Source organism: Diadema antillarum, unplaced genomic scaffold (genome assembly GCF_040938485.1).
Source record: "Diadema antillarum isolate AM-2024a unplaced genomic scaffold, OU_Dant_1.0 scf00000017, whole genome shotgun sequence".
Classification (NCBI taxonomy): domain Eukaryota; kingdom Metazoa; phylum Echinodermata; class Echinoidea; order Diadematoida; family Diadematidae; genus Diadema; species Diadema antillarum.
Window position 1 is genome coordinate 3,207,868 of NW_027270906.1, and position 243,793 is coordinate 3,451,660.

The following is a 243,793-nucleotide window of genomic DNA, read 5'->3' on the forward strand; positions in this document are numbered from 1 at the left end:
ACAAAAATATGGTGTTATTCACCTAAGGTAACCGCCTCAGTGTTACCATCGTTATTCCAGAGGACACTGGCATTATTATTACCCTGACATAACCAGGCACCCATTTTTACCCCTGGGTCGGCAGAGACATCATAGTTGAAAAAACAAAAACAAAACAAACAAACAAAAAACCGCCATCTCATATGGACGTGTAAACTGGATGATACTCAATGGATTGAAGAATTCCATGATTTTCATTGGGTAAGTTTTTTCCTGGAGTACATTGGAACATGCAAGGTCTGTTCACATACCACGGGTGATCGTTTGAAAAGACACGCATACAATCGAAACAAATTTCACCTTGTTGCAATGAATAAACATTGTACTTTAAGGCCCTTTACAGATATATCTAAAGTACACAGATTGTGAATAATGACATGTTAAATATGTCATTGCATCAAATTATTCAGCATTTTGCTTAAGACGCTCGTGATGTCGAGAGCTCTCCGCAAGTACGATAAATATCTGAGAATCACTGGCATTGCATTTGATCATTTCCACTATATTTTTGACAAATATTGATGGTTTCTACACAAATCCTTAAAGAACATTTGTGCTCAACCTTGCTTCGCAGAAACTTTTCCATCGGCTCCTACTTAAGGAACAAAATCTTCTTCACAGGTGCAACAGCTCCATCAAAAGAAATGAAAAAATGCAGACTGTGCTCATATCTCACCCCATTCAGGACGAACCAGGGTACGTATCGATGCGGGGGATTCAAGGCATTAGTCTTCAGGGCCATTTGATGCTCCATGTCGTTCCCTGCTTTGCTCTGTGTACACGTCTCGATTTTCGAGTAGTCGAGGGATTGCATGGAGGCGCACTTTATGCGGTCAGAAAGGATGAATAATAAAAAAATGAATCAGAATTGCAAATAGAACGTGAGCTACAGCACAATTAGCCCTTATCCATGTAAATACTGTATATACGTCATATATTTCGCGAGTCTAAATGTTCGCGAATCAGGAATTCCCGACGATTTCGCGAGTGCTTAAATTCGTGATTGTGGAGTCATGTACTGAACGGAGAATATGTATGTCACATCCACATCCGGATCAATTTCGCGAATAGCACCTGACTCGCGAAATTCGCGAAAATAAAAACCTCGTGAAATATTCGGCATATACAGTACATCGGGAACTACTGCCCTCCTTTGAAGTCATGCTCAGGCAAAACAACAAAAACAAAAACAACAGCAACAAAACAACAACAACAAGAAGAAACGCGCCAGTGATGAAGGACTAACGCTCTCAAAGCAAAAAAAGACGTCTCCTGCTGCAGTTTGCTCTAGTTTATCTGAGTTGGGGCAGAAGAGTCAAATGCAGCGTTAGAATTACACTTTCAACTGCATGAAGTAGATAATCGCGCTCGAACACTCTTCAGCAGATTACTTTATTACCTTATTTAAAAGATCAAATAAGCCAGATTATATGATAAGAATCAACATGCACAAAGGTATGTGTGCGTTATGGAATATAATTCAGTTTTTAACAGGAACCAATTTCCAATTTATTTCGATGGAGCATTATGATGAGAACGAATTCTTTCAAAAACTGTTTAAGAAATTCTAGTACTTTATTGACATTCTTATGTTACAATACATTTTGTGATTCAATCACATGTAACCCTAAACAACTTTTTCCTCGGCTCCATATTTCATCTTTGAGATAAAGTCAACGAAGAGGAATGCTCGACACCCCACTGTAACGCTTTAGAACCCAAACTATGCTTGCATGGATTACAAAGAGTTGCCAAACCTACTATAACACCTCCCTCTTACACATGTAAAAAAGAGTCTCGCGATTTGGCAAACAGGGCGCCGGGCATCGATCAAGTTGCGCACGCCTGAAATGTCCCCGGAGTCTCACAGCTCTACCCTCTCACCTCGCAAGGTTATTCCCACGTTTATTGTGCAAATTCACAACATATAAACTACATCAACATCCAACAAAGAGAATGGTTGAGGTTCCATATTCATTTCTCATTTATACAGGGTGGCCCAAAAAGAACGGAACGCCTAAGATTGTTAATTTTAGCAATATTGTTCCTAACATGTCATTATTTTGTATACTATTGGAAAGGCCATTCTTTTTCCAAAAGAATGACACAAAGTTCTTTATTTTTGGTTAATGCATCATGGTTTTAGGACCCTTTTTTGTCAACCCTTGCAATTTTCAAAATGTTATCATTTTGCACTCTCAGGGACACTGAAATCAGCGAGAATTCGGCTTGCCATAGAAGCCGTAACGTTCACAATGTGTGGAATGTGGCTGTCATTGTCCGTTACCATTGTGAATGAGACAACCTGACTTTAATAACACTGTCCGCCCCACATTCCGCACATTGCGAACGCTACTGGTTCTACGGCAAGCCGAATTCTCACAGGTTTCTTTATTTCTGAGAGTGCAAAATGATCGCATTTTGAAAATTGCAAGGGTTGACAAAAATGGGCCTAAAATCGTAACACATTAACTGAAATTAAAGGGCGTGGTCTCATTTTATGGGAAAAAGAATGGCCTTTCTAATAGTATGCAACATGATGACATATTTGCAACAATATTGCTGAAATCAAAGATCTTAGGCGTTCCGTTCTTTTTGAGCCACCCTGTATATTCTTCTGTTTCTTCAATTACAGTTCGTTATCTCAAAATTTCCTTGATTCGGAAACGAAATAAAATTTGTAATTTTGAAGGTAACCACCTTCTTTTCACTTTCAGATTCATATACCATCGGACAAACGAACATCGTGACCCCTAATGCCATGTCCGAGTTTAACAAAATCCTCTCTCACTCTGTTTATTCAATTCTATCATCATTAATATCAATTTGAATTCTGCATGGCTTTTTTACCACCCTGACTGCTGAAAACATGGGCGAACTTGGACCATGTGTGACTTACATATTCGGCGTTGGTCAGCGTCGGGCCGTAGTATTCCAAGCAGCTGATAAAACGGAACGCCTGTGGCATTGCGTAAAAGTTCAGTGCGCACGTTTCAATCAGATTTCCCAGACATTCGGTGGCCCCGTGCTGACAGGTAAAGTACCATTGGCCGTCATATTGTTGCTCCTGACATAGAGAGAGAAAGAGAGGGTGAGAGAGAGAAACCTTCTACGATTAACATCGGAAAAAGAGACAGACTACATAGAACGGTGAGTGGAATACGGTACTTGTGTTCGGTCTTTGCACAACCTGTATTAGTTTTATGGGGTCAGTGTGCCAGCGGGTACACAATGGAGAATTCTTTTCCTCGTGTAACTTCCACTTTTCTAAGCCATCTTTTATTTTGTTCATACTTATTTATTTTGCTCCCTGTTTTGATTTACTCCGTACTTCAGTTTCTTCGGGCCCTGCATGTATTTGTAATTGCGGGAATTGATCGCTTCTCGCACAATCTGCTATCTACGTTGGTTATCCTTTTAAGCAAAGGAAGAATGAAGAGTTCCTCACAATCTAACAAATTTCAAATAGTAAGATATTCTTTCAAAACGTTTCGCGCCAAAAAGTCAGATAGTGATAAGGAGTTGGAATACGTTACCAGCTTGATATTAAATCATTGCTTTTTTTCTTTTGATTAACCAAATTTGAATGAAGATAAAAAAGACGACAATTATCTTACAACTAACCTGAGCATTGCCGTAAGGAACCAGAGTGAGGTTCAGAATGCCTGAATCACCGATCTTCTGCCAAGTCGGGAACAGCTGGTTCTGAATGTATTGACGGCAGTCAGGACACCTGGATTCATAGTAGAGCTCCAGTTGAACAGGGGGTGCGTCTGTTAACCCTTTCTTAGTCTGCCAAAGGGAGCACTGCTTTTCCACCTATATACGAGAAATGGCGTGAAATGAAACCGTCAATAACCAAGCGTGCCAAATAACACCACACACAACCACTGCCTTTACGTTTCTTACAGTCATCATGGCAATAACTCCATCAACCATTCAAAAGTGCTGAAAAGGGTGTGGAACGGTGGCCCGCCCCTCTATAGAATATACATATCTGTGGTAACATGAATCACCTCTGTCAACAACTGAAAAGGAAACAATCACCTAGCTGTGTATACTACTCATTGCAACTTCCTCCAAACAAACAAAGCAAAGAAAAGGTTAAATGACAAAAATGCAGTTTACAGAGTTCAAACCAACCTTTAAACACGTTTGACACAGATTGATGTTAATACACATAGATATTGTATACATGCATGGTGCCATACAGGGGTGGATCCAGGAATTCCATAAAGGGGAGGCGCCTTTACAAAATCAAAGGGGGCGCACGCGCCCCCTTTTTTTTTTCGTATTTCTTTTGTTTTAAAAAAATAAAGAGGGGGCGCGCGCCCGGTGCGCCCCCTCTGGATCTAGTTTGCAGGGACAAACCTTTGTTGGTCGTAAAGGAGTCTGCGCCAAGACTACTACATGCACCACTTCGGCACTGTCCCATACGCCCTGTGTTGTATCTTCTCCCAAGAGGCTGCAGTGCGGTGGTGCGTGTATTAGTCTTGGTGCATGCAGACTCCTATACGACCAACAAGGGTTTGTGCCTGCAAACTACTCTGGATCCGCCACTGCAGTACATACAGGAAGACATAGTCTCTGACCCGAGTCTTATACATTTCTATACATGCATCTCCATTGGGTCTACATGATTATGAAACCCTTGTAAAAACTTAATAAAGACAATCATAGGCTTACAGAAGACGAGTAAAACTATCATATAACCACAACATCATTTAAAATCGATTATTGAAATTCGTGTACAAAGTACATGTACATGTGGAACTTCCTACCACCATCCATCACCTTCTTGGATATCTTCAAGAAGAAGGTGCACTTACAAAGCTCCGATGAGCGCCTGCCTGATTTTCTTAGCTGCAAATAGAAAATTGTAGAGGATTTTTACCTGCACACTTACTGTACACCCAGCACTTGACAAGCATGAGGATAGGCCTACGATAATTGCCCAAAGGCGGACTATACTAGACACGAAGAAGAAGAAGAAGAAGAAGAAGACGAAGAAGAAGAAGAAGAAGAAGAGAAGTGGGCCTGATACACACCAACAGAGTAAACAGGCCTGTTCAAAGCAGAGCAATCGTTTGCATTCTTAATTTGATCTCACCCTCACCAGTCACGGTATTCATGTACTTCTTCTTCAAGATGAGTACACGCCACCATCGACATTATTATCAGGTACCTATGCTTGTCAAGTGCCTAGGCTAAATAAATCTAGTGCACCTGAAGATCTCACAACAAGTTTTACAATTCTTTCCCGGTCAGGGAGATGAGACGAAACCTCGTTGGTACGGCGTACTACACGAGGGTGCACAAGTAACAGTACACGGAGTATTTAGTAATATCGTCAGAGCAGCGGCCCGGAGTCCATAAAACCTAGACCGGCAGGCGGTAGATCTGCCTCTTGTACGGTCGGTAGGCCTAATAATGGTCGGCCCCTCACCTACAACAGGGGCTGACCGTATTACCGATCGTACAGTTAACAAGAGGCCACCGAACAAGAGGCAGATTTATCAGTCTACATCATCAAGCAAACCGTACAAACCATACCGTACTTTGTAGCTTACCACGATCGGCGACGCGAATACAATCAGGGCGTTTTCATTTCCAAAGCACAAAATATGGTCTATGATGCTTACCCCACATGACTTGGCGATGTCTGGAGAACTGCACCACACGGACGGAGGGAACTTGCAGGCATTTATCACCGCCGTAGTGGCAAGGATTATCGCCAGAGTGTACAAACCCGTTCTCATCTTGCCTGAAATTCTGGTAACAGCTCACAGAGTCACGCAGGATCAAATAGCTCTACTGTTTCACAGTTGGAACACCTTGCTTGTAAGTTCTGCCGCCGGACTTGGTTGGTTGGTGGTGGTGTTTATTGGCGCTTTTCAATCAATCTGATTATCTGCGCCACGTCTTCTCCATGCTATAGTAGGAGTCCATGAAAGAGTCTATGAGCTCAGTTCGGTTGATCCACGTCACACTCACTCTGTTTTAGGTTTCGGCTCACCTGTCAAGTGGCAGTGTGTGAGATCAATTTCCCTCCACCGTTAATAGTGCAGTTTGTGCAGTGCATCTACATGTATATACATATACATATAAATATACTCTTTTGTGTGTGTATATTTTTTAACAAAACATACGAGCACACAAGGTGTGCGTATTGCTAGTAAATACTAACAATATCAATAACAATAATCAATCTTTATAAACGCTTTGTATTATTTAAATACACACACAAAGCCCTAAAATTATCTTCTATACTAACCTTCATTATATTTCTAATATTCAATACATTTATTTTCAACATTTTTTGCATCAATTTTCTTTCATTTTTATACCGTTTACATTCCAATACAGATAATGTTCTATTGTTTCTGATACTTGACATGAATCACATAATCCATTTTCGTGACAATTAATATCATAAAGATAATAATTCAACCTACATTTCCCCAGACGAATTTGGTGTACTAACACTTCTTCCTTTCTACTCATTCCTTGTAACTGTATTCCCTTAGATATCTGTGACTGTATTATATTCCGAAGAAATCTCTTCCTCTCTCTGATGTTTCCCATTCTGTTTGCCAAATATTTCTATAATACGACACCATATATTTGGTAAGTTCTTGTCTCGTATGAGCAATATCTACATTTATATTTTCTTTAAAAGATCCCCTTTTTGCTAAATTATCAGCTGTTTCATTACCTTTCACTCCTCTATGAGAGGGTATCCATTCAAAATGTACATCTATATCCTGTAATTGTAAACATTTCAATTTCTCTAAAATTTCTACAACTAAAATATTAGTAATAGAGAACAAATTTTCTAGCGCCTGTAACGCAGCTAGAGAATCAGTTAAAATAACAACTGAAATACTACGAAAATTCTCTAACCATTCTAATGCCATTATAATTGCAGTTAATTCTGCTCTCATAATACATATTGAAGGTAATCTAAAAACTTTACCTATATCATACTGATCAACATAAAAAGCAGCACCAGTATTGTTATTATCTTGCCTTGATCCATCTGTGTATATTTTCAAATACCCTTTCCATCTTATTAATAATCTTTCTTCTACATAATTTGCTACCTCTATCTCAGTATCACTTCTTTTCCTAATGTTATCAAAAATAAAATATGATATTCTCGGAGGTACATAATACCAGTACGGTTCTTTAAATATACAATCATAAATTTGTTCAACTTTTGTATTCAAAGTACATGCCCTCATAACAGGCGGGCCTTGACCGGTTTTCCAATGAAATCGATCGTAATACCAACATGGCTGTAATATTTCAACTGTAGAATGCCGTTTCCTTTCAAAAGACATTAAATAAAATCTATACTTATCAACAAATATACTTCTGCGAAATTTTAAGGGCATCTCTCCACACTCTACTTGTAAAGCTTCAAGAGATGTCTTACGCACTGCACCAGTAACTATTCTCAAAGCCTGATATTGAATACAATCAAGTTTACATTTTGTGCTACTACTTGCAGCATCATACAATTCACATCCATAATCTAAAATTGATCTCATCAATCCTTTATATACCGTCAGTAATATTTGTCCGTTACTGCCCCATGGTGTACCAGCAACACATCTCATCAAATTCAATCGCTTTACAGCCTTGTCTTTAATAACATCAATATGTTTTTTCCAGTTTAACTTCTGATCAAACCACATTCCTAAAAACTTATATTCCACATATTGTTTAATTTCATATCCTTCAATAAATAATTTAACATTATTTTTCTGTTTATTAGTAAATACCATCACAGCTGATTTATCGGCTGAAACATCTATCTTCCAGTCTCTACACCATGACATAATTTCGTCAATTGCTCTTTGTAATTTCTTCTGCAAATAATATAAATTTCTACTCATACCCCATAACGCTATATCATCAGCATATACTGATAATTTAACACAATTTTCTTTCAATTTTAAATCACTCAGCATAACATTAAACAAAACTGGACTCATAACACTTCCTTGGGGAGTCCCCCTTTTCAGCACATATTCTTCAGAATATACACCATCTAACTTTGCTACACATTGTCTATTTCCCAAAAATGCAGCACTCCACCTTAACATTCTATTCTTTAATTCCAATCGCTTCAATCTTTTGAAGTAAACCTTTTCTCCAGATCTTATCGAAAGCCTTAGTTAAATCTAAGAACACAACAACCACATATTCTTTATTCGCCATTCCTTTTTGTACATCAGATTCTAATCTCACCAACTGGTCCATAGTACTTCTATTTTTTCTAAAACCCGCTTGAAACGGATTTAATATATCCTTCCTCTCCAAATACCATACTAATCTGTTTTTCACCATTCTTTCCATGATCTTACACATCACTGAGATTAAAGTAATCGGGCGATATGACGTAGGATTCGTGGGGTCTTTACCCGGTTTCAACACAGGAATTTGTATACATTGATACCATTCAACTGGAAAAATTGCTTTAATCCATACATCATTATACAATTGTAATAAACATTTATACATAATTTCAGGTAGCGATTGTACCATGATAGCATTAATACCATCTTTTCCTGCCGCTGTATTTTTCATTTCTTTCAACGCATTCTTTAACTCTCTCATTGTGAATTCCTCATTGAAAGGACTATCAACTTGCTCATATGAATTTACTTTGATTACTTCATTCTCAATATGTTTCCTTTTTTCTTCTTCTTTTGAATTACATGTATCATTTGTTTCGATCAACTGAAACGCCTTAGCAATAAGATTTGCTTTTTGTGATATATCTATTACCGGTGCCATCTTATCCATCTCAAATAAATTACTGCTAACATAAGTATTCTCCTTACTTTTCTGTAATCCTTTCACTTTTTTCCAAACTTTACCCACATCCGTCGTTCGATTAAACGACTGGCAGTATTTGAGCCAGTATTTATACTTTTCTTCTCTTATAACTTTCTGAGCATACGCTTTCTTTTCTTTATACTTTACCAAATCTTCTGTCTTATAATGCCTTCCTACTCTATTTCTATACCGATTTCTCTCTCTGATCACCTGTTCACATTTCTCTGTCCACCATGGCGCTGGATCCTTTCCTTTTCTTCCACCTATATATACCTTTTTAATATTTTCTTCTGCTACCTCATTAATCAAACTTACAATCAAAGTATATTTTTTTTTGAATATTCATATCTTCTATCACTTGTAATATATCCAAATGCAAACATTTATCAGCAATTCTTTTCTTATATAAATTCCAATCAACATGTTTAAATGACCATACCTTTTCGTTAATTCCTGTTCCTTTTACATTAGAATATTTTCGAATCAATGAGCATTTTAAAACCAAATGATCACTACCAAAATTACTTTCCAATACTTTCCAATTTAATTCATGCGCAAACTTTTGCGAAGCAATGGTCAGATCTAAACATGACCAAAGACCCGTATGCGGGTCCAGTCTAGTTGCTGATCCATCATTTAATAAAACCAAATTATACTTTTCTAAAAATTTAACCACCACTTTTCCATTACTGTCCTCTTTTCTTCCACCCCACAATACGCTGTGGGCATTGAAATCACCGAACAATATGAAATCGGTAAAACAATTTTGAATCATATCTTCCAATTTACATATATCTAATTTTTTACATGGATTATAATAATTTATAATTGATACTGGTCTATTAAAAGAAAATACATCTATTCGTTGATACTCTTCAGAAGATGGGGTTTGTATCTCTTGAAAAATGATAGATTTATGAATATAAATCACCAAACCGCCTCTACCTCCTGAACCTCTGTTCTTAATAACAGAGTTGTAATCAGGTATATTGAAAACATTATAATCTGTAAACCAACTCTCTTGTATACATATAATATCTGGTAAATTTGTCCGTTCTTTACCTTCTATCAACTTTTTGTAAAATTCTGTTCCATGAGCATTCATGCTCTGGGCATTCCATTGAAGGATATCAAATACATGATATGTGCGACGGGAACTATCCTGTTCGCTTTGAGTATTTTGACTCATTGAAGACGTTCATGAATGAGTTCGGGTGACACATCTTGTATAATATCTAAGCATCTTTTGGCTGCTTCAACCACAAGTCTAATTCTGTTCGAATGAGTTGTTTCTTTATCCAGATTATTGATGATGAAAGTGACAAATGACAAAAAATCAACATTGACATTGAAAGATGACGTGGCTGGTTGTTCTGGTTCCCCTGTTTGCTCTTTTTTTTCCTCAGCAGGTTCTCTTTTTTCCGTTTGGGTTCCTTGATGTACCATAATTAGGTGATCCGAGTATCCTTCGGATCACCTTCTGTATCTGTACGGATTCTTTCTTCTTCTTTCTTTCTTTATTTCTCCGCAAAAGTTGTGCAGAGGTTAGCTCAGAAAGTCCGCTGCCTATCAATTTCAAAATTATACCATGTATGCATCATGTCCCAAAGACGACAAATCTAATGTATCATTGTGATCAGTGGACCGTGACGTCACTATGACGTCATTATATGAAAACACATTCTCAATCATATCTCATTAATGGAATGAAATTTTTCAATGAAATTTACGTCACATATATTTCAAATTATGCGCATTCTACTCATGTTCTCAAAATTCATATTTTCTCTTAAAACGTGCGCGTACGCGCGCGTTGAAATATTTGTATGCTCCAATCGAGCTCAAAATTTTTTTGCACACGTTTCAGACCATTTGGAGCATTTTTTGAAAAATTGAAAAAATCGGACGGACGCGTACGCGCGCGCGCATATACGCACGCACAGCTCATGTGCAATTGAAATTTCCAGTTTTTTCACTTTGATCGGATGTCTGAAATGTTAAGGAATATTTATACCAAGTTTCAAATCAATCCGACTCAATATGACGTCATACGGGCCCGTCAAAGTTGAAATTCCGCGCGCGCGTCAATGGCGATATACAGTGCAACTATGCCAAAAAACTGCCAATTTTAAATCCGATTTTACTCGTCAGGATGGACGGTGACCCCCCATTTTCTGTACATATTTTGAAAGCTGATGAGTTGTACATGTCATTTCATGGGGTGGCAATGCTGACAAAATGATTAAAAGATATCAAATTTCTTAATAAAGTAAAAAAAGTAAATTTTCAAAATGACGTCATCAAATTTCAAGTTCATTCGAGCATATCTCACTAGTCCTTAGTCAATTTTCACCCAGATTTCAGTATGATGTAGCTTATTTAATGTTCTTTCAAACATAGAATTACAATATTTTGATTGGATAACGGTATCACCTCGTAAAAATGGATTAAAAGTAATCTTGTCAAATTTGACCAGTTTACGTGTTATCTCTATGGGAGTGCAGTTTTTCTGGAAATGAAAATTGACATGACTATCTTTATCGAGCACTAGCTCACTTAAGCTTCGGTAAATTTCTCCCAGATTTTAATATGTTGTAGCTGAGACTTTACGCTACCGTAAGTGTGCCCTTCGTTTTTTCATACGATGTCAAAATCACGTCAAAAAATTGGGTTGAAATTCAGGCTTATCTTCGATGTATTGAGATATTTCTTTCTTTCTGCAACTTTCTTTGCAATAACTCAAGAAAAACGGCCTCTATCACTTCTATATTTTGCACATGTTTAGTTCATGTCACGTGAATTATTTCATAAAATAACAGCTACTTGATCGGACACCATCTTGGGTATGTAAATTAGGGTCAAAGGTCATAGGTGTTTCACCCTGTATCTTAGTGAATACATGTCTTATCTTTCCCATATTTTGCACACGCAAAGACCATGTTACAAGGATCATTTCACAAAATAATCACTTTTTACTCAGATGCCATCTTGTCTGTGCAAATTGAGGTCAAAGGTCATATGTACTTCTTTTTGTATCTTCGTTATGACGTGTTATCTCTATGGGAGGGAATTTTCTTTAATGTGAAAATTGACATGATTGTCTTTATCGAGCACTAGCTCACTTACCCTTCGGTGAATTTCTCCCAGATTTTAATATATTGTAGCTGAGACTTTGCGCTATCGTTTCATTTCCTTCGTTTTTTCATACGATGTCGGAATTACGATAAAAAATTGGTTGAAATTAAAGCTTATCTTCTATGTATTGAGATATTTCTTTCTTTCTGCAACTTTCTTTGCAATAACTCAAGAAAAACATGCCCTATCACCCCCATATTTTGCACATGTTTAGTTCATGTCTCGTACATTATTTCATAAAATAACAACTACTAGATCGGACAACATCTTGGGTATGTAAATTAGGGTCAAAGGTCATAAATGTTTCATCTTGTATCTTAGTGAATACCTGTCCTATCTTTCCCATATTTTCCACACGTATAGACGATGTCGCGAGAATCATTTCACAAAATAACCACTATTTCATCAGATGCAATCTTGGGAGTGCAAAGGTGGGTCAAAGGTCATATGTATTCATTGCTGTATCTTCGTTATTCAGTGTATACAGAATTTGGTACCAAAGATGGCAGATATGACTCCCTTTTCTAAATGAGAATGCAAACATCACACGGCCAATGTCTCTAAACACAGATGAAACTTGTATGGTCATGCCTATTGCGATCAGGACTCGAATCATTGATAAAAAAAAATCGGATCACCTTAATTTGTCAGTGATGACAAATTACAATCTCTAGTTATTCTCTGTTTCAGAGGCGGACTTTCAACTGTATTTGATTGTGTGCTTTGGGGGGTCCTATTTTTTTCATTCTCTTGGGGTAAATTCTGTCGCTTTTTTTCACTGGCCTGTTGTGTCGTCTCTACTTGTTGTGAGGGTTGGGTATTCGACACACTCTGTCGATTCATTTCAGTAGACTGCTGCGACTTATATTGTTTTGCAGCTTGTGCGTACGACACCTTGTTCTCAAGTTTGAGCGTCTGTATCTCTTTAGCTTCTTTGTAGTAGATGCAGCCCTGGTAAGCCGCTGAATGGTTTTCTTTACATCTAAAGCACTTTGGGTTGTCCTTTGTTTGACATTCCTCAAAGTGGTGGTTATCACCACATCTCACACATCTTATTTTCCCCTACACTGGCTTTTTTTACGTGTCCGAATTGTTGGCATTGGAAACATCGTGTGAGGGGAGCTACGTATTCATGCACTCTGTATGTTTGATACAAAAAGGTGATAGATGCGGGCATTTGTTGCGTGTCAAAAAACAGTAGCACAGAAGGTGTGGGGCCTAGTACTCCTTCGACCCTTTTTTTGAAACGCTTTACTTGCATGACTCCTTGGTCCTTCAACAATTCTTCAACAGTCCTTCAACAGCCGGACTGCCGGTTACAGGTGCGTTTGTATTGTGTGTACGGAGCATAAAGTCACATGACACAGGCAATCATGTGATAGTCGCTCGACAGTCCATTGCACAATCGCGTGTGAATGTAGCCTCAATCCAAGGCCGTATTACTCTACGCTGATGTCACGATATTCGCAAGCATGCCAAGCCAAAACCTATCTAGTGGATACGCTGTTACGGTCTTAATCGTTAAAGTGTAACTCGATGCCTAGGCTTCTAAAAATGTGTCTCGCGTAGAACCTCGCCTGTGGCTTTGGATACGTTTACGGGCCAGTTCTTTCTGTCGTCTGCTCACTCACCACTCACTTTTATATTTGCCTTGGTTTTAAAATAGAACGAGTAGCATTCTGCATGCTTAAATTTCAACTTGCCATGAATGAATATCATTATTTTCTTCCCTAAACTCTTGTCATTATGTATGAAGTGTGCTTATGTTTTAAGAGTCATTATAAAAAAGAGGTGAATGACAGATGGGGAGATGAGGGAGTAAATGGCACTGAAATGGGGATGGAATGACAGGTAAATGTTTAAAACATCACAACTCTATCATACTGGAAACCTTCATTTAAGAAGTGAAAATTGTCATCTTTTCATAATTTGGTTTTGTAACTAATTATATGTATACCTTTATGTATGTGAGTGTTAGTATATTGTTGATGCGTGATGTGCGAGTGTCTTGTATATGACTTAAAGCAGCAATATGATACTAGTACTTGTACAAACCTCTACAATAGTTTTTGATATACCAAATTTTCCTTCTCGCAGTGAGTTGTAAAATGTTTCTACTTTTAATAATCACAATAGGCATGATCATTTCTGCATGCAAGATATTTTATGGGGTGCATGTTTTCGAGAACAATCATGCACAATAAACCACACATTACATGGAGCTGACATAATACCTATCACCTTCAATAATTATACACGTCACGAACGCGAAGCTGCAGATGCTTTCAGGGTCCTATGTGAGTAATATTTTCTTTTCATTTCATTTATTGCTGTTTCTGTATTAGACAATTAATCAAATCACTTTCGAAAACGTACTTATTGAATCATCATCAATTATGGCTAACTTTGCACATAAAAGATAAAGAAATCATCATAAAAGAAAGCAGAGATAAAAGGAAAAGTGGAAGCAAGAGGAATGAAATTTGCATTTCTTGATAAAATTGTGAAGTTCATCATACAAGCAGTTGAAACCTCATCGATCAGGAAAAAAAATGATAAAATAAAAATCATGAGATCACTTTCCTACGTTGCATCAATGGCCACCATGTAGGATTTCAAAGTGAAAACCATAGAGGACCTTTCTCATCTTGAGATGTAAAACAACCAGGAATGTGTTATAGGCAAAAATTGTAAAAACTAAAGCCCATAAGGGGGTTATTGATTACATACACACCAGCAAAACCGTTACAGTGTTTATGTAACAATATATTAGATGTTGAATTACTGTGGGGATGCTACCTGCCTTGTAAAGTAAAAATTTCAGAGATTTTTCAACAAGATGTTACAAAATATGAACATTACGCCTCCTCCTCCCACCCCCTCTCCTTCGGCATCCCCTCACCCACCATATCAAATAAAAAAATACATTCATATATTCAATTTCTAATACATAAAACTATCGCATTGCATCAGCTCTGTTACTTATATGGTTCTGAAGAAGATTTGCATGTATTTTGTTCAAACAGTCCCTTATTTTGAGGCCTTTGGACTTGGTGCCCCTTCAAACAAAGTGGGATTCCATTACCCAAGGGATGCTACACATTTGGTGGAAATTGACATGTTATTGTCATAGAGTCAAGAAGATGCTGAAAATGTGAAAATTCTGCCTCCCCCTACCAGGACACGCCTGGATACCGCCATAATCTAACGTGAAACTCCCAACTTTGTGTCTTCATATCAGCATTTGCCTATAGCTCTATTATTTGTGGTTCTATATAATGAAGGAGGTATAAAAAAAATCCATAATTTCTAATAATAATGCATAATATTTTGGAAATAGACCAACGTACACATTCTTTGTTTCTCCTTTAAATCATGTACATTGTTATATAGTTATTCATACATTTCGCTGCAAATAATTTTGATTCATATAACATGAAAAAGTTGAAGGTAATAAATCTTAAAAACAAAGTAAGAAATACAATATGAAAAATCGTAATTTTCTCTTTATTGCTGATTTTTCTCTTGTTCGTGATCTAGTTTTTTTTTAAATGTATTGAACCTATAACTCATGTATGTCTGCATCCCTTTCCTATCTGAAGTAGGCATCTTGTTGTAGTATTGTCCGTGCTTGTGTGTCTGTGGTGTGCTGCTTATGTAGTAATTGTTTTCATTCCATAGTTCTTTGTGCAAAACAGCAATTTTGAATGTTGTTTTCTTTCTCCTCCTCTTTCCAGTTGCCCTTCAATCTATTTTCTTTTGAAATGTTTGTTACACTCTGAGGAGTACACATCAAGCTATTGCATTCTAGTAAACCCTACGTTCTGCAATACATGTAATTGATAAGTAAGTTCCCTTTCCTTTATGCAGTTTATATGACGATGAAGAACAAATGAATTGAATTGCATTGAACTGAAATGAACGCGCCTGATGATGACAAATGTATTGTTTGTTTGCGGGCACAATCCCTTGTTAGTCGTAAAAGAGTTTGCGCCAAGACTACTGCAAGCACCACTGGCCCTGAACCTCTCTCTCCCATGGGAGATGGGCACAACGAAATGTGTGCTCGACCGCATCCCTCTGACCATGGAGCTGGGCTCTGACACATTTTCAGAAGCCTAGGCATCGAGTTACACTTTAAGACCAGGTTACACTTTAAGACCGTAACATACGCTCCCTGATTTTGCAATCATTGGAGCGAGAGGGTCTTTGACAAAAGCTAGGCAGAACGCGAATGGGACATAAGTGTACACATGATTGTATGCTAATATTATCATGACATCTGTAGGCCTATGTCAATATTACAAACACGATTATTATGTCATCGTGTACAGATTAACTGTAATTAGCTGCTTTATATCATAGCATTCAGTATTGCAAACTCTTTGCTCGCGTGCAGACAGTTTATGTTGATTGTTCAGCTGAATTCATATAAGAGGGAGAAATTAAGAGGTTCAATTATCTGAACGTATTGTGAGCTTGTACTCATTCCGCTTCACCAGAGTGGGCCTACGGTATACGCATGCCCTCTCAACTTTGAACTGTTTCACTTCTATAACCACCATATCTCTCCTAAACACCCACGCATACAGGGAGAACAGTTTACTGAGGTTGTATAGTACATGCAGTAAGCCTATGAGTTACAAACCAGTTAGACTGAGCTGGCTATTGGCTATGATGATACCATAAAAACAATTGAAATAATATTGCTTGTTAGTCTTCTGATATTAGGTGAATGCAAAATCGATAATGTAATGACTTGAGCTAACGATCGAAATTAAATGTTTGTTGGAAGTGAAATGAATTAACTTGAACTTGAACTAAAGTAGAACCTAACGCTTAAATTAAAGGCCCTGTTTACCTTTGGGAACAGTGATAAAAAAAAAATCAAGATATGACATAATTAATGTACATGTATATTATTATGTGTAGGTCTGTTGTACCACAAAACATCCTATCATAGTTATATATTTGCAATAAATCCTGAAATATAAGGAGATATCTGTATTTTTCTCAATAAACCGTTACTGTAGATGGTTTAGTCTTGAAGCATTTTTATTATAACTATATTGTTCACATTTTGTATATTTAACAACCGATTTTACCGATTCAAATTTTAAAGTGGTTGTTTCTATTCCTAACTCACATTTTAGAACTATTTTAAAGCACTAATGCTGGGTTTTTGTTTCTTCTGCAACTAGTGGTATTGTGCCTTTAACTCGGAAACGCATGATACAAAATGTACCCCCATTACATCAAGACATGGACTTACACCTCATAAACCTTGAAATAATCAGAAACTAAATATTACACAGTACAGCTAAGCCTATATGAGAACCTTAACACTAACCACTAAATTCAGCAGAAAGTAATAAGAGCTTAATTAAGTAACAGGAGAGTAATAAACGTCCTTGCCTATATATATTTGGAAGCAATAAAGACAACACGCACAATACAGTATTCTCTCTAGACGGTTAGGGTATAGGCCTAAATGCAATCCCAATGACCCAATGGCCTAAAAAGTTTGTGAAATTCTACATTAAAATATATAAGTATTAGATTTCTTTCTAGGAAAGATAAAATCCCCAACCTATGGTTATCTTTAAACAATGTCCTATAAATAAAAGTAGCAAATTCAGAAAATTTCTGAATACAGTATAGAATTTGTGAAATACGGGGGGAGGGGCGCTGCCTTATGTTTGTCCTGCCCATACACACGAAGCCCTGCACGTGTGGTAATGATAGTCCATGGGCCTTCATACACTGAGTGTACGCTGCATTAAATCTTTATGTCTCGCTAAAAGGTCCACGTATAAAGGTCGTATGGAGCTGTTATACGCGTATTCTTTAGTGGACTTGGGATATGAGCATATAGCTTGGTCAACAAATAACTTATGACGTTAGTAAGGACCAAATTGTTGACACATTGTTAACTCCCCCAAAGTATTTTGTCCCAATTTAGCTGCTTTTTTATTTATTTATTTCTAATCTTTTGTCAGGGTAGTCCATTCACCAATAAATAGTGGTCTTCCATGGAGCCCTGAATAATATTGATGAACATTATGTACATTACATAGCAAAACGTATATACAGAAGATGACATAATACAGTGTAGATACATACCAGCATACTGTACATTGCAAAGTAACATAAAAAGTACATGCCACAGCAAGAGTTCACCAGAATGCCGAAATAACAATTAAAAACGCTATTATACAGGAATGATAAAGCCCAGAATGAATTTCGTGTGTTACTTACAAATAGCAACTTTGCTTAAACAATCTCTTAAATGAATATATGGAAGAAGCTGATCTAATTGAATGATCTAGCCTGATCCATTCAAGTACAGAGGATACGATTGGGCTGCACTTGTGACAATCAGAGCGAAATCTTGGCACACATAGATTTCCACTGTCTATTAGCCTTGTATGATGTTCATGTACATCACTAGGCTTAACTAAGTGCACCTGAAGGTACGAAGGTGCTAAGTTATGGACGCATTTATATATCATCATAACGCGGCTGAAATCAAAACGTTTGTCTAATGTCATCCATTTAAGACTTTTGAATAAATCAGCCGACGGTGTGTCATATGTTTTGTCCAAAATTATTCTTGCTGCCCTCTTTTGAATTTTTTCTAGCTTAGTTGTATGGTATTGAAATCTGTTTGACCAAACAACAGAACAGTAATCAAATTATGGTAACACTAGACTATTATAAAGTAATTTTAGGGATTGTTGGGGCAAAAAGGCCTTCGCTCTCTTTATCATGCAGACACTTTTTTGGGTACGTTTACATACATATTCGATTTGTTTAGACCATTTCAGTTCTTCATCTATCAAAACACCTAAACATTTAGTGAACTGAACTCTTTTAATCCGACTACCATCTAATGAAATACTGAAATTTTCAATTTTCCCGAGATTAGCACGGGAGCCGATAATCATGACAGAAGTTTTGTCAGTGTTAAGGACGAGCCGATTTTTCTTAATCCACCCCATTACTTTATCTAGTGCAACAGTTATCTTTTCTTCTAAAACTGTTGCGTCATTAGCACTGACAGTCAGGGTCGTATCGTCAGCGTACATATCTATAACACCTTCTGAAGTACACTCGGGTAGACTGTTGACATATATTGAAAATAAAAGGGGACCAAGAATTGACCCTTGAGGTACACCCAATTTAATAGTTGAAGGGTGGGACTTGGCTCCTTTGAATTGCGTCACTTGCTGTCTGTCACTTAAATAGGATTTAAACCAATCTACAGTCGTCTTACTACACCCTATACACTTTAATTTATGTAAAAGTAGGTCATGATCTACAGTGTCAAATGCCTTCCGAAGATCTATGAAGGCAACTCCAGAAATTTGATTATTATCTATATTCAAAGACCACTGATTCACAAGTTTTGCAAGAGCAGTTGATGTGGAATGAAATGGTCTAAAACCAGATTGATTAGGGTGTAGTAAATCATTCGAATTCATGAATTCGCTCAGTTGTTGATGTACGGCCCTTTCGATAATTTTACTCACTGTTGGTAAGATTGAGATGGGGCGGTAGTTATTCAACGAAGAAATATCTCCTGCTTTAAATATCGGTACTACCCGAGCCTTTTTCCATTCACGTGGAACAACTCCCATAGACAGGGATTTGTTGATAATATCGCAAAGAGATTCTGCAATAACATTCTTTGTCATCTTTAAAAGTTTGCAGCCGATGTGATCTTCTCCGGTTGCTTTATCTATGCCAAGAAGCTCGATATGTCTCAATACAAAATCTCTCGTTATCATACTTAAATTAAATTGAGGATGAGATGGAACAAAGCCTTTGTCCTCATCAAATATCATTTGCGAAGTATTCCTCTGCAGGTCTTTTGTAATTTTAGTAGCATTAGATATGAAAAAATTGTTGAATGCTTCAGCAATACTTGCGTTGTCCGATACTTCTGCATCATCAACCTTTATGGTATTGGGAGAAATGGGTGATGATTTAGGCGTAAGTTCCCTCAAGCTCTTCCACATTTTCTTACTGTTGTTACGATTTTGTAAAATTTGGTCAGTGTTATACTGTTTTTTTCTTATTCTCATGAGATGAGTAACTTTGTTTTTTAGATATTTATAGGTATTCCAAAGATCATCACTATTGTTAGATTTAGCAGCTTTGAGAACTTTATCACGTTCCGTCATGAGCTTAACAATCTCATCAGATATCCATGGACATGCATGTTTTCTTATCCGCTTTTTGCGCAAAGGTATGTGCTTGTTGATAACATCATTGAAAAGAGTCAACCACATATCCCACGCATCATCAACGTCGTCTATATCTTTTATGACCTGCCACGGAGCACTTCTCAAATCACTATAAAATTCCTCCTCATTAAGATTTTTGAATGAGCGAAATTCCGCACATTCAGATTTTTGATGGATCTTTGCACTGAAGTCCCGAATAGCATATACCAAATAATGATCGCTAATGCTAGTCTCAAATATTCCCCATTCACTGTAAAGTTCTTTGTCTGATACAAATATCAAATCAATTAAAGTAGAAGCAGTATTCGTAACTCTTGTGGCAGTATCAATTAACTGACTTAGTCTGTACATATTTGTATAAAACATAGCTTTTTCGGCATTCACATCATATTGGTGTGGCATATAATTACAATTGAAATCACCTAATATAATACAACTCATATGTTCCGAGAGAGCAGAGTCCAAAGTCCTGTCTAATTCGTCAAAGAAATCGACGTGAGAATTCGGAGGTCTGTAAAATTCCCCTACAAGGATGGAAGGCTTATTTGGATAATGCAATTCAAACCAAAGGCATTCTAAAGTAGATGAATTCAAATCGTCTCTTATTTTATAGTTGAATCTTTGGAAATATATACAGCCATACCGCCACCATGTCTTGTACGGTCTCTACGTAATAGGACATAATCATCGATATGCAATTTAGAATCATCAATCATGGAATCACAAAATGTCTCATTCAAACCAATGACATCAAGTGATGTATGTCTCAGAAGTAATCTAAGTTCATCAATTTTAGAAATTAAACTACGAATATTCAACTGGGCAAATTTTAGACCCCTCTTTCTGAGCGGAGGAATTGAACCATTCATCAAATTATTAATTTTACTTTTGATTAGTTCATGTGGTCGCTCCTGGAGAGCATTTTGTGCTTCGCCAGTGTTAACATTATCATTGCAATTCAAATTTTCGGTACAAACTTTCAAAGCACTGTTAGAAATTGGTTGTGATTTTGACTTCAATAAACGAGAACCCGCACAGTGTTCACCAAAGTTAGAGCGGGAGGTTAACAGCATGTTGCCGTCACGAGACGTAGATGCTCGTGCCACCCCTGTTGAGCTTTTGTCAGTGGAAGCCACGGGTGGGTGGGGGTCGATTTCAGCCGCCCTCGAGGTGGAATCATCCTGAAATTCGGTGTTGAGGATCCCACCACTTCAGCATACGATCTCTGTTGAGAAGATGCAGTGGGTTGCTCTCTGGGTCGCCTGATGAAATTTCGCATATTCGAAGCAAGAACAGCTTGCCCAGCCTTGTTGATGTGAACCCCATCTCGCCCAAGATGCCTATCACCGATGCTGCTGTTGTCAATGAAACCCCAGCTCCGTTCACGGGCAGCGGTATGCAGACGCTCATTCACCCCATCGACGAGGCGCCTCTGATGAGCTGATTCCCATCTACGATGCACGATACTAGATAAGGCAACTTCACATCCTTCATTTGAAATCCCGTCTGCTAAGGCTATGATGTCATCTGCGGTGGATGTACTTCCATTGCCATGCGATGGGTGCGAAACGTTGTTTGACCCGATATGTAGAATGACGTCTCCTTTCGCCTTTACACCCTCGGTAACCTTCTTAGCGGAGATATCTGCCACCTTCGCACCCGGGTGTGGATGGCAGAACCCTTTGCGTCTTCGGCTCAGAAGACGGCCGTCGATGTGCTTTATCATAGAGTCCCCTACGATGACAACATCTGGTAACTCAGTGACATGGCGTTGTCTATTGTCTTCCGGGCCGCACTCACTTACCTGGCCGCTATTTGGTATTGACGCCGAGGTAGCAGCCTCAGGAAGCACAGAGACATCCAAGCGTCTTTGGCGATGACTTTCTCGGTACTGCTTTAGTTGTTCGCTTGTCGACAATTCGTTAGAAGACTTACTAGCATTCGTGCTTCCAAGGATGACTTCAGGTCGCTTAGATAGATAGCGGAGATGGTGCCTTTCACGATACTCTTTGATTTGGTCGCTTGTTGACATCACAGGAGAAGGCCCAGGTAGATCGCCGTGCTCATCCGCGAGGACATCGAATGGATTCTGTGTCGGGATGGTGTAGGTAGTTTTGTCCGTTTTTTGTCCCTCATCATGGCCAGGGAGACGCACTTTGGAAACGGTTTCCACTATTCCGTGGAGATTTAATTTCTCCTCTACCAGCTCCTCATTATTAACTCTTGCGATAGCTTCTAGTTTGTTGAGTCTTATGGAGAGTTCGCTAACGGCTGATAGTACTTGGCTAAAAAGCTCGTACAGATCACCGTTGTCCGTATTTGTCTCCTTGTCAATTTAACTGTTTACTTCATTGTCTATTGAACTTTGCAGCCTTTTCACTAAAGTGTCTTTCACACCGTTTTTGTTAAGACCGCGTTTCTGGAGTTCCGCTTTAAGTTCCTTTCTTTCTTCCACCTCCCTGGTTTTGATTAACGTAACGGGCTTTTAATCATTTGCAATGTGAAACTGAACTGCAGCGTTTAAGTGGATACAAATAAAGAGAAATGTATACAAAAGTGGAACCTATTCCTGTTATATCAAAGTCACAATTACAATGTCAAAATTTGTGTATTAATTTGTCATTTTCTTCTTTTTTTTGGTGAAAGATCTCGTATTCATCTCGCCTTATTGTAACTGTTTGCGTGCTTTGATACAACAATCCGAGGTTTAACATTTCTATCACTGTGAAAAAAAACCCGAACACTGATATTCTATCATAACACATTATGGTTTATCATATTGTTGTAATTTTATCCGGCTGGAGACTTCTAAAATAGATGCTCAATTCCGTGATCATCACATCTTGATTCATTTCGATGTTAAAATGACGGGAGGGGAAAAAAAAAACAGGCAAGGTGAACTCATCCTCCACCCACTTTCCTACGACTCTCATATCCAGTGACTGGCAGTTTAACCAATCAAAAAGGAAGTAAAACCGTTATCATCATGTCCTGTATGCATGTTTCTTTGTCTACCACCAAAATAGAAAAAAAAAGAATGAAAAGATGCCTGCGTGCCATGTGACTTCATTACAGTAATAAGCCTACAATGTATTCCGGCCGTTGCGATTTGTGGAACTGGTTGTTCGTATTGATTCGAGGCCACTAGTACAGCTGTGGCTACAATACCGACAAGGATATACACAGGTTAGGGCCTATAAAAGCTTATGAACTAAATGAAGGTCTTTTAAAAAAAGAAATTGTTTACCTGTATGTTCAATTTCCCAGGGCATAATTCTTGTCAGTTCTTGTCTCTGTGATATAATTTCCTAAACTTGCCGAAAGTATAGATGGCTTACATTGCTAGATTCTGGATCAAGTTAACAGTGGGTGAAATTATTCACCGAGCTGCCAATGATTTTGCCCAAATAAACGATCGAGTATCATGAAAACAAAATGGTTTCGTCTATGGGAGGTATATACAACACTGTACTTTTAAGAGAATTCTGATATCATACCTCCTTTAATTAGTTCATACAGTTACTGATTTGTAAGCAATAAAACACCATGGATTTGTAATAAATGTGATATGGTCTTTCTTCACAACTGGCGATGCACATTATATTATAGGTGGAAAGATGGGGCAAGGGTAGACGGCACTGTAAATTTGGCAGTCATGTCACTAACAAGCAGAGAGCTTTTTAAATCAAGGAAAATGACATTCCAGAATTTAGCAGCAAGCAAGAGGCAGACAGACAAACACGCAAACAGATTCTGATAGCAGTGACAGCCCAGAACCGTCCAGAACAGCTCGTACATCAGATGTAATCAGACCTAAATTTAAGACGACAATATCCGTTTTGTTTGCTGCCACATTATAACAGACAAAGGACGGGAGGCGGTGGCAGTTCGAAGGGGTCCTTGTCAAGGGTGAATGAACAGAGAATTTGTTTGCGAGATCGAGCTTGAGGATAAACAAGTTTTGCAACATCTAAAGGCATGAGCAACTATACCCTAACTTATGTCAGGAATAAGTCGAGGGATAGATATTTTCATTAAAAATGATGGGGGTATTCTCTTTACAATTACTTTATATCGTATCCTTACAGCACGCATTGTGACCTTCCTAGCAAGCAAAGACTGCAAATGGATTGACTCCAAACTATAAAAAAAATCATAACTTTTGATTGACAACTTATTCCACACATGGTGTATCATCAGTCTTCACTGAAATGTTTTCTTTCTCTCTATCCAAGGAGGTTTTCTATACACATCGAGCGGTGGTGCACAAAGGTGAAAAGATGGGGACACAGTCAGAAATTATCTGTGAATGTGGTTCACATGGCAATACTAAGCAGGAATCTTTTCAAATCTGGGAAAAATTTAATCTCCAGAATTTGGAATTCCCCATCGTAACGAGAGAAAAAGTTCGAAGGGAAGGGGTAGTAGATAGATGCGCAAACAGAATCTGATAGCAGTAAAAACCCAGACCCATAATAGATGATTATACCTATTAAGTTTAGGACCACAATTCGTTTCAAAATGTGCTTGCGTAACCTCGTGGAGGAGGTGGTATTGAAGGGTAATTTATAGGGACCGTTGAATGAATGAACAAACAATAATTACGTTTGTGAGGTCGAGCTGATGGAACAAACAAGTCTTTCACCGTCTGAATTCATGACGCAACACTGATGCTTAACTTTTTATGCTTCGAGTCACAGCAATCAAAACTATAGTCCAGATTCTGGACGTTTTCTATCATTACGCATCCATGCGCCGCTCCATATGGAACGCCATTAAGGAAACAATACAAAATTCATTTCACTCCAGCCAATATTCATTTGACTTTTTAACAAATACGTTTCACTCTCAAACATTGATTTTACTTTTTATAAAAATACATTTCACTTTTCACAATAATACATTTCACTTTTGAATTAAAATTCATTTCACTTTTCACAAAAATACATTTCACTTTTGCATTAAACTTCATCTCACTTTTCACAAAAATACATTTCACTTTTGAATTAAAATTCATTTCACTTTTCACAAAAATGCATTTCACTTTTACATAAAGATTCATTTCACTTTTCATAAAAATACATTTCACTTTTAGATACAAATTCATTTCACTCAAAGCTCTTCACAAAAATACATTTCACTTTGGCGTACCATATCACTCAGACGAAACCATTTCACTGCGCTAAAACCATTTCACTCTGATAAAACCATTTCACTCTGATAAAACCATTTCACTCTGATAAAAAAAAATACGTTCCTCTTTTTTCCCGGGCAAAAGGTGGCGCCAGTCTGAGAGGAGTCACAGTGCCATGGCACTTTGTTAGCACTGAGCTGAGGTGAGTAGCCGGCCAGCTGGCCGGCTGGCTATGCATGCAGTACCTAGATTTACTGAGTAGCCAGTCAGTCGGCAAGCCCGAAAAAACCCGTCTAGAATATCCAAGTCCTCGCACGCAAGTTGACCTCGCAAGTCATAGAGAGCGCGATTGGAGAATAGTTTTGAAATGCTCATATCTTGGTCACTGAATTACGTTTTCACATGATTTTTCTTTTATTTGATAGGTAAAGGTTAAAACTTGGATGCTATCTTGTTGATTTTTCCAAGAACGACATGAAAGATTATCAACTTCGTGGCTAACTAATTGCAGATGTTCCGGAAATAATGGATACAGATATTCTTCTAAAATTCTCCTAAAAGTCTTCTTTTTCATCGTGGGGCACCAACAAACGTTATATCATGTAAAAGGAAATTTATTCAGCTTTAAGATGATACCTAAAAGTGTAATGTGATGATTTGTAGATGGGTCAGCAGCCAGCTGTTATCATAGGGATGTCATTCCTTTTTTTCTCGGCACGAAATCGCGAAGTACTGTACTGTCCCACATATAGAAATTGACGTGTGTCCTCGATGCCTTTGTACGTGTGTGTTACTGTATGAGCGACCCCAGCGTAAATACACGTGGTCAGTTTCGAGCGTCTAGCTGTGATATACTGTACTTGTGTCTGTCATTAGACATTACGTACTAATAGTCTACAGCCTCTTGCTGGGCATCTCTCTCTCTCTCTCTCTCTCCCTCTCTTTTTTTTGATTATATGTCTTGTTCTTGTTATTCATAATAAAATGTATGTTTGTTTTGTTTGCTTTGTCCACCCTTCTGATTTCGTCAACAGGAAGTGTCTGATTCTCAGTTTCATTCTGCCATCAATCATTCACATCACTCTCTCTCAATTCAAAGCATCCTAAGCATCCACTCAAATACATTATAACCACTTCTTATACCGTTCACTCCGCTAAAGTGAACAGTTACATTATATCGAAATTCCGCTTACATTATCCACTTTTTTTACATGCTTGATTATAACAACATTTTGATATAACAAAAGAAAGCTGTTGATCCCAAGCACTTCACTACATTACTTCACTCTATTACTATAGGCCTACCTAACTAGGCAGAGAAATTTACATACATTATTGCACGTGCCATTCTCATCAATTAATAGAATACCTTTTTTTTCATTAATAACAACAGAGAAAGGAGCACAATCCACAAGTTTTTTTTTATAAATGTGTATACATCTCCATATATATATATATATATATATATACTTATTTATTACATGTAAGTGTTGAAAGAACTACATTGCAGTTAAGTTTCAAGGTATCCACCAATCTTCATGACAATGTATCACACACATAACAAAAAAAAATAATAATACCTAAAGTAAGAGCTGCATAAGCAGTCTACAGTTTTATCTACTTTTTAGCAGTATAGTCAAATGCAGTTTTAGATCATTTTATTTTTTTATTTATAACTCTCATTTATTTATTCATCCATTTATTAATCATTTTCAATTTATTTTTTGGTGGTGGTATTGGACTCAGTCTCCAGCCAAGTGGCATGTAAGAGACCTACGAAAGGTACAACTGTCAGCGGTCTTGTGAGTACATGTAGGAACGCGAGTAGGATCAGTCTGTCTTGACTACAACTGTGATGTACAGTGAACATTTCAAAAAAAAAATTCTTCTGGTGAAGCTCAGTAATAAGACAAGAGCAAATGAATGTACCAGGTAGTTTGAACAATTGCAGAGCTACATTGTATTGAGCAGATCTGTACAAATAATTTGCCGGCAAATTTTGACACTGGCAATAAACTATACTGATACCGATGTTGCACAAACATGAAACAGTTGTGAATATTGCTTGAATGTTCTGTAAGTGAATAAAATCAAGCAAGAATACCGCAAATGTTTTGAGGCAATACTCTGTAAATTACATGCCATCTACACTTTTGGCAAGGTTTCACTCAAATGATACATGTACAGAGATAACTTCATTAATAGTTCAAACTGCATGAATGTTTGAGGGTGTACAAATGCCCTTGAGTACTCTGAAGGCAGGTACACATACGTGTATCTACTATAGTATTCACATCGCCAAGGTTTCACACACATGAATAGAGGGTGACAGTAAACTGGCAGCCGCAAGAGCAATTTGAGGATGTACATGTATACATATGAAGTGTACTTACTGGAAACAAAATGAAACATGTACAAAATATATAAACTTCATCGACAGTCCAAACAGCAGAGAATGTTTTGAAGGTGTACATATGCCCTTAAATACTTTGAAGGCAAGTACAATGTATCTATTGGTCACACTGCCAATGTTTCAAACACATGAACTGGCAGCTGCATCAACAATTCAGAAGTGTACATACTACATATGAAGCAGGGGCGGATCCAGGATTTCCGTAAAGAGGGGACGCGTTTACAAAATTAAAGGGGGCGCATGCACCCCTCCCCCCATTTTTTTCTTTTAATTTCTTTTGTTTAAACAAAAAATAAAGGGGGGTGTGCGCCAGTTGCGGTCCTAACTGGATCCGCCACTGTATGAAGTACACTTTATACTGAAAGCTAAACAGATAAAAAATTTAAAGTAACTTTAAAACATCAATATTACTGGAAATCGAAGCAGACAGATTAGATTTGGCCTTATAGCATCTTGCAAAACATCTATGTGAAGAAATCTTTCATTCCCAACTTTAGCATTGACTGTATATAATCTTATCTGAAATGTCAAAAGGCAAACTAATCATCCCAACATCTCTGTCAACTGAATACACATGTATTAGTACATGTACACAAGCAGTATCATACACATTTAAAATATCTGTGTGTCACTCTCTTCATGGTTATGACTGAGTGAATGATACAAATGTGTATTCGAACCCCTTACCAGTAACAACACTCGACAACCCTGGGGTAGACTACAGGCCAACATGAAACCCCCCAGGTGTTATAAAAATCTGCTCATCTTACCTTTCACAAGGTCCACAATTTTTCTTTATAGGTATCTAATAAGAGCATGCCCGTTCAATGCGAACATGTTCAAAATTTGTAATTTGTAATGTATCATCTATCTAACTGTTGTGTCAAAATCTTCATCTTCCTTATCCCTTCTTGACCGTTCAATTCCTTTTGGTGATATACATTGTGTATCTTCCTGATCGAACAGAATTCTTACATCTTTGAAACCACTTCTGAAATGGGTCACAACCAAAATATTAGCAATAAAACATGCATACATGTACTAACTAAACCTCTTATAGTGCTTCAGTGATGATGTACAAATTAAATTCATACCTTCAGCAACAAGACATGCCCCCTGTCGAGTAATGGCTGTACGTCCAGATACTTCATACTGTACAATGTACTTGCTTCCATAACATTTATCAAGAATATCATGAAGGATAATATTTAGTTTAATCAGGGCTCATAACTCTGCCATCTGTACAGACTCCAAAGTAATTTATATGCACATAATTTAACATATACTATCTTGCATAGTTCCACACATTGATGTATCTGTAATGGTCGAACTTCACATTTACTACAACAACCGTGCTTTTCAAAGAATATACTGTACATGTACATCCTCTTTACTAAAAATGTTACCGTAAAGATGAAAGAAGTTGATATACAGTAACATACTGTAATATGTTACAATTGTATATCAACTTCATTCTTCCTATTGTATCATATCACATATTTAGCACCTTTCTGAGGTAGGTTATCATGATCACATACTGCTCTAGGTATTTCAACGAAATGAAAAAGTTGACAGGTGTACTAATCAGTTGTTTCTATTCTTGTGAGGAAGTCACTCAGCGCTTGCAAAACAGCAGTGCTCTCCTTGATAAAAATCTGTCAGAGATTGAATGGTACGTGTGCATCCAAGAAAACAAAATACACTATAGAACTGACAGTGTAGATCTTCTCGTTTATGTCATGCAGATTTTCCTGGAGGCCACAGAGAAGAGAATCACCTTAAATATGCATGTTCCATCGGTGTGATGTCAGGTACTGGGGATACCTACATCTACAATGTGACACAAATAGAGAAAGGATTAGAAAATGCATAACAACTTTTCCAGATATTACTCCAAATTAATCATATGTGATATTATAAACCATTATTCACAATAACATGTCCGAAAACATTATGTTGGATTAAACCCCAATTCAAGCAGAGAGAAACTACAGACATGCACTGTACTATGGTAAACATATGAAGAGTCTGTTCGCAAAAACCGATAAGTCCATTTTTGAAGATTTTCAAGTACAGTCTCTGTCATAAAGTACAAAATAACACCTTTTAAATGAGATATTGGTCACTACATATAAAAGGGCATTTTTGAAGTTATGGTCAAAAGAAGCAAAAATTTTCTTAGTATTCTCTTTATTTTTCCTGACCTTTAATCGCAAATATCTCCATTTGGCAAATATGGACTTATCGGTTTTTGCGAACAAACTCTTCATATTATTCTGAGAATAATTGCATTCATTCAGACATCCTCGTAAACTTTATTGTTACAAATTGTAGATGCGGAAGACTAATAATACATCTCTATATCTACTGACAACTTGTATACCAACTTGAAAAATTCAAATAGCCTGGTACTCTATTTAATAGTGTTAACATTGCAGCCGGGTCAACTCTTAAACATGTCATGAAAATTATGTTTACATCAAATACTATAATCGCTCTTGTGCCTTCTTTCTCCATGCGAAAGAAAAAACTAATAATAATAATAATATTGAATCTATACTGTTCTTGTTTGTATTAAGTGATGAGTAAATCATATAATAATTAACTACTAAGAGATGAAGACTAAGACCCTGTTTATTCTTCTTCTTCTTCTTCTTCTATAATCTTCAAAGGGCTATAAAATGCAGCCTATCACGAAGGATATTATAGACAGCATACACATTGTACACTGTACAATTTTTGTGAATAAGTTGTAAATTCAAATTTACAAATTGCCATCGCCACATACAATTGTAGGCCTACCGCCACCGGCCTACACTGGCTCACTGTACACAACACACGATATCATGAAGTTCCAATTGAGCGAATGAACAACGCTAATTTCAATATATGGGACTGACCCTGCATCTCCGCAGAGATCGTTAACAACGGTGCATTTACGGTCCGAAAAAGTCCCCTTCCGCACTAGATGCGATCACGTGACCTTCCGGAGGACTAGAATACATTATTTGGCCTCTAAAAATGCAATCTTCAGGCCTAATTTTTAACAAGTTATGCTTCTAGGGCACCGTCGATCTTGGTATCTGCGTAAAGCACGAAGTATTGCCGACCTGATGAACAAAAAGTCACATCAATCCCCTTTTTAGATGAGTCAGCAGCCAGCTATAAACACGGGAATGTTTTGAAAGAGGAAAAATACTATGTCGACTTCGAGATACTATTTAAACGGCAAAAAATACTCATTTTGAACCGGAAAAAATAGCATGTCGATCACAAGAAGTCAGACATCAAACTTACCCCACAACATCGCTGTTGAAAAGCGTTGTAAAACACACATTATTCAGCAAGTCAGGCGTAGATTCAATTCTCGATGTAGTATGCATGTAACGGCACGAGCGTGCATGTGAGTGAGGCCGAGGCGAGGACCGTCGACTGCTAGCTCGCCTCGCGTCGCTTCCGCGCCAGCGTAGTAAATCTAGGTACATTGTACTGCATAGCCAGCCGGCCAGCTGGCCGGCCACTCACCTCAGCTCAGTGCTAACAAAGTGCCATGGCACTGTGACTCCTCTCAGACTGGCGCCACCTTTTGGCCGGGAAAAAAGAGGAACGTATTTTTTTTTTATCGGAGTGAAATGGTTTTATCAGAGTGAAATGGTTTCGTCTGAGTGATATGGTACGCCAAAGTGAAATGTATTTTTGTGAAGAGTGAAATGAATTTGTATTTAAAAGTGAAATGTATTTTTGTGAAAAGTGAAATGAATCTTTATGTAAAAGTGAAATGTATTTTTGTGAAAAGTGAAATGAATCTTTATGTAAAAGTGAAATGTATTTTTGTGAAAAGTGAAATGAATTTTAATTCAAAAGTGAAATGTATTTTTGTGAAAAGTGAGATGAAGTTTAATTCAAAAGTGAAATGCATTTTTGTGAAAAGTGAAATGAATTTTAATATAAAAGTGAAATGTTTTATTGTGAAAAGTGAAATGTATTTTTATAAAAAGTAAAATCAATGTTTGTGAGTGAAACGTATTTGTTAAAAGTGAAATGAATATTGGCTGGAGTGAAAAGAATTTTGTATTGTTTCCTTAATGGCGTTCCATAGCTCCACAGCTTATCGCGCTTTCCCCTGTAGCCGCTCGATGCCAACCGAAAAAACGTCCAGAATGGTTTGACAGTGCGTAGGGTCAAAAGTTCATATTAGGTATGCTTACGTAATGCCCTATCTCTCGCAAGCTCATTGCGTATGCATGAAAACTAAGGGATCGATCACAGAAAAGTTATGTGGGATCGATCGATCTGCAGCCAGCTGTGTGCCTTGCACCGTGAATACAGTGCGATCTGCAACAATTACTAATTATGTGCACAGAGATGCCTGCATTTTTGCACAACACACATTATCACAATCAAAGAGCCAACTCTTTGATCACAATGCAATGCGATACATGTACTCAGTTCTTCAGTGATCCGTACCATGCATTCTTCCACAGCTGATTCGTGCAACGTTTTTGACTGGCTGAAAGTTATGGTTGCAGTCATGTCCGACCTACTTTCACGTGGTGTTTTGGACTTTGTTGTGCCCAGATTCGATGATGACTTGAATATTATTCTTGAGATTGAAAATGGCGAGCTACAAATCGCCAGCTCGCCATGTATGATTTGTGATGCGCCACTTCTAACGTCCAAACACTACATAAAACTGCAAAGAACTCTGTGAAGGTCGTGAGATGTGGACCTCAAGAAAAGTTGGAAGATTTGTTTGGCGATGTTATTGTTGGTAAAGGGGATCAATATGTTGTTGTTTTTTGGGTTTTTTTTTTTGGAGGGGGTGGATTGTGCCGATCATATTCATTAAAATAAAATAATTTTGTCATCAATTATTCTTCCTTAATAATATTGTATGATGAAATATTCAGAAATTAAAGAAATTCTTTAATTGACATAGGCACTTGTGGCCCACTAAATAACAATGTAATTTTGTAATAAGCTCAGGGCTGTGAGATGTAGGTTCTATGAACCGCTGCTTAGCTATGGTATACAAGATATCAAGCATATTCTGATCAGGGGTGGTGGAGGTGAAGGGGATAGGGTACAACCACATTTCACAATTTGTAGTGCAAAGTTGTGAAGTACATGTAAGGAACCAGAAGGTGCCTTTTTTAGAGAGCAGTCTAAATTTAAAGAATTGCGCTAAGTTTGTACAACTTTTATAATTTTATCACCACTTCATGTAGGGCCTACTGGGCAGTTAGACCGACACTATTCACTTTGATAATTTCTGTAACAGAGACAATCAGACCAATATCCCTGTTGTAAGAATACCCCGTCACTCAGTTTTTTGTTTGTTAGTCTTCATGATAGTAAAGCTAAACTTAGTAAACCAAGATGAAGACGCTTAAGAGCATTTTTGCTAGAGATATTGGTTCATTTGTCTCTGGCATTACAAGTGAACAATTTTGGTTGAACTGCCCTTCTGCATATGCATATAAAGGTTACACACACACACATATATATATATATATATATCTTCCTTTTTTTGGCAAACCATACCTGTATTTGCTCAAAATAGTAGCTCCATGTATATATTGTTATGGATACATGTGCATTGTATTATCATTTCTGGGCACTTTATCGTTCCGCGGAGGAATATGTAAATAAAGAGTTGGACAAGATGACCGAGATCGACCAAACACCTTGTTTGAGAGTCTGGGTATTTTTGGTGGTTATGATGGTTCGTTAGGCCAAAGTTAACCTCCCGTAACAAATTGGGGGCACGTCCGGGAGTTCGGCAGGGTTTCTGCGGACTTAGGTGATTTGGTCGGGTTTGATATGATCCCAGGAGTGTTTTTTCTTTCTCGCTGGGCCGATGAATTTCGGTGAGTAGCGTGTGTAGCACTCTATGCTATGTCGTGGACATGGGCGATCGCGATACAGTTTACGTCGCCCAACTACGTATGTCATTTGCATCGTGATTGTTACAGTGTACTGTATGTGAAGGTGTTACGATTTGAGAAGCACGGTGCGTTTACGGCGTAGTGTGTGTGTGTGTACGGAGATGGACGCGGAGTGATATATTATACATTTTGATGTAAATCGGTCGTCTTTCTGTGTCTGTGTGAGGGAGACTCACGTTCGTATTTCTTTCGGGATCGAAAGGGTTAATTTGGCACGTGCGTAGTGTTGAGGATGGTTTAATCTGGGTATACGCTGCGTGTGTGTAGTGTCTGCGTGTGTGTAGTGTCTGCGTGGAAACGTTGGTCAAACGTTGGTCGTTGGTCCCGTACGTGGTGGTTCGTGTGTGGTTCAGCATACGGGTTATTCTACGGCGGTTCGTATGTGGTTAAGCATACGGGTTATTCCACGACGGTTTGTATAGCTGTATGTTGTTAGCATACAGGTGATTTCACGGTGGTTCGTGTGTGGTTTAGCACACGGGTTATTCCACGGTGGTTTGTATGTGGTTTAGCATACAGGTGATTTCATGGTTGTTCGTGTGTGGTATAGCACACGGGTTATTCCACGGTGGTTTGTGTGTGGTTTAGCACACGGGTTATGCCATTGTTGTTCGTGTGTGGTTTAGCACACGGGTTATTCCAAGTCGGTTCGTATGTGGTGTAGCATACGGGTTATTCCCAGTCGGGTCGTGTGTGGTATAGCATACGGGTTATTGTTTATAGTGCGACTGGTTTTCTTCAATTGAAAAGGGGTTTTTTTTTCAGCTGGCTGGCTGGTGAGAAGTCAGGTTTTCTTGTTGCACTATTAACTGTACATTATTGGTGCATAATGGAGAAAGATCAAGATTTTTCCATTGAGAAGTTTGTGGATTCACCCACAGTTGAGGAGTTGCTAACCTTGAAAAAGGTTGATTTGTTGCGTGTTGCAGAAAACTACAAGGTTCCTGCTGTGAAGAGCACAATGAAAAAGTCAGAGATTACACAGCACACAATTAAATTTCTTGTAGATGAAGAAGTATTTCCCCTCCAGGCATTGCGTAGCATATCAGGTAGTCCCCCTGGTGATGTGCAAGGGAGTGTAGAAGTACGTCTGAAAGAGCTTGAACTTGAGAAAGCGAGAATTCAGTTAGAGAGAGAGAGGGTTTCTCTTGAAAGGGCTCGTCAAGTCGGTGAGAGCGAGTATGGTGTAAGCGTCAGTGGTGGGCATTTTGATATCGCCAAAAATGTCAGAATGGTCCCTGAGTTCGGTGAAGGAGATGTGTATAGATATTTCCTGCATTTCGAACAGGTGGCGGATAGCATGGAGTGGCCGAAAGAAAAATGGCCTCATCTTTTGCAGACTAAGTTAAAGGGAAAGGCATGTGATGCTTATGCTTCACTGTCGCGCGAAGAAGCTCAGGATTATGCAACAGTAAAAAAAGGCAATTCTGAACGCGTACGCCTTGGTTCCTGAAGCGTACAGACAAAAATTCAGGAATAGTAGAAAACTGGAGTCACAGTCATTCAGAGAATTTGCAAAAGTGAAGGAAATTGCCTTCACTCGTTGGCTGCAATCAGTAGGCGTGGCTACTGTTGAAGATTTGCGGGAACTTGTGCTACTAGAGGAGTTTAAGAGTTCGCTACCTCAAGAGGTGCGTTCGCATATTGAGGAACGGAAAGTGAAAACTTTGTTGGTAGCTAGTACAGTGGCTGATGAGTATACTTTGTCCCATAGTCATGGAAACAGGTATGTAGGAAGCAAATATGCAGCTCCTAATCGTCTAAGTGTTGGCAAGACAAATTCTAGCAGTAAGACAGAGGTGAAAGCTGGTCTAGTGGTGGGAAATGAGACTGACAAGAAAGGTAGGAACACTGAGAAGCCTATTTTGTGTTTCCATTGTAGGCAACCAGGGCATGTGAAGTCTAATTGTCCCATTCTGAACAAGAAAAAACAGGAAAAAGACAAAGAAAAGAAGTCTCATCCCAATGGATTGGTGAGTCGTTCAGTGGAATCGGCAGGTGATTGGTGTGAACAAGTTCAGAGTGTGATTAAGTCAGCTGATCAAGACAAGATTAAGTCTCAGTATGAACCATTCACTTCTGTAGGCTATGTGTCATTTGTAGGGTGTGATGAAGCCAGAAAGGTTACCATCCTGCGAGATACTGGTGCATCCCAGTCATTGATTCTTGACAGTGTCCTTCCTTTTGGGCAAACGTCGTCCACAGGCATAAGTGTACTGTTACAAGGAGTAGAAGGAGGTTACGTTGAAGCCCCTCTTCACACAGTCGATTTGCAGTCAGGCCTAGTTTCAGGAAGGGTGAGCCTTGGTGTTAGGAAGTCACTTCCTATGGATGGTGTAGCATTGATATTAGGCAATGATCTTGCAGGAGACAAAGTGACTATTCCAGTGGTCAGTGCAGTCCCTTTGGATAAAGAAGGAAATGAGACAGCTGCATTGGTTCAGGAATTCCCTGAAGTTTTCCCAGCTTGTGTAGTCACACGTTCCCTGTCTAGAAAATCAGAGGAGTCTGAAACGAAGGCTAGTCCAGAGGATATCGGTCTAGAAGGGAGTTTCTTCTGTCGGTTGGATGACGTAAAAGTAAGCAAAACCGCAGCATCAAAATCACATCAGATAGTGGATGAGTCTCAGCCTGTAGATGAAACTGAGATTGGGTTGAACAAGAGCTCTTTGATTGACGCACAGAAGAATGATCCACAGTTGGTAGCGTTGTGTGATAGTGCTCTTGCTGAAGAAGAAGCACTGAGTGAGAGGACTTGCTACTATAAGAAAGGAGATGTGTTGATGAGGAAGTGGATGCCAGTTGACTCTTCTAGTGATGAAGAATGGCGAGAAGTTCACCAGATTGTCATCCCGACAGTATTTCGTAAACACATCTTGAGTGTGTCGCATGAGTCAGCTCTTGGTGGTCATCTTGGAGTCAATAAGACGGTTGACAAGATTTTGAAACATTTCTTTCGGCCTGGCTTGAGACGGGATGTTTCAGATTTCTGTAGGACTTGCCATGTTTGTCAAGTGGTGGGAAAACCCAATCAGAAGATTCCTCCTGCTCCCCTGAAGCCCATACCAGCATTTGATGAGCCGTTTAGCACAGTTATCATAGACTGTGTTGGTCCTTTGCCAAAGACAAAGGCTGGACATGAGTACTTGCTGACTATGATGTGCGCTTCTACGAGATTTCCAGAAGCTGTGCCACTTCGGCGTATCACTGCACAGAACGTTAGCAAAGCGTTAGTGAAGTTCTTTACAACGGTTGGCTAACCAAAGGTGGTGCAATCAGACCAGGGTTCCAACTTCACTTCAAAAATATTTCAGCAAGTGATGCGTGAGTTGGGCATCAAATGTGTAACCTCGAGTGCCTATCATCCACAGAGTCAAGGCGCTCTGGAGCGTTTTCATCAGACGCTGAAGAACATGATGAGAACATACTGCCTTGAGGTCGAGAAGGACTGGGATGAAGGCTTGCCGTTGTTGCTTTTCTCGGTGCGAGAGTCTGCAAGAGTCCTTAGGATTTAGTCCCTTTGAGTTAGTGTTTGGACACGAGGTTCGTGGTCCATTGAAGGTCTTGAGAGAGAAGCTGTTGGGTGAGGATGAGTCACCTGGTTTGTTGAATTACGTGACCACGTTCCGTGGTAGGCTGACTCGTGCAGGTGAATTTGCAGCTGGACATTTGAGAAACAGTCAAAAGAACATGAAACAGTTGTTTGATAAGAGGTCCAGGGAAAGGATGTTCAGTCCCGGTGAGAAGGTATTGATACTGCTGCCCATTCCTGGTAATCCTCTGTGTGCTCGCTTCTCTGGTCCCTATGTCGTGGAGGAGAGATTGAGTGATGTGAATTACATCATTCAGACGCCAGACAGGAAGAAAAAGAAACGGTTGTGTCACATCAACATGTTGAAGAAGTATGTTGAGAGAAGTGCAGGTGAAAGTGCGAAGCCAGTCATGTTTGTGGTAGGAGCAGTCCAAGATGTCCCCGTTCCCAAGACGAGGAAGGAGCTGATGAGATTCATCGGCATGGCCGGATATTACCGTCGCTTCTGCCATAACTTCTCGGATGTTGTGGCACCCTTGACTGATCTCCTGCGGAAGAACGTGAAGTTCCAGTGGTCAGCCGCATGCCAGTCTGCGTTTGACCAAGTGAAGGCAATCCTGTCGAGTGGTCCTGTGTTGGCAGCGCCGGACTTCACAAAAGGCTTCAGCCTAGCTGTCGATGCCAACGATGTCGGAGCAGGCGCCGTGCTGATGCAAGCTGATGACGATGGAGTGGACCGACCGGTCTGCTACTTCTCAAAGAAATTCAACGCGCACCAGCGGAGGTATTCTACCGTTGAGAAGGAGACCCTAGCGTTAATTCTTTCGCTCAGCCATTTTGATGTCTACGTGGGCAGCACAACTCAACCCGTTGTTGTGTGGACTGATCACAACCCACTGACATTCGTCAACAGAATGAGAAACAAAAACCAGAGACTGATGCGATGGAGTTTAATCCTACAGGAGTATAACCTTGGCATTAGGCACATTCGCGGAAAGGAAAACATTGTCGCGGACACACTCTCCCGTGCTTAATTGAGACATCTCGATATTTTGTCTTGTTGCCAGATGCAACAATTGTGCAAATGTATTTTATGTTTGTAACACTTTAAACAGGTGTAATTTGTTTTGCAAGTACACAGGACAGTGTGTGTACATCATGTATATGTATGTATCTTGCATACACTATAATTGTGATGCCAACAGCATGAATGGCACTTTGAATGTGTAAATAACAACACTGAAGTATTTTCAGACATGTTTGTGTTAATAAGGAAACACAGCAAGCTATAATTGTGCTTGAGTCACTCTCCAAAAGAAGACATTATGAAGGCTGTTTGAAGTTACGCTAGCCATCAACAGTTGTCAAGAATGTGAGTTGTTGGTAAACTGACTTCAAACAGGTAGTGTTGCTGTTTGTATAGAGAATGTGGTGTATCGAGTAATGTAGGTACCGTTCAGGTACACTGTATTTGAAGTTTCATACTTGTACATGTACAGGTATTGGTTAAATTTGTTGTGGCGTACACCCTTTTTATTGGATGTTGCCTTTTGGATTTAATTAGCATGTGTACTGTATTAGGTACAGAAATTATATAGTTATACATGTACATAGCTTTTGCTCATTGTTATAGTTCAATCATTGCCTTGGCGAAGGTGTCCAGTATTTCACAGTTGATCCAATATACCAACAGGCATGTATTTAAGCGAACTGTGTTATACAGGGATGCATACAGGTATACACACAGGTTATCATCGGGGATATTTCATTCAGGTTCATTTGATGCTTTGTTAGGTAGGTCATACTCTTGGTGTTTTGTATGTTGACAGGCAAGTTTTCAGAAACATAATTAGGGTATATGACATTTGTTGATATCTTGACATTTCAATAGATGCTGACACAACGTCTACAGGTATATGCAAGTCACATAGCATGGAATATGATGTTTTGGTTTTAGGTTGTAATATGATTACAACAGTTGGATTATATGCAGTTGCTTGTTGAAGAGATGACGTGTTTTATAATCGTTGTACACAGGTTAATCATTTGATAATGACAGTGTAAAAATTGACTTATGTTGCATGTGTGTTCTAACGAGGAAACCACATGATTTTGGTACAAGTGTATTGTTTGTGCTGTATGCATGACATGATTGCATAAAGGTTAAGGTGTTGAGAAAGTTAACATTGCAGTATTCAGTGTTGCACAACTACATGCAATTCCAGTATGCTGTAACTCACAAGCAGCAGTAACTCACGAGAGTGTGAGATTGGTACATGTTGAATGGTACTAAAGTCGTACATGTTTTATCACAGGTTGTGATGATGATATAGCCATAGCATACTTTGTTTATGTGTTCTTATAAGGATGCAACCATGGTAAACTCATGGAGTTATAAGAGTGAATAGGAAGAGGAATGTACAATGCTGTTCCAAAATATTGTGCCAACATACATAGAGTCCATTTGTGTTAAAAAGTTAAATGCACTCTTTTAGGGGGGAAGTGTTATGGATACATGTGCATTGTATTATCATTTCTGGGCACTTTATCGTTCCGCGGAGGAATATGTAAATAAAGAGTTGGACAAGAAGACCGAGATCGACCAAACACCTTGTTTGAGAGTCTGGGTATTTTTGGTGGTTATGATGGTTCGTTAGGCCAAAGTTAACCTCCCGTAACAATATATATACATTATCAAATAAGTAGGCCTATTCATATCAAAAGACAGTCTGACAAAGCAACTTGTTTTTTTCTAATTCACAAACATTTAAGGGGGATATCAGTGTGAAATTATGCTTGGGAAATGTGTGGGCCATGCACACAACACACACAAACACATACACGCATGTGCACACACACACACACACACACACACACGCAAACATACACAAACACATGCATACACACACACACTCACATGTTAGCAATTTGATTAAACCCCCTATTACAAATCACATCCAAATTAAAACATTGTATATGTACTTTGTACATACAGCTGTACAGTGTAGTAGACTTTATTTTTTTTCTACGTTTATGGCACCTGATTATTGGTAAATAAGTTTAGAATTTTTTTTTTTCAGTGTTGAGGTGTGGTCAGGAAATACATCAATTTATCACTATTGTACTTTGAAATGTACAATGTACAGTGTACATGTACATTACACATATGTGCAAATTTATGTACTGTTAAATACACTGTGTAGTCTTCATCATTTCATGTACAGTAAGAGCAGACAGCAAAGTGAAAACAAATGGACTACGAGTAGTGTAATTTGAGCATATGTATAACTTGTACATTTTTTTAATCACATTACTTCTTAAGCCTTCATTATAAAAATTTGGCCATGATGGTAAAACTGTTAATGTTGTACCAACTACCAAGGAAGTTTCAAAGCTAGCATCCCACTCCCAACTGTCAATAATGAGTTCAAAAAGTTGTCACTCTGGGAAGGAGTAGTATTCAAAATAATTCCTCAGGTGTGTAAGTGTCTTTAAAGTTGGATATTCTGTACCACCAAGTACTCATAAGGAACTGAAATTAAATGTTCTATAGTTTATAAAATATTAGGCATATTTCAGTTGTTTCTCCATGCTCTTGAAATTCCTTCATTATACACTTTCATTTGTACATGTACATGTACAAGTACTGTAATATACAATACATTTACTGTATATTCATGATAGTTCATGATCATTGTTCACAACAGTGCATTATTTCAAACAAAATACATTGTAAACTGTTTGACTCTGAATTTTGATGTCAGAGAAATAATTTGATATGTCACATTTCAGTCTGGTTACCATGTGTAGTAGACTATCATTACACATCAAAAATACAGGATTAACACAAACTGGTTACAAGTTATGACAAAGAAATCTTTGTTTTTTCATTTGTTGCGCTTTACAACAATTCTTGGTTTAAAAAAAATGCTTCGAAGTTCAAAAAAGAAAATAAATTCATTGCTACACAGTTCAAACTATAGGTAAAAATGTTCATGTGCATTAACAGAACTAGTTTTAGTTTTATCAAAATGGGCCAAAGAACATACTGTACTTCTCATGAATGATTTTGTATGTAAAGAAAGTATATGTAAACAAGTTCTTGGTAGTTGTACAACTCAAAAACACACTCTACACATTTGTACACTTGTATGTACATGTATGCATAGACGAACATGCGATGTACAATTACATGTGCAGGCAAACAGCATTTTCAGTTCAATTTTCAAACACCCAAAACACACAGCCCATCCCCACTTGGCATGGTCTGTATGTACATGTACATGTAATCCACTACATCACAAAAACACAACCTTGAACTAAAATATTTCAACTTTTCCATAATTTTATCACTTGTAATTATATGTACCCATCAACATGTCCAATGAAAATCAATGAAAATATTCACGCCTAAAAAACAAAGTACAGTATGAAAAGTAGGTGTGTACAAATGTACATTGTATTTGCTTCTATGAATAAGAGCAAGGTACAGTAATTGCAGTGATAAAAAGAAAATTATTGTACATGTAGCATGGAACTGCAAAAATTCAGGTACACCTGAAACCAATGTACCAACCACTCACCATTACAAACCTTACGGAGGAAAAACACCCACAGTGGATTCTTGTTTTAAAACAATCATATGAATTCTCTAAAAAACAATTTTCAAATCCCAAAGGTACAAGCTAAGCTACATGTACACGTGTATACGTGACATTTTTCATTAAAAAAAAAAAATCTCAGCTACAGGCATCCACACAAAACCGTACTGTGTACGTTGCTTACGTCAACACCCAGGCCAGATGCAATGGTAGCTATCAGAACTCTGATTTCACCATCTGTTGCTAACATGCTGTCAACAATTTCCTTTTGGATATCAGTTTCCATGTTCTGGTGGTACATATAAACTTATTAACATACCTGTGGCAACCTTCTGGAAGCAGTGCCATAAAGGTCGCGTACACATTACTGCACATTTTTCTTATCATCCTTTCACAACATGCACCATGGATCTTCAAGTCATCTGCCAGCCACTTGAACATTGTATCTAAATCTCTTGCAGCAGACTTGACAACATGTTTTATATTTTGCTTGTCCGGCAACTGATTTACCCACACATAATTGCGAAGACCAAAGTTTTCGATGATACCGCTACTCACATGTCTGGTTGCAGTGGCTGTCAGGGCAACAGCGGGACTGACGACTTGAGTTCCGATCGTAATTCACCAAATTTTCCATACACTGCTCGAAATGCTTTGGTGTCTCCAGATGCAGTCCCCCTATTTGAAAAATAAGAAAAAAAAAATAGTAAGATTAAAATAAAAAACATTTTCTACATTGCATTAATGTGATTTTAATAATGCCTGCAGTCTCTTCAATGCATATCGCATAGCCATAAGACTGCATAATTTTAATCTATAGATGAACAAGTATTGTAAGGGAACATAATGTGTAAACGATTGTAACAGATATGCCGAGAGAGGGCGGAAAGAAGAACGAAAGATGGCGACTGTAATCAGAGGACCTATGTTGACGATTCGGTACTGAAGATTGAATTAAAGTGTTCAAAAGGCAAACCCTGTCTGGTTCTAGTGTCATTCCCTGTTGTGCAAAGTTGTCCCCTTTCAGTATGAGTACATTTGCATACTGAAGCATGTTCCTACTTGAGTTTTTTCTCAATGTACATGCACATGAAGAATTAGTCTGTGGGCCACAGCGTGTGTCTCGATTGCTCCTCTGTCTGTGTAGAGGAGCAAAGCCGACGAGACACAGGCTGTGTCTCACAGATTAAAGCTAAGGCAGTAGGCATATGTGTAATTGCATTTGTATGCGAGAAAGTTACAGTAGTTACTGTACTGTACAAAACAATTAAACCAGTGCAGTTATGGTGTTAACAATTTATTACAATTACACAGGATTTGACTCAGCTCAGTACACCTAGGAACACTCACAAGAGTAGTACTGTAGTAGAAGCCTGACATGTGTTTACCCTACCCGGCCCAGAGGCCAGACATTTAACTACATTTAGTTTTACAATCATTTTTTTGTTGTTCAACTAGGGGCCTACAGTTACAGTTTGTAATTCAAGACAAGAGACACGTAATGAAAGTTGCCTTGACGAATCATTTGTAGAAACTGGATAGATCTAACGTTAAATGATTAGCTTACCACTAGGCCGCTTGAGTCTTCGACTTTGTCACGCAGGCCAAGCAAGATCCATAGCCCTGCTCCATCTGGTCCGAAATTAAAGACTTCAAAGGCATGACAAGAGCCACAGCTTTCGGAGAGTCTGGTCCATCATGTAGATCTAGTTTGCGAAGAATATCAATGCACAACGGTGCAGCTTGGAAGTTGGAACACCACACTATTGCCGAAACCAGTCGGCATGGAGATAAACAAAATCATGAGTCTATGACCACGCACGGAGAAACGAGTACGTGTAGTAGGGACTTCTAAGTTCTGGTTCTGCTGCTGCTCCCCGAAACCGTCAACGAATCCAAGCTTCTCAGTAGCACATTGCATTGAATGCTCTTCTCATTATCACTGTCAGAAAAGCGACGCGGAGACGCTGATGTTGACATCCATTGATCATGTAAACAAGGTTTGGAGGAAATACTTGCAATGCTGCACAGATTTTGGTCGGAAAACGCAAGACTCGGCATCAATACGAAATACGAAAGGCACATTTGTTGCACAAGCTGTATGCTGTACACGCGATCCGGGGGATCCCCGATCGAGAAGTAAAAGCCACCTCGAAATTGACATGTACGATAAGTCACGATGCTTTAAATGGGCGAATATCTTTTCTACACGTATTTATCAATTTTTTATTTGTAATTTTTAATTTTTTTTTCTGTCAAAAAATAGATTTAAAATGCTGGTTATTGTGATATTTATAATTTAATTTATAACAGTTATGGAAACGAGTAGAAGTTAGTCTTAATCTTACGCACGGTTTATGTACGTTATAATTTCATTCTCCTCTTATGATCTCTAAGATATATCATTTGAGCAATTTTTAATAAAAAGAAAAATAATTTTGAAATTCCATCAATATATGGAGAGATTAATACAAATATTGGCGTAAAATACGTATGTTATATTGCTACATGCAATATACCTGTTTGCAATAAGACTACAAGATTAGAGGTCGATCGACTTTTTTCGATCCCACAAATTGCCTGCTGGACGCGATCTCATCGACCAATCAGGATGCTTAAAATGAATGAGGGGATGGGGGTGGGGCCAATTTTTTCCGAAATATTTCGGGGAGACTTGGCAAACCAGTACATTTTTTTTTCTTTTCATCAATCGCATTTCATTCTTATTTTGTTTGTTATAGTTGTTTTGTACACTTTTCAGAGTTATTTGCAATTATTATTTATTGATATTATAATGTGCTATATGTTTTTCATTGGACTCCGATACCCAGAGTTTGGGTTGTGAGTAAATAAACTTTCAACTTTCAACTTTCAACTTTCAACTTTCAAGACTGGACTGTTTTGGAGGTCGAGATGCGTGCGTGAGCGGCAAATTAATACACAAGCATACGGTGGGGCATACGCGTGCTGTAGCGGTGTGTGCGCGCGGTAAATGATCACACAAAACAGTCCAGGCAGTGGACTATCAAAACTAGTGACCAAGAGATCTAAAAGTGACTCAAATGGAAAATATATTCCTGCTCAAGTAAACTTTAAAAATAAAATCAAAATCATTCAATTTTGTTTATTCAATCACCCACCCAAGAAAAAACAAACAAATCAAAAGCAACTATATCTGGCATCTTCTAATTCAATTCAATTCAATTCAATTCATCTTTATTCGTCCAATAAAAAGTATTATTATCCATACAGAGGATTTTTAGAGCCCAAATACAAGTGTTATTTTGTCAACGCACCTCATAACCTCCAACCCACTTAGAAGGTTTCATTGTTGTACTCGACCAATAATTTTGGCCGAGGCGACCAATATTTAAAATATTGGAGGGCAAGAGGGGATTCCCCAAAGTTTTTTATAAACTGCACCGTGATTGGTTGAGATATATACGAGATGACCTGAAATATGAAGTAAAAACGTCTGTGATTGGTCAATCATGAATTAACTAGAATATCGTTTCTTCTAAAATTCTGTGTTTATACAAACAAATTTCCTATATCAATTAGTTGAAATTGTTTTTCACACAATTTTTCAAAATATCACTTTCATAACAGGAAGTTAAATTTAGGTTTGATGAAAACAAGTTGCATTTTTTTTTTTTTTTTTTTTTTGTGCATGCAGGCGCAAGGCGACGATTGATCTGCAGCTCTGCATGCTCAGCGCTACTGCTAGATAGTCCGCGCGCGATATAATGTAGCCGGCCGCCGCCGCTGCGCTTGCATTTGCGTGCGCGATATGCATATTACAGTTACTGTACATTTACGTACGTGTGTACAAGTACGTTTATATGTACAGCACAGTAGGACTAGTTGTGGTGGTAGTAGTAGCCTAATTCGATCTTTCACGATCTACGGTAGATGTGACGTGAATTGTTTCTCAGATCTCGGATACAAATACATCTAATTCTGGTCTAAATTAGCTAGATATCGGTCTAACAGTAACATGACGGCTACCTTGGATAATAGATCACTGTTTTATCAGAGACTGAAGTGGATTAACTTGCACTGAAGAGTGTACATGTACCATACCCCATGTCAGGATCACTACACAGTAGGAACAGCACTCGGAGTCGGAGACAGAAAGGGTAGGCCTAAGTGAAAACTTCCTTTGCTAAAATCCTCTGTAGGATAATAATGATGATATTGAATGTCCTATTTTCGATTAATACAAGGAAATATTGGACTCGCTAAGCAAAATATTGGACTCGTCTTCGACTCGTCCAATATTTGTGCATAGCTCGTCCAATATTTCCTTGTATTAATCTCAAGGCCATCCAATATCATATAATTACAGGAAACTCATCGCGGGATTTTCACATATAAATGACAAAGCATAACAAATACAATATATACATAAAAAAGAACAACATGGAATAGCACTTGACAAATGAATAAATAACCGGGCATGTATGCAAAATCAAACTGAAAAGAACAATCGTATAAAAACGTTGCATAAAAACGGACTCCATTGGCATGATGCTAAAAACTTCAAAAACCTTCCCTCTTGTTACGTTCCAATATCACCCCCCCCCCCCCGTCAGCCCGTAATAGACTGGAACCAAAACCAACTCGCACTAAAATACAACACAGCAAACAAATCAAAACATACAGAAACAATATCAGTGATTATATCATCATATCATATAGATTTCTTTCTAAGTCCACCAATATTGCACAGAGTCATTTCCCAAATTCTGAAATATAATAATGTTAAAAAATATAATCATTGTAGTTGTACATCAACTTGCCGGGGAAAAAAAAATATAGAGAGAGGGAGGATCAGCGGTAGAGAGAAGAGAGAACGAAAAAGAATAAGACAGGAAAGGAAGCATATATAACAGTTCATAAATGACATATATCAAATATCATTAGCTATGGCATCATAAACCCAAAACTGTAAAATCCCAAAATGAAGTGATGATGATAATGACCAGTCTGTGTCAATGACTAAAATAAGAAAAGGAAAAAAAAGTTAAGGGTGATGATGATAATAATGGTAATAATAACATAACATCTTCAAAACTACTTTATTGTTTTACAATGCCCCCCTCCTCTCAACAACTTTCCAACCCATACATACAAAAATCACCATGCATTTACCCCTATCACATTACATCCATTTGAAAGCCCATGATTCTACCAAACAACTTACTCATCACAAAAACAATTTCGACACATCCCTGCTGACCCGTAACCTTCCTCAAATTACTCAATCACAATATTCCACGTAAAAACAATGGAAACGGTTAAACACAAAATCATCAAAAGGCGGGCGGCCTCAGATGGCCCAGGGAGCAACCCCACAGCTTCCTCTAATAATTCAACTACTAATGAGTTAACAGGTATATACTGTTAAGAATCTGTGTGAAAAACAATGAAAACAATTAAACACAAAAATTATCAGAACTTGGGCTGTAGGCCTCGGGTGGCCCAGTGAGCAACCTCACGGGCGGCCTCAGATAATTCAACTACTAATGGGTTAACGAGTACTATTGAAAAGTCTAATTGCAAATGGAATGAAAGAATTGAGATATCGGTTTGTCTTGCATTTTGCAGATTGCAGTCTCTTGCCAGATCTTAACCAACAGAAACATTGGTGAAGAGGGTGATGGGGGTCCTTCATGATATTGTTTGATAATGTTTCAGTTTTGGATCCAGCGGCCCGATGCATAAAAGTTACAATTATGCTTACTTTGCCATCCAATGGTAACTTCCATGGACTTCTTCATTTTGATTGGCTGTTAGGTGTTGTTACCATGTTAGTTACCATTGGATGGCAAAGTTACCATAATTGTAACTTTTATGCAACGCAGGAGTTTCAAACAGCGCACTCTCGTTGTAACGAACACGGTTAATGAGAAATTTTCGACACAACGAAGTAAAAAATCAGGTACCCAAATTATCATCGATATTTATCTTTGTATAGTTTACTGTTCGACAATAACGAAATTTCGATATATCGAAAGAAAATTGGTAGTCCCGCGAACTTCGTGATTAAGCGAGAGTTGTTTGTACTAAACACACTGGATGAAAAAAAAAACTGTCGCCGGCGCCATTTGGCAACACTATGCTGCAGAGGACGAGATTCGAGTGCGTGGCCACGTGATCCCCATATCTATAATGTGCCCAGCCGAGGTACAGTATTTGGTTGCATGACTTCCATGTTTTGAGACAAAGAAAGTATCGCATGAAGGTGACTCACTATTGAAGCATGATTGAGCAGAACAAGGCTGTCGGAGTCGTGTTTTATGTAGCCTCCTTTTCTCATTATAATTAGAGGCAGTTTTTCGAACATACAGGTGTATTTTATTAAGATACATGTACTTCTTCCCCGAGGTAAACTTAATGAAACAACAACCATTCAATGTATCTCTTCCAACTATATATATAATTCAATACAAAAGCATTTTCTTTAATTGAATTAATTCGCAAACTGTTTTTCTTGATTTTATTTATTCCTATATCTAATCATTTATTTTGCACTCGTCAGTCGGTATGTCGGGCAAGTCTATCTGGATATTATGAACAATCTCGATACAAAAGTCTGGATAAGGGTATAAGTATCAAGCTGGTCTCTGCCAAAGCTGTTGTAGTCCCCTTGAAACTGACATCACCGACCCGACACTCTAAAGCATCAATTTGTTTCAGAAATCTAAGTCATCATTCTTCAACTTGTGTGATCTCTTTGGCAATGCACATGGGGAATATATATGCTCTGCTTTACAGCATTGAGCACTTTTCAATCCTCAACAAACTACATATTCCCGACGGATATATACCAAACGGGTATATATATATATATATATATATATATATATATACATATATATATATATAATTATTATTGTTATTATTATTCTTATTATTATCATTATTATCATTATTATCATCATCACCATCACCATCATCATCATCATCATCATCATTATCATCATTATTATTATTATCATTAAATACATATCCTCAAACATCTTGAATGTATTGTAATTCACAAAACTCCAGTCATTACAGTCATTACGACTCAATACCGTGCGACTTTTTTACTATTTTTTTTTTACAATCTTGGTTGTGTTCGTGTGTGATTACATCATTCTCTCAGTGACAAATTTGTGATGCTAGGATTTGCAGTCTCTCACGTGGCTAAGGACCAATGGCCATAATAAGTTCCCTGTGAAGGACGAGGCAAGGAGGATAACGAGTCTTGCCCGAGTTGACTCGAAGTAGGGACTCCATAATCAAGAAATTAATGTCTAATTCACTGTGTAACAATGGCTCCTTAGCTTGCAAGGGTCAGTGATTAATATCATATTAACGTTTTACTCTTCATCTTGTGTGAATACATATAGATTGTTATCTCGATTCCATGTACCTGATTCACACACCCTTTTTACTGGGTATGTCTAACATTGTTTTGGTAACTTATCAAAGACTGATTGACAACTTGCACTACATCGACGTAAACACCTTGACGGAAAAATTTCATGAATTTGAATTATCAAAGACTGTTGAGAAAGAAGTCCTAATTATTGTTCTTGGCCAAGTTTGCTGCAGTCTTCACTTTCACATGGCATGCAAATTGCATTAAAAAAGAATTTATTTTATTTTCCCTTTATCGTTATCCCCATATCAAAAAGTGAATTAGAACAAAATGCTTGAAGATATTGTGCACTGTATTAAGTTTCTTCTTTTAGGAAAGCAAACTACAAGAATTTACAGTCATAGCTTCTTTGTTTGGCATATGACTGAATTTCACCCAGCATATATGGCCAGTGTTCATATTAGATTATTACACTGTAAATGAGTATATCATTGAGATAAAAGTGTAGGAAGATTTTCTGAAACTGAAATAAAAAGTCAAACACAGAACAAAATGCAAGTAACTCAAATTTTACATGTTTCATATACATGCCTTAAGTTTTATTTCAAATATTTGCAGAAAAGACAAATAAGACATCAGTACCAGCAGTTTCATTGTAACACTGTGCATCAACCATTCCTTTCAGAAAAGAAAAATTCACATCCATTACTCTCCATCGGTCAACAAAACCATTATTACATACATTTTTACAGTCACAGTATATCTCCTAACCCCGTTTCTTGTCAACATACAAACCAATCCTGAGGGAGGCAGATTACGATACACGTGTTACCTGAAAGGCGTCACCTACAATCTAAAAGAAATGTTAAAACAATATCATATATATAAAGTCTTCCAAAATGCTTCATTATTAACAGCAACAAAACAAAGTTACCTATAAAAGTAAGAGGACCTCTACTCGTAGGAAATGGCTCTTCAATAACTCAAAGATGGTGACCAGGTCTGGGCTTTCGATTCTGGTATGCTATGTGATTTCAGTTTGAAGGTAAAGGGTCCATACACCTCACTTGGTAATGTCCAGTTGTTAAGTTCACAGTGACGTATGAAAGATACTACACAGAGAAAAAAAAACTTTGTGTGGAAAGGACATGGTTACTGCAATCCACAAGGCAGATTTAACCGATATTCTTTTTCTCTGAGCCTCTCAAGGGAGCAAAAAATTGCACAATAAAGTATATCAACAGACCCAATGTTCCATAATATCAGCATTATATTATGATTTCAGTGCAGGTTGTAAGTCAACTGCGTAATTGACTTGATCTCTTGAACATCTGAAGGGGATGTTACTGAACACTGTAGAAAAAAGACAAGAACAGGACACATCTGGAGTGGGGCGTGGCCTAAGAAGAGTTGCATACTACGCTGCCTGGAGTCGAGACTATGACACAAGAGTTGATCAGCACAGCTGGAACCAATCATGTGACATTGTCACATGACAACGGCAGACGTGTCTGCAACCCATCATGTCCAATCACAGAAAACGATTTGTGAGATAACTTAACCATCCCATATGGCTGCTTGTGCACTTCTCCAACAAATGAGGACATTCTAAATAAGAAAGTGGTTTCCTGTTGCTTTTAGTTAAGAATCTCCACTGCACCACTTACCCAAAATACATTTCTGAATACAATATGACAGATACCCACATCACATTCACTATATCAAAGGGTAAACTTGTGACAATTTGAACGGAGTGAAATTTGGTCATATCTCATGGTAACATGCACATATTACTTGAAAATTTACTTGATAAGAGATGATGTAAATGAATTAAGAATGAAATTACTGATGTAAATCTGCAGACTTAGTGTACCGTTGGGTATTGTTCCAAATACAGGATATTATTGGACTTGTAGCAACGTCAATGATTCACACACTCAAGTAGGAAATAATATTAGTGTATCCATAATGTCTGTTGTAAACATGAGGTACCTCAAATTCTCAAGATACATGCAGACATATGGAATTCATGAATAGATTGAGGTGGAAGTCATTCTCATCAGCTAAAAGTTCAGAATGAGCCAAAATACAATAGAAGTGCATGGTGGCAATTCAAAATGTCCATCATGACAAAGACATGGTGTACTGAGACATGGCTTAATAAACTGAGCGTATGTTCAGGTTGAGAATCTGAGCTCTGTTTCATAAAACTCTGAAAATATTACAATTACACTCACTAATAACTCTGTAACCAATGGTAACCATCAGTGATTTCTTGGCTGTGATTGGCTATGGAATAATGTTGCTATGATAGTTACCATTGATTTTCAGAGTTACCATTAACTGTAAAGTTATAATCTTATGCCACGGAGCCCTGTTTGTGAGTGAAGTGTTGTGGTCCTCTTCATTGAACTTCTTGGTCAAGCCAGACAGAAAGGAAACTGTACCATGAATTAGTTGAGCATGAGGTAAAGAATACCACCTCTTATCGGACTCTCATCAGGGTGGGGTGTCATCAAATTGTGAATTTTAATGCAAAGCAGACTGTTTGTTAGGATGTCGCCTCTGAAAACGACATGGATTATGTACTGACACAACGGTGACATTTTGCAATCACACAAACTATTAGCCTCATGTTTGTTCTGCGTCATAGCCGTTTGTTTAGTGGAGCACCAGAATATCAACATGTACAACTACAACAAGAACAACAACTTCTTGGCACTTGGGATGTGTTGACTGAAACTAGAAGGCACAACATAAAAAGTCTTTCATGACAGGGAATATCATGTCGCCAACAGAATCATATTTGCACATTATTCCATGCTCAAAGCCACGCAGGAGATTATATGGAAGAGCCTTCTATACATTGGTGGCTTGTTACTAGCACACAGCATTTTGTACTTGCTAGCATTAAACTGAATACACAGAGACTCTACATGCTCCTTTCAAGCAAAATCCACTTTTTGCCATGTACTCTTTGACTGAGCAGATGCATATCAAATCAAGGCAAAACAACAAATATTAATGAAATTAAGAATGATGATGATTACTCTAGTACAGGGAGATGATAGAATAGAGGTCAGTACAGTACAAAAATCTTGACACAAAGACAACAGGGCTAGCTGCAGTCAAAACCTTTGTTCTACATACAGGAAACATTACTGTATTCTGTCAGGTTGATTTTGACAATGTGCAGTCAACACTGCATTATCAGGACCACCACAAACTGCCTTCGTGGCTATACTTTAGCTGCAACACCAAAATCAGCAGGCCAGGTAGAATCACAGAATCATGGTTATAGCAGAGTGTCTTTTTTTCCGAGCTTGGGTTTCTCAAACAGTTTCATAATTTCCGCTTTTCACGTATCGACGATGGTAGAGGCTAGGTTTCGTGGGCCTCGGCTGAATCGCGGTTCATTCCGGTCTGCGCACTCCCCTTCTGCTGCATACAGCTACGAGCCACCGATTCAAACAGCCTGTGAGCATCAAAGACACACATATGAACTTTGATTAGATAATTATGTCAGGTGAAATCTATGTACAATGAAATTAATTATCAAAACTAGCCATTAGTGAAACGGAGCAAAGCTGCAATGCCTGCCAATCCTCATCTAAGTACATGTCTGTAAAACCAGAAATTTTCTCATACATTTTAATTTTGTGAATTTTGTGAAGCCAAGATTCGCAATATTAAAATGCATGTGAAAGTTCCTGTCTACACTATTGTGCATTGGATGCCAGTAGCATATTTGCAAAAATTTCAAGCCACAAAGAAGGCCGTCGGCCAGTTCACTAGAATGTCACGCCGCAAATATTTCCTGCTTTATAGTAATACCTTACTACCTTAATCAATCAAAAAGCAATATTGCATCTCTTCAGTAGAGTGAAAGAGCCCTGGGTATTTGAACATTATGCTGCATTTTGCAAAATTTTAATCGCCCTAATTTTTCACTAACTTAGAATTAAGGGTATATGGATGTCAGAAGTCAAAGTATACACAGGACACAGCAGAAAATTGTACATCGACAGTCACTGAATTAATAAAATTTATTTATCAGAGTAAATTATGTAGTATCTTTGCCTCAATGGTGAGAGAAAACTGTTGGACTGGCTTACTTCTTGATCTCTGGAGCACAGTGCACAAACTCGTGGCTCCAGAACTTGAAGTTGTGGTTGCGGATGAGCTCAATGAAGGTGATCAGCAGTCCCCAAGGATGCGGCCGGTTCACAATGAGGCGCTCCAACAACACACTGTCAACACAATGTCAAACAAGAATGGACTACTTTGTCATTAGTGCCCAAAAGACTGGTCCAGAGCAGTTTATAATGATCTCATGGTAGTTACATTTCCTTTCGACAGAAAATACAACAAAACTACAATAACCCTGTATAATCCTGTATTGAAATCACCATAGATTATTCCACACATAGGCAAAATATGTGAATATATGAAAGAACAGCAATGTATCCTTGACTGAGATTCTCTCTTCCGTAAGCTAGCAGGTCGCGATACTTCTCAGGTCAAAATACTTCTTCTTAAACTTTGTCCTCTGACCTATGAGACTGACAGACCAACTGCTAATCAGAGAATCATCATTCAAATTGACTAATTCCCTGCGTAGTCTTATACGTTACTAAATGTATGATTGAACTATACACTGTGAAATTGACAATTTAATGTTTATCCCAAGATAAACGTATGCATCCTTAAATTAGGTAAGAAATTTGCATCATCAATTTGTCTTCTTAAAAATTTTCATAAGATTCCAATTTTTTATATTGAGAAGAGAAGATCATACATTAAAAACTGACATTTTGACCTCACAAGGCTACTCTAATCTGAAAATACTAATACAGTGATAATAACATGAAATAAATTTTACTGATCAACTTGCAGTAGTTCTTTAATTACATAAACGGAAAAAAAAAAATGATGAACATGATAATGCCTCAAGAGCCCTTTGGTACAGAAGCATAAGAATTTTCTGAAAGCACTCAAAAACATAAGGGATCAGCTTTTTAAAAGCGATATTGTCTTCTTAACAAGGCAGTGACAGGCTTAATGTACTGGTTCAGAAAAGAAAAGATTAAGGCAATTCTTAACACTTGGTAGATCTTCCAATACCACTGTAATGAAGGTCAGTGCATGTATTGGAATCAAGGAGGGGTGGCTGTATTTGATTTGTAGCAGCCACTCCTCTGTGAAATAAAATCATCCACTGACTGTCCACTACCACTGAGATCGTCCACTGATTGTCCACTACCACTGACCGTGTGATCTGTTCCTGGATAGCCTCTGTGTTGGCTTCAGCAAACAGGTAGAGCAAGGTGCAGCTGAAGTAGTGTGTGTGGCTGTTGGGGTATCGCAGCTGGTTAGCGATGGCGTTCAGGAACAGGTAGCGACCTGGGGTGGGGCAGAGAAGGGAAGAATGAGGGGTGAATGGTTCAGGATATTGTGTCTGTGTAGACATCTCTAGGCAGATGGAGAACACAGCTCGAAGGAGAGGTACAGTCTTCACTAGTCTGTAAGAAACTCATCCAAGTGATTTTACTTACAAGCCAGTAGCTAGTGGCATGGTACAAATATGAACAGCTGATGTATGACCAACTCACTCATTAAACGCAAGCACAACACCACGTGGTCCGAATAATTTTCACTTTTATTTCCTAAATCTAGACAACTATGTCTCACTTGACAAAACTCAAGAATGCCCACAGGTTGATCAGAGCAACAAAGTCACATTGTACTTCAAAAGCCTGCATGATGTTTTATGAACCACATGCATAAAACATATTGTAAAGCATGTTATATTTCCAAACAGTATGATAGGAGAAAATATTTAACTTAAGTTCAGCCAAGGTGTGGGATATTCTGACCACTGCTGCACTGAATATCTATGTCCTTGCATCATATAATTTGCCAAGTATCAAAAAATATATGTATGTCATCATGATATGTTCATAACATGGATTTAAATCAGTTATGCAACATTTATGTTTTCTCTTATGGATACGGCACATGACTCGGGGCAGAAGCAGGGAATCAGAAGCTCACCCTCTGTATCCAGGTCCACCACAAGGTTCTGGAAGATGTCCATGTGTGAGGAATGGGTGATGGTGCTCATAGAGGGCGTGCTTCCTTTGCTCTGGATGTAATTAATTGCCTGCATGCCCACGTAGAGGACCAGGGCATTCATCAGCGACACGTTGTAGCGCTGGCCTGGCTCCTGGGAGACCTGGAGGTGACTGCGCAGCTCCGACAGGAAGGTGACGGGGCTGCGGGTCTTGATGTACGAGTCAAGGTCCTGTGGAGGATCAGAACAGAGATAAACTCCCAGTTAGCATTGCTTACCATGCTTGATTTTAGTATTTAGCATTTTCTAACATGGCTTTACCAAAGGAATTCTGGTTTCTGTCAATATATCTATCAAACACAGGGTTTGCTTTGGTTCCTCTGCATAAGGGTTTCATATCTTACTTTGTTGTGAATTAACTAATATTGATGTATTAGATCATAACAAGTCTTTAAGAACTCACGTTTCACTTGTTGAAAACATAGTAGTTACAAAACAAGCACAGCGAAATCATAATCTCGCATGAACAGCTACGTAATAACCTCATACACCATTTCTCAAGAGATATTTTAGCTTCTTTCCACCTACACATCAATTGACCGAGGCATGTCCTGCAACTATAAGAACAACAACAAAATAATAATTGTTTGGATATAAACTCCAAATTCTATTGTCCAAGAATGGAAATTCATTTTGCCCAATTGATTGTGGGCCCGGCAGCCACTGAGCAGCGCCAGATCGACGTTGCTCTAACCTTTTCAACTGTTGAACGGCAAACAAGATAGCAGCAACTCCCATCTTTTAACGTCTTTTGGTATGACGCGGCCGGGGTTTGAACCCACGACCTCCCGATTGTGAGGGCAGCCGCTCTACTCACTGAGCCAACACATCGGTTTTGAGCCACTGAGCCAACACAAAAGCATTGTATGCAGACAAAGGGATGCAACACAGTGCGGCACTCAAGTATCTGAAGTAGTTTGGGTCTAAAGAAACAAAGACCGAACAAAAGACAAACAAATAGAGCTTTGTGACTGACCTTTTTGAAAGAAGCAGGCTGGATGACAGTGACATAGTTGGTGAGGATCCTGGGGTGATGAGCGATGTCTGCCAGCATGTCAACCTGAAACAAAATCATATGGTAACAGTTACTGTACTTCATGCTTCAGCTTAATATGTGACCCTGCACCCCCAAACCCACAAAAAAATTCACATCACACAATATGACGGTTGACCAATTCATCTTGCTAAGTAGACCCTTCACTTTAAAACCCCCCTCTCTGCAGTAGCATCATTTTCTTACTATTTTTCTACATCAACATATTACTTACTTTACTACTTGCTTATTTCCCACAATTTATTTTGGTTGGATAGGAACATGCAGTCTTGATGAATTATTTACCATTTTTATGTCAAGAAACTCATCTTTTTAAAGCCTGCACATGAGTATTAGAAAAAATATATATATATATCTGATGACATTTTGTCAGAATTTGTTATGCAGGGTCACGAAAAAGGTTCAATTTACAGATAGAACATTCTGTACTTATAGAAGCTGTCTAGAAAACAGTGAACATGATAATGCATTATCTTGTATCTGCACGTTAGCTGTCTGCTGAGATGATATGATTGTGACATACAGTTGTACATCTCCAAATTCACTATACTCTTATGTAAAATGAAGTGTGTTTGGCATTGGTTTTATAATCTTGTTTTTACCATTCTGCCCAACATTATGCTATATCATTTTTTTAAATCCAGTCAAGAATGCATGGCAAATGTCAACATTTAAACTGCAAATGCTGCCAGCTTACACTTTGATACAGCCACCATGAACTTAAAGAGAGTGGACAATGACGTGAGACTTACCTTGAGGTTTGGGGTGAAAGGGTCGGGGAGACGCATGTTGCGAGGGAACGCGCTGAGAATGAGGTTGCGCATTTGGATGCAGTTTGGTGGGATGACATCACAGAAGCCGTAGTGGTAGTCACAGAGGAACTCTGGATGGTCATGGAGGAGGACCAGTAGCACCCTTAGTGTACCCTGCAAACAATTAAAGGGTAACAAACAAGGAAATTAAAAGGTAAAACACAATTAAAGGGTAACAAACATCACCATAGCCTATTTTCCTATATGTTATGTATTATGTACGAGGGCTGCATGCAAGTCACACAATGCTTAAGCTGTAGCCCTTCTGTATTATTCATTGCATCGCTGATATGTTTTGTTGTGCATTGTAAAGGCAATGAAGAAATTGTATTGCTGTATATTGTAAAGGCAATGAAGAAACTTACTTTGTTAACAACTAATGTTTATGTATATGTATGGCACCAATAATATACATGTGTACGTATCTGCATATGCAATGATATAATGCAGGAACCAATAAATCAAATCAAATCAACCCTTAGCCTATTAATGTATCACAACAATTAACCTCCAAGGACTATTACCTTCGGCTAAAGGTACCAGTTAGTGATAAGGTTAGAGCAAAGATTAAGGTAAGGGCTACGGTTAGGTTTAGAATTTAGGTCAGGGTCAGGATTATGTTTAGGATTAGGATTAGGGTCAGAGGAAGGGTCTGGGGGTAATGGTCCTGGGGTAATTGTCCTAGAACCCCTATGACATCATTTGACCCAACAAAACAAACCAACACAGAATCACTGTACATTGATTTTCCCATAACAAAAACATGGATACGAAAATTTCTAGCTGGCAATGATTACTGGAGAAAATTGTCACTCACAATCGCTCATATCATTGCATGGGAACAAAAATCTTTCCATTGTTCCAACCTCCGGTAAAATACCACTGAACGACATTTGTCTCATCTTGCAAACCTCTCAATCTCTCTGAGTGAAAAATAGGGATGATTTGGCTCAAAAGCAGGAAAAAGAGATCACATAGGAGTGTGTAGTAAAATTATCAAGAAAAATAGGAAAGTCCTGTTGAAACAAGGGCTGGGAATGGTCAAAACTAAGATTCCTTTCTCTACATTTATTAGACTGGTTGGGAGGTCTGATCTTGTAAAAAAAAAAGTTGTCACTGTAAAAGCAATGTAACAGTTGATTAATTGCAGGAAGCTGGGAAGCCTCTAACAGCATGGTAAAAGGTGACAACATGGCATCTTCATTCTCTCATAACTGATAACACACATCCTTTCATCTATACCCAGTAGACAGGTTATCTTTGATCAATGACTCATGATCTAGCAAGAAAGATTTAATCTAGAATTTGTGTAACAAGCAAGCAATCAGATAACTAATGGCTGAAGCCCCTTCTGCATGACTAGACAATGAGGATAGAGTGCCTCGTCTAGGGGGTGCAACCACTGCCACCAGGGGACTAGAACCAGGGACCTCATGGTTGATAGTCTGTGGTCTTATCCACTGAGCCACGATAGCTGCTCATGGTTCATGTTTACTATTTCAAATAAGACTGTTCTTGAATTGACAACTTCACATGTATCTCAGTCTCAGATTTAAATTTGTTGCTCTGGTTGATTGAAACCATTTAACATCTCTACCTTGTATAGGAGTGCTAGGTGTTTGGGCAGTTCTGCATTCCGCATGAATGGCGTCAGGAACTTGAAGAGACCAGTCAGAAGACCTGCATACATGGGCCATCCCTGTGGTAAGACATACAATGAGCAGCATTAAAGACACCTTCTTATTTCACTGCACCTTAATCCAACAATATAGCAGCAACATAGCAACAATATAGCAGCAACATAGCAACAATATAGCAGCAACATAGCAACAATATAGCAGCAACATAGCAACAATATAGCAGCAACATAGTAACAATATAGCAGCAACATAGCAACAATAAAGCAGCAATATAACAAAATATAGCAACATTGCAGCAATATTGTACCAACAATTGCAAAAATATAATAACATTACAGCTATAATATATGCAATGATACGAAGCAGTCCAAGCTCAAAGCATGTTTCATCTATTGTACAGGGAGACAAGGTTGCCATATTTGTAGTGCGTGTGACTTGCCACAAAGTGGTTACAAGTCCTAGCTTTGCTGGGCAGTATCGAGTGTCATCGTGGCATCTCCTCTCATAGGAGGCAACACACTCTGCCCTCTAACACAATCAGTGCAGACTCATTTAATTTTTCTAGCCAAGGGCTAGGTACAACCTCGGGAGGTCACACACCCCACAATGCAGGAAATGCACATCAACTCCTTGAGGGTATACCCCCGTTGACCAGCAGAAATCTCTGCAAATGTTATCTACCACACACATATTGCCATAAAAATGACTGAAAACCTTGACTGACACAAGTTCCACACTAAGTACACAAATATAAGCACAGATGTGATGTTACTGAAATAACCTAACTCTCCCCTAATGGTGTTTTGCCCACTCACTATGAAAACAAAACTGTCATATAACTTGCAAAGAGCCCCCATGTCAATTCTGACAAAATACTATAATCCTCACAGAGAACATTGTCCCAATAGGATACCTAAATCTACATGCCTTTTCCTATTATTTGTCACTTTTGCTGTTTTTCTATATCTTTCAATTACAAACTCTTCATATTGTCCATCAAAAACATCATCTTTCCTTTTTCTGCCATCTCTGGTGTTTCTTTATACAGATAAGTCCGTCTATATAATTACATTTCTGGTTTGGTTAAACATTGTGAGGGTGTTAAGAGTGATGATCAAGATTAACAGACGGGGATCCTTTTTTACCTTCTGCTGAGGCAGCATGCTGAGCATCCTAGGAATGAAGATGCGGTGAGAAATGAGCTCCAGCCAGGCATAGACGAACCCTGGTGCTTTGGATGGCCTCAACACATGGAGGGCATTACTAAGGGACACAAAATATGATAATGACAGCATTACATCAAGCCCTGAGTGTTCTCTGGGGAAATCATTATAAAAATCTCTTTAAAAGCTGATTTCCTTTCACAATCACAACAAACTAATGACATCACAAGCATACCTCCCAACTTTTTAAACTGAAAAATAGGGATGGTTTGGCTCATAAGTAGGAAAGAAAGAGCAGTGCCCTTAGGAGTGTGTAGTAAAATTCTGAAGAAAAATATGAAACTCCTATTGAAACAAGAGCTGGGAATGGTCAAAATTCAGATTCTTTCCTCCAAATTCAAATGGTTGGGAGGTCTGCACATGGCATTATAGCAAGTACAACTCAGATATGATACAGGGAGACTGAAAGTTCAACAATCATATTATATATAATTTTTGTACTCCAACAATAATCTTAAAAATTTGCATCTACATTAGTGATTTCAGCTTGTCTTGAATTTCAATTTCATTCATTAATCAAGAATGTATGGTTGACATTCATGTTCTTTCGGCAGAATTTATATGTGTCTATAAGCAACTAATCATCATATAAATGCGTTTATCTTGAGCATTCATGCTCAAGGAGCTTTGGAAAGACTACAAAAGAATTTGCAATTCAAATGATATGTGACAGCAACAAAAAATCTTGACCTGTTGTCACTCACCAGAATGCTGACATGACCTGGAAGTTGATAGCCTCAAGGATCTGCTCGGGGGCATTGAGCTCCAGCAGCAGCATGCTGAAGATGCGGTGGTAGGGAAGCTGGTGGAACTCGGTCTGTCTCACCTCATGGTCCTGGAGTAGGACTCCTGCCACGATGCCTAGCACCTAGAGTCAGGGAGGGGAAGTATCCTCATTATCATACCAACCACAGAACTCCAGCATCATTATATAACACCACTACTAATTAGCCACATCATTTTTCATTATACCTTTTGTGATATTGGACCAGGGCCCATTCGCATGAAACCATGGGTAACTTTACAATTAATGGTTACTACATAGCATCACTAAAGAGTACCAAAGTGCAATGTCACAGCCATTCACAGCTATTCATAGCCATGGAAACTGGTTCTAAACAGGCTCACCTGTCCTGAGTGTTTTGACGCGTATCTGGTTCCAACCCAAGCAATAACAGAAACGATTGTGGCATCACTTGGGCACTCTATACCACAGGCAAACAAAGCCAAGAAACCACTGATGGTTAACATTGACAGCAGAGTTACTATCAATTTGTGACGTTACCATAGTGTTATGCAATGGGGTCAATACGGGCACCTCTCCATAAATTGCACCCAGATGTTTAACCCTTACGCAGCTAAAAAGTTTCTTCTTTTGAGTCAACCTTCACTTACTAAAGTAAAGTAGAGAATTTCACATGAATTTGTATGGGTCTAGACAACTTCATTGATCAATTGTGTATGGTGATAACTTGCAGTGTAGAATGATCCAGTGATGATGACTGAGGCATAGTAACACACATATTCTCACACAGAGCACCTCACTGCTACAGTGAGCAACACTAATGGTTTTAAGACACACCCACCTTGTTGAGTAGGTTGATCTTAGTGACTGGGTTCGTGGCATCGCCAGAGTGCTTCACAAGAAGGGCGATGAGTCTGACGAAGGCATCCAGGGTCTGGAAACACTTAGCCCTGGTTAGGGCCTGACTGTGCACCTGTTCCCCTAGAGCCCGGTAGCACACATCTACACAGAGCTCTATGGACAGCCGGAAGAATCGCGTTATGAGGTCATCTGTCTTTAGGATGCCTTGTTGGTGCATCTGGAATAGGATAAATGAAAATAAAATATACCTTCAGTTCCTCTGAACAAAATGAAAAGTTCTTGAAGTGTTCTTGTCTGGTCTCTCCTCTCTTTCTTCACTCAGGTATATACTAAAAAACCCACTCAGAATTCACTGAATGTTTGGGCACTAGTACTGTACACGCTAATATTTGAGGTGGTTTTTATTTTCGCCAATCTCGCAAATCATCTTTGAATTATACAAGTAACAGTGCACAAAAAACTTATTTAAAAAAAAAAGAAAAATTATGCCATGCCAGCACTGGCTCACATGCAACTTTAGTAACTGATGTAGGACTAGTGCACTACATAGGCCATGAGGTAGTGATATCTGGGTCATACCAACACACTAGTAGAGAAGTACTTTGAATGCAGAACACACTACCGGTTTATGTAAAAGGAATCTCTGAGTAAAAAACATTCAGTACTGGTATCGTTGCTTGTTACTCATTTTATACATAGGGATGGTACAGTATTGGTGGAGATGAGAATTGGGCTTTTAAGTTTTTGCGAGATACCAAGAAAACACTTATGAAATAGTACAGAGCATACCATTTCAAGAGGAATTCAAAGTTAATTTGATGAAAATCGGGTTTGGAATGACTGAAACATCCAAAAACAAAGTAAAACAAAGTGATAGTAATAAAATGTAGGTCCCACAGAAGAATAGCTCTGTTTTGGATATCTCAGTCATTTCAAATCCAATTTTCATCAAATAAACATTGAATCTCTCATGGAATCATGTGCTCTTTCATATTTCATAAGAGGTTTCTCATTATTTCACCAAAAAATTTTAGAAACCTGAAATTAGATCTCAACCAAAACTATACGATCCCTTGAATGAAAGATGCAACTACAATTACTAGTCTATTGCAACAACAAAATTAACAAGTGTCAATTTGCAAAAATATCTGTAGCACAAGTTTCAGCTGGTTCAGTATACAGACTAGATGCTCATGCTGTCAGTGAATGTATCTGTTTAAATTTTCTCACCTGATTGACAAATGCAGAGAAAGCCTTGGTGCTGTCCTTGCCTCCAGCTGGTGAGTAGTACATGTTGACCCACTCCCTCAGGAGATACTCGGTCTTCTCCCTCAGACCTGGGGGGTCATCAAACTCTCTCGCCTGGGAGATACCCGAGTGCATCATAGAGGTGGGACCCCCGGGGGCTTTGTCCAGGAAGGCGGGGTCGTGGTTCTGTCTCACAAGCTCAATCAGCTGAGGAAGGCTGGTGTGATACAAGATAAGTTATTTGAACATTATTATCCTCAGAATAAAGCAGACTTGCAGGTGCACAGCTCTGTGATTACACTTCCAAACAACTATCTACCAAGAAAGACAAAGAAATGCTTGCAATTAACTCTCTGTGTGCCACAGTGTTAATCCCATGTGCCACATTATTCCGAGACTGCCATGCAAGAGCACTTTGTAGAAGAGAATTTTTTTTCAAAGCCATGTTAAAAGCTGAACCCTAATCATGCACATGGTTCGGTGACAAGCAAACAAAGGTTGCTAGGACCTGTTTCATGAAAAGGCAAACAATATTCATTATTGTTACGTCATCTCTAATTACTTGCATGCACTTGGCATGTGTGGTGGACATGGAAACGGAATGCAGAACTTCCTACTTATCAAAAACTCTGTAAAGTGGATTTTGTCATCACATTACAAGAAACTTTCAATTTGTGGATCTCCCTGGAATGACACTTGTCATGAAATTTTACTGCAACCACCAAATGGACTACCAGGTGAGATATTACTACCATCGACATCAAGTACACATTATCACTTCAATAACATTACACACACACACCAAAGGTCGATAGTCCCACCTGTGTGTGCCTCACTGCATTTGATACTCTTAAGTTCCTGTGAATTGGAATCATGGTGTCTGATATAAGTATAAGGGGACACTGGGATTAAAAAACTTTTCCTTTAACTACCCAAAGGTATCACTGTCGAAAGTACCCGAAAGGCATTGGAAATAGTATGTCTATCCAGCCTCCTCAACATTGAGACTGACGCAGAACGTGAAGACGACCACATCGAGAAAAACCCAAGTGCCATATACCCTAAACTCAATCCAGGGATAGTCCGCCATTTTGTGCTTACCAACACCTGTATTGTACCCGAAAAGGACAATGACCATCACTCTACTGCCAGCGAACAGTCTCTACACAATAGCTCAAATCATCCGCCAGAAAATTGCCTTCGTCAACTTTGCGCCCTTCCCCATGACTCTTCAGGCCATCTCTGTATGAAGTGCAAAAGTTTGCCGCGTAGAGTGGACGACCTGACAATGGAATTGCGTAAAGTACGGCATGCCATTGATGCCTTGTTATAGACATCCCCAGAGTGGGTCCTGGACCAGAGTGGGTCCTGGACCAGAGTGGGTCCTGGACCAGAGTAGGTCCTGAGCCAAGGTGGGTCCTGGGCCAGAGTGAGTAATAGGCTAGGGTGGATTCCAGGCCAGAGTGGGCACTAAACCAGGGTGGGCACTAGGCCAGACTGAGTCCCAGACCAGAGTGGGTTCCAAACCAGAGTGGGTCCCCAGGTCAGAGTGGGCACAAGGCTAAAGTGGGTATTAGGGAAAGTTACTACGCCAGAGTGGACACTAGGCCAGAATGACTTAAACTCACCCATCTGGTGGTGAGGGGCTCTGGGTGGCGATGCGGGCAAGCACATGGAGAGTGTTGTAGAGGTCAGCCTCATTAAGGACATTACTCTGTTTCTCATCAATCAGGAAGCGCTTGACCACATTCATGGCAAAGGCCACAGCAGTGTAGTTTAGACCATTCTCCATCGACTGGGGAGAGAGGGACAAGTGATTTGTTAATGTTTGACAACACTGCATGTGCCCACACTTCAACTTGCATCATACAAAGTACACGTTTATTTTATACTACAGATATTTCATCCATCTTACAAGTGCAGATGTTTAAGTGATTTGAAAACATATAACAATACCTGATTTATCTATCAACTTGGACAAACCTCAATTTTTTATATTCAGAAATATCCATACCCACACAATGGACTTGATACTCTTTCACCTAACAATCATCTTACTTTTCAGATATTTTGGAACTCACTGAACGAAATAGATGTAAGAGACCACTAACAAATAATCATGTATTTTGTTGCCCACCATTCAAGGACCACATTTGACATAAATGGTAATGAATTACATTTTTTATAGGGAGTTCCCTGACCATGGCTTGGCATATCAGCATGAAGCCACACTGAGATTACATCTATACAGATACTAAAGTAAAGAAGTTACAGAGAGAGGTTCTGTACACTTCACATGCACACAACATCAGGGTAAATAACCACAAGTAAACATCCCCCCCCCCCTTTCCTCAAGTGTACTGTTGCTGCTTCAATTGGAAAAGAACCTCCAACACTGCAACCCCAAATTTAGATCCATTAGTCCATTGACATACTATAAAACCATACAAAAATTGGAGCCATACATACATAAATGTTGTGAGGTAGAAACAGATATAGCAGGGAGAGCTCACCGTTGCAATGTGCAGGTCAAAGGTCTGCAGGTTGAGAAGATGAGTTCTCAGAAGCTGTTCTATTGCATCCAGGTTGTGTTTCCTCTCACTGCTGGTCTCGCACACAACTCTAGTGATATAAAAAACAGGTGGTGGTAGCTTTATTGAGAGTACTTGAAGAAAAAAAAAGTATGAGAAAATCTGAAACTTAAAAGAAAAAAGTCTGAAGTACAGTAAACTGAACATTTCAATACATTTGAACTGAAAAACAAAACAAAACCTGAAAAGTGGGTTTAGGGCAGAGTAAAAAAGTCTGAAAGCAAATTAAACTATCACATCCCTGATAAAGAAAAATATAATCATCATGATTCTTTGGCAAATAATTCCAGTGAAATTGTAAGACTGGTGGTTATAAGGATCATACCATAAACTTACAGAATACAATGCTGGTAGAATTTAAAAACAAAAACAAAAACAAAAAACAGGTGGCCAATTCTCCCTATTACATATAGCTCTCCGAATCTGAAGGCGTGTGACGCTCTAATTTTTTTTACCTTTAATTCTTGGGATATAAACTTCCGATTATGAACGCGCAATGTGTAAATGTACATTTTTATGCACATTGAACGCTGAAGTACTAGTATTCACAGATCGTATCAAATTCTGTCTTATAATCTGTCGAATAATAGAATTATTTTCTAATCTGTAACTTTACATTTGATGAATGGGATTCTTCTGCAAAGCGGCCCAATGCTGGGCCGATGATGCAAAACAACGAAATTGTGGAAAATGTCTATAGATGAAGGACGTGACATGGGTAAACCGCAAAACCGGAAGTGTACGTCCAAAGAGCGATCAATCAGATATCGATATCGCAAGGTGATATCGCTTAATATCGGCTATATGCGATAGGGAGTATTGGGCATCATGAAGACATCGTCTTTCATCTTTGTCCTACCTGGTGACCTGCTTGTTGGTCCACTGTGGACCATAGGCCCGCTGGTCTTGGAGTGACTTGAGGACTAGGATGTGGGCGTCTCTGTATCGGATGGCTGCACTGTGCTCCAGGGAGATGACTATGTAGCCTTCTAGGAGACCTTCCACAGCCTAGGGACAACCATGACAGAATACGGTCTCGTCATTGGTACAACAACTCTTGATGGTTGAAATGAATTACTTCATATCCACTGTTGAGTTTACAAATTGCTAGAAGTAGTGCACGAGGACAATAAAATGCTGATTGATACCTGGAAGTGAAATGCTGCAGATTAAATAGAGTTTACCGCAACACAATGCCAAACATTGTAAATACCACGATTCCTTTATATGGCGTGCACACAGTAGGGTATCATTATTATGCCTTCCCCACTATGAAATACTCTCCACAAATTAGCACTTTAAATCAGTGAGAATGTGATTGTGCTTTAGATATGCTTTGCATATCTATAATTCCTAAGGAGTATGACAACTCAAAAGAGAGAAATTGTACTGACAAAATCATATTCTATGATGCTTTTAATAGTCAAAATGAATGCAAGTACTGCTCAAAGAATCTTAGAATAAACCCACATCACTCCACAAGGCAGTCATGTGCACTTTCTGAAGCTGTATCAAGCCATCCAATTCAAATTACAGAATGACAAATTTGACATCATTTGTAGCTAATCCTTACAAATACCCATTGAACCAGGAGTAAAGAGTGGGATCTGTAGTAAGTAGTCAACCAAATCCAATGGATACCTCATATAGGCCTAAGTTTCTCTTAAATATATCCCAGCCTGGCTAAAGGCCACCGCACACTACGTGACTTTGCCACCATTCACTGATTGTTCAACCAAGCAACCATAAGTGTGACATCACCAGCCTTGCCAGTTTCCATTTGTGCCGTCACTATGCCAGTCCTAGTCAAATTTCCACAACTGGTCATGGACTTTCAGCCAATCATGCTACAGTATTATGTGCTGATGATGCCAGTACAGTCATAAGCTGACATTGTAGCTGTGTAGTCTGATCGCATAGAGTGCGGTGTCAAGTCGCGCAACTGGTCGTGCGACAAGGCTTGCCTCCAGAGTCATGCGACTTGAGGCAGGGTGTTACATAAGCACTTGCCCCGAAAATCTAATTCGGGCAAGTGTTTTTGAACAATGAGAACAAATGCTTGCCCGAATTGGGCAAGCAAAAAAGTTTTGAAGACACCGTTTTTTTTCCTTTATTCCCCCAACAAACCCACAAAGTCAACCATACAGAAGCCCTACTATAATAGCTGTTTAGTGATGCAACACATCATTTCAGCAACCTTCCAACACTTCCTTGAAGAAGCCCCGATGCATTTCAACGGCAAAACTTGATCAGACCAAGTTTGTGGTGGTGGATTCAAGTGATAGTGTTTTATTAAGCCCTTGACTTACACATTATTTTCTATATTATTTCCTTATATTTTGGACTTTCTTTTCGGGCAAGATTCGGGCAAGTGTTTCACAGCAAATTTGAAAATCTGTTTGCCCGACCGGGCAAGTGGTGAATAAAGTTACGTAGCACCCTGTTTGAGGGGTTGTGTAGAGGGCAGTGACATTTAGAAGGACCCTAGTCTTACCTTCTGCAGACAGGCCACAGCGGTGACTATCTCCCTGGAGTTTCTGGCTACCATGACAGACTCTAGGAGGTTGTGGAGGATCTGGGCGTGTTGTCCCTGGGGCATCATCTGACCGATGTACTGAAGGTGCTGATCAATCTCAGCGATGCACTTGTCATAGATCTGGGTGATTTCATCTACGGCGTATGACTATACCGGGGTGAAGAGATTCATGCAAATCCACAAATTATCACGCTGCAAATGGTTATCAGATGTTTGTATGAATCCCTTCCCTCATCTGTATGTTCAATGTGTTATATCTTACAAATAAACCTCAACTCCTTCAAGTTGATGAAATTCTTCCATAGAGATGTTTTCGCAGTACCTGCTGCATGCTATAAGGATTAGAACCAGCACTTGCTGTTAGGGAAGCTTGGTGGTCTAGTGGATAAGCCACCTGTCTGGAGATCAGGAGGTCGTAGTGTACACCCATGATTTCTTTTATCATGGCTACTACTAAAACACTGATCAATTCAGTGCCTATTTACGTTGATGGAGGGCAATTTGTCAATCAGTTGCAACCTCAACTACTACTTGAGCTCATTCTTTAATCAATGTGTACTTTTTCTTTTTCAAGTTTTCTGTATCTACATACCTCACTATCTACCTTTCCATATTTCCATTTTATCTGTGGTCACAAAAGTATCTATCTAATACTCATACATCTTTCCATCCATCCATCTCTCTGTCATTTATATACACACATATTCATTTTATTAATATACACTGTCAATCTTATAGAATAAATAAAGACAGAATAAACTGACCAGAAAGAATATAAATCATTAGTGGAAAAGTGAGCAAAGAAAATGGGATTCCATCGGGAGTCGAACCCGAGACTTCCGGATTGCTAGACCAGTGCTCTACCGACTGAGCTATAGAAAGCCCTAGTACAGTGTTCGTCCCAGAAACCCTTCATTCTCAATGCTCGGGTGGTCAGAAGCTATAGCAGTGTGTTTGTGTGTGACACACACGCACACACTTAAACCTGGCATAAACCCGAAGGATAATTCAAATTGGGGATAAATGCGAGGGATCACCGAAGTGATGCAGCTTTTTGAGTTTGTAACAAATAAAGACAGAATAAACTGACCAGAGAGAATATAAATTATTAGTGGAAAAGTGAGCAAAGAAAATGGGATTCCATCGGGAGTCGAACCCGAGACCTCCGGATTGCTAGACCAGTGCTCTACCGACTGAGCTATAGAAAGCCCTAGTGCAGTGTTCGTCCAAGAAACCCTTCATTCTCAATGCTCGGGTGGTCAGAAGCTATAGTAGTGTGTTTGTGTGTGACACACACGCACACACTTAAACCTGGCATAAACCCGAAGGATAATTCAAATTGGGGATAAATGCGAGGGATCACCGAAGTGATGCAGCTTTTTGAGTTTGTAACAAATAAAGACAGAATAAACTGACCAGAAAGAATATAAATTATTAGTGGAAAAGTTTTCCACTAATGATCTTATAGAATCTTACAAAATACAATTTATCTGGCAATCCTCCTCAGTACTGCAGACTACTAGGACACCATGAAAAGATAAACGTGTCATCAAATCACATGATTGTGGATTAAAATCTTCAAACAGACATAAAAACTCAACTCTGAGAGTTGCCATACCTGGGTCAGCTTGGCCAGAAACCCCGGTGGCTGGTTGGCCTCTGGTGTAGGGAGGAAGCCTGGGATGCTGCGGGCAAACTCTTCATAGACAGCTATCTGGCCCTGGGGCACTCCACCAACCTGCATGATGGCACACAATCAGCAATAGCAATGTCATCATCTACTACACAACAAAAATAGTATTTTAGTTTGATTTGTTTCCTTGGCGTCAAAAAGGATGTTACCCCATGTTATTACGCTCACAGCGCTCAAGACCACATCATAATTTTGGTCACTGGAATCAAACCGCCATGTTCACTTCACTTCCTGGGGAATGTTTAAGGTAGTGCACACAATTTGTTCATAATATGATTGTGTGTGAATTGGCTAGAGTTATAAACTGAGTAAACTTTCATTTATTTTCATTCAGTATATAAAGTAGATATAGACCAACTTTATTTAGGGCACTGTTGATATTCTTGTCCCTTGGGATCTAAATCCAATGTTGTCTATATAAGCATACTTGCTACCTCCAACCACAGTGACACTGGACTTCTGCCAAGTTACCACCTCATACACATGGCATAGGAGCATTGTTGATAGAGTATTCTACTCAGGATTGGAACCCAGGACTTTCCATGTTGAAAGCACAGTGTGCAATCCACTAGACCTTGAAACCTCTACATGGGCATGGGAGGTCACAATCTTAAGAAGCAGGACATGTCACCTTTCAAGATGCTTCTGCAAAGGATTCTAACAGGCCATTTAAAATGTCTTTCGAGTCAGTATAGAAATACTTGTACATGGGTTTACAAACAAAGAGAGCAAGAAAAAGAGCAACAAGATGCTACATATATCTATTTGAATCCCTTTGACGTTAAGAGTTTCCCCAACATGTGGCTGGGTTTGTCCTGACCTTGAGTCGGATCTGTTCAGGCATCCTCTCTGCCTGGTATGTCAGCACCACTGGGTCACAGTAGCGTCGGTTCTCGTTCCTCGCATGCTTGCGGAGCTCAATCTCCTGTAAGTGTGAAAGAAGAAATACGTTAGATGCACCATGACCCCCGTATCTTTTACAGGTCACATCTTTCTTAGATATTCCTTATCTATATTTGGTCTAGTTTGTACATGGTGACAGTAGCCTCATTCCTGCTGAAGGTATCATATGGCTGTGAAGGCCAAATCATTTTCAGTCCTTCCATACGAGGATAAATCAATACAGGAACAGTTTCCATTACCTAAAAATATCTGGTTGTCAGTCTTGGCAAAGATGGAATCACTTGATGAAGAACAAGACCAAGTGCATCATTTCTTGATGATGCTCATCATTGTATTCATTGTTTGAGTGTGCCCATGGTGCTATATTGTTTACTTCAGAAGATCTAAGTTTTGTGAGGAAAAAGTCTTTCCCATAGAGTAGAAGTATCACTTTCTCCCTCACAGTCATACACTTCCTATCTAGGAATTCACTCATATTCCTCATCATATGGTCTTCTAAATTTCTCCAGCAAGACTGCATAGGCTCCTTATAACAATTATCATCTGCTACTAATTCCATATAGGTAAACATTATGTCCTGCTGGCCAAGTTTTCAAACTTTCTTTACTATCTGTTTAAAAAAAAACAAAACATGGTGGATATCTTTTACAAGTATAAGCAGTGACTTACAGTAGACAACCGACGGTCCATCTCTGGAATAGCCTTCTCCACAGCACACTTCTGGATGAAGCAACAGGCAAGCTCTACGTTGTCATTGGCGACGACTGTGGCCGCTTGCTCTATGAGCTCTTTCTGCTGAGGAGTGCCTCCCTGTGGTTTTAATCGAGATGAGAAAACAAGATGAGTTATCAGCCAAAAAGGGGTATTTTTGGTGAAAAAAACAAACAGTATTTTCTAAAGCTTTCCTCCAATAGACGTGTGTGGTAATACAGTTCGACCTCGATTATCCGGCCTCATTTTATCCGGAAATCTCTATTATCCGGACGTGTTCACGCAGTGAAGGACTTTTTTTTTTCATCCAAAAATTGATAAAAAACATTGACTTTAAACTCAATTAAAATTTCTAAAAACTCACACGATTTACCTACAATATTCCCAACAGAACTAACATAAATTCACACCACATTATCATTGTAAAAGCAAGGGACTACAATTTTGCACAGGCTAGCATAGATTACACCACCGTTGCGGGGCACTGGGACGGCAGCTTGGACGGCAGCTATATACATTAACATTGTGTCTCCCATATCCGGCCAATTCGCTTATCCGGATGAGCACCGGTCCAGACATGGCCGGATAATCAAGGTCGAACTGTACAATTTGGGAAAAACGGTATTTTCCATGAAACCTGCAGTGTTTTGGCATAGAACAGCACAAACTACTGCAGAAAAAAACAAAACAAAACAAACCAAAAACTACCAGCTGGCATGTCTGTAGAGAGACTTCATCTTACCTTGAGAGCTGCCACACAAGCGTGCTTGAAGTTATTAATGATGCTGAAGATGAGGGGCTCATGACATGTGATCATAGCCATACCTGCTGTCAGATTCCTCACCATATGATGAGCAGCTAGCCTCATTCGGTTCTCCTCGGGGTCCAGGGCAAAGTCCTGTCAGTGGGGAAAATAGGTTTCAGGGCATGAAGACTCGCAATATGCTTGCTTTCAATTCTTATCAAACGCTCTTACCTCTACATCCACTGTTTTTACTTCGTTTTGTTTGGTATTTGTATCCTTTTACTTCGTAGCCATCATACATCCACGTGCACAAATCAACTTTTAAGCAACCTAGCATTTTCGGATGAGAGACACAAAATAACCATTTCATTGATTAACTCTTAACAAGGATCTGGAGGAATGTGACTTTGACTGAGAAAACTTGACTTTCCTGCCCGAAGGTTAGATCACAATGAATACCACTCCTGCTCAGACTGTGCAATCTGAACGAGTGCTGAATTGATGCATGCTGATATCAGAGATCCCTCCCTTCCAAACTGTACATGGTAAATATTACACAAATGAGTTAATATATATTCCATGATGAGACTTGAAAAAGCCTTTTCATTTCCAAAGCCACAAGATATGTGACATTCAACAAGAGATCCAGGAGTCTCGCGCTCAACCGAGTATCGCAAGTTCACCTGAAGGATGGTGCCAGAGCCTTTGGCTCAAGTGTGTTGAAAATTGGACTAAAGCTGTGAAAATAAGAGTTTTGTAAACAAAGAAGCTGGGCAATATTTCCTGGCTCTGTAAAGTGAAAGGATCCATACCTTTTTGACAATCTGCTCACAGGTGCTGAGAGCTATCTTGATGGAGCGGTCCACCACTGGGTGAACAAGTTCCTGCACCGCCCTCTCCACAGCTGGCCGAACACAGTTCCGTAGCTGTGGCTGGTTTTGGAATAGCACCAGCTGGTGGGAACAAGCACACAAAACCAAGAATGCATTACACTATATGAGAACTCTACCAACTCCTTGCTACACAACAGTCTTTACCTTAATCTCTCTATTCACATTATGAATTGCTATTTAATATGAACAGCTGTCCAATCACAATAATTTACTGGATAGAATGAATGGGATAGGTATCTGCCTCTATGTCATTTGGCCTAAGGAGTTCTCCTGCATGAAGGACAATACTAATTATCAACAAACACTAACCTTTCACCAAACTGTAAAGCATTGTTCGGAAAGGACAACACTAAAATTATTCTGCAATACCCTCCTCCTCTCCCATCCCCTCCCCCCTCTCGTTTTCCATTGCCACTGTCAAGAATGGAGAAATAAAGGATGATTTAGGACACAATTAGCATTCAATACAAATCCAGAACAAGCTTGTAATCTTTGCGCCTTCACTTTCTCTTGCATCTCAACCTACATGGACAAAATAACATCCCTGGCAGTACTGTGATTCTTGAGGTCATGATGTCAAAACCAATATTCTTACTCAACTTTGTCTATGATACCACAGTGCGGTTGCCCAGAGGCCTTAACGTTACTCACCTGTCCATTGGCTGTGATGTGTGGGGCAATGCCATTGAGGCTCGATGTGTTGAGATCCTGGAAGCTGAATTGAGGTAAGGGTGAGGGTGTGGCTGGTAGCGATGGTGTTGGTGGCGTCGGCACTGATGACCCAATGCCTGTCATGGGAACAGGTTTGAAAGAGATGAAAATATAGAACTCAATGTGTCGATCGTGATCCAGATTTCTGGGTGAATCACACACAGATAATCTTCACATGAACGGGCAAATTTACACACAATAGTGGGAGCTACAAACATACCTGTCTCAACTGCCAGAGTGGCGCGATAGAGCAGTACACTGAAGCAAGGAGTAATGAATCTTGTTCTGTTTTTTAATTGACATCTACAAAATGTGTAGCAAGGTGTTTTCTCCACTTCCCTTTTACAAAATAGCGAGCTGATTCTACATGCTGTAAACCAAAATATCAATTTATCAGGACTGTCAAAAATGGAGAGTTTAAAGAGACAAAGATCATGAAGTAGAAACATCCACACCCAACATTATCATTCTTTGAAAATCTGCACAACGGTTGCTAAAATGAAATCAAGATATCTTAATCTACAAGATTACTAAGAAGTAACGATGCCATGGAACAAACATACAAACATACATCAGTACAAACAAACATAGAGTGGAGTAAACGGATGACTTACCATGCTCCCCTGCGAGGGAGCTGTTGGGGACCTGAGGCAGAGCTCCTACTAGTCCTGTGGATGATGACGGAGGGTTGTCCTGGCCCATGTTGACAGAGATACCAAAGGCTCCGCCCTCCATGAATTTCTTGGAAGTTGTCAGTTTGTGTGGGATGAGGCGCACCATCTCTAGGTCTTTGAGATACATGCCTGGCTTCAAGTCCTGGACAGAGGAAGGATACACAACAAAAAATTCACATTCTACACATTTGGTGAGCCAAATGGTGTTTCGGCAAAATGGTGAACCACTTTGAAAGCATTTTGTGATATTACAGGTCTTTATCACATACACTTGAAAAGATAAGAATTAAGAGCATTATCAATGTCTTTAGATAAATTGTATTAACGATCTTTTAAAATAGTATCTATATTAATGATATTCATCACCCAGGCATTTAATCCTCAGTTTTGGCACATTGAAGGAATTTGATTTACTGTATTGTGATCCACTTGTCACATCACTGCTCATTAAATGTTTGCTAAAATGTTGACATTTACTATATTGTAATGTCTGAACTGATAAATACACATTATACATTGGGCTTTCAATGAGAGATACCTAGTAACGTACTGAAATAAAGAAATAAGGATATCACGAGCACACAAAATGATGCTGAAAATACAAAACTTACATCCATGGTGATGCCCAGGTTTTTGCAGAGGACCTCGATCTCAAACTTGAGGTTGAGCTTGAGGTTGGCTTCCTGATGCAGCTCACCCAGGACGTTCATGACAGCCATGGTCCAGGGGTTCGGCGGCTTGAAGATGCGACTCTTCATGCATGCCTCTATCACCTTGGCAACAAAAGGGACTACATAGAGGAGCTCTGCTTGACCCTTGTGGTACGCCTCCAGGAGCAAGGCCTTCAAGTCAAGATCCTGGAAATTGCATACAAGACACAGGTGATAAACGGATTAGAGAATTCAATTCATCATAGCAATTCCCTCCCATTACTCTCAAGCTAAAATCAACATCACATTTCAAGAGTCTTATGCCATACACTCTAATTTTCATATTTCTAATGCACAGAATTTAGAGCATTTTCTAGAACAGCAAAAGCAAAATACAGAAGAAACACATAATCAGGCTGTCAGAAAAGGTTGGGATATGTCATACATTCACACAAACAATCTTTAATGAAATTTCACTAGAAAGAAATAATTTGTAAATAAATGTGTCAGGTTATCTGGCTTTCTGCAGCAACTCTGCAAGAATGACGTAATTCTGACAGGCACCTAGTTTGAACAGGATCACACAGGAAAGAGAAATGGTTTACATCCAAGAGAAGGAAAATCAGAACAATTTCCAAGATGACTGCTATTGGAGAGAACTTACCCACACAAACACAAAATATTTTTTGGGACACCGGGAGATTAAGACTGGCTGTAAGAACTTACCAGCTGCAGAATGGGTTTGTTTTTAGCCAATGTCAGCTTGCCAAGCCAGTGACCAAGGTTCTTCAGCAGGGTTCTGTCTGAGAAGTTGGAGTCACTCTTGTTCGATGCCAGCAGGACCTATGATAAGGAGAAAGGTAAGACATTCATAGCTATGTCACATGATGAAGCAATGGGCAGTTTAAAGCAGTCACACGCCCATTTCATAGTCTAAGTATGGGAAATAAGCCTTAGTATGCATAAAAGGAATTCCTCATGCATAAATGTGGGGTACAATGCATTTTTGGCATTTTGAACATAAACATGCAGGACTGGTGTCTAAAGAGCTAAGGAACAAGACAACGGCAAAATTCTCCTAAGCTGCTGAAAGCATTTCACTGCAATGAGAACAATACAGAATTTGTACATGTGTTTCTACAGCACACACTAACATTTTTCTAATGCTTCATTATTCATGAAGTTAGCGGTTCCTTGATTTTCTCTCCTTATTCATGATTAGGTCCTAAAATTATTTTAACATGTATCATCAAATGTTCATTACCCTCTGTTTCTTTTTACTACATTGTCTTCTTTCCTCACATTCTGAGTCTCATCATAAGCAAGACATTAAAAATGATTTTGAATTTAGTGGAATTGCTACATCAAATAATTAATAGATATTTCAGCATTGCTTGATCAAACATCTTGAAACACATAGCATCTCTACTTTGACATAAGCATGCTGAATACTGTAAACCACAAACATTAGCGGCATGAAACTTGTGCGAATTGGAGCCGACAGCTGTTCTTGCGGCATGACATTTGGCGACTGGCCACTGGCATTCAATGCATTGTGTAGTCAAGAACTTTTGCATGAATCTTACTTTTGCAGATCATGGCTCCTTGCAAAATTCGCCAAAGTTTCATGCACGCAATAATTTCTGGTTTTACGGTACTTGAAAGTGAGTTTACCCCAATGTTCCTGTAGGTCTCTCGAAGGACGAGCTCCCCAAGCCTCGCCAACTTGAGCTGGTCTACAAAGTTGGAGTAGAGGGCGTGGAAGTTGGTCTCAATACTGGCCCTCTTCATGACAAGGTACTGGGCTATCCACTCCACATGTTCATCAGTCATGTGCTCCTTCATCTCTTCACACTGTAGGGTTACAAGGCAGGCAAAACATAAATGAGAATGATGATGATGGTGATGGTGATGATGAAGATGGTGATGATGGTGATGGTGATGATGGTGATGATGATGATGATGGTGATGGTGGTGATGGTAATGATGGTGATGGTAATGATGGTGATGGTGATGATGGTGATGGTGATGGTAATGATGGTGATGGTGATGATGGTGATGGTGATGGTGATGATAGTGGTGGTGATGATAATGGTGGTGGTGATGATGATGGTGATGGTGGTGATGATGATGATGATGATGATGATGATGATGGTGATGATGATGATGATGATGATGGTAAGTAGCATTAGTTGTGATGATGGTGGTGATGATGGCGAAGATGGCAATGATAGTGATGATGGCGATGGTGGTGCTGATGGTGATGATGGCGATGATGATGATGACAATGACAACGACAACAGAAACACGAATACCAAGACTACCGGTGCTCCCTCACTTTCCCAAAACTGCACAATTACACAGCAAGCTAAACATAGATGCCAGTAATTACTGGGCTACCAACTTTCAGACACTACAATCAGACATATTCCATGAAGCTTTCACAGAGGTACAGGTATGTTACATGTATCTCACTGGGAAAATTGATTCCCAAACTAGAAAGGCTGTGGTATTTCTTTGTCCAGAAGCAGAGAGAGATTTAATTTCTCAGGAAGACTCCTGCATAAGCAGGGAGACCTGCCAGATCTGTGATTACAATGACGTTGCTGATGACAGTTTCACAGGAAAACTACTTGTCCTTGTCTCATTATACTCTATCAAATAGAGATCAAATACAGATGACAATACTTAACGCTAATGAAGCTATATCAATCATACTAATATTGAAGATACTTACCTTCTGTATAAGGTTGACTTGGGACAGGTTGTTGAAGATGAAGGCTATCTTGTCTTGGACCTGTTCTGATGGTGGTTTGATTTCTTCGTTGGGCGTGGCAACCAGCAGGGTGTCAATGTTGGTGGTGTTTGCAATGGAAGGCTGTATAATAGGGTGGAGGAAAGAACACTGACGTTTGAACAACTGTTGAATGTGACTCGATGACTATGAGGGTAAAGAGTCTGTACAGCCAGTCTATACTTACTGGAATACTTCAAAACAATGCCAAACTTTTTGTACATGATCTACAGCAAAGATCTAATGCTTTTATTTCAAATTTGACAATAAGACAATGAAGGGTATAAAGGGTTTTGTAGATTTGATAATTTCAAGCAAATATTAGGCTGACAATGATATGAAATTAAAAGTTGACCCCCCCCCCCAAAAAAAAAAAAACAAGACAAAACAAAACAAAACAAAACAAAACAAATCAAAGCAAAACAGAACAGGAATGAAAGTGAATTGTCATTTCTCAAAGATTGTTAAATCACCCTAGGAGGCACAGGTCATTTCAGCTGGACTGGACAACAGAATAATGAACAAGATATAAAACAAGAAATAATTTTTATTTTCCATGTCATATGCACCATGATTAGAAATGTCATACAAATGTTGTCAAGAACCCTCCTGGCAGTCAACTGCTGATGTTTACCTTTGGGGCAGCTTTGGCGATGGGCTTGATGGCTGACACAGCCGTAGTGGACGTAGCCGGCTTGGTGGTGGTCAGGATCGAGGACGTAGCTGTGGTCATAGTGGGTGTCGTGGTGGTCGCTGCTATCGGCTGCTGCCGGCTCACGATCGGTGGCTCTGAAGACTGCTGTCCATATGTCACATACTGTGGGAGAGACATATAGTTACGTAACAGTGCCTTAACTTTACTATATAAGTTACGATCATAACATTTGACGAAAACCTTCAATGAGCGTGTACATATTAAACAAAATTTAATAAACAAGCTCAAATTCCTTCACTGATTTCTTGTCACAGCGACAACTCCACACACAAGCTGTTAGACCACATGAATCCATTCACCTGCTTTTTCTGCCATCTTAGAATTGGAGGATTAATTCTTCTGCTAAGTACTTTTCAAGAGATGAGTCACTTTAAAGAGCAAAGCAAAAACAGAACTTACCAATATACCATAAAACACTAATCTTATGCACAATCCTAATGCCCAGTAGATACATCTGCACAACTACCTCAACTGTCTATAACAACTTTTTCCTATTCAAGGTAGCCAATTACCTCCTGACTCTCAACACTAACTCTACTTCAGTGGGAATCCCAACTTGTAAGCACATGATAGGAAGCAAGCTGGATTAGCCCCCCCCCCCCCCCAATGTTTCCCCTCTCTGAGATGCTCTAGGAATTGCTTGAAGTCTATCACAACTTTTTCTATCCAAGGTTGCCAACTACCACTTGACTCTTTGACACAAACTGCAGTTCAGTGGGGAATTCCCAATGGTAAGCACATGACAGGAAGCAAGCTGGTTGAGGGAAATCCCCTGCCCCCTGGAATATCTCACCTCAATCAGATGCTCTGGGAATTGCTTGAAGTGAGGAATGGAGGCCACATGGGAGCAGTACTGGGCAAAGTCTTTCAGCCGTAGCTTGAACTTGTCCAGGGCAGCGATGCCAAACATGTACATCTTGCTGTTGTGGGCTTTTCGCAGCGCTTCTAGCACGTAGCGCAGAGCAATGCCCAAGGCCATGAATCTGCAAGGACAGATAAATTACATTGCATATTACATAGACTTCATCATCTGAAGTAGTAATACATGAATATTTGGTAAACAGAATTTTTCAATCAAAATACCATTCTCATTTCCCTGGGTAAACCTCTACAGAACTAGCCAATATCATGCAAATTGTATTTCTCACTCTCAGCATTGCAAAAGAGTACTGAAAAACAAGGGAATTTCATTTCCTCTAGGCATGGTACAAATAAAATTACTTTCTCTCTGTCCGTCTGTGTGTCTCTTTCGCTTGGTGAAAATATGTCCTACTGCATTGCTTGGATATTTTTTTCTGATTGGTCTAGACATGAGATTTCATTCACATCACAGTGTACAATAAGTGTGATGATACTTTATCCCAACAACGCTAGCAGCCAAGCAGTACTGCTTTTATTCTACACAGTCCCCTGAAGTGATATTATATTAACAAAAATTGAAAGTTGTCAGTTCAACAAATATTACAAGTTTTCAGCTCAATTAAGATTGTTCTGCAGAAAATATTCTCTCAGTCTAATGAAAGAATATGTCACCTTAATACTTGTGCATGTGTTATTGCGTTTCAGCATACATGGTACTTAACGATCTCTGTTACAAATGATACAATAGTTTCAATAAAAACACGTTTCTGCTGTAAGAACTGCACAGACGCTTTCCACAAGAGGGCGATAATGAATAGATCCTTACGTGACTAGTCCCTGTTCAATGACTCCACCAAAGAGGCAGGCTGTGATGAGAAGTTCCCTCTCAGGGTACTGGGGAAAAAACTTGTACTCCTCAAACAGATTCCGCAGCATGCACATAAACACTTCCTGCAAGTGGAGATCAAATCAACAAGATAATCATATACACATTGAAGTAGTACAAATGCATTCATATACATCAAAATGTGTTCAGTGATGCAAGCAAAATGACAAGAGGTTGGCATGTCAACAGCACTTAAGCAAAGCAAATGAAATTTACTGCATTTGGCATATATTGTGAAACTAGGAAACATTCCGGGCATGAAACTTTCATACACTGGAGCCAACAGCCTTCTTTGGGGCATGAAACTTTCACATCAATGCACTGTGTAGACAAAACTTTTGTGTGCATTCTATATTTCAGAATCCTGACTCCTTGTTACATTCACAAATGTTTCATGCATGTGAAAAGTTTCTAGTTTTATAGTATTACTATTTCATAATGTTTTCATTGTTGCAAATTTGTAAGTCAACTGTTATTTGTGACATCAACAATGTGAGAATATAGTGCCTTCTGTATTACAAATACAGGGTTTTTTTTATCCCAATGGTGGGATATTCCCAACATTTCTTTTCAAGTGGGATAATGACCGTATCTCATTCTGTCACTGCACTTCTTCCCTGTGAATTCAACCACTCGCTGATCTGTCTTTCAAGTATTCAATTGTGAAATACCGTGCTTGCAAATAAATTGTAGCTAAAACACGCATTTCCATTAGACACTTCCTGAGTATACTCGGGTCTCGTCCTCAACGGGTTAAGAGGCAGCACTGCAGCTTATTTCTGAGATGTCACACAAAAAATGTCCACTCACCCTCTCCCTGGTGACCTGGGAATCCTTGAAGCGTTTCAACATCTGCAGCACATCATCCACTGACATGATGGGGTTTGGGGGCTGGTTGTAGATCTGCTGGAAGTAGCTGTTGGCCTCCTCGTCGATCTCCGGTGAGAAAGACTGGTTCAGCTCCGGCCATATGTTGGAAATGTCTCCTGGTTATCAGTTTCAATGCAAGGCACAAGGAGAAAAAGAAATCACAGAGTCAGCAAACACTGTCAAACGGTTTGAGACAATAAAAGACAGCAGGACAAGTTTCTAAGACAAGAAAATTTCTCTTCTAGATAACTGACACAGACTAAGATCTGTTCTGGTCAGAGCTTATATAGGTTATTCATGACTGCTACATTTTCAGCTTCAAAGTAATTGAATAAAGCACATATCAAAATAGGCCATTGTCAGTTTCACCATCATCATCACATCGTGTAAAAAATATCAAGCATAGCATACAAAATCACAAGTTTAATATGGAATGAGACTCTTCAGGTATTTTCATTATCAAGATGGACTGTACCACATTCGGTATGTATTATCATTATGATAATTATTTGATCCTTTTATTCTTTAAGAAAAAAGACTGCATGAAAGCAATTTCATCTGACTGTACTCTGCACATTGAACAAACTTTGTTTCAAATGTTTGGATGCATAGTTACATGAACTCAATGCCAATAAGTGCAGAAAGAAGAGCTAAGTTGACACTGATGTTATGTCTCTTGGCCGGAGCAGGTGGGGGTTTCTAAAATACGGCAGTGCATAACGCAAAACAGTCTCTATTGTTCACAAGAATAACACAACTCTGGGGCGTCAGTCTGTGGGAGTGAAATAGGTTTGAACACTGGCATGGACTGCTTTTTTTAGCACCTTCTTTGATGCAGGTATTCACAAAAGGCACACTTCAAATAGTATTGTAAAACCCATCCCCATTAACAGCAAACTGTTATTCAGATCCCCTGGAATTCTATGACACATTGAACACATTGACGGAGTAGAGACACTCGGGCCTCAACCATTCCTTCTTAGTATGCTTTTGTACAAAGAGGTGTGAGCATGACAAAAAAAAGGCACTACATTTGAGCTCCTACAGTATTCCGTTCAACGTCTGTCACAGGACCTGACCCTTCAACTTAGAGTAGCATTTTCATTCTCTACCTGGTCTTATGGCGCCGGCACCAGGCTTTGGTGGTTGATTCATGTTGGGCTGACTATTATTGTGAAGGGATGACTCTAGGGTGCATCAACACAAGTGAAAAAGAGAACACACATAGATACACACGGTTAAAGAGCAAATCGGCTCAGGAAATGTGCCAGAAGTGGTACAAATTTGAAGGAAGCGAGGTGAGCTCACAAACTATTAGACCAATCATGATTGAGAAAGGAGACGGAAGCTTTCAAAACATATCAGATTAACAAATGATGTCAAATATGTTTTCAAAAACCCAACAGAGGAAATCTTCATAAAATTAAGTTAAAAAGTTAACACATCTCTTTAGTGGCAAAAGACACACAACCTGTGAGAAAACATAAAACAAATGCACAGTTCTTGTCATAGAAAGAAGCCACTCTGAGAAGCTGTTAAAGATAAAAAAAAGTTTTGGTACCTCAAAAGTGTCCTTGAATTTCCTTGTCTTAGTTTGTCTTTCAGGTTAAAGTACCTTTCATATAACTAACACTGTGAGACTTACTCGCCCCAAAGTGCTCTCATGTCTTAGTAATCATGCAATTAACTGCGACCAGCAGCCCCATACGCATAGCGACCAGCAGTCCCATACGCATAGCGTAATCGGGCTTCGCATTGTAGCATTCATGATCATGACAGATTTAGTATCGCAGGGTAAATGTCAACTTAAAATCCCATAAATTCTTCAATTTGAAGACTTACCAATTAAGTTGAAGTATTGAAAACAGGCTTCGGGCAACGTTTGGTTCTGCCTATAGTCCCTTTCTGTTCGAATTGATGACTGAATGTGACTCGGTCGACAGGACCTTAGGAGAGCTACATACAGTACACTGAATACTACAGCCAGTGCATGCGAACACATCACATGCACACAAATTTCAAATCCATGAACGGATAAGATGTTTGTGTGCGCATGCGCTGGCCATGGTATCCAGTGTATGTACTAGTAGCTCTCCCAAGGTCCTCTCGACCGAGTCACATTCAGTCATCAATTCGAACAGAAAGGGGCTATTGGCAGAACCAAACGTTGTTCGAAGCCTGTTTTCAATACTTCAACTTAATTGGTAAGTCTTCAAATCGAAGAAATTTTTGGATTTTAAGTTGACATTTACCCGCGATACTAATTCTGTCATGATCCTGAATGCTACAATGCGAAGCCCCATTACGCCATGCGTATGGGGCTGCTGGTCGCAGTTAGCTATGCGTACAATGGGCTGCACGCTGCTGGTCGCAGTCAGTGGTTTCGTACAATATTTATCGACGCTGTACAGCGTTGGCTCTGGTACGAAACCATTATTGCATGATTACTAAGACATGAGAGCACTTTTAGGCGAGTAATTCTCACAGACAACGTACTTTAACCTGAAACACAAACCAAGACAAGGAAATTCAGGGAAGCTTTTGAGGTATCAAAACTTTTTATTATCTTTAATCCAAAGGTGCTAATTACATTGAAGAGAATTCTACTTGTGTGTGGCATGAACAATGACCCTTCGAGTCCCAAATACCAAATTGTTGTGGTTTGGTGCTGTATCTTTTTATCATAATTTCTGCAATTTAATGTTAGTATTTGTTTCATAAGGTAGAGTAAAAGAATTCTCTTTCACTTGAGCCCTTTGATGTTCATAAATACTGTATACTCAGTATATTTAGCGAGTCTAATTTTTCACGCATCGGGACTTCCCGACAATTTCACAAGTGGTTGAAATCATGATCGCGGGGTACAGCAGAGGACGGCAAAATATATGCATTCACGTCACATTCATGTTGAGATCAGAGTTGATATTTTCATGTTTGACAATTCACAACTAGCACCCCACTCGCAAAATTCACGAAAATAAAAACCCTCCAAAATACACATGGCGTATGCAGGAATTGTTTTGTTTGGAGAGCTTTAAAAGCTTCTCAATTACCAGACTTTTAACTGAATTATACATTGGCAAAAATTTCAGGTGAAACTTCATGTTTCTAAAACTGGCAAAGTTTCTGTCGGTAAATTTCCGTCTGGGTTTGTGAAGATCAAATGAATTTTCTTGATTTCATCTAATCTTCCTCTATTTTGAAATATACAGCAAAATTTAGAATTATCACCGTAACGAGGACAAGATTTCTACAGCAAAATTAGTCTGGGACTTGACGAGTTAGACAGGACTCCCAGCACTCACAATATCATCAAAGACAAGGGACACAACCTGTCAAAGCTTAAAAGCAAAAAACAGTTAATAAAGTGACAACTTTACAAGAAAGGTGTATCTGCAAGGATCAATATCACCAACTGTAAAAGTTTCCTGAAAATGAAAGAATGTGTCTGAACTGTGGTCTTACGATGTGAGCTGGGCTGTGGTGGGTTGATGAGGCCACCAAGGTTAGCACCCGAGCCTGCCAGCATGGGGAACTGCTTCTGTGGTGACTGGGGTGGCTGCCCGTAGCTGGACCCTAGGGGGTTTGAGGTGTAGGCGTGAAGGTTGGGGGTAGACATGGCTGGTGCTGTAGACCCTAGAGGTGGCATGCCTGGAAGGGATTCCATCTGTAGGGTATAAGGAATATAAAGAGTGACTTTATTATTCCTTGCAGCATTGTGTAAGTTGTAATCCAAGCAATCGCTTACTTTGATGTTTCATTCTGTCTTAAAAGTTCCTTGATATTTTCCATGATTACGAAACTCCATTTATATGAATCATTTTCAGTGATTATTAGTATCATCATCATCACTATGATATCCCCTTCATTATCATCACTACTACTGTTGCTACTACTACTACTACTGTATCAGCAGCTCTTGCTGCTGCTACTGCTACTACTACTACTACTACTACTACTACTACTACTCCTACTACTACTACTACTACTACTACTACTACTACTACTACTACTACTACTCCTACTACTACTACTACTACTACTACTACTACTACTACTACTACTACTCCTACTACTACTACTACTACTACTACTACTACTACTACTCCTACTACTACTACTACTACTACTACTACTACTACTACTACTGCTACTACTACTACTACTACTACTACTACTACTACTACTACTACTACTCCTACTACTACTACTACTACTACTACTACTACTACTACTACTACTACTCCTCCTACTACTACTACTACTACTACTACTACTACTACTACTCCTACTACTACTACTACTACTACTACTACTACTACTACTACTACTACTACTACTCCTACTACTACTACTACTACTACTACTCCTACTACTACTACTACTACTACTACTACTACTACTACTACTACTACTACTACTACTACTACTCCTACTACTACTACTACTACTACTACTACTACTCCTACTACTACTACTACTACTACTACTACTACTACTACTACTACTACTCCTACTACTACTACTACTACTACTCCTACTACTACTACTACTACTACTACTACTACTACTACTACTACTACTACTCTACTACTACTACTACTACTACTACTACTACTACTACTACTACTACTACTACTACTACTCCTACTACTACTACTACTACTACTACTACTGCTGCTGCTGCTGCTGCTGCTGCTGCTGCTGCTGCTGCTGCTGCTGCTGCTGCTGCTGCTACTACTACTACTACTACTACTATGTTTTACAAACCTTGGGAAATGGTTTAAGTTGCATTTCATCACTAGTAGATGGTTGATAACTGAATGGCTCATAAATTGGTTTAAATAGCAAAGGTTTTTTTTTCAGACACTGTGCACATGACAAGTAATTACAGAAATCCTCTTTGGTCAGCTGAGGAGCAAGTGCATATAACAGATCACCATAAAAGTGGTAATTTTTACACAGTTACTGTTTTGCTACGAGCCAAGTATGTGAAATTTGTGTTTCAATTTTGCAGACTGTCAGCACACTCCTAGTCCTTGTACTAAAACACAGGAATGAAGTAGAGTACAAAAAATATTTTCAAGTATCTCATCACATGATAAGCATGAAATTCAAGTGCATATACACCACGAAATATTCCACATTTGCTGAATGCCTGACTGGTACATACTATAGTCGCTCATATGACATTATCTCCAAGCAGCTAGCAATCATTCCCCAAGAACCTGAAGGTTTACAAACAATAGACTTTCCAGCCAAAAGTCTGCATTGGCAAAAAACCGTGGACCAAGAGATGATTCATGAACTCACCTGAGTGCCTGGTCCCGGTGATATTGGAGGGAGTCCAACCTGGTTGTTCATGACGCCGGGCGGAGGGCGGGACTTGAGCAGGTTGCCACAGTTAGCTACCATGTTCATGATGGTGTCAACCAGCTCTGGACTCACGGAACTGCAAAGCACCAAAAGGATCACACATCACATATCCTGCTGCAGAGTAGCACATATCATATGTCATCTAAAACACATGAATAATGTTTTTATCGAAGTTCCATCCACAACCAGATTTCCTTCCTACTTCCTTCCCCATTTTCGTGTCTTTTCCAGCCTTTTTTGTTTCCTTCACACAACGTACGTGCCTGCACAATGTATACTTGTGTATTTCTGCATACAGTCATCTTCAGGATTTCAATACTTCTGGTAAACTTGGATCTTAACCATTAAATATTGCTTCTCTTGCCATTCCCACATAATTCTCTATCTTTTTCTTTTTTTTTCTCTTTTTTTCTTTCTTAATCATATACTTCTGAATTGTATAAATGTACCTTTGATAAATCTTGGCATTTCCTTATTACTGGTGAGTAAGTGCATTGAACTGAATGAAACTGAATCCATCATAAAGAGAAGAGGGTTCAGAAGCATAATAAAACCAGGCAAATGATAATGCATGACTCTACATTAGCAGTGGCCTGATGGCCCAGGGCCACTAAAAATTGATGTTGGGCCACAAGACTTTCAAAAAACATATCTTCTGGTGGCCCAATCATTTCCTTTTATTCAGCGTCACTACACTTCATTTTCAGGCCACCAACATTTCAAATTTAATTAAAATTTTAGTGCCCTGAACAGGTGGGCCTCCAGGGACAAAGTTAGTGTCGAGCCCTAGATGAATCATTGCATTGCAACTCACTTTGTGTTAGTAGCTTCATAACCACTATAAAAGTTTGTTCTCTTTTCTCCAGTGTGTGAGTCTTTCCAAGCTCATTACCCATTTCACTCACCTCACACACGCCTGGAGACATGCCAGCATGGTACCGATCGTCTCTGGGGGTAGGACTCCAGTTTTACCACCCCCTGGTAGTTCTCTGGGCTCTGGTGGGTGACCACCCATGACTTGTGGGGCGCGGCGCTTCAGGAACTTGACACAAGTCTGCACAAAGGACTCCTGTGTAGTATAGAGCACAATAATCATAGTGCACATTATCAGTTTATCTATTTACATTTGACATTGAAGACTGCTGGCATTGTTCACATCTGTATCATACCATCAGATAATAATTTTAAAGACACCTCACAAGATCGTGGTGGCTCAAATTCAGAAACTGTTGAACTTTATTGACTGTACAGAATGATGATCAAATGTATGAAAAAAACACCCCAAAAAAACCACTCCAGAATACAAATTGTTTGCATATTACTCTGTCACTATAAATAGATCTATGACCAAATAATCACGGTGCTCATAAACCCTACTTCAAACGGCCTATTCTAGCATTACTGTCTATAAAGAAGTACTGACCATGGTAAACTAACCATTCAACAGATTTACAATGTTTTGAAGCATGTAGCATCTATTTTCAACCCTAAAGTTTTCATTGTTCTGTCCTTGCCCGATATAAGAGATTCTGGTAGCCTGTACTCAATTTTTAAACAGATACACTGTTAAATAGTGCCTTTATTAATCAATAACTATGCCCCATCAAACTCGACAATGTGCTAATCATGCAGTTGGAGTGACTATGGTCTTGTAACTTATTTTTGCCACTTTAGAGAAAGGACAATATCTATGATGCATGTACATTCAAAGCGGGCACTGAACAAGTATTAACAAATACTATTGTGAGGGCAAAATAAGCGTAATAGATTCCTGAGTTCTCACCCACTGATATCTAGAGGTAGTATCTGGATATCTCATTGGCCAATTCACACTGTACAAATAACTGAAGCCACCATGCCGCCATGTTGCCACAAACACTCTATGGAAACTTGCAAACAATTTTCAGCAGAGACTGTCACCAAGTTCATGTGATGTTGTGAGCTCTGTACACAAGTGTATGGGCGATGTGCATGGCAAGATGGCAGCGCAGTGGCTTCAAAGTGATTGACCTATGAGACATCCAGATACTTCCCACAGAGATCAGTGGTTCTCACCCCATGCTCTCTGATCTTGTCCGTCATCCACTTGTCCAACTTGAGGTACTCCCGCCGCGAGGCGAGGCAGGCCAGGTCGATGACGAAAAGAAATGGAGTAGCGTTGAGGAGCAGGGAGAGGGCCTTCAGGTCCTGGGCAACATCCAGGATACGGGAGAGGCGTGTCTGGTCGCTGTCACCCCTCATGTACCAGTCGGCCATGGAGTGCATCACGATCTGTCGGATGGTGGGTGACTGGCCCTGCAATAGGAATAGACGCCACGGGGTCATGCAGAGACCAACTCTGTACTCAGTTCTGACACTGGAGTCTCCGTCAAATTTACAGTGTAGCACACAGATTGGCATGACCATTACCAGATTATCATTGATTACAACTGGACCAGGGAATGCCATGCACAAAGACATGCCCAACTGTTCCCTGGGCTTTGGTCGTTTTTGAAGATGTCACGCACTACAAATGAATGTAGAATAATAAAAGACAAATAAACCTGACACAAACAAAACCATCTTTTCAATCTTAAGACTCATTCATAACGCTTTAATTTTCATTGCAATAAATGACATGCCATGATACCTCGTAAAATATGATTTGTACAATTTTACAGATTTTAAATAAGACTTTAAGTTTATGCCAAAGTTGTTACCTGTCCATGCCATGCATAGTGCAGAACTATGCCAGAGTTTGGGTGGTTTCCAAGGAAAATGGGCATCAAAACTGCTATCAGCTCAAGTCGAAGTGGTGTCATTGGAGGCTGGGTGGAGAAGGCAGAATGGAAAGTAAGTCAATTTGTCATTACAGACATCTCTGACTACACAAACTTTTAATGACATTCTCTGATCACTGGAAATGGGATACTTTCCAGCAGTACAAGGAATGAGCAAGTAGCAGATATCTTTATGAATTCAGTGACAAGAGATGCTTGCTTACGTCAGTAACTGTCACTTAAAACACCAAAGTCATCTAAAATGCTATTAAGATTTACCTTGTCCTTAAATGTTATGTAATGTTTTCCCACCAAACTTACACCTTCTCCATCAATACATTGAACACAACTATATAAACTCCATATTCTCAGCCATTTTTGAACAGGACAGTCACCCCCAATAGTTCCAGCAGTTCAGTTTATCATGTACAAGACTCATACAATGTTGCTCACTCGTACTAGTTTTGAAGGTGGGCGGCTGCCATGCATCTTTGTACAAGAGATTACGAGCATCATTTGCTATGACTGCTGTAAACAGAGGTTCTATCCACAGCCAAACTTACCTGGACTTGTAGCAGTGCTAAGAGCAGCATGTCTGGACAGTGTTTGATGGGGAAGCTGAACAGATTCTTGACCTGCTCATATTTCCCAGTCTCCGACAGCTTCAGCAACACCTCCACCAAGTCCAAGGATTTCCTGGAAAGAGAAGTACAAGCACATCCTGAAAGTACAGCCATACCTAGGGAATCGAGATTAGCCAAGTACACAGGCCTCCTAAATGTTGAGCTACTGTCAAACCAGAAATGTTCGGGTGCATATTAATTTGCAAATTTTGCGAGAGCCAAGATTTGTGAAATTAAAAGGCACACAAAAGTTCTTGTCTACACTACATGAATTGAACGCCAGTGGCAATTCACGAAAATTCCATGCTGCAAAAAGGGCTGTTGGCACAAATTTGTGAAAATTTCATGCCGTGAAAATATCCTGCTTTACTGCACCTATGCAGCAGAGTGACTGCAAAAAATATGACTTCGGGATGTGATGAAAACATGATGTCAGTGGTTGTAGATTCTATTTATAACTAATCACAACTTTAGGAATTCTGCCTGCAAAACAAATTTGCGTTAAAAGGCCATTGCAGCCTCTTAATTCTTTTATCTGTGCAACTTGTTGCCGCACTCTCTGATTTCTGAAGTTTGCACCATTGTGGGATACATCATGACAATCTCTTGTATCCTTCTAACGTGCAGTGACGACTGTGGCACACACTTACACAACAACCTGTTTGCAAATAATGGCTTGCTTGAAGTAAAATTTCCTTGTTCATGAAACATGCCAGGACATGTCACATAATCAAAAGGGAAGAAAGGTTTTAAATGCCTTTTGTCTTTTTGCTTTTTGTCAGTGTATTTCTCAGTTCACTACTTCTTTCTACATAGTATATAACATCAACCCATATCTTCTTCTCTTTGGCATTTTGAAATCTGGACATAACAGGAAATAGTGACAGTTTTTGTGCATGCAGTTTACTGTGTGAAGTCCTTGCGCAGCTTACCATGTGGCAATCTTGCGATTCTCCTCCTCTGGTGGTGCTTTGAGAATGTCGATCACAACGGTGTGGCATGGGTAATCGGCAAAGCAGAAGACGTCAGGCTGGGCCAGGGCTTGCTGGATCCACGACAGCTGAGGAACAAAGAGAAATCACACTTTGCATCAAAATTAATCACACCAACATCATCTTCTCCTTCCCACTCTTATAGGGAAACAGTCCTATCCACTCATACTCTTGATGTATCAGTGAAATGAGGCAGGCATGTTAATGGAGCGAGAGTTAATCATGACTCTGCAACTCCTTTGTACTGAGACTCTATTCCACACCACCAACACAGACATAAGGACATCTGTGCCCATCCTATTGTATATGACATGTATTTTGTGGGGGGGGGGGGGGTATTTTCATGAATTTTGAGAGTAGGTACTATTTGCAAATTTAACACAAAAAAATATTACCTCTGATCCTGAAATAATGTGACATGCACACATACATTTCTCTGTTCACCCCTGTACTCCCCAAGCAGGAATTCAACCACTCGCAAAATTGTCAGGAAGTCCTGATTCACGAAAAAGTAGACTCACTAAATATATGGTGTATATTCTTGATGAGATTCCACTTTAGAATCCCTCCTCAACCTCCATCCTGACTGAAAACTTGTTTTCTTCATCACATATTGCAAATGTATGAATATTTGCGGTATATTAATTTTCGTGTAATTTGCACTACTTTTGGCTAACATGAATTCTATAACCTACGACAATATAATCGTGATCATCTCTGCACAGTTTAAAGGGATCGTAAAGTTTTGGTCGAGACCTAATTTCAGGTTTCTAACATTTTTCGGTGAGATAATGAGAAATCTCTTAAAAAATATGAAAGAGCATGTAATTCTATGAGGAATTCAACGTTTATTTGATGAAAATTGGTTTTGAAATGGCTGAGATATCCAAAAAAAGAGCGATTCTGATAAAGTGTGGGACCCACATTTTATTACGATCGCTTTGTTTTACTTTGTTTTTGGATGTTTCAGTCATTCCAAACCGATTTTCATCAAATAAACTTTGAATTCCTCTTAAAATGGTATGCTCTGTACTATATCATAAGTGTTTTCTTGGTATCTCGCAAAAAGTTAAAAACCCAACTCTCATCTCAACCAATACTGTACCATCCCTTTAAAGGGGTTAAATCATGCACTATGTCAGTGATGCCTCCCAGGCACGAGAGTGTGTGTGTGTGTGTGTGTGTGTGTGTGTGTGTGTACATGTGTACATGTGTTCTCCTAATTAGTACTATTTATTTGAGCACATGCGGTAGTTTCTACAAAGGGAGTAATTCAAATGGATCAGGCAGCATTATCAATTTTCATTCATTTATTCAGTGGAATGGATGAAAACCTACTAGTATAAAGCAATTATGCAGCGTGACTTCAAGAACCTGCAAATATGTTTTGAAGCCATAAGGTGTGAAAAATTAATCACACAAAAATATTGACGTCTACAGTATGTCCCCCCAAAAAGAACAATCCACTTTTGGCATTGATTACATCCAATATGATTAAACCGTCTAAATGCTACTTTAGGGTCTTGAAATATAACATCTTAGCTCTATTTTGCAGAAAACCCCATTCAATTTGGTAAATCGGTCACAGAGAAATGTCGACTGTTGTAAAGCATGTCATGAGTCTGATTCTTCCAAGTTTAGCACTTGGATGCTCTTGGAAATGCAAATTAATGTGTGAACACAATAGACAGAACTTGGAGGGAAGAGATTTCTGACATGCTCTACAAAATTCCTCATTTCTCTTTGACCACTGAATCAAATTGAATGGGGTTTTCTGTATGATGTGGGCAATGAGTTAGAGTTTCATACCCTGAAATTGTATTTGGATTGAATCACTATTTTCAAAGCTATCGTTGCGGAGGGTACCGTTGTAATTTTTGGGGGGACATACAATACAGTACACACCTGTCCCTCAAAGTTCTTCCAGACCCTGTAGAGAACCTCCACTGGGAAGGGCTCCTGCTGCAGCCCCCTCAACAGTGCCATCTTGACCAGCCGCAGCCCTGGGTGTCACTGATGAAGAAGCCCTGGTGGTCCAGGTCAAACACCACCTCCCTGAAGTTGATGTGCGGGGTAAGATCTCGGACCACCTTGATGAAGGTGTCGACGTCCCAGGTGGACGGTTGTCCCGCCTGGTCCTGCTTGTCCTTGCCATCACTCCACACACTTGCCCCAGAGACAGACTAAGCATATGCACAGACAACAAAAACATACATAACCCAATTGCTACACAGGTTCAACAAATACAAAAATATGCTTGCAAGTCATTTAAAGGGACAATTCAGATTAACATTCGGATTCAAAATCACTTTGATGTTGTCTATACTTTGTAGATTCTTCTAAGCTTATGTGAGATACAATTTTTCACATTATCCTTGGGGAAACAAGACATCATATCTAAACAACATACATTCAAAATCTTCCTAACTCAATTTTGAATATCTAAAATACTGATTTGAGTTTCGAAGCATTATAATAATTTATGTATTTTAAAATAGCATTTCTACATTATTTGACCTCAACATTGATGTTATTTTACAAAATTAAATTTTTTTTCATTTTCCTGAATTCATGATTCTGAGATACAAGGCCTTGTCACCAGATGGACGACGTGCGATATGAGATAATGTATACCACATTTCAGCACATTACGTCATTATGTCATATTATGTAACAGCACATGCCTCAGGAACATGCAGACTTGTAAATTCAGCCTGGATATAGAGACCACATTTTTAACAGTTTAAATTGGCCACATGAACTCCATTTTGGAGAGATGTTGTGATCGTGGCATCTTACCTGAAGTGGTAAGTTGTCCATGAGACCTGTGTGAGTTCTGGCCATCATGCCGATGACCTTGGCCAGGCTGCTAGCGGTCAGTCCATTGGATCCAATCTGGAGCAGGGTCTTATGGCACTCCTCCACCGTGGCACAGCACCCATATCCCATCTCTTGCATAAGCTCTGCCAGGGAGCCATCCATCTGAGTAGGGATTCACAAACAACAAAGCATTTTCACTTTCCAAAGATGTCGTCCATCTTTATATTCTTTAGGTAAGTATACCCGCCTCAATTAGGTAACACTTTCCGGAAAAAAATCAAAATATATTCCGAGCCATTTTTATACTATCTTTGCACATATACAAAGCATTGTATCACATCCACTGGTGAGTGGTGATAAAGCCCTAAATGTATCAAGGCAGTAATCAAACACCCAAGGTTTATGCATGAAGATTCATAAAATCTGTTGAAATCAAATGATATATGTTGCAATCTGTCATGCGTGCAACACAATGAAGTGCACACATTGGAACAGCTCCTCAAAAATATTGAAAGAGTATTCAGCTCACATTTCAAACAAGGGCCACTGAAGCAAACAAATTATTTTCCACTCATATAAGCCAGGTCTCTATTTCCTATGTCATTATTAAACTCACTTCCTGGAATCCCTCAGAGATTAAAACAAAAAATCCTCTCTGAAGAATAAATTGAATACCACAAATGTCATCTACAAGATAGAAGCAAAAGTCATCATCAGGTCTGCGCCAGTGATTTCAACATCTTGTCACCAATGCAATAATCTTTGATACCACGGAATGCAAAGAATTTGTTCTCAATGAGTATGGACATTATCTCTTGAGCAGGGCATAGGCAGTCTCTACAATCACAACTGCAGCTCTTACATGTAAAAACAATGAAGTATCAGCATTGGCAGTCCACACAGTACTGCCATCAAGAAAAGGTACATTACCTAGGCCATGTTTAGCTTTCATGGGTCAGAATAATTGATCTCAATTAGGGTTTAAAACTGGAAGGGGGGAGGGGGATCAACATGGCATTCGACACAACTGACTTAAACACTAGGAATAACTTGTTTGGTAATGAACAGAAGGCAACACAACTCACCACTCCTTTTGGTATTGTTGTGTTGTCAGTGATAACTCTGTCCATAAGAATGTCCTGCTTATCACCATACAGCAGTGGAGCGAGTACCACAGGCACTCGCTCAACCGGAAATTCTACAGAGAAAAAGGAGGAAGAAATGCTTGAATCAAGTATATCTATATTTTATATACTTCTCAAATATAGAAAAAAAATAATGCTGGCGCTATTTTCATGGCTGCTGGTGAGCTTTCTTGCAATAAAAAATCATAAAAATATCTGAAATGCAAACATATGGACAAATTAACCTGCTGGAGACTGGTCCAGAACACTCTCAGGCAGGCGTCTATGAGAAATGGATGTTATAACAAAATCAAATTGTCCTCAAGGGGTTAATGTGATTCAGTGTGGACTTTAAACACATGACAAACATAGTGTGTTCTTCTACTGAGCAACATTTCTGCATAACAATACACTTTACTCCACGGTATGCCCTCTGTCCTCATAATGCACCTCATGCTATGTAAATTTGTAACATGTTGCAATATACATGTAGTTATTACTTCAGGGCATCTTCTAAGTAGTCATGCAATGTTTATGAAGATGGCTCCCTGCATTCCAAATATCTTTTGTAAACTTCACTCAAAAGTGTTCTCGAGGACCATTTTTCAAAAGTGTACATTCAACATGACATTGCTTACAATTTCTGCTTGCAACATTTCCTCATACACACAATGAACTGAATAATAATGTAATGTATTAGCAATGCTGACACTTTGCATCTTCTTGCATCACTGTATTGGCAATGAAATGCAGGAATAAATGAACTGAATTTAACTATGATTCCAACATCTGTAAAATTAGCCATTTCAAGTATCACAACACTCATTTTGTTGCATGCAGTAGCTCTCTTTTTCCGTCACTTGAAATAAAGACAGGCTTCCAACCCACACTCTCTGTGCACACACTTCAGTCTTCAATCACACCATATGTCTGCATCGTTAACACCTGTAACTGCTATCATGCTCATCAATTTCAGCACTTTTATGTCAACACATTCAGACATGACACCCGAGTTGGCAGCTGGGTTCTGCTTTGAATGCAAGTATACAATGATCTGCCAACAGCTGATCCCCCCCCCCCCCCCCCCGCCACTCCCTGTGTGGTAAAGTCAGTCATACCATGCCATAAGCTGTACAGTAGACATGGAGCCACTGCTTAAAGGCATAATTTACCATTTGCAGATGAAACAAAAACCCAGCATTGGTGCTTTAAAATAGTTCTGAAATGTGAGTTAGGGATAGAAACAATCACTGTAAAAATTTGAATCTGTATAATCAATGTTAAGTGTTGTTAAATACACAAAATGTGAACAATAGTTATAATTAAAATGTTTCCAGACTAAACCATGTACAGTTACGCTTTATTGAGAAAAACACTGATATCTCCTTATATTTTAGGCTTTATTGCAAAAATGATATATGGTAGGATGTTTTGTGATACAACTGGCCTACACATGTGCATCAAATGTGATATCTTGAACATTTTTGAAATCACTGCTCCCAAAGGTAAACTGGACCTTTAACCTTTTATGTGCCTACACACTTCACTTAACTTGTCTGTCATCCTTTTTCATCAGTATTCAGTATTGATAACCCATCCACACTTGACCTAGCAATTGAGCAACAAGCCCACTCAGGCGTAGCAATGTGTTTCAGTCCAACAGGAAGGCCATGGTGACACAATACGGATTAGGGGATTTGGATAATCCCCATTCACTGACAAATAGTTTCAATAAGTCTACTGTGCCAATAGACAAAGGAAGCACTTCAGAGCGAACACCAATCACTGAATAAAGCCTAGTAAGGGTGAAAGACACAGCACCAAAGGAAGCCCTGCCCTTGGTTGTGTGACTATTTCTCATTACAGGTAAACATTGGGTGATTCCAACACAACTGCTGGAACTGTCCATGTAAGTTCACAACATGACCATACAACATGTACACAACATAAAAACTATGAGCGATTTCGACTTTCAACCTGACTTGAAGTGAAGTCGCATTAAAACTATTAAAAACAGTTATTCACATAAAAACAATTATTTCAGCAAAACTGGTACCCCACAAAGTAAGTACTTGTGATGCACATCACTGTACAGCATAAGTCACTTAAATACAATTTAAGTTAATAAACCAACATTTATATCACTTGAGTTGCATGATCCCACAATCCACAAAGTTCTCAGACTTTGACAAGAGAGACTGGATATCTACAAGGCAAGGGTTTACTGACCTCTCAAATACACTGCAACAACAAATTAAACACTCTATTAAAATTACCATACTCCCACTCCCAGAATAAAATCTTGAAAAGACTGCTGAGTACCATGTGCACCAAATTATGCTAGATTTGTGAGACTGCATGGCAGAGCATGATTTACTGTACCAGATATCAGTCCTAGACATTGCATTACAACATGCTCACAGTTACATGTACAAAGTGTATGTAAAGGTGATCTATCACTTGGTCCACTCCCACTTTGTCTAATAGCCATTTAGTCTCAACCCACGTGGTCTAATCCTGTTTCGTCTAAAACCAGTTCGTATAATGACCATTTAGTCCGATTGCCACTCTGCCTCATTACCAGTTGGTCTACTCCCAGATGGGCTACAGATGCCCACTTTGTCTGATACCCACAGTTTATTAGACAAAATGGGAAAAAGTCCAAGGAGACAAGACTGCAATTACACCATCTGGTTATTAGATGAAACAATAAGTAGCCAAACTGGGCATTAGACATTTAGAAGTGAGAAGTAGACCAAACGGGCATTAGACGAAATTCATAGTAGACCATGTGAGTTTAGCTGTGGTGGTTTTAGACGAACTGTGAAATAGACCAAGTGATATTAGACCAAGTGGCATTAAATCATATGTAAACAAAACACACATCTTCATGTTTTTTTGTTTTTTCTCCAGAAGTAAACTCCAAAGTTGTATAGTATACTAGACCTGAAATAACTCGCCGCCCTTTGTAGTCCATGAGACATGGTCCAAATCCACCCAGAAAGGCCATCCCATACTTCTGTCGGAACATTTGTAGCAGTAGACAGTGCTACATCTATTCACGAACCTGCCCTCTGCTCTTCTACTACTTATGTTGAAATTTTATGCCTGCAGCAGCAATACCCATATGGATTGAACAGGCTGCCACATCACAGGGCATGAACACTGTGTCTGCTGTCTCCCTATGGTATTGTGACATCGGTGGCACAGAGGGCAAAGTCTGTGTGTATCAAATACAATGTACATGCAATGAACCACCCCGCACATATTTTGGGTGTTTTCTTCTTTTCCTCTTTCTCTCCCAATGTCCCCCCCCCCTCTCTCTCACTTGCTCAGCTCAAACCGGTATGCACATGTTTTCTGACCACAAAAAGATGACACAAAAGCCCCCCCCCCCCCTTCGGTGTACATTGCAACAAAAACATTCATGCATATGGATTCACATTTGCAACACACACACACAAGTCACACACGCTGTACACCTTGGCAAGAAGTGAAGTCACACTGTAACACCTGCACAGCTGGAGAGCCTGCTGTTGTTATGATACTATTTTAGGAATTTTCTCTTTTCACAATCATCACCAGTAGCTACATGTATATGTTACAAAATATACCACATCAACATTTTAAAGGGACTGTACAGTACTGGTTGAGGTGGGGATTCATGTTTTGAACATTCTTAAGTGAGATAATGAGAAACCTCTTATGAAATATGAAAGAGCATGAATTTCAAAAAGGATTCAACGTTTATTTGATGAAAATTGGTTTTCAAATGGCTGAGATATCCAAAAATGTGATAATAAAAAAAGGCGACATGCCACAACTTTATTAGGATCTCTTTGTTTCACCTTGTTTTTGGATATCTCGGCCATTTCAAAACCGATTTTCATCAAATAAACTTTTGATACCCCTTAGAATAGCATGCTCTTTGGCATCTCATAGAGTGGTTTCTGAATATCTTGCAAAACGTTAAAAGCTAAATCTTCACCTCGACCAGAACTGTACACACCCTTTAACACAAATCAAACAAACAAACAAAAACCGTCTGCACACAGAGTAAAATGTTGGAGCCGCATTCACAGAATTGGCTTGACAAAAATGAGTATCTACAGTAATACTCATTATAGCCCCATTAATGAATCAAACAGAAGTTTTGTCACAATTGTACAAAATTTGATATAACTTCCAGCAAAAAGAAATAGACTTATTCTTTAAATCTTCTATAATGGAGGTAAACATGAAACACTTTTGTGTGTGTGTGCGTGGGTGTGTGTGTGTGTGTGTGTGTGTGTGTGTGTGTTTACCTCGCATCATGAGACAGAAGATTAGCTTTATTTCCCTCAGTTACTACCATGATGGTGAACATCTTCCATACTATCTAACTTCCAACTATTTCTAAATGCACATAGCAAAACAAACAACATGTCAGGATTTACCTTTGGTCTTTGTAAGCAAACAAGAAATTAACAGTAGCTTGATCGCTTTACCAAATTTTATTGAATTTCATAATATTTCCTATCAATTCTATGAATGTACAATTTTGGCTTTTGGTGTTGCTTCAAGAAATTTAGCTGTTTCTCCTGTTTTCATGGTGACACACACAAAAAGATAATTATGCACAGACAAGTAGACAGACTGTCAGATCAAATCACAATTCCAGAACATTATTTCTCGAGCACCACTTACCACAAATGGTAGAGATATTCAACCAAAATGGTAACAACAAATCAACTCAACAGCAATTAAAACCCATGGACTGACATACCAGAAGCACAACATGGATTCAATACAGCATAATCATTACACCAGTCTGTATAAACCCTTATTAGCTGGTACCTATGTTTGGAATTCTACATATTCACGGAATGCATATGCTTACTGCTGACTCACTAAAGTACAACATTGCAGAGAAAGTTACAAAATCAGTACACCTGATTCTACAAACATTCATACATTGTACTAGTATGCATGTCTACACACAAATAGGGTCTAAGACCCCGTTTACAGTGCGAGGCTCGGCCGCGGCCGTGCCCAGCCCCGCTTCAGTGTAAACGCGCAAAAGGCCAAATGCGAGGCCAAAATTGGCCTCGCATTTGGCCTCGCTCTGGAGGTGGGCTCGGCCGCGGCCGAGCCACGGCCGAGCCCGGCCTTTTCTTGGTGTAAACGCAAACTGGGCCAAATGCGCGGCCACTTGCGCGGCCAATTTTAGTCTGGCTTCCAAACCCTCTGCTTGTATCTTTCGCTATTCAGGATATTAACCCCCTCAACGTCGAAAACTAGTATAGTTCAAGGTGGTTTTGTCCTGCAAAGGATTCTGTCCTTCGGCAAAGGCCTTTGCCTGAACGGCGACTTCGTCGCCACGGAATTCATTTGGCAAAGGGTCTGAAAACCAGACAATACCAAATTGCATTTGTTTACAAGCAAAGTGCCACTACGACAAAATATTGAAAGGTTTGAATCAAAAGCGCGGCCGAGCCCGGCAGTGTAAACGGACAAAATTGCGGGGTCCGGCCTCGCAATTGAGGCAGGGCTCGGCTTCGCAATTCAGGCAGGGCTCGGCCGCGGCTCGGCCCAGCCCCGCACTGTAAACGGGGTCTTAGGCCCCACAAACTAGCACTTTAGCAGTTTCTCTCCCATGCTGCACAGAACACAGCAGGTCAAGATGTTCCATTACTTCATGTGCTGCCCTCTGAAACTGGGCAAACTTTGTCTCAAGTTGCACCACATATCACATACCTACAGACTCATTGTAAAATGAATACTTGAATTCAGGTATACCTGTGCATCGATTGAAGAAAAGAGGGGAAAAAAATAATAACTAGAGAGGGGCCGTCAAAGGCGGCAGACCCACGCCTAAGTACAAAGTCGGGGTAAACATAATGTGCATTCGGTCATCTACCAGAATTCGGCCACTTAATTGCCAGTGTGCTTTATCACCAGCCAGTGAGTTCTACCAAAGATCGTACACTGAAGTGTACGATCTTTGGTTCTACAGTCACATCACACACAAATCACATCATTACACATACGGTATTAACACTCATTCACGTACAGGAAAGTCCTTAAGTCTCCTCCAAAAATCCATCGAAAATCCCAAATTCCACCGTCAAAAGTGCAGAATCGGAACTTTTCCAAGCGCGCGCGAATTAAGTCCAGTTTTAAGAGTATTGTCTACGCGACGGGTCGCGGAAAAAGCGCTAAAAATCGAGAAATACGCCGTTTTCTTGCGGGATACACTGTATTTTGATTATAGCAAGCCGAGAGTGTGATGATATCAAAGGTCGTACGAGTGTACGATCTTTGATGGTATCCACAAAAGCAAAAAAGAAAAACAAAATTTACGTACCCCCTAGGCAATTACCCCTATGATTAGTGTCTACGGGAATTATTCAATGCAAGGGTTGAATGCAAATGTCTACTGCACCAGTATTCGGCCACCAACGAGCGCCGCAACGTCCCCGGTGCAATTTTGCACCAACAGTGTAGAGCGCGATGCATTTTCAGCGGCCTTGCACACGCATTGACATTGAGCACGCATATCGTGCAGTGTGACTGCGACCGAGCAAAATGCTCCTCCAACGAAAAAAACAATCAATGTTAATTTGAAAAATCATCAAATATCAAAGGTCGTATGAGTGTACGATCTTTGATGGTATCCACAAAAGCAAAAAAGAAAAACAAAATTTACGTACCCCCTAGGCAATTACCCCTATGATTAGTGTCTACGGGAATTATTCAATGCAAGGGTTGAATGCAAATGTCTACTGCACCAGTATTCGGCCACCAACGAGCGCCGCAACGTCCCCGGTGCAATTTTGCACCAACAGTGTAGAGCGCGATGCATTTTCAGCGGCCTTGCACACGCATTGACATTGAGCACGCATATCGTGCAGTGTGACTGCGACCGAGCAAAATGCTCCTCCAACGAAAAAAACAATCAATGTTAATTTGAAAAATCATCAAATATCAAAGGTCGTATGAGTGTACGATCTTTGATGGTATCCACAAAAGCAAAAAAGAAAAACAAAATTTACGTACCCCCTAGGCAATTACCCCTATGATTAGTGTCTACGGGAATTATTCAATGCAAGGGTTGAATGCAAATGTCTACTGCACCAGTATTCGGCCACCAACGAGCGCCGCAACGTCCCCGGTGCAATTTTGCACCAACAGTGTAGAGCGCGATGCATTTTCAGCGGCCTTGCACACGCATTGACATTGAGCACGCATATCGTGCAGTGTGACTGCGACCGAGCAAAATGCTCCTCGAACGAAAAAAACAATCAATGTTAATTTGAAAAATCATCAAAATACGGGCCAGTTTGTGATGACGGAGAACGAACTTTCATAAATCTAGAAGGACATAGTCCCTCAAATAGGCCTAAACGTAAATTTCGGAATTCTTACGAACATTTGAGCAGCGAAGTCAGATCGTTGGGGAGTTTATGTTTTCGTATGGTAGCGGAAAATCGCAAAGTGAGAAACGGGAAATTTTCGGAATGGTCACTATACCATGGGGTCAAAACTTCAAGGTCACACAGAATTTGCAAGGGTCAACCGATTATCACCAAAATCTAATCGATTCTTTCCTGTCATTATCCAAACATTCCCTGAACATTTCGTGCAAATCCGTTTACCCGTTCTCTTGTTATCTTGTACACAAACAAACAAACAAACAAACAAACAAACAAACAAACAAACATACAAACAAACAAACAAACAAACAAACAAACAAAAAACAAACAAACAAACAAACAAACATACGGAACCCTTTACATAACCCCCTGCCGATTTTCATCGGCGTGGGTAACAACAACCTTGTCTTTTGACTGGCACACTAGGATATCTACCTCGTTCCTTAGGTGCATTCATGATCAGACTGCGCATTACTTTTTATCACCTTTCACATACATTGGACAATAATCAGTATCAAAGACACATTGACCATGAGGGATTACGCACTGAATGTCGACAGAAAAGAATGCGTTCAGACGCAAGTGACCTACCTTTCTTGAGAGTCTGTAGAAAGGCTTCCTGCTGAACACTACCCAGACCAAACTGATCAGGTGAGCGGCACAGCAGGTGGGTCAGTAGCAGGTGGAGTATTTCCACTGAAAAGTCAGCTAGGCCACTCTCCTGCTGATTGCGGATGTCTACAGACACAGATATGATAGACAGAAATTTATCACTTTCTTCATCATCTGTTTTAATGTCCTGGGTGTGTACTACAGTCTTAAAACAATGATAATTAACTGACAGAAATTTAGCACTATCCTCCTCGTACAGTGCAAGTTAAAAGCAACCTACATCTCTTCTCCTAATTATGCAGGAAATACACCTTTAACATGACTAGTGAAAAAGTTATCACTAGTATTATCACTGTCATCATCATTTAAAAAAAAAAGTGGTTTGAACTCCTACTACTACTGTCTACATATAAGAGTATAAATGAAGTGAAAAGAGGACAAAGTATTATTATGGTAATTGTCAGAAGAACTGGGGCCCGTCTTATAAAGACTTGTGATTGAAACAAATCAATCACAACTTTATGATTGAATGGAAATCCATCTTATAAAAAAGTTCTGATTGAAATTGAGACGGAGAACTGCACTCAATCAATCGCAGGTTGCGATTTATTGCAGCTTTCAAGAGATTTGTGATTGATTGATTTCTATCACAAGTTTTATAAGCCAGGGCCCTGATGATGCAATGATTCTCTTGCTGGCATGGAATAACCCAGCAGGTTCATTTGGGCAAATGTAAGATGCTCAGTGAAAAAGTTATCAGTATCAGCATCATCATCCTCATCTTCACTGTGAATGAGATATTATGTTTGCATGCTGTCTGCTAGCTTTGAATGTCCGCACAGTTAGAATATTCTGTGAGAAAAGTCAAAATCATTTTTATCATCAACAGCAACATCAATCATCATCATTAACCACATCATCATTTCAATTACAAAGTCACCTGGATAACAAATCTAAATCTACTGTCATCTCATGTGTTTGACTATCAATCTACAAATGTATGGATGCACCATGCAGTGAAGTGCAGTGAAAACAGAAAAGATACAGTAGATAACATGTCTCACGGTAACATACACCTCCACTTAACACCAACCTCACCTAGCAAACACAGCATGCACAGATGAAAGTAAACATCTTAATAATTGAGCATCAGTTATAAAATGTAACAGATGTAACAGACAAAAGGCTTATTGCATAGTAGATATATAGTCACCTCCCTAAAGGTACACAATGGAAAGTTAATTTCCCAAGCCAATGTTACTAACCATCTCATGGGCCCCATTTCACAAGCACATTACAGCCAGTCAGTTGTGTGCAACTGATGTGTTGCTATAGCAACTAAAATCTTCATTATGTTGTGATGATTACAATCTGTCACATGAAAGTGGTCTTTGGAAGTGAGACTTACCAGCATCTATGTAGGCACTAAGGAGCTCAGGTAGCTTCTGCTTGACGAACTGGAGTGCTGTAACATCAAAATCAACCAACCGTTTCATCACCAACCATATCATCAACAACTATATCATCACTGTCATACTGATTTTTCCTTCTATATTCTCGACTCACTCTTGCAGAATAACCCCAAACTGCAAAACCGACTTTGTAACAATCTGTGTACATATACAGACCTTTAAAGGACAAGTTCACCTTCATAGACATGTGGGTTGAGTGAATGCAGCAATATTAGTAGAGCACATCAATGAGAGTTTTAGGGAAATCGGACAATCCGTTCAAAAGTTATGAATTTTTGAAGTTTCTGCCTAGTCACGGCTAGATGAGAAGACTACTATAGCTTGTGATGTCATATGTGTACACTATATAAAGAAAGTATAAAGAAAATTCAAGATATTTTCACTTTTCTCACATAATAAAAGAACACTTGACTTCTCTCTTTCAGAAGTCAGGGGGAATAATATTACCCCTAACATAAATCAGTAACAAGTAGAAGAAATGTGCACTTTATTCAAAAAGTCCAGTTTTGTTAAATTCTCTTTTTATTTTCCTTATATCGTTGTACGCATGTGACATCATACACTGTAGTAGTCTTCTCCTCCAGCAGTAATTGCACAGATGTTTTAAAAATTCATAGCTTTTGAACGGATTGTCGGATTTTCCCCAAACTTTCACTGATGTGTCCTGCTAATATTGTAGCCTTCACTCAATCCACATGTATATGAAGGTGAACTTGTCCTTTAAGCTAAAACATACATCATGATCGTTATAATAAATGAAGCAAACTCACATGACTACTTTGACAACAATTGTAAGGAGCCAGTCTGACAGTTAGATGATTTATTAGCATCCAGACAGAGGCAATATTTTTATTGCTCGTCTCGTTTGGCTGATGTTTCTTTTGTCCATGAACTTTTTCATTTATTGCTGTCCTTAAATACATGGCATCATGTAGGGCAGTGACCTTTTTAATGACTGAGCGGTATCAACAACAAAAGTTACAATACTCTAGTAAATCCTGCAATTAAAAAGCTGATATGACATACTCTGTCTGTCCATAAAATAACACTTATAGTCCAAGATGACAAAACGACAACAGCATGGCATTTAAAAACAAAAACAAAAACAAAAACAAAAAACAGAAGAAGACTGCAGTATATAACTTTTTCATGACGGACTAGCACAGCTCTTTTAAGGACACTATATAAAACTTTGGTAGCTCAGTTACAAGCTTGTCAAACTTTATTCAGCTAGCTAAAATGCTGATATACAAATGGATTTTTAAAACTGCAATCATCGAACATACACAAATTGTATAAAAATACGCTGCTGATTTCCAGATAATAATCTTCAAACAAATACCAACAAAGTTTTTTAAAAATCAAAACTAATGTTTAGGGAAAATGATGAATAATGTATGGTAAATTTGGTCACTAACAGATTTCTGATTTTTCTAACATTAAGCAATAATTTTGAACTGCCACTTCATCATGGTTTCATTCCAACCTAATTTTATCCATCCTTGTAGCATGTTACAATTGTAGGACCATGTAGCTAATTTTCAAACTCGAAGCATTATCAAACTGTGCCTTTAATACATGTCTGCAAGAATTTAATACAGGCATGACAAGATAAACTTTACTACATCATTGACAGTCATATATGCATACATGTAGCATTTATTAATCTTAAAACAGGATGTAAACATTCCACAAAATCAGTGTCAGTCAGCTGCAGTAGACAACACTGCACTGTCTGTCTGTCACTTAGTATGAGAATTAACTTTGTATATCACTACAATATGAGTTGACAATATTCAAGAGTGTCACATCAGTTTCACAAAGCTTATTACACATGCAGCCTCGAGAGTTACACATCCGTCAGTCTGCAATGCATTCACCGTTCAGCTCAACATGGCTGTGCTCACTGAATCACATGACAGGCACACAGCCACCACACCACACACATGAATCACTCACCTAATGATCTGATATCTGCTTTGGCTGAATGCGTCAGAGCTAGACCAAACACGACTTCCTGAACCGAAGTCAGTTTTAGGATCTTGCTCAGTTGGGTGAAGAAATTTGGGCTTGGTTTGAGACTCTGCAAGGCAAAGATACAAATGTGCACACACACACATAGAAGCACAACACATTGCAGCTAGGCATCTGGGCACTTGGCCACAGAATGTTAGTCTATAATATACAACTGTATCATTAGATGCCTCACTGTAATCAGCATTAATAACTCATGTCAGATCAAGCACATACCAATCCCCAGTCCCTACCTGCAGCTTTATCTAATACACCAATTCCAATCACTCTATGGAGACAGAATGTCTGGACGAATATCTTCAACTAGTCTGTAATTTATCACGACAGCTGCAGAGAGACTGTTTTCGAGATCAAGTAATTGGGCAATCTTCTCTCATCTTGCCTGCCCGTGATGAAATTGCCTGGAAATACGAACACACCTCTTTTAGCAAGAGTTTCATAATCGAAACAGCATAATCAAAGATCAGTGACTGCTTGAGTAGGGTCATACAAACTACGGTAAAGATAATTTGAGTTATCAAAGTCATCTATCATGACAATCTGTAAAGTTTCATTATTGCTATCATGATCATATGACCACATTACCACTCTAAAAGAAATCCTCTTTGTTTAGATACCATATCATATAAAAATTGACTTTTCCCTCAGGCACATGAAGTAATCAACTTCTCCCATCTTTACAAATGTGTCAGATTATAGTTGTTGATTAATCTGTATCAGTCTACAGGGAAATATGAGAATTAGGACAAAGTGAAACTACACAAGTTGCATACATACACACACATACATGTACACACACACACACACACACACACACACACACACACACACACACAAACACACAAATAACAAGAATATGGACCAAAATATGACTTCATAACAACATAACCAAGAAGATCATTCCCTATTGCCCAAGTTGCCCATTTGGGGGAAATTTGCCAAAAGCAGTAAGTGTCATTGCACTGACCTCCTAACGTTCAAATGTAGGTAATCTTTTTTCTCTTGTTATCAACTTCCACTCTAAGTTAATAGCACATACAGGTTGCACTTGTTTTACTGCCTACAAAGTACATGCAATGCAAATTTCTTTTTTGTTTTTGTTTTTCTGTGGGCATACATGCCTGATACTTTTTCCTGTGCACATCCTAATTTGTGCATCACCTTCCCATAAACATGCAGCAATTTGTTCTGACCATACTGTAGCTTTTAACAGCATCTGAGTCTAGGCTTGCTTTGGCAAACAACATGACTGTGGCTTGTGTACAGGAGTAATTTCACACTAGTTTTGCATGGTAAGGACTAATAGTCAGTGTAAAGCCCTTTTCTGTTCATCTTACACAGTCAAATCTGCCTTAACTGCCACCTGTCTACAGCGACCACCTGTCCTATACAGCTGTTCATATTTTCTTTCTTTCTTTCTTTTACTAAAAAGGCTAGGCAATGGTAATTTTATATTTGTGGACAGCCTACTTTGACGTTTTCTTGTTCTATGTAAACTGTCCATGAAAAAAAAAGAAAAAAAAGTAGTATACACATTGATTTAAAGGACTATAACAGCATGGAAATAAAATCAATACAGCCTCCTATCCCAGCACCATATTTCATATTTGAATCTGTAGTCTGAAGACAACATTCAGAGAACTAAAAAAAAACAAAAAACAAGCAAACAAAGATATTGATCTGATTTTGGGGACAATGTCTTAGGGACAGTGTAACATCTTACCTTCTGCTGATGCAGAGGGTTGTCGATAGCAAAGCAGAGAGTAGAGACAAAATTGGGTTTGGTAATCAGAGCAGAGCACTCCTGTATCAGCAGCTGAGTCTGTAGACATAAACATTGAATCAAAACACAAATATGAAAAAAAAAATACACCATCAAACTCAAACATAATGAATTGAGTTTATGCTACAATTGTAGTTCTCTGTGGTGACACGTCATACAGTGTATGAGCATATTAACTTCTACTAGCAATAACTTTCTACTCACCTACATATACATGTACCTCACCTCTGTAGGCATATCAAAGCACTATGCACCAATGTACTGTCAGCTGACTTGCTAGTAACTTGGACTTTGTTAGTGTCCAAAGCCTCACCGATTTAAAACATTTTGGCAGCTAAACCATCCCATATCAATCAACAAGATATTCAAGTTTTATATAAAATTGTAGGTAGTAAGTCAAAGACATGTATTTTTTTTTTCCTCTGACACAATCCTTTGATGTCAAATAATTACCAATACCTTTACAGCAAATCTACAGCAACTTCCACAACATGCAGGTAAACACTGCAACCCATGTCAAAACACACGTACAGCTGTACACTCTGTATGCTACAAGTGGCATTAAATATCTTCTCAAATCAAGGACAGTATAAAGTTGACTTCACGCAGACTAATGCATTCTGTAATAGGAAGTTATTTTATTTGATACCATTTCTGTATATACTGTATATGGAAACGACAGGAACTTGGAAACAATATGTACAATTCTTGTGACTAGCGGAAATGAGTCCAAACTCCACTTGAAGACATGCATACAGTACAGATGCATACAGATATAGTCACATCGACATGTATGTATGTACATAATATTTAGAACACTCTATCGTAGTGCTATGTTTCATTAATCTGACTGACAGGAATTGGGAAACAAAACATTGCAAATATTCCTTCTTCTGAGATGTGGTGATCTTACACATGGCATCAAACATGTTATTTTGCGAATCAGGACTTTTTTAGCTTGATGTTGCTGATTTACCACTCAAGAACCAGACTGACAGAATGAGAACATCATCCCCTTTCAAAGTAAAACAAAGTGATTCCCCCTCTGGCAGATGATACATGTAACATACAAATATATCATGTAACATCATCTTCTTGTCATGCTTGAGCCGGACATTAGACACATTTATAATGTGCCCTACATTGTACCTTTCATTGCTACACCAAAAATTTGTCAGAAACATCTGCATAAAAAAGAACATGTGATTGTGATGTTGTTGTGAGTTAAAGTGGAGGTAATAACAGCAATGAATGGTAAGGCACATGCAGTCTTCGTTGTAACTGTGTCTATTGTTCAGCTCAAGCGTTACTGGACTCAATGGAGGACGATGTCAACTACTTCAATGTACAATTATGTAGTTGGAATATGAATAAAAATGACCCAGATGATTTTTTAGAGGTGGGGATTAACAGGGTGCAGAGAAAAAAATGAATGCTGAAATATATATATGACGCATATTTTCATCAAGCATCATAATTAGTGATTTACACTGTAGTTACAGCTGCACATGTACAGACCAAAAGGCATCAATGGAGGTCAACATACATTTGGATTGCAGGGACCCTTTAGACCACTCCTCCGTATAATTTGTGGGAATAATACCCCATGGTATATGACAGTGGTACTCACCTCATGAAAGTCTTTACTGCTGGTCTTACCATCACCAAAGTCCACGTAGGAGAAGAGGCAGCGCAGCAAGTGCCTGTCTGCCTCTGGCCCGTTTTGAGAGACGAGCTGAAAAGCGCAAACAAAATTCAGGGAATACACAATAAGCAACATGTCCATGAAATCATAAACACCTATCAATCATTTTAAGCTTTCATGTTAGGTACAGTACATGTACAAAGTAGAAAGGCAAGAAAAGGAAACTGATTGTTAATTAATTGTACACAATTTGTAGCTGTACCTAAAATACATACACTCTGCAGTTGCACAAGGTCAATATCAATAGCACACAGTGTTTGTAAGAAGACATAATGTCATTGGTAAACTTTCATTTTTTTTTTTTCATGTTCAGTGTGAACATACTGTTGAGGACTATAGCTTAACACTGAAGTCAAGAACAGCATAACTGAAATTCTCGGTATTGTCAATATCTACAGTGTAGGTGCCGTGCGCAGAGCAGCGTTTTAGATGCATTATGGGATAGCTCCGGGGACAAACTTGTCACACTGAATATGCACTCATGTCAAATTCTGTCTTTATCCACTGGGAGTATTTTTTTGTTGAAGATTTCTTCGCTTTCCATCATGTGACCAGTACATTGAAGCCTTGCAGTAGTGAACCATGACTCTAGTGACCACATGTGTCTGTAAAGTTTACAAACTTTTAATTCTTTGAAACTGACAAGCTAAAAGCAAACAAATACAATTGTAAATCCATCGAATTGTACAGGAAATGCGACATGCGAACAATGGAACCGAGGAATCCCAGTGCATCTGTGACATCTGTGACAAGATTAATTATTACCTCTGCCAAGAAGGATACACGTTTCTGCCGGTATTGGTTTGTCTGCCTAATTGCAAAATAACTGAAAAAGTTGTGTGAACAGATTTGGATGAAACTTACAGGAAAAGTTAATGATGACACAAAAGAACAGATTATTAAATTTTGGTCATGATCCAGACCAACAACTGGATCCAGAATTTTTTTTTTTTTAATTCATTTTTTTGAAGGTTCATCACTGGCAAATAGAGGGCCAACATTCAAGGGAGTTCAAGTCATGCGTACTCAAGGTGTGCGTATCATGCACTCTGTGCATACTGTACATGCACTTTGTGCGTGCTCAAGGCGCAACATGCAGTGAGCTGATGAGATAGACTCCTAGACAATAGAAAGGCTTCTTTACCATTGGGAAATGGGATGAATTTCAGTATATTGTACACTGCATATGGGTGAAACTGCTTGGAGGAGGTCTGCCCTCTCAGGATGAAAAGACAAAAAACTTACATGTATACAATGTAGGACAAGTCCACCTTCATAGACATGTGGGTTCGGTGAATGCAGCAATATTAGAAGAACACATCAGTGAGAGTTTAAGGAAAGTCGGACAATCTGTTCAAAAGTTATGAATTTTTAAAGTTTCTGCTCAGTCATGAAATGGATGAAAAGACTACTATAGCTTGTGATGTCACATGTGTACAACGATATACAGAAAGAATAAAGAAAATTCAATATACATGTATTTCCATTTTTCTCGCATAACAAAAGAACACTGGACTTCTCTCTTTCAGAGGGCAGGGGGAATAACATTACCCTTAACATACACGTCAGTAACAAGTCGAAGAAATTTGCACTTTATTCAAAATTTAAAGTTTTGTGAAATTCTCTTTTCATTTTCCTTATATCATGGTACACATATGACATCATACACTGTAGCAGTCTTCTCATCCAGCAGTGACTGCGCAGATACTTAAAAATTCATAACTTTTGAACGGATTGTCAGTTTTTCCTCAAACTTTCACTGATGTGTTCTACTTAATATATTGCTGCATTCTCTCAATCCTTATGTATATGAAGGTGGACTTGTCCTTTAATATGAAGTTACACCTTTTCACAAACAAAATAAGTCCGTATACAGCAAACAATATGATATCCATAGGTACAGGTGTATGCACCATGACTCTTTTATTGCCTTGGAAATAGCGAATACATCCTACATTATGGCATGCCAAAATTCTATGCCACAGTTGTAACTTAAATAACTGTCAATTTTCACTTAAATCTGCACGGATTTGTCATTTTCAAATGAATGCAAATATATCTCCATTTTTGCAATCCCTTCCCCTACAGTGTATATATCAAAAACTTATTGATTTCATTTCATGATTTATCAATAAAAACCTGTACCTTGTGCAGGTACAGTTTGTACACAATGACAATGGGGAAAAAGGTTTGCGGTAACACTGTGGTGTTACCGCAAACCTTTTCCCCTAATCTACACTTGTACTTAACCATGCAGACCTTCACAACACAACAATGTTCACACAATGACACTGATTTATAAATTACACTGTATAGCTTACACACATTGTGTATACTTGGGAGTTAAAGTAAACACATAATAGGGATCAACAAAATCCAAGATGAAATGAAATGAAAAAAAAATGAAAATTTCTCACAAGCCGTACTCCTACAGATGTTAAGTAATTCATGTCTGTGAATTTGAAATTCAAACTCTAGCACATTGTACAACAGCAGAAGACATTATTCATGGCGATATGGTATTGACAAGGCAAAGTTCAACAAATCTCTATGACAGCACCTACATGTACACTGTATAATTTTACAAACATGCCAGCTTACCTGTTGCTTGCATATAGCAGAAACTCTCGTAATGACATTATTTTTCTCCTATTGACGAAAACTGACAGAATCATTCCCAGACCCATTATTGAGATTATTATCCCTCATTCATCCAGTCATCCCTCACAAAAATTGGGAGGGTTGCACAACATTCTTGGTGTTATATACAACTGTTCATGGCCATGGGAGATTAAATCAGGAGCCAAATTGCCCTTTGTTCCAGGTGACAACAGGCTTTTTTACAAAGACTTCCTTGTTTCCTCCCCCTCCCTGCCCCCCTCCCCCCCCCCCCAAAAAAAAAACAACAAAACAAAACAAAACAAAAAACAACAACTTATTATGCCATACTGCTCCATACTACATGTGCCCTACCCTGGTTAGCTTACAATTACATGCATGGATGTACAACAGCACAGGGATACACCCGACAACAGCCTACAAGCCAAATGTGTGTGCATACAATGTAGGTAACAAGGGTAAGGTACATGTACAGGCTGTAGTGTAGAGTGGAGTGGCAAAATTAGGGGGGGGGAGGGACATAAGAAAGTCTTTTCATCTTTTGTGTCATACCTATTTCCTACAGTAGCAAGTGGGTATGCATCTTTTATACCAAATCAACATATCATTCAGCACACATCATTTCATATTGAACTAGAAAAGCACTCTGACAGCGCAGACTTCCTCCAAGCAGCTAATTTCTACCCATCCCACATGTTAAAAATCATCAAATTTCCCAATTTAGAAGTATTTTGTTTACACAATCAGCTTCCAGCTGCATGGCACCTTGCCCAAGCAGGGCACACGCTTTAGAGCACGTACATGCAAACCTTAAATATGCTCAGCTTGAACTCCCAAGTTTATTGACCCTATCTGTAAAAAGATAAAGTATCCATCAAATCAAACAAAAAAATCCCAGATACAAAGTACCATAATTTAATCGTCTGTTTCATGTGTCATTATCAATATTTCCTGCACGTTTCATCCAAATCTGTCCACAACTTTTGAGTTATCTTGCACACAGACAAATGCACAAACAAACCAACAGTGATGAAAACATACTCTCCTTCCTTGGCAGAGATAATAATTACAATCTACCATTCCTACTGGATTGCATGCAATGGTGATGGTGTATGGTCTCAAGGTGGAGATGAAATTTTGACTTGGCAAGCTTGGATTATAGCAAATTTTAGACTGATTTCCTCTTTTTAACACATCTGTCGCTCCATGAATTTTTGTTCCAGAAGCTATAGATATCTAGATGTTCTACTGGTAGCCACCACTCCTACAAGGAAAGGAAAACATGGTGTGATAGCTTTGGGCACTAATGTACTTGAGTCTTTGGCACTAATGTACTTTTGCACCACCTTGTCAAATGATTTCTAAACATGCAAAATAACTCAATCTAAATGTGTAAGAACTTATTAAAGATAAATGACATTTGAGTCTACAAAGTGTAGTGGAAGTTATGTTTTTACACTTTTCAAGCATAACAATGACTTGAAATGCAGCTCTGCACACAAGCAGTCAGTACAGTACGAATATATGTTCAGCACATGCAAAAACAGTAATTTGCTTGATCTGAATGTATTCAATATTTCATTTTGTGCTGATCACTGTTTCTTTTTCTTTATTTCATTTTCAACCTGTATAATCCTATTTCTTTCCTACTTAATTATCTGTCCTTTCTTTAAATCTAATTTCTCTTCCATTCTATTGAAACTATTCCATCTTTTCCTTTTCCCCTTTTCATTCTGATCTTTTTGTTCTCCTTTCTTTTCAAACCTATCGATCGAGCTCCTTTTTTTCCTTTATATGAGTTTCTTTTTCTCTTTTGTAATTTTTTTTTTCATTTTCAAGCCATTTCTTATTTTGTAATGTTTTATTTTTTTCCCAGGTTTCTCTCTCTAGTACTTTCTTTTTTTTTTATACATTTCCTTTTCCCCTTTACCTCTCCTTTTTTTAAATTGAATTTATGCCAACCCATTTCTTTTCTCCTTCTTGGTCTGTCTACTCTGTCCTCTCACTTTTGTCTTTCTATAATTTGAAGTCTTCTATGCTTTTGGAATCACCATACTCAAGATTTTCACATTCTTAATTCATTCACACACAAATCATTGAACAACAACCCCCTCCCCCACCTCCATCATCAACAGCTACCTCAAGAAAAGATACCAAAGAAAAACTTTCTGTGATCACTTCATTCAGATTAGACGACCGTCTGTTCTGTGCTGCTGTGAACGTGTTTCACCAATCATACTGTACCGCCTGCTTGTATGCATTGCAGCAAGAGCCGCTGCGATCAAGCTATTCTGACATGTGTAAAAGTGTCAAAATGGTGAATATTCCACTTTTACTGGACTCTGGTCTCACTCAGAAGCAAATATTCTTGGTGTTATAATATTCAGAGCAGGATGAGTTTGTGCATGTTTGGAAATCAATTGATGAAATGGTGCACCACTTTATCGATTGATATCCAAACATGCATGGTGCGAAAGTCCACTAGCACATTGTTTTGCACTGCCTTACCCTCAATAGCTGCATTCATTTTACTCAGATCAAATGACTGATTGAACTGAGCTGCGCTGCCGCATTCTTAAAGTTGCATATAATAATGTGTAAATTCACATGATGTACATGCACTGCATAAACTGCTCATTGATTGTGTGTAGTGTAGACTAGAGTGTCAATGCAATAAAGTTATTCTGAAATGAAGTGTCCGCTCATGCAAGAAAATCATGAATGAAGGACGAAAGTTTACCACTGGTTGCATTCTGTCACGTTGTGTGCCAATGCACGACACCTTGTTTGTCTCTTCTCAATCACGCCACGCAGGGCCGGGAAGGGCGTTAAAGCAACCATGCATGTGGCGTACCGTAAGTGCTTTCATTACTTTTTTTTTGTTTTCAGTGATCTTTTTATTAATTCCATTTCCTTTGAGAATATAACAATTCAAAAAAAATTACACACATTCTACATAACATCTGTCATAAATCATGTAGATATTCCTACAGTTATGAGACATAATCCATAATCCATAAAACAAGAAAAATCATTCAATTCATTTTAAGGCAGATATCAAACAGAAGAGAGGAAATAGAATGAATTATCCGATCATTCCTTTTTAACTACAAAACAAACAAGCAGAATTCATATATGCATTTGTGAGCAATTTAGCCAAACACTAAAAAAACAGGAAATGAAATTTCTATTATATCAAAAGAACGATGACAACAACAACAACATAAACCACCCTCATTCCCACCTTTCCACCATACCCAACCCTCAACTACTCATAACTTTAAACTTTAAACCCCCCCCCCAAAAAAAAAACGTCCTTCTCATCTCTAAACCACCTCCCCACCCTCTACACTACATCCACCTCCTTACCCGAGACAGACACACTCCCTCTCATCCACCTCTCATCTCATCCACCTTTCATCCACCCACCCATTTACACACCCACCCTGCACACACATCCGCTTAAACACACACACACACACACACACACACACACACACACATCCACTTAAAACACACTTCCACACCCCCTGCACACACATTCACTCACCACAACACACGGTTATTTCTGCTCGCATTCAGAACATAATAATTATGCTAATTATGCTTAGGATATATGCTGCATACACACAATACATGCATGCACATACACATATCATACACACAATATACATATCCACATACCTGCATATATATTTTATATACACAATACTTATCTCTGAACTCAAAAATATCTAAAGAAAAGAAGTCAGTAATCATTACGCACACTCACACACTGCACACACACACACACACACACACACACACTGCATCCCATGGAATGCAAAATCTCACACACATGCACACAGTTCAGCACAGTATAGTCAGGTATCCTATTACCGAACGGTATCCTATTACCGAACGCGTACTTTGTCAATGGAGCGCGTACAACAACTCGAATACGCATTCATTGCACTACGCGCTGTTATCTCACAGGGGAAGCCAGTGCCGAAAATTGCTAAACTGCAGCAAAAAACAAAACAAAACGTAATTTACCTCAAATTTACATAATAATTGCTAAGATTTCGATGTTCGTTGTCCTGCGTTAATAAACATTGACCGAAAATGCAATGTACAATTTTCCCCATACAGAGGGCGCACGTTCGGTAATACAATACGATTTGCGTCGGTAAAAAGAGACAATTTTTGTGGAAGGGTTATTTGAAATACGGATTTTTTCTAGAAGTTGGCTTATTTTTCAAGTATTTTCGTTACAGCTAAAGTCATCAGCATTTCAATTATCTATAAGGATATTTTTGGCTGAATTACTGCATAATGTTGCCCGTTTGGAGCAATAAAACAAAAATCGTTCGGTAATAGGATACACCTCCATACATGAACACAACAGTAACACACATGCTGCCGAATCAACTGCTTGCCTTGTGCCATGATTAGGGTAAAGTACTAAAATCTCACACCGATAATATAGGGCCGTAAAGTGCACAATTGCCTTGCTTTGGCTTCACTCTCAGTCTCACTAAGCTCAGTTCAGTCAGTGCACCACAACGTCAAAATGCAACCAATGGCAGGTATTGGCAATAAATAAATGGCAATGGCCAATGCAATGCCAGTGGTGTCTTGTGCAATGGTGCGAGTCGAGTGGTCAGATGATGAGACGCCTTGAATTAATGGTGCAGTGCGCTGCGCTCTGTACGGTGAATGGATTACACGCACAATCTGACAATTGCAATGTCTTTCTCGAGACGTAATTTACATATTTTCAACAAAGTAACGAACAAAACTGCACCACAACTGGATAAAACAAAAATCCAAGTAAGTCACGGGTAGAACAAATAATTCACTTACGCGAGAGATTTCCCCAACACTTTGCTTGTAATTTTTCTTGGTGAGATTGGCCACAAGATTGGTAATCTGAGACAAGGCCAGCGACAGGGAATCCAGATTCATTATTTCATTCTTTCAGGTTGTAGATCACCAAGTGGGCTGGAAAGTCCCCCGGCTGATCTCGTAGATACTGTAGAAAACTATAAGCCGATCTTTAACAAAAAATAGGGTTTATCCAACATAATATTCGGTAATTTAGATAGGAGTTTCGCGCACCTTAGTGAGGTGCCATATTGCAGTAATTGAGATAGACGTTGCCGATTTGGATTAGCGTGATATGATTCGCATAATATGCAAGATCTTCACAGCAAAATGATATAATAAATAAAATGAAGCCTCTGTATTATCACTAATAAAAGAATACAATCAAATGAAAAGATTTTAATAAAAGTAAAGGTACTTTTAATGAGGATTCCTATTACTTTACTCGAATCTAAAATTAACGTCTGTTATGATTGTATGCAATCGAACTGGTGATCGATAGTTGTAGATCGGAAATGATGGTGGCAGCATTTTTGTTTACTAGAGCTTTCCTTTCTTTTTTATTTAGGGGATGGGTACCCGGGTGAGAAAACTTTCTCTAGAAGCACTCACTGATGAAATACTGTACTAGTAATCTGAGCAGTTTATGAAAGTATACTTTTTATTCTTTCATAACAGCAATTTGTATTTCAATACATGGTGCATTCAGTTTTTATTTGTTTGTTAGTTTTTTATTTGTATGCCCTGCAGGTATAGGCCCTAAAAATAAATTGTTATGAATGATGTGATACTTGATATGAGAGACGAAAATATATGAGAAATATTTCATTTTGAAAAGTGACAAGAAAGATTTGGTAAATTCACTATCAGCATATGAACACTTATACTAATAATAACCTATTATATTTGCTTTGGTCATTTATACTAAGTTCAATTCTTTTGTATCAATTTTCAAAATTTACAAAAAGGTCTGTAATAGGAACTACAGCTTTGTTTGTTGCTTCAGTAGCTTTGTACAATATTTTCATAATTCTTCGCGCATTTAATGTTTTTTTTAAGAAAAATTTGATTTTCTTTTTTACAATTCTACTTTAAGTTACAACCTTTATCATGTCTATGAATCAAACTTATCAATAGTGCCTACATTTTATTTCTGAAGAACTGAGAAATTTAACAGAAATTGTAAGATCAAAGAAGATGTCACTGTGATGATCAAATTAAAAATAGATCACATCAATTGATTTGATTTGATTCGATTTGATTTATTTCTGCATTTCTCACAAAGTAGCCTATATACAATGTAACAATCAATTTTCCAATACTAATCACATTATATCCAACACAAAATGAATATGAATATAATCATATTTAATGTATCAATAATGAAATATTGCATATCTGAATTATAATCATACAAACACAATTGGGAAATAATTGCTTATTCCATCAAATTATACAAAATGCAGCCACGAAGCTTGAGTTTGATGGTGGCCTCTGGAAAAGCATATGGCTTATATTTCTTTACAAATCATTCAATACATATTAAATTGTATGACCGAGTAGGGTAGCTACAAAATGCATCAGTGCAAAAGTGAGTTAGGGTGCAAGTGCATATGTGCAGTTTTTTTGTTTTATTATTGTTAATGCTAATTAAAAAAAATGTGTAGATTAATTTTCATATTTAAAAAAATTATATACAGTGCAGATATAAATGCAGACGTAAAGATATGCGAACAGATCATCTTCGTCATAATAAGAATAATTATCTCAGTAGGTCCCTAGGCCCTACATAGGCCTGTAGAATAAAACAACATATCATTCAGGGCTCAACACTAACTTTTTTCTTTTGTGACTTGAGTGGGCCACTAAGATTTTTGAGGGACATTCGATCTGGTGTCCCAAGAAAGAAAACTAGGCACCTACTGGCTTGAAATACAAGGAAATATAAAAATTCACTTTGAATTTTAAGTACCTGATCGGGTCACAAAAAAAAAAAAAAAATGGCCTTTTTAGAATTTTGGGCCCCAGACCACTGGGCCATTGCTGTATTGATTTTGACTTCACACTTATCATGGAGGTAAGTCACCTCAGATTCCTTCTCTTATCGAATACTAGTATGAGATAGAGAGGCTGGGGGATGCGAGAGATGCACATTGAACTGAAGTAAACATATATATTAGTTGTATTTGCTTTTCATTTACACACTTGAAATAAAAGTCTCCCAGTTTCAAACACTGAGATGATTAAAAAAAAAATGGTGATCAGACATTTTGACATTTTGAATGCATAAACCATCCCTTTTTGGTAAATGACATTGCCAATATTAAACTAGAGTTCTACAAGACATACCCACTGAGAGTTTTCTGTGTTAATCTCTTTGGGTTGTTGTACAGTGTACAAAATTTCGCCCATCGTTGTGTATAAAATTAGGAAGATGATTGTGTTTAGTCTAGTTTCAAAGCAATAATAAATATCTTAAATTTAGATCATGCTGGAAAGGAGAATGTAAATAAAAAATCTTAGTTTTTTATTATGCAGATTTAATTATCTATCATTTCGTTATGAAATAAAGTTGAAATGAGGAACAAGCACTTGATGCTGATTTCTTGGACATATCTCCAAACGTTGTTTCCCAAAGCTAGGGATTGTATGATAGACTATTTGAATGATAACGCGCGTGAAATGAAAACCCGAACCGCTAGCCCTGCATTTATACTACAAGCGCTCGCTCGACACGCACTCGCTCCCGCAAACCAACCCGCCCCGCCGGATGGTCTTGATCTTATCGGGATGCTGCCTTTTCATGCTGCATGCTGCAGAGGCGGACTTGTGTACTTTCACTTTCGGCGTCCAGGAAACCAATGAATATCATGGATTACCATAACAATAAGGTGATCAAAGGTAAGCAACAGATTTGAGAGATCAAGATCTTGCCGCGCCCGCGCTGTCTGGATTTCTTTCTTTCAACTTCAACTCGAGCCAAAGCCAACAAAGCAAGCTTCGTCATGTTCGTAGTGGTTTGGCAATGCCGAAATGGCCAATGCATCCATGCATGGGCTGTACTGTAGAATGCCAGGAGCTAGGAGTATATTAGGCCAATGTTTATGATGTCCACTTCTACAAATTCTAATGTTCTAGAAAGGAAAGCAAACCGAGAATAGATGTAGATCTTTGCTATGTAGAACCTATAAGTACAACTTCCAACATATAGATCCAGGTCTATGTCTGGATGGCATAACAAAAGTTTTTTGAATTGTCAGATGGTTTATGGTTTGCAAGGATTCGATTCATAGCATTTGCAAGTGATATTTACGACCTTAACAATAAGGTCCTTATTGTTCATGTTGTTAGTCGTTAAAGTTTTAGTGTTTGCTGACATTTGACAAGCCACAGAGCAGAACACTGCCAGCGCTAGTGCAGTGTGCATTTGTTCAATCTTTCAGTTTTGTTAGAAGTCTAGAAGTCAAGTCATTGTTTGGGCATTGTTTGTTTATTTTTTTCCCCATGCTGTCTGACATTTAATAGTAAACATGAGTCTGCCGGTACATCTGATGGACAGCGACGCTGAGCAGAATCCAGGCCTTCATAATCTACTGCAAGCTCTTGGTCAGCATCTGACAGCTGATGGAACATCCAAACATGTTGAGGAGTCATGCAAACAGGTGTGTGAAACTGCTGGTTCCCCCATCAGTGGCGGATCCAGAGTGGGGCGCGCCGGGTGTACGCCCCCTCTTTATTTTTTGTTAAAACTAAAGAAATAAAGAGAAAAAATGGGGGGGGGGGGGGCTCATGTGCCCCTCGTTAATTTTGTAAAGGGGCCTCCCCTTTACAGAATTCCTGGATCTGCCCCTGCCCATGTCCCCCATGGCGATGAGAAGAGTATGTATTCTGACTGTGAGTGGGGAGATGACATAACTACCTATTATGAATACTAGAGGTTCTGGATTCCCTCTCATACATCGTACTTTACCACCTGTTTACACTTGATCGAAAGATCGGTCTGTATTTTGTCTGTATGTTCCACGGAGACTGCATCTGGCTTCACAGAATCCCTTTTTTTATACTGAGGAGGAGCCGTAAAAGTTTAAAAGAATAATAAAAAACTCCTCTGGACAGACAGATATTTCTGTCTAACCTTACTTGTGAGTCATGTAACCAGAGGGGAAAATTTGGGTGGGTTTCTAAATTTGCAATTTTCTCTTTTTATTTGCACAATTTGAAATTTAAAAAAAAAAAACCTGGGCAAAATATTAACATTGCAGAAAAAAAAAAATTGTATGTGAGCTACTAGTTATACTTGTACGTGGGAATCTGAAACTGCAAAGTGAAGTAGCATTCAAGCAATCGCTGCTAGTGCTACATAATTATGCTGTTTGAGGTAGAAATGAACAAATTGCAGATGGATGTGATCTATGGTCATGGATTGCATCAAAGGTTGTTCTAGATAGCACGGTGTAGGAACAGGATGACTTTCTGAAAACAACTTGTGATGGTTTATTTCAGCCTGGGAAGGGTATCCTTTGTGTTCTTAAAGCAAATATGTTTAGTGTCATATTACTAGAGGTATCTGATATAGAAATCAATATGTGTCTGTTTCTGTTTCCGAGGTTTTAGAGCTTGATTCAGCCAAGAGGATTAAGACATTCAGTGTGCAATATTTTGAGATTTAACTTTCTCCGGAGAGCTACTTATGATGATTTCTGATGATTTAAGAGCATTCTTCAACAGTACATATTTTTGCCAGAGATGACAGCTTGAATGCTGAAATAAGTGGTCAACTGGTACAAATACTTGCATGGCTGGTTATATCCTATCATGCAGTGGTACTGATATGGATAAGTACTGTCCAGTTGTATGTATGGTCATGATACTGCATCATGGGCAAGAAATTTATTTTCTCTTGATTCTGAAGTTGAAGCCAAACTCACTCAACATCTACCACAACTCTTTCACTACACAATACAACCTTTGCAGCTGATTGACAAAGTGCCCTTGAATGGACGTAAAAAAGCACTGAATTGATCAGTGTTTTAGTAGTAGCCATGATAAAAGAATTTCATGAATTTGAATAATACAACCTTGTATTATATCCCAAACGTAATGCATTAAAAAAAAAGTGACATGAAGTGCCTTATTTGATGCTGTGTTTCACAAATGTTTTCCAGTAGCGTGTTACAAGCTGAAAGCTATATCCTGTTTTGCTGCAGTTGTTCTCCCAACATAAGGTTTGTTCATTGCAATCACTTCAGTCATGCCTACCAACTTTCTAACCCGTCTTCATTCCACCCACAATCTATACCCCTTCCCCTGCTTTCCCCTCCACATCCTTTCCCCAGGCCAGGGAGAGTCTTGAGAGAGAGAAGACAAACTACCTCCAGCACCACATCCTGCACCATGAACTCCACAAGGTGCTGATGGATCACAGCGTGGCTTCCCAGGACATGGCCCCAGACTCAAAGTCTGCCCAGGTGGGGTTAGTTGTCACAGTAGCAACGCAAAGCCATTCTCTGGCGATTTTATATTCAGAAAGTTTCAACAGACAGTTTCAGTGTTCAGAAACATATGTTTTGGTGATGAAACGGTATTTCAAAACAAAAATCTGTCTACATCAAGATTTTTGTATCCCCCGAACAGAGTTCGGAGGATACTATGGATTTGGCCTCGTCGCGCCGCGTCCGCGTCCGCCGCCGCCGCAGCAGAGATTTCCTTGTGAGCGCTCTACCAGCTGCGTTTCTTTTCCGATCATCTTCAAATTTGGCATGAAGGTGTATTATGGTTAGACGAAGACGCCTATTGTTTTTGGTGATGGCGCCCTCGCTTGTTCCGTCTGTATACATGAAAAGGTAAATCCAATAGGGTCTGCTTGTGAGCGCTCTACTGGCTGCAGTTCTTCTTCGATCATCTTCAAACTTGGCATGAAGGTGTATTATGGTTAGACGAAGACGCCTATTGTTTTTGGTGATGGCGCCCTTGCTTGTTCCGTCTTTATACATGAAAAGGTAAATCGAATAGGGTCTGCTTGTGAGCGCTCTACTGGCTGCAGTTCTTCTTCGATCATCTTCAAACTTGGCATGAAGGTGTATTATGGTTAGACAAAGACGCCTATTTTTTTGGTGATGGCGCCCTCGCTTGTTCCGTCTTTGTACATGAAAAGGTAAATCCAATAGGGTCTGCTTGTGAGCGCTCTACTGGCTGCAGTTCTTCTTCGATCATCTTCAAACTTGGCATGAAGGTGTATTATGGTTAGACGAAGACGCCTATTGTTTTTTGGGTGATGGCGCCCTCGCTTGTTCCGTCTTTGTACATGAAAAGGTAAATCCAATAGGGTCTGCTTGTGAGCGCTCTACTGGCTGCAGTTCTTCTTCGATCATCTTCAAACTTGGCATGAAGGTGTATTATGATAAGACAAAGATGCCTATGGTTTTTGGTGATGGCGCCCTCGCTTGTTCCATTTTTATACATGAAAAGGTATATCCAATAGGGTCTGATTGTGAGCGCTCTACTGGCTGCAGTTCTTCTTCGATCATTTTTTCGATCATTTTCAAACTTGGCATGAAGGTGTATTATGGTAAGACGAAGAGGCCTACTGTATTGTTTTTGGTGATGGCGCCCTCGCTTGTTCCGTCTTTGTACATGAAAAGGTAAATCCAATAGGGTCTGCTTGTGAGCGCTCTACTGGATGTAGTTCTTCGATCATCTTCAAACTTGGCATGAAGGTGTATTATGGTTAGACGAAGACGCCTATTGTTTTTTGGGTGATGGCGCCCCGCTTGTTCCGTCTTTATACATGAAAAGGTAAATCCAATAGGGTCAGCTTGTGAGTGCTCTACTGGCTGCAGTTCTTCTTCGATCATCTTCAAATTTGGCATGAAGGTGTATTATGGTTAGACGAAGACGCCTATTGTTTTTGGTGATGGCGCCCTCACTTGTTCCGTCTTTATACATGAAAAGGTAAATCGAATAGGGTCTGCTTGTGAGCGCTCTACTGGCTGCAGTTCTTCTTCGATCATCTTCAAACTTGGCATGAAGGTGTATTATGATAAGACAAAGATGCCTATGGTTTTTGGTGACGGCGCCCTCGCTTGTTCCATTTTTATACATGAAAAGGTATATCCAATAGGGTCTGCTTGTGAGCGCTCTACTGGCTGCAGTTCTTCTTCGATCATTTTTTCGATCATTTTCAAACTTGGCATGAAGGTGTATTATGGTTAGACGAAGAGGCCTATTGTTTGTGGTGATGGCGCCCTCGCTTGTTCCGTCTTTATACATGAAAAGGTAAATCCAATAGGGTCTGCTTGTGAGCGCTCTACTGGCTGCAGTTCTTCGATCATTTTCAAATTTGGCATGAAGGTGTATTATGGTAAGATGAAGAGGCCTATTGTTTTTGGTGATGGCGCCCTCGCTTGTCCCGTCTTTATACATGAAAAGGTAAAATCAATAGGGTCTGCTTGTGAGCGCTCTACTGGCTGCAGTTCTTCGATTATCTTCAAACTTGGCATGAAGGTGTATTACGATAAGACGAAGAGGCCTATTTTTGGTGATGGCGCCCTCGCTTGTTCTGTCTCTATACATGAAAAGGTAAATTCAATAGGGTCTGCTTGTGAGCGCTCTACTGGCTGCAGTTCTTCAATCTTTAAATTTGGCATGAAGGTGTATTATGATAAGACAAAGATGCCTATGGTTTTTGGTGATGGCGCCCTCACTTGTTCCGTCTTTATACATGAAAGGTATATCCAGTAGGGTCTGCTTCTTGATGCTGTGGGTTCGGGGGATACATGTGCTCGGCCGCGCGACCCGCCGAGCACGAAATTTCTAGTTATGTTTCTTTTCGGGGGGGGGGGGGGGGGGGGGGGGGGTGGCAATCTCCGAGGTCATTGCAAGGTTTTCTGTTTATAGATACCAAGAAAATTTAAAACGAAACAAAGTACAATAAATACCCAAATTTGCAGGTAACTATGCACACATAATACTACTAGCACAAGTAAGGATAGGTAGAGCATGCAATTAGTCTTTGGATTCACACAAATTTTTCAGCAGCATGGCCCTTTCAAATCCTTAATGTCAACACAGTTTATATTGTGTCTGCACTGTACAATACTTAAACTTATGGTAGTTGATTTCGTCTTTTATGTACATGTGTACAGGTTGTGAGGTTAAAAAAAAAAGTAAAAAAGAAATGCAGCATTGCCTGATCTTGTGGTTTATATTGTGGTTCAAAAAGGAAACAAAACTATATTCTGAACAAAAGTTCAGAGTATTATCCCTAACACATAAATGTAATGTATGTATCTGTTGACAAGGCAAGTCTGCTCATTCTTGCCTAATGCTTCTGTGGTTCTCAATTGCAAATTAAACCACTCTTGAATTTGCCTTCTAAGTCCTGATTCAAGAAATATGCTGATGAAATATACAGCATGCATGCATTAATTTCTGTAACTTAAGTCTGTCAGACTTGTTTGATTACTTTGCCAAGCTTCTCATATCAGCATTCCATATTCATACCTGCCAACTGTTCACTTTTAATCTGAATATTAAGATTTTTCACTGAAAGAAAACACATTAATTTCAGAGTGTTCTGATTTTTCAGAAATATTTGTTAATAGTAAAGTATATGAAATTTATGAAAGTTCAGATTTTTAAATAATTTTTCTTTGTTTGTTCAGATTCATTGGCCCGAATTCACAAAGGTGGTTTCGCTCGAAACCATGGTTTCAAACCTCAGATTTGAAACTATGGTTTCAACTTGCGATTCACAAAGGTGGTTTCGGCAGAAACCATGGTTTCTCCGCAGTCTTCTACGTCACGATTTTGAGTCAACTGTTTGGGGTGGTCTGAAACAGTGGACTCAACTGAAACCGTGGTTTTAACCAATCACAGAGCAGCATTTCGGGACATACTTTTGCAGACGAGGTGGTCGGCGCGGCAATTCTTGAATCACTCGGCAAGAGAATAAAGAGTTGTTGATGGTTAGAGAGTTACTAGCGTCCGCTCCAACTCTTAGAAAATCGTGAGTAATTTATCCATTTATAGTGATGAGAAGTGTTCTACGCTATCATCCATTGTTCTTATTTGTGAAGAAAATTTTAGATTGATGGTATAAAATGCATGCAATGCTACCTAGCTGAACACGGGATTTGATATAGAGATGCGTTATCTTCAGCAGGTTTTGTGTAGTCCTACACGTATATTTTTGTGTCGCCCTCTCGCACATAGATAGCGGCGAGCTACCACCATACCACACATCCTTCTCCTTGAATTGTGACCTTGCTTGACTCCTTTCAGAGCTCTGCCAGTTCTCTCTATTCTTTACCTGCTCATGGTCAGGCAGGCACACAAAACTGGCTAGAATTGAAGAAAAAGTTTGATCTTCCTATACACCATTCCAAAATAGTAATTAGGGCCTAGTATAGATCTAGAGCGTAGAGCCTAGAGGATCTAGGATCAGTCTCAAACGAGAGACCTAGCCAGGCCTAGGTAACCAGTGAAGTGTGAGTTCTCACGGAAGAGTAGCCTACGTATCCTTAACATTTAAAAACTTAGGACCTAGTCTAGAACTGCGACCAGCCCCACGCAACGCGAAGCGTTGGACAGTACTGTATAGGACTAGGCCTAGGCTTTGATAACTGTGTACAATTCCAAGGAGCACCCGGGGTTATGTTAGGTCTAGACCTTTGTTCAGTTTGGCAAGAGTTCCTTTTGGGACAAAAGTGAGTGTAACTGTAAGTGAGACAAAGTAAAGGTGAGTGCGTGTGTGCATCCGTGCTGTCACAAATGTACACACTAGTAGTTATGTACATGTATGATGTACTGTATGCATGGTTGTTTTAATGTGTATGTACACAGGTGGACCAGATTAATGGAGAACATTCTATGTGGTATACATATAGTACATACAGGCTGACCAGATCAGTGGAGAATTTTCTAGGTGGTATACAATGTAGCTATACAGTACATGCATGTAACAGGAAATACATTATAGCTCACTCAATCTAGAATGATTTCACCCATTCCAGAAAGTTCTGGGAAGTGCTAACATATTTGGCTGAGTGAGGCACTGTCCCTGTAGCCCAATGTGATTGGTAGTTATTCTTGGCAGTGATGTTTTGTACATAGTTAGGCAGTGAGTCATCCAGGTTTCCTGGAACTTAGACTGGCTAGTAGGTTGGAGAGAGTTATAGAATGTGCTAGAAGGGGTGAATAGATAGTATATAAGCTAGAGAAATTCTGCAGTAGGCAGAGTACCCAACACCTCTGCTCTGAGAGTTACGTCACTCCTGGCTCTGAAGCGACTTGTTATAGTCAGTCCTGTGTTACCTGCTGACCTGTTATGTTTGTGGAGATACTTGGCCTGGGAGACATTTTGCCTGCAGAGAATTAATGTGCCTTCATTGGACTCCATATTTTAATGTCAACGGACATTGCTATGGCAAAGCTGTGATGGGCTGGATTCTTAGCTGAACGTTATTAAGTGAATCATCATTCAACGCATCAACTGGACGTGGTCGTCACAACGTTTGGACTCTGCACGTTTCGCCGTGGACATATTTCGTGGATTTTACCCCGGATCTATACCGTGGACTATCGTAACCTGCGCCTCTGGAGTTACGTCGAAGGAATCATTCATCGGTGCATCACGGATCATTCATTTGTGCATCAAGCATCGTATTTGGACATTTCCAGGGATATTGCGTGTAATGTGTACGTAAGTGATTCCATTACTGACTTATATTTGTTTCTCGTGATCATTATTGTATTGATGTGACGCCGATTACCAGTCTGTACCCACAATATCACCGTTAATAAACCGCCTGAACATTAGTTGATTGTTTCTTTTGTGCGATCATTCTCGGAGTGATTTTGGTCGTAACAAAATTGGGGGCTTGTGTCCGGGAAGTGAATTTAAGCCAAAACTTAGAATTTGGAACGTTCCGGAATCCAGAATATTGGTACAGACAAAATATCAGTTGAGTTGATTGTTCAATTGTATATTGTGTGTAATACAGTGTGACAATGTCAATCAGTACAATGGATGTTCAGGCATTTGTTCAGAGGACAGATTTGTCCCTCAAAGACTTGCAAAGGTTACGCAAATGTGATTTGACTGCTATTGCACAGCATTTGAATGTAGATGTTCCACAAGGTGTAAGAAAGGCAGAGATTCTTGACTTGGTAGCTGGTCACATGGAGCTCAAAGAAGAAATTGACACTCCAGATCGAGCTCAAATTTCAGATCAAACACGGCTTGAGCTTGCTAAATTGCAACTGAAGGAGAAAGAAATGGAAATGAAGGAAAGAGAAAGAGAAAGAGAAATTGAAATGAGGAAACTTGAAATTGAAGAGAAGAAAATGGAGCAACAACTGAAATTGCGTGAGATGGAATTGACTCATGCACAGACTGTTGGAAATCGTGAAAGGGCTCCCTCTGAATTTGATTTGGCCAAGAACATTCGATTGGTGCCAAAGTTTGAAGAAAACAGAGTTGATGCATATTTTGTGTCATTTGAGAAGGTGGCTAACAGCTTGAACTGGCCACAGGAATTTTGGCCCTTGCTCCTTCAAAGTGTGTTTGTCGGCAAAGCAGCTGATGTGTACTCATCTCTCTCTGAAGAGCAATCACGTGACTATGCTACAGTCAAGAAAGCAGTGTTGAATGCTTAATGAGTTGGTGCCAGAGGCGTACAGACACAAGTTCAGAAATTCGTACCGCAAACCAGGCCAGACACATGTTGAGTTTGCTCGTGAAAAAGAAATGATGTTTGATAGGTGGTACAGGTCCCTGAAAGTGGATCAGGATTTTGATAACCTACGTGAGGTTGTTCTCTTGGAAGAATTCAAAAAGAGTGTTGCTTTCAGTGTGAGGTCGCATTTGGATGATCACAAAGTGACAAGATTGCATAAAGCAGCCTTGATGGCTGATGAGTATGAGCTGACCCACAGAAATGACAACAGACCACCTTTCAGGAATTTCTCTGGAAACAAGAGAGACAAAAATCAGTCGAGCAATCCAAAGAATGCTGGTCCTGAAAAAGGCACGAGTTCTGAAACTTCATCGGCACCAAAGTCTCAATCTGACAAAGGGTCCAGTACAAGTGCAAATGTCATCAAATGTTTTCACTGTAACAAGACAGGGCATGTAAAGTCACAGTGTTGGAAGTTGCAAAACAAAACAAAGAAGGACTTAGGATTTGTCATGTCAAAAAGTGTCCTACTCGAAAACAGTGTCCCATTCAGTGAAACACAGGCCACTGAAAGTCAATCTCCCAAATTCAAAGATAGGCTGAAGCAGGTGGATGAGAGCTATCGTAGCTTTTTGTTTGATGGTGAGGTGACCCCATGTACTTCTGGTGAGGCAGGTAAGCCAGTAGTCATCCTGCGGGATACGGGGGCCTCTCAGTCGTTGATGGTGGATGGTGGTATGACTTTTCCACCAGATAGTGCAGTGAATGCAAAAGTTTTGATTCAGACTGTTGATGGCAGTTATATGTCAGTGCCACTGTATAGAGTGGATTTGAAGTGTGACCTAGTTTCTGGTCCTGTTACTGTTGGAGTTGTTCCTGAGTTGCCCATGGCAGGGATTGATTTCCTGTTGGGGAATGACTTGGCTGGGGACAAGGTGGTTGCGTCTCCAGTTGTTTCGGAGAAACCAGTGGTGGTTGCTGAAACTGAGCAGTTGCAGGAGGAGTTTCCTGGGATTTTCCCAGATTGTGTTGTGACTAGGTCTCAGGCTCGTAGAGCTATTCAAGATGATGCGGATTCTGTTGATGTGGAGGAGAATTCCGGTGTTTGGTTGGCAGAAACCTTTTTCAAGGATTTAATTGATGGGGTTGCTGTATTAGGCTCCGAGGCTAACAGTGATGGACTGTTTAGCAAGTCTTCCTTGGTTGAAGCACAGCAGGCAGACTCTGAGTTGAAAGGCTTGTCTCAGACGGCGTGTTCTGAGGCTGAGGCTGAAAAGGTCCCTGAGTGCTATTATGTCAAAGATGGCATTTTGATGAGGAAGTGGAGACCTCCCCATAGGCCAGCTGATGAGGATTGGACGGTGGTCCGTCAAGTTGTTGTCCCTCCTAGTTACCGCAGTGAGATCTTGAGGATTGCCCACGAGTTACTTGTTGGCGGCCATTTAGGCGTCAGAAAGACAAAGGATCGGATCATGAGGCATTTTTATTGGCCAGGGTTGAATGTGGATGTGGCTGAGTTTTGCAAGACTTGTCACACATGTCAAGTGGCTGGTAAACCACAGCATTCGGTGAAGCCGGCGCCATTGATTCCGATACCTGCGTTTGAAGAACCATTCAGTCGGGTTCTAGTTGACTGTGTTGGACCTTTGCCTAGGACTAGGTCGGGTCACAAGTACCTCTTGACAATCATGGATATGTCTACACGGTTTCCAGAGGCTATCCCTTTGCGAAATATCACTGCTAAGACTGTGGTAGATGCTCTAGTGCAGTTTTTCACTAGGTATGGGTTGCCCAAGGAAGTGCAGTCTGACCAAGGGTCAAATTTCATGTCAGGCATATTTCAAGAGGTGATGTATCGTTTGGGTGTGAAGCAGCTGAAGTCCTCAGCTTATCATCCCCAGTCCCAAGGTGCGTTGGAGCGCTACCACCAGACCCTAAAGACAATGATTAGGGCATTTTGTGAGGAGTATCCCGAGGATTGGGATAAGGGCATCCCTTTCCTGCTGTTTGCGACGAGGGACTCCCCAAATGAGTCGACGGGTTTCAGCCCATTTGAGTTGGTGTACGGTCATGAAGTTAGGGGCCCACTGAAGCTCATCAAAGAGAAGTTCATGACTGAGGATGATGAGGTCCACCTACTTGACTATGTGTCAAAGTTTCGTGAAAGGCTTTCAAAGGCTTGTGAGGTAGCTAGGGAACACTTGAAAGTGTCACAAGACTCTATGAAGAGAAAGGCAGACAAAAATGCCAAAGCCCGAACTTTCAACCCAGGTGACAAAGTTCTTGTACTGCTGCCCATACAAGGTGAACCACTGAAAGCCAAGTTCAGTGGCCCATACAGTGTCAAAAAGAAATTCAATGATGTGAACTATGTGATCAGTACGCCAGACAGACGAAAAGATCAGAGGGTGTGTCACATAAACATGCTGAAAGAGTACTATGAGAGAAAGGCTAGTCAGCCGGTAGGCGTAGCTCAGGTGGTAGTAGAAGAAGTAGATGAAGAGGGAGAAGCTCAAGATGAGAATGGAAGTGAGCCCTCTAGTGCCAGGTTGTCTAACTCAGAGATGTTAGGGAAAGTAGATGAGGCACTGAACTACCTACCTGAAAATCAGAGGAAAGATGTGACTAGTCTATTACATGAGTACAAAGAATTGTGTAAGGACAAACCAGGCTGCACCCCTCTTGCTGTACATGATGTTGATGTAGGAGATGCTGACCCTATCAAGCAAAACCCTTACAGGTTAAACCCGAGCAAACTGCAAAAAGTAAGGGAAGAGGTTCAATACATGCTAGACAATGACATAATAGAACCGAGTAAAAGCAGTTGGAGCTCCCCAATCGTCATGGTGCCCAAACCGGATGGGTCTCAAAGATTCTGTATAGATTACAGAAAGGTGAATGCCGTGACAAAAACAGACTCTTTCCCCATTCCCAGACTAGAAGATTGCATTGACAGGGTCGGAAATTCTGCATATGTCAGTAAAATAGACCTTCTAAAGGGATACTGGCAAGTGCCCTTGACCGACAAAGCCAGAGAGATTTCTGCCTTTGCTACACCAGATGGCTTGTTCCAATGCAAAGTAATGCCATTCGGCATGAAAAATGCTCCGGCCACCTTCCAACGGCTGACAAACCAAATCATTGCCGGACTTGACAACTGTGTAGTATACATTGATGACATCCTAGTGTATAGCGACACGTGGGAGGAGCACATTACACACTTGCGGCAACTTTTTGATCGACTCAAGGAGGCCGGATTGGTGATTAATCTGGCAAAGAGTGAATTTGCAAAGGCCAAAGTGGTGTATCTCGGGCATGTAGTCGGTCAGGGACAAGTATTGCCAAGAGAAGCCAAGGTAGAGGCTATACTAGGCTTTCCCATCCCCCAATCCAAGAAGGAGTTGCTCAGATTTCTGGGCATGGCTGGTTTCTACAGGAAATTTGTACCGAATTTCAGCACTGTAGTCACCCCCCTAACAAACCTGCTGAAGGGCAAGGCGAAGTACACATGGACTGATGAGTGTCAAAGAGCCTTCGAGAAACTAAAGGCAGTCCTTGCTAATGAGCCTGTTTTGGCAGCTCCTGACTTCGCAAAGCCATTCAAGGTGGCAATAGATGCTAGCGATGTAGGAGTGGGAGCGGTTTTGCTCCAAGAAGATGAAGAAGGCACTGAACGACCAGTTAGCTACTTCTCAAAAAAAATTGAACGCATACCAGAAGAAGTACTCCACAATTGAGAAGGAGGCTCTCAGTCTCATCCTTGCCCTCCAGCAATACGAAGTGTACTTGACAAATAGCAAAGGGGAGATCACGGTCTATACTGACCACAACCCTTTGGTCTTTTTAGACCGGTTCAAAATGAAGAACAACAGGTTGTTCAGATGGAGCATGATGACGCAGCCATATGCACTCAAAATCAAACATGTGGCAGGCAAAAACAATGTAATTGCCGACGCTCTGTCAAGAGTGTAACATGAAGAGAGTATCAAAGGTGAAAAGTTTTCACCGCATATCATTTCCAGTGTATGTGTTAAGCATATTCATTAATGTGTGCAAAACAGTTTGATATGATTGTATAAGCTCCGAGAATCCAAGCAATATCATTGTAAATAGTATCCATGAAAAGAGAACATGGAATTAATACAGCTATCCAAAAGGCATGTGATAGTATGTGATTATTGTAGCTTGACTTGGATTTTACCTCACATTCATTGTAAATAATAATGAGAAATTGTGAAGGTAAAAGAAACCCTTGCTACGGCAAGGCTTTCTTTTTCCCATGGGGGATGGTGTCACAAATGTACACACTAGTAGTTATGTACATGTATGATGTACTGTATGCATGGTTGTTATAATGTGTATGTACACAGGTGGACCAGATTAATGGAGAACATTCTATGTGGTATACATATAGTACATACAGGCTGACCAGATCAGTGGAGAATTTTCTAGGTGGTATACAATGTAGCTATACAGTACATGCATGTAACAGGAAATACATTATAGCTCACTCAATCTAGAATGATTTCACCCATTCCAGAAAGTTCTGGGAAGTGCTAACATATTTGGCTGAGTGAGGCACTGTCCCTGTAGCCCAATGTGATTGGTAGTTATTCTTGGCAGTGATGTTTTGTACATAGTTAGGCAGTGAGTCATCCAGGTTTCCTGGAACTTAGACTGGCTAGTAGGTTGGAGAGAGTTATAGAATGTGCTAGAAGGGGTGAATAGATAGTATATAAGCTAGAGAAATTCTGCAGTAGGCAGAGTACCCAACACCTCTGCTCTGAGAGTTACGTCACTCCTGGCTCTGAAGCGACTTGTTATAGTCAGTCCTGTGTTACCTGCTGACCTGTTATGTTTGTGGAGATACTTGGCCTGGGAGACATTTTGCCTGCAGAGAATTAATGTGCCTTCATTGGACTCCATATTTTAATGTCAACGGACATTGCTATGGCAAAGCTGTGATGGGCTGGATTCTTAGCTGAACGTTATTAAGTGAATCATCATTCAACGCATCAACTGGACGTGGTCGTCACAACGTTTGGACTCTGCACGTTTCGCCGTGGACATATTTCGTGGATTTTACCCCGGATCTATACCGTGGACTATCGTAACCTGCGCCTCTGGAGTTACGTCGAAGGAATCATTCATCGGTGCATCACGGATCATTCATTTGTGCATCAAGCATCGTATTTGGACATTTCCAGGGATATTGCGTGTAATGTGTACGTAAGTGATTCCATTACTGACTTATATTTGTTTCTCGTGATCATTATTGTATTGATGTGACGCCGATTACCAGTCTGTACCCACAATATCACCGTTAATAAACCGCCTGAACATTAGTTGATTGTTTCTTTTGTGCGATCATTCTCGGAGTGATTTTGGTCGTAACAGTGCGTATCGCAAGCAAGGTTAGGCTAGGTAGAGTTGTAACTTGTATAGGATCTAGATCTAACGTTAGCTGCACTGACTCACTGTAGGCCTACTAGATTCTACTAGTAGGACCTACTACGTACTGGTACTACTAACGTTAGTACGTAACGTAGTACTAGTAGACTAAGTATACACAGCGCAGTCGCTGTAACAGCGTACTATTCAAACAGCATCTGGTCGGGCTAGAGTAGTACGCTGTAACGGTGTTAGTACTAGGATCTAGTAGATCTAGGCCTAGGCCTAGAATTAAGATTCTAGACCTACTGTAACGTTAGTAGGACCTAGGCCTAGAACTCTAGTACTAATGTAATTGGGGTGGCTGTCCCAAAAGGATCTTTCCGCAGCGAGTCAGGGCGTATAAAAATGAACTCTTACAACAATGGCTTACAAACTACACAATCGAACATTATAATCTAACGTTAAAATGACCTTATAAATATTAGAAACTAGAACTAAGTCTAGTTCTTTGTTAGTAATATTAAACATTACCAAAATATTAAATGGGAAAAGTGTGACAAACACGTCTTGCTATAATTAGACGTTGGTACTCACCAGCAAAAGTTTGCAAATTGCCGTAAAGATAGGATACGGTCCTCCAAGAAGGCAGCAACATGAGCAATCGTTCGCGAACAGTGTCTCCTCAATAGGAGAGAACCGTATACTGTTTTTACAGAATTTGCAACCTTTTGCTGGTGAGTACCAACATTCTGTAGTATTATTATGATAGATTAATAGGTCTAAACACGTGTCGTTAGGTCTATCTGCAACCAGCAGCCCCATACGCATAGCGTTACGCTATGCGTATGAGGCTGCTGGTCGCAGTTAGTCTAGGTCCTGTGGTTTGTTACGAGGTGCGTTTGTCGCGCTAGTCCCACTGCGCTGACTAGTCTATAATTTTTAGTATTGGGTCATTTTAATGAGATTGAGAGTCCATCGTTTTTATCTGTCGCAACTCGCTGATGTCTTGTTACGTAGTAAAAGCTAGCATACAAGACAAGTAGCGATATTATTATTTGATATACAATGTACTTTGCTAACACTACAGGGTAACTCCGATATCGAAGCTCTGTTTGTCTGCCAACAACGGAGCTTCGAAGGAACGTACACGTGTATTGTGAAATTTGCGAAGCACATCGTATGCGGAAATGATGTACAACACTACATTAACAAGTGGTTAACCAATTGTTCAGTCATAACAGCTTCTACTCGAGAATTGTCATATTGTATGCGGAAAACAAGTGACTGATGTGTGAAGGCATGTAATGTAGTGATGTGTGTTTACCAATTATATTGGCCAGCCGACGATTTATTCTTCGATATAATTATTGACATGATCCTGCTTTGAAAATGATTGAGTTACTTATCAAAGTTTAGATGGATGACATTCCCTTTTTATGTGATTTATCTGTTGCAGTAGACACATCCTTTGACTGCCATCAACAGGAAACTTGGTTTTGCTGTAAAAAACAAAACCGTAAGTAGAATCCTTTCGGAAATGCACAAGTTGGGGAGGAATTGAAAATGTGGAATACTTGTTTAAAAACATGACTTGTGGAGATTTCATTAATCATAATTACAAGCTTGAACTTACTACAGTACCCTGTGAGAAAGTTATGTGTTCATCATTGCATTGTAAGATTCCACTGTGGTAGCTCATAAATGAAATTCGGAAACAGATTCATTATTGCATGGGTGATCGTGAGCCTTAAACTAGAATCCACCATGATAAAAGTGTGTATTAGAGAATGAAAAAAAAAAAAGATGGAATTTTAAAATATTTGAAGAAATCAGATGAGTAAATAAGCAGATTATTACTGTAAAAAAAAAAAAATGTTATCACTAGGTCTGTGTAAATGACAAAATTGGTAAGCATCTACGTTATGTGGAGAGGGAGTATTGTACAAGTGGGATACTCTTAAGAGGGGCCCTGGGGCGGCAACAACATCCTTTCTACATTGCCATCTTCTTGAAAACAATTGGAAAGATTTTAACCAAATTTGGCACTGACCATCTGCAATTTTCTGATTAGTGTTTTCAGCTCACCTGAGCCAAATAGCTCAAGTGAGCTCTAGCGATCGCTCACCATTCCCATCTTAACAACTGACAAGCAGATTTTAACCAAACTTAGAGGGAAATCTGTAAGGGGTGGGGAGTTAAAAATGTACATGTGGCGAGTGTAGCTCCCCAGGGTGCTCCAGGGTAGCATCTTTTGTTTAATTTACAAAAATGCCCCAAATCTGGCAATACTACATGTGCTAGTATGGGCGCTAGACCCACAAGCTCTTTTTATGTATACTAAAAATTGTCAAGATGTCAAAACTTCTCTTTTACTTCTAATGATTACATTAAATCATCTTGAAGTGTAAAATTCTCAAATAATTTACTTGCAAAAGAAAAATGTATCAACATGGCTGAATCTCTAAATTCATTATTGGGTACATCTTTTTAAACTGCATTCATTTGTTGTTCGCAGGTCTTTGTTGTTGAAAATGTCATAGTCTGAATCAATCTCTTCAATGCAGTTAAGATCTTTGTCCTTTTTGTACCAAATGTAGGAAACACCAATAATGGCTGCGCAACCATTTGAGACATCTCCAGCTATACTCCAAAGACTGAGAGGTATTTTGTTTCATTTTTTGGTGCTTGCCTTGATGTAACATTCAATGTTTTCCTTTGTACGATAAAGCATGGAAATAGGACAACATGGCTTCTTCAAAGTGATTATTCACTTAATAATGAGAAAGACATACATGGCTGAACTTATTTTTCAGGTGGCCAGCTGGGCCACTTAACTAAGATGATTGGTGGGCCAATTCAATTTCGGATACAATTGCAATACAGAATGTAAGCACAAATTTCTGACTTTCATGAATAAATTTAATCAGGAAACATTGCTATGACTGTTATGAGTGGCCAACCGGGCCACAAAGGGCTCAGTTTTTGGTGCTCGAGAAAACTTTTGTTTTGCCAGTGGCAACTGGGCCACTGCTAAAGTTGACATACATTTATAATCTAACTAAATTATCATCCTTCCAAATTACACATGTACATCAGCATGCAGTGGTGCTTCTTATAATTATAGTTCTCAAGTTAAATGTATGGCAAATTAGAGTAGTGGGCATTAACAATAATGACATTTTAAAGATCACCTATTTAATTCTGTGTATTCTACTGACTGGACTATGCAAGTACTTTACAACTGATCATTTGGCTCAAGAAATGCATGGTAATCACCAGTTGACAGTTGACAAAACTGACATTAGTGACGACAATTTATTGTCTTTGTGTATTTCATTTTTATTTTGTCATCCTATGAAAGTGAATTAGATGGACAATTAAGTGGCACATTACTGTTTTAAGCATATACAAACTGTAACAGTAATGTTCTCCCCAATACTCTTGTTCACCTTAAAGTTGTTTTTTTTTTTCATTTAGTTAAGATGAAATAACACCAAGTATTGACTGATCATGAGGATAGTAGAAGAAATGCTCACTCCCAAGGAGTTGTTTGTACCGACCCTGCTATCATTCTTGGGTAGAGCTGAGGTGAACAGCACTAAGGAAACAGAATAGTAGATACGGTATTTGTTTCATAAACCTCATTATTGAATATGTTTTATGACCAATAAGGAGAATCATTTTGTTTTACAACATATTTTCTAACTACATAGTATATTATTGTCCAAATTATTCCTCCGTACATTCATAGAGAGCTGAAAGGCCTCGAAGAGGATTGGCTGACAGGCAGAATCCATTTGAACTGTATGAGGATGAAGCTTTTCAAGTGAGCTACATATTTTCGAAAGATACTCTGCACTCCACCTCATCAATATGCTTGGAGGTGATCTGAGGAGGGACACAGATTGGAATGATGCACTACCTGTTCATGTGCAGGTGTTGACCACTCTCTGCTTTTATGCCGTTTGTAAGTTAATACATTTTTGCTCATTAAATTTTACAAATTGCATTTTATATGTTTGTCCTTTTGTTGTTGTGGTTGTTGTTGTTCTTGTTCTTGTTCATATTGTTGTTTTGAGTAGTGAGGGGATTTATAAACAATCTCTGTGGGACCATCCATAATGGGAAGGAGCTGGAGGTTCCCTAAGGTTGGTAATACAGGAGATTATGTGTACCCTGGTGAGCACTAGATCTGCATACTCTCTCTTAATGTTAGTATTGCTCAGCTTTTCTTTTATTTAGACTTTTAATTGTTTTCCTCATACCAGTGATTTAACAGAGCTGCCAAACATTTTTCTTTGTATCATTTTGTACCATTTTTGTTGTTGTGGGGGGGGGGGGGAATACTCCAGTTTACATGGGAAATTGTTGCATTTGGAACTTATTTGTATGGGAGTAGGATCAGTCATTTTCACAGGCTTAAATCAAATTATATATTTCTTTGTATTTTAATCAAATGTGTACCTTTGCATTTGATAAAGGATTATCCACGCAAAAATCTATTTAAGTGGTTTCATATTTTTATTCAGATTCATTCCAGCGGATGCATGGGGACGAGGCATCGATGTCACAGTCATCTGTTTGCAGAGTCATCAGAGACGTTTTGGAAGCCATTGCAAGGAGGAAGAGAGAATTCATCAGGTTTCCAACTACGAGAGAAGAGATTGAATCTACCCAGCAGAGATTCTATGAGTACTGCCGCTATTCAGGAGTCATAGGTGTAGCTGCCCATGCGATAAATTACCAGTTGACAAACGGGACGTAGTTGGAATCGGTCAGATATTTATTCTCAACGGTCGTACCCGTGAAACTGTAAAGAAAATTGTATAAGTAAAATATACAACAATAAGATCTAATTCAGTTTCACAAATTACAATAAAATTGCTTTGTCATTCATATATGTCTAATGAATGTTTTACACTAAAATTATGCATTTATACAATAATCACTAACATTATATACATCTATAGATCACAGTGCTTTCAATCTCACATTTGCTAAAGAGTAACATCAATACTAATTCGATAACTCTTCACAATATATTCATTGTTAAATATTAACCTCTATGTACAAACATATAAAATACTATAATCATAAGAATCACATATATATTGTATATAAAACTTAATACAATCATATTTAAATTGCTTACCTCTTTGGTGAACATTATATCACATATAAGCAGCTTGTTTATGGTTCGTTGACTTTGATTCCTTTTCCTTTAAAGATTTCGTTGCTGAATGTACCTTCGATGTTTTCTGTAGTAGCTACAGACGTGAAACTGATCTGAGCATATAAAATCATTCTACTATTTGGTTACCATTACAAGATCAAAGGGAAGCGCCTGCGCGCATACAATAATCAAAGCATACCGCCTAGCGTATTCTAGGGCAATACGCGCATCTAACAATACCGCCAGGGAGAGTAACTGTTGCCATGGCAGCAACCTGGGGACTGCTGCCACACTCCCACCCAAAATCATCTATGATTTTATTTCACATTAATCACTTTATTATACATTTAATTTTGTGTAAACAAAGGTTTGATACCAAACCAATAGCGAAGTATATCACAATAATAATCAATATGCCACAGCAAAGTACTGTGAAAACCTTCAAAAAATATAACATAGTCAGTAACTATTCTGAGCTTTTGATGAGAACGATCAGTTTGTGAACAGGTCGTTCGATTACACTTCTTTTGTGGAGTGGTTTGCCTTGCTCGTCTAGATCTGGAGTTGCCATGAGGAGAGTCGCTCTTCGAACCAAACCATCATCACTGGAGATGGTCTCAATGACCTTGGCAATTCTCCAGTCCGTTCTGCAGAGACTCTCGTTTTGCAAGATGACAATGTCGTTTGCTTCAATGTTTGGCTGTGGCTGTGACGAAGTCTTTCTTGCTTGTAGGGTGTGAAGATACTCTTTCTTCCAGCGTGCCCAAAAGAGGTTGACTAAGTGTTGGACACGCCTCCACCTCTTTCGGAGATAGAGATCTTCTTTCACGAATTGTCCTGGAGGGGGTAATACGAGACCTGATTTCATTGTCAGGACATGATTGGGAGTCAATGGGAGTGGGCCGTCTGGACACTCCAGATCTTCGACGGTCAGAGGTCTACTGTTGATGATTGCCATCGCTTCATACAGGAACGTTCGCAGAGAAGAAGTTGAGAGTAGAGTGCCCGACGGATCAAGTATACCATTCAGGACGTTCCTGACATTCCTGATTTGCCGCTCCCAGACTCCTCCCATGTGGCTCGAAGCCGGCGGGTTCATCCTGAACTCACAATTGATCTTCAGTAACTGGGTAGCTATTTGATTTTCATCCAGTTCAGAAAGGCCCTTGTTTAGTTCGTGCTTTGCACCCATGAAATTTGATCCTTGGTCACAACGAATGAGGCGAACGTTTCCTCGGATTGCAATGAAACATCTCAAACTATTGAGGAATGCGTCAGTAGACATGTCATCTAGCACTTCTATGTGTACAGCCCTCATTGACATGCAGGTAAGAATGAGTCCATATCGCTTCAACTCCTTTCTCCCTTCCTTGATGGTGAAGGGACCAAAACAGTCGAGTCCACAGTATGTGAAAGGAGGTGAAGGTTCTACTCTGTCTTGTGGTAGATTGGCTTTCATCTGTCCTCTTGGCTTGCCTCGGAATCTGATGCAGTGAACACACTTGCTGATAAGAGAAGAGACAATGCGTCTGCAACCAGTGATCCAATAACCACCAGAGCGAATAGCATTGATGGTTAGATTCCTTCCTTGATGTGCCGTTCTTCGATGGTAGTGTAAGGCGACAAGTTTCGAGAGGTGGCTATCCTTTGGTAGGATGACAGGATGTTTTTCACCATACATCATTTCTGCCTTCTTCAACCGGCTTAGTAACAATGAAGCATGTTGTTTGATCATCGAATACATGCTGTTAAATAAATAGTTACCCTTTTCTATTCAACTGGTTTACTTTATCCCCCAAAAGTATATGCATATATACAATATAAACAGTGGATATACATGTAGACCCCATTGAATTAATGTTGAGTTAAGTGTGTACGGTGTACAACAGTTATATTTAAAGGGATTATATAGTTTTGGTGGAGACTTAAAGGAGACCTCCGGATCATTTTCAGATTTTTATATTTGAACAACTATAAATTAGTAATACTGAGGACAGAGTTCTAGAATTTGTGATAATTGGGGTAAAGAACAAGAATATTTTCAAAATTTAGAACAAATTGCAATGAACAAGGATGATGACATGGCAGAGTCACCATAATAATGCATGAGTTGGGGCTCAAGGAAGCAGAACAAAAGAAGAAGGCATTCATAGATTATTCACAGGTGAACTCGCAATCAAGCGGTATTGTAATGGAATTACACTGATACATTTCTGAAATACCGTATGTGAACCTCCTATGTCATCATCCTTGTTCAGTGTAATTTGTTTGGTTTCTCAAAGTATTGTTTCTCTGCTCAAGAACGACAACAAATTCCACAAATCTATACATGGAGTACTGAGTAGTCGATATATGTACTACATGATGTGAAATTATGAAAATTGTCTGGAATACGTCCCTTTAACTTCAGGTTTTTATTATCTTTTTTTTTTTTTTTTTGGTGAGATAGTGAGACACCTCTTATGAAATATGAAAGAGCATGCAATTCCAAGAGGGATTCAATATTTCTTTGATGAAAATAGGTTTTGTAATGGCCAAGATATCCAAAACAGAGTGATCCTAACAAAGTGTGGGACCTACATTTTATTATGATCATTTTGTTTTACTTTGTTTTTTGATGTTTCAGCTATTCCAAACCCGATTTTTGTCAAATAAACTTTGAATTCCTCTTAAAATGGTATGCTCTGTACTATTTCGTAAGTGTTTTCTTGGTATCTCGCAAAAAAGTTAAAGCCCAATTTTCATCTCCATCAATACTGTACCATCCCTTTAACACATTCTTAGTGAAATTGCCAAAAATAGTAAACTATGAATAGACATGAACATTGCAATGTCATGTAAAGGCTGAAGGTGATTGGTTAGATCGAACTGAAGTTTACTCTCATTGACAATCCTTGCCAGGTGCCAAGACGTGTCAAAAAGTGACAATAATCCTGTATACGTGTAAGTGGCTTATGACTTTGGAAATTGTTAAAATCACACAATTCACCAAAAGCCACCTCAGATAGAGAATGCTAGAATGTCTATCCAAATATCCCAGAAAGTGTCTCCTAAGCTTGAATAAGCCACAGAGTCTCTCCACATTTCATAGGCATAAGAAAAATCTCAGATGGCTACAGTTGATTAAATCCGGGGACACTGACAGTCATCTCTCTCTCTTTATAATAATGCCATTTTATCAGGATTTATTCTGTACTACATGTAGTTCAGGAAAGTTGGCAGATACTATATTTGCATGTTCATGTATTTTCCATCTCACTGTCTTGCATTTCTAGTATATTTCTAAATATTTAACACATTACTAGTGTAGTAGAGGATAAAACTACCGAACATGGCTAACGTACTGTACATTGTAATGCCATTGTGACAAAGTACATTATTATGTTGTTAGTAATAAGGATTTGTCACTAATCAAAAATTATGTGATCATATCATATACTTGTGACTGCTCAGAAGGTAAAAACCATACAGTTAAACATTGGGAATGAACAATAGAATTATTTAGGTCTGGACAATATACAAGACTTTAGATAAGGTAAATTAATTAAGAATGTCCTGACATACATGTGAGCAGAAAATGTTTTTGACAGGAGGTTATGTAAAAAGGCAAGCTGTGGTCATTTGATAATGCTGAGGAACTGTATTCCCACAGTTACCACCTTCTCATCTGGACTGACCATTGGACAAGGGAAACATTATACCAGGCTTGATAAGTGGTAATCTTACTATCTTAAATTGTGGCTACTCTTGTGGCTACTTAATTGTGGCTACTCTGGATAAACTGTTGTTGGCCTTATTCAGGGCTACCCGGTATACGAAGACAGGTGGTTGGGCACTTGTAGTCAGTCTGGGTGTCTATCAAAATGTCACGTGTCCAAAACTGAAGGATTTTAGTGGCCCACTCATGTTGTTAGGGAAAAAGGGATACTTGATACATTGTGTCATGTATTGTTTGGGGGCCAAGAGGAGGATGGGCTGAATATGATAATGATGTTCACAGGAAGGTTGAACGAGACCATCCTGCTGGAACTGAGACAAGTTACTTAAAATCCAACATCTCAAGTAGGCTCAGGGAGTCTTTACTCTCTTAACATCTCACATGTATAGCGATAAATAAAGTCATGTACATGCAGTACTTTTGTGTTTGACAACTTTGTTATTTTTCGACAGAGTTAAATTGTGGTCGACATTGTTAAACCTTGTTTTTTTTTTTTTGTAACAGTCATCATAATCCATCAGCTGCACAATATTTTCTGCAATTTGATAACTTCATGTACCTTCATAAGTACCAGTGAAATGATCCTAATACACTGTAGTAGCATTGTTTCTATTATTTAAGCAAATGGATATGAATGAATACAAAGGTATACACTGTTACTGTCACGCGAGTCATACATGTACTTGCAAATTTGTAAAGTACATTGTCAGGCCATTGGATGGTCGGTGATTAAAAATCGTCATTTATGACTGAATTTTTTACAGTACATACTATGTGCATACTTTGTGAGACCATGTCTGATGTATTTTTAATTGTAATTACATACTTTGTATATTAACCTGACTGTACAGTTCTGGTTGAGGTGAGGATTTAGCTTTTAATGTTTGAAAGATATTCAGAAACCGCTCTATGAGATGTTAAAGAGCATACAATTCTAAGGGGAATGAAAAGTTTATTTGATGAAAATCGGTTTTGAAATGATTGAGATATCCAAAAACAAGGTGAAACAAAGAGATCCTAATAAAAGGCGTGGTCTATCACCTTTTATTATTATTGCTTTTTTGATAACTCAGCCATTTGAAAACCAATTTTCATCAAATGAACGTTGAATCCTTCCTGCAACGTGAGTGTGGTCATCCAGGTCAGGGTCAGTAGTTTCCATCCAATGTGTGTGTGTGTGTGTGTGTGTGTGTGTGTGTGTGTGTACATGTATTTGCATTGCATTGAACATACATAAGACTCAGCAACAGCATACAGGGGAGGGAGATATGTTTTACATGTTTTAATGTTTTTCATATTAAAAAAAAACCACAACAACAACACAATGCCAGGTGTGTACTGTACTGAGCATGCTCAGTGTAATATTAAATAGGGGAAATCCCTTTTCTGAGGTCAAGTCCACTGTTGAAACCACGGTTTCATTTGAGTCCACTGTTGAAACCACGGTTTCATTTGAGTCCACTGTTGAAACCATGGTTCCAAACCGTGGACTCAAATGAAACCGTGGTTTTTTGAGTCCACTGTTTGTGAATCGCAGACTCGAAACCATGGTTTCTAAAAACCATGGTTTCTAGAAACCGTAGTTTCATTTGAAACCACCTTTGTGAATTCGGGCCATTAAGTCTCAGGGTTGGCAGGTATGCATATTAATGAGATACAAGTTCATTGTTTTTGTAGCACACAAAATGTCACACAGTGGACTCCCATTATTTAACGAAGTCCTTGGGACTGGTAGTTTTCTTTCATTATATTTAAATTTCATTATAACCGAACAAATAAACAATAAAGAACATTGAGCAAATTACGTTGCGGCCTGAATCTTTACTATGTTGTAACCGGAATTTCGTTATAACTGTGTTCCTTTTATTGGGAGTGCACTGTATCAATCCTGAATACCTCCCCAAGTTTAATTGCATTCATGAGACACATATTTTTCTCTCTCTATCTTCAGTTTTATGAGGCTGTACAGCGATGTCTAGGAACAGCAGAAGCTTGTGATTTCTTGCACAGCAGACCGGTGGATGAAGAGAATGTGACACTTCTTGGACTGGACAGAGATAAGCTCCTTGCCGGGCATCATCAGAAGAAGGTCAGACGAGTATCCAGTCATGACATACCTTTGCTGAGTTGTCCACAAAGACTCCAACTCTCCAACTTTGAGGCCATTTTATCAAAATCTCTTGCTCTCCTGCATGAGCTTGAATTTCTCCTACTCTGGTTGTGTTACTTCTACTTCAGATTTTGCCTTATCCAGCCAAATTTTAGTTTTGTCATATGCATGTAGGTTAAAAAAAATAAGGCTGAGACAGCCCCAGAGAGCATCTATAACCCTAAAACTTCCGGGGTCCTTAAATGGGTCCTGGACTTCCTGCAAGGGATGTTGTGCTTCACGCTCTTGATTTGTGCTGTGTGCACATAATAATTTGTATGCATGTTTGGGCTTTCAGATCTGAGTCTCCTGTTTGCTACGGGATCCAGGTGGGGGAATCTCCCATTCCAGAGGTACTTGGGGTTGGAGTCTTTATTTCATGGCGTGGGCCAAAACGTTACAGTATTATTTGTGGTACATGTAGCCTTTAATAACAGGGCAGAGTGCTCCTGTCAAATTTATTTCCATTTCAAGAATTATTAGTTATCATTTAGACATTTCAAGGCATTTGAAAATTCTGCCACTGAAATTATCAATTATATATGAAATTTCAAAGGACTTGAATGATAGTGTATTATATTTTTGTTTTTTAATTGTCACATTATGCACCATCTATAAGGAGTAAACATCGTAGTGAAAAAAAAAAAAATTAAATACACCTTACCACAGAAATATAATTTCTGAGACACTTTGTGTTCATGCCCTTGTCTCTGTTGTAAATGATTTGGAGCATGCATGTTGCATTAGTAAAAGCATTGGATCCATCAGTTTGTGATGCAGTTCATGAAAACATTTTGTTTGCCTGCAGGTTGTGTCGATGTTGCAACCTCAGCTGATACCCTTGATGGAGGACCACCTACGGAAGAAATGTGAAGAGATTCAGTCCTTTCATGAGACAGAATCAAATGCCACTGCAGGTATCCACTTGGAATAAGCATTTTAACATATGTTTTCCTTTATTTAGAGTAGAAGCTCATCTGTATTGGAAATTCAACTGAAATTTGTGTTAAACGTTTGATCTCGTCACATGATCGAGGCAAAGATGGGTCTTTCCACTGATTAAGGCTGTAGCATTAACAGCTGAAAGTTCTGGAGGTAAATATCTTGTATTGATATAAAAAGTTTAACACTAATTTTAATGGGAATTTTGTTATAACCATGTTCATTGTAGCAGGAGTGCACCATGCTATCATGCCCTTGTAGTAAATGTAGATGTTGTAATGCATAGAATTCTATTACATATGTAGAATTTTAAATGATCCTGGTGAAACATGGTAGCAGATTTAATTACTTCTGAAATCTTCCTTTTGAAGAATGATTTGTTGAAATGAGACAGGATATAGTAACACGTGAATGTGTACACTTCAAAATGTCTTCCTCAGGTGAAGATCTCACCTTTGCCAAGGCCACCCAGCTGCCGGACGTCCTGCGGAGTGAGAAGACCAAGCTGGAGGATGAGAGACGGCAGCTGAAGCTTGACCGGTTGCTAAGGAACAAGCAATGCTGGCAGTACTACCAAGTGAGTGTAGGATTGCTGGGGGGGGGGGGGGGAGGAATCTGGACAATGGTGTACTATGCTAGTTCATGTTTGTAAATATATGTCACCTTTGAGATGAGATGTGTTTGTACCATAGTGCACAGTGAGAACACAAGCATCATATTTTTCTGTGGCACAAAGCCCAATGCCAAACCTCTTTGGTACAGTGTATTCCAGTTATAACGAAGTCCTTGGAACCGGCAGTTTTCTTTTGTTATAACAAAATTTTGTTAGAACCAAAGAGCATTGTATATACAGATATATAGATGATAACTTTGGGACCTGAATTGTGATTTCATGGTAACAGGAATTTCATTATAACCATGTTTTTTATAATGGGCACTGTACAATGTGCACTGTACCTGCTGTTTTAATTAGTATTACGGTTAGCAAGTTTATCATGAGATGAATGGAACTGAATGATTGTCGGTCTGCTTTCCTGCACGTAGGAGAAATAAAACCCTTCAATTGCGCAATTAATAATAATAAAATATCTAAGAATATTTTGGATCGTGTCAATTTACGACTGTATTTTTGCTATGTTAATTACCATATCTTTACATTGAGTTCAGTGCTTTTGTGTGCACATAAGGAATAGCCAATTGGAAAGTTATGGAGAACACAGGAAGACCCCCTCATAATGAGCTTGCTTGCAAAGTAGTACTGCATTTAACAAGGTGTATTGTCCTAAATTTTCATTACTGAGATAAGTGCTATCTATTCTAATACATTTATGAGGTAACAGTTATAACAAGGTACAATCGGCAGTCCCGCAGCCTTGCTATAAATTCTCCCCTGTATTTGACAAGTATTTCAGAGGCTGATGGAACCATTTTTGTGTGTATGTGCGAGTATGTGTGTCATCTCAGCTAAAAATCCTATCTTTGTTCTCCAGGTGCTGAAAGAAGCACTGCACACGCTGGAGAAGTTGATCACAAATCACCGGCTGCGTCTTCAGGCAGACAGGGATAGCATCACCACAGATTGGCTGAGTGCCAGATGTCAGGCCATGCATCTCAAAATCAAGTAAGAATCCAGAATCTAGAATAGACTGACTTCTCATGCCTCTTTTACCTAACTTTGGGGAAGCAAATCATTATAAATAGATAAGTGAAATATTTTTGTGCATTCTTTGAGTCTGATTCTGAACCTATTACCCTTTACACAAAATGCATAATTCATGGAAGTGTGAGAAAAGTAAGAAAAATTGTATGCTCTGTTTTCAGTTTGAGAGCAAATCTGCGGGATGTATTTCATTAAGTTGTGCGGTTCACATTGTATGGCCGCCATTACAGTAGCTTTTCTCACCATATTTTGCATCAACATGAGGAACCCAACATGCAGTTATGTCTGTGTTAAAGCATGAATAGTAGCTTGAGTGAGAGAGATAGTTTAACAAAGCAGTTATTTGTTCTAGCGGTGTAAACTAACATATCTTCAATGATATTGTAATCACCTCTCATTGATATATCCCTGTGGAGTTTATCATCCCTGTTAATATTTGTACACTTCCATGCTGCCTTCATAGTTTATGGATCTGCACATTCAAAGTGATGAGCGATCTCATCTCTAAACAAAAGGAGCAAACATTTACATTTGCACTGAGCTGCCTGAACTTTATGTAAATGTGTGAATACAGTTCGTAGTGAGGAGTTAATTTGGCTATCATGGATAGCATGACTGTAAACATGGCTACTGTTTGTCCACTCACTGATGATCAGCAGTCATAAGACTCATCATGCTTTTGCATATCGTGTAATTTGCACGTCATCTAATTCAGCACATTTTGCTATCCCAACAGAGTATTTGAAGCCAAACTTCTCTGCAGCACGTATACACCAGAAGTTGTGAAGGCTCATCAAGTTGCAAGGTAACTTGTTAGTATACAGATGATACACAGGACAGAGTGGATCAGTGAGAATTTGATGCACGAGTTTGACTTTGAAACTGTTTAAACCCACGAGCGCAGCAGTGGGTTTTAGACTGTTCCAAAGTTAAACGAGAGCATCCAATTCTCACTGATCCACGAAATAGGCCTGTGCATCTCAATGGGCCCGTAAATTCTTGAAATACAACCATTTTCCCCATTATGCATCCGGTACACCTATAACACTATGCGTTTGGATTTTACCGGACGCATGGCTCAGTGTGGATCAGTAAAATCGAATGCATGACAATTGACCAATCAGATTGCAGAGATTCTAAAGCCCATTTTATAATTTTTGTTGTTGTTGCACCTATCTTTTAAATGCCCAAGGATTTTTTTCTGTTTAATTCACAACAGCCCCTTTCATATATTCTTTCCATTGATGATAACAATCTTCTACAAGAAGATATTCAGCTTGCAGTGTCGAAGATAAAAGTGGCTTAAATTCTCATCCTGTATGGTGGTATTTTGTTCTGCAAACAGGCAACATCTAGAGGGCGCCATACAGGAGAGAGAGACTGACTGCACAAGGCATGCCCAGGCACTGCGGTCCTATGAGGCGCTGGGCATGGGCTTCGATGAACTCGTGACCGAGTACCAGCAGCTGAGGTCGGCAATCGACAACAAGAGATGGGCACTGCGGGAGCTGAGACAGAGTCTGGCGGAAGAGAACACCGGTGATCTTATGACCCTCAGATAGGCATAGTATCCAGCGCTGAGGTTTTTTTTTTTTGACATCTTTTCGATCAGCGTAACTTGTGCACTTTTAGGGACATGAATAATAGCTGTCGAAACTAGTGACTGCATGATTTTCATCGAGGGAAATCGTTAAGAGTTATTTGACCATTTATGAGATGTGTATCTGAAATATGTAATACACATGATGTAATACATCAAATAACTTGGACAGCATAGCAATGTGGTTGTCTAGACAGGCCCTGTTATGAGGTCACTCTGCTGTGAATAAGAAGAAGTTATGGTGTCCTAGACTGCGATTACGTGCAAATGATGGAAATTCTGGACCAGAAGACTTTGATGTTTTTCAGTACTGAGATTTGAAACCAGTGTTGCAAACCACCCCAGACCATCTCCCTAGTGCTCCGTGGTGATGTATGACGACATTATATTTCCAATACACACTCTACGTGGTGATGTATGACGACATTATATTTCCAATACACACTCTATGTGTCACCTGTTGTAAATACAAGATTGTTAAGTCAAAAATGCTTTGCAAAGCAATTTTCTTTTTATCTGAATTTGTCGATAGGACTGTAAATGTAAGGAAACTCTTATTCACTCCCATTAAGAGATATCTTGAGATATGTAGCTAACTTGCCAATCAAATCTACCAAGCTTTGGATCTGATTATTTCTTGCTTTTAATTTTTCCTCCCTTCACCCTTGTGTCAGTGGAAAGGTTTCTGGAAGGTTGAGCATCCCTTACTGCAGAAATGTAAGCTTGCAAGCCCCCTGGCAATTAATCTGCTGTCTTATATCTGCTGGGCATCCTTGTTGATTTCACATCCTCTCCTTTAGCACGCGACACAACTCACAGCTTCAGGCCAAGAATGTATACATTTTCTTGAACCTTTACTTTGGCTCTTTGCAAGGTGGTTTCATTCACGAGTTTAAAGGGAAGATAAACCCCAAGAGCAATGTGGATTGAGTGAAAGCAGCAACATTAGTAGAACACATCAGTGAAAGTTTGAAGAAAATCGGACAATCGATGCAAAAGTTATGAATTTTTAAAGTTTTGATGTTGGAACCGCTGGGTGAGGAGACTACTAGAGGTTATGACGTATGAGTGGACAACAATACCAAGAAAATATAAAGAAAATTGTGCCAAAGTCCATTTTTCATGAAAATTACAAATTCCATCAACTTGATATTGACATATGTTAAGGGTAGCAATTACTCCCCCTGCTTTCTGAAAGCGGTTGGTCCATTGCTCTTTCATGATTCTAGAAAAGTGAATTTTTGTTGAATTTCCTTTATATTTTCTTTGTATTGTTGTCCACTCATACGTCATATCCTCCAGTAGTCTCCTCACCCAGCGGTTCCAACACCAAAACTTTAAAAATTCATAACTTTTGCATCGATTGTCCGATTTTCCTCAAACTGTCACTGATGTGTTCTACTAATGTTGCTGCTTTCACTCAATCCTCATTGTTCTTTGGGTTTACCTTCCCTTTAAAGTCAATGTCTTGCATGTTCATCACCCATTTTTTGATTCTTGGTGGTAATTTGCTTTGTTGGCTTGTTGAACACGGGCAGCAATGGCTTGTGGGATGTGATGATCTTGAATTTGGGTGCTCCAAGTAGGTACATCTCGAGTCTGTCTTTACCCCAACTGATGGCCAACACATCTTTCTCTGCTTGACTGTATCTCTTCTCAGCGTCTGTCGTGGCTCTGCTGATGAAGTGAACTGGTTGAAGTCCTCTATCAGTCTCTTGGAACAGGGCAGCTGATAAGACTTCATGGAAGCTTGCTTCTGTGCGCAGGATGATTTTCTTTTTGGGTCAAAGTATGTGACTGTATTGTCACATGTAACGCTGTCCTTCAGTTTCACGAAGGCAGTCTGTTTTTTTTTTCCCCCTATTTGTACTTCACATCCTTCTTTGCGAGTTCTCTCAAAGGGGCTGTGAGGGATGCGTAGTGTGGGATGAATTTGGATAAATATCCAATCATGCCCAGGAAGCTCCGCACTGCTTCATTTGACTCTGGTGATGGGCATTCTTTGACAGCCTTCACCTTGTCCTTGGTTGGCTTCAATCAGTTCTTGGTGAAGAGGTACCAATAGAACTCCAACTGCTCTGCTGCAAATTGACACTTCTCCTCGTTGAAGGTGATGTTGAAATCTTTTGTTCTTTCTAGCACCCTCTTCAACATCTCATTGTGTTCTTCTAGTGTCCTGCCCCCGATCAGGATGTCCTCTCTTTGGCTCAGACACGTGGGGATATCGCCAAATGTGCGGTAGATTGTTTCATCAAAGAGATCCTGAGACGATTTGGCTCCGAAGATGAGGCATTTTGGTCTCATGTTTCCCCATGGTGTGCTGAAGGTCGCTATGTCCCTTGAGGATGGGTCAAGGTTGCTATGTCCCTTGGGGATGGGTCAAGGACAAGCTGGTGGTATTCCCGTCTCATATCAAGCATTGAGAAGACCTGGCAATCATGGAACTTGTAGGTGCAGGTGAAATCTTCAACTACTGGTGTTTGCGTGATTCTGCTGTGTTCCATCTGCTTGTTATCCACTCTCAGATCAACACTGGTTCTGATCATGTGTGGTTGTTGTTCATCTTTGGGTGTGCTGTTGAATAGTGAACACCATGTTACTGGTTGGTCCTCAGGCATTGTTTCCAAGATATCCTCTTCCACACACTGGTCTAACTACTGTTTCAATGGTTTTTGAAGGTAGATGGGGACTGCTCATGGTCTTTGTGCTAATGGGGCTGCATCCTCGATCTTGTGCTCAAGGAGTGCTGTAGGAGAGGATGTGAAAGTTGACACCAAATTCTCCCTATCACATATAGCTGATATCAAGCAATATCACCTCACGATACCGACATCTGATCGATCACGTGTCTGTGGCTAGTTGCTGGATGTACTGTCCTGAGCAACCATTGTGTGGCAGGTTATTGCAAGCAAGCTTGCCACATACTCTCATTCAAACCAGCAAGTTTGCTAAATCTTCAGTCAGAGAGTTTTGCTACAATCATGTATTCCTTCTGTGTACAGTGCACTCCCGTTGTAACGAACACGGTTATAACGAAATTCCGGTTACAGCGAAGTAAAAATTAGGGCCGCAACTTTATCCACTCTATGTATTTTCATTGTATATTTGTTCGGTTATAACGAAATTTCAATATAACGAAAGAAAACTGCCGGTCCCAAGGACTTCCTTATAACGGGAGTCCACTGTATGTTTTGTTTTGTGTGTGTTTTTTTTTTTGTTCGAGATGGACCGCTTGATTGCAATTTGCACAGCACTGCACACCTCAGCTATAGAATAAGTGTCTAATAACATTATAATGACGAATAATGCAAGTTGTGATATGCATGCTCAACAATCGCATCTATCATACAGTATTGACTGCAATGACGTGAAACAATTGCATAGACATTATCATGGTGTTAATAAATCTGACATTTATTCAGTCTCTCTTTTATCATGATTTTACTTAGATCTAATCTCAGTGTTTTCGATATATACATAGACTGTACATAGAGTATACACAAATATGTACAAAATAAAATATGTTTGCATATTTCAATTTCTTTGCTTCTTTGTTTTCCTTTGCAGTCTTCTCTTTGTATAATTATATACAATTTTACAATATTGTTTCTCAGTTTATTTGTTGTCTCAGTCTCCAAGGGGCTAATGCTACTCAAACATTTTGTTTTGTTCTTCATAATACACCTGTAGAAAATTGTTCAGTTTTAAAGACGCAATGGCAGTGGTTATGGGACTATGATGTCATCCCAATTCTGTGGTCCCTAAACAACACGTGGCAAGCAATGTTTAGTTTGATAAATTTCCTTTCCAAGTACAATAAAGTCTTCCTGAACGAAAAGAAAAAGCACAACGTGTGATAACTAATCTAGCATTTGAGCAAATACCAATACACAGTACTCTGTTACAATGTTGTCAGCAAAACTATCACATCATATCACTCATCATACATAAAGTCCTAGCAACAATACATTTACATGCATGTTGTTTCACAGCTCCTCTTTCAGATAATGTAGACATTGTCATTGTTTGGGTTTACAGCATAGAGTCAGCTAATGATTTGAATAGGAACATCCAAACACCACAACAGTAACACCACATATGTGTGCATGTACTGCAGTAAACCTAATCATTTCCAAGGAATTCAATAAAGGCTGACAGCAGTATTATTTGCATTTAGATTACAGACAAACACAACGACACAAAGACATGTTTGGTAAGAGCCCATTTGACCAATAACTTTGGCAAGCTGTTAGGTTGAGCTACTGAATAGTAATATTGCTACTTCACGGCATTTGCATATCAAGTTCATGTTTTGCAAAGACACAAGATCACTTAGTTGCATAGCATTGTCTTTGAGTAGAGCAATTCATTGATAGACTCACAGATGTTTGTGGCTCAAATACATAGTACGAAATTCCGGTCGCAACGAAGTAAAAATTTAGGCTCCAACATTATCAGCTCCATGTTCTTTATTGTTTATTTGTTCAGTTATAACAAAATTTCGATATAATGAAAGACAACTGCAGGTCCCGAGCACTTCGTTATATCGGGAATCCACTGTACTGAGCTATTTATATCTCCTGCAAATGGTTCCATTTAAAGGGCAGGATTGATTTTGCATAATTAATCACTGCCATGTCAGGCAAGCCTCAAGCATACCTCAGACATGTGTGGTTATAACAGGAAGTTCTTGAAGTTTGCATACATTGGGAAATTTTCTATTGCTGTAGAGTCGAACATCATAAACATTGCATAGATGTAGAGTGCATAAAAGTATTCACTGCCTATGCATAGTGTATTGCAATTGGGATGAAGGAGGCATGTCACAGAACATTCAGCTGTTACGTCATGCAAATGAAAGCTTCGATTGACGGTCTGCTCTCTGTGTTTGGCGCCCTCACTTGGCCCATTTGCCGTAGCCTGGTCTGATGCCACGGGCATTGATAACGTCCACCAGGACGTTGTGCTTGAACTGGTTCCATTCCCGCTTCTGTTCTTGGTCAATATATTCACTGTGGATCTCAGTCTGCATGGGGTGGAAAGAGAAACGTAAATGTTATATTTGCGCCTTCCATATGACTTCTGATTTTTATGTAAACAAACTCCTTTAGACCTTACAACACCTGTGTACTGTCATAAAAATCTGTTGCTTGTTTGTTTTCAAATTGTGGGGTTGATGAATCAATTCATTGCATTACCTACTTTGAACCAAGCAATAAATGTCTCTTTTAAAACAATACTGTAAATACTACATATTTTGCAAGTACAATATTTGGCAAATGAGTGATTGAAAGAATTATGCAAGCGGTTAGCCATGATTGATAACCCTAGTTAAGGAATTAAGAATATGCCTTTTCCTCTTCAAGAAGCGAAGTAGGTGATTTCTCACCCTTGAGATAATAAGACATTTCATTTGTTATACCCCCGCCAAACGAAGTTTGAAGGGGGTATATAGGAATCAGCGGACGGTCGGTCGGGCGGTCGGGCGGTCGGTCGGGCGGTCGGTCCGTTGCAAATCTTGCGTCGCGAACTACTTCCTCAGTTTTCAACCGATTCCCATAAAACTTGGCACAGATGTGTGCCTTGGGTTGTAGATGTGCAAGTCGTATTTTTTGACAGTATCCAAAAGTACGTTGCCATGGTAACGGCATATTATGGGCAAAAATGGGTACAAATCTTGCGTCGCGAACTCCTCCCACAGTTTTTGATCAATTTTTATGAAATTAGGTACAGATGTTCATCTGAATATGTTAATGTGCAAGACACATATTTCCGCCGTGGCAAAAAGTGCGTTGCCATGGTAACGGCATGTTATTGGTAAAATATAGGGCAAAATGCTTCATGGCAAAACTGCTTCATCAGTGTTCTTCCACTTCTCATGGAATTCATATTGAATGTTTGTCTTAGGATATAGGTCAGCATGACACATTTCTTGACAGTGACAAAAAGTATGTTGCCATGGTAACAGCTCACATACTATGAGCCAAAATGATGGAAAATTTTGTGTTGCAAACTACTTCCTCAGTTTTTGCCTAATTTCCATGAAACTTGGTACAGATGTGTGCCTTTGGTTGTAGATGTGCAAGACGCATTTTTCGACAGTACCCGAAAGTACGTTGCCATGGTAACGGCATATTAATGGCAGAAGATCAAGGAAAGATCTTGCGGATTTAACTGCTTCCTCAGTTTTTTGACCAAAGCTTATGAAATGTTGTTTGGCGGGGGTATAACCAGTCGCTGTAGCGACATTTCTAGTTTAAAATATTTTGGAGTGAAGTTGATTTTAGACAATAAGACCACGTACATACATGGCATATACAATAATTTCCTTGACAGGAAGAAACACTCATTAGCAAAGTGCATGCATTCGGGCTCCTGAAATCAAAATACATGTACGATCAAGGCTTACTGAAATGACACAGTGTAATTATAATTCATTTGCTTTATAGTCACTATGAAAAGTTAACTTGACATATTAAGAACAATTTTTTTTTGGCTGAGATCACTCAAGCTCGAGCTCACAAAGATAATGGGGATAAATTTAATTGATGAATCTCAATTCCCACTTTCTGAGACAGTAGTTGGTAAGGGATGTGAGAAACAATGTTGACATGGCTGATGTGAGAAACTCACCTCTGATAGGGATTCATAGAGAGTCTCATTGGACTGAAGGAGAAGGGATCTGGTCGTCTCATCCAATTCTGTGAGGGAAAAGAAAACATGATTTTTAGATCTTTGTATATTGCAACTATACCACCCTGCCATTAAAGTGAACACAGTTATAATGAAATTTCATTGCAACCAAGTAAAACTTCAAGTGTCAAAATCATTCTAACATCTTCATATACTTTATTTGTTCAGCTGTAACAAAATTTCAATACTGTAAAAGTGGAAATTTTGGTGGTGTTTAAGTTTTTGCACATTTCGCGCAGCCAGAAACTAGCGCGAAAATACAAGCATGCGAATTATTTTGCTTGCCATATGTTCCAGTAGTTGATGTCTTGATTCCGCAGGATCAAAAACCCGCGAAACTCTTCTTACCCAGCTGAGCGCAACAGTATCCACTTTTACGGTATAACAAAAGAAAACTGCTGGTCCCAAGAACTTTGTTATTATGGGAGTCACTTGTATCTCCTTCTCCATACTTATCATCACCAGATATTGGCATCGTGAAAGTAGAAATAATAAGGGAATGTCCCAAACAAGATATCCCAATAGTAATAATGGATGAGAACTGAGAAGGGGCAGTCAACATTACTTCCTTGCAATACCTTTATATCTTTTGCTCGAGAAAGGAAGGGAAAGAGTGAATGCCTTGCAGTTGCAGATGACATGATGGTAGAGGAGAATTTCATCAGTGGAATGTTGACTCACCATTTATCTTTTCCAATGAGATGACACCTAGCTCCACAGTGGTTGCCGTGACAATGGAGGAATTGATGGGCTCATTCCTTAGGATGCTGATCTCCCCGAAGGACTCTGCCTTAGAGAGTTCCCCCATCACAACCTGTTTGTGTCTCTTTTCCTGGAACATCATGACAAATATTTTAGAACAGTATTAGTATCTCCAAATTTAATCAAATGTTCCTGTTCTCTCCACACATGTGACATTAAGTTTTATTTGAGCCAAAGTTGTAAAGGGAGTGTGATGTGATGTTAACTTCTTATCTCTTAATGATTTCAATGAGATACAAACATATGAAACATTGATACAATCCTTTTAAGTGTATGAAAATCTCTTACTTCACTAAACCATCAAATGCGATCAAGAGAGCCAAAATATCTCTAAATCTGTTTAGCACTGAAATATTCTGAGTCCAGATATGCCCTTGAATGTCATAAATGAATTGTACCTGCACAATTCGACTCTACATTTTTCATTCAAAATAGATTGATGTGTGTGTGTTGTGTTCATGCGACAGGAACTACAGTGCACTCCCGTTACAACGAACACGGTTATAACGAAATTTCGTTATTACGAAGTAAAACTTCTGGTCCCAAAATTATCACCATTAAAGTCTATGGTACAAAATTCGCTTATAACGAACACGGTTATAGCGAAATTTTCGTTATAACGAAGTCTTTTCCGTGCACCACTGACAAAGAAAAACAAAAGAAATGTGCTCCGTTATAACGAACTGAGGATCGCTTTCGAAAATACTAGTACGTAGCAGAACAAGCATTTATAGTGTGTGTTCGCTTGGTGTGTCACGCATTTTCCGAGGGGAACTTGCGTTATTGTAATACAATAATCTGATATTGAATAACTATTTGTTTTACTGTTAATATAGCTTTCCAGTGTATGACGAGTATTCAACAAACAGAATATCATATATGCTTGGCTTCCTTGTTTTGTTATATATTGTATTGTTCGGTTATAACGAAATTTCGTTATAACGAAAGTAAACTGCCGGTCCAGAGCATTTCGTTATAACGGGAGTGCACTGTATAGAGATATCAAAGAGATAGAAGGAGAAAGGAAGGAGGAGGAGAAGACAGTGATGATGATATTACTGCAGCTGACTCACCTCCTTTCCATTCGGTAGGAGATGTTTGACCTCTACATGTCTGAGGACATGACACTGGCCGGACTTCACAAAGCCCATGAATGGACACAGGTAGCCCTCACTGACCAACACTGATGCAGAAACAATGATAAATACATGGGAAATACACAAGGGACATCATTATCGTCACATTGCAACAACAGTTCTTTCCACATACATAATTTCTTGTTGAATGCATTTTTAAGATACGGCATGCAATGCTATATTGAAAGATACTGCATGTCCATTGAATGCTATGTATGATATTGTACTCAGAGACCACAGTTTCACTGATGTGCTGCATTTCCATGACGGCCTCTATTCAAGACAATGTTCTAATTATGGTATGGTCTCCTTAACCTTGTGTATACTGCTGTTTCAGAGTGCCTCCACTACTGTGTGCAATAAGTTAGCCTTTGGCTGCAATGGAGTTAATCTTAGTGTTTGAGAAAACAGGATGTTTGCACTATACTGCAAGTGTTAACAAGAAATCTTTATCGACATTGACTATTAAACCGTATCACATGCAATACAGTTGAACCACAACATGTTTCAATTGGCTTTTGATAAACTCTCAAATCAAAATAGAACAGCAGAAATCAAACAAACAGAATTGTAGAGGGATCATCAAAGTTATGAGAATGTGAACATATTTTCATAAAACAAGGACAGTACATTTTCCTCAGCCTACTGAAGTCAACATGAATGATATGAAGGAATTGCACAAAGGGGTAAAGCAAGAATTATGCAATATTGCTGAAAATCTGAGACAGTGATCCCGTGTGGCTTAAAGGGGAAATCAAGTCCAATTATGAGTTAGTCTGATAAGAAAGAGTAAAATATTACGAGTTCAACATTAAAGTTTTGATTGAAATCAGGTGAAAAATAAGGAAGTTATGACACTTTGAAGTTTGGCTAATTTTTAAGGAAACAGTTCTTGAACGGTCAATATGAATAAATGGCAGTGTGAGCATGTCATCCCCTCACAACTTGCCATATATTATAATTTGTACCGGTACATAAAATTTTGAAATTTCCAGTTTTTCATTCAAAAGTAAATATGCCCGAGGCTCAAATCCTGATATTTCTAACTGATCACTATTCTGAAGTTATTCAACCAGGAATAACATCATGTTTCAGACTACAATGACAGAAACATTGAATTTTCGTCATTTTTTTTACACGATCGATGGAAAATTGTGAGGTTATGACATGGTCAGCTCACTCATGTGCATATATGCATATCCACTGTACAAGAACTGTTTTGCAGAAATTATCAAAACTTCAAAATTTCATAACTTCCTTATTTTTCATCCGATTTCAGTCAAGTTTTTATCGATCTCGTAAGATTTTACTCTTATTTTATTAAACTAACTTATCTTTTAACTGGATTTCCCCTTTAATCCTCCTGCTTCAAATACCTGTGTTTTCTGGGAAGCTGGTCCATTCGAGGAGCTGGGCCAGTCTGTGAAGGGACTGTCTGGGCCAGAGCTGGTAAGCCCTGCAGGACTGGATCAGGTTGATCTTCTCTGAGTTCTCCTGCTCTTGGATTTGCTGGGAGAGAGAAAAGTTTGAGGAAATGATGTGACACATCATCTGTTTGTCTCTTACAAGACACACTATTCCTGCTATTACTGAAGTACATATTGTATTACTTTTTGTTTCACTACACACACACACTCACACACACACACACACACACACTCACATAATCTATATGTCTAATGTATATAAATATATAAATATATAAATATACAAGTATATAACTATATATATATAGATATATGGATATATAAATATATAAATATACAAATATATATAAAAGTAAGAATATAAATATACAAGCATCTGTTTGCTGTACATGCTCAAAAAGACATCACTACTTCTGCAAGTGTTAAATCTAACCACCCCAGTTATGACACTCTAAATTGAAAGAAGTGACATAAATCTAAATTTTTATACATATGCTAACAATAAATTCCAGTATTTCATGTATCTTCTGATTGCTTGCTATGCTTATCATACAATCAAATTTTTCCATCATCCTCATGTGAATCTGGCCTATGTTTGGAAATACAGCTAATATATTCAGAATGTTGAAGTTCGAACAGGACAAAATAAAGTGTAGGAGTTGGTGGACCTACCTCTGTGATCCGCTTGAAATCATTGCTGGATATCTTAAGAAATTCTGCCGGAACTGAGGCAACTGTCACTGTAAGAACTCTGCAAGGAATTACATGGATGCAACAAAATGGCATAACTAATCGGAAATTAAAATATGCAATAGAATGAAAGGGATATATCAGAAACCATTCAGCTGGCAGTTACTAGTAGTTGAGATCTTTATTTTTACAACCCACGAGTCCTTGGCTTTTCACTGATAATCAATACAAATTCAGACTTTTAATCCATTGATGGAGCTACATTGAACACAATGACATCAAAGCGAGAAAAAGAGTACCTGGATTATATAGAGCAAATTCCAAGTTATGCATGCATGTTAATTTAATTTTGGTCTGTATTTATTCAAAATATGGTTGCAAGCACATACAAGACAAGGGTAGTACCACTTTACAACATTAATTCCTGTACAAATATACAAGGTGATCCATCATGTTAGACAAACACAGTCACAAATTATATTTGGGAATGAGGTACAATAAGCTGTATAAACATGCTGCCCATCAGAGGACTTACTTGCTATTTGCTTCAGGACCATCAAGTCGTTCCAGGGTTCCAAAGCAGTCCCCAACATTGAGCTGCACATGAATATTGTTTGCAGAAGAAAAGACAACAGTGATTGATTGTGTACACTGTTTTGGTTTTCAAGCACAGAATATTCCAGGAAACTAACATCAGCTGTTTGTGGGGACAAATGAATTGTGGATATTCCTGATATGTGGATAGCACAGAAGACTATGAAGTCATACAAATTTGTATTGCAACGAAGTTTTTTGGCCCTTTCAAAGGTGTAGAGAAAGTACAAAGTTTTAATGCATACATTCAGTTGTATACTAAGCATAGAGTTTTGTAAGATGTTTGGCCTTTGAGTACATGGACATATTTTAGACAAACAAGAACTTTGTGCAGTAAGACTCCAGGTCCTTGTAAGAAGAATTTGACTTTTGTATAAATGTCAATAGATATGGAACACTTGAGGACAACAAACATGCTGCTTATTTGGCAGAAAACAGATATAAACAGCCATTTAGTTGCTGAAGAGATACGCTGTGCTGAGAGCCATGTCCAAATACAGCTGAAGGGGCTGTCATTCGTACCTAGATTACACAGCTTACAACATGAAAGAGCAAATTATAATATGACTTTGTCAAGACACTTATCTTTTGCAGGCAGTCAGCAAGGATGTGCTTTTGGGAGTTATGTTTTAAACAGACATTACAAGGGATTGCAATATTCACCTCTGGGAATCCTTCTCTGCTCTGAGTAGGATCTGTGATCAACAGGGGTACCTTGCCCGCCCCTCGGAATCTCACCCAGGGTCTTGTTTCTGGCACCACACTCCCTTTGAGAACGATGTAAAATCCGCTGTTGGCAAAAACTACGAGAAAAGGAAGAAAAATGAAAATCAGTCAATAGACATCTGGGCCCCATTTCATAAAAGATGTTAGGATAGCAACTCTTCCTGGAATGGCAACCTCCAATAGCAACAGCCAATCAGGAAGCTGAATTCTTGTTGTTTCCATGGCAATTGCCATTCCAGCAAGAGTTGCTGTCACATCATCTTTTTATGAAATGAAGCCCTGGACCCCTCTTGTCATGCAGTAGAAATAATCACACATCTGCCAAAATTGCATCTAAGACACGGGGGCATAGTCATCAGATTCAAAGCTGTTACGTAGTCATGAAATAGTAGAATGTAGACTCTGTGACACAAAATGCATCGTAGAACTTCACAATTTTGTGGCAACCTGACAAACACTTTTAATGTTCGCCTGAACAATGTCAGCCCCTCACTAAAAACAAACTTTGCTCAGAAGTTTTCAATAACATTATACTTCTTAATTCTCAACTTGCTCCTTGCCATTGTCAGGTTATCATTCTTGCACTGTTTCTGCTGGCCATTACTTACTAGCAATTGTTAACTTAAAATTCTGAACAAACTTGGTTTCTCTTTTGATTGATGATATTTAAAGAAAGTAATATTTATTTTCATCAAAGACTCACCAACCGTTTCTTTGCCAATGCATCTGGCTATAATTTACTAAGCTTTTTGATAAGCTATCACTGAAATAATTTCCCTGAAAAAGATGTCCACACAATGTAAGGAAGACTTGGGAGCAATATGACAGTTGATGGAACACAACTGATGATACAATATTGGTGCAAAGGATTTCCAATGGTGCATGCTTCCTATCTCTTATCTGGGCTAATTGGCAAGGAGAACATTGGAACATGGTAGATATTGGACTCGCTTGCACATGAGGCCTTCTTGCACAGAAGGGGTGTTGCATTTTGTGCAGCAATCAGAGAGTAAAGGCCACTGCACACTATACAACTTGGTCATACGATTGACCAACTTTGGATCTGAAATAAATCAGAATAGCCTCAGAATAAACACGCTTGTTTATTTCAGATCAAAAGTCAGTCATTTGTGAGACCAAAAGTCATATATTGTGCAGTTGCCTTTAAAAACACAGTGAGAAAGAAATAGAGAAAGTTAGAGAAAGAGAGGGAGAGAGAGGGAGGGATAGACATATATTTTTCTGTGACACTTGTCATATTACCTGTGTATCCTTCATCCCTCCATACATCCAGAGTGACAAGTGTGCTCAGCTCTTTTAGCTCTGTGTTTGTCAGCTGTTTGGACAGCTCCGTAAATGACTTCAGGTGTGAGAAGACCACATCGTTTTCTTCAGCCTTGCGCTCATATGGCCTGCCAAGTATCACAACACACAGAGAGAGAGAGAGAGAGAGAGAGAGAGAAACATCATGTATAAAGCAATCATCCTTCACAAGTACTTGAAGAAAGGGACATATATGGAAAGGCTTTAGGTTGTTTGTTTCCAAACAACACAAGTGCTGTGCTCATCTAGAACAAGTCTAGTACATCTTGTATTGGCATCATGCTACATACTTCCTATGTTGAGATATACACACAGAAAATATGAATAATGGAATGAAAACTTTCTCAGCATATGTTGCTTCTGTTGCAAACTGTCTCAGTAATATATATTTCTTCTCAATTATCAAACATCTAGGCTGTTGCATAAGAGCACATTAATCCATGTTTCATGACAGGTAAATATGGTAATGCAATATTCTACATTTCTCATATATCACTAACATCAATGACTGACATTAGTTTGACAATTGATGTACATGTCTACACATATATTTGCCGTAAATCATGAGTGCCATATATCCCAATAAGACTGGATAATTGACTTCAGGTGCCCGTTTTGTAACAAAGTCTGCAATTACAACTTGCCTGTGATTATCGTAAACTTATCGATGATATCAAGAAGATTTCAAATAATTCCATATCTCTTTAGAATTGGCCAAAGAGAGAGAGAGAGAGACTGAACTTACAACTTCTTGAGGATTGTCCTAAGATCCTTGATCCTGTTGGCCTGGATGATGACAGGATCCACAATCTTACGCTCCTTGTGTAGCTTAGCCATGTGCTCCCTGATGTCATGGCTGATTGAGTCCTCAACCTCCTCCTCCTCCTTGGGATGCTTCTTCTTCTTACTCCTCACCACTGTGGGTCCTGACGAACCTTTGGAATAACAAAGATCATAAAATCCTCCATTATGCCATATCACAGTAATAAAACTTCTTTAAGTAATACTGTAAAAGTGGAAATGTTTGCGGTGTTGAAATTTTCACGCATTTCGCACAACCAGAAGCTAGCGCGAAAATAAAAGCACGCAAATATTTTTGCGTGCCATATGTTCCAGTAGTTGATGTCTTGATTCCACGTAATTGAAAACACGCGAAACTCTTCTTACCCGGCCACGCGCGAAAAATTAGTCGTGTGAAAATATCCACTTTTGCAGTAATGTTACATGACAACCATCATCATCATAATAATGATGATAATGATTGAGGGTATTTGTAATATCCCTTACCACGCTGTCTGAGTGCTCAAAGGGCAGGAGAAATTCCTCTCTCAGCATAAACAGAAAAGAAATAAAAGCACAAAAAGGAAGAGACAAAGAAAAGTTAAGTTACTCATTAATCATATTAATGCTAAGAGAATAGAATATGATACTGATGATATAGCCTTATGTATCCAGAGTAGCTTGTGCAATATTTGCACTGCTCTCCCAGCAGGCTTTGCTGTCATTGTTACCCCAGTGTTACCTGGTAACCATGATCACACATGGGTTAAGCTGGATATTGTGAATAAAATGATGATCATAGGATGCTTGCACTGGGCAGGATTCAAAGCCAGATCTGATTAGCTGGATCAGGATTAGCAGGTTCTCCTGATTACAAATCCAGAGTCTCATCCACCATTTCGTTCTAGTCCTTCTATCAATCAAATTCCCTTGACTTAATTGATAAATTTGCAATTCTTTGATTTGAATATCTTACACAAAACTACAAACTTGCATCACTTTCCCCAAATTAAAGCCTGAAATATCAATGACAAGTACATCAAAAAATGTCTTGGTTTTTCACATCCCTAACTTTTCACAAACAATCAGCTCACGATTATTCAAGGTGAATTGCTCATTGTCGAGTATTGACCACCTTCTGTGCATGAATGAATGAATTGTTTACTTGAAGTGCAGCTATGCCACTCTGGTTGCTATGGCTACTGTTGCTATGACTACTATTCCTCACCTGCTGGTGCATGGCCCTTGGATGTTGTTTTCTCCTCTTTGCCAACAGTGCCTCCTGCCTTGGGTTTCTTGCTGACAAACATATCCTTGTAGTTGGCCATGAAAGTTCTGTGTGCCTCCTCAGAGCTCTGTCCTCCCTCAATGCTATGTTAAATAAATTAGCAGTCAACAAGAATAGAATTTGATGCTTCAAAGAAATTTTCTTCATATAAACTACATACATTTTAGTAACTTGAATCTTGGTCAGTAAGATTCATATCTTTACACACCAGTACAAATAACATCAATTACAGAATGGACCAGCACTGAGCAGGAAATATTTCATGTCTGTTTCTTAGCTTCATTTATGTCATTTATGTCTGATACCACTTCCTTAGTTCTACAACCTAACTGCATGACTACCTGCAGGACGCACTTCTAACTATCAAAAAGTGGACTTCAGCCGAGTTAAAATCAGTGCATGCTCGTAACACAAATATAATCATGCCAGCCTAAACACTAGCTGTGCAGAAAGAACATTACATTCTTTGCAAATTGATTATTTTTGCTCAGATAAGTGGAGAATGCATTGCTTTATTGCAAAAAAAAAAGTATTGATATTCAAGGGCACCACAAATAATCATTTTGTATTTTGCAAACTTACATAACAACCACTATGTCACAAAACTGTAACTATTATCATCATGACAAAATGGCCCTTCATGAAAATCAAGCTGCAGAAGTAAATTTTACTGATATCTTCTAGTGCAAAAACACATCTTGACATTTGTTTGGGGGGAAAAAAAACATGCTGTTTACAGAATATTTTACAAGTTGCATGTCCTACCTTGACCGCAGGCCATCTAACTCACACAGCCAATTGAGTTTCTCATAGTCTACCACTGGAGCATCGGTGTCTGTAGTAACTGTAATGAAAAGGGTAAAAAGACACAATATGGATTACAGTTAATTCTTGAAAGCCTTTTGTTCTATGCGAAAAAAATATGGTTAAACAAAAAAATTGAAAGAAGATTGTTTGCATGGTATACAGCACAAAGGCATTACAACCAAACCTTCAGTTTTGTTTTACAACTTCTGCATCCAAGAATCTCAATTGTAACACTAGCACCAAATAAACATTGTCAATATACAATCATATCAGATATTGAATTCTTCGAAACAAGATTTCTTAGGATGGGCATTATTTATCCATTTGGCGCTCTTCCTCATTTTCTGCTATCATTGTTGATGTTGTTGTTGTTCCGTTGTTATTCTTGATTTTAAACGTACAGACCATTAAGTTGGGAATATTCACAAGTCACACTGCTAGTGACTTTCACACTAGACTAGTCTACCATCTCTATCTCAAAAGAAGGAGAACATCCATCTCGCCTATCCACCTCCGTACAAAAAGCCCTGCATACAGTCCGAAGGGTTCTCCGGAGGTCGCCTTCTACAAGTTCTATTCCAATTGCCACAAACAAAAACTGTAACAAATGCTCATTCATACCAAGAAGTATTATCACAGATTGGAACGCACTACCACTGTACCAGCACCACCGACAGTCACTGACATTAAACAAACAAGGATTCTTTCAAAACAGCAACCCTCCACTCTGAGGCCTATCAACGTGTACATCCAAGTCTCAAGAGCAAAGCAACTAGCTTCTAACTTCTCTCTCCACGCTACCAACATCTGCGCACCCCTTGTCTGGATGGCCTCTGCACACAGGGGTGTTGGACAGTAACAAAGAAGAAGAAGACTTGGCCTTGGCCCTTGTTCGCGTTGCCTTGTGACTTCAAGAACGGCCTTAACTGGTACTAACACAAACATTTACGCCTGGGACTGTACATTTTCGCAGAATGGCAAGATAGGACACTGTCCTAAACAGTAAGCTCTCAACAAACCTTCGTGACGTGTTTTTTGTCGATCTCGTTTACTCCACACGGCATCTCCTTTATCCTTTGGAACCAAAGCCATGTCGATCTAACAGAAAATTACTGAAATATTGCTGTGTAACTGGATTCTACCGTCTTCTCTTTACAACCTGCGGCGATGCGGCAGTAGCGCAGCGTTCTTAGCAACGTAGGCGCTAGTCTGACTTGCAGACTCACTATGAACTCTTTGTATGTATTTTTCAATACAACAGTGTATGAAAAAGACGATGATCAGCATGCCAATGTAGCTTCCCTACCAGTGATACAAATTTTATGTATGAGTGGCGGATCCGGGGGGGGGGGGGGATGTACCGGGTTAGTGCCCCTTCTTTATTTTTTTGTTAAAGCAAAAGAAATAAAGGGGAAAAAATCGAGGGGGGGGGGGGGGGGAGTGCGCCTCCCCTTTACGAAATTCGTGGATCCGCCCCTGTGTATTGCATGTTTTCAGAGCGGGAGAAGAGAGTTCTTTAATATTCTTTGATCCCTTTAAGAAAAAAAATTATCCCAGTATAGTTTCGAATAAGGGTTGCAACAAGGGGTTATTAGTATCAAGTATCGTACAGAATTTTATTCATCCTACAGTGTATTTTGGTTAAAGAAACGTTAAACTAGTAACAAACGATCAGTTTCTTGTGAATTAATTGCTTAAAGGTCAAAACAAAACAAAACAAAAAACAAACTGTCCTCTTGAGAATGACACCTTTATAAATGGAAGTGAAATGGTCTGTAAAAAGTCGAAGACGAGAGAGGAGGACCAAAAGAAAAGAAAAGAAGACCAAAAGGCAGCATATTCAAATTAAAGATTCCTGCGTCAGTTGTTTTTATTTGCAACTGATTGACAAATTGCCCTTTGACGATCTATGTGAACATTATTTTTTTTATTTTTTTATTTTTTTATCAAGCCTCTTACTTCAAAACACTGAATGGCAATTATTTTCAGGGTCGATGAAGGGCAATTTGTCAATTGGTTGCAAGTATGACCATCTACATCCCCTTGACAATTCAACTTATAGTGGGTACATGATCGATCAACAAAAGTTGAACATTTTGCGAACCTACAGAGATGCTAAGTGATATTAACCAGAGAAGAAACAAGTTCGTCCATACAGAAGAAAAACGTGTGGTATGGTAGTATTGGTGGAAATGAGGCTTGAGCTTTTAAAATTTTGCGAGATAGTGTCCCACTATATAAGAAACCACTTATGAAATGCTACAGAGGAGTGACATTCTAGGAGGAATTCAAAGTTCATTTGATTAAAAAATGGTTTTGAAATGGGTGCAACAATAGGCCTATCCCAAAACTAAAGCAATGCGATCCTAATAAAAGTTGGGTCCCATCTTTTATTAGGATCGTTTTATATTGGATATCTCAGCCATTTCAAAACCATTTTTTTTTAAATCAAATAGACACCTAAACATTGAATTCTTCTTGGAATTGGATGCTCTTTTATATATTTCATAAGAGGTTTCTCATTATCTCACAAAAAAGTTAGAAATCTGAAACCAGTTCTCAACCAAAACTCAACTATCCCTTTTAATGCATAGGTCTGCTCTCAGTATTCAATGTCTCTCGAAAAAGTGATAACCTCTGCTGAAAAAAAAAAAAATAATAATAATAATCATGCTATATATATAGTCGGAACGCGTCGAATGATCGAAATTTGTTTACTATAATTTATACCCCTGCCGTTATAACACCAAAAACTAAAAACATGAGTCACAAACTACAAAGTATTGTATCGACGCTCAAAGAAAAAAGAAGTAATGACAGATATAGGCTACTACAGTATTAGTAAGAGTGACTCGATTTGAATCTTATGTATTTATAATACCTAGTAGTTTCTAAAGTTTGAACTCGGGATTCAACCAAAGAGATTTTGCAACCGAAAGTAGTGTTCCAACAACGCATAAAGAGTATGTGCGCCACCTTCCGGTGAGTTGATGTTGTGCGGTCATACCACGAAAGACAGTCTAGCACCGTGTGCGCCCGTACCCTGCAGCACCGCCGCCCGCATCCACACGTGCGATTGGCCGTACGCTGACACTAAACAGGACCTGCTACAATGAACGCTCAGTACACAATCTAGATCAACGAAGACAACAGGCTGCTGTTATTCCTGATTTGGATCTCCTTGCCATCTGGAAGCAACTATTTTTCTTCTTTACGTTGACACCATTGTCACAATATGGCTACCATCTTGAGAGTACGCCGCAAGCGATCGTGTGAACCGAGTGAGGCCCTGATATTTTCGTGCAAGAAAGCTCGTTTGGGAGATGGTGGCAGTGGTGGCAAGGCCAAGGGCTCCCAAGGCGCAGCCGGAGCTTCCGGGGGCAGCGCCGCTGGTAGCTCCGGTGAGGTGAAAACTGTGTTCAAGTTCGCAGGCACCGTAGCAAAGAAGGTAATTGTGTCCTTTGTTATGATCATTTTCCCAATATAGGCCATGCATGGTTCGCCTCAATTACCAGTATTTGTGATGTGTTTTCAAGGCATAGTAATTGTCCAGTCTATAATATGTCTAGTGTCGATACAGCGCAAGATTTTCAAGAGGAAGCATGCATACTGATGAGTGATGACGGCCCAAAACCACTATTTCGGCACAATTGGACAATCGCAAAACGCGAAAATCAAAGTTTTTAGAATAGGTTTCATTTTTATACCAATCCATGACACAAATATTCTTGTTTGTAGTTGAAAAATATGAACACACAATCTTGCTTTATTTTTGTGGTGTGATAATTTCTTTCATAGGGCGTAGATTTCATCATGTAACATACGTTACCAATGTCATTCTATTTCAAATGCTTTAAGATTGGTGACTACAGTCTATGATTGAGATAATTATGCGTCAGATGTGAAGCATACCATCGGCTGCCATGTTTGTAAATGCTGCCTGCAGATGGGAAGGATGGCAAATGACCTGTATGCTATACTGAACACAGCATGTCCTATTGTGTTAAATCTTATTTCATGTAATGTTCATTTGTTTTCTCGATAATTTGATGTCAGACTTTCTTCAGAAAATATTTTCAACATTTATCAGTCCCAAATTGCAAGCCAATTCTTGAGTATCATCGATGAAACATGTGAATCTATGTGCGCAAAAATATATTCGTCAGATTCCACGTAACGTATGTTTCACGTTAATGTAACGTAAGTTACAAAGATAATACTACTACATGTGCAACTGATTTTGGTACTTTTTCTTTTTGATTTTGGTATATATTCTTACATTAATTTCTCGTCAACTCTATAAGTGAACGTATATTATAACAAGACGTCGCAATATCATGGTGATACAATTCTCAAAAATTACAATTGAAATAGTTGTAAAACTGCAAGACTTTATAACATGTCCGCGTATAAACTCTGGAGTAGAACATTAATCCGTTACTGCTGATATTTTGAAGACAATTGGCTTCATACTTATGAATTTATGACATTGAAATGATAAGAGTTGGGAACATGCTTTCACGTGCCTTCACGGACGAAAATATTGTCATGATGTACGTGTAATATAAAGCGAGTGGTGGGTAAACGTAGGTTTCACTTCAATTTTATTATAATGGAACTTTTCGTATGCTTGACGTCTTGTTACGTGTTATCTTCATATTGATGTCTTGTAACTTGTTATTGTCAGCTGTCACTTCATGCTGTTGAAAGATATGTTTCGAATCCATAACTTTACAGACTCCATAACTTTGCTGTCGCAACAGTTATTCTATGCAGGAACAGTTTGAAAATAGCAGTTGCAATACAATAGTATTCACAAAATTTTTAACACTTGTATGAAACAAGAAACGGCAGAAACGAGATGGTTACTCTATTAAAGTGCTTCATAATGAACAATAACGCCGTATTGCTTGTATTTGAAATTTCTGAACTCGGTAAACAAGAGATATGGACAGAAGGAACCAAGAAATGTTCTTTGTTAATTAAATAAATGACCACTTTACTAGGTTGACTATGGCAAATGAGGTCGATGAAGTATCGTCAAATTACATAGCTGCATTAGCACAATACTGGGTAGGATAAATGAAATTGTCATTATGAAATGATGTACTCGATTGTCCTTGTTATGTATGCATAAGACAGTATAATCCACAACGATAGCAAGAATAACAAGTCTTGCATTAATAATTCTTGCCCTATCTGGAAATTGTCTCCTGTATGGAAAAATGTTTTTGAATCTTTCAAAAGACAAGTGAAAGGACAAGTTGCTATACATGCACAACAAAGTTACTGATAATGATTACAGGCAGGCCCGTAAGTAGGATTTTCATGGGGTGAGGGATGGGGTCAGAGTTAGAAAAAGTCGACTACTTCCAGTTTTAATCACCTGACAGGGAGAAAAATAAAAGCTCCCGTGCCATTTTTTCTTTTGTTTCATTTCTTTTACCGGGTTTCATCGACTGACAAGCAAGAAAAAAAAAAAGAAAAGAAAATTGAAGAAATATAAAGAAAGGCTTCAGCTTAATTCTATGCTGCCAGTACAAGCCCAATTTCATGTTTTTTTATTTGTTTATTTCAAACTGGGGAGGAGGATTCTGCGATTCATTTTTTCTTTTTATTTCCTTTCGTTTATATTTTGACTGCTGGCAAAGGGGCGGGGGACCTCGAACCCCTTCCCCTATGGTTACCCTGGTAGGGTAAACAAAAAAAAAAAAAAAAAAAAAAAAAGAAAGATGCGTGACAGTTTGTTTCTTCTTTTTTTTTTTGTCAACTACGCGACGGGTACATGTTTTTTTTTTCTTAAATCTTTGCTTAGAGATATGATTTTTCGCCAATCTGATTGCAGCTTATACGTTCCCTATATATGGGGTTTTAATCTCAGCACTGCTCTTCCTCATTGCAACTGCATTAACTTCAACAAGAAGGAAGAACAAAAAATGTTGATGTCTTAAACATATATCTCACTGAAACATATATCACTATAATTATTATTAGCATTATTATTATCATGTAGGCCTGATCTATGATGGTATACTCAGTAATAGTTAAAATTACATTTCTTTAATGCACATGTATTTTTGTTACCTTTTCTTCATTCAAAGTGTGTTTTTCTTCACTTTGAGATCATCAACGATATAACGACACAAATTTGAGTTAATTTTCTCCGTTAAAAATAGTCAGGTAGTAGTAAGTCACCATATTGATTAATGATAGCCGAAGATAAATATAATTGAAAAGACTTATTTCCCTATGGAATTCCTTCAACTATAGTTCTAGAACAATTAAATGTTATTTTTATCCACGCACATTCTCTAAAATATCCTTTTTCAACGACATGAATTGATGAAACTTACGTTACCAGAACTAGAAACTTACGTTACTATATTAATGCAGGGACCTGATCCAATAGTTTTGAAGTAGAGATCTGCATAATCCCTAAGTTTATTAGCTATTCATTGAATTTTCTTAAAACAATGTTAAATTCATTGTTTATACCTGGAATATGACATCATTAAAGCCAAGTTGAACATCAACGCCACCAAACGATTTTTTCAAAGATACTATGATTATGTCCCCTTTTACTGCATCCTCCTAACAAACAAGAACATACAGCTGTAAATGAATTTGATATGTTTTGACGGAGAAACTCATCAACATCATAACTGCAACAATTAAATTGTCTCAAATTAAATGGGCTTTTCTGTGGATTGTATGTTATCAACATGACAACATCTTGAAACTTACGTTACCAAAATTTGAAACATACGTTACGTGATAAATTGAGTGATTTATTTCAAAAGAATAAACCTGTACAGCAAAGCAATAACTGGATTTTTACGGTGGAATCTACTGACTTAATAAAGACACAATAAACAGAAGTAAAGTATGATTCTATGAAAAACAACAACACATTTCCAACAATCAAATACTTACTCAGTTTTTCAACACATCATGTAAAGGTATTTTGCGCGCTGCCAATGCTCAAGATGCCATTGAAAGAAGTTGCTGAGCTATCCCATGACCTCAAATCGACGGCACAGATTCGAGAAATGTACATTTAGGTGGTAATTAATGGTGTAATTAAGCTTTCTGTCATTTGGTGGTAACGTAAGTTACATCACGTATGTTACACTTGTGGATTAAATCGTATAAGTTAGCAACATAATAATGAATTTTTTGCCACCCATGGGTATGACGACAATCTACTCCATTAGTCTCAACTCTAGAACAATCATTCAGAGCCATGCACCTTCATACTTTTTACACAGATGGTAACGTATGTTACTTCTCTTAAATCTACCTTTTTAAAATCTATATTTGCGAGATTAGCAGTCGCATGTCTTTTGAAGCTGAGTGATGAAATATCTTTTAACATAAACTTACACCCCTTTTGGTCAGAAAAACAATACAATTGTGTAGTACTCACTGTAATAGCATAACCAAGTTGGCAGTACAAAGTTGGTAACGTATGTTTCAGCGGATCTGGCGACACATTTCCATCAGTTATTTTGTTGATAAAGAATGGTTAGTTTAAAAAGTTGTGTTAGGTTTTCATAGAACCTTAAGCCACTTTTCTGAAACCGTGAGTAAGCTTCCTCTTTATGCTCATATTTTCCCACAAAGTTGAGAAAACATTAAAAATCATCGTTGGCGACATGCACTTTTAAGCCTGTTGGCCGAACTTAACCCTCCACCAATGGCTTAGTGGTATAATTTCGCCTTCGAAATGATTTCAGTTTTTGTTTATATGTCCGTTGGCATCACATAAAATCACAGGGGCATTTTGAAAGAGCTTTTTATCTCTCCTAGGTGAGTAGGAACATAAGCGACACGATTTTTGACCAATTGCGCCGAAATAGTGGTTTCGGGCCTGACGTGATGTGATTGTATGGAAGGGAAGATTTGACTGGTCTCACTTACGATTCATACAAGTTTGGCAAAGTGTTCCAAATGAATTCACTCCACGATACATCCACAGGCACAGCCCAGTGCACTAGACTCCTCTGTTTTGTTTTGTTTCTGTTCTGTGAGAGAATTTGCAGCTGTTTGAAGAAAATGGTGGATGAAAACATTTTTTTTTTCTTGATCTTGACTTTAGATGTATAGAACTAGGACAGTAGGAGTGATATCATAATTTGTTTGGTTTGTAAAAACAGAAATGCTTCAGTTATGACCATTTTGACCTGCCTTGTGCATACTGTAATTACTCATTATTGTAGCCCGACAATGACAGTCAGTTACAAATGTAGACAGTGATCTGATATGATTATTTACTGGCAGGCCTGTATGCAGTCACTTGGATTTTAGGGATTCTTGGAAATAGCTGGATGCATGTTTAAGGGTGGATAAAGAGCAAGAAGAGGAAGATGTATACCATAAGAAGGTGGTATAAACTTATCTCGTCATATTAGCTCTTGTGAAAATTCAAAATTATTCATTCATTTCAGTTGTAAGGCAATGATGTGTTCACATATTTCAGTAGCTTACTAAATTTTGTAGGCTGTACACCTCACATTCTTTTCTGTTTGTGTTGCTTAACAGTACATACACACACACACACACACACACACACACACACACACACACACACACACACACTCAGTCTCAACTTCTATGATATATGATGATGAAGTGAAAGCAAGAGATTTTCCTCTGCCTAGTCTGATTTTTTTCTCATGAAAACATAGATTGTTCTAAGTGAATTTGTATCATTGATATTTGTAGAATTTGCATTGCTCAGTCAGTGAATTCAAGGGGGATTGGAAGAAACTTCTGCTAAGCAGTAGTCACATGGATCCTCAGAAATAGAATGATAAAGTAGATATCAGACACAGTATTCATTCAGAAGATAAGTATGGCTCTCTTGGTGATGGACATTTTCTCATTTGACATTTAAGTAGCTGCCATAAGCAGCAATGTGAGAAATTTCTCAATTATAAACAGCAATACAAGTGTACTTTATCAACAGATCTATTTGAATTGGTGGAACATGTACCCCACTGTAATTCACCATGTGTGATTTGCAGTGAATAATGATAAAAAAATTCAGAGATGCTAGTCTTCGATTCAAGAGGCAAAGAAAAAGCAGAACAGAACAGTGTTCACAAAAAGATAAACATAACAGTACATTAACCATGGAATACCACATGATATTAGTTCAATTAAAATTACCATGGGACATTATGACAATGAAATGAGAGACTACAAACCATGAGTAAAGGATCTTGTCAAAGATTCATGCTGTCAATGATTAAAGTTTTATTTCCTCTGAAGAATCAGTTTCAGTTTAGATGTGTTGCATTGGATTTGAAGCAGTTCCCTGGGTTTCAACCAGCAATATTAGTGATGAAATTTTTAGTGTGCTGTGATGAGTCATTTTTTTTTTTACAACTCTGCAGGTGTTACATCGTTAGGTATTAAAGTCAATACTGTTTATGTAATGTCTACTGTGTACCCCGAAAATCAACAATATGGATGGTACATTTGAGATGGAAACATGAGGTTTAGTGGAAAAGGATCTGAACAGCTTCAGATGTTGTGCTTTTAAAATCGATGTTTGTTCAAAAGTGCCATGTGTGCTTTTGATTTGGCTAGACACATTGTCAGGCGGTTACTTGGCAAGTCCTATGATTGTGGTGAAGTTAAAATCAAAAACTTTGTAAAGCTGCTTCCATTCAGAGCAAATCTGGTACAGACTGAATTCACTTTGTAATAAAATGTATTTTGTGGCAGAGAAATGAATATTGAAATTGCATGAATTGCTGAAATGGTTGCCATTTACAAGCCTACAGATCATAAACATTCATTTTGGTGTACTAAAGCTGATTCATGCTGATAAGCATGCACTTTAAAAAGCTGAGTTAGTGTGTTTGTTCATTGTCTGCTCTTTGTGTCCTTTATTGATTTCACGTGATCTCTGGAACACAAATGTAAGTGTGAATTTACTTTTGGCCAACACATACAGCAAATTCTATGTACAGTGTAAATGCCTGTGAAGTTTTAGACTCCGTTGATCACCATACAAGCACTTCATACTGTACGTTCAGTGCTTGTCTTGTTTTAAGATGTCTTGTACGTAATGATAGGAAACGTGACATGGTTGAGTACAGAACAATTAAACAGCATCATTATGTGGTAGAGAAAGGGTTTGTTCATACGTTGTATCTCTCTGTGCACTCTGCCCATTCAACCAGAACCTATCCCTCACATTCAATCATAAACTCTCCTGGATCAAAGACTAGCCAAGGTCTACGTGAGTTGCTGTCAATGTTTTTGTTTGGGCTGTGTGAAAGGGAGCAGTTGAAGACAGCAGGATTTCAATTGAAATGTCAGAATTGAACGAGTTCTTCTGATTGATGTTGACTGTCTGGCTGTGGTTTGGAACAGCGGGAGGCAGGCGTAATTTGTCTCTAGTTTCACACGAACTCTCCCTTGATCTGACATTGGCCCCAAATATGATTGTATAATGTGCTAGTTTGCGGGACACATGAAATATAAAGGCAGCCAGAAAAAACATAAGTTTGAATAGTTTCTTGGTACCGGTACATAATATGTCGATCTTTGATAGAAAAGAACCTACAGCTGCCAATATACTATATAGTAACTTGATCCACATATTGGGTGGTTTTATATCAGATGAAACTGCTACATTGAATGGTAACGAATTCTTTTGTGGTACCGGTACCGATAATACTCACACATGTATACTTTTAGTGATTGCAATACCTGGTACCAGTGCTCTGCTTTGACATGAATTTCAGTCATCACATACAAAGTCCCATCTTATTAGTGAATATTTCCATTCCCTGTCAAAAATTGTAAAGAATATTGTGATAGGTCACATTGAGCTATCTCTGCTTTCATTTCATTAGTAGGAAAACTGATATTGGAATGCACTAAATATATACAGATGATTAGTATTATTCTGATCACCTGATTATTCTGATTGATGTTGATGATGAAAATTTCCATCATGATTATGATCAACATTACAGTATTCCTTTTAGTAGATCATTATTATCGTCATCATCATTAATCCTCAAAGCCACTCTATGGCATTAGATATCATAGACACTCTTAGATGTAGTGATAATGACATCATGATGAAATTTTGCTCTCAGCGGCGACGCAGACCAAACTGCATTTGTCCTGATGACAAACTGGTGCTCTACTCAAGGATATACCTTCTTAGGCCTGTCTTTGATGTTCTTCGAACATGAGATGAAATGTAGATCCCTTCCGTTAGCACACTGTAATGAGATAAGAGGCTTTCTTCATGCTAGCCGCAAGTACCCCCCCCCCCCCCCTTTCCAATCCATGTAATGGCAGATGGTAACACAAAGTGAAGCTAAATTAGGCATGACTACATCTTCTTATCACTTATTCCCCCCATGTCGCCGTGGAGGAGAGAACTAAAATGACAAGAAGCGTTTTCACCCAGTCAGAAGAAAACAGATACATACATGATGTATGCAGACGTGATATACTCATCATGACCATTACTATAAAGTGAATTTTTAGTCTGTCCTTAAAGCGCTTCCACATCCAGGGTGAAAGCGTCTTCTGCCAGTGTCGGCAGACTGAAGGTCAGCTGCCAGTTCTGTTATTTGTGGACAGTTGGTATACATCAAGACTAGAGGCTGTGAAATAGTTGGGATGCAACCTGTTTTTCATGTGTGTTTATGTGTGTGTGTATACAAGTGTCAATGCGTGCATGTGCATATATGTGTGTGATGATATGCACATTTGTTAGACCTTGAAAGTCAGTCTCTGGTCAGTGTTGCTTCAACTCTTCTATGGAGTGTTATAAATCTTGACAGGATTGGCAGTTGGCATGAGACCTCAAGGACCCACTGGCCTTTTGTTTACTGGGTATTTCATCCACTTTGCCCTTTTGATAGATTAACAATAAGTCTCAAAGATGCAGGAAATATGTGTGCCCTTGACATTGAAACTACCTTGGGCAAAGTCACCTCATTGGTTTTATACAAGAAGTCTCAATCAAGCCCAATGATAAACTTGTTTTCCTCTCCTGTTGGAAAAAAAACACCCCACAGCTTTTTCGTAGTAGCTCCATGGTACAAGTGTATTGTGTCATGACTACAATGTGCAAGATATTCACATAAGAATTTTCATGTCAACAAAGTCAGTCATTTTGTGCTGGAATTACACTGAAGTGACAAAGTAAGGGATTTAAATCCATTGAAATCTGACCTATTCATTTCAGTGATGGTAGGTTGAAACTGACAGCTACTCAATTTCAGTGTGTGGGAGTATGACCTTGGGACTCCGCCACAAGAGAGCTGATCAGCAAAGTAGGTGTCGGGGGTTTCTAACATAGGATTGTTACATATCTGAATGAATACCTACCAGGGAGTGGACAAATCAACATACATGGTGTATAATTTATGATCGCATTGATAGTGAGGTGAGTCATAGAGTCAAATAAAGGATTGAAGAGCAGTTATTCATCTATACGTGCAATACTTAAATTGAAATGAAACATACATGTGCTTGTCATACCTATTGTACAAACTACATGTACAATGTAGACAATCTCTGTTGTCTGTTAAAGAAAAATGAGATTTTCTGCAAAGTAGGCCCATGTCCCCCCAAAATAAACCATAACTCTGGACCTGTAGGTTTACCTAACATTGAACTTCATTATGAAAAAGCAGAATATGATCTTGCAGACTAAAGAAGACAGTGAAAGTATTGCCATGCTCATGAATAATATGGCATCAGGGAATGGAAGAAATTGGAAAATACAAGTGCTGTACTGTATAAGCTGTAAATTTTCGCAAGCGTTTAATTTTCTTGAATTTCACAAATCACTATGGGACCACAAATTTATCAACACATGAAAATATCTCCAACTAACAAGTATTAGTGCACTCATGATAGCCACAATGTCAAAATCGTGAAAACAGCATCTTGCAAAAATGTCTGTGACCCTCTTATTTGCAAAAATATCTGTGCACAAAAAATAGTATCTTATACAGTATATAGCATTCATCAGCAGTGTCTTACACTCTTTTCTTTGATACAATCTTCTTAAATGATGTGGAGTTGCCCTCATTATATTTAACAATTTGTCAGTAATGATTAATTTCTATTCTTTCAAGCCTTCTGTCTGTTTCTAGTGTTAATCTGTCGTCAATCATACAAATACTCATACTTTTATTGCTGTCACATTACGCCACTCTTTACTGTAGAGTGGTGTGAATGGCATAGTACATGTATGTGGGGATGGATGATATATCAGCTTGGGTTTCTGGAACTTTACCCATTTCGTTTGATGCAGAAATTATGATTTGTGGTTCGCCAGCTTCTAACATCGGTACGTCAAATTGGCAGGCTATTAAAGTGAGGCCGGTTCATCAGATGGTAATCATCGCCCACCTATTACCCTTCAGACGGGGTGAAAATGCCAGCCTATTAATTTCTAATTAGATTAACTCTTGTCGTACTTGGATCCGTGTATCATGGATTGATGCGAAATATGAAAGTGATGCCAAGTGGTCGTCAGCTGATCAGGAAATGTCATCAAAGTACAGAAAAACCTTCAGGAGCATTTAATGAAAGCTGTGCTGCTACTTGGTAATTAAGGAAAATGGGACTGATTGATCTCTCAAAGAACTTGAGCATCATGCAGTTGATATTAATAGGTGGAATGGTAAGGTATTCGAAAGTGATATCCAGACTCGTCATATTGTAGAGATTTGTAAGCCACATTTGCTCCGCCAGAGTGCCGCCTAGTTATGATCAGTATACGTCATTCTCATCAATGCACAGTCATCTTGTGCAATAAATTGTAACCAACTCTGTCATGGGCTGAGATTGCAGTTTGAATCAGAGGTGCATTTCTTTAATGTTGGATCATCACTTCCACCCCCCCCCCCTGCTTTGTAGAACCATCTGTGATAATTTTTATGGGGGTAGGGGGTCATTTCATTTTCAAAATTAATTTGTTGTCATAACTCCAACTCAAATGTTTGCTCCATTTTCCACTTCAGACAGCTACTTTAACTCTTTGGCCGATTGATTATTTACATTGTAAGATGTCAAGAGTGCTGTGTAAACAGGTGCTGTCATTTTTCATACCAGAATTTGATTAGTCTCCCTCATTAGCATCTCAAAACCTTCAGAGGCAACATTCTATAATGTTCCCTCCAACGCCAGTGGCCACCTGCATTGGTCACACTCACATCAGTCAGGTTTCAGTTGTGATTTTCTTTGGTTTTTCAAAGCAAGGACTGTCACCACAAAAAGCATATATATATTGGAGGGTGGATAGCATTACTGCTAGTAGACAGAATTCATATGCCTATGTGTATTTGTAAGATTTTAATTAATCAAATCTCTATTCAAGAAGTCATCTCCCCCATTCTTAACCCGTCGAGGACGAGTCCCAAGTACATGTATACTCGGGCAAGCATCTATGGGAAAATAATGCATGTTGTAGCAAAATCAAACGGTCCTCAACGGGTTAACATTGAATCTTGATAACTGTTATTCCTACCTGTGCAAATACTGATAACACAACCATTAACACCTAACCTCTTATTTACACCAAAAACAAACACCATGTGGTCCTTTGCTTGAAGTACGTGGAGGCAGAGGCCATAATACGATAACTCTCCCTTTAATAGTGATGATCATAATATTTTTAGTAGCCATAAAAGGATAATGGTAGGAAGAAAGAGGAGAAAGTGGAAGGAAGGGAGCAGAGGAGGCAGAAAATGAGAAGAGAAAGAGGAAGAAGAAAGAGGAGAAGGCTGATAAGAAGAGCTATGAAGAGAAGGAATGAAGATGCAGAAGAACTGCAGGGAGGCGGAGGAAGGAAAATAGAAGAAGAAGGGAAAAGAAGAAGAGGAAAAAGAGGGATTGATAGAGGTGGAGATCAAGAAGAGAAAGCTGGACAGACTGTAGGTTGTATATGAGGATAACACGAAACAGGGAAGCTCAATTTGGGACCAAGGGGGGATAGGATAAGGGGTCTGAATTTGTCAAGACTAATCAAACTCCAGGGTTCTCCACAAACCAGCAGCATCCTACAGTCATCTCCCTGCTGTGTCCTCCCAGAACCTCTCCTGGCACTCGTCCTGCACTTTGGGACTGGGGAGCGAGAAATGTTGGTGAGAAGCAAATTTCATGCTTGCCTGGCCCTGCCTCCATCTTCTTCTAGAATCTGGGTGAATCAAGGCATGAATTTTGATGGCTGTGTAAAAAGGGAAAGAACAACATGAGATTACGGGGGCAGTGGTATTTGATGATGGCAATAGAATGACAACATAATGATGGCACTATGAGATGCAGGATAGTTCCAGTCTTTTCAAATACATCCTGCAGCATTTTTGCTTGCCTTTATCTAGCTTTGCACTTTATGCATTGTTTTATTTGATTTTATAACACTCAAAATATATTATCTGTATTCAGTTCATACAAACCAGCATACTGTACATTGTAGATGCATTTTAGTTATTCCAGTGCAAAGAATATTATACAGAGTTGCCAACTATTATGTTTTTAACATTTTTAGTATGTTTTTCCTTCGTCAGGAATAAGAAAGTTTAGTTTAATAGTTCTTTTTTTTTTCTAGAATTTTATTTGGCGTGTGTAGTTAGTATGTGCCTTTCTAGAAGATTGTCTAACCAAGATGTTTTTTCTGCCATCAGCATATTTTTTTTTATCTCTTTTTTTTTGGGGGGGGGTGGGGGGCTGCTGTTCATCAGGATGTTGTTTGATCTGTAGAAGTTGGCAGCCCTGAACAAACATACGCCATGCCTGATGCTGAAGCACAGAAAGCATTGCTGTATTAACATCTGGCAGAGAAGATGTTACAGGAGCCAAGACATTGATATGAACACATGGAATTTGTGATAGAGACACGCCCTACCCCGGCTCCCAGTCACTGAGGCGAGAGTGACTTTCACTCTGGCAAGCAGCCGTCTCCTTTTTTCCTTTGTCTGCCGCTCGTTGATAAATATGCGACATGACAGATGATATGTCGAGGGGAAAGCTTAGCGTGTGAGATTTTCTGCGGCACATGTAAGTAAATAATTGTACTTGGCTTTTGGACGACGGAAAAAAAGCTTTCGTTGGATTTCTTACGGGGCATATACAAAGAATGCAATATCCCCAACCAACATGCCTCCCAGTCTCACAGCACAATTAAAGTTTGACAGCATCCGTGATAAACCATCCAGACATGCTTTTGCAGGAACCTTGAAGGAAATAAGCTCATCTTTTGTAGCTTTTAGTGAAAATATGTGTCACATTTTTGTGAGTAGTGGTAAGTAGAGTATTCAAACTGAGAAGTGAGAGTTTCATGGCAGTCAGACAAAGAAAAAGGAAAGTTATATAATTGTGAAAGTTTCTGGCATTTTGATAAAACACTGATACCAGTTGCAATGACATTTGTATTAAAATGAGATGATGTCATCACTCATGTTTGCATGCAGAGAATCAAAGTTGTAAAACAAATGAGGACTCCTTTACTGGGTAGTAACTTACTGTATACCCAGTAATTACTGTAAAAGTGAAAAATTTTGTGCATTTCGCGCAACATAAAAGTAGTGCAGAAATAATTGTGTGCAAATATTTTTGCTTGTAATATATAATAACATGTTATATCTTTGATTCCACAGGATTTGAAAAATAATGCAAAATTTATTTTAACCGACTGAGTGTGAAAAATTACTTGCACAAAATTTCTACATTTACAGTACATTCAAATTTGTGCCTTTTGTTAGCTCACCTGAGCCAAAGGCTCAAGTGAGCTATTGCGATCGCCCTTCGTCCGGCGTCCGTCGTGCGTCGTCCATCGTCCGTCGTCCGTCGTGCGTCGTGCGTCGTGCGTAAACTTTTTACATTTTCATCTTCTTCTTGAAAACCCCAAGACCGATTTTCATCAAACTTGGCAGGTAGCATCCCTAGGGGGTTAGGAACTCAATTTGTTAAAATGGGCACCATGCCCCACCCAGGGGGCCCCCAGGGGGGCCCAAACCCCCCAAAATTAAGGAATCTGTAAAAATCTTCTTCTCTAGAACCAGAAGTGATAGAGCTAAGTTAATACTATGAGTTAGTACATTGATGACTGTAGTTTCAAGTTTGTTCATGGCAGAATCAGGGGTGCCCCCCTTGGGACCCAGGGGAGGGGGGTGGGGAAGGGTTCTAATGGGGCCTAAATTGTACATTTTCATCTTCTTCTTGAGAACCCCATGACCCATTTTCACCAAACTTGGCAGGTAGCATCCCTAGGGGGTTAGGAACTCAATTTGTTAAAATGGGCACCATGCCCCACCCAGGGGGCTCTCAGGGGGCCCAAGCCCCCCAAAATTAAGGATTCTGCAAAAATCTTCTTCTCTAGAACCAGAAGTGATAGTGCTTAGTTAATACTATGAGTTAGTACATTGATGACTGTAGTTTCAAGTTTGTTCATGGCAGAATCAGGGGTGCCCCCCTTGGGACCCAGGGGAGGGGGTGAGGAGGGGTCCTAATGGGGCCTAAATTGTACATTTTTATCGTCTTCTTGAGAACCCCATGACCCATTTTCACCAAACTTGGCAGGTAGCATCCCTAGGGGGTTAGGATCTCAATTTGTTAAAATGGGCACCATGCCCCACCCAGGGGGCCCCCAGGGGTCCCAAACCCCCCAAATGAAGGAATCTTTATAAATCTTCTCTAGAATCAGAAGTTATAGAGCTGAGATAATACTATGAGTGAGTACATTAATGACTGTAGTTTCAAGTTTGTTCATAGGAGATCCAGGGGTGCCCCTCTTGGGTAGGGGGGGTGGGAGTGGTTGGAAGGGTCCAAATGGGGGCCTGAATTGTACATTTTCATCTTCTTCCTGAAAACCTCATGATGGATTTTTGTCAAACTTGGCAGGTAGCATCCCTAGGGGGTCAGGATCTCAATTTATCAAAATGGGCACCATGCCCCACCCAGAGGGCCCCAGGGGGCCCCAATCCCCCCAAATTAAGGAATCTTTAAAAAAATTGGGCCTTTATTGTACATTTTCATCTTCTACTTGAGAATGCCTGGTCAAATTTTGGTAGAGCTGTGAATAATTTAGGTTAGTGACTGCGTGAAAGGTGAACTTGCGATACTCAGGTGAGCGCTAGACCCGCGGGTCTCTTGTTTCAATACCCAAGTGGCATCTGAGAGTGTCACCAGTCAACAGAATGTTTCTGTCTTCCAAAAATATCTAAGATAACTGAAATGATACCTATCCAAGGCATACTCATGGAACATCATAATTTGAGGAACAATAATTATACGAGATTGTTGTTCAGTATGGACTGTGACACAGGAACAGATATCATCATTATGTTCCTGTATACATAAGTCATGACTCTGCCAAAGTGATGTTCTTGCATCATTTGTCTGATAGAAAATGCAAATTGAATGCAGCCATCATGTGAAGTTTATATGTCTACAAATTGTACCCTACAGCAATCTGGCTGGTGCACTCTATACTGGTATCAATTAACCCCAATGTGCACTTTGATTATCATTCATGAGTGGATGTTCCTCCAATGTTTGTTTTTCTCTATGAGGTACACTGATCCAGGTACACTACCTCTTATTGTACACGCCTCCTTTGATGAATACAAAAGAGAGAACATACTATAAAAGGGGGGGGGGGGTAAGAGATGGAGAGGGAAAGAGGATGCTAGAGCCCTAAAGCTTGCTGTCTTCACTGGAGGCCTCTTGGCTTGTTCCTCCGAGGCAAGACATGGGTCTTTCAAAATTTCTTAAAAGACAAGGGCCCCCTCGCCATTTCGCCTCTCTTTCCCTGTAGATGCATCCTTGTATGCCTAATTTGTCATCACATTTTGTGCGAGTGTTTCATGTATTCGCAGAGAGAAAGGGGGGGGGGGAGGGGGAGAGACGAGCTCGCCTTGTGTACCGAAGCCTGTTTGGATGAAGTCTTATATTACTCTCTTACCATTCTACACATTAATGTAAATGCATCCCTCCACTGCCTACCCACCCCCCCCCCACCCCTTCCCCTCTCCCAATCCCCAGTGCCATTATAGAGCCATTGTATGGCCATAAAGTATGCATATTTGAAGTCGTTGGTGATGGGGCGCGGGGTTCAAGTGCAACGAGATGGCATCATGGGAGAAACATAATTTCAGCTTGGATGTCACAATAGCTTGGGGCTGTAGCAAGCCCACACTTGGGAGGTGACCCCTGGATGCAAATTTGATGCAGTCTCCCACCCATTCTTCATCTTAGTACTTTGTATTGATGGAAAGTTGCATAGCATATGATATGAAAATTGGATGATTTTGAACAGTCTTTGAGTGCCGTTCAAATTCAATGATTCACAATCATAACGCATAAGTTTGCTGTATTATATGATGAGAATGAGGAAATCTTTTATATGTTAACGAGGGGTATTTATAAGTACACCCTATTTCATTTCATTGAGAAGCGCCCTCACTCTCTTCAGTGGGGTCATCTTGGCCTTATGACCTCAAGGTCAGACATGGCTCTTTATAATTTCTTAAAATATTGTTCTTCATCCTTGTAGCAGTTGTAATGTTGTACTGTAACTGAAATTGTCTAAGTCACAATTTGTAGAAAATGCTGATTTGCTGATAATCATTCATGAAGATTCATGATCTAGAGCTGAATGTAAGATGATACATAATGAAGCACTCTCTAAATTCCTTAGATTTAGATGAGGGACAAATCCAAATTTAGATTGAAAATATCAATCTGATTGATTTGGAAGTCAATCTAATTCTTAAGTCTAATTGTGGATTTGTCCCTAACCACAATCTCATAGATTGATTTCTAATCTAAGGAATTTAGGGAGTTTATGAAGGTACATGTAGATATATTGAATTAATATTTTAAATGAATTTGACGTTGCTCATTCTTAGACAGCTGTCTTATGTCAGAGAATAGTGTGTATGGTGGGGTCTGTGTATTCTCCAAGGTATGTTATTTTTACTATTCTCTCCTTGAAAAATTAAATTCTGTATTGCACCTATCATACTTTTAATTGGGACGTAATCGGACAAATGTCTCTCGCCAAACAGTCGTTTTCTGATGATAATTGATTAAATTTATCCTAGTAGGTTGGCTGGGTGTGTCAGAATGTCCTTCTCCATGTGATTGAGTGGAACCTGATTTTTCTCTCACTCCCAATCTCTCCTGTCACTCCTCTACTTTCCCTGTTCAATGCCCCTTTCATACTGACTTTATCTGTCGGTTCCATATTAAAGAACCTTCATTCATTCGGCCATGAGCATTCTGTTTGATGTTAGAGGTTAATTTTCTCCACCCACCTTTCAGAACCAGAAGGTTATAAAGCCGGGTATTAATCACAATGGCAAATATTTCATAAGCTACAGTTTTGTAGCTCTGTATGTGCATTGGCTCAACAGCAAGGGATATTCAGTAAGCAGGGCACGCCTCTCCACTGGGCAGAATTCACAAATTTTAGCATTTGTAATGAAAAGAGCATTCCAGACCAGAGACTTCTGTTGAATTATAGTCGAACCGTCTAACACGGTAGTGTTCACCCACTTTTTAGCAATATTTCTGCTGTGTTTCATAAGAAGTTCATTGGAGGGAGGTATCACTGTGAAAAGATTGGATTCACTTATTGAAAATTCTCCAGTGTGAAAGGGCTTCAGTGGTACATGTAGGAAGAGGCACCTTTCTCATTCTTGCTTTCAATTTCAAGACAAAAAAAAAAAAGATGAGTTCACCCATTGAAAAATGTTTGGTGTGAAAGGGGTCATCAGTGATGATACTAAGAAGAGTACTTGTCTAACTCCCCGGGCTTTGTGTGACTGAAATATTGAGTGAACCCATCTTAAATGTACTGTTTACCTTTGGGAGCAGTGATTTTAAAAATGTCAAGTTATCACATTTGATGCACATGTGTATGTCAGTTGTATCACAAAACATTCTACTAGATATAAAAAATATTGCAATAAAGCCTAAAATATAAGGAGATATTACTATTTTTCGCACTGAACCATAACTGTAATTAGGTAAATGGTTTAGTCTAGAAACAGTTCTATTACAACCATAATCAACTATCATTCACATTTTGTATATTTAACAATATTACTTACTGATTATACTGATTAACTCTTATTACATTGGTTGTTTCTACCCCTGACTCCCATTTCAGAACTATTCTGAAGCACTGAAGCTGGTTTTTTGTTTCACCCGCAAATGGTAAACAATGCCTTTAAGCTGTCAGGTGTGAAAGGGGTACCGGCGGGAATAAGAGGCACTTGTCTCTCACTCTCCTGGCTATGTGTTGTCCCATGTGGGTCACTAGCAGTGGCAATCTAAGCAGCAGCTCCTATTTTCCAATCACGTTGGCAAACATTTTGAATGTTTGAGATTGAGGGGACTGTTTAGCACCTCAATGCTTGAAAATGAAAGCACTGCCATTATTGACTATTGGAAGTCAATGTGAATGTAGGGAATGCCTTTAAACGTGATAAATCTATTAAAAAAAAACATGGTCGCCAGAGTATGAAAATGATTGTGAATGTTGGTAGTTATTCAAGTATGAATATGGTACCCTGGTAGCAATTCCTTGAACTGATGTGATCATGTTACCAGTATATTCTGTTTCTTCTCCTTTTTAATTAAAAACTAGATGAACAAGGGATCTCAATATCATAAGTTTTTTTTTTCTAATATTTTGCCCTCTCTGTTTTGGATGTGTAAAGGAGCATCATATATTTGGTTGTCTGGTAATAGCACACATATGGATTGAAACTGTATTTCTAGAGTAAGATGATTGATGTTTTGTATGTCCAGAACAAAATAATGAGGGAAAATACTTGTGTGGTATCACATTCTCATGTCCAAAGTGGAAGATGGCCATAGACTGCCTTGTAAGCTTATTTGTAATCAATTGCCAATATTTTCTTATCATTTGTGTCTTTCTTCACCTAAATCATTTACTATTGATTCATCATTGTTACGTGAAGCAGGCTCTCTCTTTGTTCGGGATTTTCTTTACACTCTGAAACAAATGTGTTGTGGATCACTTTGTACTTATTTCACACTCTGATTAATTGCCCTTGAGGGAATGTAGTGAAAGAATATAACAGCTCCAGATCTCTCCTGACCTTACAGCATGCATGGTTAATCCGAACAGACAGGTAAGGACAGAAGGAAATCCATCCAAACCAGTTTGGATGCTGGCAATGCTCACCATGGCGATGGAGTCCAGATGGAAAGTGCACGGTTCAGTAATCACATCGCTGCATACTGATTTAACAGCCGAGATGTTCTCTAGCAGGAGTCTTTTGCTCACACCCAGTGTGCAAATTTATCCCCTGCCAGCACATCCCTATCCAGAGTCTCCTCTCTAATACCTCAAATGTGATTGGTTTCATTCTTACCATCAAGTTCGGAAATTGAAATCTACAATGTATGTCAGTCAGAGTCGTGCAATGGCTGGAATTTTGTGTTGCCATATAATTTTGAGGTACAAGTTAAATCGGGTATTTCCGAGATGTATGCAAACTGACCCACTTGCTCCCTTAGAGCAGAGGATTGGGTCAGATGTCTGTTGCCATGACAACACATGTCCTCCCTTCTTCTGTATCAACCATCCGGACTGGATGAGAATCCCCACAAATGATGCATCAAGGTCTGAAATCTAGCCAGAGATCTGGGGAAACATTGAATGAGGATCACAGAGGGGATGTCATTAATTCCAGGACTGAATATCCTAGGATTGGCCCACTTGCCTTCCTTTGGTTTATGGAATGCCCTACAAATGCAATAACCTCCTGCCACTTTTTAAGAATGATTGATGGACCAAGTTGACAATATTTGTCCTCCGAGTAGAGGGCGATGAGGAAATACCATATAATCCTCCAGTAAGCTTCACCACTGGTTGACATTCCAGGGTGAAGCAAATGAGATGGGTTTCTTTTCCCCCTTTGTATCATGGCTAGATGTTTGGCATTTTTCTTTCATATTATGACGTCTGTGTTATTTTCTGTCTATCTATCTATCTATCTATCTATCTATCTATCTATCTATCTATCTATCTATCTCGCTAACTGTCTTGCTATCTTATATTTCTGTAGATTGCTTCCATTCTTTATGTCACTGTTTTCTGTTTTGTTTGATGGGTGTTTTTCAGTATATTTCCAGTTTCCATGGTTCTATGCATTAATCAGCCCATCACTTTTTGTCTCTCTCTCTCTCTCTCTCTCTCTCTCTCTCTCTCTAGCTGTCTATTTTTCCTTTCTATTTGTATACATGGTTTTTTTTGGTCTTTTTATTGCCCACCAAGCTGATAAATACATGAAATATTAAAACTTCAAAAGTATACATTACTCAAACCGATTCTTTCCCTCATCCCTATATAAGCCGTATTTGTTCCTCACCCCCCCCCCCCCCCCCCCCCCCCCCCCGCTCAAAACAAAATGTGAGTATGTTTGTATGATGTGGCATCATCTTAAATAGACATTTTAAGTGGATTTTCTACCCAGTCAATGACACTGTGTCATTTCATGTGTGAAGTACATTGAAAAATAATCTATCAAATACGGTACTCAGATTTCATTTTCTCCTTTTTGTCACATTCTAAGCACAAATGTTGGGCAAGTTCTGCCAGAGGCTCACTTCATTAACATCTGATGAACCTTGCATTGTTGTTGAGCCATCTCGGAGATGTTTGGATATCCTCAGAAAAAACTTGATGGATGACATGACATGCATTCTAATACCCTGTCAAAATGGGGGAAAAACAGAGAAAAAAACAGAATTCCATCAAATTTAACTCAGGGGCCCCTTTTCTCAGTCACACTTCTCACCCTCTTCTTTTCGAACTTCGTGAACTTGAGGGAGGGAATATCACCTGTTATTTTCCTGTTGTAGTTTGCCGAGGGCTTCCGAGTCTTTGTACTCGGATGACATCCTGCCTGACAAACAGCATGATAATTACCGATGCAGGTCGCTCAGATAGTGAAGTAAGTCTCTTTGCCCGCTAGCCAGGGATCCACACAAATGGAAATTTCATGCCTGTCTAACTTGCAGTAGGGTGCTTGGCTCCAGTCTCTTGCCCTTTCATTAGCCTCGCGGTGGCTTCATAGTTGATCAATTTTTCATGCATCTTTTGTCCGCATTTCAGCTGAACTCGTGGGTTGACCTGCCACAACCCTTGAGCAGTGACAAAAAAGATCTTGTGTGTTTACAATGCCCAATTTCTGTTGTACATTGTTTGAAGACAATGTAGGTGTTTTAATAACAAAATCTATGGAATGCCATTGAATGAATATGCTGCCATAAAACATTTTTGCTACAGTCTGTCTTTTGTGTCAGTGTGTCTGTGAGCTAGTCTGATGCCTTTGATATTTGAATGTCTGTCTTTGCATACTGCAGGAATCTGTAGTAAATATACATATAGATAGAAAGATTGATAGATGTAAAGATCTAGATACAAACATAGTACATTAATTATGAGTATACATTATGAGAGTATCAGTAATAATAGATACGGCGCATTATTAAATTCACTTTATTATCATTATTATTATTATTATTATTGTTATCATTATTATTATTATTATTATTATTATTATTATTATCATCATCATTATTATTATTATCATCATTATTATTATTATTATTATTATCATTATTATTATTATTATTATTCATGCGCGTACATACATACATACATGAATGCACATGCATACATACATGTACAGGCTGTATCAGTTATTACTGAGGTTTGTGGCTCATTCTAGTCCATATCTGACACTTCCATGTTTGGCCAATAGTGTATATTACCCTGCGTAATATTCTAGGTTGTTCCAGGTTAAAAGGGCTGTACAGTTCTGGTTGAGGTGAGGATTTAGCTTTTAACATTTTGCGAGATATTCAGAAACCACTCTATGAGATGTCAAACAGCATGCAATTCTAAGGGGTATTAAAAGTTTATTTGATGAAAATCGGTTTTGAAATGGCTGAGATATCCAAAAACAAGGTGAAACAAAGAGATCCTAATAAAAGGCGTGGCCTGTCGCCTTTTATTATTATCACTTTTTTGGATATCTCAGCCATTTGAAAACCAATTTTTATCAACCAAACGTTGAATCCTTCTTAAAATTACATGCTCTTTCAAAGAGGTTTCTCATTATCTCACTTAGGAATGTTATAAACCTGACTCCTCACCTCAACCAGTACTGTACAGTCCCTTTAACACCACTGGCTTATATTGCAAAATAAGCATCCTGCTTGGTCACTGTGCAACATTATGTTACCGTTGTATGTTTGCACTCTCTGGATTAGCAGACTATCACAAGTGATAAGGAAATTATTTTGATATGTTGCATGTTGCGACATAGCACATGGAACTTGGGGTTTCCCATGGGCATCACCTGCTACTTTCTCATCTCATTAAAGGTAGAGTGAAGACTGGCATCAGCTAGACAAATCAATTTCTCAGAAGGGCATCCTGCATTTTTCATCTCAGTATTGCTAAACTTCTCTGTGTCTACTTTTACACATTCCAAAATTTATTTAAATAAAAGAAGAAGTATTGAAATAAAACAGTTTGCAGGGATATGAGTACTACAGCTTCACAAGTGTGCTGCTGTAGAATTTCCATTCAATTTCCCGAGCTTGTGCTTGCTTTCGTACCACATTTTATATAACATACTTTACATTATATTATGTAATTATGGTTGTTCACACAGATATTTTTCTCTTTAATGTACTGTCATATCTAAAATATTTGACGCTTTGTTTAATTGTATTTGTAATGTGTCATCACATAAGCCATTTAATGTCGGGAAAAGAAAAATATATATATTTATTTATACATATATATATTTTTTTATTTTGACAGATTTGAATTTGCCAGATGCTAAGATTTGAATTGATATATGTGACCCGCTACAACAAAATGATCCTAAAGTCGGGCGAGGTCGATTATTTGAAAATTGCATGACACAATTCCCTAATCTTTCTGCTTTAAATTGATATATAACACGTCTTATCAAAATAATTGGCTGCGGAGATATCGATGTTTAAAAGAGAGCATGTCAAGACGTCTGGGAAATCACTGTTTCGAGAAAAGCGCCCTAAAAGTTCTCCTTGCGACGCAATCACAATCAAGAGACACGCAAGTCAGTATTCACCTCTGGACAATAGAAGGTAAGCCTAGCAACCCCCGAAATGCTCATTCAAACACAGCGTCGGCGGTCTCCTCACCGACCAATCAGTGACCAGGATGTCAGGAGAAGCGGCTAGGCACAGCTAACCCACCCGCACGCACCAGTCGACTGGGCAGTGTGCGAGCTTCACGCTTCGGTTAGCGGCAAGCAGCAAACTGACCAATGAGATCACTCTGGTCGTTGTTAGGGGCGGAGCCTATGTGTGGCGCTCAATCCAAATGTTCGAACCAGTTTCTGCTTCGTTGAAATGCCAAAAAAACATGACCCAGAAAAACACTATTTTTGGGTCTTTCCTTTCATCATTTTGCTTCAAAATTTCGACAGATGATAGAAGACATGTCAGCCTCTAATAATATGTCAAATTCAGAAAATCGTAAGTTTTGACCAATTTTGATGCTCTAACTTCAAATTCGATTTTCACGGCTTCGACCGTGCGCGACTTTAGGACCATTTTGTTGTAGCGGGTCACATATTGTCCTTTTTCATTACAAGGAAAATATTTTGAAAAAAGAATTACAAATTAGAATGAGTGACATTTTCTATTGAATGAGTGCCAAAGGAAAAAAACAGACATTATAGACTTCTTTTCACTCTGTATGCCATAATTATCTGGCCTGGTTAAAAGTCAGGGGTGTATTCTGAAGATATAATGTATACACTAGGCGTTTTCACATCAGCCCGGTGTATCGAAATAGCGCGCTATTTTCTGACTTGGGAAATTAACCCGCTCACGAAATAGCGCGCTATTTGATCATGTGAATACAAATTAGCGCGCTACTTGATCGAGAAAATTTCTCGAGTCAACTCGGGAAATTTCCGAAATAGCAGGATAATTAATGCGAACTAGCGCACTATTTGATAATGTTCGGGCTGATGTGAATGGGAAATGAAATAGCGCGCTAATTTGCGATCGCGAAAAATATCTCAAGCTTGGATTTTCATCGGGCTGATGTGAAAACGCCTACTTTGTAAGAACAGTCAAACAATGATACAAATACAGACTACTCATAGATTTGTTTTGGATTTCTCCAAGGAAGTTACCATGCAGTAAGGAGGCATTTTTTGCTGAACTTATTCATCGATAAAGGCAATTCAGCCAGGTTTATTTACACAAAGTGATTGACATGCATGTCTCAATGTTGATTTATTTACAGAATCGAAAACACCCCGTTCATGCTGCACTTCCCCGACTATGACAGCAACCAATAACTTGATATGACTCATATTTGATTCAATTCATTGACACACACACACGCACCCGTAACTGCTGCTATTATTTCATTCAGTTTGTTGGAGAATGATGTCACAATGAAGAATGTGTAGTCTCGAAAAAGAGCTTCTCCAATGAATAATTAAGTTCTCTGAAACTGAACAAAATGTTTTGTGAGTAAAAAAAAGAGAAAATATTTGCAAAATAAGGTACAATGTACAAGGTGTGTTGTTAGTAAAATTTTTAGAGGTTGTCGTCCTTTGTAGATGATATACTGTATAAGCTGTTATTTTCGCAAGGGTTTAATTTTCGCGAATTTTGTGAATCACAGTTGGACCGCGAATTTAACAACACGTGAAAATGTCGCCATGCGCTATAATAGGGTAATAGTGCATTTACAATAGCCTCGGTGTCAATTCGCGAAAGCAACATCTCGCGAAAATGTCTGTCACCTCCTCATTCGCAAAAATATCTGTTTGCGAAAGTAACAGCTTATACAGTAATATAAAAGGGGGAGAAAGAATGGAATGCAGAGTCTTATCAATGTAGACTACATGTTTGTAGGCACAGTTCATATTTGTCCACACGATCATAGTGCATACCTGCTCATGTTCATACTTGTATGATATCGTTCTTATACCATTTCATATAGCAGCATGGTACTTATTCAGTGTGAGTGCTGTCTCCTTGGAGATAGTGGGAGCTTGTTGTGATTCAAATATTCTGTCTCCAGCCAGCCCCTTGCAGCCGGCCAAGTGCTTATTTTGTCTACCTAGTGCAATATATTACAGCCAGTGAATGCTTCCAGTAGACTATAAAGCAGGTTGTGTGGTGGTTTGTACAGCAGTAGATTCATAGTGCCCCCTAAACCCCTCTTTATTCCTGACAGTGTCTTTCAGCAGCTGTTAGACATTGGAGCAATATATCACCATTGTCATCATCATGATGGAATGATGTTGTCTTTGCAAGAAAATAAACAAAGCAAGGCAGTAAGAGAGAGAGAGAGGGAGAGATATATAAAGAGAGAGAAAGATATAAAGAGGGAGAGATGTACAATGTATATAAAAAGAGAGAGGGAGAGATGGAGAGAAAGAGATATAAAGAGAAAGAAAGATATAAAGAGGGAGAGATGTATATAAAAAGAGAGACAGAGATGGAGAGAAAGAGATATAAAGAAAAAGTTATAAAGAGAGAGAGAAATGCATATAATAAAAAGAGAGACAGAGAGATGGAGAGAAAGAGATATGAAGAGAGAGATAAAGAGAGAGAAAGATATATAAACAGGGAGTCAGAGACAGAGAGAGAGAGAGAGACAGAGGGAGGAGATAAAGAGTGCTCCTAGTTATGTTTCAAGTTGTTACAATACCAGGGTACCATTTTACATCGAGCTTGTGTTACTGTCAGCGTCAATAAGTCCTTCAGCCTATCTAGAGACTTTAATTTCCTCTTTTTGTCTAACCTCTACATCATGATGAATTGAAGGTTTGAACCACTTGCCTCAGATTAAATATTTTGTTAAGCAGGACCCCATCCAATCACCAGGTCCTCTTGCACAAGTAAGTTCTTCTGCTGACAAATTCTGATGAAGCAAACATCAGAAATTCATGTTTTTTTAGATCATTATTGTAGCAAAACGAGGGAACTGCAATGTAGTGTTCAATCTTATGCATGCAATTATCTGTATGGTAGCCACATTTGAAATACATCAAATATTATCAAAAGAGGTTATAAAGATACATTTTATGTGCATGTCATAATTTCTGTTGGCTTGTTGCCCCTGTAGTATCTTCAGGATCCCTTTAAACTGTTCATGAAAATCAACTAGGGAATTAAAAGCTTGAGATTTAACTTCTAACAAACCTTTATCGTCTTTGCTGAATTCTCCAGTATAATATGATAAACTTGGCAGAGATTTAAAAGGAAAAAAAAAAGCCTCAGTGAATACAGTGTCATGAGCCTGTTGCATCAATACCAGTTCAAAACTCAGAGGTGTAATGTAAACCAGTATCCTCTCACATTCAAAGTTAATGGACTCCTTATAAATCAAGATTAAATGTCTTTATATTATAAACTGTACAATACATAATGTACATGAGGCCATGTATCCTTTTGTTTTTCTTGCGATGATGCCAAATAAAATGATGGTAATTACTTTGATATTTGTGATAATAGTTGTGATACAAAAAAAACATATCTTTATGATTATAGTAATGATTGTAATAGTATCATGAACTCTAATTCCACATATCCAATTCATGTAGTTCCATGAAGCATAATACTTTCTTAAGCAGCAATACCACTGGAAGATAAAATCTTTAAACAGAGAATACCATGTTTTTTCCTGTTTTTGCTATAAGTTGTTAGATACATGTATAATGCAAATCTTTCAGCTGCGGAATAGCAGCAAAATATACAGCGGGTTCAGATCCACTGAGCACTCTCCGTTCACGATCCTGTTGGAAGCATGTTCATGTACAAAGTCAATAGGATTTTAGGTTTGTGAGCCTCAAGGAGTTAAAGGTCCTGTTTACCTTTGGGAGCAGTGATTCAAAAAATGTTCGAGATATCACATTTAATGCATATGTGTAGGTCTGATGTATCACAAAACATCCTACCATGTGAAAGTTTTGCAACACAGTCTAAAATATAAGGAGATATCACTATTTTTTCAATAAACCATAACTGTAGATGCTTTAGTCTGGAAACATTTTTATTGTAACTATTGTTCACATTTTGTGTATTTAACAATACTTAACATCGATTTTATCAATCAGAATTTTTACAGTGATTGTTTCTGTCCCTAACACATTTTAGAACTATTTTGAAGCACTAAAGCTGGGATTTTGTTTCATCTGCAAATGGTAAATTATGCCTTTAAGCGGTGTGTGTTTGTGCAAGGCATCTCTCAAGACACCTTGTTACAGCTCCCACTCGGCTTTGTGTCTTGACTTTGGCACGGATGTCGTTACAGAGGAGGAATAGAAAGAAGAAATGCAGGGAGAATTCTGCATGCATAAAATATTACGCCGTCTCCTCTCTCTGGTTTCTGATGCTACGAGGGGGTATTTTCTTAAGAGAGGTGGGAGGCATATATTCTATCCGGCTTTTACAGACATGGCAATTATGCTATGCATATGATATTTTTAGACATTCGCGTCCAATGTCATTTTTTCCCCTCTGGTATTTACAGTGAAGTGAAGTAAGAAGCCATTGAATCTTCACGAACTGCTCACAGCTTGTGTGTTTTCCAGGTTATAAAACAAATAACACATGCAGATTCTGTCAAGTGACATTTTTGATATGTCTCTGTTTGTTGTCCCTGTATTATCTGTGTGTGTGTGGAGGGGGGGGGGGGGGGACCGCTACTTTCCAATTTGTAATATCCCAGACTCTCACATTTCACAATGTATTATTCTTGCACATTTTAACTGTTTAGAGATTTTTAGAAGAAATGTTAGCAATCGAAGAGTCTAAAGACAAACACATCATGCATTAGTATGGATCTGTATATACCTCATTATACCATGTTCCAAAGGATACCCTTTCAGCTGTGGATTAATGTGATTTCCATTTTATATAATATTCTAGCATAGGGAATAGAGAACGTTTTACCAAATTGCGTACCTTATTTCATTGATATCTTTCATTTTGGGGGGAGGTAAATCACAGTTATCCATTGAAAGTCACTGTTTTGAATAATAAATAGTAGTAATAGTAGTTGTAGTATTAATAGTAGTAGTAGTTGTAGTAGTAGTAGTAGTAGTACTACTACTACTACTACTACTAATGATAATAATAATAATATTAATGAAAGTATAAAAAAAATCATGATAATGATAAGATATTTTCATCCACATACAACAAGGAGCCAAGATAGGGACCAAAATGAATTCAACAATTATTAAAGAATTTATTCATGTCTCTAATAAACAGTGAATCCATATTCCCCAAACAAAATTCTAAAACATACCAGCTTCTAATTTCGTGCACGTCAAATTTATTAAGAGTCTGTTATGTCCATATATGTACTGTGCAGTAATTGCCTGAAATAGTATGGTTGCTGTTAATAATCCACCTTCGTTAGATGCCCCCCTCCCTCCTCTCAATATTTGCATTTTTTTGTGATTAATTGTGCTGGCAGATGAGTTTAAATGAGGAATACAATCAATTATATGGATTGCCATTCAGACAAACTTTAATTACACCTAGTCAGGAATGTCAGTGCTTCCATTCTTAATTGTGAATCATTCATTGGCCTTGTATTCTCCACTCTTAACCTCTCTGTGAAAAAAAGGAAAAAAATATTGCTTTAAACTTGTTTCAATATCAACAGTGTTCATGTCAGAATCTCACTGTCTGGGTCTTTATTTCTTTTACTTGAATAATTTTCATTCATCATATGAGCTAGAAAAATAAAATGTGGGAGACTATTGGTGTTCTTGCCCTCACTAAATGCCAGGTCTGTCAAATCAATCAATTTTAGTGCAGTTGGTTAAATGAGGGTGTGTGTGTATGTTTGTGTGTGTGTCTGTGTCTGTGTGTGAGAGAATGTGTGTGAGAGAGCTATGAGGGAGTGAGTGTGTGTATGCATTTGGATGTGGGATAGAGAGAGAGAGAGTATGTTTTAGTGCCTTGTCTAGACACACATCGGACCTGTGGATTTTTTCACAATCCCCTTTGACTCAAAGCTATTGTAATAGATCATGCTCGGTGGAATTAATTAATTGAATATGCACGTAATATCCTGATTATCTCAAAATCACAACACCAGTCCTGAATAGCTGGCATTTCTCTTCTCTTGTCTACCACAAATGGGTTTAATTTATGAAAAAGTGATCACCAGAATTCTGGCAAAGAAGTAATAACTGAATTAATGGAGTATAGTAATGTATACTTTAACACATTATTATTTTTTTTTGCATGATATTTTTGTGAATTGGAGCCGACAGACTTTTTCGCAGCATGAAATTTTTGTAAATTGCCACTGGCATTCAATGCATACAGTGTAGACAAGAGTATTCACATGCATTTTAATTTTGCGAATCTTGGCTTGCAAAAAAGGCACATGGACATATATCTCATTTTACAGTAAATTGTAATTTATGTGATACTCAACAAGGCAAACACTTTCCAAATGGAAAAAAAATACATGCAATACTGTATATATTTTGCCATTTTAGTTGCTGAAAGAGGTCAAAATATATGTGAGGGTACTTCAAGCAAAAAATCCTTATTAGTATCCAGTGCTGTGATCATTCTGGAGGGAAAGTTGCATACCCTCTGATCTGTGTAAGATATTAACTTGTTGAATGTCATAACCCATGTTAACTTTTACAGCACTTGTATGGGGGAAATGCGCACTTCTGCATGCAGATATACAATCACAGTACTACACGCTTGTGTTTGTAAACAAGAGATATGGTCAAAGAAGGGAGGAGATGGGGCATTCTTCATTGCTCGGAGGGTACATTAGTCTGCATGGCTTTAGAGCTGTACTCGCTGACTTGCCTTCTCTCAAATGCGATATTTGCGTGTATGTCAGCCTCATTTGTATTAGCTGTATCGTTGGTCAACCCAAAGGGCGTGATAGGCTTTCACTGACTGAGTGTACCATTACTAGCAGAGGTAGTCTCTGTGTTACGGAAATCTTGTACATTAACCTCCAAACTCTCCATACCCCATTGTATATGCACATAGAGACCTTTGAATTATAAATTTAAAGTTATGAAATGTGTCCACAGGATACAGAGACTGTTTTAAAAGTCATTCAGTTACCATCTACCCTTTCAGTGGGTTTTATCTGCTGCTGTCACAAATTTACGAGCAAGTGTACATGTAAAGTATTAGAACTACATTTATACAATAATGTACAGACTGGTATTAGATACATTTGCAAATTTATTTTTAAAAAAAGGAGAATTTGCTGAATCGAGAATGGGGAGAAAAAATTTGAAATATTGTTTAAACTTGAAGAACTTGGCATGTCTCTAAACGTCCTACTTGAAATTTCATAAAATGGTCATTTTGGACCCGAGGTAACAATTTTCTTTGCCAGTCTGCCTGAGAATGCACTGTTGAATTACAGATGTTATTGTTTTAAACATGTTTTTCTCTCCAGAAATGAGACTAATTCTGGATTTTTTTTCATTTCTCTCAAAGCTATTCAGTAAGCTGGACATTTACAAGTAACAAAATTGGGCTAGCCATTACATCATGACATTGACAGTGCAACCACAGACTTTGGAAATGAAAGGGCTCATGTACTCAGGAGTACACCGTGAACTTGCCCAAAATTACATGAAGCGATGAACACAAACATATTGAATGTATTCAGGTGGATGCTGAAAATTGATACAACCAGACAAAAACAAGCTGGCCAGTGAAAATATGTCTAACCTATACCCTGCCATAGTCAAAGGGTGTGTTTTTGCTCAGTTTGCGAAGGCAGAATCAGCGTTTTGAAACGCTGATTCAAAACACCGTTCACGGGAGCACTGTTTATGCTCACTTTCTTCGAGCCTTGGAAAGAGCGTTTGCGATTGCTTCGCTGACCTCAGCAGAGGCAGGTCAAATTGGGGCGCGCGCTGCGATCGGTGGCCTGGCCTGGGAGAGCAGCTGGGAAAGACATGCGTATGCACAGTACATGGGAAAACTGCACAGGCCAGGGTAGCTGGCTGGCCGGGCGGCGTGCGCTTTTTCACGTGAACCGGAAAGGCGTTTAGATGACGTCACTCTAAACGCGTTTAGAAACGCTGTTGCGTTTATGCTTCCCCGTCAAACGTGATTAGTCAGAAACGCCGATCATAAACGTGCCCTTTTGTGCGTTTTGGATCGGCGTTTTGAATCAGCGTTTCTATCAAAGTGAGCATGAACGGAATGGCGTTTTGCACTAATCACCTTTCAAAACTCTGATTCTGGCCCGAAAAAGGAAAGCACAAACACGGCCAAAGATAGGGCATACATTGTATGTTTAGTTAAGAGGAGAGAATGTAGCAATCGATGGATACAGGTCTAGGTGACATACATGAACTCAGAGTCCCAGACTAGGGGTAGCCTCATGAGACACATGAGTGATTGAGCACCTGTGTTGGTCAAAGAGGCTTTGGTTGCCCAGCTGGCTCAAACAACACCACTGGACTCTGCCTGATGGGTCTGAGAATAGATGGACACTTTAGTGAGACCAGACATGTTTGGTTTTGACACTTGATATTGGTCAGATCAATAAGTAATTTGAGGTGATTATTTTTGTTTACACTCGTCTCTTGAAGTTTACTGAACTTGTTACACTACTAGCATGTATCATCAGTTATGTTATGTTATGTCATCAGTCATGTTATCATTTGTATTATTTTGTGTACGATAGAATGCATACATGCAATATTTGGTGTACCTTATGGTAGACAGCGTGGGGGGGGGGGTGTTCAAGAAAAGGGAGATGCTCCTAATTTCAAAACTTTACTTAATGTTCAGGTTGACTTTGTTATCATTAAAGTCAAGTCTTCCACAACTAGACAAGAAATGAAGTGAAATTTGTAACCAGTGTATCCTTTTTTTTAAAGGATTTAATGTGGATTGAATACAAATCAATCAAATGTGTCGAAATGAGAAGTCCCTTCCACAGAAAGTGCCATTTTGCAAACATTTGGAATATAGTACGTATTGATTGAATTGAACATGTGAGAAAGCAGATGTCATGCAAGTACATTTGAACCAGGGAAAGAGAGAGAAAAAAAAACAGAAACCCAATGAGGGTCTTCTTCCACTTCAGTTTCTTCATTGGTATAAGGTTTCAGTCCGGAGGAGGGGAGAAAAAGATGGATGATAGGAGTCCTCCTCACTACCGCTGTCAATTCACCGCTTGTCTGTCTTCATCCTCTCTTCCTCTAGCCTCCACAAACCTGTCATTATCATAATGACATCTTCAGGCTGTCTGGGTCATGTACAATCTGGGTTCTCCATCATTAACCTGTTGCTTAGCAACACGCCGGATGGCAACATACGGGCGCATCCACTTGCTTTGTACTCGGAGCCGATGGTTTATGGTATTGATAGATGATGCACTGCCTGTAAAAGAAAATGAAATAAGGAAAAAAAAGATACAGTTTTTAATACATTGCACCATATTTACATTGGTACCGGTACATAAAGCCAGGTTTTTAACATTTTTTTTTTATCCTTGGGAAACCCAAATATGGCCATAACTTCAGTCTTTCAAAATTGAAGGGTATATTTCATTGTTAAAGTTAAATGTATTATGCTCTTTCAAAGTGGCAGGATAAATATTCCTGTTTCATAAATGTCTTAAGCTTTCTGAGAGACAACCCTTCCTCAGATGACACATTATTAACTCTCTGCATGCCACATTGATTTATTGTCCATAGGTACATGTGTGAAATTTGTGCACATTTGCTCAGAAGGGTTAAGGTACAATGTACAAGTATCAAACAGGTTTGCCAAGTATCAGGAATAGTGTTTGATTGAACTTCGTCAAATATTGGTACCTCCATTTCATTTTCTTCCAGAAAAAAAATGGCATCCATACTCTCTTTTAGTTCACAATTAGAAATTTGGTGCCCAGTATTCTCTGTAAAAGGAAAGTGTGCTTATTATTGTGAAATTGAAATTTCCTTAATGCATGTAGTCTATTCAGTGCACTTAGGAAATGCTGGATTATGTTATGTCAAATATTGTTTGATTTAAGTAATATAGATATATGAATATATATTTTAGCAAATATGATATCCATCCAGAAGAGAATCGTATTTACATGCCCCTGGCTGCCAGTACTCTATCTGTTAGATATTCACATGACACAAGGGACCTAGTACAAAATATGAGCTTTAGCTTTCCAGTCCGTTCCACTCCACAATTCCTAAGTTATGATCCAAATTCCCCAATACATTTAGTTCATTTGTTTCCTAAAAACCACTTAATTTTGTTCTTCTTTTTCCTTTATGTCCTGCATGTACACTGTATCAAGTTTGTCAGTACTTACTATAAAGTACCAGTAGCTTTAACAATGTCATAGCAAAGATCTGAACTTCTGTCATATTGTTCTGTTGGTACAGATCTGTACTCACTTTACACATTACCAACCATCTGTATGCTCAAATATTGTACATCTCAATACAGTACAGAAATATGGAAACGAAGGAAATGAGATGAAATAAATGTGTACGCCAAGTTGAGTTTGCAGAAATCATAACGAGGAAATGATTTATGCAGAGTGTATGTTCGGCCCATAAAATTCATCCCACGGCAATGATGGAAGAGTGGTGGGAGGGGGGAATACTAATTCTGACTCGGGATTGAAGGTGTGGGGTACGCAATGTCTGAGATTCATTACCGGCTGGAGGTAATTGAATACACGCTCTCCTGTGTCTGGCAAGAGGTGAATTACCATTTGGTAAAAGCAGGTTCCTCCCCCTGTCCCCCCTGTCCCCTTCCCCCTCTGCCTCCCCCCCCCCCCCCCCCCCCCACACCCCTTTGTCAAATTTACACTTCTTGTAGGTGTACTTTCCTTTCTGTCTTCTCTTAGGGTTCTTAAACTTACTGTTGGGGAATTAAAGATTATGGCCTGTATAAGCTGTTATTTTCACGTACAGATATTTTTGCGAATGCGGAGGTCTCAGACATTTTCGTGAATTTTTTTTTTTTTTTTGCGAATGGAAACCTTGACTATTGAAAGAGTACTATTACCCTAGCGCATAGCGACATTTTCGCATGTTGTTAAATTCACAGTCCAAGTGTGATTTACGAAATTCACGAAAATAACAGCTTATACAGTGGTCTGTCTGATCCCTTTTTTTACCACAGTGACCTTTTCCTGGGATTGTCAGATTTAGATGTCGATAGATCTTATACCCCTTTCCCGCTGCCCGTCTCGGTGAACCACCGAGAGGTTCCTCGGTGAATTCACCGGGGAACCTCTCGGTGAAAGTTTGAGTGCCGTCGTTTCACACTGCTCTCGGTGAAACTTTCCCCTAGACGGGTTTCCTGCTCGCAACGTGGGTGATCTTATGTACTTGAGTTTGTTTTGCATCTGCGATTTGGGTTTTTTCGATCCCATGTTCGGCAAGTTTTCGGAGGAGGGACTCGTACGCGGCTAGCGTCAGCCGACGTCCCGCTCAGTTCTTCGTTCACTGCTGCCTCGATCGCTACGTAATTGAAGTCATTCCAGCCATTTGCAAAATTCCTTCAAATTTCAACAGCACAAAACGTCAACGGATTTCTCCTGTACACTGTAAACCCAGCACTTGACGAGAAAAGCACAAAATACGAAAAAATCAAGCAAGAGGCGCACTGTATCAGACTTTACTGGAAGAGTTAAAGAGCTAGACACTAGAGGAAGACGAAGAAGGAGGAAGCATCAAATCGATCAAGTACATATGTACACTGTAAACCTATATCAGCTTTGTATACAGTACACGGCGTGCTAATTACTAGTAAACAATACAATGCCCAGCACGATGCAAAACAATGCCGTCGCACTGTGAACGCCACATTGCACACGAAACGACATACTAGTACTATACTATGTAATGTCGTGTGTATGTTTACAAACACGAATTACTAGTACCCTGTACGTGTGGATTTGGGAGGTCGAGTGCGCGCTAGCTAGCTGAAAACGTGTGCATGACCAGAAACAAAACATGACCTTTGACATAATCTGCATATTTTCCCCGGTGTTTCACCGAGACAACCTTTCACACTGGGCGCTCTCGGTGAACCACCGGGTGATCTCTCGTTGAACTATCGGTGTTCACCCAGGACGCTTCTCGGGTAAAAATTGCCCAAAATTTCATCGGTGTTTCACCTAGGCTTCCCCTAGGTTTCAACCGAGTGACCTTTCACACTGCGGGGTTCCCCGGGTGCCCCCAGGTGCCCCCGGGGAAGATTTTCTTCAGCGGGAAAGGGGTATTAGTGAATTTGTCAAACAGGTATACAAACCTGGATGAGGGAATATTATGAAAATGCCAATGAAGTGGCAAAGGGATGTAATGCAAGTGCATAAGCCTGTAAAGGTTAAAGCAAGACAGCAGAACGCATAAGAAGGATTTAGGGTTTTTGAATAAGAAAAGGATTTAGGCTTAGGATTTAGGTGTTGGCCAAAGTTGCATGTCCGAGACAAAAAAGAGAAGTAGAAAAGATGGGATTAGACCATTCAGCAGTTGATACCGATGACCATGATCCATTGATTTCCATTAAGTACACTGTAAGCCATGCAGAGAGGGAAAGATTAATCCTCAGCGTGTGAAGAAATAAATCAAGTCCTTCATGTAGTCTGAGGCTTAGTGATATCAGTCTTCATTGCATGATTCAATGATCTAGAGATTGTAGAAACCTTTTGAAGAGTTGGACTTTTTGTGGTGAGCTTGTAATTTTATGGAATAACTCTCAATTTGTTATTCAAATATTTGCATGTTTGTCCTAGAATCTTTCCATAACTTACCTGATCATAAGAAACTGTCTCAATGACAACTTTACTGTGGAATGCTCATTGCAGGCAGTGCGGGCACTTCAATCACAGCAGTTTTCAACGGCTAGACAAATCGTATGCAATTACTTTTTGCCTTATAATCATCTTTAATGCGCATTCATTTGAATTGAAAGTGATCTATATGGTTATGGAATCAAATTTGGAGACTGTTAGCATGTTTCAAATAGGTGCTTATGAAGACGGAGATACAGTCAAACCCACCTGTAGCGACAACCCAAGGGAGACAGAAAAAGTGGCCACGATGACAGATGGCTGCTATAGACAGGGTCTTTAACATGGCTTTTCTTAGGTGTGTGTGTGGGGGGGGGGGGGGGGGGTTACCCATATACAGCATGTAGCTAGTTTCCTTGACTGCGTTGCTGACAAATTTCGAGCAATAAACTGTCATTGCCATAGGCAACTGAATTTTTTTGTCAGTGTTTTTTGTTTTTTCTCAGCGCATGTCAAAAAACTCTTCTGAGGGTAACTATCACATTGGAAGTATCATTTTTTTAATGCCTCCACAACGAAGTGTCGCTGGAGGCATTATTTCTGCATGAACTGGTAGCTGTTCAAAGAAATTCTCCAGCATAAAAAAAGTAAGAAGCAAAAAATATCCTGTAGCATTTCATGTATCTCCACAAAATAAATTGTCACTATTTGATAAACTTGTAAGAAAAAAAATAGAAATGATAGGCACTTCAGTATTAAAAATTAGACTCTAAACTTTTAATGGGGCAATGAGCATTAGAAACCACCAAGTACTGCCTTGTTATGCTATGCCATTGGCTGCACTTTTCTGAAGCACTTGTGTTGTAGTGTACCATTTAGTGGGCCTAAGGCACGAGAAACTTGGGTTAAAAAGTAGCAAGAAATGGACAACTCCAATGGGATTTATCACCCGGCAAAGTGCCCTGCTCCGCCCCATTTCCTGAAAATCACCAGAAGATGAATGATGGCCACGTGGATCAGTGATAGTTCTTCAGGCCATGCTCACAGTTATAACACTACTATGTTCACTGGAAATTTCTTTCTCATTTGAAGGGTGTGTGTGGGGGGGAGCTGATAGTCAGTTAGTCTTTAGAAGGAGACCCTAGCAGTTGAGAATCTCTAGAAATGATGGGAAGTGATACACATAAATGCAGTGCATGTCTTGAAAAAATGCAGAGAAATAGGCTCACATGTCAATTTTGAAGTGATGTAAAAGTCATTGAAGGTATGCATCTGAGGACCATTTCATGAAAGTTGTCAGCCCTGACAAGTTGTCAGTCTCTGACAATTACCATAGTTATAGTCAGTGACCAAAGCTTAAGAGCCAAGCAAAACCAAGGATTTTACTGAAATTGTCAGAGACTGACAACTTGTCAGCGCTGACTAACACCCCCCAGAACAATAGAAAGGGGGTGAAAAATCAGTGATTGTTTTAAATGCACAAGTGTGAGTCAAGTGTGAAATGAAATTCCAGATGAGATTAAGATTAAGAGTTTTAATGATTTCCGGTTTCATTTAAAACAGCGGTATTTGTAGCTCAATATTCATCACACACTAAGAATAATTCCCCGTTATAAAGCTTGATATTATGCTATGTGATGAGTACACCATTGTTGTTATTTTTATGTCAGTCTCTAGGGTATGCTTGAATTCTCTCTGCATTCTGTATATGGAATATATTCCTTTTCTTCATGTGAGTTTTTATTTTGTACTTTGAATTTATTGTGGGTGCGTTTCTACTGTTATATTGTATTCACAGACTTAAAGAATAACAGCCACTAGCTAAGCTAGTTCCTTTTAACACCATGTTGAAACGAAACAAAAATGTTTTGAAAAGAATGAAAGGCCTCATTTCTATCCCATCCAGTATCAAAGCATGGATGAATAGATGTTAACCAGTTGTGGCACAACCCACACTTTTCCAGTCCCACATATGAAGTTCTCTTGCTGCTAGATTACCGTTATTCCTCGTTTGTTCTTACCTCGACAAACAGATCTCGACTTTATGCAAGGACATTGATAGCACAGACATTAGGAATGAAAATGATGATGTAAATGAGACCTGATTGTCATGCCTTAAGGTCAATTGTGCCATTTCCCCTTCTGTCGTAGCTTGTTGAATCACCCAAGATGACGATGTCCGTACACCGCATGCCCTACTACTTTTTTAAAGCCATAGATTTTTATCACAACTCTGCTACCTAAAGGCCCCAGTTTGCACTGAAACTTTGACACTGCTCTGAAGAGTAAATGTACAATTGTAAGTCTTAATAAACGGAAACTGAGAAAAACAACCAGCGGCTGTAATTTTTTTTTTTTTTTTTGTGATGGAATATTGACCGTTTGAAGGTCCTTTTCCCTGTGTGCTACTTCTTGCAGCTATTTTTTTTCTTCAACCTCCTACTTAAATTTGAAAGCATAAGGAAACAGTTCTAAACTATTCATTTTGCGAGATTTGTTGGCCATTATATTGTTTACAGTGTCATTCTGAGTCACCAAGCATGACTGTGAAGCCGGTGTTGCCCATGTCTTGCCAGCTTTCGTCAGTGAAGAGCTGAAAAAGAAAGGAGATTTTTGTGTGTGTGTGTGCTAAGATTCTGTGCTTCATTCTACATACCTCACTGTCTTTCTGATCTTATTGCAGATACACTTTATTTTATTACCTTGGCCTACATATTTTGTATTCATTAGTGATATTGGATTTGACTTTTGCCAGTCTTTGATATCCAGTGTAATTTCAGATTCAATTTCAACATTTTTAAACGTATGATGAAGGGAAAAATTGGCTTTCCTGGTCATTTTGGTGTTATATTTTTATTCTGACAGGTGACAGCAATATTGAAAATAATGATGATAACCACTGAAGGACCTAGATTATTTCGCATATACTTTTGTGAGTATAACTTGGTACAAAACGTGTTCTTCAACTTTCTTCTCAGGCTTAGCTGTAGATCAAACATGGCGGGAAGTGGTTCACACAATACACGCCCAGTCAGGTTTATATCTATGACCCTTTTCTGATTTGTAAAGTAAAGGTGGTGCAGTGTTGTAGGAGGCGAGTTTTTCCTTTACTCAGCGGAGAAGCTTGTAGGTGCTGGATTGAAAGTGGGACAAAAAAAAAAGAAAAAAAAAGGGAGAGCGGTGATGATGGGGAAAGAGGTGAAAGTACTGGGTCTGTAGTGACCCCAAGCAGACTACGAGGGCGCTTCGTCGCCTGAGTCGAGCAATATTTACCGACGTGGGCGCCTGGCAGACTGGGGGCACCTGATCAATGGTACACTCTTGAGCAAACTGAAAATGTGTGATGGCGTGTTTGGCAAGAACCGTGTCCACTGGCGAGAGTCTCACTCTTTCTGGTCAGTCTCATGGGATGCCTTTGTCAGTGTGGATATCTCTGACCTCTAAGGAAATGGCGGTCATGGTTGTAACCATAAAAATGGCCATTGTGCAATTTTTTTTTTACCATCGCTCCTGTGTCCAAGAGATTTATAATTCCTTATTTTCTCTCCTTAGCTCCCTTTCTCTGAATTCACAGAGACAATTGCCACTCAGATGATTAAATTGCAAATATGAATTCAGGACATCTGCGCCAGAACTTTTTTTTTTTTAGGTTATTGACTTACATGAAATTGCAATCTCAGCAACAATTTCATGTGTTCTATGCCTTTATAGGCAAGCTTGCCTGAGGCATCAGCTTTATAGATAATTTTGCATCAGCAAAAGGCTTTCTTGATATTAATGAATCAAAGTAAAAATAGATCGAATGATATCAAAAAAATATCTGCAAAGGTTCATTCTGCTTGGACTTTTTGCAGGATTTTGCCCTTTTTATTCCTACTGCTTTAATGCCGCTCTAAAAGCACAAAAAATGTGTTCATCAGTAGAAGAAAAAGAGGTACCAGGTAGTAAGTCTGTCTGAGGAATTTCTAAGGAAGGAGGGTAGTTCCCATCTGTGAATGACTTCGAGATTTAACCTAAACGAAATTTTGTTTTGTAATGCTGTTTGGTCTTGATTGATTATGCAATGCCAGAATATCACAATCGTAATGATAAAACCATGACTTCCCAAAAAAGCTGGCTGTACATTATATGTACAGGTTTTGGAGACAGGGAAGAAAATATGCACATCTTCACATAGTGAAAAACTTTAGAAAAAAGATAATGATCGATGGAGACTACTGGACTAATCCACAATTGGTTGATGGCATTGAATCCTTTACTGCAGCCCTGTTTCCAAAGGTGTATTCTTTTTGACAGGTTTAGATAATTAATTCTTGTCAGAAAATGGCCGTCAAAGAAAGTCAGTTCCTTTCTCTTTAAACGACAAGAGCCTCTTTATGCCAGACATAACTTAACCTGATTCTCGAGAAACACTGCATCACAGCGGTCTCCTAAAAGTGCAATCCCGTTTGAAGTTATCCCACCTGTCTTTCCTTTCCCTTACCACACGCGTTGCGCAAACCGTGTCGCCGTCAAAATCGTGTGGTGTCTGTCCCCGGGTCGGGTCTATATTTAGGCTCTCATATTGAAGAGCTGGGATGGAAGGAGATCAGTGTGTGAAAACAAGGTTGTACCAGGGAACGCTGATTGAAATCTGTAACCAAATGTTGGTGGTAGCAAATGTGTAGGATCGGATGATAAGAGAAACAAGCCACAATCAAGGGTGGTTGCCACATCACTGGATTTTGTATTGACCCACATCAAGGACGGTGTCCAACCAAGAATTTTATGTCTTTGCCGTGCACCAGGGCCCCATTTCATAAAAAGTTGATATGATAACAACTCTTGCTGGAATGGCAATTGTCATGGTAATGACAAGAATGCAGCTTCCTGATTGGCTGTTGCTATTAGAAGTTGTCATTCCACCAAGAGTAGACATCCTAACATCTTTTATGAAACATGGCCCAGTAATGTGAGCAGAGGAGTCAAAGTTGAGATTTGAACCGCATGATGATGTTTACATCTAACCTGGAGAATGCCTGATGTATTCTTAGTTAATATTCAGAGAATATATATATATATATTTAGATGAGTAAATATATAGATGTATGTCTGCATATATATATACGTATACAATGTATGTAAATTCTTTAATTGATTGAATGCAGATGACCGCCTGAAAATACAAGTGCATTTTTTCAATTTATCCCTCTCGTTTCTCCTTTAGTTCTAAAACTGTACACACCGCACCTTTAAGTGTATGCAACTTCCACAGACACAGACACATAAAATGCATGCACACACACACACACACACACACACTCATGCGTAGAGGCACACAAACATATACACAGCTACACAGCTACACGGCCTTGCAAACATGCATTCATGCAATTCCAAGTGGCAGAGATTTGTCATGATGGAGGAATAGGGTGTCATGATTTCAGGGCATTATGTAAATGTTCACAGTCATGCATACATAATATTTATATGATAGCATGGAACCCAGCTGGAAAATGACATATTTTTCACATGGGATCAAATTGTTCTTGTATGGGCAATGATTTAAGAGGGTTTTACAATGCATGAGAGAGGAACTTCAGTAAATGACCAATAAATCTTGTAATGAGAAATGACATTTTATGGAAAATAGATGAAAATAATGCCCTCTCTATTTGCTGAACTGCAGCCATAGATGGCGGTAGAGTGCTTTTGTTTCAGTTGATTCAAATTCATCGCACTTTCATGCAGTAATAACGATGAGATAGGGAAGTATACCTGAATGCTTTCTTCTCTGGGCTTCTTATTCTAGTGACCCGTGCCACCTCTTCGGGACGAATTTTCCTCCTGACGTCAGGGAATTTGGAAGAGCAATCTACAAGACATCAGATGCAATTTGCGGTGTCCTCGCACAAGAATTGTCTTGTGCCCACTCTATCACTTTCTTTCTCTCTTTTTCTCCCTGTCTCTCTCTCTTGCTCTATGTCTGAACATGCGGGCAAGTTTAAAGCATATTGTTTTAGATTTATAGAGCGAGGGCTGTTGATCCGGCCTTGTTTGCTTATTTCGTACAGTTATAATTGCCAGGAGAATGGAGGTGCCTGGAAGATATATGTAAGGACTTACGGGAAAGTATGGAGTTGAAGTGACTGTATATACAGTATATACACACACATGCATGCAAACACACACACACACTCTTACACACATACACACATACACTGATACACTCAGTTGACAAGTGGTACATGTATGTGCAATGGTTACTTGTGTTTAAAGATACTATCCCAAATGTTTAGCTATGTTCAATTTTGCTTTCACACCATTTGTTGTGGAATGCAGACATACCCAAATCTGTTGCAGAAACATGCTTTGTCATAAAAGCTATAAAGAAAAAAAATTAAGGTATAGGCCATAGTCATTCTTGTTTTCCCTTCCCGCTGTGTAAATTGTAACAAGAAAATCCTTAATATCTTTTCCTAAGGGTTTGGTTGCCGTATATGTTTCAGTCCCGCATGCAGACATCAACAGCCTAATCCTTCTTAGCATTATACATGAGGCACTCTCTTGTGACATGCAGTACTCAGAGTCTCTTAAAGTACCACTCCAAAGTGCTTAGAAAATTCTCTCCAATTTATTTAACAACCAAAAAACACCAAAACAAAGTAATATGAGTGGGAAGATATGAGAAAATTTAGAGCAATCAAACTGTACTGGGGAATGAAGAAATACAGCCATGTGCTATGCATGATTCAATGCACTGTGTGTTTGTGATATTCAACAAGGTAGGTAAATTTAAGGAGTGCAATTATATAAACTGATATTCTTGATGTTTTGATAAGGCTTGGGCAGCTGTTTCTGCATCCATTATGCATCAAGATTTAACAGTATGAAGCAGTCTGTACCCCCCTCCCCATCCAAAAATACAGAAAATTATATGTTAAACCTGATAAACAATTTTGTCAAACACATACTGTAAAACGAGGAATGTTCGCGTGCATTTTAATTTCGCGAATTTCGCGAGCGCCAAGATTTCGTGAAATTGAAATGCACGCAAAAGTTCTTGTCCACACTATATGCATTGAATGCCAGTGGCAGTTCGCGAAAATTTCATGCCGCAAAAAAGGCTGTCAGCTCCAATTCGCGAAAAATTCATGCCGCGAATATATCATGTTTTACAGTACTTTGATACCCAGAAATAAGGTTTGTCTACTTTGGTAATTGTGTTTCCTTCCTCCATACAAAAGCCACATAACAACCACCAAGCATATTATTTTGTCTCCCCCCCCCCCCCTCCTCAAGAGAAAATTGAGATACCATTCTCTTGACACGTGTGTGCTTGCTATCAGTGTAAGATATGAACTTAGGGTAGTCAGTCATTGTGTGGTGTCTCTGGGGAGTCGTTTCTTGCAGATTGTCATAGTGCCAGCGCAGTCATTTTCAACACCTGTTTTTCATCCAAGACTGTATTTCATATCTCACATACACATATTATAGCTTAAAACTATCACTGTATTTTATAGCTCACATATACTACAGCTTGAAACTATCAGCTTATCAGCTTTGAATTCCGCCAACATGAGGGAGACTTTTGATAAACTGATGCTAGCAGCTTTCTCACCATTTTTAGCTCACCTGAGCCAAAGGCTCAAGTGAGCTATTGCGATCGCCCTTCGTCCGGCGTCCGTCGTGCGTCGTGCGTCGTGCGTCGTGCGTCGTCCGTCGTCCGTCGTCCGTCGTGCGTCGTGCGTAAACTTTTTACATTTTCATCTTCTTCTTGAAAACCCCAAGACCGATTTTCATCAAACTTGGCAGGTAGCATCCCTAGGGGGTTAGGAACTCAATTTGTTAAAATGGGCACCATGCCCCACCCAGGGGGCCCCCAGGGGGGCCCAAACCCCCCAAAATTAAGGAATCTGTAAAAATCTTCTTCTCTAGAACCAGAAGTGATAGAGCTAAGTTAATACTATGAGTTAGTACATTGATGACTGTAGTTTCAAGTTTGTTCATGGCAGAATCAGGGGTGCCCCCCTTGGGACCCAGGGGAGGGGGGGTGGGGAAGGGTTCTAATGGGGCCTAAATTGTACATTTTCACCTTCTTCTTGAGAACTCCATGACCCATTTTCACCAAACTTGGCAGGTAGCATCCCTAGGGGGTTAGGAACTCCATTTGTTAAAATGGGCACCATGACCCACCCAGGGGGCCCCAGGGGGCCCAAACCCCCCAAAATTAAGGAATCCGCAAAAATCTTCTTCTCTAGAACCAGAAGTGATAGAGCTAGGTTAATACTATGAGTTAGCACATTGATGACTGTAGTTTCAAGTTTGTTCATGGCAGAATCAGGGGTGCCCCCTTGGGACCCAGGGGGGGGGGGGGGTGAGGAGGGGTCCTAATGGGGCCTAAATTGTACATTTTTGTCTTCTTCTTGAGAACCCCATGACCCATTTTCACCAAACTTGGCAGGTAGCATCCCTAGGGGGTTAGGATCTCAATTTGTCAAAATGGGCACCATGCCCCACCCAGGGGGCCCCCAGGGGGCCCAAACCCCCCAAATGAAGGAATCTTTAAAAATCTTCTCTAGAATCAGAAGTTATAGAGCTGAGATAATACTATGAGTGAGTACATTAATGACTGTAGTTTCAAGTTTGTTCATAGGAGATCCAGGGGTGCCCCTCTTGGGGGGTAGGGGGGGGGGTGGTTGGAAGGGTCCAAATGGGGGCCTGAATTGTACATTTTCATCTTCTTCCTGAAAACCTCATGATGGATTTTTGTCAAACTTGGCAGGTAGCATCCCTAGGTGGTCAGGATCTCAATTTATCAAACTGGGCACCATGCCCCACCCAAAGGGCCCCAGGGGGCCCCAATTCCCCCAAATTAAGGAATCTTGAAAAAAATTGGGCCCTTATTGTACATTTTCATCTTCCACTTGAGAATGCCTCGTCAAATTTTGGTGGAGCTGTGAATAATTTAGATTAGTGACTGCGTGAAAGGTGAACTTGCGATACTCAGGTGAGCGCTAGACCCGCGGGTCTCTTGTTTTTTTTACCTGACTTTTTTGAGTGCTCTTCAGTGTTCTCATTTTTTTTTTTTTTTTGTCTCTATGTTCACTCTGCTGGTAGGTCATTATGTATGATATCCAACATGTTTCAACAAGTTTTTCATGTGGTATGACAGCTCCTGTGGCACTGTGCTTGTCTCAAGGCTGCGTTCACATTGTGTTCCTGTGTGAATTCTTCCCATCCTTCCCCATGGATTTACATACCCTGTTCACGTCTTGAAGAATAAAAGCAAGTGGGCATCGGTCTGATGCAGCGAGGTTCGGATGACCCTGTTACAGACGCTTCACTGGAATAGGAGACCTGATTTACTCATGCGATAACATCCCCTCACGGAATAGATTATGGGCTTGCTGTAGTACCATGCATGATGTAGATACCTTTAGGAGAAATGTCACACACATTGCCCCCGTACACCTTATAGTGAAGAACAGGGCGAGCTCATTTACTTAAATAAATCTGGTACAGTTTACAAATAATTTATTCATTTTTCTTCAAAGGAAGTCTGTGAAATACACCATTTACAGAATTCATTGGGTACCTGGTGATCATTGTGATCAACCAGGTGTTAGGAATATTCAGGGTAGGTAATTGGAATAAAAGCTATAATGCATTGGCAAGACACAGTATTTCTCCGTCTAAGTACAGCGATATCTGAACCCGTTGAGGACAAGTCCCGAGTATACTCAGGCAGTTGTTTGTGGGAAATGCGTGTTGTAGCGAAATCAGTCTGTCCTCAATGGGTTAATACAGTAACACAGTGCCATGATGAATTCACTTAAATCATATAATTTGAGTTTCCTGTAATCAATAGGTTGAGTAACTGCTAGCATTGTTCTAACGAAAAGGTTAATCCATGTTTGAAAAGTCTGTGACATAGATTTCATTGCATATGATTGCCAGCTGTGAACTGGCTTTTAACCCATTGAGGACGAGTCCCGAGTATACTTGGGCAGATGTCTATGGGAAATGCGTGTTGTAGCAAAATCAGCCCGTCCTCAACGGGTTAAAAATGGTTTGTAATAAATTGTTGTGAGATGGGCAGAGAGGTAAGCATTCAGTATGATGGAGTACTAGGATTGTATGGTGGGAATAGGAACAATGTCACTTGCCATTGGCAATGGCTTGCTCCCCTACAGGGACCACAGCCTCCCTTCCCTCTGGGCCGGGCCCTGCGTGCAATCCTGGTGCTAAGCAGCCATCGTCCATCTCGTTAAGACCCCGAAAGACTACCAATCAGATCCCATCAGGCGGGGAAGAGAAATCCCATCTCTTGGCTCAGCCTCCATTAGCTAGAGAAATAATCAGTTTACATCCAGATACAAGGCGTAAACAGAGGTGGAGGACCTCTTGGGGGCGGTGCTGAACACATGGTGACAAGACTGCCAGACATTCCCCCGTCTGTCTCTTAGGGGTGCGTGATGAGATGGGGGGGGGGGGGGGAGGGCTGTAAACAATAACAGTACTGGGTAGTCATCTTCCAAAGGTTATTTTGATGATGTGGAAATACAGTCACTTATAGTGTGCTACCCTTCATATACAACCAGGGGCGGATCCAGGAATTCTGTAAAGAGGGGGCGCCTTTACAAAATTAAAAGGGAGCTCACGCACCCCTCCCCCATTTTTTTCTTTATCATTTTTTTTACAACCAAAAATAGAGGGGGGAGGGGACATGAGCCCGGAGCACTCCCCCCTGCATCTGCCACTGACAACAAATGTGAGGTGTGGAGGAAAACATGTTTGAAGGGAAAGATAAAAGAAAAAAAAAGCATGGCCATCTTACCTGCAAAAGAGAATGAAGGAAATACACAAATATTATTCATGTAACATAGTCACCAGACATCTAGTAGCAGATTCTTTTTTTTTTTAAATCTGGGAATATGCATTTCATAGAACTATATTGAAGGTTATTTAAGGCTCATTTATTGAGACATCTTGTTGTTTCAAAGGGGGACACCTGTCTTTCAAGCATAATTCACATGAAGGCACTGATGTAGAAATGAGAACTGAGAAAGAGCCTTAGATGATAACTCATGCAGAAAATGCATCACATTGCTTTTTATATCAAAATTTGTCATATCTTCATGAGAAGTGAAAAGTAGTGTCCCTAGTTGATTGAGAGGTACTTGCATTCCACAAATAATATGCTGTGAATGCCACCAAGACAGGGAAAACTCATTTAGATACTTTATCACTCAGAACCAAGCCAGAGCCCAGTGTCATTCTACCTCAGACCCTAGCAATCATGTGCAAATAGTAGGTGATCAGTCACAAATCCAGATCAACCAATCACAATGCAGCATAAGGAGATTATATGCAAAGTTGCTTTGGAAGGCAGCTGGAATTGTGCAGTTTTATGTTACCAAGGTCCTGAAGGTACTGTGGTGTTGGACTTGTCACTGATACTACACAAATGAATGGTACTGTGTAACTGAAATTTGTTGATTCCCCATTGCCTTGCACACTTTGGCCATTACCCATTAATTTTGTGGCTGATTTCTTGATTCTAGATCTCATAAGTTGCTATAAATGTTAACTATGTTCATACCTATGTTTTTTAACATTATACAATAGAATGGTCTTATGTTCATGTCTCATGAAAATTAAAATCTGTTTGGTATAAAATTCATTCTGCTCAGGCTGAAACTAGAGAAAGTAGGTCATGTCGAATACTGGAGGAAAAATATGATCTGATAAACATAATATTTCATGAAAACTATCTTATCTTCGTTTGTATCCATGTCAATAATCATGTGTCTCAGGGTGCTCCTAGGAAGATTTGCAAAGCAAAACACAACAAAAAACCCATTTTGTAAATTACATCTTGGTGGATTGAGTATTTGAGATCATATTTATGTCATATATATATTATGTCATGTCATTATGTCATGATTATGCTGTGTTTTGCTTATTAGTTGGGATGCATAGTCTGCATACAAAAAGTATGGTGATCAATACCCAAATTGAGCTGAAGACAACCAAGTTTTAGACCTGTAATGGGATCTTTCTCCAGCTTAATCAGTGGTTTACTCAGACCAGAGCTAAGCTTTCTTCTGCATAGTACACATACTGTGTGCATTCAGTCTGTGGCTTATAGCCAGAATACAAGCTCGTGCTTTACTTCAGAAAGGATCACCCAAGAGTCTTAAATCTTCGTGGTGAGCAGTTGAGGAAAAATTCATTTCTGTCATCGTCTTACTGTCTCCACAAAGCAGCAGTGAAACGCTTTGCATGGCTGGTCCTTCACACTCACTGTCAGAGAAATCCATCCAAATGACCACAATCACCACGTGCAGTGACCGGCCAGTATTGGAATCTAGTCTTCAGAATCAGACTCTTTGCCCTATTTGACTGCATTTCTCTCAGTAGTAAATCTATCAAGAATCGTATTACCATTTGGCTGTCCTTAAATGCAAAATGAACCTATGTCACCAGTACCTCTTCATCATTTCTTGCAATAATGATTGGGTTGAATAGCAATTTTGAAAGTCTGATCAAGGAGAATATAATCCTTGCAGCAACAAAGAAGTTTTATAGTTGGAGGTCCTGTGAATAAAACAATTCTTTTTCTGCTATGCTAGATGTATCCCAATACATAGTATACAAATATACTTGGCCTTGAGAGTTTCTTGTTAAAACTATGGGCAGAGGTGACTCCAAACTAGTACTATTCACTGAGGGGCGCAGCCCCGAAGTGAATAGTACTATTTTGGAGTTACCGAGGCCCATAGTTTTAACAAGAAACTCGAAACTAGGCAAAGTATTTGTTTTATATTTTGGATAAAAAATTTGAATAAAAAGTGAAAATCAGTATGTATAGGCTTAGCCGCACTGCGGCGGCAGCGCAGCGCCTGCAATACGCAACAGTGCGAGAGATCGGAAATTGAAAAACGTAGTAGCCTTGACACCGCCAGAGTTGCCCGTCGCATGTAACCAAGCGATCGTATGGCCGCTGCAAACCTGAACACTAGAATTCGGGACCGGAAGGGTACACTTGATTGTAAAGAAGGGTGATTGTGACATCATTTTGCAAATAGTATACTATTTGCAAAATGTCGTCATAAAAGTGACGTCATTTTGCAAATAGTACTTCGTTGAGTGTCAAACACACCAACATTCTAAAATAGTTCAAAATACCTATAATCACGTGAAGCTCTTTTAACCAATCAATGGAAGACAAATTTTTGATCCAAAATATAATATCAACTACCATGATAATTCTTGCTGTTTGTAGTGTTTTGAGTAATGCTGCCATCAATGCAGATATAACTGTTTCTACAATTATCACATTTACACTGCACACTGCATACTACCATTTCTTCAAACAGCTATTGCTATTATTTCTGTTCCAGGTACAACTGTCGTATACAGGATTATACCACAGTTTGCACAAATTATTGTGCTCACTCTCAAAACTATGGATGCCATTACTTCTTCTGCTAGATATATCAATTTGCATAGATTATAATGGCAAAATCACTTTCCCCTGCAGTACACTTTTCCATAATCCTAATGGACATGGACAGGTTGCCAAGCAAATTGTTTTGCCAGAATCCTAAAAATGCCTCTAAGCTAGGTATGAAGAGCTACATTGTACTGTCTTATGCCAGACAACAGACAATGTACATTATCTAGTCATTGTCTCTTGAATGACACTGCTTTTTTTTTCTTCAGATTTTATGATACTGGCACATGCCCATGAGTGCCTCGGATTGTGATGTCAGACATGAATATTGAAATCAATTTCCCTGAAATCAATATCGGTAGGAGCTTATTCAGAATGTAGACACTGGCCTACAATGTGTAGGAGTTTCTAGGGCATGCGTATTATAATTTCCATGGCCAAGAGGTGGTATGTTTGGAGAAATCAGTACACTACCACACATACATAAAATTTCAGCCATACACTGGAATATGAGTACAGCTGAGACTGTTTGAAAGTCTTATTCCATATTGTTGTGATTTATACACCACTAACAATGACTGTCAGCTTGCTTGTCATAAGTGGACTCTAAAGGGTGAAACATACAAGATGCATTTTCCATATGATCTAAACGGGAACATTTGATGTATTGCAGGCAGCATGGGGGCAATTTACACACATCTGGTAGAATGAATTCATTCCTGAATCCATGCCCCCGCAATTGCACAGCCGCACCACCAGTTATTGATGACAGCTAATTGAGAAAACATCCAGAGTAGGCAATTACTCCATGGAGAAGTATCTCAGACAGGCGGTGTGTTATTAAAACATACAAAGATCATACAAGTGTCTGCATGACAAAGTATGTGCACAAATAAATAAGTAGAAGAAATACCACATATAAATGCACATATGGGACTATAGGGCTGATACTCTTATGCTAGCAGGTGCATGGTGTAATGGTTGAAGAGGCGGGATCCCTGGGGATTGCCATGGAGACGGTGGGAGAAGGGGCATGCTGGAGGGTTTGCCAGCTAATATCTCGATTGCACTCAAATATTTTCCCCCTAATTTGATGATTTTGCTGTTGCTGAGCTATGAATGAAAGACCAGTGCTGGTTTCTCTCCCCCACCCCACACTCCTACCCTCCATTTCGTTAGCCTAATGACATCATTTCATTAGCATAGATGGTTCGTGCACACTCTGGGCATCTCAGATAAAGCTAAAACCCTCTTGAAAATGATCCATTTCATGGTTGCCTTACTTTCACTGCATATATATATCAAATATCAGTTGATACTTGGGAGAATGAGAGATTTCAAGTGTTTTGTTTGTTGGTTTGTTTTTTAATGAGAGTATGTAGGATGGGTGAATGGAATTAAGAATAAATGCAAAAGTATATGAATGATGTGAATATATTTAATCATGCATTTCTTGAACAGACTCACAGGGTGGTCCACGAGGGGTTTTAGCATGTCGCTGCAACATGCTAAAATTCTTGTGCAACATCCTAAAAAGCCAGCAACATGCTATGCAACATCCTCAAGAATTTGCAACAAGCTCAAAGTAAAAGTATTAAAAAATGTGCAAAACATGTGCATAACATAAGAAACATCAAACTACCAGGTACTTTAAATATTTGTGTGCAAAACATGAGAGAGAACATTGAATGTAAGCAGCACAAAGAGAGATAAGCAGCAAAATATTGCATACTACGTACTCATCGTGTGCACTCCGCGCGTACTCAATTTCTGCAATATTCTCAGATTCTGAGCTTGCAACATGCTAAAATTTCAAGTTGTGGACCACCCTGGACTCATCTGTAAATCAAAAACTAAGTTCCACACACTCTCTCTCTCTCTCCGTGATAACCGAGTTTGTCTCTGTGAAATCTTGAATGTATCATATGAACATGCAACTGTAGATTAAATCCAATGTGTGCAGCAATATCATAACAATACACTCTTCAGTGTTGTAATTTTGTAAGTTAATTGCAGTTATAGTACCTGTGAAATAGTGTAATATAAATAGAAATATTTGTTCAGTAAGGGTGGTATTTTTTCACATCTACTTTAGATTTCTGCAGAAATATGTTAGATTATTTACTTCATTTGTGCTTATCATGATATTACTAGCACATTCATATGTGTAATTTACAATCAGGCTGTCAAAATCAAGCTAGTGTTGTATATTTTTTCCGGTTGATAAGAAAAAATCAAAACTTCTTCCATACATATCTAACCATTCACTTTATTCCAGCACTTAATAACTTAGAATGTTTGTTCATGTGAAATGTTAGTTGATGTTCACATTGTCATGGGGACACTTCAATGATCAAACAATATTTATCATGGAGTAATATTTTGGTCATATGGCAATAAGACATTTAACTCTGCTATTTTCCCCTGAAGGTAGAATAATTAATTACCCCCTGTAATAGAAAATGCAATAATGAGATTTTGCAATATCTTAGCAGACATGGCATGCTGCCCATCTTGGTTTTGTGTCGACAAAGTCAGACCAATTTTGGTTGTTTTTGGAGGGATGGTGTAAACCAGTCCCGTGATAGATGAGGATAAGTCGTGATGACAGCTAGGAGGTCTAATCAACCTCCACTCCAGTCTCGAGAGAGGGAAAGAGAGCTAGGAAATGAGAACTGTGCTGATCCAGGGCTTGGGACCCCGCCCGAGCCCGAGTCCGCTCAATTTATCACCACCACAATCGTCACCACATCAGCATCACTCCTTGTTTTACACAGGTGACTCGGTTTATGCCCATCACACACACACATACACACAAATGGCCGCTTGAGAGGATCATATCACTTTATAGTAGGCCGTGATGGTTCACTGACCAAGCTTAGGTGGGAAATGAAAATGGGGCACAGTCTGGTCAAGCCATCAATTAGGCGTGTCTTTCATTAACTAGTACATCTCACAGTGCCTGGAGGTGGACTATATGGTGAATGGCAAACATTGTCACTGGCTGTCTGCCTTTATTCATACAGTCTGATTCTTTCCATCTTTCCACTGCCAATTCCTTGGATGTACAGTACTCTCCGCATAATTTGGTAGGCTCTGGCAGAGCGTTTCTTACCTGATTAAGCGGAGTACCCGATTAACAGAATAACACGTCTCATTCACAATTGACACGCACAATATGTGTGTACATGCATTGTACACTGCACCAAAAACCTACACTGTATTCTTAACACTGTGCTTGCACAGCACATTATACATACCTTACACTTGCTCAGTCACGAGCAATAATTTACACTCTTTTTATGGACAAATTATGTCTTCAGAAAACTTTGTCGTTTGATTATAGACTCCTTGCTAACACGCAGGCGTTTTCCAAAATGAACACATCTCTTTGCCTGCACTAGTCAGGTAGAACGTCGGGTTACTTTTCGAGAAGTGACTGGGGAAAAGCAGAATTATGGAGCTGGTGCATGGCCTGATTTTCGTTGCAATCTTCTCGTTTTGTGAATGTTGTTGTTGCTGTTGACATTCATGATTTTTTTAAGTGTTACAGGCCTCGAATTAACCGACGGCCACCGACGGCCATGGCCGTCGGTGCCCCTCTCGTTGGCCGCAATGCCTTTTGTTTTTTGATCAAAGTTACGGCCAAAAAAAATGTGCCCTTTTTCTTGGGGCCGTGGTGCCCTTTTAGAATGAAAGTTATTATTTATGACGTATGATATGCCCTTTCTCAAAGTCTCTTTAATAAGCTTGAACAACTTTCCTGATCTCAGATATCATACCTTCAGTTCACTCGCGTCCCGATATATCTGATTCAAACTCAAAGTATCTTTCCGAGATACGAGACGACGTGTACCTACATGTACGCCCGACCGGCTTTTACCGTCCCGACTGCCTCCGCAGCGCAGCGGCCGCGAGTATGTACTAGCTAGGCAGCGCATATTCAGATAGAGTAGTGAAGAGTGAACTCCCAAGTTCACCAAGAAAAAAAGAAAAATCCCACGATGCCAAGGTGTGCCAGACTGGGGAAATGGGGAGGGGTGGAGAGAGAGAGAGACCAATCAACAGAAGAAACCGCGCGTACTGGCGCATTCTTGGAGGTCATGAACTGTCTGTCACAGACTAATCATAGCAATCTACACGTGCACGCAAATTCCTTTGCCTTGTGGTTTTGCCAGCCAGCTGTCGGAATGTGCTTTGAAGTTTCATGGCAGCCTGGCTGGCCTGAAAGGGTGTCGAGTTTCAATCAATACCTACTGTTGTTTTATTCCTGTTTAAAAAAATGTTGTTTCACTGATAGAAACGCGGAGATCGGGAATGTGTTACAGCTGTAGGGAAGAGGTTTTTGTTGTGTGTTGCACTTTGTGTGTGTGTGTGTGTGTGTGTTTGTTTGTTTTTCTCGGTTTGTTTTTCTTCTTTCTTTTTTCATAAACACCAAACATGCCCTTTCCAATGTGGCCTTGGTGCCCCTCTGACTGACTTAAGTGCCCTGGCCTCTTGGAAAAAGTGCCCTTTTCTAAATGGCCGTGCCCCTCCAAAATCCTATTTCGAGGCCTGGTGTTATATCTGCGATAAAATATTGGTAGAAATTAGGTAAGAAGAAATTTATTTACCCATTTATGTGGAGAGGCAACCCGATTATCAGGTAATTCTAATGTGCATTGGAACTGATTTTGACATTACTACCCAATTAAAACGTAGCACTTGTTTAAGAGATACCCGATTACGCGGAGAGTACTGTACCAACACTTACATCTCAAACCTTTTCTTCTTTTCCTTTTTTTTTACTCAGACTTAAAGCATAATATGTGCTTATCTTCTGATACCTTTTCATTCCTTTTGAGTGCAAAGTTTATGTGGAATATCCCAATAGGCTATCATATTAGGACCTGACTGCAAAGGAAAAGAAAGGCATTCAGTCAAGGTGATTTTGAGAAAATTTCGTGTTCACACAAGGTCACATGATTAAGTTTTCTGAAAGTGTCTGTAATACTGTAAAGCAAGATATTTTTGCAGCATGAAATTTTCAGGAATTTGATTACATTTTTGCGAATTGTCACTGGCATTCAGTGCATAAAGTGTAGACAAGAACCTTTGTGTGCATTTTAATTTTTGCGAAATTTTTGAAATTAAAATGCACACGAAAATTTCCTGTTATACAGTAGTTTACTCATATATCAGCTCCAGATGTTTCCAACCTACCTTATACAGACATGTCATCAGTGTGCTATTTCACTTATATGCTTGTCTGTGCAAGGGTTTTCCCCTTGAAGAAGTAGAACTTTGGGGCTCTGGAGGAAGAAGGTCTCCTCAGCAAATATGATCAATTTTTCTGTCTGATTCGATTGATATATGCCCTGAGTCATCTCCCTCAGGTCGTGTCTTTTGATTTGAAATCATTCTTGAAGCAGAGAGCTGAAAGAGTGGACTCCAGTGTCAGTCAGGTCTGAATCATAGTAGACTCTTCTCAAGGCTTTGGGTTGTTTTTTTTTTTCCTTCACCCACCTGTACCTTGTCCTGTCCAGTGAATAGATTTATACATTGGAAAATTAACCATTATATCATGACCAGTCTTGTAATGACTCTATGTACTTTGATATATGTGTGAAGTGGTATTAGTCTTTAATCAAGAATGATCAGCTATTAATAGAAAGTTGACAGGTGTTGATAATGTATCAAAAAAGTCTGGAAGGTAAGCTAGGTCACCAGAGGGCGATTGGGTCTATATTAATTGCTGATTTCTTAGTAACCAGAAGCTTGTGTCATTACCTGCGCTGTAACATTAGGATCTGCACTATCGCATGAATCACGAATGAAGTATCTAATACACTGAGTACATTCCAATATTCAAAGGCCAGTACAGAGGGTCCATGGCAACCTGAAAAAATTAAGGTCACCTCACATACGAGGACATTACTGCCTTTGGCATAGCTTGACAGTGCACATGAAATCATAATAGCAATAGGGAACCTACTGGTAAGGATGCATGCTGTAAGTGGTGGTGTTTTTTACCTTCTCTGTGGGGTAGGCTGCCTCAGACATGCCTTTTCAAATGGATGAGATAGGGAAAGAAAATATTCTCCTCATGAATAATTGGTCGGAAGGTTCAAGTTTAGTGAGCAGAAGTAATGGCACAGACATGAGCTGGAGCCCATATGCTGATGCAGAGAGCGTGTACGCTACGCCCACCGTTGAAGGCTAAAAAGGCATTCAGTCTGATCCAAAGTGTGGTAATTTTCAGGTCACACAGAACAGGTTGATTTGGTTAGTATGTTTTCTGTCATTCAAAATGTAAAGATTTAATGATGGCAGCCCATATATTTGCAAATCCTCCCAATTTTATCACTGGAACTTAAATATGTTATTTCAGATTGCTTTAAAATAAGAGCATAGGTTCTGTGCTACAAAGAGGTGTCTGAATTTCAGGTTGACATTAAAAGTAACTCTATAATTAATGTTGTATACTGAGTAAGCTTACCACCATATGTCAGCCCTAACCATAAAGGGCCATTCTTACAATGAGGAACAAATGTTCGTTCTCCAATTTCTAGGTATTATTTCTGGGTGCTATTTCTGAGCACCGTCAACATATTTAGGTCACCTAGCAAGAAAGGATTTCTCATATGCCATGCAAAATAAACTGTGTTGAATCAGGGAGGTGTGAGCCTCACACCTTCCTGATTCAGTATTGACCAAGAACAGTTCAGTCTTTGTGAAATGTCTGAACATTGTAAGAATTGGCTCATACACCTGTGTGATATTCGGTCAAAAATCAATTCATGTAGGAATATCATCATAATGATTAATTATTATTATTGATATTCAGTTGACAATTGATTCTAACGGCAAAAAAAAAAAAATGTGTTCTAGCGAACTGCACTAAGTATAAATTAAAGTAGGATGAAAAATGGTTTGATCTATGATTTTCAAAATCCATGTAATTCAACTGCAGGGGAAAAATTACCAAAAATTAAATATTGTACAGTAAATGCCGTGAAATGCACCTGACATAAGAGGGGGAAAAGGGAAGCCGTGTTCAATATGCTAATGAGCTGTTTCAGTGAATTTTTGTCTTATATTCTGAGAGAGACCACGAAGTACCAAGGGAGAGCAACCCTTCTGGCTAAAAAACCTCTCGCATGAGTTACGGTCAAATTTCTGGTTGTTTTCACACCAATGAGGCGCATTAAGATATGGGAGAAATTCGGCAGCGACAGGCGGAGATTCCTTGGAAAGCTGTCATCATGTATTCCAGAGACCTTGACCAGGAGTCCCTTGCGGTCACTGATTGTAGCCAGGGGAATTTAAGATGGATGTTGCGGGTTGGGTGATTCTAAGGATTCGAGGATCGATACCCATGATGTTGTGTGTATTGATTGTTGGTCTAGTTTATTGACATATTGATGGAATTATCAATGAGTCAGAGAAAAGAGAACATTCTACCCATTTTGCAACCTCTGACCACAACTTTTTTATGATAGCAATTCACACATTTTTTTTTAAAAAAAAACCTTCTTCATGTGGCACAATGTGCCTGGTTGATGCCGTTTGCTGACTATTGCTAGTCACCTAGGGCGAACCATGAGGGGTAGGCGTCATTCACCCATTTTTCTCATTAAATAGAATTGACTCCTGTTGATGAAAAGAACAGAAAAGAGTAGAATAGTATTTTCAGTGACATACTGTATACACCATATATTTCGCGAATCTAAATATTCGCGATTCAGGAATTCCTGCCGATTTCGTGAGTGGTTGAATTCCCGATCATAGAGTCCTGTACTGAACAGAGAAATGTACAGGAATAGGTCACATCCAAATTGGGATCAGAGTCAATATTTTTGCATGTCTTTAATTTCACAAATAGCACCTGACTCGCGAAATTCGCGAAAAATGAAAACCGCACGAAATATTTGGCGTATACAGTATTCCATCCATGCCTCAGTGGACAGACACAATTGTGACATTATTGGGCATGGTGGATTTCCAGACTTTGACCACTCCTCACAAGAAGCATGCACCGTATTGGTGACCACAAAAATATGGGCCCTGTTCCATGTGATAAATTGTCTTATTTAGTGACATACTATAAAGCCACCACTAACTGACTTTTTCTGCCATGGATGAGCAGCTAGAGCTGTACCTGGAACTTTTGAGAAAATTCAGTGAGACACAGGTCTCAACAAATTCCACCTTGCACCCTGACACAAACTAAAAGCCTTCACTCTCTGCTTTTTTACAGAATACCGTGCACATGATTCTTTCCTTGATAAGTTGTCATGCAGACACCCAAATGCAGTGATTATTTGCTCACTACATAATAGGAGATCCCAAGGTTCACATAAAAAAGTACCTTTGATACTTACCTTCTTGCCCCCAAAGTGTCTTATCTAGTGAAATAATATATAAGTGGACTCTTCCAGGAACAAGAGTAGGTTTTGTTGGCTAAATCTTGCGATAACATTGTCATTGTATGTTTCATTCAACACCTCAAAAGAATATAGCTATCCGATTGGTCAATCGCTCATCACATGACATGCTGTTAAAAGTTCCATGGTGTGTTGTCTTTTATATCACCTTAATCATGTGGTGTACAAATATTGAATGGTCTTTACTCGTACAAAGGAACAAGATTTTGCGCTTGGTGAAAAATGAGGCACACTATTTAACTTGGTTACACATCGTTGAATAGAGCGCCTCTATCTTTCACCTCATAATGAGAAATCTTGTACCATCGCACTCGTGACCATTCACTATTTGCATACTACATAATATCAATTTGTTAAAGACAATGGATATAGTAGTACATGTATTTTCTAGTGCATATGTATAGTTTCAGATAATCAGCTTATACAGTCATGTTCTCTTTACGGAGGAGCTGATAGATCTATTCTAAAGAGAAATATTTGGTTGGAGAATCAATGTTTCAAACGACATAGGTCAGATTCAAATTTTGCAAGGTGTTGTGTTAATTGGTACAGTAGTGAGAAAGTCAACTTATTCAATTATGATCAAGTATTAAGGTACTGGCATTAATCATGGTGTCATCTCATTTTGTGTGGATTGTACAAAATTGATTTAGTGATTTCCTACTTTGAAAAACCCGACATTGCACGCAACCAAACATGATGTTCTTTGAATGGAGCTGAGAGCACAAAGTATGATTATGAACATATTTCCTGATCCATGGGTAAATGTCGCTGTCAAATGTTTGATTGAGAACCTCTTTCTGTTTGCAGGACAATGTCCGGATAGCACTCATGTAAATAATTGAACAGTGCGCAGATGCTTGGCAGACTTTGCTTTTGATTGCAAACACTGAGTGATAGCTTTATGAGGAGAGACTAGGCCTCAAAGGCTGCAAGTGAAAGATATATCCCTATAGATATGTAGAAATCATAATGCGGATGATTTGTGTTTAAGTTTATCACTCTCAGTCACACAAAATTCATAGTTTTCTTGCAAAACATCTTTCTGTGGCCTTGATGTGGCTGAAAACATAGCTGATTGTAAGCTCTGTGATTTAAACAAAGTTTACTTTGTGTGTGTGTGTGTGTGTGTGTGTGTGTGTGTGTGTGTGTGTGTGTGTATGTGCGCTTAAATATTGCAACCAATGCAATTCGAGATATTTGTAAACATCAGCAAAGAAATCCACTTGGAAAAACTTGGATTGTTTTAGATGTTTATGCATTTAAGAGATCATCAGTGAGACAATGGAACAATAAGGATGTTTAATGTGAACCTGGGTACAAAGTAAATGCTATTCACATGTTTGAACTCGTGATATTTACAGACAATTTATTCCAAAGTCTGGAGTTCAGACAAATAATGACAAAAAAAAAAATCATTACTCAACGTCTAGAAATTCAGACACAGACTCAATAGTAGGGATCTTAGCTTTATGGACGCCATATGGCTCTTTCTAAATCCTATTTGATGTTAAGGGGATTGTTGCATGAACTAAAAATGATGTATGAATATATGAAGAGTTCTATTGTAAAATGGGCTAAGCACCATTTTTCAGCATTTTTCAGTAAGTCCATCATCAGAAAGACCAAAATAAAACCTTTCCAGTAATACCTCACTTATAACTTAACAAGGAGTATTCTTGAAGTTATGATTAAAAATATTTCCCATTTTTCTTATTATTCTCTGTTTTTTTAGCATTTTTTTATCACCAATATCACAACTTACAAAGAGAGGAGGTTTTTTTTTTTTTCATCAAACTCCTCATATATGCATTACCTCATGAAACAGACATAACAAGTAGATATTAATATATAGAAGAGCAACCCTGTGCATTTTGTGTTTGTTTGTGTCCATGTGTGGGTGGGTGTGTATGGGTTTTGGGCTTTTTTTCTTTTTTTTTTTGCTTTTTTGTGTTTGTTCTGTATTGACATATGAGCTGTAGAGTTCTTTGTGAATTATAAGTTATGGAGCTTATTCTCATGGAGATTTGTGATATTGGATCTCATATTAAAGATGTTGCTCGGAACATCTCCCCCCCCCCCCCCCTCATTTTGCTCGCTGGTAACACAAGATGATGTTTATCATTCCAATCCCCGTCCGATTCTTCCTCCCGAGATGCAATGCGGTCCTCCCTCTCCCCACACGGCTCCTCCAATCACCCGGATAATGTCACGCAGTGTCATTCACGTGCAGCCAGATAACCTCGTGAAGGCGAAAGGAAATTCGCCCACCGAGAATCAAGCGGGCAATGTATTCCGAAAGCAGGCGGCCTTTTGCTGAATGATTTATGTAGTCTTGACTTTAGACTGTCTTTCCTCAACATTCATGGTGTAATGAAGGCAACAGTACTGTTACACATTTATACTACTATGGGAGAAAATAAGAATGATAACAAGAATAAGAATAAGGATATTGGTGACGATAGTAATGATGATGATAATGTAATTTTTTTGTTGCCATTATTATTGTTGTTGTTAGTATCATCATTTTTATTATTATTATTATTATTATTATTGACCAGTATCAGTATCATCATTATCATATGATAGATGCTATTTAGAAATTTGTCCTGTGATATCATGAGTAAAGTGTAGACTAAAATGCATGAAGGATTCAAGTGTAAGCTGTAATAATTCGCAAGACAGGTGTAGCTAAAGTCATGTTGGAATTTACATGACTATGTAATATCCTTTGTAAGTGTACTGACTAGTCACATGAAAACCTCAACTAATGTTATTCATTATACTGAGGGAACAAATTTGAATATGAATACAAATTTTCAGCATTGCGCCTTATCCCTAGAAGTTTATGTAACATCAAAAGCTGATTTAATTTCATTGGTAGCACTGTCATGAAATGATCAGGGGACATGTACAGTATGGGGACAATTTACAAAAAGAATATAATAACCGTGTTAAATTGGTAGAATCTTTCTTATTTCAAATATTTTTCAGACTTTAACAATAGGTCATTCATGTCATTGGTACACAATGATATTTACATGATATGATAAGACCAAAAGAATAATAAAGTTATCCAAAAATGCTACTATCATAGTCAGAATGTTATTGTTACAAAATATTGATATCTTCCCATGGTGTTTAACAGTATGAATATTAAAAAGTTGTTCATGTTATTTAGTACATGTATAAGTATTGAATACAAATTCAGGAATGAACATGACATGGGCAATTAGTGATGTGCAATTAGCTGTGTTTATAGTTCTGTTAATATTTGACAAAAATGAAAGTGCAAGTCTTGAGGCTCTAGTTTTTCTTCGCCACGTCATCTTCATTTCCATGTTTAATAAGACACTCGGGCTGAGGAAATGCTCATTGGCATGAATGAGATATGCAGACTGTGTAGATGTTAACACCATATGACATCAGCCCAGTCTATCACGGAGGTTGTGATCAAACATGACGCACATGTGTTGTATAGACGCAGGGCATGCATATAGCCGTGGTAAGGTGATTGGAAGCGACGCTGGTTATTGTTGTTGTTGATGATGTTTTTGAAGTGCTTCACAGAGCTGTTCACCTTTCAAAACCAGTATGCCTCAGCCACATTGGCAAGAGAGAGCTTGAAGTGGATCAAGTGATGTGCAGCTAGTCTTAGCTCACAACCCTGTCCACATCCTATGGTGTACATGATCTGCTGTAAACACAATATTTTCGTGGCATGAAATGTTTGCAAATTGGAGCTAACTGCCTTTTTCGCGGCATGAAATTTTCGTGAGTTGCCTCTAGCATTCAATGCATGTAGTGTAGGCAAGAACTTTTGCCTGCATTTTAATTTCGCAAATCGTGGCTCTCCCGAAATTTGCGAAATTAAAATGCATGTAAACATTCCTTGTTTTACAGTATTGCCTTTTGAATAGAGTACCAAAGTGATGATGTCACAGTCTTTTGTTATAGCTTGGGTTGGAACCGGACTGTGCAAGTGTGGTTGGCAACAATAGTGTTCACAGATACAGTACTTGGGCCAGATTAGGTTGTTAAGAACCAGTTTCCATGGCAATGCATGGTTACAGGGCTGCCAACTCTCACGCATTGAGCGTGAGACTCACGCAACTCAACCAATTTTGACTGTCTCACTCTGATAAACGAAATCTCATGCTAAACCCCCAAAATGGAATGTACATGACTACAAAAATAAATATAATATCTAAATTCTCTGATATTCCGAATATCGATATGCCCAAGCCCAAAATTTCGAGATTTAAAGTATGTAAAGCTTAACCAAAACTAATCATTTTCAGTTCGTGCGCAAAGACGAGTTATTGGATTACGATTGGTTTCTACCTATACCACGTGAGCGTAGCTTGTACTTTTGGCAAATTACAGTACATTTATGGCTATGACGTGTGCTTTACATCGCTTTACATACACTGACTGTGTACGTAATACGTACGTACGTACGGCCGCACAGCAGGCCGCCAGGCGCTAGCCAGGAGGTCGGTGCGCGCTCCGCTCCCTCGCAGTGTTTCATGCCAAACTCTCACTCAAGGTTGGCAGCCCTGTGGTTATGACAGCACGCTTTGCCAGCTGTACCTAAACTAAGTGGTGATTTAATGTTTTGTGACAGTAACATGTAGTTCCTTTAGAATTAATCCATTCTGAGAGATGCTAATTTACAGAGAATAGAATTCTTGTTTGCTGGCATACATTTCATTTTTATATGCAGGGTAACACATCAACTTTTTTTTCCTTGTGGCCATGGCACCACTGATCTTGAAATGGTGAATTTTGGTGGCCCGAACTAAAAGGAACCATATGATATCAATCCATTTCAGATCCTGGTTGCCTGATTGATTGGGCCACCAAAAGATGACCTTTTTGGACATTTGGTGGCTTCACATCAATATATGGTGGCCCTGGGCCACCGGGCCACTATTAATGTTGAGCCCTGTTATATGTCTCCTTGCTAGTCTTTTTTCAAAATTAAAATTGAAATTGGAGAAAGGCAAAGTATACCATTGTTAGATTTGCTCACCTAAAGGTTAGAATTTTGGTTGCAGTATTCTGACTTGTGTGTGTGGAAAGTGGTGCTTTGTATTCACAAGCCATAATTTCCTAAGCACAGATGTGTATAGGTTAACATGGAATATTGTGTTTATTCTATGAAATCTACAGTAGTCGTAGTAACATCGTGACAATTGAAATGAAAAAAAGAAATTCAATCTCTTTGTCTTAAGTCTTCTAAGTTAATCTCCTTTCCTTTTTCAAGTTTTTTTTTCAAATTGTTCATTCATGGGATGCCTACATCTGAGAAGAGTGGGATGAGAAAATGTGTTCATTCCTTACAAAGGAAATTATTCATTCCTAAAACACAGCAAGCTTCATTCAACATCTACCACAGAGAACATAGAGGGCGTGATCTATTCTTGCTATGCAGTTAACTTTATTCAACATTGAATAAATTAACATGTTAAAGGCGACTGCTTTGAATCCAATTCTTAAGTAAAGCAGCTTATTGTAAGTACAGTAGTTTGAAACTTAATTTTTTTTTTCACAAAGCCTGGGATGTAAACTAGCAATGCCCCCCTCCCCACCCCACCTCCCCCCCCCCCCCCCATCTGTCCTTACACGTTGTCACCGCCTTGCTGCTTGCACGCACCTGAGAAATCCATTTCAGCATGTTCCCTGCTTCACCGGTTTTCCAGGCACGGACAAGGAGGGTGATTATGTGGCCAGAGACATTTCTGCTTCAGTGAGCTTGGAATAAATTGTGCATAATTTGTTGGTGTAGTCATTCACCAATATCCCTTTTTAACTTGGCCCCCTTGAGATACACATTCGTTAAAGGAAGGATACACACACACGCGCACGCACACATAAAGTAACATGGAAAAGTGAAATTCCAAGACCTTGGTTCCTCAACTCTGTCTTCCTTTCACCAGATTCTGTTGCTAATTAAGTCCCAGCCCTTACTCTTTGTATTTCTAAGTATACTCGTGCGTCGTACAATCCATGATACTACAGTACCTATAGACAATTTTGATTTGATTTGATTTGATTTGATTGATTTTTTGGTAATGGTAACGGTTATTTCAAGTGTGGACTATGTTGGAATCTGCTCAGAAATTCAGGGATTTGTAGTAGAAAAATTAAGGTTTATGATATCTTAATTTCAAGAAAATTGAATGTAAAGGAAATTAGTCACCAGTATGGGAACATACACGGTATAAATGCACGCTACACAGTCTGCTGGTAATATTATATCTAATCAAAAAAGTTTTTTCTGGGGACATAATGTCTTGGAACCAACACACAAATATCATTATGATTCTGACTTGGTTTTGGTTTGGTTTGATTTGGTTTATTTCTGCATTTTCTTTCTCCAAATGCAATAACAAATGAAAACAAAGTGATACAGAGTATGCAAAAAAAAAGGAGAGTATAACATGCAAATAAATGTAAGAAATGTCAATTTTATAAAAACATCAGTCTGTAATAAGATGTGAATCAAAGCAACATATTAAGGCATACTGTATTATGAACAAAGGAGAAATCAATACAGGGGACCGTCATCAAAAGCAGAGCTTGACGTGGATGAGACCCTATCTATATTTACAAATATATTATAACACCAATAGATCTACACATAAAACTTTTAATCTTAAGGTTATATACCAAACACATTTTGTTAGAGAACTTGTTAGAGGACTTGTCAAATAATACCAGCAAATTTTTTTGATCAAAAAAATGTATGATATAAAATATAAAATTTTTTGATCATAAAAGAAAAAATTGCAATTTCTGGATGAAATGTTTCCTCCTTTTATGAAAACCATGCTATCTTTCACCCTTCATCACAATGCTCGCTGCATCTTGTATCCTTTGTAACTCATATAGGTACGTTCTATGCTGTTTTGTGTTTTTTGATAACACTTTGGTCATTTCCTTTGACACACTTGCTTTATTAAGTGCAAGTATAGTAAAGTATATTCAAATATTTGCATAATTTGCATTAAATTGATTTGATTATATTTTTTTCCTCTCCAGGACCAACCTATTTCACAGAGGATTCAAGCAGCCCTCAGCACAGTGCATCTCTACGCAAACCTAGAACCAGCCAAGCCAAAACCAAAGCCATCATCGTCATCAGAATCATCATCGTCCTCATCAAAGAAGTCCAAAAAGAGCAAGTCAAAGTCAAAATCAAAGTCGAGTTCTAAGAGCAAGAGTCGAGCGTCGCAGCTGGCCTCACAGAAGGAGGGCCGATTTGAGATCGTCTCCTCCCATAGAGGACTGAATCTTAGTGGACTCGATGGGCAGAGTGAGCCCTCTAGTGTTAGGAATGGGTCCAGTCACAGCAATGGTGCGGAAGCAAAGGACCTGTTCAGTCTCTTTGATGTTGTTATGGATGAGGTAGGTTGCATAGTGCAAGGAGTCAGCATGTTTTATTTTTCTGGTTTTTTTCTTTTGCACGTAGAAAAAAGGACACACACAAAAAAAAACAACTACTAAGATGTTTATGAATCAAAATTTACAGCAAAAAACTACCGTATACTAATTCTAAGCCGTGATTATCTAGATTACATAATATTAGTTGCCCTGCTTTGTTCAAATTTGATTTCTAGCATTAAAGGAAACCAAAACCCAAATATGAATTTGGATTGAGTGAAAGCAGCAATATTAGTTGAACTCATCAGTGAAAGTTTGAGGAAAATTGGACATTCCATTCAAAAGTAAGTAATTTTTACCGTTTCGGTGCCGTCATCACTAGACAATTACTAAGGAGACTGCTACATTTCATGACGTCATTATGGACAACAATATCATAGAAAATATAAAGAAAATTCAACATATTTTCACTTTTCTAGCATGATGAAAGAGCACTTTGCTTACCTCTTTCAGAAAGCAGAGGGAATAACATTACCCTTAACATGTGTCAGTAGCATGTTGATGGAATGTATACTTTCCATGAAAAATCAAATTTTGTAGAATTCTACATATATTTCCTCTATATTGTTGTCCACAGTGATGTTATGAACTGTAGTAGTATCCTTATCCAGCAGTGACTGCACTGAAACTTTAGAATACTGTCCAATTTTATCCAAACTTAAAATGATGTATTGCTATTTACACTCAATCCAAATTTATATTTGGGTTTGGTTTCCTTTAAACCTTGTTCTCACACTATAGTCAAGTTAGCATTGATTTTTTTTTAAAGAACAAACTTAGACAAACAAGATTATAGAGACTTCATTAAAAGCAGACTTGAAATGAGAAAGTTCTAGAATTTCAAAGCTTTGCATATCTGCACTGATCAGTGATATTGCACGAACCACACATTACACTTACCAAGTCTCACCCATTAGGTGTGAGACTCATGCCTCAGGTGTCTTTTTCAAGAACACTCATCTGTCAAACTTTTATCTCACACCTCACAAACAACTTCCCCACAAATAAATTAAAAAAAAAAACACGTGGATTTCCAAGCACTAGAAAACTCACGTTCTCACTGTAGCCTCAGAATATTTTTGTTTTCAAATCAGAAAAGGCCAAAACAATATATGTAGTATGCTCCAGATTGCAAAATTTTTAAGAATACCAAACCTCCTTACCAAGGTAGTGGGGACACCCCTCCTCCCACACCCTTCCCTCAGGCATTAATGGTTGTTCAATTTCGTCAGGTCAATTCCCAACTCTGAGGGATTATACACCTAAAAATACTTTTAACTTTATATCATCTAGTCCCAGTCTTTGGTCTCTCTTAGAACTACCATCTCTGAAGAATACCAATCTATAATTGTATATTTCAAGCATTCTTTGTGTCTCCAAAATATTCAGAGCAAGGCGTCGAGCAGTTACAAGAGGCAGTCATCAAAGTCGGATGCCATAACGTGTAATTCAGTTCAGATGATTCGGGAGAAGCTCGTCATCGACGACTCGGCAGATAATGAGTACGTCTACGATCTCTACTACGCAGACGACAACCAGCTGGACTTTGGGCAGACTGTCGTAACGGGCATGCAGGTACAAACATTAGGAATAGACTCACTCCTGGGAATTTTAAGTTTCATGATGATGTATTTTAGATTCGTGAGGAGTTAATTCGGCCAATTCGTGCAAAAGTGGAGTAAAGCAAAGAAATGTGAATGAGGTTTAAGTTTGAGAAATTCACAATACTTTTGTGTTTTGAAAAATGTCAGTGGTTGAGATCCTTGTGATTGCAGCACAGAAAGTCATGTGAATGCATACAAGCTTTCCTTTTATCATTTATTGTAGGTACAAATAAGATAAATCATACACCTGAACAAATAAGCAAACCAACAAATGCAGTTGTGGCTACTTTTGTTTGTGTTGCTGCTGTTGTTGCAAAAACCCAAACCCCAGACTTACCATTCAGTAGCTATACACACGAAGACTTTATGCAAGCTGGAGATATTGCTATTGTTATTTGACTTCACTCACTCTAGAAAGGCAAATGACCAATAAAAAAAAGCCATGAACTATGACAGTATCTGTCGTAAACAAAGTTTAATTCAATTTTTGGATCTACATTAAAGGAAAATATCAGGATATGAAAGTACAGTGCTTTACTGCAGAAAATTTGACTAACAAGGGTCCCGTTTCATAAAACCTCTTATCAGTAACAACTGCCACATTTCTATGACAAATTTGCTTTCAGCCAATCAGGATCAAGGATTTCAGTAGTTTGTAACAACTGTTGTAACTTGTTATCGATAACAAGTTTTATGAAAAGGGCCCAGAGATTTACTGTTAAACCAGGATCATTGCTCTTACCTTCGCTGTTATGTTGAATCCTTACAAGTTGTGATTTTAATGCATGCAAGCATCTCTACTAGTTTCAATAGTGAATCTACGTGTACAGCTTCTGGCGTATGATTATGAAGATATGACAGTGATGTCATTGTGGAGATTCAATATGGACTGCAGTCAGATGATTAAGATGCAGTGAAGATCACTAATGGGGAAAGATATAGCAACACTCTCTGGTGTGGATTGCTAATTAGTTTGGGGATACTGAGCCCAGGTGGGCGGTCACTCAACAGTGACCAATCGCCCAAATTGGTGGTGTTATGATAATGTTGCTTGACCACCTGGGCAACTGGGCTTACAACCGAGGGTTAAAGATTTGGCATAGTTACCAAAAGACACCAGGCTCATTTAGGCGCTCAAGCACCAGATGGGTATAAGATAATGTAGCATTATAATGTTAGACACGGTGTGAATATTAAAGGGATGGTACAGTATTGGTGGAGATGAGAATTGGGCTTTTAACTTTTTGCGAGATACCAAGAAAACATGTATGATATAGTACAGAGCATACCATTTTAAGAGGAAATCAAAGTTTATTTGATATAAATCATGTTTGGAATGACTGAAACATCCAAAAACAAAGTAAAACAAAGCAATCGTAATAAAGTGTGGGTCCCACACTTTATTAGTATCGCTCTTTTTTGGATATCTCAGTCATTTCAAAACCAATTTTCATCAAATAAACGTTGAATTCCTCATAGAATTACATGCTCTTTCAAGAGGTTTCTCATTGTCTCACCAAAAAATTTTAGAAACCTGAAATTAGGTCTCAACCAAAACTATACGATCCCTTTAAGTCAATCCGCCACTTGAATGGAGAAAGGATGGTGATGGAGATTTTCATCATCAGCTTTGCTCCGCTCTGCTCCACTCACATGAATGGCAATACAACCTTCTGTGCAATTCATTCAGCCTCAGTTTCTGTTATGTGACCCATTACCATCTACACCATGAATGGACATTATCCTCCAGGTCATTCTTGCATCTTCCTCCAGTAATATTTAAAGTCATTCTTCCTCCTCCATCTCTTCTTCAATCGTCTTCCCCCTCCTACTCATCTTTTTCCTTCTCCTCCACCTCTCCCTCCTCTTCCTAATCTTTGTCATCCTCATCATCATCCTTCTTCTCCATTGTTAGTTTTTTTGTCAACTCTTTAATAGGAATACTCAGTGCAGGTATACAGTTGTCCAAACAAACCCTTATGAGACAAAAGAGTGAATGTTCACAAATATGAAAGATGTAGACATATTGGTGATGTGAGCAAGAAGGAAATCAAATCCAACCTGCCTAGTAACTAGTCAGTTGTCATGGAAACGTCTCTTTACTTCTTCAGTCAAGAGTCATACCAGTTTCCGGTGCTGGAGAGTGTACGTTTCTAATAGTCACCCCCTCCCTTCATGCTTTGATGTCTCCTAACAGTTGGAGGATGAGGAGTTGGTCCATGACTTCTTCGAAGAGGACTCCCACGAGGTGTACGATGACGAGGACGACAGCAACGACGAGAACAACTGGAGGAACGACTACCCTGACGAGGACCCCGATAAAAGTAAGAGAGAAGACAAACTCAGTGCAGGGAGAAGCTTGAAGAGCGTTGATGCTTGGATTTTTTTTTGTGTGTGTGCAATAGGATTTCAGTTTATTGTGTAATAATTTACCTGGCATCAGTTTTTCTTCTGATTTCATCAGGTGTGAATTAGAAAGGAATTGACACTGCTCAGAGTTTAGAGAGCTACATTCAACTAGTTTGCATCCAATGTTATCTTGTATTTATGTGGGAGGAAGACCTCATGCACATTCAAGAGTGAATGGGTGAAGCATCTTATGAGATATGTGAAGTCCAGATATTTCTTTGGCCGTTTTTAAGGGCCAGCTAAAGAAATTTGAGTGTTTGCAGGATGTGGAGTTGCATGGATAATCTGGTCTGGGGAAACAAGGGCTGCAATGCTGAATTAGTGTTCTGAAATTAATGTGAAAGGAGATAGGGTGTAAAAAAAGTGGGAAAGGGGTCAATGAAATGTAGTGGCTGGATTCATTTGCTCTTTTTTTTTCATCATTTTATCAGCTTTTAGAATGTCATCAGATGTCACAAAATCATCTGTGTGACTGTTATTCCATGAATCATGATGACTTTTATAAATGATTTGCCCTGTTTTGCTTTGTTGTTCTTGACATCAGTTTTGTGCTGGAATGTTTGTGTATCTTTCAGGACATGCAGATCTATTTGATGAATACCATGACGAATATCGCTATGGTGACATGTCCAGTGACGATGACGACATCCTTAATGATTATGGCGACTACCGGAAGAGACCCGCCAAGAATCTGGACTATTTAAGCGGTGGGCGGGACCCCCTAGATGACCTCATGTGATTGGCTGAAAGAGGACTCAAGGCAACCAATAGGAGCTCATTTCCCCATGCAGTGGGTGATGACAGGCTTCAAGACTGTTATAGTATCTGTCATAGATTGTAGAGTACTTCCCTCTCACATGTAGGTAGATGAATCTCAGAGAAGTCATCAAGACTGGTGTAGGAGATTGGAATCAGCACTAGAGGGTACAGTGACAAGAAGCAGCGACCTACAGAAAAAGTGATGTCTGGAACAGTACTCTACTTATGTGCAGATAAGACATTCCTTCTCTGGGCCAAGTCCACGTGACAGATGGACCAGGTCCTACAGAGTGATGGACCAGGTCCTACAGAGTTCATCGCATGGTGTGGATTTGCCGCAGCATGTGATATATTTGTTTAATTGACACATTGAAAATGTTTGCAGAGATTGAAGTACTAAAATGTAATTGCTTTGAGAAGGGCCTAAGTTTACTCCTGTGAACAAAGGTTTATTGTGCAATGCAATTACTGTCAAATGGAGATGTATTTCTATTGTATTGGAGATTTTTATTTACTGGCTATGGCCAATTTTTAATGGCATGGAGTTATCCTTTTTTTTTTCTTCTTAATTTGCAAAATGGCTTTTGCATGGGCAGACATAGTAATTAAAAATGCGATCACTTCTCTTTCATTATTAGAATTGGACCAATCTATTTTCGCTGGGGCAATAGCCTTTTGGAAAAGAAATGCAGCTCATGAGGAACTACCCACATGATCTGAAGTTTGGAAACAAAAGTAAGAGAAATATGACAGAAGATTCTGTCACATCTTTCCAATTTGAAACATGGTATCTATACAATCCGTACTTTCAGTAGCCATGCATTTCTACTTCCAGAGTTTGGTGAAGGGATAGGGGGTGGAAAAGGTCTGCTACTGCAGTCAGATTTGCTCAAAAGATGATAAATGGCATCGTTCTTATTCATATATACATGTAAATTTACTTTTTTAAACATTTACATACATTTTGGTGATGAGGAGAATTGTTTGCAGTTTAACAGATTATTTTCTTTGGTGACAGAGTTTCTTGCTTTCTTCTAAAAGTCATGAGGAAAGGCGCAGTACCGATTTTTATCTTCTTTTTAGATTTTATCCTGATACAGCATGAACACAACTGCAGGTTTATGCCATTTTGATTTCTGCACCGAGAGCAGAAATATGTGAAAGTGATATTATAGGCAATCATCTCTTTTTCAGTAAATATATATGTGTGACAGCTAATTGCAGATATCTACATTTCTATCAGCTTCTTATGGGTAGTACTAAAGGGTTCATTCATTTCATTCATAATGAATCTTTTCTTCTTCTTTTTTTTTTTTTTTTTTTTTTTTTTTACTTTTGCATCCATTTAGCACAAAATACTGGTTATCTATTAGCTTGGTGGCTTAAAGTTTACTTGTCCATTTTAAAAAGAAAAATGTCTATGGCAGGTTAGGGTATCTGCCATCCTACAATAGGCAACAAGAGAATTTCATATTTGATGTAGAAATGCAATATTTGCATGTGTATTGGGTGATAATATTGAAACAAAAATAAGGATATGCACAGTACATTTACAGTGCCAGTTTTAGCTGCTTGCTTTTGGTAAATGAGAATATTGACGTGACTCCTCTTCTTAGCATGTATTTTTCTAACAAATTTCATCATTACTTGTAACATGAACAGTGCATTGCATTGCTCGCTAACAATTCTTTTCTTTTTGTTCGTTCTTGTTGTTGTTGTTGTTCCAATGCTGCTTTGTTCAACAGTATGTGCTTAGTAAACAGAAGAAAAGGTGCAAACAAATCACAGAATTACTTGATCTTTACTTGCTATGTATAATGCTCTACCCCAAATTATAGATTTGTTCCAGTGTGGATTCAGATTTCATGTGGCTGAAATCATTTTCATCATTTTTATTTTCTTATATGTAAACTTTCTCCGGGACAGTTGTCCCGTTCACACATCAAATTTTAATCTACTGAAAGCGAGAGCTTCAAGGCTCTAAAAATCCCATGTAAATGGGGTCGTTAAAAGATAACATGCTTGGTGCTTCCCTTCTGTTTTCCTGAAATACCAAATGTGTCTCAAGTGCTTTGTTTTGTTTTTAGCTTGACAAGGCTAAATATTTTAGTAATCATCGGGGTTACATTTTTTCAGTCTCTTAGGTAATTTGTTAAGGGTTCTTCAATATTTGATACTGCTTTTTTCAGTAAACTGCGACCTAGTTTATGTTTTTGCCATGACATGTCACATATTTTAGTGCTGTATCTTAAGATGCATCAAACTAGAATAAAATGAGATGGTGTTGATGATGTATTTTAAAAATGAACAAAACAGTTTTATGCCTGCATGGTACTTTTTGTGCAGCGGGTTTTCTGCCTACAAAGCTCTTAAACTTTGGCTTGAAGTATAATGTGCAGGTGACTAGTATGAATGCATGCATCTAATTACTACATCAATGAAATATTTCCATATGTTACACAAAGTTTCAGAAACCAGTAAGCTAGTAGAAATCTACACTTGGTTTGGCTGTGATGTTAGATAAAATACTACCACAGAATATTGAATATTTCATCTCTTTGAAATTGTATACACAATATGTGCTTGAGTGAGGATATACCACAATAAAAATGCCAAAAATATTGATATTAATCGTGTATTAGTCAAACATGTAGAGATACGTTTATCTTCCAGTATACCAGGTAACGATACTAATAATATGCTTAATCATTATTATCATCATCATCATATACCCTCAAAACAAAATTGGGCTCCCTATCTTCCAAATTACCAGACATTATGATGTTTCATTTTTTGCATGATTGCTTTCATGAGTGTGTAAGAACTTTTGATTGATCAATGCACAGATTTTAGGGTTATCAAGCCAAACTGTTAACATACCCATGCAAATGTACTTTAGTAACCACCAGCTACATCTGAATACTATGCTGACAATATCTATTCATACCATAGCAAGTTCCTAGTATGTCCAGCAGTTATATTTCATCTGCTGTTGCACTTTGAACAGCTGTCAGTAATCTTTAATCACAAGAACTCAGTATTCGGCAGATTTTTATCAGAAGATTTTTTGGATGTTGGAAGGACACTTTTGAAAAACAGATTTAAAGCTCAAGCTATGTGCACAGGTGATGTTGCAGTCTAGAACAAAATATGCTGTGAGTTTTCCTTTCAATTTTATACTCTCGGCATCTTCTGAAATTTAAGAGGACAAAAATCTAGTTGTATGAGGTCGGATTTAGTATGTAAATCTTACATGATAACAAGGACTTGAATGTGCGTTTTTGTGTAAGAATTTGTTGCCAATTTGAGATACAACCCTATTTCAGATGTACACGTTTGTCAGCTTTTTTCTGAAGAAAACTACTGCTTTTGGGAACGAGAAAGTTGGAAATTTCTCAGAATGTTGAAAGTGATAATGTCATTTTGTACTTTGCTGAGTAAGTGTCCTACAGAAGCCAGATCTGTAAAGGAATTTGCGTCTTAGGCTCAATTGATAGAGCACTGATGTTGATTTGGCATTTGTTTGGTGCATGGCAAGATAGCGACTTTAGAGCAATATGAAGCATAAGAATGTTACATAATATTGAATACTGTATACGCCATATATTTAGCGAGTCTAAATTTTTGCGAATCGGGACTTCCCAACGACTTCACGAGTGGTTAAATTTGCGATCGTCGAGTACTGTACTGAACGGAGAAAATGTCTACGTGTGTGTCACATTCATATCGGGATCAGAGTCATTTTTGTGTGTCTTTAATTTAGGGAATAGCGCCTGACTCCCAAAATTTGTGAAAATAGAAACCTGGCGAAATATTCGGTGTATACAGTAAGAGAAGTAAAGTATCTATTGTAGCCCTTTAGAAAGTCATTTGGATGTTGGTGACATTCATTTACTATGTTAGTGGTATTTCTCTATCAAAATAGCACAAGCTGACCTAGATAGAATGGTACATAGTGAAATGTAAGTCATTCAGTTTGAGGCAGTAAAGTACTAAAGCAAACTCTGAATACTATCTGAAATAATGTGTATGGTGGTAAACCTACATCGTAACAACTTCTGTACTATCTTTCAAACTTCTGCTTTATTTAGGTAGAATACGCTGCATCTCATTTGACACTGTTTGAGATGTCCAAATTAACAAAAGGTGCAGACTGCGCATCAAGATGTTTTTCATTTGCTTCTAGATGGGAAATATGTCTTCATGTATGAAATAACACAATTTTTCATTTGTCAATTCATGGCCTGTGGTTTGTAACAAAAAGGCAGCATAGGCACATGATGAAAGATTTAGCACACCTAAGGGTAAGTAGACTCTTCACCAGTCTTCAAGTGGCTTTTTTTTGTTCATCTATATACTTTCTGCTCAATTCTTTACATATCCTGTGTACAGGTGTCGATTCAAGACCTAGGATTACTTAGTACATATTATATCGAACATGCTGTGCCAACAGACTGGACAGAAGACTAGTCTGCCTAGCTGTTTCTGTCCATGGAACACACACAGGGATTGGACCACTGATTTCTATATAACCTAACTGGATATCGCATTGGCCTGATTCACGCTGTATAAACAAGTGAAGCCACCATGCTGCCATGTTACTAGGCACACTGTGGGGATTTGCATGCATTTTCCAGCAGATACTGCCACCAAGATCATGTGATATCGTGAGTTCCGTACACAAGTGTATGAGCAGTGTGCATGGTAAGATGGCGGCGCAGTGGCTTCAAAGTGATTAGCGTGTGAGATATCCATATACTCCCATAGAGATCATTGGGATTGGACATGTTGCAGAAGTTAGTCTTTCCCACAGACTGGCACAGGTATTAACTAGGATTGGGTAGTTTTGTGAAAAGAAAAAACTTGCAGCAGTTTTGGCTTGAGACAAGACAGGTGATGGACTGTTATCG

At 38.9% G+C, this 243,793-nt stretch overlaps 3 protein-coding genes and 2 pseudogenes across 3 annotated transcripts; 2 read left to right on the forward strand and 3 right to left on the reverse strand.

Annotated features, from left to right (window-relative positions):
* Nucleotides 1–42,040: 42,040 nt before the first annotated feature.
* LOC139725746 (ATP-dependent DNA helicase RecQ-like) lies at nucleotides 42,041–45,199 on the reverse strand (annotated as a pseudogene).
* Nucleotides 45,200–49,854: 4,655 nt separating this feature from the next.
* Nucleotides 49,855–117,658, reverse strand: LOC139727283 (CCR4-NOT transcription complex subunit 1-like; annotated as a pseudogene).
* A 2,545-nt stretch (nucleotides 117,659–120,203) lies between these two features.
* Nucleotides 120,204–149,809, forward strand: LOC139726552 (HAUS augmin-like complex subunit 4). The gene is made up of 9 exons (XM_071637546.1): nucleotides 120,204–120,320; nucleotides 120,945–121,081; nucleotides 122,756–122,887; nucleotides 145,334–145,471; nucleotides 146,340–146,448; nucleotides 146,914–147,050; nucleotides 147,964–148,094; nucleotides 148,870–148,938; nucleotides 149,479–149,809. The coding sequence occupies exons 1-9, from the start codon at nucleotides 120,230–120,232 to the stop codon at nucleotides 149,693–149,695; spliced, it is 1,161 nt and encodes a 386-aa protein (XP_071493647.1). The 5' UTR covers nucleotides 120,204–120,229; the 3' UTR covers nucleotides 149,696–149,809.
* A 4,433-nt stretch (nucleotides 149,810–154,242) lies between these two features.
* On the reverse strand, nucleotides 154,243–167,111 carry LOC139726561 (cyclic nucleotide-binding domain-containing protein 1-like). The gene is made up of 13 exons (XM_071637555.1): nucleotides 166,979–167,111; nucleotides 165,918–165,996; nucleotides 165,093–165,235; nucleotides 163,830–164,019; nucleotides 163,025–163,173; nucleotides 161,699–161,838; nucleotides 160,977–161,038; nucleotides 160,424–160,502; nucleotides 159,701–159,833; nucleotides 158,262–158,371; nucleotides 157,108–157,258; nucleotides 156,367–156,434; nucleotides 154,243–154,759 (listed from the first exon to the last, which is right to left on the reverse strand). The coding sequence occupies exons 1-13, from the start codon at nucleotides 167,049–167,051 to the stop codon at nucleotides 154,631–154,633; spliced, it is 1,506 nt and encodes a 501-aa protein (XP_071493656.1). The 5' UTR covers nucleotides 167,052–167,111; the 3' UTR covers nucleotides 154,243–154,630.
* Nucleotides 167,112–169,035: 1,924 nt separating this feature from the next.
* Nucleotides 169,036–239,665, forward strand: LOC139726571 (probable RNA polymerase II nuclear localization protein SLC7A6OS). The gene is made up of 5 exons (XM_071637564.1): nucleotides 169,036–169,407; nucleotides 233,710–234,075; nucleotides 235,501–235,686; nucleotides 237,913–238,039; nucleotides 238,700–239,665. Exons 1-5 carry the CDS (start codon nucleotides 169,195–169,197, stop codon nucleotides 238,861–238,863), a joined length of 1,056 nt encoding a protein of 351 aa, XP_071493665.1. The 5' UTR covers nucleotides 169,036–169,194; the 3' UTR covers nucleotides 238,864–239,665.
* Nucleotides 239,666–243,793: the final 4,128 nt, after the last annotated feature.

Bases quoted from the DNA above. Each gene is read 5' to 3' on its own strand.
- LOC139726552 (XM_071637546.1), top strand. From the start codon at position 120,230: ATGCTGCAGAGGCGGACTTGTGTACTTTCACTTTCGGCGTCCAGGAAA. The intron at 146,449-146,913 runs GTATCCACTTGG...TGTCTTCCTCAG, and splicing joins AGAATCAAATGCCACTGCAG to GTGAAGATCTCACCTTTGCC. The intron at 148,095-148,869 runs GTAAGAATCCAG...CTATCCCAACAG, and splicing joins GCCATGCATCTCAAAATCAA to AGTATTTGAAGCCAAACTTC.
- LOC139726561 (XM_071637555.1), bottom strand. From the start codon at position 167,051: ATGGCTTTGGTTCCAAAGGATAAAGGAGATGCCGTGTGGAGTAAACGA. The intron at 159,834-160,423 runs GTAGGTCCACCA...TCTCTCTCCCAG, and splicing joins ATTTCAAGCGGATCACAGAG to CAAATCCAAGAGCAGGAGAA. The intron at 158,372-159,700 runs GTATTTGAAGCA...TTTCTGCATCAG, and splicing joins CAGCTTCCCAGAAAACACAG to TGTTGGTCAGTGAGGGCTAC.
- LOC139726571 (XM_071637564.1), top strand. From the start codon at position 169,195: ATGGCTACCATCTTGAGAGTACGCCGCAAGCGATCGTGTGAACCGAGT. The intron at 234,076-235,500 runs GTAGGTTGCATA...CAAAATATTCAG, and splicing joins TTGATGTTGTTATGGATGAG to AGCAAGGCGTCGAGCAGTTA. The intron at 238,040-238,699 runs GTAAGAGAGAAG...TGTATCTTTCAG, and splicing joins TGACGAGGACCCCGATAAAA to GACATGCAGATCTATTTGAT.